A 281,049-nucleotide genomic window follows, 5' to 3' on the forward strand; every position below is an offset into this window, starting at 1 on the left:
TCAGTACGAGTTACATATCATGGTCACCTGGTTTATTGATTGAGTACAGCTGTGTTTTAACCTTTGACAAAGTGGTGAAGATGCGGACCGTACTGGAGATTCTAGCTTGCGCTGCAACGTTTGTGCTTTATATTGAAACGTTGTTTTAATTAAACACAAGAGCACAAATAGTTTCTACAGTGTGCTTCTTTCTGAAAAGCCAGTTTGTCTGTGAAGCTGCTCCTTCCACTAACACGCAACGTACAGCAGAATTCAGGCTTGACATAAGTACCTCTCAGAGCCATAGTTTTCCACAGATATAATTTCCTGCCTATTCCTTTAATCATCTTTCATGGGATACAGAGTTTTGGTGAGGAACTGTAGTTCGTGGAATGATGACTCAATAATTGATCAGAATAAATGCATGTCTGGGATACAGAGCATTTCTTCACCTGCAGGTATGTGATGAAGCTGTTAAACCCCTCTAAAGTCATAATTATTACTTGTGTTCTCCTAATACCAATACTTTCAGCTGACAGCTCTCCTAATATGAGTTATGTAAGTGACAGATTGTGTTTGGGTTCATGCTTTTGTAACGTGAGAGTTGTTTTCTCAGCAAACACAGACGCTGACCTGTCAGCTGAAATATTTCATACCTGTCTGTGTATATTTCACAACTAGGCAGACATCATACAGTCAACACCGGTTTCCTGAAAATCCATCTTGTTTATTCACATGGTAAGCATGATGCAGTTGAACAACACTGAATTCTCCAAATGACTCATTCACCGCACCGGCAGTGACCCTGGAGTTTAATTAGCTTCAAATGATCACATAACATAACACACAGCCCCTACTGATTCAGCACACTCTGTAAACATTCCTGAAATGCTTTGGCTTTCTGCACTCCGCTTTACTTCAAAAGGCATTTTCTGGGTCACAGCCAACTGGCATTGATCAGGATCGTTAACAGCATGTTCCCTCTCTTAAAATAGCCTGCTGTATCACCCATCCTTAACCAAGAATAAAAGCTCAGCAGTAAATCAAGAAAATGTGGACATGTTAAATGTGTAAGATAATTGCATAGGAATTGAAAAGCCCTCTGTCCTCCTTCTGTTCATCCTGGGCACCATTAAGTGCGTTTAATGGTGTTTGCTACTATAAAGGAGTGCAACCTTGTCAGTTTGATTTAACCTCCTAGGACCTAGCGTCCACATATGTGGACATCACATTTTTGGTTGTCTAGACCAAAATACTAAATTTTGCTCTACAAGTGCCTGATATCCACTTACGAGGACATTATACTGCCTCTGTTTCATCAAAATTTAAAACAAACATCCTCATATGTGGCTCTCATTTTTCTTAGAAACAAAAATTAAGTTAAAAAAAACATCTGGTGATTCTTTGTTTTTGCATTCATCGGATCTCAATATGCCCAAATATCAAAGAGAAATTAAAAATGCATGCCATGGAAGAGTTCAGGTCTTAGGAGGTTAAAGAAAGAAAAAGCTAGTGTTCTGTTTAAAGTGTAAATAAAAACAGAATGTAGTCATCTGCAAATCATTTAAAGACTCTTTGAAAATACAACATAACAAGCTGAACTGTGTGCTGACGGCAGATGTTGAAAATAAGACATTTTTCATTTTGGAAAGAATGCATCACTTGGAAAAAGCTGGCAGAGGAGCATGTTTGTCACTGTGTTGCATCAAATCTTCTTGTAGCAAGTTTCGTCTGTCATACTTTGTCAATGGTTGACTGCTTTAGCTCCTAAACTTTTTTTTATGACTGAGCCATGCTGGTCCATCCTGTAAAAATCTTTCACCATAATACTGTTGCAGATGTTTGCTTTAAACCTGTTTGCAAAGAACACACCACGTGGCCCTTCTCTTTAGTCTAGAGGACACAGTCTCCTTCATTTTCAGGAGAAAATCTGAATTTACTTGGTTGGACCACAGGACTTCAGTCCACTTTAAATGATCTCTGTTACACAAAAGGTGGCGTGTTATGTTCTTGCTTAAACCTTATTTTACAAAATGTATCGCAAAGAAGCATTTCAGCGTGCAAGAACTGTATTCAGAAGTATTTCCAACCCCAAGCACCAATTTCAAATAGCACTGAGAAATGTTATTGTTAAATTGCTGAACCACTCATGCGTGAAATATTTCACAGCTTGGTGAACCTCTTCCCATCTTTTCACCTGATACACTCTCAGATCACATTATTAAATAACTTAGTTTTCACATACTCCAGCGTGTTAAGCATTACTAAGTATTGTATAGGAAGTATACCATCTCAAGTTCTTAATGTGCTGCAGGCATCAAATTCAGAATGAGTATATTCTTGTTTTTCTTGGTTTCACCTTTTAATGTGTTGCTTTTGTGCACTTTTCAATTAGATCTGGAGTTTAAACAATTTTACAAATAACTGCATTGTGTTTTTGTTGTTGTTGTTTTTAAACAGGACTGTATTAGGTATTCATAAAAATTCTTATCAACAACTACAGACTGATGTTGTCACATACACAACTGTTCTCTGGGTATGTAGACAAGTCAAGCCAACTTTATTTATAAACAGCTTTAAAACAGCAAGCACTGACCAAGGTGCTTAACATTAAGGAATACATTAATACTAATACTACTAATAATAATAAGAATAAGAAGAATATATTTAAAAACGGGGAAAAGTACATTAAAGCACAATTTGCATATATGTATAAAATACACAGCAATAGCCCAGTATGTTAGCCACATACAGTACAGACACATACACATTACGCTCATATATGCACACAGCTGTTCCTTTATAAGGGATGGTTTTGTTTTGTTTTTGTTTTTATTTCCAGTCTGTTTACTGAATCTTGCGATCAAAAACACAAAATAACCTTTACAGTAAATCAAGTGTGAGTTTTACCCTCCATTGTGCACTGCAGTCATTCTTTACCACCAGAGCACAGGATCATTTTTCTGTATTTTGGCTGAAACAGCTGCCTGTCCCATTCATGTCAACATATGCACCACTTAACCCGTGGAGGAGTCCACGCTGTGCAGTACCTAGCTGTTTTTTTTAAACTTGGCTCAGAGAAATCAGCAAAAAATTAGGATAAAGGACAAAATGCAAAGACCTGTTTGAGAGAAGGATAAACTGATCCTTTATGAAAGCAGAAATGTGCTCTGTTGACTTTTTCAACGACTCTTTCGCTTTGAGTTGTTACGAGATCTTGTCATGATTGTGGAGTAAATCCAAGAAAAGCCATTTTCAAGGAAGGTTATCCATTGGTTATTTTATGCTCAGTTTATCAGTGATAGCAGACCTTAGCAATATTAGCAGATTAAAGCCTCTACAGAGGCTCTAAAGAGATTTCTCAGTGAAAAACACTGAGAAATCTCTCAGTGATCATTTGAACATTACAGAATGTGGCTTTTCTTAGTCATCTGTTTCTTGATAGGCTTTATTGCTGTAGATATGCCCTCAGCACTCCCTTAACTAGGAACACCTAAAACATCTAAAGCAATCATGATGTCATAAATACCTGTGTTTGGGATGTATAAACAGTTCAGAATTTGCTGATGTGACCACAGTGGTATACAGTCAGACTTTCCACACAAAGTGTGCAGTGCTGGGGTTATATTAATTAGAGATAACACCTCATACACTCCCCTCCTAAACTGTACTCATTTTCGTTTTCTTTCTTATCTTACACAGTGAGGATTTTGCTGATTGCACGCACTAGATAAACAACTGAAAGAGGATTTAAGACATTTATAATAATATAGTTATATAGTTATTTTTTGTTGTTGTTTATAACAGCCTTGAACCGTGCTGTTGTTATGTTATTAAATTGTTGGCACACTTTTACAAAATAGACATAAGAATACGCTCAAGGAAACCAAGTTGCATTGTGATGATAAAGTTATAGTGAAAGTGAAAACTGTGTATTTGTTGATTGGAGTGAAGAAGCATGTCATCACTGCAGTTGACCAGTAGATGGCCTCTGGTTATCATTATTTCACTTGAGAAAATAATAAGAAACAGGTACTTACTATTGACTTGCTGCTCAGACTTAAAGCTTGTGCTTTCAATTAAAAATAGGGGAAAGTAAATCTGGAAAAGTTTGTCATTAAAACAAAACAAAACAAAAAAACTGCCCCACCCCAAACACAGAGTATTTGAACACTGCCGGGACACACATTGGCTGATAATTTGATTCATATTGAAGATATATAATTTTTAAAATAAATAAATAATAGTCCAATAAAAATTCTCAACAGAAAGATTATTTAATCAAAAAGGTTTTAAACTATTTATTATCAAAGTCAGCTGAATGTACTGGTATACTGTTCCAGAGCTTTGGTGTCACAGACTAAAACGCTCTGTCTTCCCTGGTCTTTAGTCAGGTTTGAGGAACAACTAACAAATTCTGAGCCTGTGAACAAAGAGCAGCAGTGAGCAGCAGTGTGTTTTGTAAAATGGATATTAAAATAAAATAAAAAATATTTGAAACGATTCCTAAGATCTATTGGGAGCAGGGGCGGCTCTAGAGGAATTTTCTTTGGGTGGCATGGAAATCAGGTGGGGTGGCAAAATCAAAGCCATTTCTTTACACGTATGCAGGTGTTACATTCTGTAGTCTATATGGTTAAAATGCATCAAATGCAGCAAGTATATGCATGTTGCATGTAGAAATGGTCTGTATGATTCCTAATGGATTTAACCTGAATAATTAAACATTTCAGTTCAGTAAAATCCAGAAAACAACACAACATGAAGTGGCTCATTTTAAGAAATAATCAGAGATCTGCTCTGTCATGAAAAAAATGGATGTATATTTCACCAGAATTTTTAACATTAATTACACACACCTTCACGGCATTGTCATTGTAACAATCAAAACCTGTGTTGAAATCTGAAGTGCCCATGATTGATTCAAAATGTGCTCTGGTGTTGGTTTGTTATGAAAACAAGAAATAAAGCAGCTTTGGATGCTATGGGTTCAACAATTTTTTAATGGGGTTGGGGGCAGGGTAACATTATGCAATATATTAAGTTTTAGAATTTATGTTCAATGTTAAATGTAGCCAGGCTCAAAGTATCAATTTTAGCTTATTTAAATAAAAAACATGAAAAAAATTTTTCCAGTTCAGCTGAGGAGACTCTAGAGAAGAATTAAATATTCTATTTTGATGGCTGGATTTAGCTTTTGAACAAAAAGAAGCAAGACCCTTATTGATTTAGGATATAGTTCAAGAGGAGTGTCTTGATGCTCAATCATCCAGGTAAAGAAATCCCAAAAAGTTGATTCTGTTCATCTGGATGTAGAATTTTTGGTGGCAGAAACATTTCGTCACTCATCCAAGTGGCTTTTTCGGTCTCAGCTGACTGCAGGTTTCCTCAACGTTATAAACAGTACATTACACAATGACTGAAACCAGATCACTGGCAAGCAACGGGCTGTGAAGTCAGTTTCTTGATCATTAATATGCAAAATGTCATGACCATTGATCAACAACCACTGATCAAAGACTATTGATCAATGATCAATGGCCATGAGTACCATTCACAGAGAGTTGGGGAATGGCTGCAATCACAGCATTGTAAGATGGCGACAGATGTACCCTTAGGCCCCCTCCTCGATTCAGAGATGGTCTTTCCCTTTTCACCTAAATGGCCTCCTTGACTCCACGCTCAAACCAGCGTTCCTCCCTGTCCAGGATGTGCACATCCTCATCATTGAAAGAGTGTCCACTGGCCTGTAGGTGTGAATAGACTGCGGAGTCCTGGCCTGACGAGTTAGCTCTTCTGTGTTGTGTCATACGCTTCGCCAGAGGTTGTTTAGGTTCCCAGATGTATAAATCCCGGCAATCCTTCTGGCAATCAACAGCGTACACTACATTACTCTGTTTGTGCCAGGAGACCCGATCCTTGGGGTGGACCAATTTTTGACTCAATGTGCTTTGGGGTTTAAAAGCCACAGAGACTCTGTGTTTAGAGAAAAATACGTCTCAGCTGTTCCGATACTCCTGACACATAAGGGATTGCTAAGGGTTTTCGTTTAAACAACAGTTGTCCTTCTCTCCTGGATTGTCTGGAGCTTTCTGTAGGTGCCTTCCTAGCTTTGACAAAGCTGGGATAACCTCATTTACTCAGGGCCTTCTTGATATGATTCTTCTACTTCCCTGGTCGCTGTATCTGTGGGGATGGTGTTTACTCTGTGTTGTAGCGTCCTGATGACACCCGTAGGTTTACGGTGAACATCGACTTTTAAATGTGCCCCATTACTGATGGAAATCTCACAGTCTAAGAAGGCTAACCTGCCTTTTCATTATCCTCCCTGATGAATTTGATGTGTTGGTCCACCGACTTAATGTGAATAGCGAATAGTGGTACATCCTGAGATCTGATTTTCACCCAGGTGTTATCCACATACCTGAACCAATGACTTGGTGGTGTTCCAGGGTAGGACTATGATCAATCGTCATGACAGTTTGCATATTAATGATCAAGAAACTGACCTCCCAGCCCATTGTTCATCAGTGGTGTTAGTTTCATTCATTGTGCAAACGTACTGTTTATAAGGCTGAGGAAACCTGCAGTCAGCTGAGACTGAAGAAGTCAGTTGGATGAGTGACGAAATGTATCTCCCACTGAAAACGCTACGTCCAGATGAACTGAATCAGCTTTTTGGCAGTTCAAGAGGAGCTACCACCGTGGTCTCCATCTTGTTGAAAAAAGGTAACAGATCCAGTTAGTAACCTGGATTTTTAGTGGACTAGGGTCAACAGCCTATCCAGCTTATGAGGCTTAAAAGACATATACAACTGAATGTCATCGGCATATAACTGATAAGAAATGTCATTAAAACAATAAATAATGACAGTTAATGGAAGCAAGCAAGCAAGAAAATAATAATGGTCCCAAAACTAACCCTTGTGGGACCCCATATGTTAGAGAAGCATTGTTAGAGGTTAAGGTTTATGGTTAAGGGTAGGGTTATGTTTATCCATTTGGCACACCCAAAATGAAAAACAAAACAAAAGAAGTGAAAGGTCCCATTAATACAAATATTTCAGAGCATTTTTTAAAGGTAAAAGTATCTAGTTTTTTAAAAGAAAAAAAATGTCCTTAACAAGTAAAGCAACTGTATTGGTGAGGTTGTGGATGTTAAGAGATAACTGATAACAGTTCTATCCCACCTCGAGAAATATATATGCACTATATACTAAAATGCTCCCATTACACAGACAGCTTTTATACACAGTACATAAACAGTTAAAACTGAAAGATTTGTTAAGGAATTAATTCTCGAATTCACTACTTTATACTTTATACTAATTTATCTGTTTTCATCAGACAGTTAGCATGAGGGCCCAGACTGCATTATGCTGTGGCTGTGTGGACCTATCTTTACATATGTGGCACTAGCTACATTCAAAAGAGAACAAATGCACATACATCTGCCAAGTGTACTTATTCAGTTACAGTTGAGCAACTGAGCGCAATCTCACGTCTAACTTTGTTTGAGGGTAGTTTGTGAACTTGGTGCCTCCTCTAGGGAAACAACAGTGTTCTTATCTGATTCACTGTCAGCAGAACATGCTGGTCCGCTCACTCAGATAGAGATTTGATCTGGGGATGTAACCTGTGATACCCAAAGGTTTGAAAAAGACAGTTTGTGGAAATTCTGGGGAAGCTGTTTAAATGACCCATGCTGTGTGTTTACTGCTGCCAGCAAATGATGAGGTGTTGTTATATGCATTCACAGCCTTCTCTACCCTCAGTTTGGTGGGTGTGCCATGAGCAGGTGTTACCCTGCAGTCTTTTCTGATTTTTAAACGCAATTCAAAGTTTATCCAGATGGAATGCATGAAAGTTAGCAAGTACAGTTTTAATGATACTGACAGGTCAACTGATCTAGATCCTCTCATGGACACTTTATTAGCAATATGGTAAGCCTTTTTCACTTCTCCATGAGCAGAAATTTATGTTTATTCTCTTTGTGTAGTTTGAGGTCTGTGGTAAAATTGCAGTCAGAGAACAGGACTTCCCCAGATGCCTGAGAAACTAGAATAAGGTGTAACGGCCATTTTTCAATACTGGAAGAAAATGTTCCCATTCCCAGAACTTTTTTCATCCCTCAACATGCCTGCTGTTTTATATCGAAATGTGTATGAAGTCATGTGAAAAAGAAAGTATAGCTGCTTTCAATTCTAAGGTTTTACTTATCAGGACAAAAAATAATCTGATGTTGAAAGTAAATGTGATGTGTTGCACCATATCATTATCTATTTTATAACAACTAAGCCGAAAAGCAGTGTGTGGAAAATGAAGGGTACCCTTATTGCTCCCATAGTAATTAAGAGGGTAAGTAGCAGCCAGGTGCTTCTAGTTAAATGTTTCATTAACTGGTCATCAACAAGGAGGAAAGACAATAGCAACTCTGCAGTTACTTCAGGTTATTGCTGCTTAGGGTGGATCTACAAGCTTTTAAATCATCTTTTTTTAAAATTTTCTGATAAATCCTTGAAATTGAAAGAGTGTGTCCAGTTCCTCTGCATGATGCAGGCGTCATTGTTTCAGAGTTTGAACAGCTGCTGTCAGACTGCCATTCAGCTGGGTCCATAATTTGCTGGACTCTGTTCACAACTGATCAAAAAAATCAATATTTGAGCAAAGTGAAGACTTTAAGCTTTTATTTAAGGAATTTGACATGAATTTTGAATGAAGTGTTTATTTACTATCATTTTATACACAGTCCCCCGTTTTCAGTAGAGAATTGACTGTAATTTCATATCCTTATTACTGCTGAAACAGAGTTAAGTAAAGTTGATTCTGAATTTTCACTATGGGGCCAAAAGAGCGGGAATAAAAAGGATACATCTGTTAGCTCAGAGGAATACATTGTTTAAAGAATGCTCTTTTCTTTAGTTTTCTTTTTTTTATGACTTGGGAGTAAAATTTTGAAGATTTTTTTCCCACACTGTTGGTTAATTGGTCCGCTTTACTCCTCCCATTTACTCAACTAAAGAAGATTTTTTGATATTTTTTTGTGACAAATCATCAAATAATTCAAAAAGCATCAAACATAAGCGCCCCCAAAATGGAAGCAGCCAATCGATTTAGTGAGAATGGTCTCTATGAAGAGATACTGGAAAAACAAGAACAATACAGAATTTCACAGAGCATATAATACACTGAGATTATTGCTTTACAACAATCCCATCAATAACTTAATGTAGTTTATTATTATTATTATAGTTGTTGTTGTTGTCACTGTTATTATTATTAAATGTTTAAATGGTTGTATTTTATTTTCGGCATCAGTCTCATTCTTACAGCGTTATAACTCAGGGTGTGTGTTTAATAAAATGTCATATGGGGGTTAAAATGATAGCAGGCTCAATCTGTACGTCAGGGCTGCCTTTATTATTTTGTTATTTTTAAGGAAGGGAAGAGAGGGTCTTCATCCTGAGAGTGTGAAGCTGGACAACATAACGGTATGCCCCTCCACCCCCTTCCCACCCCAGAGCTGTGGACTGCAAAGCCTGGTGGGTATTGAAGTCTTCACAACAAAGAGAGAAGCCGTATTCTCAACGGCTAATGCGGCGCTGTCGCTCCCACTGAGGACTACCGGTACCGAGATGCGCAGCTCGGGATGGTTTCCGGTAAGTGCGCAAAATGTTTGGACCGGGCACTGGAAGAAGGGGAAAGTGTGAGGTGAGGAAATGACCGGGCTGCTATTTTTAAGTCGGCTGTAAGTACTTTCAAAAGAGGAGGCGGCGGAGGAGGGACGTTCGTCAGGAGGGATGTAGGGCTGCTGATTCCCGAGCAGCGAGTACAACACGGTGAGTTTGCTGCAGAGATGTCTGCACAGACAATAACCTGCAAGTTGCGCTCTCAAGTTGGTCAGTGCGAAGCAGCCGTTTTCAGAAAGCGATTTGCACGTTCACAGTGCGATGCTGCGCGTGAAAGTGCTGTGTTTCTGCACAAAGCGAGTGCCACAGGGTCAGCACACATCTTTGCTCCTGCTGCAATTGTTTCACACCCTGGAACTCCATTTTCCCCGCTGATGCTCTGCTCAGGAGACCGTGCACAACAAAGGATCTGGATGATCAGGATGTGCATGGTGTGTGCCGATGAATGTCGTCGGAAGGTCCGCAGACCGGTTATTTATCCGCGTCATATTGTGCCATATATGCTACATCTAAACTATATATACTGAGAAAGAGAAATGGCCAAAACGATTGTCCCTATAGCTGTCTTATCTCTGTGTAAGTGTTGGTGCTGGTGTGCAAAAGAAAAAGAAAAAAACATGGATTACTTTTAAGGACATATGATGCATTTATGGTGGGGTGTAACACCTATAGGCCCATCTTCAGCTCACAGTAATAATTAAAAGGGTAATACATTGCCTCAGGGCCTGCATCTGTAGGCTTGATAAATCACAGCATGGCGGAAATGTCAGGAACAATGACAAATCGGGGGATAACAGACCCCACTCTATTTATGTTTATTTGTTTATTTACTCTATTTCATAAAATGTGTCTACCGGCAGAGTTTTTATTTTGAGGTGTGACACCGGAAGTCGCCGTTTTCGCTGCGTGGCTGACTTGACTCCGGTCTCTCGTTCACTCAGCAGCATCTTGACTCCACTGGCGCGAGATCCGCTCGCGGGGAGAGAGAGGGCAGGTCGGTGCCGCGAGCCTTCTCGCACGGGCTCCCGTTTTTCCTCTCCTGGTGCCGGGGAGTAGCAGCTGTTTAATTTCATGCTTTTTTACGACATTGCCCGATTCAACCTCTCAGGTAATTTTGTATTTTTGTCTCGGGAATGAAAACCGGTTAAGTAAGAGTCAGTTTAATCTCGGCGATACAATTAGAAATCCGCTGTCCGTGTAGGTCTAATTAGGACATGGATTGTTAGGGCAGCGATGAAAGATGTGCATGTGTCTGACATCAAAGTGTGATTGGAGAAATGGCAGTCTGGCAGGGCAATTTATATTAATTGTAATTTTTTCTTTTCTTATACGGATTCATCGCAGCCCATTATTATGGAGAGTGCATACTTCTTCAAGGACGTTATAAGCTATACTGCCATGAGGAAATGAGAGTGAAGTAAATTATTCAGTTTTACTCCAGACCAGGCTGATAAACTTCCATCTCAGAGAGCCTCCTGATGGAGAGGAATAAAAATGTGTTTATAATAAGGCTATTATTTTATTGTCTCAATTTCTTTTCAATGCATTCAATGCAGCTACTGAATCTGACACACGATAAAACTTGGCTAATGGTCTCATCAGGTGTTTTCTCTCCTTAAACATGCAATGAAATCCATTTCCTGTGGTTCCATCCACCATAATAACTCTTGAAGTTAATGTGCTCTTGCAGAAAAAAAGAAGCTCATGGCTTGTGTTCGGGCTCTTTCCACTTCCCACTGGAAGCCTCCTCTTTAATGGACCATTAAGAGGAGAACCACAATGGTTAAGCTGTCGACTGTGCCTGATTCATTTGGTTAAACCGCGCAGATGAGACTAGTCTGAGCATCACATTCCTTAAAAGCTCTTTGCTGAATGTCTCAGATCAATCCTCGTTCACAGGGCATCCGCTGGCAGGGAGCAGAAGTGGGCGGCCTGCTCCGGTGTGTAAACATGCATGTGCGCCATGGCAGAGCTTGTCGCCGATAATCAAATAACTTCACTTAAGTTATGCTTGGTTCCCCTGCAGTGCAGCCTTCACGCAGGTGGAAGGACACTACAGAAGAAAAGTTTAGCAAAGGCGAGGAGCTTTTTGGGCTCCTTGTAAAAGTGGGGCACTGGTCCCTGTGGTGAGAGGCACTTTTCTGGGGCAGGCTCTGATGACGCTCTCCCAGCACAGATTGGGAACAGACGCCCTCGTCCATCCATTTCGGAAAGAGGTGTAGAAACTGTGCAGCCCGGGACAGACAGCTACAGAAAGGTCCAAGCGTAGACACAGCAACATGGGTTCGATCGCCATGTTCTGTTTTACAATCCTTATTTCTTTTTGATACCTCACTGGAATTGGCCTGTAAGTATGCCTCAGCTCAGCCTACCTGCTGCACATAATAACTTGTATTCAAACATTTGCTCGTTGTGTTCAGTTTGTTAGAGTCTACCTTGTTAGGACTTAAGCATGGAGTTAATTACTTTCTTCCAGTGATTTGGCAGCTTTTTGTGCCCAGAACCCTGGAGTGAGAAGCAGACTGCTATTTAAAGATGGCATAACTCAGCCAGCTGCTGCCGTTTCCGCTCCCATCGTAATTGAATCAACACTAGTAGACTGCGCCAGTGAGGGTGTGTGCACTCCGCAGAAGATTACACAGTCGGGACCTCTAGGCGGTCTTTAACAGTCACTTTCACATACCTGGTTGGTGCATTTGGGATTTGGAAGCCAGGCTGAAATAATCGGCCATGCAGGGATGTAGTTTGTGAATAGTGATTGATAAAGTGGGCAGGTAAGTTAGACTTTTTTATGTATTCTTCTCTCCGAAGAGGTCAGCTCGAATTAAGAGTTTGTGTCATTAATTGATTGTGTGCATCCCGTTTTCTTCGATCTGCTTGTCCAGCTGTGTGAAGCGATATATGGCAGCTGTTAGGGGCCTCTGAGAAGGTATCTTTCATGGTTAAAACTCAGAGGTCCTGCATAGTTTCGATAAACACATTACTTTCATATCGATCTGTTCTGTACAATCAAAAAGCAGGTACAGGGTTAACAACTCAATAAGGAACTAGGCCATGAACATCCCTTTTTTTTTTTATCTGTGACTGGCTGTGAGCGTGACAACAGCAAGTGAAACAGAACAATATTTTCCTGTGGAACGTATCTCCTCAAGCCAGTTCTTTATTTATGAAAAGCCTGAAGTGAAGTGTAGTCGAATAATCCTGTTTATATGTATAGATATATATGGAAAAGTCCCAGTATTTTAATTTCCACCCCCTGCCTTTAATCCGCTCGTACTTTGAAGACCTAGAGATATTTTCTCTTTCCGTGGAACACTCACCGCACAGCTCGATTATTTTGAGTCATCTAGCCAAGGCTGTGGCACTGGGCGGGAGTGTAAAAAATTTCATCTCTGACCACAAATGCATCTGCCTCGTCTCAGTGGTGTTAGGGTTCTCATCCAGTCTGTGTGAGTCTGTATGCGAATGGCTGCACTACGAAGGCTACAGTAATTTCAGGCTTTCAGGCAGTGCTGTTTGGCCTGTTTGATGTGCAAGTGATGTTACTTACACTTCTTCTTTTGAAAGGGAAGCTGACCTCTGACCTGCCAGAAAATTGCCCTAGAGGAGAAATAGAGAAGAATTCCAAACTGAATATCCAGAATTATATATGTAGTGAACTGTTTGCGTTTATATATGTGATATTTGGATTATTTTGCAATACGATCACAGCTTCCTTAGACTGACAGAGCTTACCTTCAGGGTAGGACATTGGCCAGTGATAATGTTAATGATCTAGTCAAGGGCCTCCGGTAACAAAAGCCAGCACACTTTCTCTTAATATATCCCTCACTGGCAAAACCATTAGATTTCAAGGCAATAAAGCTGCAGTTTGCCTAATTTACTCAAATGTAAGATGATATGAAGGCCATTAAAACCCAGAATTTTGCCTTGCAGTGAGGCTCATCAGTAGTATTTAAGAGCAAGAAGGAATTTTGTGGCCCAAAGCCAAACTTTATGGTCTGGGTTTGGGCCACTTCGTACACTGACAATTATAACCAGCGTTTTTGTTTGGTTTTTTTCACATTAGATTGCTTGTGGTTTTCTCACTGCAGAAAACATTTGTGCCTGATTTTCTCTAAAAGATGTGGCTTCCATAGCATTTCAGCTATTTTATTGCTAAGAATGTCTAATTTGCGCTCTGCTGTACAATCATGCTTGCATGTCTTGTTCTGTCATTGAACCATTTAAACAATCAACAAACACACTGTCTTGAATTATTAATCAGGTTCAGCTGGGACTAGAACTAATGAATTAATTAGAAAATAACAACTTATTTTCTTTATAGCTGAAACTTTAAATCATTTCAATTTAATTGTATTAATATTGTGCAAAATCACAACAATAGTCACCTGAAGGAGATTTAAAGATGCCATAACAGACTCGTAATATTGTTTTATTTATAACTTTCTAGAAATGTCAGAAATGTATGAAATAATTCCCCACCATTCAGATGTTGTCATGTGCAAAGAAAGTATATGATTCCTGCAGTATATGACTAAGAAACCCACCAACACAGTAGATTTGAGAGGGTGGAGTTCTGCCTTAGTTCATTCTGTCTCATCTCACCAACAGGCTTTAATCTATACCTAGCCCTTTGATATTATCATTCCACTAAGCATGTGACAATTAACTTGTCAGCCAATTTGGAGGTTGTTGGCATATGCTAGGAAAGTGGTTACTATATCCCCAGTCACACAAAATCTGTATTCCCTTTCTGGTTGGCAAAAACCTCCTTGTGCTTGCTTTGGTTGCTAGCATATTGCTGCAGTCACCCTGAGTTTGCATGGAAATGGTTGTTAGCGAGTGTTTACAGACAAACATGAAAAACTGCAGTCAACCATGGAAGTCTGCCTGAAACCAAAGCAGTCGCTAGGAAGAGTTTTTCAATCGTAATTTGATTCAGCGAGAGCCAGCAACCTCCAGGAACCAGTGCCAACCAGTCGGCGAATGCACATTTTTCCATAGCAACTGGTCATTATGACACGTCCAAGATGGCAAACAAATCTCAAGCAAAGTGTGCATGACATCAACACCTGGTCCCCCCAAAATTCCCGACAGTTTACATACTTTAGATCAGCGATCCGCAACCTTTTTTGCGCCACGGACCGCTTTAATGTCAGACAATATTTTCACGGACCGGCCTTTAATGTGTCGCGGATAAATACAACAAAATAAAATGATACGACCAAGACAAAAACTGTGGTATTTTGTAAATATAATGATAAGCGCAAATTCACTGTGTAATTGTGTAACTTTATTAGCAGCGCCCTCCTGAAATGTGCCAACAACATCCTCCTCTCTGCCCCTTAATCCTCTCTGGTTGCTATGGTAACGCGTTAATATTTATTTCAAAATAAGACACACAACTACAACACGGGAAAAGACCCAGGGAAACTGAGTTAATGATAAAAACTCTGAAAACCATAAATTTCACACACGAGCTTCAACTCTCGCGGCCCGGTACCAAATGACTTGCAGACCATGGCCCTGGGGTTGGGGACCGCTGCTTTAAATAATATACCCAGTATGTGTATGATTGATTTAATCCATTTGATTAAAACTGCAGTAGATTGGTCCAAACCAGTGTGGTTGTAAAGTCTTTGCAGTCTTGTGTTAGTATTTGAAGGCAACATGACAGAAGATGGACCAAATGAAGGACGATTCCCAAAAACATAGTGTTGACTCAATGTGCTACAAAGCTTAGCTAGATGTGCATCAACACTATATCGTTGACAATGTATTTTTACTTCTAATTATACAGCAGTTATACTTGTTAATCAGTCAGTACTGCAAAAGTAAATATTTCTGCTTGGTTTTCTTTGCTGCCTTAATTATCAAAGCTTTTGTGTTGTGATTTTGCTTCTGTTTTCCAGCTTTTCTATTGCAAAGAATGGACGGTGCACCACTTTGAGTACATAAAATTGCTATTTGTGAGCTTGTCCATGAGCGGTTACATAACTGAAGTGTCATTTTACACACGACTCTGATTTGAATGAATGCCAGAAAGCCATTTACTCATTACCGTCACCATGTATACATCAATGGATACAAACTGTGGCATCAGACCTTTTGTGATTTAGTGGACTGGAGCTATAGTCTGCTTTAAGCTCTGTAAAGTCTGACCAAATTGTATCAGTTTTTGTTACACAGGGGCTTCTAAAGGCCTTTGTAGTATTTCCTTCTGCTTTCTTTCTCCTACAGCACGCACCTTCAAATACACAATAGATTCAGTCTGGTATTAGAAATTACTTTTTTTGCTTCATCCAAACTCATAGATACATCTTTTCCGGACATTTATTCCCGGACAGGTTCAAGCTCTGAGATATGGAGTATTATTTGTCTAGTTGTGACTTTTAGTCGGTGTGCCTGTATTTTCACGCCCAGGTGTAATCGGTTTCTCTTCGCAGTCTTATCGGAAAATTCCTGGGAAGTGTGGATCTCCTAGTTGTGTGTTGTATGTCAGACTGTGATGTGATCGACCTTGTTTTTCTCTCTTTCAGAGTGGATAGGATGGTTGGAGGTGGCATCGTCAACATGCTAGAGACCTGAAAAAATACTGCTGTACTGTTGCCAAGAACCCCGACCACCCACACCCCTCCCATGACTTTGTGTAGTGTATGTGTACGACTTTTTGCAGTTGCACAAATCCAATTAAATATACAGAAGTCAATGCACAGGAGTTTTATTTATATATCATATGCTTTATATCTGAAGGCAATCTAAAATGTTATAGCTAATACATAAAAGGGAAAAATTGCATTAAAAACTATAAATTGAAATAACAGAATAAAATGAATTATATAAAGGTATAAAATGAAACAAATGTAGAGCTGAGAATGTGTCTGCTCATGTATTAAACTTGTGTTTTTCAGGAGATGTTGATTGGTGTGCCTCAAACTCTGTAATGGAAAATCGTGGTGAGTACCGAGTTACGCGTTGTGGTTTTTTTAAATGCAGTGTTAATGCTGTGTTTCACTTTATTCCCCCATCGTGAATGACTCATTGCACACTCTTGTCAGACAGGGCTGGGGATGTTTATGTACATATGTGCGTACCTGACTTAGTCTCCCTCCCTGCTGAAGTAGCCTGTCCCAGTCTGTTATCCAGGTCAGGCCAACAGGTTCTGGAGTCATGCGGATTGGCTCAGTTCTCGCTGGAAGCCAGCCCGGCGTGGTGGCTTTATGTGGGGCACAGGAAGAGAAAAGGAACGCTGCCGAACACACTAGCTCTCCATCTTTAGAAGCAGCTCGAGATGCAGCCAAATGCTCACAAAGCTCTGATCTATCCAGGCATAATGACACAGCACAGTGCTCTGGATTCCTCTGAGGCTCAGATGAGATTTTTTTCTTCTTCTAAAGACACTCGAACGTCAAACGAAATCAAAGCACTAATTCAGGGGGTCCACTCCCGCTTTTCTTCTCATTTACAGAAAGTGCTCACTTTTTCTTTGCCTCTCCTCTCTATTTTCAAGCCTGATACAAGACTGTGCTTCTTGGCAAACATATTTCAAAGTCATGCTAATCCTTCCAAGTCTTTTTAAAATGTGATATAAGGGAGTTAAAAAAGTGTATAAAATGGTGCCTGGAGACATTAAAGGAGGCGAGCAGCATGATAAACACCCTGCACTAACATTAGGTTACTGAGCAGGAGTCAGCTAATGTTAGCGTGCAAACCCTGTATAGAAAGTGCAATGTTTATTTCTCTGATCAAACTGTCCACTCAACCTGGTCAGTGTCATTCTGTTGATGGCGATGAGAGCATACTGGACCTTTCCTTAGAAACAGTAATGCATCTGATCTTGCAAAGCATTTCTACTGGTCAAGGGTACTGATTGAAATTACATTACTATAGTTGCATTATAGTTGTGTATATATAACTATATCTTGTGTGTTGTGGTCTGAGATCTGCAGCTTCAGGTCTAGTGTCTTCTGTGTTGGTTAACTCTTTTTAATTCACTATAAAGGAATATTTTACATTGTACGGATATTACTGAGTACACGCACTGCACCGCATACTACAACACGCGCCGTATTGAAAACAAAACGTGTCTTTTCCCTGGAATGGTAGGCATCTTTCAGTGAATGCTGACCTGTGCTATGAGCCAAGGAGGGAGGGTCAGCAAGGAAGGGGGAGTCCAACTCCAGGAGGGAGGGAGGGGAGGTCTGAGGATATTGTGCGAAGGAGGGATGGGGGAAGGATTGAAGAAAAGGCACAGAAGGCGGCTAGATGACAGACACAGAGAAGCATAAAAGATCTTAGGGCATACGGGGACTTTGTCGCAGAAGAAGCACGGCAGGTGAAGGAGTTGATCTGTATCGTGTAAGGCGCACACTTAAAGGTGCAGGACAGGTAGGGGCCCCTCGGGGGCTGGATCATGGGACAGAGCCTCCGTGTGGAGATCTCAGCTCAGGACCCACAACAACAACAACATAGCCGCAGTGGTGAGTTTCTGGGCTTACATTCTTGGTGTACTTTACACAGCTGTGGTTTCCTCCATCGCTAACATCAACAACATGAAACTATTTTCTCGTTTACTAGTTTTCAAGGATAGAGGATAGAGCAGAGCTGAGGATTGGTGATTGTGTAATAAACTTTGCACAAATGTTGCGTAGCCTCCCTCCTAATTCTGCCCCTCATTCATGTTTACCACCACAAGGAATGCTAAATCACTGGGATCATGTGGCTAATTCTCTACAGTGTTTTTAACACACTCATGCATGACTTGTGCACTTATTTTCTTATGTTACACTGCACAGGAACATCAGATTGCATATGTTGTCTGGCTCAGAGGTTTTACATAATTTTGTACCGCACCAATTATTCCAAGTTTCTAAGCGCCGCACAATGTTATATGATCGTGCATTTTATGCAAGTAGTGAGTAAAAAGATATGTACAGCAGTAAAACGTTACTCATATTACAGTGTCATGTAATGACATTTATTTCTACTGGATCTTAAATTGTTGAAAATGTTAGGGAACACGTTTTTTCGCAGGAAACAGTCAGCGCTCGTAAGTGGATTAAATGTCATAATCGGCCCTGACAAAGGTAACTGTTACACCGAGGTTGGAGGTATTTCCTAATATTTATCCGCCTGGACTTTTGGTTTTTGTGTTAGCGATCGGGATAGCATGCTCCTTTACAGCAACAATCTCCTTTACCCACATGCTCACCTGACCAGCCTGCCATGACTCAGTGAATCATGAGGTTAGAGGGAAATCTGGCCAGTTGCATGGGGGAGTAGTAGGTGTGCCTTCTGGATATGGCTATGTCATAGGAAGACACCAGCACAGTCACACACTCTCGTGTTTCCTGTCTGCTGTGGCTTATCTGGGCAGACTTTCTCATTAGAGTAACACTATTAAGAATGTAGCTCTGTTATGAATGGAGCTATTTTTTTATATATCATCATTCATTAGTTTCCCTGTTGTACCTTCGAGCATAGTGTTTCCATGAGCTGTACAGTGGACTATGTTATTGAATATGAGGGGAAGAGGCTGCCTTTGTTCTCTGGGAGGAAACGGCACTCCACCCTGATTCTGTGACTGCGTTTCCAGCCCCCCCATCCCAGCCCGCCACATTATGTCTGTACTTTTTCTCTCTTTGTAGCCCTTTTTTTACCCTCTACTCCAATTTCAAAACCCACAGTCACACTCAGCTATAGTGTCACAACATGCCAGACCTCTTCACACTACAGCTGAAACAATGGCATGTTGGAGAGTTTTTCTCTGTATCTGTGAAGAATAATTTGGAGTGGATCTACAAGCTCTCTTGAACGTGACAGCTGATTTGGGTCTTCTGTACTTGTTTCTTTTTTGAGGACTTTTTTTTTGTACTAGTGGATTGGCACCTTTTATAATCGAGCTTCACTGGCTAACGGAAAAGACCGCTGAGGATATGGTCAGTCGTAGCTTTCAAATAGATGCCTGCTGCATGGGCTGAGTCCTCTGCCATCGTCATCTCTGCAGTGCTTTGGAGTGTGCAGGCCTGGCACAGCCAGCTCTTATCCTGCTTCACTGGCTTCAGCTGAGCCACTGTGGCAGAGGCGTCTCTGACAGAACGGTCTGCTGTGTGTGAGAACCTCAGTTCTGGATCGCGGAGAAGCTGCCTTAAGCAATGCTTAATCTGGATGTTATGGCAGCTGGTCTGAGTCCTCAGATTTCTACCTCGCAGAGATAAGCTGGATTTCCACAGCGTGGACATGTCTCTCGACTCCGGACTCTCTGCTGTAGTTTCCGTCAACTCTCTGCAACTTGGTCTCCTGCGTTTTCGTCATCTGTGATTTGATGCTGGCATATACACAGGACAGTAGATTTTTGGTTGCTGAATGCTCCTTGCGTCCTCATGGCGTGCTGTTTTAAGTCCCACCACCATGCAAGCTGGACACTTAGCACCCCTCTTCAAGGTAGATTAGTGTCTGCTTTTTAACTACTTGTCAAAAATGCCATTTTTAAACTCACAGTAGGGTATGAAGTTGAAGTATTGTGATTAAAACTGTTTTCCTATCCGAGGTTTACAGTCTGTCAGGCTTCTGAGGTCTGTGTAAACACTCAACTCAAATTTTACACCGCCAGCAGTGTGGAGTTAATGTGCCTGTCCTTCAGCTGCAAAAAATGGGTTTGAATCTTGTGTCAGCAACCATTCGCCTTTCTGTAGTGTCACTTAGCAAGATACTGAAACCCTGCCAGCTCCAGGGGTGCTGGACTGCAGCTAGCTGATACTGATGTATGCGTATCAGTGTGTGTGTGTGTCTCAAATAAAGAAAAAGTTTCTATCCAGGAATAACGTTTTGTTGTTTTAGTGTTCCCTGGACTGTTAAGTAAGCCACATCAGTATTGTGTGAGAGCATATTGTTGTGGGAATCAGACTGCAGGGCATTACTGTCGCCAAGACATCCTGTGTGAGCCCGAGACTGGATGTTTTACATCGGACTCTGTTCTCTCTCTGCTGGTAAATATTATGTCTGCTGAATACAGCAGCTGCAGCCTGTTTGAAAGCCTCTCCAAGCTCAGCGCGCTGTCAGTTGGCCTGTCAGTCATGTGACCCAGAGTATGTAGCCATGTCTGCAGATTGCTTTTTAGTTGAGTTCTTGAAGCCTTGGTGACACCTAATGATAATTTGTGGTTTTTAAAGGGCCTTTGCGTCTTGTTACCTGTATGTGTGGGTGTGTACATGTGTATATATTTTATATATGTATGCAGAATGACTGACAACCTTTTTCTGCTGCTTATGTCTGCATTCGTGTGTGCCCCTCTTCTCTATGGGAGCAGCGAGGGCTGAAAGGCTGATAAGGCACTAGACTCCATCCGGTTAAGGAATGTGAGTACTTGACAGCGAGAAATCCTGGCTCAGAGCCAGTGTTAGGCTTCTCCTGTTAGCTGTGGATACGTGGAGGAGTCCGTGAGCTCTCAGCGTCACCCTGCCAAAGCACGCTCGGCCCCCGAGAACTAACAGCTAAAGATAATAACCGCCATAATGATCCTGGTCCTCGTTAAAAAGCAGCAGATGAGCTCAGTTAAAATAGAAAGCGCCGCTGCTGAGTGGGGTGTCTATAATTTCATGTTATAAGTTCTATTGTATTTGTTTTAAATTTGTGCTTTCTGTTTTAGATGATGAAGCTGAGCAGCACCACAGCACAATGGTGGGAGAGGGAGGCAGCACCGGGGACAGCACCCCTCCCCCGAAGCGCAAGGGCAAGTTCTCGACCCTTGGCAAGATCTTCAAGCCGTGGAAGTGGAGGAAGAAAAAAAGCAGCGAGAAGTTCAAAGAAACTTCTGAAGGTTTGTGCTGCAAACTTGTTCTCTTTGCGAATGCCACCTCTCCTTTCACCCCAGCGGCCGTATCAGTTGTATTCAAATGTCATTAAAATTCCTCTGTGAACATGTTTCCGCCCAAATGTTACAAGCAAGTTTGTCTCTCGCTATTTTCAGTGCACATAATACAATAAGATGAATACAAGATGTCTCGTTAAGAGATGACGTGTATATCATGGTGCCCTTGCGTTTTGAAGCGTCCTTTTTGGCTAATTAATCATCTCTTTAGCAGTGTGGCACATGCCATCTGTGAACATTTAGAGGGTGGAGTTCTAACATATCATCTAATGCAGGTTTAGGCAACTCCTGGCCTCGAGTGCCGTTGTTCTGCAGGTTTTAGATCTCACCCTGTGTCAACACACCTGAATCAAATGATTAGTTCATTCCCAGGCCTCTGGAGAACTTCAAGACATATTGAGGAGGTCATTTAGCCATTTGAATCAGCTGTGTTGGATCAAGGACACATCTAAAACCTGCAGGACAGGAAAGTCGTGTCCATAGACTGTATATGAAAGATGGATGTTTTTACTGTGACACCTGCTGGTTACTGAAGTTCTAGACTTTTGGCTGTCTCCTCGATGGTTTGATGCCGGACGTGATAAGAGACCGCTGCATCTGTACGAAAAACCGAGAGCAAAGTATCGCAGAAACTTGACAGTTACAGGGTGTTTATCCTTTTGTAGAGTACTATGTACTTTTGTACAATCTGACTTCTTTCTGCAACCAGTAGAGTTGCCCTTGCTGGTCATTAAAAGTATACTGATTTAAGACACTTCTGAATTGGCTTCACTTTTCAGGCCTAGAAGCCACACCCACATGTTATATACAGTATGTTATATATAAAGATACTTGCTAACTGATTCTAAGTGTTACTGAATAATATGGGAAACTTACAACCAGAAAGCATGGTGAAGAGGTCCAGTTCAGTGACTCGAATTAGCACAACATATATATATCTATATATATTGCTTCTGGTGCATGAGATCACAGTGAAAATTTTAAATCATAAATATCTTGGTGAAAAAATGGTCTATAAAATGTCATTTCCTTTTGCTCTTGACAGAACTAGAGAGGCAGATGTCGACAAGGCGCACCCGACAGGAGCTTATAGAACAGGGGGTGCTGAAGGAGGTCCCGGACAGTGGTGAGGGGACTTGTGTGATTCAAAATGTGATATCTTTGCAAAGCTTTGTCTGCGTCTGACAGCAGCAGCCCCGAGGCAATAACGCCCATGCTGTCTTCCCATGCAGCAGGTGCCTGAGACAAATTTAGAAAAACAAATTTGAGAAAAAACTGCTTTCACCTTGCTGTTTCTCAAAGTAATGCGATGTCTGTTTAAAATTACTTGCCACTCTCCAGAGCTGAGGAAAAGTGGAACAAATTGTGCCTTGCAGCAAAATAGCTTAGAAAGGGGGGGTGTGCAAACGTTCTGCTGGTCCCGCTGTTGCAGGAGCCCATTTATTAAATCTACAGCAGCTTCTTCATCACGGCAAACAATGACTGTCCATGGGGCTTGAGTTAAGGGCACATTTTATTACTGTGGGAAAGAAAACTGCAAATAGCAATTATTTTTGAACAGTTTCTGTATTGATTTTGTAGTCTTTAAAATCTCCCCAAAAATCACCCCTCACTGTATCTGAAATCCAGATTTAAAGAAGAAATAAGCAGCAAAAAGTATGTTTAACAGTGTTATGGCTCAGTTGGATAGTTATCAGTTATCTTGCCATGCATCAGGTTAATTGTAGAATATTGAACACAGCACTACCAGTATGTAAAACTTTAAAAGATGTATCAATTTAGCATGTAATGTCCTTCCGCACTTTCTCAGTAGCTCAGAATATCATTCAGTCTTCTAATGTATTTATTTGAGTATTCACCAAGTGTTTTTGACCAATCTTTTTAGATGGAGAAGCACAAAATGTGAAGCAGTCGTATGTAAAGAATGGCCACACTCTGCCTGTTGGAGGAGGAGGAGTCATCAGTGGTGTCAGGAGCCCATGCAACCAGGGCCAACTCCCCTCAGATTCAGATTTTAGGATGAACCCTGCATGGCTCGCCCAGCCAGATGACCGAAGGGGCCGTTGTTCTCCCTCAGATGGAGACCGCCGTGGAGCTTTGGGCTCCAGGGGAACAGGACTGCATGACGAAGGACGGAGAAGCGCAGGGATTGGGGCACGGGCGCAAGGGGAGGGCGAGTGGAAGTCTAATATGGCCTGGCAGGGCCACATTCACGGACAAATGGAAGAGAGCAGACATGGTGGCAGGCTTCACCCTGACGACGGGCAAAAGAGGCCAGGACTGCAGAAGGCCCCATCCGAGGACGGCAGGAGGAGTCGGCCTGCAGAAGGAGACTGGAAGCCTACACTCCCTCGGCATGCATCTGCTGAGGAGGGGAGGGCCCGGAGAGGTGAGTCACTTCCAGTAGTTGTCCTCCCTGCAATCTGAATTTTTCCACCAATTTTTACAAGTTGCAATCATAGCAGCACTGCTGTTGTCAGTGTAAGGCCATAACCGATGAAGTGCACACCTTTTACACCTTAACCTCCTTCATATTCGAAAAGTCGGTGATTCTTGGGTACCTTATCCCCTCCCTTTTGCTGTCACTTTTCTGCTTATATGCTGTCCTCCCAGATATAGACGGGCTCCTGTCAGCTCCCGGGAGGCCTGCTCCAGCTATGCTTCTTATTCAGGAACATGAGGGAATAGCTCGTCCTCTCTTCTCCTCTCCTAATTAATGTGGCGCGATCGCTATACTCATTATTGCCCTTTAAGGCTAGCACAGTGAGCTCAGTGATAATTGGTAAAGTGCCACAGCTAATTGATTTCCCAGAAAAATAGAATTTGTTCAAAAATAATGGTGTTTAGCTCTGTTTTTAGATCTCAGCTGTGTGGTTATCGCTCACGTGACAGGTTATTCTGTGCCAATGTGTAAACATGCTAGGAGTTGAAAAGTATGCAAACACTATAGCACGTCATTGCAGCAAAGAAGAAAGAAAATTTTGTCCACTTTCCTTCATGTGTCATTGCTCTGCTCTTCTTTTCATCTTACCTTGTTTTTTTCTTTTTTATGATGCTACTTTTTTTTACCTCTCCCACTCGCATTTCTATCTTTATCACATCTCCTGCTTCCTCTCTCTCTGTTCTTCAGTCTGACTTCCTGCTTTCCCCTGGATTAGTTCCTCTTTGATTTACATGGCATCACACTGATAACACTTCTGTAAATAAATAGCCCCGAACCTGAGAGCGGCAGGAATGGCGTGGGCGCAGCGGTGGGAACAGCGTGGGGGCCGGCTCGCGGGTATAGTGGGGTGGGCAGATGGAGGTTGGTTTTTTTTGGTGGTAATTGCAGCCGCCTACTCTGTTTATCTTCACAGCTGATCCCTAGATAATGCCATTCTCAAACAAGTGCTATCACAGAGAGTGCTTGGAGTGCTTAGAGCTGTAGAAAAGTGGCTCATCGCTGAGTCTCTGAGCTGAAACATTTATAGCAATCCACTGGGATATTTGGTGAGATTTTGCTAATTCACTGAAGTGTATTTCTTATGATCATGCATAAATAGAATACAGTATATGCACTGCAGCTGAAAACCAATCATGTATTGCTTAAGTTTATCAGTCTCAGTTGACGTGCTGTAACTTTTAAAATTATATAAGCAGAATTACATGTTATGATATAAAACTATATGGTTAGCTGCTTTTTCCTTTTTTTTTTAGAATCAGACAGCCATTTTGCTCCTGACCTGGACACCCTACGTGAACCTCTGCCACCCAAACAGGTGATCATGCCTCCAAAATGGCTGGTGAGCTCCACCCCTGAACCTGGCAGCGAGTGTCCACCTCGAACTCCATCCAACCACCCCACGAGCCAGTTCTCTTCTCCGTCGGGTGTGACGTCCAAACCTGTTCGGACTGCTGCGTGTTCCAACACTCAGCAGTCTTCGGCCGCTGCCCTTACCCCCACTTCTCAGCCCGCCAAGCAGCCCCCTCTGCCTCCACCCAAGCCTGTGAACAGGGGCAACGCGGCCATGCTGGGTAAGCTTTTACTAACAGTAGCTTCTTAGGTTAACAGATGTTGCAGGGACAGGAAGCATACATCAACAATCCAACCCCTGCTCAGTTAGCGTGTAGTTTTCCAGCTGGCGTATACAGTATGTACATTTATGCGTCAGTGCACTACTGATGGTAAACTCTTCAGCACAACATCCTGTATACGATACTATCTTAACAGCACGAGCTGCTTTTCCCCAGTTAATTACTTATTAAGCCTGGATTATTGTAGCAGAAACGTATTCCAGCATTTTACGCTATGAGGATAACAAGGACTCCTGTGGCTGTGGGCCACTGCTTCCACAGATACAGTGTAGCGGTTCTGTGGTTTTGCCTCATCTGGGATCGTGTTTTAATTCCCAGTAGGGGGGGAGGGGGGGATTACAAAAATGCCCCATTTGTCATCAGTTTATTATACTAATTGTTGTTCTTGACACAAATAGAATACAAAATGAGTCAGTTAGGAACTTAAACTAGTTTCAGGTTAACATTTACACTACAGAGAACTCCTCGAAATCTAATTTCTCAGTACACTTGTTGACAGTTTACTATGAAGTGACTGTATTTTAAAAGCCAGGAGGCTTCTTTGCTTTGTGGCCAAGTTTATGGACAAAGAACAACTGAGACAAAAGGTGTTAATAAAACACACCGTGAAGCGGATACTGTTACAGTTACAAGGATAGTAATCATGTTCTTACCTATGTGTTTGTTTAGTGATTATCGCTTCGGGAAACAGTACCATTCCCTCATAGTGCAACTCTGTTTATATACAGTTGTGTTCAAAAGATTGCATCCGCTCATCACTGGCATCGTCATGATCATCCAGGGTGGAATGATCGTAGAGCGTACGTGTGTAATGACTTTAAAAACACGAATTTGGGGCACAAGTTTGATTTTATTCTGGGTTTTCTCGATCCACTCGATCAGAAGTATACATACAGGCTCAAATATATACACTCACCCCCACTAATGTTGGGATAAATGTTCCTCAGCAAGTTACACCTCAACCAGACACTTTACTTACATAAGATCATGTTATATGGATATGTAACTACTTTGCCAAGTTTTGGAAAAAGACCGAAACTGTCAATATGAAATTCAATTCAATTCAATTTTATTTATATAGTGCCAAATCGCAACAACAGTTGCCTCAAGGCTCTTTGTATTGTAAGGTAGACCCTACAATAATACATACAGAGAAAAAACCCCAACAATCATGTGACCCCCCCCCCGCCAAAGCAAGCACTTTGGCGACAGTGGGAAGGAAAAACTCCCTTTTAATAGGAAGAAACCTCCAGCTCAGGAGGGGCGGGGCCATCTGCTGTGACCGGTTGGGGTGAGAGAAGGAAGACAGGATAAAGACATGCTGTGGAAGACAGCCAGAGATTAATAAAAGGTATGACTCAGCAGAGAGGTCTATTAACACATGTTGAGTGAGAAAGGTGACCGAATATGATATGAATGACGGTAAACTGGTTTTACTGGACTGAGAGGATATCGACAAAGAAAAAACCGACACCTTGAAGCTCGACTGAAATTTTCAGCTGCCCACATGGACAAACCAAATTCCTTCTAGACAAATGTTTTGTAGTCAGACAAGACCTAGGAACATGGTACTGTCGAGCATGGTGTTGGTAGCATCATGCTCTGGGGCTGTTTTGCTGTCAGGGGTACTGGTACATCGCATAAAGTGGATGGAATAATGAAGAAGAATGACTACCTCTAAATTCTTCAACTTCTTCAACCTCAAATCAGCAGCTAGATGGTTGAAATTCCAACAAGACAATGATCCCAACACACAACAAAACTGGTTTTGGGATGGATAAAGCAGGATAACATTAAGCTTCTCGAATGGCCTTTCCAAAGACCCGACCTCAGTCAGGAAAATCTGTAGACTACACTTAAAAGTCAGATCCGTGACTCTGTGTGGATTAGAGGAAACCCAAAATAATTTAAATTGTGTGCACCAAATTCTTTTTTTTAACTCATTAAAGATGTTTGCTGCACAATCATTCCACCCTGGAAAAAGAAAAGTTGAAACAGTTCAAATAAATCATTAAATGCCCAGAATTACTATGAAATTCATGCCCACGATGAGTGGATGTAAACTTCTGACCACAGCCGTAACTTATGAAATCAACAACACGACACCAGAAAGTAGCTGCATTCATTAAACATACAAGCTGAAGGCCTCCATCTCGTCCCTGTTAGTCTCCGCCCTGCAGGGGGGAGAAAACGCTCAGCTTCCACTCTACTGGTCCTGCTGGAAGCGAGAGTGCGACTATGATGTCTACCTGTCCCTGCCTGTCTACCTGTGCCGGCGGGCTGGAGGCCTGCGCTCAGGTAAAAGGATGCCCCCCTGGTATTTCTTTGGCTGGGGTGCCAATTTCTGGAATGCCCTCTTCAGAGTCTGCACACTTCATCATGTCGCATCCTTTCCTGCTGCCAACATATGTCTTCTGAAAAGCCTTTAACTTGTTCACCGGCCTTCATTGCTTTGGACCTGGTATATAAGAGCCGCATGCATATAACAAGCTGATAATGAGTGTGCTTACTGTATGCAGGAGACAACTTCTGTGTGAGTGCAGTTGAGTGTATTTTGCCTCTGAATAAGGGAGGGCCTTTAGCGGGTTCCAGCTGTGTTCTGCTATGCATCAAATGAATTTTATGTCTCTAATCCACTCAGCTCTCACTCAAATGGGATGGATGGGTGGACTTGAATGGATGACTGAATGGGTCGAAGAATAAAAAGGCAAAATGTTTCTAACATAAGGGCTCGACTTATTATAGAGAGGAAGTCCATTACAGTGTAGGTTACTGCATGTTGTAAGTCTGTCAGCACTGTTCACTTATTATGTCTGCTTTTAACAGAAATGTTGCCTTAAAGCTGTCCTCTGAAGTCTTAAGAGCCAAATAGCAAATATGCAAATGTGCATGCAAAACTGGAAGGTTTGCATTTGAGCTTTTTGTTTAGGAGCTTCAGGAGCTTTACTACGCTAATAGAAAAAGTGTCGGTGCGGGGTTAGTCTGGCTGTGAAGAGCATGGATGCATCTTTTTTGTCTCTGTGACCTGGAGCACTCGCTGCACACTGGTCTTTTAGAGCAAAGTGTGCGTTCATGGCCGTCATGTGAACCAACTTGCTGTACGGATGCAGTAATGCTCAGTCAGACATGTAATCCCAGCATTCGTGTGTCTTCTGTCATACCGGGTATGTTATACATGTGTGACTGATGCTTGTGCACTTGCGTCACAGTGACAAACTAGATTCAAAAGTAAAGCACTTGCTAGCAAATCACTCACACGCCTAAGCTGTAGCTGTTTTTCTTTAGCAGTTATGGTTGGATTAGCTCTTTTTCGTTTTGCAGGTGACTTCACCCAAGCAACAGGGGGCGCTAGCCTTGTTCCGGCCAAACCCTCTCCTCCGATGCCTCCTAAGAGGACCACCCCAGTCACCAAACGCAACACAGAGGACTCTGCTTCAAGCCATCCCATCATCCCCTCACCACTTTCTCTGGAGGAACACAGCAGCCTCCCCTTGGGCTTCCAGCTGCCTCCCCCTCCTCCGTCCCCTCCCCTGCCGACTCACATACCACCTTCTCCACCCCGCCAACACATACAGACCCACCACCTCCACCATCAGCACTCCTACCCCCATCCGCTCCCCCAACCCATACCAATGCTTTTCGACCCACCGAGCCCGACCAATGAGTCTCCCCAGCGCCCGGCTCCCGTACCGCTGCACATCATGATCCAGCGAGCCCTGTCCAGTCCCGGCCCGGCTCAGCCACATCCAGATGGGTCGCAGCGGGCACACACACTGCTTTTCGAAACACCTCTAGAGTACCAAGGAGGAGGTCGCCCTCTGCCTGTCAGCATTCAACCACTAAAACTGTAAGTTTCTCTGCACAGAAAAGTCTATGAATCAGTGTATACAAAGACAGTACATGGTGAAGAAGTATGGAGTCTGCACGTGATCTGTCTTTGCATGTAGCTTTCGGATCTTTTTCATCCATTTTCTAAGCTGTGTACACTTTGGACTTACTTGTATATCCATTTCAAGCTGAAAAAAAGTCCAGTCTTCATCATTGTAAAGTCAGATATAGCTGGAGGGACATATTTCAGTTAAATTCATTGAAAAACACGTCTTCAGGATTAGCCCAAAAAAACCAGAAAAAATGTTTTATATGCATGTATTTTTTTCCTGTTAGATCTGAGGATGACTACTCAGAGGAAGAAGAAGAGGAAGAAGATGATGAGGAAGAGGAGGAGTATGATGGGGAGATTCCACAGCCAGAGCTGGAGCCAAGGAGTCGCCGGTGCTTGGTCGGTGACGCTGGCATTTGTGTGATCCCACGGGGAAACGGCAATGACGACGACGAGGAAGAAGATGAGGAGGATGAGGATGAGGAAGGCGAACACGACATGCACGGGGAGGACAGTGATTCAGATGGTCCTGTGCCTCATAAAGATGAAGACTCAGATGAAGATGAGGAGGATGAGCCCCCGATGAGTAAGCATAACAAACTGATTCGGAGGTCATTTAGTGGCTTTTCTGGACTCTTTGTAAACCTGTGCAGTGTTGCTGCTCCTTCTCAGCTTACTGCATCTCTCCGCTTGGCTTTTATCCAGGCGCACTGGCCAGCAGGGTGAAGAGAAAGGACACCCTGGCTCTGAAGCTGAGCAGCCGTCCCTCTGCTCCCGACAGGGATAGGTTTACGCAGGAGAGAAGCAGCCGAGATGACCACCCTCCAGGACAGACCGGCCTCACCTGGCAGAGCAGAGAGCAGTGGGAAGCCATTCGCACACAAATCGGCACTGCACTCACGAGGTAAAGATGAGCGGTATCATTGTATTGTTTAAAATGACAGCAGTGAAACTGCATTTCCTGAAGAAATTAGACCAATTTTTAAAAGATCCTTGACCTGCTTATTACCTGAATGTCCAAGTGAAGTAAATGTGTAAAAATAGGACTCCATTTTTCTTTTTTCTTTTCTTTTTTTTTATTTCAGGCGACTAAGTCAGAGACCCACTGCTGAGGAACTCGAGCAAAGAAACATCCTCCAGCGTTAGTATTAACTCTCTCTGTCTTTGTTCATGATCCTTGACTTGTTTGGACTCCTTTGTTTCTGGGTTTTAGCAAAACCCCTCCTCATTCTTTCGTCTGATGCTTTTGCCTCAGCATTTGTCAACAAAGTACATTTCACATCTGTCAACAACAAGCACATATCTAATTTTAGAAATTGCTTTTAAACCTGCCATCAAACCAAGCCTTTTATGCCAAAGTCTAAATTTGGCTCTTCTATTCTTTCTCCCATCTTTGTTCTCCCCTCAGCTAAAAATCAGGCTGACAGACAAGCCGAAGTTCGAGAGATCAAGCGACGGCTGACCAGAAAGGTGAAGCAGCACGCCGGCAAACATCCCAGTGTTAAACCATGTATTTACCTGATATTAAACTGACATAAAAAAAACATCTTTATTGTAGCTGAGTCAAAGACCCACGGTTGCAGAACTACAGGCAAGAAAAATCTTGCGATTCCACGAGTATGTGGAAGTCACAGATGCCCAGGACTACGATAGAAGAGCAGACAAGCCGTGGACTAAGCTCACTCCTGCCGACAAGGTAATCAGCTGCATATAAAGGCTTTATCGGCACACCCGCTTTCTGATACAGCACTTTACAAAATGTCCAAGACAGTGTTACAAACATATGATTTTAAATGTTAAACATGTGCAACTCCTTTAGGTTAATGTAATTTTTAGCAGTATATTGTCTCGTTTTCTTTCTGAGTTCATGTTTAACCAAATTGCTGTTTTGTCTAGGCGGCCATCCGGAAGGAGCTCAATGATTATAAGAGCACTGAAATGGAGGTTCATGAAGAGAGCAGAATTTACACAAGGTAGACCTTTTAGTTGAAACTTGACTGGCTGATTGATTGCTTTGGTCAAATGAGTGAGGTACTGTGTTTTGCTGATTTGTTTTTCTACACCACTACTTCATATTGGTGGGGTACGGAGTCTATCTCAGCTGTTATAAACCGAGAAACTGGTTTATAACACTCTGGACAGCTCATGAGTCCATCGCAGAGCTAAAGGAGAGACAGATGAACCTCTCACACTCGCGTTCACATCTACGGCCAATTTAGAATCACCCATTAAGCTAACATGCATGACCACCCAAAACCTAGGCCTTTGGGAGGAAGACGGGTACCTGGAGCACAGGGAAGCCATGCAAACACCACACAGTTTTGTTTTTGTTGTTATTTATTTCTCCTGGTTGTGTCAGGGAAACAATGAAATATGTAATGCACACTTGAGAGTGATGCATCTTTGAACACTTCCTGCCATTTGCAGCCAACCTTGGCGCTCATCCTGAAGACATCTCCCCCCCAACAGCAGGTTTTAGCCAAAGGAGCTTGTTACCTTGCTACTGTGTCAACACTGTTTATTTCATACTCCTTCAATTGTTAACGACCTTCAGGATGTCACTTATTTTAGTCTGTAGACATCGGCTGCCTTAGCTACACATGCACTGTGTCCTGTGATTGCTTTACACTTAAAGCCATCTTGTGTTGCTTGCACCTAAACACTTTAAATATGAATTAGCAGCAGTGGTGATCTGCTACTACATTAATAGAGTTGTGACCAGTAAACATCCATGTAGTCATCTTTCTTGTGCATGCCTGGTTGAATGGCAGAATCCAGCACTAACAACGGGCAGAAGAAGACTTTTAGAGCAAAATCTGTACCTTAAATAGCAATATAAGGTACATTAAAAGCTTAAGGATTACAAAGGTGTGATCTTGCCTCATGAGAGCTGTTTGTTTCTTTAGGTTCCATCGGCCTTAACATCCCTGCTTCCGGATAAAGAAGCACTTAAGATCTCCGGCAAAGAAGCAGCTGCTCCCTATGCAGACAGATCGCCCTTTTGCGCCTCTTGAATGTACTGTTATCAGGGAAAGCCTGGAACCGACTCCACACGAGAATGCTTCTTGCTTGTCCTCCATCGCCCTCTCACTACATTGCTTTCACTGAACCGAGGTGTTGGTGGGTGGAGACCAGATGCAGTATTTCTCCCAGACGGCAGGGGGAACCACGTGCCAATAAAGTGGAGAAGTGGCAAAGGACCTACAGGGCTTACTCTCACTCTGCTGTTGTGTGGTGCCCCTCAGGGACTCGGATATAGTTACAACCTTTAATGCGGCCTCGTCCTGTGTTGCCTTTTTCTTTTTTCTTCTTCTTCTTTACTGTATATGGAAAAGCTAACTCATCTTTGCTAATGTAATAACGTAGAATAAAAATGGTAACAATAATGATGACCTATAACACTTCACACAGTAATAATAGACACAAACGGTCAGGAGTTGGCTGAAGACTTAAATATTCTGTTTTAGAACTGGACATCTCTGGGATATCGTGTGTTTGTTATCCACTCTACAGACTGCTGCTGTGATACGTTAGAGTGAAACTGGAAGAGATCTCATTGCAAAATATTCTGTAATGCACAAAATATTTTCTATTACAATTTTGATCACAAGGGTAGTGACAGCTTTTCTTTGAGCCTTCTTTATTATTATGATTATTATTATTATTATTATTTGGCTTGCCTGTGTTTGTGGTTGTGATGTGAGTCGGCCTTTTAATAGCTATAGAAAAAGGTCAGGAGGCTGTTGGTGTTTTAATGCGTGCCAACACACCCAATACTGGTTTTCATATCACTGATTTCTGCAACCCACTGCATGAGCCATTACAAAATCCAGTGCCACCGCGTCTGGATAATCTCTCTTCATTTATACTTTTTTCTTTTGTAAGTTTTTGTACTTCCCTTTAAAGATTGAACATGCAATACATTCTGTAGCCATTTTAAATAAGGTCGTTACGATAGTGTCTAAACTAAGAGTTAAATGTAAGTTGCTTCAAGTGTAGATCAGGGATTTATCACAAAAAAAAGAAAAAAACCACACCTGAAAACGCATAATCGGTCAACAGAAACTCAGTTTGGCTGGAACTTTTTGAAACTGCAGAAGTGTTTTACCTTGTCTTGTCTGGCCAGTAGCTTACAGGGTTCTCAGTGCTGTGTGTGTAAGTTGATATAGGTTTATCTGATGCTTCTGTATATCTTGTCTTCCTTTTATTTGAAAAGAAATTTTAAATATAAAAGTATTATAGGTTGCTATTTTTTTAAGCAGAACATGAGTTTATGATTAAATGCTACAAGAATGGGAATATGAAAGTGCACCTTTCTGTAAATCTGAGTTCATTTTTAATTGAATGTGGAGTTGTATGAGCTGACAGTCTTCTTTTTAATTGTAAATAGTCTGGATCTAATTAAAAATCTTGCAATTCCTCGAACCTTCTTGTGAAACAACTCTGCAACTGAGGTCCAGTAGACCCAATGACTGTTCAGGTTGAGTCTTTTGTCTAAGCTGGAACGCCTAAAGAAACAGTGGGTTTGCAGCAACACCTGGTGGCGATTTAAGTTTTTGCACTGTCTTTTGATTTTTTTATTTTTTTTTTTAAATTGCTGGTTTAAAGGCCTTTAGTGTAATTTAAAATGTATTTTAAGTAATAGGTTATATTTTAGATTATTGGATAAGGTGACACCAAAGGGTGGAGGTGTCAAACATGAGCCCTGGGGGCCAGATTTGTTCCCGCAAAGACTCCAATCTGGGCCACTTGATGGTAGTTTTGGAATATGTGAAGGAGGGAATAGATTTTAAACTTTTAACTATATTTTTAGAAATTTTACAGGTTTTCCTACTGATAAAATCTCCCATATGGGAGTAATTAAGCCATAGATAAATAATCAAAAGTTCCTGCTTTTTCATATGGACTATAGTCATTTATTTTTACAATGGGCCCACAGTAAAAATAAGTAAATAATTAGAACAATGAAAAACTAATCTTGTGTGAATTACCAACATCTTTCAATTTTGTAATTACTGAAAAGTCTGGACAGTTAGCTGCCAGAACCTTTTCTGTAATTTTACTTGTTTATTTGTTTGTGCTAATAGATTTCTTTCATTTACTACAGCAGTATGTCTTCATCGTGTACAAAAAACCGAGAGGTATAGTTGAAATTGCACTTTTCATATCATTGGGATTAAATGTGTAGGTAAAGGTCTTCACAGTGAGAAAATTGAGAGTTTTGCTAGTAGCTTTAGCGTCAGCTAAAGAAAGAAAGACAAGACTGAAGGTAAAATATGTTCACAGATCTTTAAGGTCTGGGTTGGACAAAAGGAAATCTAGTTACAAAATATACAACAGATAAGGGACAACCTAAAAAAAAGGTTTGTAGGTTACTGATAAATTTTTATCTCTTAATATCAATTAGACATAAAAGTGATACAAGATGGATTAAGGTGAAAATCAAAAGATTCCCAACAGTCTCTGTGTTAATATCAGCTGGTCAGCATTTTCTTTACATTACATACAGCTTGCTTAATTATTGAGCTGTACAAGATAACAGAAATATTAACTATATAGGGTAAAGGTTTTATATTACGCATTCAACTTTAGATGAAAATACCACTACTTTTACATTGTTGTTGTTGGGTGTTTTTGTTTGTTAACAATAATACACTGCCCTATTACAGCTATTGACGTGTACCTTTACCTAAATTCTGCACTTTTTGAAGTACTTGAGGTACTGAGGGTGAGATGGAGCCAGATGATCTGCTGTGGCGACCCCTAAAGGAAACAACCAAAATAAGAAGAAGTAGGAGTAGAAAATACTCTCATATCTTTGGTTATAATAAAAACTGAGTGTTCCACCAGACGTTAGTACTTTTACATTTATAACTGATCTGTAGCCCGATTCATTCACCAGAGCTACCTGTCCCAGTTCTGAGAAAGATGATAGGAGTACTTCCTCCAGCACCAAGTATTACTTAATTTACGCAGATACATGGCTTCGCCGGATGCACTTTATCATAGATAGATAGACATATATACATGTAAACATCTGTCTGTGTCCATCTTCCTGTGGCTCTGAGTGTTACTGTCTCTTTAATGAGGCGGGCGTTCCAAAGGTTCCACAGAACGTAACGTAGCACGTCTCGAGACCGGGAACCAGGCTGTGCACGTTCACTTCAAACTGCACTCTTCAACATTTCACAGGTCAGTTAATTATCACCTCCTACACTTTACAGATGGATTAAACAAGTATCGAGAAATACTGCACCACTGAATCGCACGCAGTTACATTGTTAAATTATGTTTCTCGGTTTCATTCATTCAATGTCACGCTAACACCCTAGCTAGCCAGCTAGCATTGGCTAGCAAACAGTTAGCCGGCATTTGGCTGAAAAGCTTTACTTTCAATGCCGGCCAACTAACTTTGGTTAAGCTGTAACAACTTATATTTACTATCTTGCTTTCTCGCTGTGTTCGTTGCTCGTTGTGACACGATCATTTACAGTCAATGTTTTAAACCACATACAACTCGTTCAGCAGCCAAGTTAACTGAATGTTAGCAAGGGCACATGGGCACTGCCAGCGTTAGATCACGCAGCTTAATTTAAACTGTCCAGCGCTGTAAAGGAGATGATAGCACTATCCAAGCACTTCCTTATGAAATCCCAGCGTCTGTCGTACGATCTATAGTGGGGACCAAAAGCTAAAACTGACTCTCATTTCAAACTGTACCACGTGTCCTTATTTTTGTGGGCAGTGGTCTCTTATCAGCATGAGAAGCAGGGGTGACTGAAGCGCAGCTGTTTGTGGGGTGAAAGAACCATTGAAGTTAGGCTCCGACAGCTGTTGAACCCTAAGAACTGCTGGGCAGTCTTAGAACAACAACAAAAGGCTTTTTGTGTATTATGTTGGTCTGCTGGCTAGTCTGTAGTGCTGTCTAAGAGTCAGGACCACTGTGGTCTGGACTCTGGTTTGAGGGTGATTGTGGTCTATAAACGCTTTTGTATTTAGAGAGATCATACTAGTGTAGCCTGGTTTTCTCCAGGTTACACTAGTGTTTTGTTATTGTGGTCCACGTTGCTTTTCTGTCTGCAATTAAAATACTCATTACGAGTATCGGTAAGTAATATAGAGAGATGGATGTATACTTTACTCATCCCCAGGGTAGACATGCAAATGACTTTTAGGTTAAATGTCGGCTGTTCATGTACTTAATTATCTGCCTTGCCTTGTAAATTTGAGACATTTGTGGTATCTAATAACTATCTGTTTAGCCTTTTTGTTTCTTTTATTTTGTGTGGTGTAAGAATTCTAGCGTACTTTAAATTACTTTGTTGTACTGTTTAACTCACATTATCCATTTAGTTAAGAAACTTACCCAATTTACACACAACCTTATATTTTCTTAAAGTCCAAAAGTGTTGCTATCATGCCTGCCAAAAAGACAACCACCAAGAGAAAGTCTGCTGCTATTGTGGAAGATGATAAAGACTCCAAAAAGGTGAAAGGTAAGTCACTTCCCTTTTCAAAACAGGAGTTTATAAAGGTGTAACCAGATTCAGTTTGAACAACTGATAGTCCAGCTAAAAAGTGGCATTGCATTTAAACATGTACACCACTTGTATTTGAGTTTGCTGAAGTAAGATATTTCTGTTAAGCAAGTATTATGGACATATGTGAGAGGAAGGCTTTTGACTCCCAAGTGTATCACACTGCATTGTCAGTGTTTTTACTAACTTTTTACTAATTTCATCATTTTCCATGTGTTTTCCATCAAACCAATAAAATTCAGTGCTCACTATGAAACTGGTTGTATATGTGTTTCAGTTTCACACAGGAGTCATTTCAAAGAGGCGGGGCAGGTTCTTGTTTTGGGCCAAGGTGATGTTGGACAGTTGGGTTTAGGGGAAGATGTCATTGAAAGGAAGAAGCCAGCACTTCTGTCCCTGCCAGAGAAAATTGTTCAGGTGACAGCTGGAGGCATGCACACCGTGTGCCTCGGCGAAACTGGAAATGTAAGCAAACATCTGTCTTATTTCTCACTTCAAAAAAATGTAATGGCAACCTGTTTGTAGCGTTTAACAAAGAGCTTCTTAGTTTCTCATGTAAACTGTTTTCTTTGTTTAGATTTACACGTTTGGCTGTAATGACGAAGGGGCTCTTGGTCGGGACACATCAGAGGAGGGGTCTGAGATGATCCCGGGAAAGGTGACGCTGAATGAGAAGGTGGTCCAGGTATCGGCAGGGGACAGCCACACAGCCGCACTCACAGAGGATGGATCGGTGTACATCTGGGGCTCTTTCAGGGTTAGTGCTATCCCTGCTAGTTAGGGAGTCTGGTCCTGTGTGCTGTCTCAGCAACTATTTTTATCACCCTTCCATTACTTTCTATGTAATTGTTTTTGTTCAAAGGTTTCAAATCATTTTTCCTTCAGCACTATATTATTATCCAAACCCTAAATGTTGTTCCTAAACATTTATTAACGCTGTGGCGGACCACCAGGTGGCTCCACTCACACACAAGTTGAAAGGAAGTGTGGGGGTGGAGATTTTGGCGCTGACTATATGTGAAGTTCTGTCAGTTAATAAAGTTGTTGGAGTGAGACACTGAGACCTCTCCTGTCGTTGTTACATACCTCCACATTGGTGACCCCTGTAGTGAACATGCTAAGGCTCGACGACGAAGCCAGCTCTGGCCTGGAAGCATCGGCGGCCGCCGGACCACCTCCGCCGATGGCTGCGTTTGCTGTGGCGCTTAAATTGCCGGATTTTTGGCTTCACGATCCTCCTTCATGGTTCATGCACGTAGAAGCTCAGTTTGCTCTTCGTGGAGTTTCAGCCGACGACACTAAATACCACCATGTGGTGGCCTCACTTGACCCGCTGTCAACCCGCCGTGTGATGACTCTCCTCCGGGATCCCCCAGCCCAGGGCAAGTACGCCGCCCTCAAGGGGCTGCTGCTGCGGCGTTACTCCCTCTCTGATATTGAACCGGGCCAGAAACATTTTGTTTTGGATTTTGGGGGTCGAAGGGAGACTGTGTGTGTTGACAGACTTAAACCAGCACATGTTCTTCCGGACAGTGATGTAGTGCCGGCCCAGGCCCCTCGCCGTGGCCGACCTCCTGCGCTGGGGTTGACAGTCTCTGGTTTTCCCCCAGGACTACCCCCGGACCACCAACGTTTGAGCCTCCTCCTGCCTTTCCTGCTCGCCTTCACCAGCCTCGTTCACAGGATGGACCTTCCTCTGCCTGTTCTCTCCCTCCCAGGTTCAGTCGTGCGGGTCGTTTGCTTAGACCCAGGGTCCTGGACTGAATGGAGACCTGACTGTGTGTTCAAGGGGGGGTATGTGTGGCGGACCACCAGGTGGCTCCACTCACACACAAGTTGAAAGGAAGTGTGGGGGTGGAGATTTTGGCGCTGACTATATGTGAAGTTCTGTCAGTTAATAAAGTTGTTGGAGTGAGACACTGAGACCTCTCCTGTCGTTGTTACATACCTCCACAACGCTGTAAAATGAATGTATAAAAACTATTTTAGTATATTGTAGTATGTATGCAGTGGAATCAGAAAGCATTTAATTTTAATGAATAAAATCATAATCTTCTTGTAATTCTACACAATGTAGGGAAAAGACTTTGAAATTTATTTAATGTTTTGACTGTCTAACATGTTGTCTGCATATTACCCTGTTTTCTTAGGATAATAATGGAGTTATTGGTCTTCTGGAGCCGATGAAAACGTGTGCTCTACCAGTTAAAGTCCCTTTAACAGAACACGTTGTTAAAATAGTTTCAGGTAAAAAAGAAAAGGTTTTTGTTTAGTGCTTTATGTTACTATGTGTGCACTATAAATGAGTTTCTAACTGGGATATTTGTGTAACTGATTTCTTTACTAGGTAATGATCACGTGGTAATGGTGACGCTGGAAGGAAATCTATACACGTCTGGCTCAGCTGAGCAGGGGCAGCTGGGAAGAGTGCCTGAACACTTTTCAAACAGAGGAGGCAGGAAAGGCCTTGGTACGTAGCACACACCTTTTCTGTTTTTTGGTGGATCAAAAACTGTAGATTTATGTTAATATCTGATTACATAAATGTTTCTTTTTTATACTGTCTTTAATGTTCTATACATCACTCCTGTTTATTTTTGTGATCTCAGAGCGGCTGCTGGTTCCACAGATGGTAAAAGTGAAAGGGAAAGTTCACTTCGTTGACGCCTTCTGTGGAGCGTACGTCACCTTTGCTGTGTCAAAAGAGGGCCATGTGTATGGATTTGGCCTCTCAAACTATCACCAGCTGGGTCAGTGTGACTCGTCACTCCTGCGTTATCCTTTGTAAACTCTACTGCCATGTACTATTTGTGACTGCGACAGTGACTGTATCATTTCAAATGAATCTTTTTAGGCACCAAAAGCACCAAGATGTGTTTTGTCCCTGTAAAGCTTACATGTTTCAAGAACTCGACCACTGCCTGGGTAGACTTCTCTGGAGGACAGCATCACACACTTTGCCTTGATGCTGAAGGTAAGCTGGCTGTGTGTAATTGCAGGCAGATGTTACGCATCATCTGTTAGCACTCAAGTCAGCTGGAGTGTTGGACTCTTGTCTTTCAGGGCAGGTATATAGCCTGGGAAGAGCAGAGTATGGTCGTCTTGGTCTGGGAGAAGGGGCTGAAGAGAAGAGCGAGCCCACACCTGTGATGGGGATAGAGCTGGCTAAAGGAGTGTCGTGCGGGGCGTCTGTCAGCTATGCAGTTACCAGAGAAGGTGAGAACCAAGGCAATCAGGATGGGAAGAGTAAAACAACTGAGTCTGTTTGCAGCCCCTTTTTTTTTGTTATTATTTTCTTCTGAAGCATTGAAGTGCAATGAGACACTATGCTTTGCCCTAAATCGTCCTAGCTTTAAATTTATCTTACAAACACATGACCCCTCATTTCCTGTTTGTTTAGACATTGCTGCTGGTGACAGTGAGATGGCAGCAAGTTTAATCCAACTTTAGGCATGAAGAGAAAGTAATGGGAGGTTTATTAGCAGGAGATCACAGTTAACCTTGTTTTGTAGGGATACTTGAAGCTATTACTGTACGTTAACTACCAGTTGTAACTTACACTACCAGTCACATCTGCACACACCTTCTTATTTAATGGTTTTTCTTTATTTTCATGACTATTTATATTGAAGATTCTCACTGAAGGCATGAAAACTATGAATGAACACACATGGAATTATGTAGGAAACAAAAAAGTGTGAAGTAACTCAACATGTTTTATATTTGAGATTCTTTAAAATAGCCACCCTTTGCTTTGATTACTGCTTTGGACACTCTTGGCGTTCTCTCTATGAGCTTCATGAGGTAGTCACCTTGAACAGTCTCCTTCAACAGTATTGAAGGAGTTCATAGAGATGCTGAGCGCTTGTTGGCACTTTTGCCTTCACCCTGCCATCCATCTCATCCCAAACCATCTTGGTTGGGTTTAGGTCAGGTGACTGTGGAGGCCAGGCCATCTGATGCAGCACTCCATCACTCTCCTTCTTGGTCAAATAACCCTTACACAGCCTGGAGGTGTGTTTTCGGTCATTGTCCTGTTGAAGAATAATTTGGGTCCAACTAATCGCAAACTGGATGGGATGGCATGTGGCTGCAGGGTGCTGTGGTAGCCATGCTGGTTCAGTTTTGAATAAATTCCAAACAGTGTCACCAGCAAAGCACCCCCAAACCATCACACCATCGTTGGGAACCCTACATGTAGACACCATCCGTTCACCTTTTCTACATCACACAAAGACACAGCGGGTGGAAGCAAAGATCTCAATTTGGACTCATCAGACCCAAAGCACAGATTTCCACTGGTCTAATGTCCATTCCTTGTGTTTCTTGATGTTTTTTGCTTAGTCGTGGTTTCTTAGCAGCTATTTGACCACAAAGGCCTGATTTGTCTCCTCTGAACAGTTGATGTAGAGATGTGTCTGCTACTGGAACTCTGTGTGGCATTTATCTGGGCTCTAATCTGAAGTGCTGTTAACTTGCGGTTTCTGAGGCTGGTGACTCGGATGAATTTATCCTCAGCAGCAGAGGTGACTCTTGGTCTTCCTTTCCTGGGGCGGACCTTATATGAACCAGTTTTGTTATAGTTCTTGATGGTTTTTGCGACTGGACTTTGGGGACACATTTAGAGTTTTTGCAGTTTTCTGGACTGACTGACCTTTAGTTCTTAAAGTAATGATGGACTGTCGTTTCTCTTTATTTAGCTGATTGGTTCTTGCCATAACATGAATTCTAACAGTTGCCAAATAGGGCTGTCAGCTGTGTACCAACCTGACTTCTGCACAACACAACTGATGGTCCCAACTCTGTTAAGAAAGCAAGAAATTTCAGAAATGAACCCTGACAAGGCACAACTGTGAAGTAAAAACCATTTCAGGTGACTGGGCAGGGATAGCTCAGTAGGTAAAGTGGTTGCCCCATGATCGGAAGGTCGGCGGTTCGAATCCACTTAACGGCTACCCTGAGGTACCCCTGAGCAAGGTACCGTCCCTACACACTGCTCCCCGGGCGCCTGCTTAGTGGGCTGCCCACTGCTTCACTGAGTGAATGGGTCAAATGCAGAGAAAAACAAGTAATTTCCCCATGGGGATCAATAAAGTATCCATTATTATTATTATTATTATTATTACATCATGAAGCTCATTAAGAGAAGGCCAAGAGTTTACAACACTGTTAACAAAGCAAAAAGTGGCTACTTTGAGGAATCTGAAATATAAAACATATTTAGAATAATTTATCAATTTTTTCTTTGCAAAATAATTCTATATATCTTGCCTCATATATTTGATGTCTTCAGTTTGTATCTATATAAAATAATGAAAAAACATTCAATAATGTGTCCAAACTTATTCTTTAATGGTTAGAAAGTTTTTAGATATGGAAAAAAGTCTTCAGTAAATGTGTGACTGACTGTCTGACACAAAATTGTGAAGCAGGATTCTTATCAGAGCCATCACTCACAGTGCAACAAGTACTAAACTTTCACTCCTGGGTTTTCACACAGTCGACACCCTTAGAGAATAAAAGGTTGCTCGCTCTCCTTACTGTCACTTTTTCCTACTCCAGGATCTGTGTATGCCTGGGGCATGGGCACCAACCTGCAGCTTGGCACTGGAGAGGAAGATGATGAGTGGAGTCCTGTGAAGATGACAGGCAAACAGCTGGAGAACCGTGAAGTACTGATGGCCTCCAGTGGAGGGCAGCACACCGTCCTTTTGGTCAAAGACAAGCAGGAGAGCTGATGTCCTGCACTGACAGAGAGTGAAGGGGGCGCTTCAAGGTGGGGCCAGGGTGCCTAAATCAGGGGAAGGGTATTGATGAATGTGACTTCCTATGCTGAGCCGAGGGAGTGTGAGACGTGCGTGATAGAGGGGAGAGGTGAGGTTTGTCCTCTTTTATGGAAGCTCCTGTGCCCTTGGCATTGGGGAATGTTGTGATGTTTTTGGTAGATCATGACAAATGAAAGACTATTTTTTTTAAAGCTAGTTTTTGACAGTCCTTTAAAGTCTTTTCATCTGGTCATTTGTATGACTCTAAGAGGTTATATGTGATGTTTATGACTGTGCATGTACATAAAGGAAATGGCAGTGCAGGATGTTTAAGGACATAAAATAGTCTTTTTAATGTTTTCATTAAAGCAATAAGTAGATTAGATCTTTGTCAGACAGGACCTGTACGCCTGGTGAGTTTAACATGTGCGACTACTGTTCGTTCTACCCAGTGCACACAAATTTGTTGTAACTGTTTGGACATTTGGTAACACATCATACTGTATCCTGTATTTTGTTGCATTTCCTGTCTGAAAAATAAAGCTGATTTCTTTTTTAAGGAAAATACAAGACACATTTACTTCATTTCATTTACTGTGTATTAATAAGATCCTGGTTACAGCTTTTTGATAGTAAACCCTTGCTGCTTTTCTTTAACTGTAAAAAGAACATTTGTCTGTGTGCGTGTGTGTGTTTGTGCTACAGAAAAGGCAAATAGAGGCCCACTCACTGAGCTGTTTATTGTTGAATACTCGTGCAACACAATGCTGGAAACATTGCTAAGAGATTTTAGTCCATGTTGACATGACAGCATCACACAGTTACTGCAGATTTATAAATTGTACATTCATGATGAGAATCTGCGTTTCCAATGCATCCCAATGTTGCTTTACTGGATTGAGATCTGGTGACTGTGGAGGCCATTCAAGTACAGTGAACTCAAGCAGTCTTCAGCAGATGGATACGCGATATAAAATGTTCCCCACACCATTACAACACCACCAGCAGCCTGAATTGATGATACAAGGCAGGATGGATCTATGTTTTCATGTCGCTACGAGTTACTGTTGCCTTTCTATCACCTTGTAGCAGTCTGGCCTTTCTCCTCTGACTTCATCAAGGTATTTTTTCCCCGAGAACTGCCGCTCATAGGATAGATTTTTTGTTTTTGTTTTTCAGACCATTCTCTGTAAAGCTTATATTTGTGCGGGAAGTCACTTAAATCACTTTTCTCCCTCATTCTAATGTTTGGTTTCAACTTGAGGTCATCTTCCCCTTGTTGCTGCCAAGTAATTGGCTGATTAGATATTTGCATTAAGGAGACGTTGGACACGTGTAGCTAATAAAGTCCCTGTGGGTGAACAAAGCATTGCAGTTCTGCATCAATATCACTAATGTTTCCTTATTTCGTTAATCCAATGTAAGACCTGAAACATTTATTCTGTGTGTAATGTTATTTCTAATTAAATAACCATTAATTATTTATTTATTTTACTTGTTAAAGAACCTCCAGTGTAGATCACATAAAGATCCTTGATTCTGTAATAAATATAGTGTTCCTTTGATGCACCTTCAGGGCATCAGTGGGCTAAATGTTAGAGATTGAATCTGCAGAGTTTGGAAAGGTTGCCAGGAGATGTCAAGGATTGATGCTTTTATCAGCTTTCCACATACTGAAGCATTCATCTTATTATAGTCCAAAAGCTTCTCAGCACAAAGACTCACATTCATACAGGAAGTCGGCAGTGACATCCTGCCATTAGTTCCTTTCACTTTTGGCTCTGATCCTCTTCATTTCACAAATAAAAGAGGAGAACAGCTACTCTCACACACCTGCACACGTGCACAGTCACTCGGAGATCTACATACGTCTCTCATAAGCTCATATTTGGGTACCACTCTCTGCAGGGCTTTAGACTACACACCTCTGACAGACTCTTCATGAGCAGCATCACGTGAAAAAAAAAAGATGAAAACATCACAAATTTAGCATCATGTAGCTCTGCATCAATCTGGGATGTAGCAGCTCTTGAGTTACCCTGCTGCTTTTTTTAATTAACATGCTATTTCATAAAGTCTTGAGTGCTATTTCTCAAGTGTGACCTAATCATGAAAATCCAAAGTGGGCTGATGACTTGAATTCTTTGGAGAGGCTTTTCTCCGAGTTTCTTTCATTTGCTGGTAAGAATCTGTTAAATGCGTGCAGCAGGAAGCAGTTGTCCAAATCAATCCGTCTTTATATCGAATTTCTGCCTCATATAGAATTAACACAGTTTGGATAATATGCATCTGAATGTGTGTTTAGGCAGGTTAAATGTAGAGAGGAGAAGGAGCAGCCTCAGAAACACTGATATCGACCAAACGGCACACTTCACACTGATGTGTGTTTTTATTCAACTTAAAGCACTTTAAAGATGCACTGCTTAATGACTTGCATTTAGCAAGTGGAAAGAGACTACATTCAGTAGGTGCAGATATTGTCTTTAAGCAGGCACATGGTTCATGTTAGGATGTTGTTTGGTGTCAGGCTTTAATAGGAGGAGAGTCTCACTTGGAGAAAACATGCCTGAGAGCATGTGCGCTGGCAAACCGAAATCAGATCTTATTAGTGAATAAATGACTCTCTTGCTGTTAAGCTGCTGGTCTTCCGTCCTCTGTGATCCATGCTAGGAGTTATTAGTGACTGCCTTGATAGGTTGAACTGCTCATCCGCTGGTATGAGGGGATCTCCTGAGGCCCACAGCAGTGAATCAAGAGCCGTGCAGAGGCTTAAAAGAACGCAACATCTTTTGAAAATAATGCTTTTTTTAAAAGACGTCTTGTCCCGATAGGATAACACAACACATTAAACACTAGCAAAGCACAATTGTATGCAACGCATCACTTCAACAAGATGTGATGTATCTGTCTTATGGACTGTGTTTAGCACTGGGTTTAAGTCACCTTCATGGACAGCAGCTAACTGACAGCAGGGAAGAGGGAAACTGAGACAGTCTCGTGACGGAATTGAGTAATTAAGGCTCAAACCACATCTTTAAACTGTTATTCTGACCTGAACTGGTTGCTTGTAAAGTTTCACGACTGTATCCTCTTCATTCTAGTACCTACACCATCCAGCCAGGCCTCCTATGTAGGATAGGTCCCTGACTCAATGACTTATATACAAACCACTGTGTAAAATGTAAATAAAAACATAATGCATTGATTTGGAAATCCCATAAATCCAGATTTTATTCACTATACCACACAAAAACTATCTGATGTTTAAACCGAGACATTTAACAGTTTCTTTAAAAAAAAGAAAGAGAGAGAGAGATGGCTCATATTCTGCCCAGTTCTGCATTGTCAGCCTAGATGAGATTGTAAAGTGAAAACACGCTGTCAGCCATGCAGAGATGTCTGTTATGTTTTTTATACTGAAAGATTTACATGACTGCATCATCGCGATATAATAGAGCTCAAGTTGTGTATTTATCCCAGTTTCCCAAACAAGATGATTGTCTTTTATTAAGCCAAACAACAAATCTGAGCTTTTGCTCCCAGCAAAGCGATATGAGCAGGGACACACACAATGCAGCGCTGTTGTGAATGCTTCAGTGAGATTTTCTCTGTTCTCCATTCTGTTGAGCATATGAGCCGCCGTGAGCGAGGGTTAAAACACCAAAGCACTTCATTAAGCGTGTGTCACTCTGCAGCTAGACCACAGCATCTCAGTGTTTGACTGTACTTGTTTTATAGAAAATGTGAAACAATGAAAAAATTAAGCAAATGTCACAGTTGTGGCAGTGCTGTAAATCTGGGTGCTTGAGGGGTGAGCATGCAGTCACGTCAGAAGCCAGACAAATGTTTTTAACTAAATTCTTTATATTTTTTTAATGCTTTGTCTTTTAAATAGCGAACGTGCAGGCAGAGCCATGTGACTGTCAGAAGGAGCACGCTTCTAGTGAGGTTTCAAAGAAATCTTCAGCAAGCTCTGCTCTCCTTCACTCTCCCAATCACAGATGTGTCTGGTCTCTCTTTGTTAGCACTGTGATGTAATACACAGGACCGTCTGAGACATCAAGACTGAACATTTCTCACTCCAGGCGTTTGAGTGACATATTTCAACTTTCAGCAGAGAGCCTGATGCCATCTAAGGTTTCTGTTTTCTAAGACATCATCAGTCATTCTGGGCAGAGAATCTTATCAGTCTTTAAAAAAATGAACATTTGAACACACAATCCATCAGCCACAATAAATAAATATATATGGCCAAGATGTTGTTGTGTTCGCCTCATCTTCCCGAAGCCTAGCTGACGTTCGCTGCAAGCATGTGTCACTTAAGTGTTAAATGTGTCTGTAGTGTTTTCTTCTCAGGCAGTTGCTCAGCGAGAGTCTTAATTGTTTTGAATGCACTGCGGCGCAATTCGTCCTGTCCTTGTATTCTTCAAGATGAGTACCAGTTAGTCGAGTAAATAAAATTAAAAAATAAAATATAATTAAAAACACATCGCTAGAGCCAGCACAACATTAGCACATTATCAATCACAAGGACACGTTATTTCTTTAATTTTGATTTGCTATAGAGCCAAAGAGGCGCAGCAGAAGACATTAAGTTGTGGGGAGTTAAACTAGCATGTTGATTTAGGTCTTCTCATGGGATTTGTTAACAATAGCATAATACAGTATTGTGCAAAAGTCTTGAACCAACACTTGTTTCTTTATGTTTTGCTTCTTTTTTTTAAGCGCTCCTGAACAATAGTTCGTCTTTCACTTATTTGCAGAAGAGTGATTTTTGTTTTTGTTTGTTTACTTAACAAGATTTAACACTGACCTATGAATCACTGAAACATAGAAAGGCAAGGGATGAACCAGCGTTGTGTCTACACATGACAGAGATAACAGAACAAATTCTAAATAGCATCATTAGCCTCTGTGTTACTAGCCACATGTCACAAAAACAGATCATTTGTTCCCATTTCTTTAGTTAAATCTATTTAAAAATGCAGAATAAAACACAGTTCGACAGCTATAAAATAGTATTTTTTTCCCCAAAAAAACTCTGCCAAATTGAAACGAGACAGAGAGACAGATTTTGTCAAGATTGATGGAATTATGAACGCAGAAAAGTTTAATCAGATCTGGACTTGATACATCCTGCAATATCATCTAGACGCTTACATTTTCAGCATGACAGTGATCCCAAACTCACTGCAGTAAAAAAATATACCTGGATAGAAAAACGCACAATGGACCACCATCAAATCATGGATGTGCCTCCCCGAAGCCTCGACCTCAGTATTAGTGAAGCAGTGTAAGACGCCCTTAACAGAGGTCAGAGCAAAAGGCAGCAAACATCCCAAGAAGAGCTCTGAGTGTCCTTCAAGAAGCCTGGAGAACTATTCCTGAAGACTGCTTAAAGAAATGACGTTCAGGGTGTGTCGAAGAATAAATCTTGTCAAATTTCGACTTTCAAACTCAGTATTTGCTTCGTATACTGTATTTCCAGTCACCTCAAATTCAACTCTGGAGCTACTAGGGTCCTGATCAATTCAAGTTTGAAGGAGATCAGGCTAACACTTATCAAAAAGTGGCAGACCCAGAGACAGTGACACCAGTGACAAAACAAAAAACACCTTGAAAGTAAGACTTGATTACATTTTATTTTTTACATTTTAAAAAATTAACAAAAAACAGTTGCTTCAAGGCGTTTTATACTGTAGAGTAAAGACCCCACAATATAAGAAAGAAACCCCAACAATCTGATGATCCCCTGTGAGCAAGCACTTTGGCAACAGTGGACAGGAAAAAACTCCCTTTTAACAGGAAGAAACCTGTGACAGAACCAGGCCATCTGCCATGACCGGTTGGGGAGGGTTGATGGTAAAGAATTTAAGTTTCTTCAATTTTTGAAGAAAAGCCAACTAGCCTTAAGAAAAAGTTTTTGACCCCTTTCCGTAATGAAATCCAACGTTTAGCAGGATCTCTATTGACTGTTCCTTCTCCCCTGTCTGTACTTGTACAGGTACTTGTACTTTCCATGCTAGAATCATTGGATTCTACCAGATTTTTGGGGGGGTTATCCCAGGTTTGACACCCAGCCTCTGCTGATCTGATTTATCTGCATAGACTGGTTTGACCTTTTTACCCCAAGACATGTCATCTTCTGCATGCTATGCAAGCCTTCTAAATGCGGGCTGATCCTGTTGCGTGCAGCTGCTCTATTTTGTCGGTTTCTTTGGATTTCAGCTGCAATCGCACGGTTGTCAGAAGTGGATGACAGTCTAGACTGCTTTGTTTTCTGTTTTTTATGATTTCACAAGAGGTAACAAAGTTTTCGATTTCATTTTCTGGACTGAGGAGTGGGCACACTTTCATGCTCATGTGGGATGACTCCACGTAGCAATCTACTGCAGGGTCCTTGGGAAGATGTTTCATCGTAATAAAACGATGTCCCAGACCTTCAACAGGTGTGATTCTTTTTACAGAATCCAAACACAGCATCCACTCGAGCAGGCTTAAAAATGCCAGTGTGTCTTCCACTTTGGATTCTGTGTGTGGCTGTAGGTGGTGTTTGGGTAAATCTTCTATGCATTTGTCTGTGATTGTTTTACTGTGTTTGATCAAAGTGCCTGTAGATACTGAATACTGAACTGGTGTCTTCAGTACCCATGTGTGTTTCATTACCTCTTTTCTCTTCCAGAAATATTTCTTGGTGTGCTGACCAAGCATCTAGCATTTCCATTGAAATGAAAGTCTCTGCGACATAACCGAATGACGCATTACGTCATGGGACGTAATGGAAAGGCTGCTTTGAGATGGAGCAGCGGTTAAGAGCTTAAGAATGCAAAGGTCTCTGAAAAGAAATACAAGTTAGGAACATAAACTCTGGTTTGTAAGCAGGACTTGTAGAAACCAGAATGTAATTTGAAGGTGTAGACGGCCGCTGTAGCCAGCTGACTGAATGTAAGAGCACTGGACATGAATTCACACATTGTGGATCTGTCATCAGTGCTGTGGCTTTGAAGTTGAGCAAAACTGATGGTAGAAGTTTCTTCTGAATTCTTCAATTCAGGATTCTGAGTGCAACCCATTTGAACTAGCTACCCAGAATGCATTGCAGCGTTAGCCGTGGTAGCCTGTAAGTGAAATGTTTAGTTTTTAAAAGTACATGAAACTAAAACCATATAAACTATATAAAAGTGCTTGTATAAGTTGGTGAATGCGTCAGTATAGTGCAGAATAAAAACTATATAAGAACCAGTCCATTTCCCACTGCACACCAGGTGTTACCACTGTGAACAAACCACGCTTCATATGCTGCCCCTGCAAAAGGACAGCATTCAAACCAGCTGAAAGGTAGGCTGTGGAAAGGCTTGTTGATATAGCTATCAAATAAATATCCCACATGAACAAAGTCTTTCAGAAATGTGTTTGAACTGACACACTGTTCTTATCTGATATTCCAGAGCATGAGTGAATGCTGGCGTTCAGTTTCATTTGGTGCAGGATTGAGCTGTCAAATGTACAAATAAATTTGATTGTGGAATTTCTATAAAATGCAGAAGTTAGTAGTCTTTGAGCAAAGTTTCATCAAAATTGGTCCACTTGTCTAGGAGGAGATATACAGACATACAAAAGCGACAGTCATTATATAATCAGGTGCAGCTAAATGATTTGTAATCAGTCTATTACAGCTTCATTTACATTTGAAGTGTATAACTTGTGCGAATACAGAATTGTATGCCTTTTTATTATGTGACAAGAAAAGCAGATTATTTTTAATAATCAGAATATGATTAGACTGTTAACCTAAATAAATATAAAAAGGTAGATAAATATCAAAATCCAGACAACAAACCAGTTTTAACCAGTTGTTGTTATGACTTCACTGCATGAAATCGTAATTTGCATCAGTGGGAACAAGAGCTGGCTATTAATTTTCACAGAACAGAACAAATAACCGCAAATGTTCACGTGTGTTTCAATACATATCCCATACAATTTTCCCAATAAATTTCCCATTTTCCTAGCAAAATATAAAGAAGTGAGTGGTGTCTCGAGACTTTTGCACAGTGCTGTATAGGGGATTACCAGCCTCAGCCTTCCATTCATACAAAGATCACAGGATTACTCCACACTTATTTCAAATTGTGCTTAATTTAAAGATGGACTTTAAATGTGTTGTGCCTACCCCAACGCCCTACGCTCAGGCAACCAGATGACACTATGTCCCATCTGCATTGCCTGCTCATTACACTCAATCCAACCAAGAGATCACATGTGAAACTTCCACAGTGTCAGTAATTTTTAACAGGATCTGTAATAATGATCACATACAGGTGGATGTTTTATTGAAACAGTGATGATAATCAACAATATTTCAAAATAAAAGTCCAAGATACAACTTATACTAGTCTGTATGACAGTGGGGCTTTTTTTTGTTTTTCAAAAACAAAAGCAGTTATTACATATGCACATTAAAGTACTTTAGATACTGCAGAATATAAACAGATTTTAAAGATCAAGCACAGACAGTCAAACATCTGTCTGCAAAAACACAGAAACACAAGTTGAAAAAGGCATTACTTACTTTCATTCAGCTGAAAATACTATCATCCACACTGCAGGACATTTTTACTGTGCCTATAAAAAAACCCAGTTAGAGATTGTCCAGACAGGAGACAGAGACCTATTTCCTTTCAAGATCTGGAATACTTCTCCTCACATTTTAACTATGTGTATATAGTTATATCAGATTTGACTCGATGGTACGACAGCTAAACAGCACACTGAAATAAAATAAATCACAATCAAAATACTGAAAAATATCATTACACCGTGATATTATGTACAGATCTGACACAGTTCGTACTCGTGTATATACACAATACTGCCAAAGCAACACTACATTGCTGCACTATCAAAACGAGAGGCATCAATTTGAATTCTCTCTCTTGTGTAAATGTCCAGCAATCATCACTGGAAAATTGTCCATTAGGTTTAATATGTTTAAGAAGATTCTTCCTGCCCACTAATGCATTTGATCTAATTCAGATTTTCCTCCAGGTCAATTTGAGGCTATTTAGTGCTCTATCGCTGACTTGAAACAGCATTTCCACTGCATTTCCATTGTCCCCTTCAGCTTGTCACCCATCTGCCAGCTGAACAGCTTTTTGGTTATTGCCTAACTACTACAGGAGCGGAAACATAGAGTCAGCCAAACAGTCATCGCTGCTTATTCACGAAGGCAGTATTTTCATGTTTTTTGATATCTCTTTAACCGGCATCTTTCCTTATGTGAAACATCTGCTAGTTCAAATATCACCGACAGAAAGCAAATAAAGCCTCAACCTTACATTCATGATATTAGTGAGTTTTTAAACGTGTTGACATGAAAGAATCTGCTTTTAGTGACCAGCCCACGGAGAATTATCACTCAGCTCAACAGCAATAAGATAGTGGAGGTTTTACTAGCTAACAGAGCTAACGAAAGAGAATAAACATGCAATTTCTAATTGTTAAATTGCAAGAATAAACATTTGTAAATGAAAAAATAAGATGTTAGAAAACTAGTGCACATTCTGAACAGTTGTTGAGACACTTTTTAGACTTCCAACAAAAATGCCAAACAAAAAGGAACCTCTACCTCACTCTGATGACATGGCCAGCTAAAGTGGCAGAGTGCACATTGGCTAAAACGGTCACCAGCTTTGAAAGAGCTTTATCAAATCAACCTTTGTGTGTAAGATTAACAGATTGGTAGCCCTTTTATGAAACGATCCCACAATTTTAGTGTTAGATGAATAACAAGCGGCAATCAATAAAGTCCCCGGGTCTGATATTTGTCTGTAAATCAGTGAAAGTCTGTGCTCCACACATGTGAGGAGACAGCAGTGTTTGCTCTGCCAGCAATGACTGGCATCATCAGTCAGTCTGGTTTTCAGTAAGGAAAACATATGATCTTTTTGATTGTGGTCAGCTGACTGACTCGGCCAATCACACAATCGCCACCGCTTGTCCATAAAAATACACCTTGCTGGCAATGTCTGTATGCTTAGGATCAACGTCCTTCTTGATATCCTGCTAATTTATGGACTGAGCACATATGGTGCAATGACTCCCATTGTTTACCTAATATGTGAAATCCCACAAACACAGTTAAAGCTAAAAGTCAGCTTGTCGGCTTCCCAGTGCGCATGTACTGTTGAGATAGGTGCATTATTGGTGTGTATTTTTTTACACACTGCAGTAATTTATATGCATTTTTAAATACATATTATATACACAGGGACACACGGGGATGTTTGTGATTGTCCTGAAAGAACCCCCCACCCCAAAACCTTGTGACACATAAAAGTTTCAAAAACAATCAATCATTCATTTAAACAGCAGCTCAGAAGCCTGCATGTTTAAATTCAGACTCCTGTGGTGGAGAACTGCGTGACTTCAGTCTGGAGGTCATCATGCACTGCTCTCCCACCCAGCTGATCCATACCTAGTCAGGCGGGCGGCTTCGCTGTCGGCGCAGGGGCACAAACGGACGCGGGCTCCCGCGTGCTGTTGCGGACTCTGGAGAAGCTGCTCTGCTCCGGGCGGGAGCGATAGGGCAGGCAGAAATCCCTGAAGCACCTTTTGAAGTTCTCATCCATCAAGGCATACAGCACAGGGTTCAGACTGCTGTTGGTGTAGCCCAGAGCTATGCAAATATGCCAGCAGGCCATGGTCAGGAGATTCTTGCGGTCAATTTTCACAGCGGTCTTGACAATGACGAAGATGTGAATGGGAGTCCAGCAGATTATGAAAACCGCCACGACAACCAGGACCATCCGGGTGATCCGCCGCAGGTTCTTGTCCTTCTCTTTGGAGCCAGAAAGCAGACGGACACTCTTAAGACGCAGGATCATCAGCCCATAGCAAACGGTGATGACCAGGACGGGCACCACGAAGGCAAAAATGAATACACAGATTTTTGTCACCGTGTCCCAGTACCTTTCCGGTTCAGGAAATCCAAGAGAGCACAAAGTGACTCCTGAGGAGGTAAAACAATTGCAAGTTTAATAAAAGAAGGAGAGGCTAACTGAAATTAATAACACAACTCAAAAGTCTGTTTTATTTTTCCTTTTAAACAGCCAGTATGTTTTCACAGAGCAATAGTATTTTCCAGCGCCTCTTTTTTTTTTAACAGCAGCAATGAAAATTCCCTCACCTTCTTCTGTCACCTTGGTAACAGCCATGATCATCACGGGGACTCCGATAGCAGAGGAGAGGATCCAGATGGCGACGTTGATAAGCTTGGCTTTGGCGGGCGTGCGGAAGTCCAGGGCCTTGACCGGATGACACACAGCGATGTAGCGATCCACGCTCATCATGGTGAGCGTGAAGATGCTGGTGAACATGTTGTAGTAGTCAATGGCTATCACCACTTTACACAGGAGCTCCCCAAACGGCCACGTGCTCATCAGGTACTTGGCGCTCTGGAAAGGAAGGGTGCTGGTGGCGAGAGCGTCAGCCAGAGCCAAGTTGAAGATGTAAATGTTTGTGGCTGTCTTCATCTTCGTGTACCTGTTTGGTGGGAAGAAAAGTGCAGAGCACACTTTAAACAGATTGTGACACACAGCGGATGGGAACAATTGTCAGCTGGAGGAGACTGGATTTCTTCCCAAGGTCTGGCTGTTGCTATAACACAAAGAGGATGTCTCGTGTGGCTGACTCACGACTTCCATTAAAATTTTAAAAGTTACAAAGTTTTATTTAATTCATTTAACCATAAAACCAATAATCTGCTATTTCCTCTAAATAAATAAGATTTTTTTAGGTGCATAATGTCATTAGAGCGCTACACTAAATGCACAGCAGCTCGTGAGCTTCTCTGGAGCCTCCATTAAAACACATTTCCATGTAATGAATTGATTATAGCTCAAAGCCCTCCAAACTCCTACTTGATTTTAGATTAAAATTATTTTGTGTGTGTGTGTTTTTTTTTCTGAGTGCCAGCTTAACATTTGCCTGGCTCTTTTAATATGGATTGCTCCACATCAGCCCACAACATGACACTCTGTGGGTCACATTTGATTAAATTATGTTTCTGAAGTGTTTTGCTGTAAAATATCAGACTCTGAAAGGATTGTGGGAGACACATCTTATTCCCAGGTATAAAGACATCTATGTATTACAGCACTGATCTCATCATGTGTGTAACTGCTTTGCCTGGGAGTGTGAGTGATATATTTAAAGTTTTCTTCATTTCTTTTTCAAAAATTAAAAAAAAAATCCCCAAAATCGAGAATACATCATATCGACACAGTATCGCTTTTTAAGGTTGAGCTTGCTTACAGGAATAATTGGTGCAATTAAATAATTTCAGGGCTAAACTGTAGATTACGCTCCATCCTCTTCTTACATGTGGGAGGTGTGTGTGTGTGTGTGTGTGTGTGTGTGTGTGTGTGTGTGTGTGTGTGTGTGTGTGTGTGTGTGTGTGTGTGTGTGTGTGTGTGTGGGTGGGTGGGTGGATGTGATGGAGAGCGGCTCTCAGGCGCAACTGGCACTGTGGGCAGTTACAAAGGGGACCATCACAAATAAAGTACGAGTGAAAATGGATTTCCCTCGAATAGAAATATGTGAAATTGTTCTGCTATATTTTAATACGTAACATACAGAGTACTTTATGGTCATTTAAAATAAACCCTGATCACATAAAAACATATTTATCCTATCCATATTGGGGTTTCTGTCATATGTGCATGAGTGTGTCGCTTTTCACCTTTTAAAACGTGTCGAGCAAGTAAATTATTTTGTCTTCCTTTCAACACATTCCCTTTGGGTTATCTGAATAGCGTGTCCTTCTTACCTGACCACCCCGTACATTACAAGCACGTTTCCCACCAGTCCCACCACGCAGACGAGAGAGTAGAGAGCCGTGATGCAAACGTGGATGACAAGTCTTCTGTCCTTGTTGGTCTCGTTGCCAGGAATGGAAAGCAGATCCTCAGAGCGCGTAACATTGAAAGGAGTTACTGAGGCCGAGTAGAAATAGTCCGGGAGAAGAGTGGAAAACTCCATTGCGGGGATCCAGGTGCGAACAGAGCGCAATAATTCGAGAAGTACGAGCGCACGAAAACTGTGCGACAAATTAAGTCATCGGGCGCTCGGAGGATGTGAGAGCTGTGCCTCTGCGTCTCGCCCGCCCGCGTGTGAGTGGCGCGTGCGTCTCTGCGCACTGGCGCACAAAGAACAAGCAGACCGTTTCCCTGACAAGTTCTTACCTTGCCTAAAGAGACTTTTTTTCAGAACGCGTGAATTAAAAATGCTTCATCATCAGACGATTGCCAGTCATAACCAAGATGCCATAACATGTTCTACAGCCTGACTCTTCTCACCGGGCGGTCACCATCACGTTACCACCTGACAGCACCAGGGAAACATTTAGCTTGCTTTTGATAGCATTACTGCATAGCAGCAAGTGCGTGGATGTTAGGGAATTACAAATGAAGTCATGTGATTTGGAACCGCCTTTGGGAGGTCGTTGTGAAAACCCCATGGAAGTCTGCAGATCTTAAGTGATACTTTGATAACTTTTTATTGATTTTGATATTTTTGAAAGAAAAAACACGCTGACAAGTGAAACACTTTAAGAACTTTACACATTAATGATGTATTAGGGTAAAACGAGGAAGTCAGCCGATGTTAAAAACGACACCAGATCACCAGCTTTATTAACAACTCAATTATGTTAACTGTTTTTTAATGGTTAAACCAGTTTATCATTTCACTCATGAATCCTATCAGTGACCTTTGCACCCTAATTTAGTAATTTTGCCTAAATAGATCTCGCCAAACACGCTCTGTAAACCTGTGGTTTTCCTGCTGTTCCTGTCATCCATCCTAGTTATGGCAGATCAGTCAATAACTGTTTAGCGATGGGTTGCAAATGTTTAAAGAGTCTAAGTTGTAAAACCCTAATGTCCCAAATTACCGGCTTATGACCCTCACAGTACTGATCACAGCTATATGAGCAAACACACTGACACAAGCCTACAAATACATATGCGGCTCCATTTGAGAACTGTGTATTTACTCTGGGTGAATATTTAATAAGTGGGGGCCATTTTTTAGTAATATAAATGTGATGAAGCTTTTCTTGTCCCTGGATATCACTGTTGTGTTTTTACTTATTAGAACATTTAATTTGTTTACTAACATTAGATTTACTGAAGCTTTACAGCCTAACATGTACAGCTGGCAGCAGATCATAGGTCCTTCATTACTCTTTTTCTAAGAGTGCCAAGCAGACATATTTTTCCAATTTTAATGAAAGCATTCATTTATCTGTAGCTGCCTTTCCATTAACCTGGACATCAAAAACCATTACAAACAGGCTGCAGCATGTAATGCTTTATGGCTCCTGAAATTGAGTGTGTCATGCATTTGAGTCTTTCTCTAACATGTGGGGGTTTTTTTTGAACATGCACAGATACAGATTCTCCTGTGGCTGTATTAAAATTGCAATAATCGATGCACTCTGCAGACTGACCTTTAAGGAACGGCCATCAGCGCAGCACAAAGCAGTGAACGGGCAGCATTTAAATGGTAAATGGACTGCATTTATTTAGTGCTTACTTACTAGGAACATTCACACAGTGTGTTTGTGCTATACATACAGCATTTGTCCTACTAATGGACATGCTGGAGAACATGTTAGGTTTTCAGTATCTTGCCCATGGAAACTCTGCCATACAGACAGGCAATGATCAAACCATCACCTCCAGTTAATGGAAGAGCCATAATCTCTGGTAAGCCATAGCAGGTAACACCTTTGCAGTGTCTTTGAAATAGACTATTTGTGTCTCCCTAAGAAAAGAGCATTTTTAGATTTCACAAGCTTGTGTTTTGTACTGGACTGATCTGCCAGTTGTTCAGTGTTTGAGTGCTATGAAGTCTAGTGAGGAGGACTGTTCCTTGAGAGCAGCCAGGTTAACATTTCTGATGTTCAGTCAAATGTCTGTTGATTCTGACTTTTAGTGATCCTTTACTTTTCCATCATTTTCTAACTTGCTGTTCTTTTCCTTTAAAATCTCTGTGAGATTTCCCATTGTCTTTTTTGTACTCTTTAAAACTGACATGCTCTGTCTAACACAGCTGCACAATTCAATTTAGTGGTGCAGGTGGCAAAAACAAAAACTGCTGGGACCAAAGTTAGGCTTCTGACACAAGAGTCACACTAAGGCTTCCTCACTATTTTCATTCCTTCCCATGAAACTTGAACCAATTCCTGCAACATAAGGCTAAAAAACATTCAGTTCTCAAACCCTGGAAAATGTAAGCTGAGAGTATCAAGCAGGTGCTTTTCTGGGATTTTTAAAATATATGTTGCTGTTACAGATCATTTGAATAATCTTTATTATGTGGTGCAACTTTATCTATAATAATGTGGAAAAATGATTATTAGACTAATATATTAAAATATGAAAAGTAACTTAAGGTTTTAAACAAACAGAAAGTAAAATATTTGCATCCAAAGTATAATTGAGCAGAAGCAGAAAGATGCTAACTGGGAAATATTAACACAAAATGCTGTCACAGATATATGCTGATATATGCTAAGACTCACACTACTGCATTCCAATTCAGTTCAATTTACATGGAACCAATTCACAACAACAGTTGCCTCAAGGTGCTTATTATTATAAGGTAAAGACCCCACAATCATGCAGAGAAAACACCAACAATCAGACAAACCCCTATGAGCAACCACTTGGCAACAGTGGGAAGGAAAAACTCCCTTTTAACAGGAAGACACCTCTGGCAGTTCCAGGCTCAGGGAGGGTCAACCATCTCGTTGGCTTGGTTCTGCACTGCCAGTGGCACCTGCACCATAACTAGGCCTCCTCCTTTTCTTGGTGGCTGTAATGACCATTTTAACGTCAATGAAGAGAATTGCATTGTGGGATAGTTATCTTGTGGTATTTTTGTGCTGTATATTAAAAATGAGTAATTCTGCACAATCTTTATTTTCATGCCCAACCTTTATGATTAAATGGCTCGTATAAACAAGTTTGAAAGCACTACAGCTTTGTCATTCTCAACAGAGTACCGTGCTAAAGTGTCATGTGCTGATATAAAAGTGCCTCAAAAGTGAGCGTAAGCTGATAGGAAGGAGGCGCGTAGGTGGAGAGGTCACAGTTACTGTCACACAGACATTTTCCTTCAAACATTTCATTAAATTCAGCCCACAAACTCTGCTGAGGGCTCTGTGTATATCTAGCTTATATACTTACACACTTCTGGCGGCCATGATCACAGCAATCAATCTCAAAACAATAGTTCAAGTGGGACAGCACATCCCACCAGCATTAAATGACTTACTCAGCAGTTCAGAAACAAAACTCACTCCATTTAATTTCTGGGTGGGAGAACAATGTATGCCACAGAGCTTACGTTGGAGGACTATCTACTCTGTTAATGAATAGGACTAAAAATACTGTAGTGTGTTAGTTCTGTGCAGGTGCTTCCTATAATCAAAGAGTGTGCACGTTGAGATGCATGTTTCTCTGTAGACAGTTGTTATAACTGGTGGAAATATGCTGCAAAGGAGACAGAATTGGGTCTGGACACAGAGTCACCAGCAGGAACAAAATGCTGCTGTTGCTCTTGTTTATATTCTCCTCGCTCCTCGGGGAGAATCACTCATGATTAGTGTGTACAGGCAGTGTGATTACCCGCATCACTCATCAGCCCAATGGAAACCTTGGGAAACATTATGCTGCTTTCCTGAACCCATTCATAGCAGGGAATACAGAGTACAGGCAAATGAAAGTGAACTCGTTGTTGGGTTTTTGCATAAACATACAACGATGATGTTGCATATTTGATTTCATAATGATTGCATAAGACAGGCAGACTCCTGCCAGCTCCCAACAGATTGTTTAGTTTTAATGAATAATTTTAAATAGATTAACTTTTCAGTGTCTATACATTGCATTTTCACATTGTATTGTGTGGAATTAGTCCCCTGTTTCGTGCACGCAACAGCAGTTCTGATGTGAGCCAGAATACTTTAACTTCTTAAAGGTCAGAGAATAAAGTACATGGCTTGACATTTTATTTCCTCACGTTGTGAGTTTCTCTTCTGTTATTACATGGATGAGAAACTAAAATGAAAATATATGGAGGCTTTTTTAAATAATATTATCATTTAGCTGTACGTTCTGAATCTGTCAGAGCTGAAGGACAGTGGAAGCAATTACTCGTGCTCTGTCTTAGCTGTAAGATTAAAGGATATTTTGTTAGTTACACCTTGTGTTACTACCTGATTAAACCTCCTTTTGCCTTTAGACCTGTTTTAATTACAGGGTTCTGGAAACATTGCTCAGCAACAACATTGGTCCATATTGCCGGGATAGCATCCGACACGTGCTGCAGAGTTGTTATCTTGGAATCTCTCAAATCATCCCAAAGGTAGTCTGTTGGATTGATTTCTGGTGACTGTGGAGGTAATTTGTGCATAGTGAACTCATTTTCATATCCAAGAAGCCGTGTTCAAAGTGACTGAAATCGCTTTTCTTCCCCATTCTCTCTTTTTTTTTTTTTTTTTTTGCCTGTCCCGTTTGGCTCTTTTGCATCAGAATTATTGTCTAAAGGCAAAGAAAGATGCCCAACGGATTTACTTTACCAAATTGACCATCCCAGCCTTGCCATAATGGTCCATTTGATTCACCTTTTATTGTTTATTTTATTTTCACTTGCTGAATACGGGACAGACTTGACTGGGGGAAAGAAGGGGAGAAAGAAAGAGGGAAAGAGAAACAGCTGAGAAGAGGGACGGGGGAGAAGGGCAACAAACAAAAACCAACAGAATAAGCAGAGAAAAAAAATGCATATATCGATCACCTGGGTCACCTGTTGAGAAAGAAAAAAGAAAACAAGCAGAAGAGAACAAGAGTAATAGAATAAACAACATCACAATGATATATGGGAATATGACAGTAAATACTAAATATTAAACATTATTGTGCAGCACATAAGATCAACAGAACACAGTGTGCTTTGAGGTAGGATCCAAAAAGGGTGTAGTTTGTGGGTGTGATCACCCGTGTGTACACCTGTGAGCATGGACGCGCTTGTTTTTTTTAAAAGGTTCCTTCATGTAATGATCTGCTAGAGGGTGTGGGGGGGCCACAGCCCCGTCCTCCAGGGCATGAAGCAGGTATGGAGGAGATCAAAACTCCAGACATCCAGAGGCCCCCAGAACACAAGAGACCAAGGAAGACCAACAGAGGGGCAGCCGCGCCACTGTCCCGGAAAGAGCTGAGGAGAGTCCCAGATGAGGGCTCACTCAGCAGCCGCGGAGCAGAAGCCAGGGGGGGTTGCAGTGACGTGCCCGTGAGCTCCGCCGGCAGCCAGCCGCGCCTGAGTGACCGAGCCCCAGGCCGAGAGGCCGGGGGCACCCCACCTCCGAAGTGGCCCGAGCGAGCCCCAGGCTCCAGGCCCCGATAAGCGGCCGCCAAGGAGTGAGCCGGTGTGTACCTGGACGCCCATCCCCAGACACAAAGAACCACCAATGCACCGATGTCTGAGGGAGTCCGCCACTGGCAGGGGAAGTGGTGGTGGGGGGAGATAGGCCTCCAAACCTTGGAGGGCCTGAGATGTCCCCAGAGAGGTGGCGCCTGACACCCAACCTGACATATAGACACAGAAATACAGGCACACACAGACACAAACATCCATTCCCACCCTCATGCTCTCATATGCACTTACTCCACACTCAACCAACGTGGAGACAGACATAAAGAGACGCTGTACACACGATCACACTCCCAGCGCCGCCCGGCCCCACAGAGCCCGGGACAGTCCACCCAACCCCACCACAGAGAAAACTGCACCCACCCCACCATCCACTCATCTTCCAGACTACATAAGACAATAGACGCCCAGGCTGAGATCTTCCTCCACCTCTCCTGTATCTCCCCCTCCTGCAGAGAGAGTTCCTGAAGAGAGGAAAGCTCCTGCAAGATGTGACAACCTCCCTCACCAGTTGAAGAGCCCCCCAGGTGGCTCGACGCACCGGCGGCACCCCCATTCTCAAGCACAGTTCAAACTTCAGCAGGTTATCTTTATCATGTCTACATACCGAAATGCAATGAGTTGCTGCCAGAGGAGACATTTGCATAAATGGGCAACCGAACAAGTGCACATAACAAAACTGTGTAAACAGACTGAAGGTAAAACATTGTCTATATAAAATAATACTTCACCTAAATTATGGCAATTTCCGATATGAATCCATGCTTGTAGTGTTATTGATGCACATCTATTAGACTTTATTTCTTGTACTATCTGCACTTCATGTTCTGTCAGAAAAAGTTATTGCATGATCAACATGTCCTCTTAGTATGCTTTTTAATGGATGAGCAGTGACAAAAACAACTCAATCATTTCAAGAAAAAGATAGGAGCAGATTTCATTCACAGCAGCCAGCAGCCTGGTAAATTTACGACTTTGTAATAAAGTCAAAACTTTAAGCCTGATATAGTGTGGCAAATGAAAACTGTGTGTGAGCGTGTCTTAAATGCAACCAGAACAGCATCATTAACTGCTGTGCAGAATTGAACAGGAATACACACTTTTTATCTTTTACATGTGCCAGCTAAAAATACATTTCCCTCGTTGCAGTGACAGTGCTTATGGCCAACGTTTTTAATTTGCAGGGAAGTACACAGACACCCTGCTGTGCTTTCATTCAGTCATGGTGCACAAGAAAGCTGCTCTGGTCTACAAATCATCTCACACCTGTTTATTCTGCTTTAGCACCAGAGTTTAAAACTAAACAGAACATCTTTAAATCACGTTTGAGAAAGATTTGGATAAGCGCAACATATTTATATCATATTATACTGAACACAGATTAATAATAGTTGATGGTGCTAATGAAGGTAGGGCAAGTCGGAGGTTTGTAGTTTTAATATTTATGATTTGGGGTGTGAGAAATAATTGATGAAGGCGAGGAGCTTAGAAAGGGGTGTATTTGCTCAGTTTTTTGCATTTAAACAGAAAGTGTTTCAATATATTTAATTGAATGCAGTGGGGAGGAAAAATGCTAATACTTGGTTGAAAACCCTTTGCTGGCACTGACAGCCTGAAGTCTTGAACTCATGGACATCAGCAGACGCTGCTTTCCTTCTTTTTAATGCTCTGCCATATGTAGCAGTTTCTTTTCTGTTTTCGCAGTTTAAGGACGGCTTGTTTCACCTACACAGAGCGATCCTTTGACCACATGTTGTCTGTTCACTGCAAAGTCTTCCAAATGGAAGCACCACACCTCAAACCAACTCCAGGCCTTTTATCTGCTTAATTGATGACATAACGAAGGAACTGCCCACACTTGCCATGAAAGACACTTTGAGTCAATTACTTCTGGCCCCTTTAAAGAGAGGGTGGCACATGTTAAGGAGCAGAAATTCCTAAACTCTTCATCCAATTTAAAAGTGGACACCCTCAAATAAAAGCTGACAGTCCACACATTATGTCCATGTTCATTATAAACTACAATTAGAACACGTTTCAGTAAACAGATTTATATGGACCTCACTGTATGAGTTCAGGATAGTGATGGTGGTGTAATGGGTGAGAGGCAGAGTTGGGAAGCAAAGAAGTACCAATAGTTTGTTACTGTAATAAAGTACAATTTTTGGGTACTTTTCTTCAGTACGTTTTCAAAAACTTAGTTTTGGTTTAATGTATTTGAGGGGAGTTATTATTTCACCTCCAAACATCAAACAGACTTGAGCCTAAACAGAACCACAGGAAAGGCAGACCTGTTCGTTTATTAATCACCAGAGGATGTTGCATAAAACAGGATGAGTCAGGATTTAAAAGATTAATTTTTTTTGTTTGCTTTGTTTTTGTCACAACACCAGAAGGACTGCAGGTGCATAAAGGGAGTAACATTTTTTGAGTTTCAGGTAATTTCAGCGTTTCTATCAGCTCAACAAATATCAGCAAACACACAAAGTGTTTGTGGGCAGCCTGTCACACAGTGTGTTGCTAGCTGTTGGACTTTTGTCTGTACTTTTGTCAACTCTGTTGAGAGGGATGTTTTCTTGGCACACTCTGGACTGTTTAATACCAACTAAGCATCGTTTAAGCACCACAGCCTGGTTGAGTGTTGTTGCTGATGATATCCATCCCTTATGACCACAGTCATCTATGGATGGCTGCTTTCTGCAGTATAACATTTCTCTAAACTCAAATAATCTCAAACTATTTGTTTTCAACAATGACAATGAGTGAAAATATTAATAATGCTGTCAATTGTCAGTTTTCCAAATACAGTATGTAAAATTCAGCCTCACTTACTGCTATATTAATTTGAATGTTCTTTCGCCTTCTTCCACAATGATTTTATGATTATAATTTGACAGTCAAATTTGAAGTGAACTACCGCAGAAGTTAGCTGCTCACGATTTTTATGAGCCTGTAAACTACTGAGCTGTCAGCTCAGCCTGGTAGTCATTTTCAGGATATTGAAGAATATTATTTGTGCTATAGCGTCCTTGGAGAGGTTTAGTCTTCTCCTTCGTTTTATGTCTGTGGTCTTTTCCTTCATAACTTGATAAATAGTGGGCATAAATACACTCAGAGAACACACAGTCAAATATATTTCCCTCCATTATTAAATTCCAACCTCGTGTCTTATGAATACAGAGTTTTACTTGGTCGACTGGTGTGCACAAAATTAATTATTCGGACTAATTCAAGCTATCACTTCAAACAATAATGAAAGCATTGGTGCCAAATCCATTCAGTGTTTTCCCCCTTTCTTAACAATATTGAGGTAATAATATTTTCTTATGTAAAGAGAACGTCTCCCCTGACATGATAGCTGTGACTGACAATCTTCTGTCTGATTATGGACGAGCTAAATGAAAATCCACAAGATGCTTTTTTCTTCTGAGTGTGTGTGTGTGTGTTTTTCCATTCACAGCCATATTTAGTAATAATGGATAATGAGTTTCAGCAGTTTCTGTTGATAATTATGCAACAGTGATTTGTTTGGGTCTAGGACTTGATGAGCTTTTCTGATTTCCACCGGGAAGAGACAGCCCGCACAATGTGGATTTGACAAGACCCAGGCAGCATGTGCTAATTTAAAATGCTTTCAGCACTCGTTGTGTCAGCCGTTAACGTGAGCTTTGTAGTCAAGCTTTTATGGTGAGAGCGATGAGAGCCTAAAATCACAGTTTTTATTTAGGGGGACATGATTTGTTGTAATGCTGCGTGACCAGAGGCAACACAGCAAACCAAAGAGGAGGCAGAAACAGCCTTCAATTGGGAAGTCAGGCATTTTTTTTAATATATCTTTTTTTAAAGGTTCAAATTCTGGAGCAGCTCTCCTTCTGGAAAAACATTATTCACTCAGGGTTATGTGACAAGCCCGACTTCAGTGTTTATTTAGCTATTTCCTGTTATATGTTGTTTACTTAGTTCCTTGAGTGCTTTTGGGCTTTTATCCTGGATTTGTCTGCTCCGTGTCTTTTAATTTGTGTTTTCTTTTCTGTGTTTATCCAGTTACCTGTTCACTTCCATTAGTCTTCTTGATCCTATTGACCTCGCCTGTTAAACACTCACAGATAGGAAGACAGCACGAAAAATTGTTCTCATCTGAATCGTTATCATGGCTGAGATTGAAATCTCACTGCTAAATTAATGTCGGATCAACATTAAAATACTGATGAAACCTGGCAGTGTGACAGGAATGACATTGATTCATAGTACTGCTCATAAGTGACAGCGGATCAGGTGACAATGATGAGATTGACAAGTCACTGATTTATAGTTGCCCGGGAGATGATCTCGTGGTAGACAATATTACCATACTCCATAAATCTCCTCTGTGAATACATCAGAGTTAATAATGTATTTATTTAATCAGTAATATACATCACTGCCTGCTTATGCCATTAAAGCTGCTATCGTCAGGATTATTACCCACATATCTCTTGTTTTTATCTATAATAGAACAGGACATATTGTTTTTTATTGCCCTTTTATTCTAATGGTCTGACTGTTGATATTTGTTTATATGCACCAACTATAGCAGTAATTTAATTGTATGCTTGTGTTTAATGACAGCAAAGCTTATCTTATCTTATTTTGTATGTGTATTTAAAACACTCATTATATTTATGGCTGTCAGAGTGCTCACTATCAGATACTTCTAAAATGTCATTTAGTGAAGTTTCCTTGGTAACGAAACTGATAGAACCTAGAATGACTATGTTTGCTAGGATGAATTAGGGAAAAAGATATATACAAATTGGAAAATCTAAGCAAAGTCTGGTCCTATCATATTTTTTTCACGTGCTTATTCAGTTTTTTTCCTTTATGTCTTCTGACTCAGCAAACTGGCCGTTTCCCCTGGCAGTTCACAGCTTCGATCCAGACCGGGTGGAGGCAGGACAAGATGTAGGAGCGAATTCACCAAATGTGACGTTAAAAAGATGAAATAGACTTGTGTTTTGAACTGACTTGAAGTTGTCTGTTGTCATTTACATGTTACATCAGGCCTAATGTTACTTTGGTACTTTGCTGAAATACCACTGAGGCTCTGTTAATCTTCTTTTGTGATGTATCTGCTTCAGTATTAATCAATCAATAATCAATGACAGAATTTGACGTCGAATTTGAAGTGGTAAGTGTATTAGTAAAATAATATTGATTCAGTGAAATTTATGTTGACAATACGATGTTGGTTTAAAATAGTTTCAGCTCCTGTTGCTCTCTGTATTCACCCCTGTTGTGTTGACTCCTCCCCACTGGCCTTGGGCATCTGTCGTATCAAGTCGTTGCAAAAGTTTGCATAAATTCGTCACGGGCATGAACGTCGTGGTGTTTTTTGGACTTTTAATGATTCCTTTGAACTGTTTTTGTTCACAGATTGAATAATTGTACAGGATACACCTTTAATGACTTAGTAGCCACCAACAATCTTCTTGTCACGATCCCTCTGTCCTCGCCATGCTGGCTCACCACCTTTTGTCCATTTCCTCTCGCTCGTGTGTGTGTGTTTTGGTTTTGATGCTGAAACGGGGCCTTCCTAAACTTCCCACCTTTTGCTTCCACAAACACGATGCAGTCACACACCTGTTCCTGCTGTCCTCGTCCGTGGCCACTAGTTAATGCGGTGGAAGACCTTCAGTCTTTGGTGTAAAGAGAGCAGCTGGTGTGATCTGGTGCTTTTATCTCTGTGTTGGTGCTTACCTGTTTCCTTGTCAGCAGATTCTGGAGACACCCTGACTAAAGAGCAGTGAGCTGTTTTGTGTTCTTGTGACTGAAGCTTTGGATCTGTGTGGATTTGTGGATTATCCCTGTTGTATGGAAGCCCTGGATCTTCCCTAGAGTTTATCTTCTGTTTGAACAGTTTTGGCACTGTGAATAAGTCACTGAACCGTCTGAGTAAGTCCTGCCTCACCTGTTACACCTCTGGCTGCATATTTGAGCACTCCTCTTGGCAGAATTGCTCTGTCCTACTTCCCATCCTGCTCTGCTCCTGGACTCTGCTCTGCTATGTAGCTTCCTCACAGTCTAAACAACAAATGGTTTATTACTCAAACTCTGTACTTCAATAAATCCTGTTTGTTTCTTTTAGTTTCCCTTTTGTCTTTTGCTTTGGAAGCTCCTTATATACCTGTTTGTTTCCCTTTGCTTTCCTCCCTGTGGTTTATTTGACACTTTTGGGCCACTTTTGAAGAATTATGGAATTAGAATCGCTGCTTTGTGTTTCTCATTCGACTCCTCCACAATCTGAATAAAATCCTTTTAAATCATGCATTTAGGTCCTTTACCAGCACATTAAGGCACTTCTGACTTCTGCAGCAGAGATGGTGGTTCTGGGCTGTTAACATATGCCTGAGTAATGGTTTGAAAAAAGGAATAATAAATGGTTTTGTAATTGAACTGCTCTTTTGTTAATTGACAAGTGTTTGTTTAATGGAGCATGTCTGTAACACACACGCCAAATGGCCTGCAATATTTCAGCAATAAATCTTTAATGCCTCTTTACCTGAAGGTTTTTACACTAATTATGTTTATACGCACACACACACGTTATTTTCTTTCATTGACTATCCTTACTCCTGCTCTCACTGGACAATTTCCTTGAGGGTCGCTGGATATCTGCGCTAATTTGCAGTGACGGTGCAGTATGAAAATAGGTGTCAGTTGGGAAATGAGATGGAAGAAAGCAGGAGGTACTTCTCTAGCAATCGCAGGAGTGTAAGGCACAGACACAGAGCTTGCAAAACTGTACAAAAACTGTTATTAGAAAAATCAAAAATTACATGAGGGGAGAGAGGAAAAGGCTTATCTAACAGCTGGATGAGACAGAATTTTATTATACACATGACTGTTTCTGTGGCAGGAGATCGTCAGCTTTCTCTGTTAAAAGGAAACCTGCTAAAAGGTTGAGAAAAGCATTTGACTGTTATGTCCCTTGATACCACAGAGTACATCCATCTGTAGAAGCTGAGGTCAAGTTCTACAGCAATGTTTTTTGGCTTTTGTCATGCAAAACAAAGGCACAGCTCCAAATATGTAAACAATAATTTTAAAGTGTTTATGATGTATGAGTGAAGTGGTGCCACTAGATCTCAGGAGTTGAATTTAATTAAACTTAAAACAAATCTCTAGGACTGGTCTTAGTTCATCTGCAAGATATTATAAAAATGAATACAGCAGTTTACACTTAACAGTGTTTGTTCTTTCAGAGTATTTGAAATACGTAAGCTGGCGAATAAGGAAAAGGCTGTATGAATCATGGATGCATGAATCATGTAACCAATGTAATGTCAAAATAAAGCATCACAGACATTAAATGCCTTCCAAGGTTACAAAAGCAATAAACAACAAGCATGTCCCAGCTGAGTCCATCACTTTATTGTGTTCCCTGGAAGCAAAGACAGTCAGTGTGACTCGCAGCTACTGCTTTCCTTTTTTTTTTGCTTGTTTTTCTTCATCTGCAGTTCATTGAGCTCTCAGGGCCACCATAGATAATCCAAGGGTGACAGAAACAGAAAAATATACCAAACTGGCTCAGGATGAGAGGGGGGGAAATTACAGAATGAGATGAAGTGAAGAGATTTTACAAAAAAACAGCCCTGAGAGGCGAATTTAGGAGCAAAGAAAAAAAAGAAGAGTGACAGAAAAGTATGCATTTATATTGGGTGAAATGAGAGAAGAGAAAGTCTGATTTGGAGGACTTTAGTGAGCACTGCCCCCCCCCCCTCGACGGTAAAATGCAGTTGTCAGGGAAACAGTGGCACTATCTCCATATGTATTCTCCCTGAAAGAGAACGAGAGAGCGCTTCTACAATTCTGCCTTTTGCTGTCCTCTGGAAGCCCCGCTAACCTCCCTGCGACATTCGAGGGCAGTGACACATACTGAGAAGTTTATATCTGCATTAGGCCAGAAAGGACGCTGAGTGATGAATATGCGGAAATGGAAACTGAGGTTTAGCTGAAAACCAACTGAGAGCTGCATAAAGGAAAACAATGAAAAAAATGAAAGCTTTTAAAGGAAAGTAATTAGAAAATAGCAAACAAGGATAATTTCTGTGGAGTAGTAAAAAAAAGCTGTCGAGTGGATCCACGGTGTTAGACGTTAATTTTAGCTGACAAGTGAGTGAAAGGTTACTTTGTCCTGTAAGTGGAAAGAGATAAGATCCAGACTATAAAGCCAAATCCATTTTAAATGTAACTATTGACAGCTTAAATCATCCTTACTCTGATTTCTGCTCTCTCCCATAAATTAGATTACAAAAGCATTCATTGAGGAAGCTTATTTTGCACATTTCCTGCAATTTCATGTAATTACCTGGTCTCTATGAAATTTCTCACTGATTTTTTTTAGGTGAAATGCATAAGGTTTACTTGCTGAAAATTGCTTTTCAGTGCTTAGTTTCTATCTGCAAATCAATAGCACATTTTGGTTGTTTTACAGAAGCAGCTTTGCAAATATAACCTGCCATTTTTCCCACTGGCAGCTGTAGCTATTAGAGGGTGACGGTTACAGAGGTTCTCCACACTTCTGGGCATTTTTAAAAAGCTGTTTACTAAGTGATATTACGGCACCGTGATGACACACAGCAATGCTGGTGATATTTAGTTTTTGGTCCAAATTTATAAACATGAGCACTGGCTGAAAACCCCTGAGACCAGTGAGTCTGAGAAACCACACTCCTGTGTTTATTAAGACTTATCGTTCAAAGGCATTTATGGTGTATTTTTATCTTTTTTTGATGACTTGGAGCTTTTCAGTTCTGCTGCAGTGGTTGAGACTTGTGTTTTCGACAGCTGTGGAAGCACCACCAGACTGCGTTCGTTCCCTTCAGACGCTCATATGTAGGGATGGGTATCGTTTAGGTTTTATCCGATACCGGTGCCAAATCGGTACTTTTGAAACGGTGCCGGTGCTCAAACGGTGCTCAAACCGGTGCTTAAAGAATGGAGAACACAAAATTGGTCCAAAAACCTCTCATGTTCAGCTGTTTTTTGTAAAAAAATATAACAATGTTAGCCTTTTCTGCAGCTATGGGGCATATATGGTATCACTCTTGGCTGGAAGCAGTGCATAAACAATGGAAAAAACACAAACTTTGTCCAAAAACCGCATAACAGGCAACCCACCCGCAGTAGATGTGCTCGGTGTGAGGTCTCGCAGCAAGCTATCAAATACGGCGCATTTCTGGGCTTTTAAAAAAAAACGCTATGCGTCGCCAGGTGTTTCATCGGATTCTTGGTGTTACCTCCTTTGACAGTATCACAGTACAACACGTTCTCACTCCCAAAGCGTAACATTTTACGCTAGGTGACAAATCGTCACCATATTACGTTTTCGGCTACCCACCACGTTCCTAAATGACGACCTCGGAAAAAGAGGAAATATGAGAACCGTCTGGACTGAACCTACACATGTTCGCTCTTTTTCTTCAAATCGCTTAGAAACACGCTATTTAACATCATTAAAGTCCTGGTTAAGGTCAGGAATAAGGTTATGGTCAGGGCTAGGGATAAGGTTAGGTTTAGGGCTGGAATACAGGGCTGGAACGTCTATTACCGCGGGAGCGTCATTGCACTGGATTCCAGCCATAACCCGCCGCGTACCATAAGAACGCCGAAGGTCTCCTTTCGCGTTCCTCAGGAACGCCGCGGGACGTGACAAAACGTCGACATGTTACGCCTCGGGAGTGAGAACGCTCTGTATCAGCTTAAAGCACTTGTTGCAGGCTGCTGAGTTTGCATATTTTGCTATGAAGTACAGCCAGACTTTTAACCGCTTCGCCTTGGGCATTTTTAATCTGTAGCTCTGCTCTAACAGAACGTACGTACCTGGCCCCGCCTACTATCCTCGGAAACGTAAAATGATTGGCTAGAATCTAAAGTGTATCACAGCTCAGGAAAAAAAAGCACCGAAATAAAGCACCGAAATGTGCGCGGCTTTTCGGTCTGGTTACTACCGTTTATGTCAGAACCGGACACCGGTACCCATCCCTACTCATATGGCTCAACAGTGTTTGCAGATGGCAGTGCAATCCCAAGAGAAGGGGGAGGGTCGGATTAGCTCCTAGTTGTGGAGAACTGTATGTTCTCCAAAATCTATGTATGTATAAAAACCCATACATATATAAACATGATAAACAGGCATCTTTATGTAGTCTATGGTTCTCCTTTATAGTTCCCTTTGATTGTGCAGTCGGCGGCTTAGAGCTGGGGTTGAACCTGCACTTCAGAGTTGCTCCAATTACAATGACCCTTTATAAAGTGTTTACAAGTTATAGCTAATGTTGTTCTTGTTATGAAATGTTAACAAATCACTCAGTCAAAGGTCTGTCCATTGTCATTATTAAGAACTGCTTTTGAGTAATGAGGTCATTAATATGGGGTCAGAGGTCTGTAAGCTTGTAATGGGCAACTTAAATGTCTGTAATTGTAACTATTGAAAGTTGTTTGAAATCCAAGTTTTCAATTGTAAACATTCGACTACTCTCACGGCTTTATGCTAATGATGGTCATCTGGCTCAGCCACACTAGAGCAGGGGTGACAAACATAAGGCCCGGGGGCCAGAATCAGTGATGACTCCAGTCCGGCCCATTGAATGCCAGTACCATATGCCAGTATTGGAACTGGTATTCATCCAGCAACTGCCAACAACCTTCAGCCACTCACCAACCAGGGAGTCACCGAACGGCCTCACGAGTTGGCCTGTGTGACTCAAGCCTTAGCTAAGTAGAAAGAAGGAATGTCAAGGTAGCTAAACTTGTTCTCTCTGCCTGTTTATATTTGTATAATCAGTAAAAATCAGCCAAAGTGTAAAAAGATAGGACGTCCATTTGACGAGTGGGAGTTTCTATTAAGCTCAAGGACACACTGGGTATGATTTCAGCATTGCAGTAGTTTCATATTTAGCCTTCCTTAATAACAATATAGGTAAAAGTCATCTTTGGTAACTGTTGGTATGAAAGAAAGTAAATTTACCTCAAAAATGTGAAATTATTCCTTCAACAGATGAAAACAGAACCCACGGGAACCAAATCACTCAGCTGACTGAAGGAAGATGTTATTATAGGACAAAAATGGTTTGGCTTCTCCAATTCACTCATCATTGTGAATATGGTGCAGCTATAAGGTATAATTTGTCAGTGAGAGAGAGAGAGAGAGCCACTGTGGCGCTGGCAGGGCAGAAGGAGGCGTCTGCAGCCCATCTAAACAATGTTTAAACAATGTTTTCGAATGTTATTAAAGGAAGAAAAGAGCTGTCACTGCTCACAGCTGTGATAAAGTAGCTGAGCAGAAGGTGACCATAACCAGTGAGGAATGTCAATAGCAAAAGATAAACAGAAAAGCAATATTATTTTTCATATCTTTCCATAACACAGTCTATAAACCCAGACAAGCATAATCATCAACAGTGGGAGAAAAAACAGAAATATAAATATTATAAATACCATACATACAAGACAGATGATGTGTTTGGTTTTCTGAACAGGGGTTGAAGACATTACATCAACTCAACAACTTGTTGCCATTCAGACCTTCACCCTCTGGAAGCGGAGGACTTGTTTATGGTTCTCGCTGCATGGTTGTATTTGTGTTAGTAGCTCCTGATCGCCACTGACATTTACAGCTGGCTAAAGGCAATGGCATCATTCCACCTTAACCTTGTCTCCCTGAAACACAGCATGGCTAATTCCTGTACACTGAGTGATCCTGTGCTGTATCGTTTCTGTTCATCTAAAGTGTTTGACATCGTTGCATCACTGGCCCCTCAGCAGCCCAGGGTTTCTTCCAAAGATTATTTGAACTAAAAGGAATAGGTTAAGAGTCCTCTGTGGCTCAAACATGTGGTCTGTAGGATTATGACCAACGGCTTAAAGCAGGATGGGACCCAATGTGGGAACCCTTTCCCAGGACTGGATTGATGAGGAGGATTATGTGGTCAAGGTTCTGTAAGTGTAGGACTGACAGAATGTTATACAATGATGATAATAACAAACTCTTATTATGGATTTGTTAAATTATAAACAGAAACTTGTTTGAATTAAAGTTTTATCTCAGAAATGTCAGCAGCACAATGTGGGCAAGAAGACATTAATCATTTCTGGCTTGAAAATATACCAAAACATAAATTCTGCATTAGCAGCAAATAGAAGAAATGAATAAATGAACTTACAATGAAGACAGGGTTGCAGAGGCTCCTTCAAACATTTTACATTTTTAATTCTACCTAGAAAATAACCGTATTGTAACCACAAAATGGAATGAGTTGCTGAATGAATGAAGATTTAAAAAGCAGGCAATTGAACAGCTAATTGCGAGCTTCCTGTTTTCCTTCAAAGGAGCTCGATAGGAAAAGGCCGACTGCAAACCAAAGTCCTCATTAGGTCCTTATTGAGAAACGGCGTGCTGGACAGAGTTACTCAGAAACCCTGTAGCGAGATTAGTCATCCAAGAAAACAGATGTGACGGTGAATACTGTAGCTCCCTCCTCTCACCCATCAGAAGACAGTGAGGAACAGTGCCTTCCTAATAGCAGCCGGCTCTCATCGACCTCCAAATGGATCACGGTTTTGTTGGCTCAGTGCAACTGAGATGTGTTATCTGATTGTGGAAATAGAGCCATAAACAAGATCCTATCAGCGATGTTTGAGAGGGTACACAGTAATAGTTCTTGTGTCATTAGAAAGAACATCTGGTTCATTTTATTCTGAAAGGTAAAGAAGGCAAGGCCTTTTTTACTTGTGAGGGTGGAGTGACTAAAGGTGTGAGCTTTTGAAGAGACCTGAAATTGTGTTTTTAAAGCATTTAAAAAAACATTATATCACGTTATGTATTATATATTATATATAATGTTTACCACATATACCTGCAGGTATATTTTATGTCTGACTGTATATCATGTCCTACAAGGCCACTGAGAAATTATAGATATACAAACAAGGAGAAATAGTGAGCGAGAGCTTCATTAATTCAATTCAATTTCATTTATATAACGCCAAATCACAACAACAGTCACCTCAAGGTCCTCAGATGGTTAGGTAGACCCTACAATAATACATACAGAGAAAACCTCAACTATCATGTGACCCCCTGTGAGCAAGCACTTTGGCAACAGCGGGAAGGAAAAACTCCCTTTTAACAGGAAGAAACCTCCGACAGAACCAGGCTCGGTAAGGCCATCTGCCGCAACCAGTTAGGGTGAGAGAAGGAAGACAGGATAAAAGACGTGCATTATTCCGTAGAAGTGCTTTTGTTAAACATTTGTGCATTTTTTTCTCTTTTTACATACTTTTAATAAAAGCTGGTGTTTTTTAAGTTCCCTCCTCCTGCTTTGGTGAAAAGTCTGAGTTTTTCCACTAAGTTCCCACAAGGCTCATTGAATAGAAGAGGCAAGGAGAGCTAAATTTCCATGAGAATGGCTTCAGCCTCATTACACTTGATAATTTTGTTTGTGAGGACTGTCTGAAATGGAGGAGACACTTTGGCCACCATTTAAAGAGGAACATGTGAATATTCATTATTATTATTATTATTAGTAGTAGTAGTAGTAGTAGTAGTAGTAGTAGTAATAGTATCATTATTATTATTATCATTATTATTAAAAAGCTTTTGGAGCTATTATTCAGTACTCCTGACTCCAGCAAAGTCATCCTGCTGGTTTTGATTTGTAACAAATCTTCCTGCTGTGTCATTATTGCGTTTTTGATTTAAATCTCCTTTGATCGGACATCTTTGTATGAACTCTGAGGTCTGCAGTTTGCACATTTCTGTTTATAGACCACTGCAGACAGCTTGCATAAAGACAAATTCATTTTTCCCAACATCCCACCTTAATAGCTTGAGAGAAATAGCAAAGCTGAAAAGATATATTGGTTTAAGCGACCATTATAAAGTTTATACAGTGGGTACTTTTGTTACTACATTTGTTTGCAGTAGTTTATCAAACTGTCTTTTAGGAGCAGCTCTGAAATAGCTTTTTAAGATCCAAACAGAATCCTGTATTCTGTCCTCCAGTGCTCTCAAGCACACTACTGTGTCTCTTTTTGGTCTGGGTCATTTCACATAGACATAAGCAACCATGCATGTAATATCTGGTACTGTCTGAATGCCGTTCCCCTGGCTCCCTTTTCTGACAAACACGACTTTTTCCAAACATCTGCTAAGTTGTATGTAATCAAGTGAGAGTGGAAAGCAGCCTCATAGGTCTTTTGTGTAAGCATCTGTTTGAGCAAGTAACCTTAAAATGAAAGCAGTGGTATTTATTATGGTAGCGGCAATGGAAGGACACAGGTGACGAGTTTTCACCAGATTTAAGAACAGCCACGGCTCCAGGCTTCCCTTCCTCTGAACTGTATGAGCTACGTGATTATTTACCCATCAGAAGGCAGTTGGTCGAGGTGAAGTTTGCTTTGCAATTCCTAATTAAATGGATTCTATATCAAAGAGGCAGGTGTATATCCAAGACATGAATATCACACCAGGGTCTGACAGCTCTCAACATCAAATGCATTTCATTTAACAACTCATGAGCAAAGGTAGCAAAACGGCACTCAAGAGCTGGAAGACGAGGCAGTCGGAGTACAGAGTTATAGATCATTGAGTCTGTGCAGTTCAAAGAGTCTTCTCTCAGACGCAACAGTCATAAAGGTGAACACTGAAAACTTTATGCTCAGGTTTAACAAGGAAGATTCAAAACACGAGGCATAAAGCTTGCTGAAACATCCCTGCTTCTACTTCTGCAAGTGCATTTTCCTTTAATTTTAGTTAGCAGTGACTCAGGTGACGCAGTGACAGCTTGTGCCGGCCTGCTGTTTGACTAGTCCAAAATCCAAATACACAATACCTGAGGCAGCAACATGAAAAAATCTCAGTAGGTTTGGAAGTGTAATTTTAGAGCATCACAGGCTTCTCAGCAGATGAAACAGTTGCAGAGGTTGTGAGAGATCAGCAGGGTGCTGGAGTGCATTAATGGCACCGTTTCAAAGTGTGAAGACAGTTTGGATGCTTTAGAGACTGCAGATGTTCCAAATTGAAAAGTTTCAAAGAGAGATAATGTTTCCTGGCAGCAGGTTGGTATAACATCACTTTCAAGATGCATTAGAGGCAGGAGGAAAACAGATATTGCAGGGACTCAAACTCAAGGCCGTTGCTTTCCTGAACACTTGTCTCTTCTAGGCAAAAACTGAGTCACTTACTCTTTTCAAAACTATGCTACAGAAAATAGCACTTCACAATACAGATGGTGCCTCTTGTGAGTTTACAGCATTTGATATGTAATTCTTCTGAACATGGGAATTCATTTTCAGTTCCTGAACATGTGCACTAACAACACGTGAAATGTACAATAAAATAGGAGAATAACAGAAGTTCCCACTGGGTGTTTTAAAATAAAAGATATTTTGCGTAATAAACTTCAGGCCTTACTAAACAAAAGGACAAAAGATGGCGGATCGATTATTACATTATTTTTGCGCGTTTAACTGTGTTTGTAACATTTTATAAGTCAATATTGCTTCCAAAGGATGATTTTTGTCAGGGTGCTGGGTTGTTGACCAATCATTTGGACTGTCTTCTGTCATTTAGATTTCCTTTTGGTGTTTTGGGGAAATGTTTAAGTGTTAAGTTTAGTTAATTTTATGATCTGTGTTTTCTTGTCGATTTCCTGTGTTAGTCTGTCCTCTGTGTATGTCTCTTAAGTTATACAATGTCTCCTTCATGTCTCACCTCCCTTTCCCATTTACATATTCCCCTCGTGTTATCACTCCATGTCTTCTGTCCGTGCTTGCACGTATGTTGTCCCCAGCACGTCATGTCTCTCTCTCTTTCTCCGTGTCCCTCGCTCCCCCTCTCACTGTGTATCATCTCCCCTAACTGTTTCTGCGTTTCCACTCTTTGTGACTAGTCTAGTCTAGTTTCCCTGAGCGTTCTTTCCTCCTGGCTCCTGCGTCAAGTTGAGTGTATTAGTCTGCATCTTAGTGTTTCCTGTTTTACTTTGACAGTGTCGGTCCTGTGTTCAGTGTGTTTAATTTTGCTTCCTCTGTGTCGTTAGGTCTATTCATCCCAGCAGTGTTCCCATGTGTTTCCTCTCTCCCTAATGACCCTCATGTGCTTATATTGGCTGTATCCCAATTCAGGGTCTGCAGCCTTTAAGTACGCAGTCTCAACGATCCTCAAGGGCCGCGTACTTAAAGACCGCTAAGGCCGGAAGTGCGAGGCTTGTGAAATGGGACGGTCTAGCCTCCGTTGCGCTGCCCAGGTTGCCTAGCAACCATGATACTAACAGCTAGAAACGTTTCATAAAGCATTGTGTGACAGAAATGAAGGAGAAAATCTTTTGTTCATTTGTTTGTTTGTTTCTACATGAGCTTTGATCATTCTCTGTAAGATTAAGCTCAGCTATTGAACGGCGTATATTTTAAAGTAAAGGCTTTAAAACCAAGTTAGTACAAACGTCACTAATGTCACATAACTTTGCCGACATGTGGCAACAGTAATGTTTTAATGTTCTTCGTTAGTAAACATTTGCACATAAATAAGTGACATAATATTCAGTACTTACTTAAAGTTTACTCTTCGGGCGCCCCTCATCCGCCATTTTTTTCGGCAAAATTATCCACACCCACCGCCGCGCTATGCATTCTGGGATATGTTGGGCCATGAAGTCTACACCGCCACGTCCTTAAAATTCAGGGAAATGAAGGATGCATTTGAGGGCCGCATTTCGAGCAGCCTTTGAATTGGGACAGCCTTCGTCGTGTCGCTGTGACGTAATCGGCCTTAAAATGCGGCCTTTAAGGCTGCAGACCCTGAATTGGGATACAGCCAGTGTGTCGGTTTTCTTTTGTCCTTTGTCGGGTTGTCTGTGTTCCTCGCATCATGTTCCAGTTCCCTCGTCCAGGTCTCATGTTCCGGTTTCCCTGTGTTTTGATGTCTTAGGTTTGCTTTAGTTTGCCCAGTTTAGTCAAGTCTCGGTTTCACCTTTTGCCTTTTATTTAACTTCCCTTTCTAACATTGAACTTGTGGGTTTCCTTCAGATACCTTGGGATTCCCCCTTTCCAGCTAAAACAGCAAATGAGAGGAGGTAAATGGATTCGTACACAGACATGCCACCGCGTGCTGGAAGCCGACATATCACAGATTCTGAAGCAGCAAGTTTTGTCACTCTGACCAAAAGAAGATGAAAACTACGCTTCACATTTGATAAACTTACTTTGGCAATTTTGCTTCCACCACAATGAAATCACACTTCCTGTACAGCTCTTTCTCTCTCTCAGTGAGAGAACAGTTTCCCAAGAAAAATCTCTGTTTTCTTTATTATTTGCTTGCTTATTACACACCAGTCTACCGTTGTGTGCAGTGATGTCAGCGGTTGTTTTTGTTTGTTTGTTTGTTTGTTTGTTTTTCATCTCTCACCTTTTGACCTCCAACAAGAAAGCCTCATGTCTGCTGTTCAATACCAAAGATATGTAAACGTTTCAAAATTATGCCAAATTGCAAAACTCTTAGCTGGGACTCTAATAAAACCTCTGTAACTTTGCTCTGCGTCACTTCAGCAGCATCAGGTAATGTTCATATGTTGATTCATGCTTTTCTTCTGTTATTGTTTTACTGCAGAATATTTTTAAGGTTAATTGCTATAAAAAGCGAGGCCAAGAAAATCTCCTTCATATTTTTCTGTTTTATCCTCAGTTACTTTGACACAAAGGCATCTGCTGGGATGCTCCCACCTCTGATGAAGTCTCACAAGTGTTAGTTTTGTTTTTATTCATAGATATAAAAATATAGATATGCACTGATAAATGATCAGATTTATAATATTTCTGACTGACTAAAAATTGAATTGAATCGAATCAGTTATAGAAATTGAAATCGATACCCAGCCCTAAGATACTTCCAACATCTGTGTGTAACAGCTGTAATCCTGTCTTTTCTTTCATCTGCATCTGGATTTAATTTGTTCCTGTCAGTTTGTTAGGTACAGTGCCAAGGTGAGAACCACTACTAAAAAGAACACAAATCTCACATTTGTGGAAAAAAACAAAAAACAAAAAACATCTTGATGATCTTCAAGATGTTTTGGGAAAATATTCTGTGGACTGACAAGACAGAAGCTGAAGTTTTTGGAAGGTTTAAGTCCCATTACATCTAAAGTAAAACTAAAAGCATTTCAGAAAAGGGATATCATAGCAACAGTCAAACATGGTGGTGGTAGTGTGATGGTCTGGACCTGCTTTTCCACCTCCCTACATAGCAGACAGGTCTGGCCTGGATCTGGTGTCAAGCACTGCTGGCTGACTTCTGGCATGGTAAGTGGTATGTCATCCAGATATGGGCCAGGCCTGGAGTAGATGGCACTGTTTATGTGATAGCACTCCACATCTGGCCCGATTGTGGTTTGGTTTATGTGGCCCAGGTTCATAGGTCTGGCCCGGATCCAGCATCAACCTGGCACTTCTGACTGACTGGTGTATGTCAACCAGCAATGATGGCACTATTTATGTTCCTATTTTTGTTAGAAGACCCAAATGTCATGTTGCAATACTATACTGCTATGGTAGCCAGCGTTTTAAATGCAGGTTTGACAGGTTTGTGAGTGTACACTTGATCCAAAACCTAGTGAGGGTTTAGTCATGTGTACCACCGGGTGGCTGTGGCTCAGAAGGTAGAGCAGGTCACTTACTGATCGGAAGGTTAGTGGTTTGATCCCTGACTCCTCCAGTCTACATGTCGAGAGTGTGAGTGTAGTTAGGAAGCACTCAGTTTAGAGAAAGTGTGTGAATGTGGCATGTTGAGTACTTTGAGTAATCTGGGAGAGTAGAAAAGCGCTGTATAAGAATCAGTCTGAACAGTTTCATCATGTTTCTTTTGCACTATGTGTTCCAGCACATGTTGTTATTACATGGTTTGATTACGGTACACATTAGGCTGACATCTGGGGCCAGAGCTGAAACTGTTCTGGGCCAGCACAGGGCCAGCAGTGTGTCTGCAGCTGGCCAGTGGGTCATGACATGGAGGATTTGCTGTAATTGATGAAACCATGAATTCAGCTCTATACCAGAAAATCTTGGGTTATGCAGCATGACCATAATCTGAAACACACAAGCAAGTCCACCTTTGAATGGATTTGTTTAAGAAAAAAAACGAAATGAAGGTTCTGCTTCTAAGTTGGCCAGAGCGTTTTGATTTGAGAGTGTGACTCTTGCCCTCTGAGACCGGGGATAGGCTAAAAGTTAAAAGTTAAACCTGTAGTAGCTGCAGGTACACATGAAGGCAGATATACTGAGCTGTTATTCTGCTGTTATATAATGTTTGCACCAGTTTTTTCACTTTTTTTAGCCCCACCAGCGGCATAATAACTCTGATGACAATGCTGTCTGTCGGCTGAGACACATCTGCACTCGGTGAACGTAACTAAAACACACTAAACTCACTAAACTCACATAAACACACTAATGACTATAATATCATGTCAGAATTATCAGTTGCTGAATCGTAAAGATACTGTTCAACACATTCATACCACCATAGGTTCAGTGTTCAGTACAATCTTTAATTGCCTGCATGATTATGTTATGTGGGGGAAACTGCGTGCCTACCAAGTCTCATCTGATTCCATTTATAGAGAGGCTGCATGCAGCAACAACAAAGGGCAGTGTTACAAATTCATCACTTCACTCCAGAGAAAAATTTCAGACAGAGTCAGAAGAAAAAGCTTTCAAAAATGGGCCACAGCCACTATGAACCATGTATGCAACATGATAACAGGAGGTGTGAATATATTAACAGGATCAGTGACTCTCATAAGAGTTCAATTTTGAGCTCCTCAAGACAAAGCAGACTGAATTATGCAGCTTTTTATCGGCTATTAACAAGGCTGGTAAAAAAAAAAAAGAAGAAGAAGAAGGTCCCAGACATTCCTGTAATGCTTGTTTTCCTCTGACAGAGATGCAATTATGACAAAAATGTTCCACCGAGTGGTGAAATAAACTCATTCCAAATGACAGCCACTTGACCCCCTGAGGTCTGGCTCTTACGATGCACAGGGACTCATCTGATTGGACAGGAGTGGAATTGGCAGAAATGCTCCCAGGAGCAACTTTGACATTAATACTGCGTGTACATCACAGTGGGTCTTTAATTTACCTGACATGCGTTTCATGTCACATGTGCAAAGACTTGCATTATGGGTCACGTCAGAAGGAAAGACACAAAGTAGCTGTGTGCAGCATAATTGAAGTCAACTAAAAATCACACCACAAACCACGTGAACAATAAATGAGCAGGTCACTGCATAAACCTTTCAAAGTGAGCCCAGTGTTCCCATTGGGGTCATCAAATCTGCACTTGATAAGCCATAATGAAAAGAATGAAAATACTGATCTAACAACTGAAGGACAGATTTGTCTGTTGTCATATCAGTCAGCAGGCTACGTTCACACTGCAGGCGAAAGCGCATCAAATCCGATTTTTTTGACCCTATGCGACCCATATCCGATCATGCTATGACAGTGTGAACGGCACAAACCCGACCTGGGTCACTTTCGTATGTGGTACTGAATCCGATACATATCCGATGTTTTAGAAAGCGACTGCTGTTTGAACGGTCATGTCGCATTATATCCGTCTCCGGAGAAGCGCCCGATAAGACATCGCAAACACTTCCTGGCCTTCCAGTGTAGATGTCAGTGAAACTGTTGGGAAGACATCGTTGGAGAAACATGAACATTTTATTTATACTGTATAATCTGCAGATTCTGACAGGAATCTGCAGCTATCCTTTGAAGCACCGCTCCTCTAAAACAGCAATAAGGATCATTATTAGGTTATTTACATTATTATGTAAATAACAAAATAACTTAAAGCAAAAATTGGGAAACGTAAAGTCCGAAGTCTTTATATTAAGGGCCATCAGTCAAACAATATTGTTTGCTCTGGGTCTAAACAGAGCGCGTTGTGTGTGACATCTTCTTTTGCGCATGCGGGCCGCTTTGAGCGTTCACACTAGAGCGTGTTTGCTGTCGCATTTTATTTGTAGTGTGAACGAGCAGACAAAAAAATCGGATTTGATCAAAAAATCGGAATTGAGCATTAAGACCTGCAGTGTGAACGTAGCCTTAGTGACATATGAGCACAGCTTGGAGTTCTGACCCAAAAAGCTCCATTTTCCATCTCATTATATGAAAGAATCTTTATGGTCACGGTCTCAGAGTTAAATGCTATCTGAAAAACTCAAAGTGGACTGTCTCATGTCTTATCTTTAACGTGCCTCCCACATAGCTTCTCGACCTTAAAGTACTGACTGATGAAGTGATGCTTTTAACAGCTTCCCCCACCTCTGCAAACAATTTCTAAACTGATTCTTGGTCAGGGAGCTTTGTTCAACCCTTCAAGTCCTGATCAGTCTTCTTTGTGAAAGCCACTGTGCCACCACCTTTGCTCTGTGAGGTCTGCAGAGAGTAACTGAAACCTAATTTCTTGAGTTCTGCCTGGCATTCAGTGTGATTTGTGGGACTTTATGTGAACAGGTGCATTGCATGCACGTATCACAATCAAGCTCTAGATTTATCTCAAGAATAATTAAAGCAAACAGCATCACAGCAGATTAAATCTCTTGTCAAGTTGTGAATTTGCATAAACATTCAGTTTTTCATTATGGGGTTTTGGCTATTGAGTGTTTACAGAAGCAAGGCCATTGTTTCCCAGAGACAAAACGGTGAAGTGCCCACTCCGAGATGAGCTGCTGCCTCAAGTGGAGGAGTTCAAGTATCTCAGGGTCTTGTTCGTGAGCGGGGTAAGAGCAGAGCGGGAGACTGAAAGGCAAACTGGCGGACACTGCACTGCTCCGTTGTGGTAAATAGAAAGCTCAGCGTAAAGGTGAAGCTGTCGATTTACTGGTCGATCTACGTTTGCTACACTCAGCTATGGTATTGAGCTGTGGGCAGTGACCGAAAGAATACGATCAGAGGTTCTAGCAGCAGGACTGAGTTTCCTCTGGGGCTCACCCTCAGAGATGTGGTAGGAGCTCCAGTCACAGCTGCTGTAGAGCCCCATGGCTTGGACCCCGATAAACAGTTGAAAAACGATAGGAAGACTGATGGATACCAACAGTTATTCGTTTAAATTAAGCCTGCAAGAAAATTAAACACGCAGATGATCTGAAGGAATTTATGATTTTGCAGGATTTTATGATCTATATCAGGTGAATTTAAAATATAAAAATTGCCTTTATTTTGAGAAATGGCTCAGAGCATCTGTTTGCTGCTCAGTGTATCACATCTAAAGCACAAAGGACTCAATATCTAGATTAAAAACTGAACACTTTTAAATCAGTGTGAAGACTTTTCTATGTGGATGTAAATTAAAGGTCAATGAATGTAGTGACCAAAACTGACATAAAACAACTGCTGTGTATTATTACTGCAGGAAAAGCTTATAAGGCTTTAGAAAAGTCTAGAACTGCTAATGATAAAAGCGTCCACTTAAGTCAAAAGGCTGTTTTTTTGCTTTTCTATTTGCATGATAACAATTAGCCCTTCCTTGCAAAGCATTTAGGTGTTTGGAACAGAGTTTAGAGATGATTTCAACTGTTTTCTGTTTGGGATTTTTCCACACCAGCTGTCAGAGACACAGAGGTCACAGAGCTGAGCAGCTGTCATTAAATGAAAAGATGGGAATGATGTCGCAGAATCCATTAACAAATTATTACAGAGAAAAATTGGGGGCTTTGCACTGATTATTAGTTGTATTTGCCAGTGAGAGTATTTCCAGAACACAATATAATGCCTCATGAGTGTTTTTAATTTAGGCTTATTTCAGGATTATGTCCAAGTAACATTTCATGGCCAGGTGTAGATTCTAAGCTCACAAAGCAACGTCAACACAAGTGTAGTGTGACAGAATAAAAAGGTGAGTGGTTATGCTTTCCCATCTCTGCCTGCACATTAGAGGAGACTTTAATGGTGCAACTGATGCAGAAGAAGTAAATGAATTAGGTTTAAACTCACAGGAAAATCAGATGGTCCATACTCAGCCGAGGGTAGCCAGAAAGCTGTTCCTGTGGTTCTTTTCTGCTGAAAACAGACTGCATCTCCAACAATAACAACACACACCTTCAGGGGGGAATGATGGGATGTCATCGCTCCAGGCACAAATGCAGCCTGTTATTTATTATTCATCATAGGCTTGTTTCCTGATCAGAAATGGTGCTGAATGGCTTTAAATATGATCCCATTAAGAACTCAGCAGCAACTTCCTCCAGCTTTAGCAGCCTGTCAAACTGACACTAACCTGCAAGCCTCTAACCTAATGTCAGTAACCTCTGAATAGAACAATGGAAATCTGGGAACTGCTGCTGAATGTGTTTTGGTGAATTGTTGCCCTCTACTGTTTGCTTTTAGATGTGCAACAGGAAAACTACCATTGCACCATTACCATTCAAATGTTGGATGTACTCATGAACAAAGGCGAATCATTTGTCTGTTACATCTTAACCTTCTTGAATATTAGCAAATTGCACATGCACTGCAACTTTTTGCCCAACATTATGAGTCTTAATACATTTGTAATACGTATGAATATAATTTAATGTATAAATCACAAGCCCTGGGGCAGGCTCCGGCCCCCGCCCACAACCCTGAAAGGAATAAGTGGCAGAAGATGAATCAAGTGGTGGATGAATCCCTTGCTCTCTTCCACAGCAAGTCTTTTGTCCTGTTTCTCTCCCCTCACCCCCCAATCAGTCAGTGCAGATGGTTTCCCCTCCCTAAACCTGGATCTGATGAAGGTCTCTTCCTGTTAAAGGGGAGTTTTTCCTTCCCATTATCGCCAAGTGCTCGCTCAAAGGGGATCATCTGATTGTCGAGGTTTTCTCTGTATTTATGTGGGGTCTTTCCCTTACACGATATTTGGTGCTGGATGGATGGACGGACGGACGGGTGGATGAATGATGGTCACATACATAATAATCTTATACAATGTATGGAGACAGATATGGAAGCTGAGAGAGTTTGGGCATGTGGATATGTTGGACAAAGGATGTTGAATGATGCTGATGTAGTGAAGGAGGACATGCAGTGGGTGCGACACAAGTAGATGCTATGAATAGGGCGGCAGGGCGGACCAGAAGAGGAAGACTATAGAACATCTTAACAGTTTTTAAAGCAACCATAACGTTGATTGATGCAGTTTTATTGGCTTTAGATATGTACAAAGTGAGCAGTCGTAATATGTCACAGCTTATTAAATGGATTATGATTCTCTCCATCATGACAGCACCATGATTATTGTTAAGTTACAGCTAGATTTATTTAATGACTCAGTCATCAAACTGTCATACCGTACACTCTTAGTTCTCAAAGCTGCATAAAGCAAACTCTGATTATTAGCACATGCTTATAAATCTAAAAAAAAAAAAAAAAAATAGATAAAATGGAAATCTTAAGAACAACATCATCACTTTAAATCACTAGCTGCAACAGTTTATAAACTCCATTCCCATCCCATTATAGAAAATAAGCTTCTCAGTTTGCTCAGGAAAAAAAATGAGGGGTGACCTTTGATGGCATCAGCAGAACTGAAATTTAGAGAAGAACAATAAAAAGCATTAAAAATCTCTTTAAAGTTATTTAACAGAGCATGAAATAGTGTCAGAGCAGAGCTGTTCAGGTTCAGGCAAAGTCTTACCTTCCAGCGGTTGCCACACTCATTGCACAGAACAAATGTGGTCATTGGCTCATCAGCACTGCGTGTCTGCACCTAAAACACACACACACACACACACACACACACACACACACACACACACACACACACACACACACACACACACACACACACACACACACACACACACACACAGCAGGTTTAACTGTAAACAAAACACCAAACTGAAAGGAAGCGGTTTGTACGACCTACAGTGAAGCTGAAACACTCCTTCCTCACTAGTACAGTGTATATCCCCCACTCTGTGACTGAAATACATCAATCTCATTATATTTATTTGAGCCACATACAACTCCTCAAATTATCAAATAGCATCGCTGAAGCTGATTTAAGCCCCAGCTCTAATACAGCCCCACAGCTTTCTTGTTTTTCTGTGGCATTCAAAAGAGAAACAGTTACTCTACAGGCTTTTCAGAACATCACAAACAACAGCAGTAAATAGCCGACTCAGTGCGGTCACATCGTGTGAAACAGCAAAAAATTTCTCATTATTATGTGATAACTAAAAGCAAACAGCTGGAGAAATAACTGCCCTATTACAACACCACCTCTCTCTGTGAAAAAGGCACAAACATCACAGCCTGCTTCACTCTGGAAACACATCGCTTTCACACGCTCACTCGCCTTAATGCCACCATTAGAGCCCTATTAGTCCTGTTATCTGCTTTGCTCTGACACATGTGTGTACCTGGTTATAGGTGCAGTTTTTCTTCTTGCACTTGCCGCACTGCAGCAGGTCGGTGGTGGTGCCACCAGTTTTAGCCATCTGGTGTTCCCTGATGGCCTCCTGGGTGAGCACGTTCCTCAGCTGTTTCAGCTCGTCGCTGGCCATTTCCTTAATAAAGACGACATGATGTGTGATAACGAAAGATTAAAGAAAAGGCAGGAATGTGCAAAGTGTTGCTCATTGCTGAGGAGAGGTGAACTTGCAGGGCTGTTGTACCTCAGCAGACATGGTGGCGATGCGACGTAACTCGATGCTTCCTGCGAGCACATTTTTGCGAAGGCCTGGGTTCTTCGGGTCCTTCAAGTTGCTGATGCGGCTCCTCACTCGGTTCTTATACTTCATATCAGTGGCTTTTATCTCCTGGTAGATATGTGCGATCACACTGTCAAGGGCAAACTAATTCCTCCGAGTAGCATGCTTGATAACAGCTATAATGTTGAAACAAGATGCTTTCCCTTTGGTTCAACACTGAAAGAACTACAGTTTAATTAATCATAGTGCATAGTGGAGAATTATCAACTCTGAAGGATATGATCTTCAATCTCTGCTGCCATGCCCTCACAGTTAGCTCCAAATTCCCTGTAATCATCTGTGAAGTTCAGAAATTACATTTCATGTAAGTCAGCAGGCAGTCTGCAGCGCGTCTTAATGTGAATATTAAAACTGCAGCAATGATAACGTGCAGCCTAAGCCTCACTATCTGTGCGCAGGGCAGCTGCCAGCATCTCAATGCACTTGTCTCTGATGGAGTCTCCAGTGGCCAGGTGAGGGGACAGCGGACCCCCAGGAGAACTGAAGCTGGGTGACATGGGGCTGGTCGGGGTAGTGGGAGTTTTGGGAGCCTCGGATTTACTCTTTCTGTAAAAAAAAACAAAACAAAACAAAGATTTTTAGTGTCAAATTCATTAAATACGGATCAAAACGTTGTTGGTGCTGCACACCAGCCACACAAGTGCAGCTTTAACCTTTAGCAATAATTCATTTACTAATATCCATCATGTAAAGAACCCATCCTGAAACGCTCTGACTCATCAGTCCTTGAAAAAATATTAAAGAATGATGAATGTCAACACTGATAAAGAGGCTATTTGGAGTCGCTTGTTGCCACCCACTGAGTCCTCCCACGAACTGGCAGCTTGTGAAATAGGAGTGCAAAATAATAAGCATACAGTGCTGTGCAAAAGTCTTGAGCCACTACTCTACTCAACTTTTTTTGTTTGTTAAGCTACTCAACACTGACCAATGAATCATTACAGCATTTAAAAATGCACCTAACTCAAGAGATGAACCGTTGTTGTGGACCAATTTTAGACTATATCACATTTTGATCCACTGTGCGATACCATACCTACGGCTTCATTTTCCAGCATGACAATGACCCCAAGCACAATGTTGAAACATATGTAGACAGAAAAACACACAAGGCCTCCCCAGAGCACGAGCCTCAACATTACTAAAGCAGTGTGGGATCATCTTAGCAGAAAACAGAACAAAAGGCACTTAACATCCAAAAAAGAGCTTTCAATGTCCTTCAAGAAGCCTGAAGAACAACTCTGAAGACTAGTTAAAGAAGTGAGAAGAATGCTGCCTCAGAGAGTTCCTGCTGTGTTCAAGAATAAAGGTGATCAGACCAAATATTTACTTTCAAGCTAGCTAGAATCATATAGAATCCTATATTCTTTATATGCTGTAGTTCTATGAATGTTTGAATTTTCCATTTTCCTACCAATATAAATAATTGAGGGGTGGCACAAGACTTTTGCACAGTACTGTAAATCTACAGTGAATAGCCATCCTTACCTTATTTTGTACCCTGCAAGATAAAATCATCCTAAGAACCTGAGAAACATAATTAAATACCTTTCGATGCTGTCAGTAGAGGGCTTCCTCTGTAGAGGTCCAAGCTGAGGAGCCTTCGAGCCCTGAGACTCTCTCCTGTAATTCAAACTCAAGGTCATTTATGTTTTTCACGTGCAGAAGTACACAAAACTTTAACACCTGAGGGTTGACAGTTTGGTGAGCTTGTATTTAATCAGCACCGGTCGCTGTTATTTACCTTTCTCCTGTTAGCTTCTTTGCTGCTGGCGAGCTGCTCGTCTTTGAGTCAGTCGATTCCCGTCTAAGCAGTGAAACACTTTCAGTCAGTCTGGGTTTAATCATTTGGATTTCACATTTAAGTACTGGTGAGATTTAAACTGGTGCACAGAACTGATACCTGTCAGCTGAATGACGTTTCACAGGTTGGCCAGGCTTTGACTCACAGGAGTCCTTTCTGCAACAAAGGATTAGCATCACTAGCATCACATTTCATATAAGATAAGTGCACACACACACACACACACACACACACACACACACGCTTATGTTGTATTCTCAAACTTATTTCCTGGCTCCTGCACACCTGTGTTTGTCTTTTTTGGCCTCCAGGGTGGGCTTTTTGGGAGGGGGGGATTTAGAGTCTGATGAATCTTTCCTGACAAGAGGAAGAGTTTGTGTGTGATTTTTTTTTAACCAAACCCGTCTGTGAACAATAAAACGAGAATGCATCCATCTCCCTTTGCTCTAAAATCCAACAGTCTTCACACAGGGAATGAACAGATATTTTCATGCAGATGACTTGCAAACCTTTCTCTTTTGGTTTCATCTGAATGTTTTCTAGACAATTTGGTATCCACTGAGTCTTTCCTGCAAAAAGAACACAGCTTTGGTACCAACACTGAACACCAGTGTTTTATGTAAAACCAAAGAAACAGATTTCTTAAGGCCACTGATCATCCAGAGACTGCAGCCAACTTGTTTTTTTTTTACATGAATGAGAAACAGAACCATTCCCAGATCCCAGACCTGTCTTTCTTCACATGATCTGACGTCTTTTTCTGTGGAGGAAGCAGCTTAGAGTCTGACTCCTTCCTGCTTTAGCAAATAAAAAACAGATTCAAATTCTGAGTCCGAATAAAATTGTTTTTTTTTTTTCCAAAAAATATTTTCCCGTCTGTAACTCGTCTGATTCAGACCTGTCTCTCTCCTTCATTCCATCTAGAGAGGGCCGCTTCGTAGGAGGAGGAGGGTGAAGGTGAAGAGGAAGCGGAGGAAGAGGAGCGTTGGGGTCAGGAGGCTCTTTTCTAAATGAAAAGACACCTCTGAGCTCAGATGAATCACTTCATAAACAGAGTGAATAATGACAGAAAATCGTTACGGCACTGCAAAGAAAGTAGGCATGCAGAGCCTGACCTTAAGGGAGGAGGAGGATGTAGGTGAAGAGGAAGAGGAGCAATCGGAGCGTTTGGATCCAAAGGAACTTTCCTGAAAATCAGCACTTGTTTGAGATTTTTTAAAACTCTCTCGTTGTTTTCTGTCTAACGTCACTCAAGAACTTCAGAAACATGCACCAAACCACATCTGACCTCTCCTTCTTTACTTCCACGGGAGGTCGTTTAGTCGGTGGAGAAGGAGGTCGGGGAGCGTGAGGGCGAGGAGGTCGGGAGGAAGAGTCTTTGCCATCCTTCCTGGACATATGTCACAACAGCAGAGGTCAAAAGGCCACCTGACGATGCGGCATGCTGTTCACAAAACACACCTGAGTGACTCTTGTCAGCATGCACCATGCACAGCAGGAATCCTGTTAGGCCACGTGGAACACACTGATGCATGTTAAGTCATTAGCAGCAACCGCGCGCTCTGCAGCTCAGGCAGCACGAGAGTCCAAACCTGTCTTTCAGAAAATCCATGGCGGGGCGTTTGATGGGAGGAGGCCGAGCGGGTCGAGGAGGAGAGGGGAAACGGGTGGGATAGAGCACACTGCTGTCCAGCACACCTCTCCTGAAATATACAACAGAGTCTGAAGCTCTGCTGGATCTTACTGGGAAGTGTCGTGCGTTTTTCTGAGCCTCTACGTTCTCACCTTTCAAACAAGGGCTTGTGGGGGTCAGTGGGTCTCTCTCTCTGAGGCTCGCTCAGAGGTCTCTCCCTCTGAGGTGTGCTGGTGAGCCTCTCGTGGTTGTTTTCTTCTCTCTGTTTGTCCTTCCTCATCTCATCTGCAGAGCTGCACTTCTTGAGCTCCGTGGGGGGTTTCTCCTTTTTGAGCTCTTCCACGTGCCTCGTCTTTTTTGGTTCCTCTAATGGTCTCCCTCTTCTCGGCTCCGACTTGTGCTTCTCACCCCGTGGGTCTTGCGCAGGCTTCGGCTTCTTGTTATCGACCTCCACGTTGGGATTTTCTGGGGGTGCTTGTTTCTCTTTCCTGATTTCCTGCAGATGTTTTGCATTTCCAAGGTCCTCCAGGTGCTTTTCTTCCACGAGGTCGTCAGCATGTCTCTTTTTGATTTCATGGCCATCATTGTGTTTGTCTTTCCTGATTGTATTAGCGTGTTTTTTGTCATGATCGGAGTCTTGTTTTAGTTTGACTTCCTGCTCGCTGTGACTAAGAGAGAAAAAAGAGAAGCACTGTTTTTACCTCTATGCAAGAATTACCACAGTGAGTGTTAGAGGTGGAAGTGGGTTGAAAAAAATGGCAAATATATTAACACGAACATGATTTAAATCACTGACAAGCACTGAAGAAGTCAGTGCTTTCATGCAGTTAAACAGTGAAGGACACTTCATAGCGTCTCAGCTTTTACCCTACATATGCACTTGTAAACAGTGCTGCCTTGCAGAACAAAACAACATCACTGTGCTGACTTCTATATTCTATAATCTATCCCATCTAACATGGAAAAATAGCTTTAAGCATAGACTTTAAAAGATATATGTAGCAAGGTTATTATAGAGGTAAACTAAAAACTATAAAATTAAATTAAATTAATTAAAAGTAGACTCTTGAAAAAGAAAAACAAACTAGCTGATTTGCTATAGTGTACTTGGGAAACTATCCATCTTCTTATTCAATTCGGGGTCACCAGGGTGAGCAGGTGGGGTCTCACGGTCAGGCTTGTGCCTATTCCAGCCGTCACACGGTGAAAGGCAAAGGGACAGGTCACTAGCCGACCACAGGACTAACACAAAGAGACAAACAACCATTCACACCTATGAGTAAATCACTAAAATTGGGGAAATCACTGTGGGAGGAAATAAGAGAGAACCCACCCAAACACAGTGAGAACATGCAAACTCCACACAGTTAGGTCGGACCACACAGTGGAGTCGAACCCAGGACCTTCTTGCTGTGTGGCAATAGTGCTAACCACCGGACCATCATCCTGCCCGATGTCAAAAAAAAAAAAACTAACTAAAGAGAAACAAAGAAGGAAATATTTTTAGTTTTATTCAGTCGGGTCACATCCCAGCAAACATGATTGACACCCCAGCGTCATCTCCCTTCTCAAAATTAATCATGACACCAAAAACTGAACAGCAAGCAGGTGGATGTTGATGTTGTTCACAAGTACAATACAGGTCCGACCATCTCTTACAAAGTAAAACATATATAGATCCGATTAATACATCTGTCTTTGTTTTCTCTTTAACAACAACTCATTTGGTTAGTACGTGATTGTGACGTCTTGTCCACACAGATAATATTACCAAAACCTGTTTTTAAAGAAAATTTGATGCTTTTTACATGGTGAACTTGGTTCAATGTTAGGCCCTAAGCAGCATCAGGAGCCCGGGACTTGTTAAGCATGAAGTCAATTAGCTCAACAGAAACATTAAGGGTAAAATCTTGAGTCTTAGTCACTCCTGAACTGAGATTCTTCAGTCTAATAAGGACGTCTGAGCAACGCTGAAGCTTTACCTAACACAGACGTCAGACACAGACATTACTGATCATTATTAACATCAAGAGAGGCTTTCAGGGACACGTTTACTTAGACACAGGATGTCTGCATAACTGTGAGTCACCTGCCCTCACAAAGAGCAAGGTTTGTATTATATACCTGTTCAGAACTTCCTAAATTTGGACTCTAACAAATATCCACTGGCAGCAGGTGCTTTTGGCTGATTTCCCTTGTTTAATTTAGCACAACGTTTTTACACCAGATATCCTTCCTGACACAACCCTGCCATCTATCCAGGCTTTTAGACTGGTACAACGAGCACGCTAGCCTGTGTTTGCCTGAGACTGGGTCTCAAAACAGGGATCCTTCACACGTAACCACTACACCATGGACCCACCATATTGTGATATTTAAATACACTGACGATAACCCAGGATTAAAACATCTTCAGTGAAAGTGAAACAAGCAAAACCAAACAAGAACCTACCTGACACTAAACTGAATTACGAAATAGAAAAAAAAAACAACGAGTCTGACATGTAGCCCTTAAGACATCATCATCATCCACTGATTTGTGGTCTCCCATCTACGGTGGCTCCGAGAGGTCAAACCCACCGAAACTTAAGAAAACACCAGCTAACAGAAAAATGCTGGAAAAGCAGACAAAACACAGCAGAATTGGGAAAAAAATCCACAATTGAAGTGTTTCTGGGGGCACAATAACATCACGGACCAGCTGCAGAAGTAGAAACCAAAACGTGTGAAGGATCGCAGTGAGACACGCTTAAAGAAGTAGAGGATTCATCGCTGTTGTGAGGGAGAAAAAGATGCAGGTAATGTGTGTTTTAATCACATTATTCATGTAATACTTTAGATACATATTTGCTGTTGTGTTTTGTGTGCTTTCGAAACATTTTTTTATTAGCTGTTGTTTTCTTAATTTGTTCGTTGGAACTCTCAGGAGCACCATACCCATCTTTCTTTCTTGTTGGTGAGTCTGCACGCTAATATGCTATCAATCTGTCAGTCACAATGCAGAATAACCTGATTCAGTCGTGTCTATTCACAACAACTGACACCCCAGTGCACTTTATATGGTAAGGTAAAGAACCTACAATAATGCATGGAAAATCCCAACAATCAAATCATCTCCTATGAGTAAGCACTTGCCAACAGTGGGAAGGAAAAAGTAAGAGGGACCTGCTGGGGGTGATGGGGGAGAGAGACAGTCCAAAAAAAGAGAAAGGCCGAGTCCAATTCATGAGATTTTAACTTGTTACTGAGAACATAAAATAATTTGGAAAATATATCCTGGGGTAATAAATCGTCCCACAGACTTCTGGAGTCGCGCCCTGCTGGCTGTTAGGAAGAATGACGGTGATAGAAAAATTATTAAAGTTATGTAACACGCTTTGCAGTAAGCTGAAGAGTGTATCTCTCAATGTCTCTCTCCATCTGTGCTCTTCTCAGGCTTTGTTGTGGCTACTCTGCTATCTGTTATCCAAAGCAGACAGAATCATGTTCAGTACAAGGATGCCAAGTAACTGTTAACAATAAAAAAAGTGGATAACATTGGAAAAAGTGTATAAATGAAACTCTGCCCTGCTTTTGCTTCCTTGCAAGTAAAATGAACACGTTGGAGCTCACTACTCTGTGTGTTTCACTTCTTACGAGAACTGTTCTATCAGAAGGTTTAACACTTTTATGTGCAGTTTATCATTAAAATAAGTCTCCCTATTTAAAGTTATGATGCTACCTAAAGGATAAAATGTAACATTACAGTGGCTCACAAGTCTGTTCTGTCCTTAATGTCATTAAACACCCCAAACTGTTTGCAGCAAATAGCTGCCCCTCACTGAGCCTGGTTCTGCTGGAGGTTTCTTCCTGTTAAAAGGGAGTTTTTCTTTCCCACAATTGCCAAGTGCTTGTCAAAGGGGTCATTTGACTGTTGTCTTATTGTAGGGTTTTGAGGCAGCTCCAGTTGTGATTCAGCACTATGCAAATACAACTGAACTGAATTAAATCGTCTGAATGTAGATCAGCCAGGCAGTAGATTACCTTGAAATTTTATTTGAACTTTAAACATTTCAATGCCTTTTTTTTACAAAGCTGTTGTCACTTTTAGCAGAGAGTTATTTTTTAAGGTGTTTTTATGAATGCGAAGAAAATACTTTTGTTCCAGTGCACTGCAAAGCCACACACACACATCATTACGGACCTGACAGCAGGCAGGCACAGCAGGTATGCGGACATTAACCAGAACTTCACTTCATAATGTGTGTGCTCTTTGTATTAAAAGTCACGTTAAGTGTACCTGTGTAGTTTCTGTGTAACCGCTGTGAAACCACTGACCTGCTCTGCGTCTCCGAGGGAGAGCTGTTTGGAGAAGCTGCCGTTTTGCTGGAGTTCAAACCATTCTTGGTCTCAGACGATTTCTCGGGATGAGAGCGGCCAGAGTCTGCATGAGTGCGTGTTTTGGAGGAGAAATCATATCAGCAAATCAGACTCCGTGCTGATGTATTGACTGCACAAGCAACCATTTCACCGCTGTGGAAACACTGTAGTATGCATGTAAATCAGTGTGTGTACCCAGAAGTCTTTTCCAGTCTTTAATGAGGACTTTTGCCAAAGCAATCACTTCTTCATCTGTGCAGTGCTTCCTGATACCATTAACAGACATTCCAATTCTCGTTTCCTGAAGCCAACATAGACACACGGGTTAATTGTTTTCTTTTTTCCACATTTCCCCAGGATGATCAGCAAAATTAAAATTTAACCCACCTGTAGAAGTTTGAGAGTCATATTGACGCCTTTCAGCTCCTTCAGCAGGTCAATGGCGCCCTCCTGTATTCACCAAACAGTGACATCGTTACTTGCAACCCCCTAACTCTTGAAACGGTTCATTTAGAAATGCGTAATAACAGTGTAACGCACAGATCTGGCAACAAGAATGCGTTAACCTTTCAAAAAAGAAAGCGCAATGTGGTTAGCAAACAAGAACAGTTTCACTTCTTTATTATTATTTTTTCATTTGCACTCGATGGCATTTTTACAACATTAGATCCACTGTTTTGCACGGCTGTTTACTCCGATTACAGCTGGTGGCATTATCTTGTGCAGCCCCCTAACTGTGCAGGAGCGACGCGAACAATGTCGTGTTTGCCGATTCAGTCACAACACGAGCACGGCCTTACGCCCACAGGCCGCGGTGTTTACTTTCTGTTCTGCGCACTTCTATGTCAGTTAAACTCGCTAAGCATTTTCAGAAAGAGAGAGAAAAAAAGCTTTTGACAAACACAAAAGAGCTGGGCTACACAGCAGAGCTGCACACTGGCACTGAAACGGTCCTGCAAGAGAAATACACGCAAACCCACGAACACCTGTTGATCGTTTGTTACGGTCAAGCTCGCGCTTCACTTCTGCACACTTTCCAAACACACCGAGTCAGCAGGAACCAAACTCGTGTTTAACAGAAAAGAAGAGGACCCCATTTTAATTTATGGAAAAGTCTACTGCAGGCCTTCTGCGCAGCGCGAGGTGGCGGGACAACGCGCCACCTGTGGGTGTCAAAATATAGTCTCACCGTGTTATTTCTAGACACCATCTTGTCCAGTTTTTTTGCAATCCGGATGAGATCTTCCTCTCGAGTCATCGCTGCATTTAGTCGTCTAAACACCGATCGGTTGCGCCAAATGGATACTTATTTTAAAAAAGAAAAAAACTCCCGAGAAACAGAAAAGTTTGTATCTGCTACAGGTCGGACTTTACGCGCGACGCACTCCATTCAGCCGAGAGGCGTGTCCTGCGGAGGGGTCCCAGCTGACCTGCTCCACAAATGACAAACTAAATATAGACACAGTTGTAGACCCGTGGACAACAGGGATGACTGAAGTTTAGTGTGAGAGATTTGACTTTTTTTAAATACTTTTTTTTTTAAATCAACTTTATTTTGTCTTATCATGCTTTGCTCTCCTGTGGCTCCTTAGACTTCTCTACACCCTGGACGGATTATATCACAAAATGATCTCTCTTTAAGATTTTCCAGCAAAAACGAGGTCACTGTGTAATGATTAATCTTTCCTACACTGAAGGCAGAACTCGGGCAGCTGCTGCTGTGCCAAAGAGCAGCCCGACACTAAGTCACCGTTTCTTTCTTTGTTAGTTGCTTCATTTTTTGTAACACGGAACAAAGGCACCTCGAACACTAAATCAGACAACAATTTCACTTTCTCTCACAAAATGGGGAAAAAACACGTCCTGAAAAGTGTGTCTATGTCACGGCCACCAGGGGGTGGTGTGATATAAGTCGACATGAGAATTAACTTTCGTTTTGCACTGAAAGCCACGAACCTTCGTGTTTGCTTCTGTTTGTCTTGCAGTGGACCTAACATTAAGATCTGATAGTTTTCTTCTTCGTCTTCTCGAGGAAACGAGAAAGAAACAGAAAAGCTTCCAGTTCGGTTCCAATTGAACCGAATAGTCAGCCTTTACATTCATACATGTTTTATAAAAGTAACAGCCGATGTCTCACACTGCGTGCTCTCCTTTAAAGAAATAATGCTTATTCGATAAGTACGGACTTTCTATAGTTATATTGTGTTAAAAAAAATAGTGAATAAGGCAAATCAATCTTATGAGAAAAATGAAGGTTTTCATCCTTTTTTTTCTTATGAGAAAACATTTGTGGACGTTAGCAGGGATGTCTCATTTTACTCCTTTGACCTTTACTTTGATCTTATTGCGTAGAACCAGAGAAACTTTCTGTCAGTCTGAAGGTGTTTAACTACAAATTTAAGGCCATTTACAGTAATATAAGAAAGATAAGTGCAAATTTATAATAATAAGAAGAAGAAGCAGAAAAATAAATTTTTTAAAAGCACCTTTCAAGACACCCAGGGACACTAACAATAGAATAAAACACATAGTAGAACAAAAAATGAAGAACAATTTTTAAAAACTTTCAACAGTGCATCTCAGTTTTTCTACACGATGAAGAAATGCTGCTGCGGTAACTGTAAGAAATCTGTCATCACAAAAATCTAAATGTGTAAAATTACATTTCATTATGTTAGATTTGATAGCAGTGAAAAAAATGTTTCCAAAGTTTATGCCCTCCTTCACATTTTCCAAAGCTGTCCGGAGGGATATTTTATGTCTATGCCCGGCCGATTCTGGGACCCTGGCCTTATGTTTGACACCCCTGATTTAAAGGGTGAATGCCGAATACATTTTCCAAGAACTCCACAGACACAATTAGTGAAATTATATTAGCACAATATTCATCTAAATTTATATTGTTGAAGTCGAAGAAATTACTTGATCGAGGGATTTCTTTATATCCTTGTGTTTGTATCTCCTGCTGTGACAGCTTGTGATAGCAATCAACATTTCTTTCAGAGGGAAATAGAATAGCCAGATACTCCCACAGTCCAACAGACACTGAGACCAGATACAATTAAGATCCTAGAGATGTGTCCCCCCCCCCCCTCCACTGTGGGAAACAAAGGCATGACACACAATATGCATGCATCAGTTAGTTTTAGAAGTTAGATTAAATGTCAGAGGGATGAAGAAAGCCAGATAGTTTAGATCTCTCTGCCTCTCATCCAAAATATATTCATAGCCAGCAGTTTATAGGGACACAGTATATGTAGACACCAGTGCCGACTTAATTGTATATCATTACAGAACAGCAATGGTTGGAAAACTGAAATGCCTGCCTAAAGATAAAGTCTAACCAGTCGGGGGTTGTTGGGGTTTTTTATGTTTTCAAATATCAAGTATATGAAGTATAAAATATGAAGGGCCCATTAATCCAGAAGCAAAGTGTGACGGTCTTGTTTGTAGAGCAGGGATTTTAAGATAACTGTGTTAATGACCGCAGGTGAAAGTGCAGACTAAGAGCTCATTATCTCCTTACAGAGCTCTTACACAACAGGCTGAGAGTACAACCCACCCCTGCCTCCGTGCCTCAAGACAGCAATCTGTCTGGCAGGTAACGACCGAGGCAGCCAAGTCGAGAAGTGGGACAGCTCACTGTGAGGTAACAGAGGAAGCAGGCCAAGAGGAAGAAGCAGTGATCAAGCAACATCCTTTAAATCCAAGCACTAAACAGTTCACTTTTGGGGTGGTGGAAAGGAAAGGTGATGTGCTGACCCCTTTCTCAGATGGTTGACTTAAATGAACTTTCTGATCTCTTCATTCTTAGGAAAAGTCCAACGTTCTCCTTGTTTCTTTAGCCTTTTTCTTAAACCTTAAATTAGGCAAATGTGCTAAATATTACCTTCTTAACATCCGCCTGGTCTCCAGCAGCAAATTGAGCGCTAGAGTTAAGGTTAAGCCGTGTTTCAGATCTTCTGTTGTTTGCTTTTCTGTGCACCTATGATAAATTTGTGAAAATGCAAAGTGAATTGACACAAGCAGGACCAAAAACAAGTGAGGGCAGTAATGAGGAGGTGTTGATGGGAAATTAATGAATACCAGACAGGTTGAAAATAGGCTGAAACCGTTATAAGAAGTATAATAAGTTATAATCATTTTAACCGTGGACAGCCCTTCTGCCTCCACAAACATGCATTAGAAGTATTGCAGCATGCTGCATGCATTTTCTCTTCATCTGTAGCAGATAACATCGAGGTGTTGCAGTTTTGGATTTAAATCTTTATAAAACAGGCAAATTTTAAACTTCAACCAATAAACTTTAAACTCATCTATTTTAACCCTTACATACTGTTCAGTTCAAATCTGTAAAAAATACCCTAAATTTATTTCTTTTTACCTGGAAATTTGATGTTTTTTCTTAAATATACCCAAAATTTATAAACATGAAAACTTTTTTTTTTTTTAATTAAGACCCTTGATGTGCAGCTGTTACAGATGTTTATACACTTAAGCCGTTCTAGGTCAAATTTTATCCCGTATCTATTCAGATGTATTTTAAATCCACCAGTGTGGGTCAAGGAAAAAATGATGATTTCAGAGAATTTGAAACTGTAAAACTGTACGTGTGTGTGTGTGTGTGTGTGTGTGTGTGTGTGTGTGTGTGTGTGTGTGTGTGTGTGTGTGTGTGTGTGTGTGTGTGTGTGTGTGTGTGTGCTTTTTTATGGGACAATAGTGATAGAGTTCAAGGAGAACCTTGTTACTGTCAAGGTAAATGTTTGTGTTCCCACCACATTAGCCCAGGTTCCCACAGGCACAGGCACCTGCTGCTCTTTAAAGGATCATGGGGGAATATCCAAACAGCTTAACAGTAAAACAGCACAGGAGCGATGGTTTATGGCACACATAAGAAACATGACATCTGAAAAAGGGTGGCATGGTGGCACTAACAAATCATGAGTGGGACCTTTCTGTGTGGAATTTGCAAGTTTAACGCATGCTAGAGTGCCTGGAGTGGGTCTCCTACAGGTATTTGGGGTTCCCCCACAGTCTGGAGCAATGTGTCAGGTTAACTGCCACACTTGTGAGGTGCTGCTGCATGAATGTATGATTAAAAAGTAACTTGCAGTTAAAAGTGTTTTGAGTAGTCGGTAGGACTAAAATGATGCTCTATAAATGCAAATACATTACAAGTACAAGAATCCACTGTGCAAGAAAATATTCTAACAATGAACAAATTATTTGCAATTTAATTGTTTATTTATTCTGATCCAACTGAGAATAAAAAATTAGATCAAAGGAATGGTTAGAGAAGTCCTAATATTATAACGGCACCTGTGCTGCCATTTCAGTGATTGCGGGAAACATGCAAATCCCACACAAGCAACATTTCCTATCAGTCAAAGGAGCTTGCAAAGAAAGCAAAAAGAAAGCAAAGAAAGCATCAAGAACTCCACTGACTTCACCGACAAGGTCCAGAAACTTACCCTGGATCCAGAGGAAACCATGGTGTCCTTTGATGTAGTCTCTCTCTTCACTTGCATACCCACCACGGAGGCCGTGGAGACTGTCAGAAAACAGAGGACAGGACCAACTTCACACCCGATCAGATCTGCACACTGTTAGACCTCTGCCTCACCACTACATATTTCAAGTACAATGAAGGCTTTTACAGACAAAAACATGGCTGTGCCATGGGCTCCCCCGTGTCACCTATTGTAGCCAACCTTTACATGGAGGAAGTGGAAAGGAAGGCTCTTGGCTCTTTCAAAGGAAGAGTACCCAGCCACTGGTACAGATATGTGGACGACACCTGGGTCAAAATCAAGACACAAGAAGTGGAATCTTTCACTGCGCACATCAACGCTGTGGATAAAAACATCAAGTTCACCAGGGAAGACACAAAGGACAACTGTTTGCCTTTCCTGGACTGCGCTGTGCACATTGAAGAGAACGGCAAACTCAACATCGACGTTTACCGGAAGCCCACACACACGGACCAGTACCTCCTGTTTGACTCCCATCACCCTTTGGAACACAAACTTGGAGTAATTAGGACCCTACACCACCGGGCAGAACATGTTCCCTCTAAGCCTGAAGGGAAAAAGAAGGAACAAACACATGTAAAGGAAGCACTCAAAACGTGCGGCTATCCTAAATGGGCGTTCTTAAAGTCAGCAAAGAGGCACAGAAAAGAAGACCAGACACCAGCGAGGGAGGATAAGAAGGACAGACGCAACAACATTGTCATCCCCTATGTAGCCGGTGTATCAGAGAAACTCAGGAGAGTTTTCTCCAAGCATGACATCCCAGTGTATTTCAGACCCAGCAACACGCTCAGACAGAAACTGGTTCACCCGAAAGACAAAACGCCAAAACACAAACTTAGCAATGTGGTGTATGCTGTACAGTGCAGCGAGGAATGCTCAGACCTCTACATTGGAGAGACCAAACAGCCACTTCACAAGCGCATGGCACAACACAGAAGAGCCACCTCCACAGGACAAGACTCAGCAGTCCATCTGCATCTTAAGGATAAAGGACACTCTTTCGAGGATGCCAATGTTCACATTTTGGACAGAGAGGACAGATGGTTTGAAAGAGGAGTGAAAGAAGCCATCTATGTCCACTGTGAGCGACCATCTTTGAACAGAGGCGGGGGTTTACGACACCAACTCTCTGCCATCTATAATCCAGTTTGGAGATCCCTTCACAGACGCCTTAACGCCCACTCACATCCTGGGCCATCTGATCTCAGGAATTCGCATGATAAGGTGGGGCCAGGTTTCACAATGAACACACCCGAAACTCTGGCTGATTGGGACCCACGCCCAGTTTCCCACCTTGGCTCAGGCGATTAGAGGATCATCAGGGGGTCCTTTTGTCCCTCTGTGGGGGGTCACTCCCACTAGGTTTATATCTGGGACTCTCCACCATTTGACCTTAGAACTGAAGAAGCTTCTCGGACGAGAGGTGAAACGTCTTCAAGCAACTTAAAGAAGTCCAGACGCTTTTCTTTGCAAGCTCCTTTGACTACGATGACCTGGATGACTGAGAACCTTCACAGACATTTCCTATCAGTGCTTTGAATGCACAGACTAGCCTGGAATAGGTATTGTTTGTTCTCTAAGTGTTGATGAATATTAAATTAACAATTATGATACATGAATGAGGATAGTGTTAAATGGTTTTAGTGGTTTCATTTCCCCTCTTAATAAAATATAATGAAATCATTATGCCTGCATATTTTCATGTCTTATGTAAAAAAGAACATTGTGTTGTTCAAAAGAAGACATTTTTCTCCAAAACCCAGTAAATATACCCTTTCTTCTCATCACTGTATACCTACTTATATATTCTAAATAGATCTGTATTTCAAAATTTGATATGAGGGAAATTTTGTTCTGGGTTAAATCTGACAATATTTACCAAAAGTGGTTTCTGGTTTGTTGTTGTGAGCCTTTAATCAAGCTTCTAATGTACAGTTTTCAATGTGGTGGAAGCAAAAATGAAAACTGTGGCCAGGTGAGGAGAGTTATTCTTATCCATAGGGCCCTGTGTTGTTCAGCTTAGTCTTCCAGTTGTGGAGTTGTTACTGACTGCGTTTAGGGATGGGGGGGTTGCCCTGGAGCAGATGCAGGACACACTGGAGAGATTACATCCCTTAGGCTTAGGTACACGTTGGAACCCCCACCCACCCAAAGGAGCTGGTGGAGACAAGTGAGATGTCAGTTTTCGAGCAGATGGAAGAAAGTGCAGTGTATAACTGCACTTGAGTTTAAATAGACAAAGAGTCACCACAGATCCAACAGGGAACATCCAACAGTCTGCTTTCCTCTCCGTGCACCTCGCCCAGCACTGGTGTCTTTGCCAGTCACAGACCAGAGACGCCAGGCCTGGGCAATTATGGCAATTTTTGGATGACATCAGACCAGAAAATGAATGATTTCATTTAGCTGTCAATTTTTTTTCTGGATCTGCTGTAGGATGCAGAACCTATAATAGAGCATGTCAAAACAAAGTGGCAGAAATGTTTAGGCGTTCACATCTGTAGTTGGCTGGAAGGTAATCCCAGGCTGGTGGGGCTGGTTTGTCTGTTAATAATGACCAGTGTTCAGTGGCGGCACTCGCAAAGAGTAGGCTCGAGCTCCCTGAGAGGTTGGACCACCCAAAGACTTTAAGAACATCCTTGTACCTTCAGCTGTGTGTAAGTCTCTATTTACCGCCACACACACACACACCAAATCTGCCATATCCAACACTATTTTGGCAGGTGCCGCAGTTTCAGGCTACCTTTGACCAAAATAACTGGTGGTGCCACTGCTAGACACAATCCAGCCAAAATAACCAAATGAGTGAATAAACTAGAAGGAGAAGGAGATGACTGACCCAATTTCTGAGAACAAAATGTAGCATTATTTTATGTGCAGATTATAAAGAAATCTTTCAGTCTGCAATTGAAGTAGGGTCAATACTCCAAATATGCCTTCAAAGACAGAAAAAAACTGGAAAGGGATATGTAAAATATGTACTATAACTTATCCAGAACCATCAATTACACACTGGCACTCTGGACAGACACTGAGTCATTTGTATAGTGTGTCTGCAAAAAGATCCTGTGGTTCTTCCAAAGGCTGCGATTTGATCTCTGAGCTCTTTTTCGTTTGTGTTTGAGCTTCTGCTTTATGCTGACAAACAAGTTCATAAAGCCTCTCACTGCAGACTGAAAGAGGGATGGGGAAAGTCCTTCAAAACACAGAAACAAATCAGTTAGTCGTGAATGGAAGCGCAGCTTAGACGGATGCTGCAGTTTTTGGATGGGAGGGTGGGATTCAATCCCCGCTGTCTGTGCTGGAGAACCTGGCTGTTTGCAAACATCCCAGTGCATGAGCCCTTTAGATGAACCTGTGAAACTGACAAAGCTGAGTTCCCATGCTAGCAGGCTGAATTGTGTTAGTGTGTAAATCCCTTCTTAGTCTCATTTCCTTTTCAAATGCTCACTAATCCAGTTACTGCACCATATTTCAAAAGCTACAAAATCTATTACACCTTTCCTCTGCATTTGCAGCTATTGCCGAGCTTTCTGTTGAACTCTCCTTCTACTGTGTTTTAAGAGAAGCTGGAATGGAAACTTTGTGTAGTATCTCTTCCTGCCATACACAATAGCACATCTGGCTTTGTTTAAACATTGTAGCGTAAGTTATCAGCAGAGCTGTAAGGCAGACCTTTATCAGCTGATTAATGCAACTAGATACAAATTTTTAAAAAGTTTCCCATAACATAAGTGCAGTTGCTGATGTCTGGACTGGACTTCCTCATTTGTGACTGAGAGTTAACAGATCTGAGAGAGGATGTCGTTTTTTCCAGCAGCCTAATCAAGCAGCTGATGTTTTTATTTGGCAATGGATGCCCTTCCTGACACAACCTTCCCCATTTATCCAGGCTTAGGACAGGCAATAAGAGCACACTGGTTTATGAAGCCACGAGTGGTGGGTGGGGGGGGGAGGTCTGTGGCTTCATCGCTGCCATAGCTGAAGCTGCCAGGTAGGAGGGAAAACAGGACCACAGAGAAAGTTCATGGATGTTGGTATGAGTGAAGAGGGTGCAAGGGTTAAGATGAGAGGGAGCAGGTCATCTGCTGTGATGTCCCTCATCATCATTACCTCTTCATCTTCCAGAGCATTTGTCTTGTCTTCTTCGCCTCACCCACAACCAGTCACAGCAGATGGCTGTCTTTCCTGAGCTGGGTTCTGTTGGAGGTTTCTTCCTGTTGAAAGGGAGTTTTTCCTTCCCACTGTCGCCAAAGCACTTGCTCATAAGGGTGTCATCTGATTGTTGGGGTTGGTTCTGTCTTCTCTGTAATATTGTATAGTCTTTGTCTTACAATATAAAGCGCCTAGAGACAACTGCTGTTGTGATTTGTTACTATATATTTAAAACTGAATTGAAATTGAATAATAGCCAGAAGAACAAGAAGAATCAATTTTCTGACACAGTTAGCATACATGTGCTCTCTTACTGAATATGCCCATTTACAGAAATCCACGTTTATTCTTATGTCAGTTAGCAGGTCAGAGTGAGTACAGGTAAACCTTTGGAAAATCATACATAATGTCCAGAAGAGTTGTCTCCAATTACTTAACCCTAATGGATCTTCAGGATCTGCTACATGGAAAGAAGCTGCTACAGCAAGAACTTTGTGCTCCTGCATGTTTGTGAAACATATAAGATTCTCCAAGCGTTAAGGAAAGAAATGCAAAAATGACTAAAAGCAACCAAAAAAAAGACAGTGGTTTCGTCAGTAGGCCTTTTGTGCTTAACTGGGGGAAAAGATGTGTGAAAATGATGAAAAAAAACATTTGATCAAAAGATAATGAACAGCTTCACTCTGAGACTGGCTGAAACAAAACACTGATTAATGATATCATTAACAGTTGTGACAACATTATTTAAACCAATTACCCCTTAAACTTTGTATTTTATATTTGATCTCAGGGTATGAGAGGTTTTTTTTCTCTCTTTGGGGGTTTATCTGGTCTCTTATTACGTTATTTGTTCTTTTAGCTTCATTGCTTCATCTGCCAGGTTGCTTTGTCTTAAAATGAAAACTGTTTTAAAACTTTTTTCTCTGTCTTCTTAATTGAAACATTACACGGTAGCTTAGTAAATGCAGCATACTGACATGTCACAGTATATTTTCTACACTGACTATTTAACGTGAACTTCTTCTCTCCACTGCTTTGTGGAGAGAAAAAACTAACAGGACAAAAACTAACATCCAAAAGCAAGAAAATCAGGATGTGATATGGAAAAGAAAAAGATGAAGAAAATGAGCTTAGTTATCCAAACATCTTTTGGCTTAGCTTATTTCAAGTCTGTGGTGGATTTAATGTTTCCACATGAGACTCAGCTGCCCAGAGGAAAAGGAATTTTGTCCAATGAACTTCTATTGAGGAAATAAATATCCTCTTAATGGCCTTAACCTACCGCCTACTGGTGATGGCCAGAGGGGCCGATGGCGCTATATGGCAGCCTCGCTTCTGTCCGTCTGCCCCAGGGCAGCTGTGGCTACAACTGTAGCTGTGTATGAATGTGAGAGTGAAGGAATAGTGGTATTGTAAAGCGCTTTGAGGGGTCCCGAAAAGTGCTATATAAATGCAATCCATTATTATTATTATTATTATTTAGAGGTCACCCCAAGGTTAACCTGGGGTCTATCTATCTACCTTGGATTATTAAGAATGCATGAAGACAGATACAGGATATCTGTTTGTCCTCAGGAGGACACAGTGAAGCAACAGGAAAACAAAAAGATTATTAAGACAAGGAAAAGCAATGTTATCCAATCTGTGTCTGCAGAGCTGGGGAAACCAGGTTATTGGGTTACATCACTTGGCTGAAGGCCAGAGGATACCATAAGTCTGCCACAGCATGCTTTAGCAGGGCTGTGTTACTCGCCCTGAAACTTTAAATGACGTTGAAAATGTAGTTATTTGTTACTTATCTGTTTAAGAGAAGACTGTTAAATACAATGAAAACAAAAATAAATTGTAGGAGAATCACATCAGTTTCACCACTAACTGGTGGACAAACCTCATTTCAGGTCAGTTAATTGTACCAGTAAGGATTCAATGTCTGAACTGCAACAAACATTTAAGTTGCTTTAAAGTTTTAAACAAATCCATGTAATGTAATGTCTACACTATCTAAGAAAAGATAGAAGCTTGTTAACTATGGTACATGATGATAATGAGATGTGAAATATTTCATTTAGCCCATATTTGGGAAATACTTCTGATGATATTTTGAATTATTATGAAATATATATAATACTAATCACAGCCAATCACAGAGCTAACCTTCCTAATCACTTTCACTGGTTTCCTGGTGTCACCATATCTGATGCTGCTCCCTGAGTGGACCACAGCTCACCACAAGTGACTGACAGAAAATCTCTAACATTTATGTGTCCCCTTCCTTAGGAAACCAGGTATTTTCCCGGTGGGCCGATGGTGATTTTTCATTTTTATGGGCCGATGTTTTTTTTGTGTGTGTGTGTAACGGTATAAACAACGAAAGGTGGTGCATTGGCCAGATGCTGGCACATGTGTAAAAATAACTTGTTCAGTTGTTTGGTGGTGGCTATGGGGGAGCTTCCACAGAGGTCAGCAGGTGGATGAGGGAAGGGGAGGCAGGAGGAGCAGAGACCCGAGGTGGCCGCCGGTCCGAGTGTCAGGTGAACTGAACTTCAGGTAAGAAGTATAAGTATATAAGTATATAAACCAAGTTTAGATGTAGTTTATTTTCGTTGTGCTGACTTTTTACCGTCAGTTACAATAACTTGTACTGCGTACTAGCTAGCATGACGGAGTTTATATTAAAGCTGGGTGGGTGCTATGATGTTACTGATAGTGAACTTTATTTTATTCATAAGGTTAGTTAGTAGAGTTGCCAACTGTCCCGTAAAAAACGGAATCGTCCCTCATTCAGAGAAAATATTACGCGTTTCGTTTTGAGCCGCAAAGGAACAGTTTGTCAGGGACTTCAGCTAGAATGGAAAAAGACACAAAGCTGGAGTTATTCTGTCGTTACGCTGTCAGCTGCCTCTTCTTCTCTCATTCTCTCCCTCCCTCTCCTGTTTCTACTTCAGTCATGAAACTGATCAATGATCAGCTGATCGGCTTTTCTCTCCTGCTTGTTTATCGCCCACTTTGCGCCAGAAACAGGAAACCAGCGGATGTCGTGCTAAACAACAGCAGCACGTTTAAGCTTGATCAGCTGTTGTTAGAATTTATTTAATATTAATTTCTAGTATCTGTCATGATCCTGGGTCCTTTTGACCCAGCATTTTGTGTTTTCTCTTCGATTTTGGTTCTGTTCTTCCTTTGTTTAGTGTTTACTCTGTTCTGCCCGTGTGTTCCTGTTTTATTGTGAAGGTCTGCGTCTTATGTGAGTGTTTTCAGTTTGCCTCCCTAGTCTCGTTATGTTAATCACTCCCAGCTGTGTTTCCCACCTGTGTGTAATCTCCCTGTGTTCTCTGAGTGTATTTAAGTTGTATTTTCTGTCTTAGTAATTGCTGGTTCGTCTGTGTTGTTTCCCCTTGGTCTCCCTGCGTCTTCCCATATGTATTTCTCCGGACCTCCCTGCATCCTCGTTCTGGTTTGTCTTATTAGTTTACCCAGTTTAGATTTCCAGTTTCATGTTTTGTCGCCACCGCTGTTTGTACTTACCCACCCCTGTTAATAAACACTCACCTGCACCAGAGCTGCTGCCTTTTGGGTCCTTCCTACATTCCACACGGCTTGCCCCGGCAATCCGTGACAGTATCAGCTGATGTTTGCTGGAGCCACAGCTGTAAAAGCTGCTGGTCATGATATCGGTTTGGATGTCTGATGAGAGGGAAACATGAAGATGAAACCAGGAGATGTCCTTACTGGATCATCAGAGCTGAACAGGTGATGGAGAAACAGGTTTACCTTTTAGGTCACATGAATGAGTTGAAGGGAAGTTATGAACTGTTTCTGAGAGACAAGTAACACCAGGATCCTTTTCTATGTAGCTGACAGCTGGTAACTGTGCAGGGGCGGATCTAGCAAAGAGACCATAAATGACATTTGCATTTTCTGTTGTACAGTTAATTTGCTGTTATGGATAAAAAGTGTCTTTTTTTTGGTTTCAAAATAGCTGATAGCTATTCGCTGATAGCTGCCAACATCTGCGAACAAATAATTCTATAAAGTTGTTCTATATAGTGTGTAACTGTTCATATAGAGCGTTATGATTTATTGCTAATGCAATCATATGGCACATTGACTTCTGAGGAAATTTTAGATGGCACTCATCATCAGAAAGGTTGCCTACCCCTGTGCTGCAACCTGCTGGGGGTGATGGGAGAGAGATAGAACAAACAACATACTGTGGAGGAGAGCCTTTAAAATAAAGCCATGCTAATACTATCCAGCGAAAGCACGACTGAATCCTCATGTGCCCCCTGTCCTTACTTTGTCCAGATCTGATGGTATTAGTCTCTACAGTCTTGTGTCCAATGAGCCTGATACCAATGGTAAATGGTAAATGGCCTGTATTTATATAGCACCTTACTAGTCCCTAAGGACCCCAAAGCGCTTTACATATCCAGTCATCCACCCATTCACACACACATTCATACACTGGTGATGGCAAGCTACATTGTAGCCACAGCCACCCTGGGGCGCACTGACAGAGGCGAGGCTGCCGGACACTGGCGCCACCGGGCCCTCTGACCACCACCAGTAGGCAACGGGTGAAGTGTCTTGCCCAAGGACACAACGACCGAGACTGTCCAAGCCAGGGCTCGAACCGGCAACCTTCCGATTACAAGACGAACTCCCAACTCTTGAGCCACGATTGCCCCATGAGCCACGATTGCCCCATGAGCCACGATTGCCCAATGAATGAAGAAAGTTGTTTTCATATCTATGTGTTCTGGTCCTCACTTCCTGCCAGGGAGATAAATATCTAAGCACTGGAAAACACAGCGTCCAAAGCACTCAACAGACTGACCAAAGTCAACAGAGCATACTGGATAACTCAAATATTAAATCCTCTTATAAATAAGGAAACACTGTGTCAGCTGGGTATTTGAAAAAGCAGCTAATGATGAGTTACAGACTCTGTGGCATAAAGGAAAATTGTGTTTTCGAATAGTTATTTTTCTTGGGGTTCTCCTGCTCATGTCACAGCTTTTAACAATGAACTTTAAACCTTTTTGGTGGCGAGACAAAATGATTTCATGAGAAAGAGAACTGCTCAGTTTTATGTCTCACTGTAAAAACTGCTCGACAGTACAAGAATTAAAATTATCAACAAAATAGCTGGAACACACAATGGCTATTACATGCTCATAACTCACTCCCCTTTGACTGTTTAACAAGTGTGGCTGGATGTTTCGAAAAGCGTTCAAGTAATAAAATGGAAAATCTGTCGTGTTCATCCCAGGGACCAGAAAAGTTTTATCTTGGGAGTCATCACTCTGTGTCACCAGGAACAGATTTCTCAGCATTAAATGTCTCATTCAAACTCATTTCATATTGTTTTCTTAAAATTAATTCAAGTGAATTGTGTGATTTCTTACATGCATCTGGAATCATTTCTTCCTCTGACAGCCTCTGCCATTTATGAAATTTATACTCGGATAAGTGAAGATGGATTGAGTTTTATTTTTTAATTGAAAGAAATACGGTTTGTCAAGCAACGTTTCCAAATCTGATCTAAATCAGTGAAAACCAATGTTCCACTAGATTTCAAAACATTGTCATTCACATGTCAACTCAAAGAAAACTTACAATTTAAAAAAGTTTTTTTTAAACTCAAATGATTTCTTTGAGAGTCCCGATACTGATGTTGATCCGTGTTACAGATGGACATGGTTGGAACAAAAAAAAGTAAAAGTAAAATGCGCATTGCCAAAGCAAATGTCTGATTCATGTGTTTTGACGAGGCCTCGTTTTCCATCTGATCTCAGCTTTAGATGGAGAAGAAACGCAGTTTGATAGAAATGTTGGTTTTGAGTGAGGAAACTGCCATCCTCAGACGTTCTCCAATGACCTTGGAGCAACACCAAGACGTGGAGCGTTTAATGATTTTGCTCGCATTAATATCAACACAAAGCCATGGAATTATTATAACCAGATCAGCCTGATGTGCTCAGCAAACTGGTAGCCAAAAAACTCCAGCCACTCGCAGCAGGAGGCAGATTGTGGGGGTTGAGCAGCCAGACAGCGGCGGTGGTTGGGAATACAGATCTGCTTTGAGACGTGGAAAACTTGAAATGTGGAACAATGACTTTTATTGGGCTGTGGGTAAACAAATCCACAACAGTTTGGAACCAGGTACGCATGCGTCACCCGCCTCTCCTCCTGGAAACCCCCTCCTGCGAGGATGTTCGGCTAGCGTTGATGAAGAGTGCGACGGGAAGGAGGACACCAGTGAAAGGAGCTTTCTTGATGGGCTCTCACATGAAAAATCTTGGAAATATAAATTTTAGAAAAACTGCCACCACAAGCTCCATTTGGTGGCTCGTCTAGAGCTGTTGATCTCATCATGTGAACTTCCACAGAAGATGGAAGTTCGCCCAGTTGCTTTTAAATAGTAGTTGTCAAAATTAATATTATTTCTGAGATTATAGACCATTTCCCAGGCTGAACATTTCCATCTTAAAAAGCCTCCAAATTCATCCAGTAAGACTGAACGGACCAAAGATGACTAACACGCCCCGTGTTAGTCATCTTTGGTCCGTTATTTAACAGACACTGGAGAAAATCACAAAATTAACATTTTTACCTCTGCTTAAAAAACTGTCAGGTTTGAAAGTTGGCTGTGACAAACACATCAATGATCCTGTGCCATTAAGTATCAGCCATAACTCGAATTACAACAAATGTGTCATCCTTTTTAGTCCAGTAAGAGCAGTAGGTGGTGCATACTTATAAAAGGTAGAGGAAATGGGACATTGATGATGGTTCAAAGATGAGCTACTGAAGCGGGTAAACATTACCAAAACCCAGCAAAAGTTTTGTCTTTTGGCACATCACAGTTTGTTGTGAAACACTAATTTCATCTGAACTATTTCTACACTATTACTTTGTAGCCTGTTGCAGGCTGATTCAAATCACCACTCCTCAGTGCGAGGTCCTGTGAGATCACTTTGTTTTTTTGTGTGTAGTCTTTGGCCTTCAGACCCTTTGTTCCAAATATAATATTCCAAATATTAGTAAAAAAAATGCAGATAATCTTACAGTATTTGCTTATTTTACTAGTAACATGTAACATTTTATCCCAACAACAGTATAAATTATGCGGCATCCTTGTAGTGTGGATTTTTTCGTGTGCGTGACTGGGCGTGTGGTTGCAAAATAGCAGGCGATAGTTTGCCTCATACTGAAGGGTGTTGTGTCGTTGTGTTCTCATAAAATCATTTTTATAGCTGACTGAAACAAGTGGTAACGTTTGCTTTCAAATCTTTTAAATTCCTGCTGACAGAACTTTTTTTATTATAATATTATTTTTATAGACACTTATTTGTTTCTCTTAGGATTTATGAATGTGCTTTAGTGCATAAATCTTTAAAGAGATTTATGCACTAAATCTCAGGACACGGGAGATTTATTTGCAAAAATTAAATGCAATTTTGAAAGAGGATTTTAGCAGTGATTGTAGTAATTTAGCTGACTAAATGCTTATCAATTGCTGATAATAAAATGAGTTGACAGTCCCACCTGAGACATCATAATGTTTGGATGGGGACAGAGTGGCCCTCTCAGTGGGTAAACTCTACACACTGTAGCCATTCAGTTGGACCGGCTCACTGGATAAAGTTAGGATTGTTTGTCAGTGGGCTGTAATGCCAGGAATGCTCAGGGCTGCCTCCCCCTGTGTGTGTGAGTGTCTCTCACACTTCTGCCTCTCCAGCAGCTGTGGTGACAACTCATGCTCCCTGAACCCTGAGGTGAAATCATAGAGTCTATTCCTCTCCTGTGAGCTATCTTTGTACCTCGACACGCTCCTTCAGATTACCCCGTCCTTTAGCCGGCTAACCCAGACTGTTCACTTTAAACTCTGCGTTGGCTTTTCTAGTTTGTTCCACCAGCCCATAATGACATCACTCTCTAAACAAATGCACATACAGATGTACACGATCATTCAGGCCACTCTGATGATTCACAGCTTTGGTCGAAGTAGTGTCCTGAATCCACATCTTGCTTCTCTCCTTCGAAATGTGTTGGGGAGTTTAAGAGCAAGTTGAAGTTATTAAAGATACCTAGTCAGCTGTGAAAAACTTTAGTCTGGGCTAAAAAGTCAGGGCAGACTGTCATTTCTTCATCTTCTTATTGTGAAAACCTTGTGTTTCCAGATCTGGCAACTTAATAATTGCAGGCTTGCTATTTATTCATTTATTTATTTATTCATTCATTCTGGCGTAAAATCTAAAAAAGAAACTAAATCCACACACAAAAAAGTTGGAACGCTGTGTAAAATGAAAATAAAAAGAAGATATTTGCTAATAACCCCATATTTTAGTCACATTAGACCATAAAAACATTTGAAATGTTTAAACTATTTCATGATAAATATTAGCTCATTTTGATTTTGATGCCAGCAACATGTCAAAAAAAAAGACCCCAAAGGATGAGGGCAACAAATAAAAGAAACAGCTGGAGGAACATTATGCAGCTGATTAGGTTAATTGGCAGCAGGTCAGTAACATGATTGGCTCGAGAGCATCTTAGAGAGAGTTTCTCAGAAGTAAAGATAGGCAGATCTGTAAAAAAAAAAAAAGGCTGCATCTTTAAAATGTGGAACAATTTCAAAATAACATTCAACAACAAAAAATTGTCAAGAATGAATATATAATCATCTGCATTCAAATATCATCAAAAGACTCAGAGAATCTGGAGAAATTGCTGCGCCATAGGGATAATGTCAAAAATCAGCCTTGAGGCCGCCTGGCAGCACAGCGTTATAAACAGCAATGATTCTGTGATGTAAATCACTGCATGGAAGATAACTTCCTGTGAACACCGTGCCATCCACAAATGCAGATTAAAGCTCTGCCATTGCAAAGAAGCTGTATGTGAACATGATCCAGCAATGCTGCCGTTTCTGCTACGTCGCTCATTAGCTTTAAAATGGACTGAGGCAAAGCAGGAAACTGTTCTGTGGTCGGATGAATCAAAATTTGTCGGTATTTTTGGAAAGCACAGATGCCGTGTCATCTGGACTACAGAGCAGAAGAACCATCCAGCTTTTTATGAGCACTTCAAACGACTCAATCTCTGAAGGTATTGGGGTGCGTCAGTGCCGATGGAACTGGCAGCTTGCACATCTGAAGAGGCACCATCAATGCTGAAAGGCAAATACAGGTTTCCTATCCAGGCTATGTCTTTTTCAGGTATGGCCTTGCATATTTCAGCAAGATAATGCTTTATGCATTTATTGCAACAGCATGGCTTCATGTTAGAGGAGTCAGGGTGCTGAACTGGCCTGCAGTTGACAACTTTTACCCAATAAAAACAATGGAGATGAAAAACGTGAGAAAGCAGACCCAGCACTGTTGAGCAGCTAAGAATCCTTCATAGGACCAGAATGGAACGGCATTTCTCTCCAGACGTCCAGCAGCTGTTCTCCTCAGTTCCCAGATGTTTACTGACAGGGTGCACAGATGTACCATGATAATGTCGTAACTTTTTGTTACATGTGGCTGCCATCAAATAGAAAATGAGCTAGTATTTTTCTTAATGTGATACATTTTCTCAGCTTAAACCTTTGATGTGCTTTCTATGTTCTGCTGTGAACATAATACGGGGTCTTCATGAGATTTGAAAGTGCATTCTGTTTTTATTTACACTTTACACAGCATCCCGGCTTTTCTGAAATATGCTCATAAAACACTTTCTAAGCAGAGAGTAAACCACCCCTCTGAAACTTGTCATTTTGGTAGCAACATGCTTAAAGTCCTAACCGGGTGACACTTTAAAGTGCATTAAACGGGATGCAGAGATCAGAGCCGCTCGGACAAATTCACCTCGTGCAGAACTTTTGTTGAGCTCATGGATTTCTCAGCACTGTACCCCAGCAACCAGCAACACACAGACCGCAACACATATCTCCACCAGCTGAAGCTGCACTGTCAGTGTGCTCCAATCATCCAGTTCAACTGAGACATGTGTTTCCCTTTTGCACCCTGAGGATGATGTCACATCCACAGAGTCATGTGCTCCCCAAGTACAGCCTAATTTAAAACATATCCACATCCCTGAGTCAGATCAGTGTGACCCGCTTTTAAATTTTTGTTTTACATCACAGAGCTAACATGAAGGCAAAAGTACACAACAACAACAGAAAGAGGTACAGAGTGAGAAACTTCCTGCGGATAATGGGTTAGTGGGACTTCATAATCGCTCCCTTGGGCGAATAAACCCTTTCTTGGGCGAGATAATAGCACACATACCAGGACAGGGTGAGTTTGATTTGTGTTGTGGCAAGAAATTTGCGAAATCTCTGTCATTACTGCGTCTCTGTCCTGTCCTCACCCTGGTTTTGCACAGGCGTGTGCAGAACCTCAGCCCGCACACAAACTCCTAATTAAAGCCTGAATTAAATCTCTCACAGAAATTGCTTTGTTATCTCTATGATAAAATGTTTCATTTCAACCACTGCCACTATTATTATAAATCTATCAGCAACATAGCTCACTTTTCCTTTCTTTCATATAATCTAATGTTTCATATGATAATACCATAACAGGTCAGAATTTTAGCTAGAAGCCATTGACAATATCTTCACACAAGGATTAATGTTGACCTTAGAACCACTGAAACCATTGTGTTGCCGCTTGACTAGTGTGCAAACATTATAGGAATGGGAAATGAACGCACACTTTGGGACGTGTGGTGAATATATCGCGGGTAAAAAAAAAAAGAAAAAAAAGAAAAGAGAGCACACAGTGTTCCAGAGCAAGCAGGGCCAGTGATCATGACAGATTAATGGGGATTAATTGGAGAGGAGTTCAAACCAGCAAGAAATCATTTCCAGTCAGCTTGTTGCTATTTACACCAAACGTAACTCTGTGGCTCTTAAATTTCAATGTTCCTGAAGCTCTCATTTTATAGAGCGTAAGAAAAGATGATCATGTTCAGGGTTGAATGCAGAAAAGACAATGAATGAAGAGTGTAGGTTTTTAAAAACACTTTATTTATGTGCACCTTTAAGAGGACGCAACCCTCTCGCAACCTGCGATGGTAAACACTTATTCTATTCAGGGTGGCGGCTGCACTGGAGTCAGTCTGTTGCAGGGCTAACAAGGACCACAAGCAACCTGACATGCATGTCTTCAGAGTGTGGGATGAAGCTAGAGTACCTATATGCAAATTCCACACACAAAGCTTTCAGCAGACTGGTGCATTCAAACCCAGGGTCTTTTTGCATTGAGGCATAGTGCGAACCATAACATCATGTTTCCCCTGTAACCTTCATCTCTTACTCAACTCTTAAATGCTTCATCTACCAATGAAAATCAAGGAAACATGACTGCATTACCCCTGCCCTTATTGTAAAATGACTGAACTCAATTAAATTCCATTTTATTTATATAGTCACAACAACAGTCAAGGTGTGTGACATTGTAAGGTAAAGACCCTACAATAATAGAGAGAAACCCCAACAATCAGACGACCACCTCTGAGCGAGCACTTGTCAACAGTGAGAAGGAAAAACTCCCGTTTAACAGGAAGAAATCTGGTTGGCGGTGTTTAACTATAAACAGATCAGATCTGTGAGAACCTTTAATGTTATATTTTGTCCTTTAAGTAGCATCATAATTTTAAATAAGGAGACTTTTTTAACCCCTAAATGTCAAACTTTATTACACCAGGAAACATTTTGTAAGTGATTTTACGCTCAAGTCACTCAGAGCTAAAAAATAAATAAATCTTGTGGAAAATAATATTTTAGAGTCAAATGTACCATTAAACAGATTTTTCTGCATTGTGACCGAAAGTCTGTTTCTAACTTCTCATTTGTCATTTCTTGCTTTCAATGGAGTGTTTGACCTCTCAGGACCACCATAGTTGCGAGACCACAAACCAGTGTGTGATGATGACCTCTACTGCAACCAGTTTGGGATGATGGAAGGAAGACTGTACCAAAAAAAAAAAAAAAAAAAAAAAAAGATTTAGAGATAAATAACTAATGATTAAATGCAGAGTGGAACAGAACGTCAAGACTTTCTAAGGATTTGAAGGCACTGGGAGTCCACAGTCTCTAAACAGGCTATTCTGGCCATGTGTGAAAGATAAGACACAAGTAAAATAATTTCATATTGCAAAAATGATCAGGCTAACTGTACTTTATCTTGGCTCCAGCACTGTTACTCCACAGCGACCTGACTCTGTGACCAAGACCAATACCCTGCATTTAACAGATTTATGCAAAGACAGGGCTGTGCATCGCTTTAATAATACCACATGTCTAATTCTGCCTTTCAGCATCAGCGTGAGTAGCTCTGTTTAAAAAAACAAGAACACATGCATGAGAGTCACATACCCGGTATGGCAAAAATGATGTTTTTGTTCTCAGTTTTCTGAGTAGATGTAATTATTGGCCCAAATAAGAAGATCTGTGGTCTGCTATGAATCCATACGGGCTCAGTCACTCAGTGTTTAAAAAGAGAAAGACCTGTGTGTTTAAGGATTTTTGATTTTGACTCAGACAAAATGACATGGATATAGTATCAGTCAAGCAAACTGGGCTGCGTTTCCAGCAGTAACATGGGTTGGGAGAACAAGCCAGCCTTTGTTATAAAGCTTTAGTATCACAGAGAGCAGCCATTGTGCTTTAGAAAAGCCTCCTTATGGTTCATGTCCTCAGATTGTAATGGATCCTCAGCCCCAGTTTAACAAATGCAAGTGACTCCGGCCAACAGTGTATGCATTTCAATGGTCCTGGTTACTGCAAACGAACCAACTCATCAGTTGATCAAGCGTGGGACCAAACACCGAGAGGAAAAGAGGACAGACTTTTGAGTCACTGTGTGTCACGTCTTGGCCAAAGCACATTGTTTATTGTGGACACGTAACAATATAAAAAACTCAACTGTGTGAATTTTGAAGCAGCTCAGACAATGACCAGTCCTAAAAACCAAAGATTAAAATATCAACAATCATTACAGGCCAGCAGAAAATAACCACAATACCAAAGGAGGGGGGGGGGGGGGGGGGGAGAAAAAAAAAAAAACAAAAAACCACACCCTCAAAAATGAATGCAGAGAAACAGAGTAATCTAGAAAACACTGGATGCACAATTCTCACTTTACAGATGTTTTCAGAACATTGTGGGATTTTTGTTTGTCGTTTTTTTTAAGGCACTTGGGAGTGTGATTACATTCCCTTTCAGAACAAAGAACAAAAAAGAAAAACTACATATCTTTGGTCCGTATGAAATTTAAAAAATAAAACAAAATAAAAGCCAGGGTATGAAAACACCACCAGCTTCATTGTCTGCTTCCTCAAAAATGCACACCTGACAAAGTTGTTTTTTTTAATACTTAAAGATATTATCGCTACATCTCAGAAATGACCAGCAATCTTACAGATTCTTCTCTTGCAAGAAAGAAGTGGAAAAAAAAAAAAATTAAAAAATGAAGAAAAAAAAAAAAACGAAAAAAAAAAACTTGTCGGCTCAATCAGATGTACAGCAGTACAGGATTGTTTTTATAAAGTCACATTTGGCAAATGGGTTTCATTATTGTTTGTTTTCAGTCCACATCCTGGACAGAGCGATGCAGTGGAGACACAGTGACCTCCGCGCCCTGACACCAGCTCAACTGCAGGGCAGCCACGTCTGATATGAAGCACTGCACGCAGCGACCTGTGGCGGCTGCACGTGTGCAATATAATAGTTGCTGAAGTTTATGTCCTGCACATACGGCGCTGGCTGGTAGTAGCAGGTCACATTGGTTACCGTGGGGATAGCATTCTGCTCAGCCAGCACCTTCAGCGCCAGCATGGAGATGAGGCTGAGCGTCTGGCGCCGCTCGTGGCCCATCAGACACACTGTGCTCTCGTTCACTACTTGGTGCAGAGTCGTGAGGCACTCGTACCGCTTGTGCTCCATCCCGGCGAAGTGGTTCTGCAGATAAGCCTCGAGCTTTCTCTGCTGCTCACCTATGTCGGGGAAGTCAATGAAGAAGCGCGAGCACATGTAGCGCTGCATCTGTTTCATGTCCGCCTCTGACGAGGGTCTGAAGCCTCGCACGAGCAAGTGGCAGTACTTCAACAAGCCACCCCCTCTGATTTCTTCAGGGGTGCGAGTAGCTATGGTCCTCTGACACAGATGTTCCATAGCTTCTTTGAAGTCCCCGTACACGCTTTCGCCAATTACGGTGGGGTGAAAGCTCTCAGACATGGGCGTCTCAGAGCAGCGGTCAAACAAGAGCAGAGAATCAAGGCAAATCTGGAAGGAGTCTACACTGAATTCAAACTGCCGCCGTAAAGAGTCCACAAACTTAAGCTCCACGTTCTTGCCTGTGTTGTTGGACAGCGAGATGAGGCTCCAACGGTCCGTGTCATTGCAGACTTTCACAAGTTTCTGCACATAGGCCTCTTTAAGGGTCAGTGCTGTGATGCGCTCCTTAGAGACCCCAGCTGGCAAGAAGTCCAACAGGCAGTCCAGCACGACGTCTTTCACCAGACGGAAGGCCTGGTCATCTTTCAGCGACACGCCAAAGATCAGGTCGAGGTCCTTGTAGCCTAGTCCCGTGTCCTGATGGAGCACGTGGCTGGCAGCCGAGCCGTTCAACCTCACATCCTTAACATGCACACCTCTTTCCTCCAGCCTCGCTCGCACAACCTGGACAGGGACGAGACAAATACAATCTTATTAATAACATACAGTTTCCTTGAACAGGAGGCGAAGGTAATTGCTTCATAGGATCAAAAATGGCATTTAAAAAGACTCAAGTCAAATCAATAGCTGGCATTAAGGGTCAATAGCCTTTCCTTTGCTCCAGTGATCAGCACATATTTAAACACAGGAGTCTTCTCTTTGTGTAGCCACATCTGAAAAGGATCATCTACATCATCGCTATTAGGTGCGAAGGGAAGGGTCGGAGTCCTCAAATAAGTCATCAAAGATTGATTGCGCTTACATGCCCAAAGGGAAATGATACCCCACATGCGCCATAAAACATTCTGTTCTCAAACATTTGGAAATATTTAAAGAGTCGAGTGGTAAGAGCTGCAGCTTCCTTGTTCTATCCGTCAGTCTATTTGGGAAATTTGTCACTTTAATTAGGCATATGCACAGCAGACGCTAGAGATGATTAGGATAAGAGTGTAAATATGTGCTTAGCTGACTAAATGTGTTAGCGGCACTTTGACGTCACAGCATTTTGGGAACTGAAACAGCCGAACCTGCTACACAAATTAGTTGTTACGCCTCGCATGCAATCCTAAATCTTCCTACCGGCACTAACCTGTCAGATTAGTGTCTGTTGACAATCCCTCCCATGGTGATCAGATAACATGACAGTGCTATTTATACATACTGGGTCAGGCTACAGACTGACAAACACTTGAAGACAAGTCATCCCATCACACGGCGGAGGAACAAAATTATAACTGAAACCTAGAAGCGTTGCAGTTGTTTGGCCATAAAGAAGCTCCAATTGGGTTCAAATTCCATTTAGAAGCAATGATAATGTTTCTAGTTTCTTCTGTGACCAACCTGATCTGCCAATCACAGTAAAATTCACTCAGCCCCACACTGAACTCCTTCCTTTGCTCCTACATGCTTGGATGCAGGTGAGTAGTTAAGATCCCCTCGCTTCCCCTGGAAGCCCAGGTATTATTCTGCTGGCTTAGGATCAAATCCTTCCAGAAAGACTCCAGCTCCATCTGAACTAGTCTGTCTTTCTTTAAATAATAATGAAGAAAGGGCATGTGAAAATGTGTGTTGTTCATTCATAAACCCTGAGCAGAGCATATGCTGTTATCCTAATTGATGCGGGACTCTTACTCCTGCAGGGCTTCATGATGCTGTATCGGACACAGCATGTTTATACCTCCAACCCCGCAGCTAGACAAAGCCCCACACTCACTCATGCCTTGTGTGATGCATAGCATAAAAGGTACTCACCTAGATCAATTCAAAAGACAAGGATAAATAGCCTTACTTTATACATCTTGCCAGGAGGTTCATTAGCTTTCCCTACATGAATCATAGATGCATTCTACGGGGTTTCCATGAGTCCAGAGCAAGCCTGAGAGTCCCCTCATCTGGGTCTCAAACCTGCATTTAGGCCTTTCTGCATGTTAAATGGAGCATTCATCTTTTCCACAACCACAAGCATCAAGCTCCTGGGCTCGCATGTTTGCTGAGCTCATCTTGAATATGTCAGTGAGTAAATTACAGAAGGGGGGGATTCTTTAACAGCTGTATGCACATTTTGAAACTCTAGCATGGGATTTTCTCAGCACTTTAATGCATTGCCAACGAACTCAGATACACCACAGGGGAAGTGAAACGTGATCCAGCCACAATGCATTAGAGGCTGGAAATGTGGAAGCCGTTCAGGGCCATGCTAAAGCCAGCATATAACAGGTTTCCCTCTGTCTGCTGTTTGAATATGACGGAAACCAACGCTGCATTTTGACTTTTTATGTGCCAGTAAATCAACATTAAATGCTACAAAGCAAAAGGATGAAGTAAGCAGACATGCAGGAAACTTTTAGAACGTTTGACACAGTAATCTGCTAAGGAATAAACAGCACTGCTCCAAATAGCAACGCAAAGTTAGCCCCAGAATGAGGAAACAAAGCAAACAAAATTATGTTATGGAAATACAATTAAGCAAGGAGGGAGCCAAGGAACCGAGAGGGTTACATCCTGAATGGATCAGTAGGCCACCAGAGGACGGTGAGGGGTTTCCAGTGTTCAACAGAGTACAGCACTGTTTGTTTTGTGGTAGTTTATTGTGCCATTAGTATTTCACATGAAACTAGAAAGAAGAAAATACGATTTTTTAATTTAAAAAAAGACGTTGCTTGACTGAGAGGTCCTGATTGATATTAATAATTTAAATATCATGAATTTGGCTCAAATTGAGCTGTCAATATAAAAGTGAAACATTTTATCATTTTATTTTTTCTTAATTCTCTCTTGGTACCTGGACAATCTGGCGGGGCTGTACGGAGAGCGTGGGGAAGTTTCCTCGGCCGTGGATGGGGATAGCCTCGCCCAGGATCGAGTCCAAGCGCTGCACCTGATCCCAAGACAGCACGCAGAACCGCCGACTGTGATCCGACTCACCAGACATGGCGTTGTGAACTTTTAAGTCCCCCCCACCCCGAGAAAGAAATCAGCAGAGTGTGAATCAGCGCTTCCTCCCAGCTCAGCTCGGTGTCTTCAAAGTGCGATAATTCCTGTGTGAGCAGATCCGGATATTATTACTGGAGGCAAAAGACCGGAGAGGAAGAAAGAAGGGGAAAAAAAGTTTCTTCTCAGATGTGGATGTTTCAGTGGGAGCCGCAGTTTCCTCCTTTCTCTGTGCGTGCTGCTGAAATCCGGTCAGTCTGCGAAGGTCCAGAGGGTTTAAAGGCTCCTCATTAGCATGAGCCCTGTGATTGGCTGCTGTGTTTGGTCATTGATTATGGATGCCCTGCCCTGCCCGCAGGGAACACCCTTCATGTGACGTACTTGACAGCTCGGTGAGTTCTGCTCCATCTGCGGTGCAACCCCGCATACCATCAGGGTTTTCCTTCAAACCAACACTCCTGGGATCTGCATCGCTTCAGCTCCGGTGCTGCTAGAAATATTAGCTATTAGTGATATGTCATAGATTAGATTACAGTTGTGCAAACACGACACACGCATTTCACCTTGCAACCTTTTCAAATTTCTTCATGGGGAAATATTTGCAGAGCATACAGGATGTTTTTGCTGTATGCTTGCGTCTATATTGTCCAATTGATCATGCAATTAATGATCATGCAAGCCTTAAGAGCAATCATAAAAAAAACCGAACGAAGTCTGAGATTTTCCTGGAAGCTCTGCGGACTCAGCTTTGTATCTTTGCAGTGATAAAAGCACTCTCATACCCATTCCTTCTTGGCTTGTGGCTCTTTAAAACAGTCTAGCTGTCAGCAGTTGTATATCTTCTAGTAGCTCTTACTCGAGCTCTGTTTTTTTGCTTTGTCTAAACAAAAAAAAAGTAGTAATTTACAAACAATAGAAGGAGCGCAAAATTAATTTTTATGTTGCAAATTCTTACTTTCAGTTCCCAATTTGGGAAATACGTGACAAACTACATCCATTATTCAGCAGCTTGTAGAGGCGCATTTATCAGCAACAACTTAAAAATAGTCATTTTCTGTGTGACTTTATCAGTTTCTTGCATCATCTTTGCAAACTGTTCTTCACAACATAGCTTCAGTTCATTGAGGTTAGCAGACATTTGCTTTCTCTTAAGGTCTGCCACATCATTTCATTCAGGTTAAGATCTGAAATCTGACTGGGTCATAATCACACCTTGAATATTTTCCCTTTTCAGCCATTCTGTTGTGGAATTGCTGCTGTGCTTAAGTTCATTGTCATGCTGTGTGACACAGCATCAGCCTCACATTTGACTCCAGAGTACTTTGGTTTATAGAGGAGCTGGTCAACTTAGTGACTGCAAGGTGCCCAGATCCTGTGGACACAAAACAAGCCCAAATTATCGCCCCTCCACCACCCCTAGCAACCCTTCCAAACAACCATAATTTTTTTAGGTTTTTTGTCATTGTGCTGTCATGAACGTTGACATTTAACTTGCTAGCTGAGGCCCGTAGAGTCTGAGATGAGCTTATGGATTTTTTTGAGGTTTCTCTGACCTATTCTGAGTCGTCCACAACTGGGAAGACTGTGTTAACGCAAACATGAATGTTCCAGACCAGAAAACTGTGAACACACTTGCTGATGATCCGTTAACAGAGTTCATTTAATCTGCACCACCTGGTTGCTGCTTACCCTCCTAATTCCTAAGAGTTCAATTCAGTTCAATTCAATTCAAGTTTATTTATATAGGGTCAAATCCCAACAACTCCAGGCATTATACTATAAGGTCAAGGCCCTACAGTAATACAGAGAAAACCTCACCAATCAGCCAAGCCCCATATGAGCACGCACTTGGTAACAGTGGCAAGGAAAAACTCCCTTTTAAAAGGAAGGAACCTCCAGCAGAGCCAGGCTCAGAGAAGGCCAGCTATGTGTGCAACCGGCTTGTTATTGAGGCGAGGAAGACAAGACAAAAGACTGTAACCCATTTTATAGATTTTGTTTCTGACATATTACAGTCTTCTCAAATAGTTGTGAGTCTTCCTCACCCAGGCCTCTGTTATAGCCAACAAAAATACTTTTTTCCATCCAAGAATTTGTTGATAAAACATGTCAATCTATTTTTTTTGTTTAAATCCAGAGGCTGCTTGTTAGTATTTGAACTCTAATAGCAGGCTGTGAACACTCAAAGTTCTTGCTTGCTCGGCACTCATTTATTTATTGCTGTTATCGCTGTTAGAGAAAGTTTAAAGTGGAAACTTGATATGAGAGTCATTTATTCATTCACCGATTTAATTTGCTCATGGCTGTGCTGGTGTTTATGAAAAGACTCAGATAATGATCTTTTTAGATTAGACTTTTCAGTTCCATTGCTTTCTACTATAGTCTCCTTCCATGCTGAGCTGATTGGGTTTTTATGTGATTTGGTGCAGATACAGAGTCATTCCACTGATCTCAGCAGAACATTTGCAGTCTTTCATGCCTAATACTCTCTGCGCTAGTCAAGACCATCCACAAACTCTTCCGCTTTTTACTGGTGTGGACAACTGCCACATTATTGTTGCCTTTAACTGTATATCCTGTTTTGCATGCAGCCTATTATGTGTTTAAATGCACTAAATAGCCCTTAATGAGAGTCCTCACGCAAATTTAGACATTACGCACAATAGCAGACGTTACTCTCTCAGTGAAGGCCCTCAGATTTTCTGGGTATATAATTTGTCAGTGAACAATACAGGCAATAAGTTTTGCAATTTCCTCTTTTTAAGATATATCATCATTTATAAAATCCCACACGTCACATTGTCTGTCAACTCGGGTTGTTTGTGCACCTGTAAAATGTTTACAAGAGAGTAAAGTTCATTTCAGGATCAACCTGAATGTGTTTTTAGTAATAAAGCAGTAAAAACAGGATGGCTGGGAACACGCGCAGGCAGGCACGCACATTAAAACGTCTTCCCAAGACGTATGTGTACCTGTGTTCGGGTTCGACCACTACTCGGGTGTTGCCAGCAGATGCACAGCCGGAAGTAGATGCATAACCCTGCCTCACAAAAGCTCCCAGAGGTCAAAGCGGGAGTCGGGCTCATTCATTTAAGACATCGTGATGTCGACATCTGGGCAGAAGCGTCCCCAGCTGAGGGTGTTTGCCGGGTACTGAGGTGAGAAAACTGCGTCATGCATCTATAAATAGCCCACCGTGTGGCAGCTGTGCATCCTGGGAGCGGAGCCAGCATCCCCCCTGAATGTGAAACACTTGGCGACGAGTGAACAATGAAGGCAGATAAATGTCAGTTCACCTGACATTCTCAGGTTCCCTCACAGCCCTGTGTCAGCGGGGGGAGCCTTTTCTGGATGAGAAGAAAAGACTTTAATGCAGTGGAACAAAAGGACATCTTACACAAACCGCCTGTATCTGTACAGCAGCTTTTATTTCCTACCTCACCTTTTGTTAATTCATGTCTTTGTTATTGTAGCCTCCATTTACACACAAGTTTGACATCCTGGTGGAACTACGGCAACTGAGACTGTGAGTCTTGTAGGCGTGGTGAGATAGCCTGTATTTAAACACACCTTAAACAAATGACACATAAGACAGCTGTATTTCCCACTTTAAACCACAATCAAATTATCTGATATCATATCTCACAGTACAATAATATTGAATGGGTTGCATTGTTGTATTTTGTCATGTTTCTCAGGTCTTTGTCTGAATTTCTACGAACATTATTGCTAAGGATTGTCTTATTGCATTGGAGTCACACTGGGTTAAATATGTACACTTGGGTTTTAAGGGGTATTTATTATTTTCTTCTTTTTTTTGGGTTGTATGGAAGCCCCAAACGCAATTTCATTGTTCTTGACAATGACAATAAATAAATAAATACTAAAATACTAAACATTACTAGGAAATCTGGCAGCCATGAGTGCACATTATTAGAATTTAAATGAAACTCTATTCAAGATATTTGTGATTTTTTTTTATCTTTAATTACTTCCATCCTAAGAGGCATCAGATAGCGGCCGCTGTTGTTGTCAGACGCCTCAGCGAGTAGAAGATGAACAGTGCAGCGGAGTGAGCTCGTCTCAAGTGAATGGGACACGTTTGGACGTCACAGGATGTCGTAAGAAGCGGCTGGAAACTGATGTTGCCACAGTGATCAGTTGTGTGTGAGCACAGATAACAGCGTGCCTGTCACAGTGGATGAATTGTGTCTGTCAGGGCCCCCAAAGTCCAAGTGAATTATTTCCCCCATAGGAGATTTCTTTTTCTCATTTAACACTGAGCACATTCAGACGTGTTATACAAGATCACCAAGTGTCTGCTATTATTAGAGAGGGCGTCACATGTAACTTTGGACAGTGTGGCTAAAAACAGCCATGCAGCTGTTACGTGTGTGACATGACACTGCAAGTGTGATTTTGAATCAAAATCTGCTTGGATTGTTGCAAATGAATTCACCCAGTTTCCGTTTAGGTTTTCCTCTAAGATCAACCTGCCACAGTGGCAGATAACCTGCCTATACAACCTGGTTGAGCTGACCAGTCAAGCCGGACACCGGGACCTACCTGAGATAGAGGGAATGTGTGATAAGAGCAAGTTTACTTTTCCAGATTGCTGCATATGAAAAAATCTATGGCACTGCGGAGTGAGGTTACGCAAGCGGCTGTGCGGCTGACGTCAGGCTCCCTCTGTTGCCTGCTTGATTGATTACAGTAGTACTAAAGTGAACTCTAGTGCACCTGGAAAAAATAAAGACACGCCAAAACACATTCAAGGAGCTTTGTGCCGCACATGCACTCTCTGCTCTGTGCACACACGCACCTGTCAGATAGGGAAAAAGCGAAACTTTGAAAAAGTAAACACATCCTTTTACTCTACACCTTCTGTTGTGGCAGACCTACACTGCCTCGTTGTAACCAGGCTTGTCTTCCCACTGGTGTACTTAATAAGTCAGGACTACAAACACTGTACGGTGAACAACACACCGATCCTGTGAGATCAACACAGGAGTGAAACCAGTTCTCAGACGTAAATTTTATAGGCCATCGAGCAGCAAGGCTCCACCAGCGTGTCTTGAGGACTACCTGCTGCCATGGCACCCTGGTTAGCTGGTATCTCTACTCCATCATCAGGTTCTTCCTCTTGACTCTGCTTCTTTCACCATCTCGTCATCATATTCTTTCTCTACTGCGTGGATCCCACTCCTAACACTACTTGTGACGAATGACCATGGAGTAGCAGGGCTCCAATCACTGCAGGGAGAGTACAGTCCAATTTTTGTTACTTTTACTTATCAAGCTTCAGTTTACAAGCTTAACGTGGCAGCTCTGTGGAGCACTCATGGCCTCTACCAGCAGTAATGCTAACAAAAAGCCACACTTTTCTCAACCATGTGATAATCAGTTATTTTTGTGGCTAATGTTGTCTCCTTATCTGAAAGTCTTTATCCACCATACACTGAATAGCTGGTCGATAAGTAATCAATAAATATTTTAGATTTTTCATGTGTCAGAATGTGCGAATGTTTACCTATAGTGCAAAGTGACCAGAGAAACTTCCACTATTTGCTAAAACAAAAATGTAAATTACTCTATTTATTGCATACACTATTTAAACCGTCAAAGTATTTCACTTGTGAATGATAATTACAGCAGGAAATGTTAAAATGAAGCAAAGATCAGGCTGTTTTTTTCCTTTTTGGAGATAAGATTTACATTTGGGCTACGTCTGTGTTTACAGTGAGGACTTGTGAATTAGGGTAAATATTTTGGCATGAAACCTAAAAAAAAAACAATATTTAATTCCCTATAAAAGACAGAAAACATATAAAAAGTTTAAACTAAGTAATTTTACTATTTCAGGAAAAATATTATCTCATTTTAAATTTGATGAAAAGGTGTTACCAGGGTTAAAAAAGCAAGTGGTTCTAAAAAGAAACAGCTGGAGGAATATTTTTCAACTAATTAGGTTCATTGAGTTATGATTTACTATTTTTTTAAGAAAAATGGGCTGGAAGTAGAAAAACTGTTCTGTGGTCGGACCAATCAGGATTTAGATCGACATATGCTTCGATCCAGATGACATCTTTCTTAGTGAAGGCCTTTTATATTTCAGAAAAACAAGGCTAAACTGCATACAGCATGGCTTCATGGTAGAAGAGTCCTGGTGCTGAATTGACCTGCCTGGAGTCCAGACCTTTGACCAAGCAAAAACATTTGGAGTGAAATGAAGCAGACCCAGGACTGTTGAGCAGCTAAAATCACATAAAAGACAAGGATGGGACAACATTCCTCAGTTTCCAGATGTTTACAGGATGCTACGCAGTAGCAAACATGGCCCTATACCAACTTTTCTGAGACACATTGTTGCCATCAATCAAAATGTCATTTTTTTTCTTGAAATTGTACATTTTTTTGATATGTTTTCTTTTTCTATTGTGAATAAATATTTGGGTTTGTGAGTTTTAAAAATCTTTGCTTTCAGGTTTATTTACATTTTTACAGCATTTTAACTATTTAAAGACATTCTGACTGTATTTTACACATGTTGATAAAGTAAATAAAAACCTTATTTTTAAAAACAAGAGGGCTCCCAATGATTCACAATCATCTACAATCACATTTGCCAAGAATATGTCTTGCTTTTGAAGTTGCAAAGGGCACAACCCTCTTAAGCCAGCTTTGACACATGGGTCCTGTCTGGTCACAGTCCAGGATGTAACTTGGTGGAGCGGTTATTGCATAGTTTAAGTGCTCTGAAGATCAGAGGTCAGAAATATTCTTGGACTATGTGTTATGTAAGCCTTGTCTCACGTTACTCTCTGATAAAGCGAGGTAAGCCTGATAAAGTGGTTGGAAGGTTCAGGCGCTTATATAAAAGAAAAAAAAGGGAAATCTAAATCAAACAGCATCCAATGTTTGGAAACATTATGTGCATGGAGGCTAGCAACAGAGCCAGACAGGAAACTCCTTTAACTTGAAATCTTTCCAGGAAATCAACTTCCTTCTTTACGTGATGTAATAAAGTCTGAGAAAAGCATATGGATGGCTTTGTATGGATTCCTAGTTAACTGTAGGAACGGGCAGGAGCCCACGTGGAAATGCAGGAATGTACAAGTGTCTTGGACGTGCAAATAGCTTCACCGAAACTTAAATCGCCATGACCCTGCCCCAACCTCAGCACACAGACTGGGTCCCTAAATGTTACAAATGTCCTCATCACATGCAGCTTTCCTTACAAAAGAAAAGAAAAAGAAAAAAAAACATTGCTTAACTTCACTTTCCAGTTTCTCTGATGGTGAATGGCTGGTATCATTCTCCACTGATCAAACACAAGCAACTATACTGGAAGGACGTAGAAGCAACTCGACAGCTGCCAAGAATGCACATCCACTGCTGAGTCAACAAATCCCAAACCATAAAAGCATATAAAATAAACATGTTCTGTTATTTTCTCAGCACATGTGCCTGGCTTTATATTAAAAGCCACCAGGGGAAAAGAGCTGGCTGCCTACGCTCCCGGTTGCATTTACCAGAAGGAAGAGGGAACCCCTATTTAGCAGCAAGCTCTGATTTCATTCCCAGAAATCCTGCTCCTCGTGTCCCTATCCAGTAGCTGACAGACTCAAACTCTGGTTGAGGGGAGACTTTTTTTAATTGTTTTTTTAAAAACAGCACGCCAGAGACAATTTGTGTCAGCATATTGTTCATCTGTGGGGTTAAGCAAAGCGGAGATACAGTATATGGATACAGCAGCACAGCTTTACCCGAACGGTCGATATAGTTACCCAAAGGAATAAAAAATGATGTCGGCAGCAGTTTCTTAGATTGTCAGGCTAGATCTGACTTAGTGAAGCTTTTGAAGGAGTTGCTCTTCGGGTCAGAGAGGGCCAAGCTGGATGTTTCGAGAACTTTTATGACCAAAAGGCCAAAGTACGCTTGGTAGATTATGAAGTGTTTATGGATATCGAGAAAAAAACAAGCGTCTGAATGAAAACAAACCTGGCTTGTTCGTTTGTTGGTTTTAAAGCTCCGCGTGAGGTTTTCTGGGCGATTCATATATATATATATATACATACATACATATATCCTTTTGTAATCTTTCCTTTGTTACATAACTTTCAAAGTTACACCGGCAAACATGATAAGGAATATGAAGCATGGAAGGTGTTTCTAAGCTGTGCTGGACTACATCGGGACATGTTGTCTGAGTGACTATCTATCCATCTGTCACCTTGACCCACCTTTTCTACAGTGTCACTTTATTGTCACTGCTCCACAAACCTGGGCCATGAACAAGAGTGTTAAGTTCAGCTCCCCTTTACCAGTTGTTGTTGTTGTGCAACCCGCATCTCTACGTGACCCCAGTGCATTTCTACAGCATGGCAGCTCTTTTACTATGTGATACAATAACAAATCCTGCACTGAGAATTTGACTTCAACCAGGAAAATGTTCTCAGTGTTAAACTGTGAAAGGCAACGCACGGTTACATGTTATATTACACACAAGAAGTATCTCATGGAAATTACAGTAGTTGAGGAAAAGTACTCAAGTTTAAGTAAATATTGTAATTATCTTCAGGTAGCAGGTAACTCCAAACAATAAAGGCATGCAAAAACTGCAATATGTAACAATCAATATTCTCTTTACATATTGATTCCATTTTTTTCATGTAGTTTTCAAATAAACTTTTTAAAATTGTCTGGCTTCTTTAGGACTAACACAGAGCTTCAACAGTAAAACAACAGCAGCAATCATCATCATCATCCAATATGAAAGGCACTGTACTCTGGCAGCTGATATACTCAGTCTTTGTTCATTCCTCCAATAGTTCAACATCACTACAAATATTCTTAGTTCTAGCGCCAACATTGTGTTTGATGGACAAATGGGTAGTGAGGAATGTGAACATAGACACATTTTTGTCTGTTGCATAAAAGCAAAGGTTTTTTTTTTCTCTTTTCTTTCTGTGTTATTGACGTGTGGACATGAAGTGAGATCATCCAAACATTATCTACAGAAACAGTTTGGCCTCCAGTTTAACTGCTTGGTGAGCCTTAATGTTGTGAGAAGAAAAAAGAAAAAGACTAAGCAACCGAAGCGTTTCTCAACAATGATTGAGGCCATATCAAACAGTCCTTATGATAAGAGCTGCTGTGATAAGGTCTGACCCTATGGTACCCTGGTACACTAATCCACCTCCATGGCACATATTCAGGTTTCCATGCCGAAGCTTTTTCCACTTCACAACACAGAGCTGATGTTTTTCCTCTGCAGTGATGTCTCCTGTGTTTTTACTTATTCACTTCTTCAATCTGTACACAGAATAAAATATCAGATGTTAAGATTGAAAAGACCTGGTAGAAAAAGATGAGGGGTTTTTGTGAGATATGATAACAGAAGCATTTAACCTCCGAGGACCTGGCGTCCGCATATGTGGACATCACATTTTGGGTTATTTAGACCAAAATACTCAATTTTGCTCTACAAGGGCCTGATATCCACTTACGAGGACATTATACTGCTACTGTCCTATCTAAATTTTAAACGAATATCCTCATATGTGGCTCTTATTTTTCTTAGAAACAAAGATTAGGTTTTAAAAAAATCTATTAATTCTTTGTTTTTACATTAATCAGCTCCCAATCAGCCCAAATATCAAAGAGAAATTAAAAATGCATGTCGTGGAAGAGTTCGGGTCTTAGGAGGTTAATCAAGAGCTACAGTCTGATAGTTTTGGGGTGTTTTTATGTAATTTGGCTTCTGTACATCATCACAGTGAATTTTAAATCAAACAATCAAGATGTGACTGTAGTGCTGACTTTCTGGTTTAATTCAAAGGGTTTTTTGGACATTTATATACACAGTCCCCCTACTCTCAGAGGCTCAGTCCATTGACTGCCAAAGAGAATCATTGGCCAGGTGAGGTCTGTATCCTGGTTATTCAATGGCAAATTCAGATAACATAAAACACAACTAAAGTGCACAATGACAGGATTATTTTCCATAGTTACGAGAAACAACCTCACAATATATAACCAATTTAAAAACATTCTCAGGGAGGTAAATATAAATGGTAAATGTCAAGGTCGATCGAGAGACACCCTCCTGAATGGAAATACAGAGGCTTTACAACCAAGTGCAAACCTCTGTTTACGCACAAGAACAAGAAGTGCAGATTAGACTTTGCCAGAAAAGATCTCAGCACAACTCTGAAAAAAAAAACAAAGAACAAAGAAACACAAGGTCAAGTGTTTACAGATGAATGCAAGATTAATTTTTGTCAGAATGTTGAAAAGAGGAAAGTTTGGGGACGGAGAGAAACAACTCATGATCCGATGCATATCACATCTGTCAAACATGGTGGAGGCGGTGTTATGTCATGAGCTGCCTGTGTTTATTGATGATTTAACTGCTGTTAGAAGAAGCAGGGTGAATTTTTAAGTATGCGGAGCTATGCACTCTGCTCAGGTTCATCCAAATGCTGCAAAACTGATCAGACTTCAGAGTTTCTCGAGGCAAAAAAGTGTTATATTCTTCAGTCACATGCCTGATCTCGAGCCGGCAGAGCAGGTTTCCAATTATTGAGGTCAAAGCTGAAGGCAGAGAGACCCACAAACAAGCACTATCTGTGAGCGGTGGAAGAAAAGGCCTGGCAGAGCAACTTAAGGGAGAAAACACAGCGTTTGGCGATGTGCATGAGGTCTGTCCAAGTCTGCACTAAAATCACGTCCCAATCATTTCATTTGAGAAAAATTAACATTGGTTTTGGGACAATGACACTTTGTTTTTTGTATATGTGGCCCAGTCTATAACAAGCATTGGTCAGCGTGAAGTGGACATAAAGGCCTCCTCCTAACTGTACATTCATACCTGTAGCCCTGTACTGACCATTTGACCCATCTCCACTCTGTGAGCATAGCTTCTAAGTGAAGCAGACTAAAGCTTCAGATTATCAAACACACCACTGTTACACCCAAAGGAAGTCCCAGTAAACAAATAAGTACTGAACAAACTGCTCATGTAAGGTATGTGCGAAGCACTTAGTGTCAGCCAGGACACATGAGTTGGAAAATCTTCACATGGTTGGAACATGTGTTAGGACGTAGTACAGCTCCTAGTTTTCTTGAGACATTTTCACAGCATACATCCAGCATTCAGAAATGTTAACCACCGTGTGCCTGTTACGCTCTGGATACGGTTGTTTCATGTTTCACTTGCAGTGGCAACAAACTATTCTCGCTGGCAGCTGCACGTTCCTGGTTTATTCTGCTCAGCGCAGGGTTAATTATATCCAGCTTCACTGCCCAGCGCGGAGATGCACTTTTAGCTCAGCGGTGATGCTGACAGCAGTCCTGACTGTGAATCACCTGTTGTGTTCACAGAGGTACTTCACTTCTGCTTCGGTCAGGTCGGTGAGCGATGAGAAAAAGGCTTGTGAGAGGGTGACACACAGCTGTGCACATGACAACAGGACCAAAGTTGGCTCGGGGAAGAGGAACAAGGCACAGTGAATCATGTAGTGGAGGACATCCAGAGATAAATCATGGTGGACAAATTCTTTTTAAAAAAAACTGGAATTTATTAGTTTTAAGTGAAGGAGCGAACTTTCCCTGGTGTTGCTCATGGAAACTAAGAAAAAGTCGAGCCTTCAGATCTCAGCTCACTGTTGTAAAAGGACAAGTTTAATATCTCTATAAAGTAAAACAAAAAGCACAATTTTAAAAAACAAAATAATAAAACACATGCTCTTATTCTGAAAATCGGGAATTCACCCCTGCTAACTGGGTGGCCTGCCTCTGTGCCACACCAGCTGGGGTTAAAGAGCGTGATAAACCCCAGCAAGCGAATAATCACCTGCAGCCAGCAAGGACTCACATAAACCAGCTACACTTTGATGACCTGGTACCCTCATTAGATTTGTTAAACATTATTTCCAAATGCTGATTTAATTTTTTCATCTTCTGCAAACAATTTTCAGTCCTCTACGCCACGAGGTCTGTGGTCAAAATGCAACCCAGCTGCTGAGGCTGTGATTCCTTAACTTTCTCCATCCGCATGACACTGAGCCACAAGTCTGACCATCTGCTTTAAGTCCACGTAAGATACAGGTTGTTGTACTGCCATGCCAAATTCCCTTCAAGTCAAATGAGGTAATATTTCAACTGTATATAAACAACCCAAGAAATCCATATAAACTATCATATTTCACCCCAAATATGTTGTTCAGTTTTGGAACAGTCTGTAATTTGTATAAAATCCTTTATCTCGATCCAGCAAGTGCTTTAGCATGATTTTATGCATTGAGTCTGTTATTTCTCCCCATTATTTCATGCTTTTCTCTTTGTTAAACACTGAAATTTTACCCAAACCTAAATGAAATTACTTTTTTAAAACTCGTCACTTCTACTTCACCCCAAAGTCTTTGCAGGGCGATCGCTGATTGGAAATTCAAATTTTCTGCCTGAGGATGTTACCAGCAAATATTACAAGCTTTTGTTTTTTACTTTGTGACAAAAAGTCTCATTAGTCTCTAAGTCAACTTAGCGCGTGCAGTTCCTTGCTACATAAAGGGTTAAACAGGAAAACACTAATTGTCACACACACTGTATATACATATATTTATACACACACATACGTATGTATATAAATATATGTGCATGTGTATACAGAGCAACATTTGCACTCATCTGCACAGCAGTGGCAGCTGAGTGCTGTCAGTCTCTGGCCTCGGCTGTCACTGTCAATCCATTGTGAATACATTTATAGCCATCAAGAAATTTTTCTTAACTTTTATATTTCGGTTTTAATAATTGCAGACAAAATAGTTTCTTTAAATGCATGAAAAACTGAAACAAACAAAAACTTTCTTCTTAGCACTTGGGGGATTTTATGACAGTCCACTTCGTGGCTGCAGTTTAAATATTTGATATAGATTTGGTGGGAGTGAGTTTTAGCTCAGATAGACTGAGTACAGACATCATGTTTGTTTCCCCAGACAGTGTAGTATGTTATGCGTGTCTGATTTTTTTCCTCATTTAACCAGTACATTAACCTTTGTGTTATCACATCTCTATAACTCTGTTATCATACGAGCAATAAAAAAATAAACCAACGCAAAAAAAAAACAACCCCAATCCGTCTTTCACTGCAGAACTGTGTCAGCTGTTGTACATGCTGTGTTTCTGATAAACACACCTCACACATGCTTTTTATTACTGCATATCTGGCTGTCTGATCACACTAACAGAGTGAATGAAAGAATGAACCTGCTTTTAGATTAGATTTTGACATTAGCTTGTTTAAAGCTATTGTAATGTCATTGTGTAGAAGGTTTTCTTTTTAACTGAAGACGGGAAAAAGAAAAAGAAGAAAGAAAAGAGTCCCAATCACTAAGTCTGATGATATTTATTGATCAAATGTTACAGTTTCACTGCTACACCATACAAAATACAAACGTTTGTTCATACAAGCGCTGCTTGTAGTCGTCTACTCTACCTATGAGTCTTGATACTGATATTTGATAAATGAATGACCCACTATGGCGATGTAGTTCTTCACAAACTCACAACCTACTCAGTTACAAAATGATTAAATAACACACAGAAAAGCCTTTCCCCTCCCTAACCGTTTCACTCAAACTGTTGTACTCATGTGGTGCCCTCTAGTGGCACAAAGCTCCTGCCGCCTTCTTTTAAATAAATTGTTCTCCACCGTCACAGAAAGGGGAGCAGGTTTCATGCTGTCAATGTGGACGAAGGTCAGACACGAAAGAGGTCTCATCCACCCATACATCGTTCTGCTAAAATAGTGCCTGCAGTAATACACAGTCTTCCTGCTCTTAGGCAAAGACTGAACAGATGCTCACCCGTCCCTAAAGCAGCCCAGCAGATCACAGTAACACTAAAAAGAGTGATAAATAGCACTATCCATATCCTGGTAGGAAGCAGCAAATTTGATTTAAATACTTTGATGTCTAAAGTATGAGTAACAGACTGAAGAATAAAAAAATAATATGTGGAAGCTATTTCCTGGTAAAACCCAAACAAACCTACCCCACCTTGCCCAGGTTGAATTTAGCTGTCCATATAAACATGACAAACTTCCAGAAAAATGTCATTTCTGATATGCAAGACATGCAGAAGTAAATAATAAATACAACAAAACCCCTGAAATAAAGACATTAAAAAAAACCAAAAAACTAAATTGTACCTTGCCCATCCTTCACGCTCAGATTATTAATGTATCTCCAAACTGCTAAACCGCCTGATTACACTGCGATCATGTACATCTAAACAGGAAATGACAGGACATAACCGAATCAGACATAAGGCCAACTCTTGAGTTGATAATCCTGATATAGTTAATAAATAATCCTGAAATGGCTCGCTATCCAGAGCATACCAGGTCGGCAAGTCCAAACTTCTTGCATCCACAGTTGAAATGTACGTAAACCCAGATTTTCATACCCGTTTGCATAAGATAATAGCAGGAACTTAAACACTGAGGTTCTGCTGAGGTTGTGGAGGCATGTTCTGGGCGTCTTAAAAAAAGGTGTTTAAAAAAATATCTCTATATTGTGCTTCCAAGTGTTACTTAAATTCTGAAGGACACATACAGTGTGACACTGGTGGTGCAACTTAATCCACAACTCCTCACAATGACGTCTTGACGAAACAAATCGCAACATGCATGACCTCCACAATGAAAGAGGTTATAGCCAGACCAGCGATGAGCAGCGCAGCCGGACAAGTCCGCTCAGTGCAGTGGATTAAAGCCAGTGTCGGGTGCATCCCCTAATATCAGTGTGGTGTGGCTAAGCGTGGGTGAAGGAGAAGCCAGACGGAAGGCTGGATTGATCGAGTGCAGTGAGTCCCTCTTGTTGCTTCGGCTGAACGGGGGGCATGCAGTGGCCGCTGACTGGCGAGCTTGCTGCTGTGTGCAGCCAACAGACGGCGAAGGCTCTGAGGTTGGGGCTGCGCGGCTAGAAACATTCAGGACCTGAGGGGTAGTCTTTGGGGTCCCGGGGGAGCAAAGGACAGGAAAGTCTGAGGAGTGGACCACCCTCTCCAGCACATCCTTTGTGCTCTGAGTGCACTGCGTGAAGAAGAAGAAGAAAAAAAAGAGCAAAATCAGGAAAGGCAGGAGCAAAATGTGTTAAAAAAGAAGCCAAGCTGCGAATGGCATGAGAGTAAAAACAGGACAGGCGTGTACACAAAATTCTGCAATCTGATTTAAGGAATTAGTTTGGAAGTCATAAGAAAAGTGAAAGCAATGGGAGCTCTGATGGCAGCGCTGTGATAAGATGGAGAAGCTTGGAGGACGTGAGTTCGATGCAGAAAATGCAATTAGAAGGCAGCCAAATATGGCAAAAGGTTTACAGATGTGCACGGAGAAGCTGCTTCCTGTCTTTTCTTCTGGCTTGAATTGGGAGCAAAAAGGAGGGTAAAGATTATGCAGACTTGTATTCGACTGCGTCTCCGTGCATCTCATGGCAAAGAGGAAAGAAAATCAACTGTTAAGAGGTGGGTGAGTCAAGCAAATGTTAATGAATGGTAGTGAAGCATGCATATTCACAAATATTATTCACACCATCACCACAAACCAGTAACAATATCTGCTCCTGTTTAGCTTTATATTCAAAACCACAGAGATGGCAGCTACAGCAAACAGAACTGCAACTGTAATGTGAAGGACGGAGGCACACAGCGGAGGCAAGTGAAGAGATGATGGGAGTGGTTTAAGGTTCAACCCTAGTCTTACCATCGACCATCTATATGCAGCAGTGACCTTCAGGCTGTGCAGGACAAAGAAAAGTCCTGACAGTTCTCCTCCTGGCAGGGTGGATACAGTACAACACTGAGTGTTAACGCTTTTATATAGACAGCAAAGTTACAGGCGTATATACACACGTGTTCATTCAGAAGGACAACACAACCCCCTCATTCCCAAAGAAAAAAAAAACTCAGACAGGCACAAAATAAAAAGTAAACAAATCTCAAAATACAAAAATACTGTTTATTTAAATACACAAAAAACAAAACTGTTATTGTACGAGTGCAAAAAATAGAAATTCTTTTAAGATTATGGCTAATAACCTGCATTTGATAAAATAATACACAAATATATTCAAGGCATGATTTACCAAACACACTAAAGGAAAGCAGCAATTCTGTCCACCAACTGTCATTACAGCATAAAACCAGACTTGCAGCAGACAAAACAACATGTTGAATTCTCTGGCAAAAATAACCACATATTAAGGTGTTTAGTGTAAACAGCACAAATTAACCGTTATGTACATCTGCAGGACTCAGTGGTGATTTTAACGCATAGTTAACTGGTCATGATGCCAAACAGTTAAAAGAAACTTCACTGGTGAGTTTTCGATTTAGTTTCTTCTTAGTTTCCTTAATCAGTTCTGCAGTGACTGTCTGGCTCTGTGTTGTGGGTCAGTTCTGAACCATTAAAACTCAGCTCTAGTGAAGCTGCCGTTAAAAGCCCTGTAACGGTTCAAAAAAAAAAAAAAAACTAAATAGATACAGCTTCTCTCTGGCAACAATAAAAAGCGCAGCTCTGGCCACTTTGCATTTGAGGAACCATAGCTGGAAGTTTAAAGGATGGAGGAGCAACACATTGGGAACTATGGGACAGTCAGTATTTGGGAGGGATCACAAGGTTTTTAATCCCTACCATGTTTGCATCATTCTTGGCCCTGAAGGGGAGCAGCTCTATATCTGAGGCAGACGCAGCAGGGATCGGCTCATCCGGAGGAAGGAAACCTCTTCTGTCGATCAGACTGGAAACCAGAACACAAGATTGTTATGATCCACCAGGGTGTAAACTGCATGTGTACTTTAACACCATTCAAGTCTCTGCAATGATACAGCTGCAACAATGCACAACTACATGACACCATGCTGCCACTGTATACAAAAATGGCCTGAACTAATACAATGACTTATGGTCAGAACCTAAGAGTGAATCCCAATATTTACAGTGACTTGGAACACTCAGAGTCACTGCTGAATCTGCTTTAAACCATTACACCATTGGCAGGATGAAGCCTCGATGCCACTGGTGTAATGGTTGGCAGGATGGATCCATGCATTCGTGCTGTTTACACCAAATTCTGACCCTCCCATCTAAATGTTGCAACAGAATTCAAGACTCATCGGAGCAGATTACATTTTTCCAGTCTTTTATTGTTCAATATTGAACTTCTGTGAACTTCAGCTTCCTGTTTTTAGCTGACAGAAGCAGCAACCCGTGTGGTTTTTTGCTGCTGTGTCAGGTTCAACGTTTTATGTGTTCAGAGACGCCCTTCTGCTTAAACTCCGTGACTATTTGAGTTACTATTGCTTTCCTAGCTTTAAGCAGTCTGGCTATTCTCCGCTAGCATCACCGAGTCATTTTCACCCACAAGACTGCCGCTCACTGTATATTTTCTCTTTTTTGGGACCATTCTCTGTAAACCATACAGACTGTTAGACATTTGCATCAACAGGCTAAACAAACAGTGTGTCCGGTGAACTCTCCATCTACCAAAACACAGCAAGAGGTAGTCATGTCAAGATGAAAACACATTTTATAGTAGCAGAAGCTGCTCTAAATCAGCACATACAGATATTAAACGAGATGTGAATGAACATGTTCCCTGGAATACAACAAGACATCTGCTAATCAGAGGGCAAGTTTGGAGGGTTATCCATGCAGCCAACGGCGGGGTACCAAATCTTAATATGACCTAAAGCATCAAAAAGCTCAGAGGCCGCTTTGTGTTTCTAGACTGCGAGTTGTTAAGGTGATTAGTGAGACACAAGGGTGAACTTGATGAAAATGTGTGAAGTGATGAGGAGGACGTCTTTACTCACCTCGGAGGCATGGGGCCGCATAACGTTACGCAGCAGTTAGTTATAATGCTGTTATAAGTGTATGGGTTTTCAGACTCCTCTGCACCCCTTTTACTTGACCAGGATCCCTTTATCTGCATGACAAGTAAGCTGTGAGCTCCACCGTTTTCAGCATTTGTGTATTTTAACAAAAATCAAACAATCGTGAATTCAGCTTTGCCACGTCAGAATAGCACTACTCACATCTTCATTTGTGGTGAGATTAGAAGCTACTAAGTAGGTGTGAAAGCCTGAGAGGCCCAAAATAGACCAGATGGAGAAGAAACAAATCACCAACTCCACCACAGTGCACAAAGAAAGTCAAGGTATAATATCAGTTGTTGAAATGGTAACCAAAGATCCATGATGTTTAAAGATAAACAACTGTCATTCATGCATGTCTGTAAATTGAAAATATCTCCCCACTGCTACATTCAAATCTGTGTTGAGCATTTTTCCCTTCAAAATAATCTAAATATCCCAAATACCTTAGCTACTATAAGTATATAAGTCAGTCTTTACAGAAAAAAAAAAAAAAAAACATGCTAGGTATGTCTCTTATTTAGACACAGAAATGTTTCGGGCAATAACATAATGTCTTATATGTAATACACAGCATGTGGAAATCAATCCACAGTCATCTGTGACTGTGACTAATGGTTACGGCTATAATTGTCTCACGAGACATGAGGCAGCAAACTTACTAATAGACAGCAATCACACTAAAAGCACCTCTAACACTCTTATCCTATTAAGGGTGGGCATAAGCTGAGGAGCAGCGGGAAGTGCTTCGACTGTCTAACACAGCAGAGTGACAGACAAAGGATATCTTGCAGGGCTCTCTTCAATGGCTTGAACGAGGCTTTTACCTTCTTGAGAAACTGGAGAGAAACATCAACATCAGAGACAGAGGCATGTTAAAGTCTTTGCTGGTAACGTGACAGATACTAAATGTGTTTAAGTACTTACGCAGGGTGATGTGTGTGATGACACAGCCAAATATAAAAGACGTGAGAAAAGACAGGGAGATGATGAAGCTGTAGAAAAAGCGGTAATTGCGTTTTCCCACACAGTTTCCCACCCATGGACAGTGGTGATCAAATCGTTCTGGAGGGGAAAAGAAAGCAAAGAAAGCATAAAGTTACAGTCATTAATTTCAGTGACAAACTACAAATCTCTGTGGATCAATCTAGTGGATCTTTTACAAAATTTCTATCTGCATTGACACATCACACGCCCATTCATGTAAAGTGGAAGCAGAGAGCGAGAGGGCTGGTTAAAAAAAAAAAAACAAAAAAGAAAAAAAACTACAAAATGATCAACACAGTGGCAAAAAGTAACACCAGAGGTTTCTTAGCTGGGACAGAGAAAAGGGTGGACTTGTTACTAAAGGTAAAACGTCACCACGAAGCATTCACAGCAGCAGAAAACACAAACCTGGACTCATCTCAGAGCAAATACAGCAACATAAGAGCAAACCAGGAGCATTATGGAAAAGAACAGTAAAGTGATAAAAGCTGTATGAGCCTAAGTGTTACATTTACCCTAATTTAATGACTGATAAAACTTAATCAGGCAGCAATCTTGGCTGTCTGAGCTTTATCATTTTCAAACTAAAAGAAAAAAAAAAAAAAAAAAAAAAGGGTTTTCCAAGAAAAGTGGTGTCAGCAGTGTTTCCCAGCAGATCTGTACGGAAACATAGAAGGCATAACACAGAAAAAGTCATTCATTTAGGTTGTATCCTAAGAAATGAGGAACAAAACTCCCAACTTCCTCAATGTGTGCATAAGTGATTTCAAAAGTTTAAGTAAAATTGTAGAAAACCCAATCAAACTAATAATCTTTCCAACCTTTCACAATAAAGCGCCATCGTAGTGGTACAATCCCTTCACAGGGAGCAATGTGAGGGGAAGGTACTGAAATTTAGGACTGAAAATACAGTAACCTTTGTAGAAACAAAAATTATTATTTAATTATGTACTCCCTGAGAGTTTGTTAGGAATAAATTCTGATTTAAAACCACTGCCTGCCAAAAACCTACAGCTCATGAGGCAGATTTATGAGCTTTTCTTTATGGCATACATGGAGAAGTAACAGTTGTTACTATCAAACTCTTTATTTTACTAAAATAATGACCAAATGCTAACCACCCACTTTCAACTACACAGATCCTGCATATATGGCTAAACTGATTTGGCTACTTTAAAAAACAAATGTCAGGTCATGTGTTTATGGGTTTCACTTCTTTTTTTTGTAGGCTCTTGGTAAATTTGAGGTTTCAGGCTATTGTAAGTATAATGTTGGAACACGCTCAAGGAAATGTATTATCATTCTGATATTTAAACATTAGTGTTCCCCACTAAGATAAGCTTCATTATCATTGTAAGCACAAGCATAGAGGCAAACATAAACAGTCATACTATTAGAATGAAACAGTCATTAAAAAAAATAATGTTCTATTCAATCATAAATAAATGAGTAATAATCCTAATAAAAGCAGCTTTAAGAATGACATAGGTAGGCACTGGATATAATAGCAATATTGCACTTTGCACTTAAGGTAGATGGATTTGGGATTCCATGTGTAAGTTTATTCTCACCTACACAGTTGTCGCACAGGCTGCAGTGGGAGGTGCGAGGAGGGCGGAACATCTTACAGGTGAAGCAGTATTTGAGCTTTACCACCTGCTGGTTGATGAGGATCTCCTTTGTCCGCGGAGGAGGGCGGTATGTAGAGGATCCTGAGGTATCTTAAAATAGACATGTACAAGGGGGAGACACTTCTTTAAGGTGTTTGCATTTCAGCAAAACAGCTCAACCAAGTAACTTCATAAAAATGGGGAAGTCAGTAGAAATCAGACTATACCAGGCCTTTGTGCTCTTCAACCATGACCCAGAGTAATCAGCTTAGGTTTGCAGCTCAGCAACATGTCCCTCAGACACCCCACCCCACCCCACCCCACACACACACACACACACACACACACAGATGGAAAAGCTCTTTCATTCCATCTGTCCCACAGTGAGTAAGCTGGAACTACATATGCCTCACCTATCTGCCGCTCTATGTCTGCAGCTTCATCTGGAGTGGCTCTGGGTAAAATGCCTGGATCGGTAAAGCTGGTTCTCAACAGGGAGATGGCCACAAACACAAAAAGCACCCCGCCGATCACAGGTATGAAGATGGTCAGGTGCTTCACCAGGAACGGGCAACTATAAATGTATATTCACATAAAAAGGGGGGTATAAACTCAGACGTCACAAGACACCCTCGAAAATAAACACGTACATTTCGACTCACTCAAATGCAAAGAAAAGGCCACAGGTGACAACAATAAGGCCCATTGTCAGAGGAAGGATACCGCTCTGTCGGGAAAGAATGAGTCGCCCGTCGCAGAAAAACCTGTTCTTCCCGGGGAACACTTCCCATTTCCTCCGGGGCGACTGTGCCTTCTTCTCCCCGAGATTCTGCGCCGACAGCGGGGTCACCGACAGTGCCTGTGGATCTATCTGCTGGTACTCGCAGTTCTTCATCGTGTAAGCGGTTCGGGGGTAGCTAAAGGCACACACAGATAGACCTCTCTTTTCTCGTCGTGTTTCTTCTTTTAAAAAACGACAGTCCTCTCAAGGGTCAGTCAGTGTAACTTTATATTTTGCTTCTTACTTTCCCATCATGAAAGCTAACACTAGCTAGCGTACCAACAAAGGCATTCTTCTCCGTAGTTCACAGTCTGAATCAACCCCCAGGTTGGCGCGGGGTTAACTACCATGTCTGGTAGTTAAATTAAAGCCAAACAGAAATATGACTGCCCATGCTGTCAAATTAACTAGCCTCAATTAAAAATTCAACCCTCACAGAGGAGCTTCCACTCCAACGTCTTCACGGGAGTTCCTTTTTCTTTCACAGTCAGCTACCGTACGTCATGGCGTCATCGTAACGTCATCACGTACGTCCTGATGATCCATAATGGGGAAAACGCGTCTACTCTGCACGGAGATGACAGGAAGATCAGTGGCAGGCGCGATGATAATCTGTTTTTATTGACACAGGCTGTGTTTTCTCTATACTAATTTATACCCGTGCCGAAAATAACATTAAAAAATGTTGCATAATTTGTTTAAACAAACATTTGTTTAAAATATGACATTTTTGTTTCAGTGTGTTTGTGATTAGGTTAATGAAAGAAAAATTGTATTTAACAAAAAAAAGCAAATCATCTTCCTTTAGTGCCTCCATTTCACCCTGTCTTATCCTTAACACCCTCTAATCACCTCATTATGCCCTTCTAGATCCACAAATCTTCTCTGTGGTCTTCCTCATGCCCTTCTGCCTAGCAGCTCCATCTTCAACATCCTTTGTCCAGTATATCCACCACCCCTACTATCCTTTCTCTGCCCTGCCTCTCTAACTTTGTCTAACTGCTTTCGTTATCTCTACTCTTTATATCTCTCCTTCTCATTCACACACACATATTCTGTCTTGCTTCTACTGACTTTAATTTCTCCCCTCTCCAGAGCATACCTCTACCTCTCCAGGCTCTCCTCCACTTGCTCCCTACTCTCACTACAGGTCACAATGTCATCTGTGATCATAGTCCATGAACACTTCTGCCTGACCTCATATTTTCTGGAGAAAATAGGTTATAGCCTATTTTAGTATCTCACCTGATTGCAGTTGTCAACAGGATGTTGTGATAGTTGACAGATTAAAAAACATATTGCTTCAAATAGTTGTACACCTGCTCTGTCATTTCAGCTGTGATGTCATTCAGAGTGTTTCCATTTTTTCGTCTTCTTTTAGCTCTCATGTCATATTCTGTCATCTTTCCTCAGAAAGAGGTCAGCATGATCAGTCACATTTATAGCTCGTATTCAATTCTGTTTAAACAACAAGAAATCGTAGCTCCACTCGCTACAGCTCTACAGCATTACATGAAAACTGATGTTCCTCATCCACGTCCTTTAGCTTTACTACAGTAGTGGGGTAATGTAATCTGGCAAGACTCTCACCTGTGCACTTATATTTCCTTTACTTTTGAATTAGTCTCTTTACACCACAGCTAGACAGTGATTCTAGGTGTGTATCACAGTATCAGTGGCCTAAAATAACAAATCCATTGTTCACTTGTGGCATATGCTGAATAATAGCTGTCAAGCTGCACTGAATGGACACTAGTTTGGAAACTATATAAAGAGAACTGTCAGGGTTCAGTTGAGTTGGTGGTGTTAGTAAAGATTTTTCCATAAAAATAAGTGTAGCAGTTCTGCACCAAGTCGTTTCATGAGTTTACTTTGCACGACAGTAAAGAATTTAAAACTTTTACATGAAAGAAAAGGTCTTCAGCACAAATGTCATCCTTCTTTAGATTTATCGCGTGTTATCTGACATGTTAACACAACTTTGGCAACAATGTTCTTTAAAATAAAATTGCACATTATGGACATTTTACATCAATGCCTCGTGAAAGAACCATTACCACAATAAATAAATACATAGAAGATGAAGAAAAAAAATTAAGGTTCCTGTTTTGTTTTGTTTTTATTCTCACTCAAGTCCCGAGACACAAGCTGGAGGATTCAAAGAGCAGTGACTTCAGGAAGAACTGGACATGAAATAAAAAGTGTTCCCCTCCCACGTACAACCGTAGTCTCCCAATATTTACACCCAACTAGAGTCCATTAAGATTTCAGTTATTTTCTACATTTGTTCTCAAAGAACACAAAAACACATTTGACTAAAATGTGCAAATGAAACCTGGCAACTGTATCATGATCAAGAACTGGCATTAAAAATGTAATCTTGTCACAGAAAGCTCTGTGCAGGACCGGGCAAGGTCACTCCAGTAAGACACAACTTTTTGGACTTTGTGCTGGCTTTGTGTTTTTTGTCAAGTGTGAGTTTAATTATGTAAAATGTAGCATTATATGTACAATTATCTCTTTGACAAAATCACTGTCCTTTTATTGCAATTAATGGTTATTATTCAAATACCAAAGGATCCCTGCTGAAGCACTGACTTTACAGCCTAGTCCTGCACAGAACTTTAGCATTAAGAGCTTGAAACAATGTCTTAAGTCAAGTCCACGGCAAGAAATTGCAATGCAGTGCAAGGCCCAGTAGCCAGTAAGAGAGGAAGTATCCCAGGATGCTCTGTGTGGTAGAAGAACAGGCTTTTAAGTGTGGCAGGAGCGCAACAATAGGATTCTGAGGTGTGTGCTTGCAGCTATTTCTAGAATGCAGCTGCACGTTGGGGTTTGATGTTTTCCTTCGATGAAGGAGTGGCTCATTGAGGAGGAGCAGGTGAGCACTTATCCAGAATGGTACAGGAGACGAGGAGGCCATGAATCGGGTTAGTACCTACAAAGGCAGATTAAGAGAGGAGGGGTGAAGCTTTGAATAGCTTCAAACAAGACATTTTGCAAGACACTCATTATACAACTTCCTTACCTGCACATGCATGCACAATGTCCCGAAAACCAGCAGCACTGCAGAATGCACCACATACACGAACACTCGAGGGTTGAAGAATCCAGGCGTGGGTTTGTCAAGCCCTTTGTTTGCACTTGTGTCCCAAAGGCCGAGTCTCACACACAGCTCTGGATTAGCTTGAAAGTATGCATAACAGGCAATTATTCCAAGGGTGGCCATAGGAAGAGCCAGAAGAAAGTTGGGTATCTGCTTCAGCTCAAAATAACGGAGGAAGCCCACATCCCAATATACATCCTGGATGTGAGAATAAAGCAGGGGCAGGGGTCTCATACACCAGAGGGGTGGTGGACCGTTTTCATCTGGAACCCGGTAGCCCTTCCGTTCAGCTATTGACAGGAGAGCAGGAGGAATGCTCTCCAAGGAGGTGGATGGTGTGCAAAACGTCCTATAACCATAGTATTGGAAAGCACAGAAGGGTAGGGCAATAATTGCAGTTCCCAAGACAGAGGTCAGCAGCAGACAGATGATGACCCAGATGTAGTGGAAGACTTTACTGTGGCCTTTTGTTGTGGCGCGATACAAACGAATCTGGGAGATGGCATGCAGTGATGGAAGATACAGCAGAAACCCTATGTTGACAAGGCCATTTGATCGTGCTGCGGTAGCTATGCTGAGGGCAAGGCAGGCTCGGAAGATGAATCCTTTCTCCAAGAGATAAAGACCACCGAAAGTGAGAGCAGCAAACAGGCTCTCCGAGTACCCAGCAGTCATGAAAACATTGGCGGGTGTGATGCAGTAGAGCAGGCTGGAGAGCAGAGCAAGACGCCTGTCCTGGAGAACTATTCTACTGAGGGCATGCAAGGCGACGGCGCTCAACAGGAAGAGGGCGCTGTTTCCCAGGGCCACAGCAATCAGCAGCCGCCCCCGCACACTCAGCCAGCTGCTCAGGGGCCACAGCAGCGTCTCTGCCAGGCCCCGGAGGATGACGGGGAAGAGGGGGAAAAACGCAAAGTTGTGCTCGTAAAGATATCCTCTCTCGGCAATGAAGAGGAAGTGCTCAGCATCCCAGTGAGAGAGGCCGCCAAACAACCACTCCACCATCGAGTCCAAGTACAGGTAGTCCTCTGTCCGAGGGGGCCTGAACGCATCGGCGTCATGGTCAGGGATAGCAGCGTTCAAGACAGCCTGAAAAGAAACATTTATCATTATTAAAATACACATTCGTGATACACATGTCAGCTGTATGCTTTTAAAGTATACAGTGACTTTCACTACAGCCTGTAGGTAGAAACGTCCTGTTGTAAAATATGACTCGTTCATTCGAGACTTTTAAGGATGCCAAACTTACCTGCAGAACCAGAGAGAGGCCCCTGGTTACTGTGGCAAACTCCAAAACTGCTCTCACATCCATAGTCACTGATGCGACACACAAAAGCCGAGAAAGCCGGTTACGACAGGCATCAGCTCTGCCGCCAATACGACACTCTCACTGCTGGAGTCGGCATATTTTCTATAAAACATAGCTACAACGGAAAAATAAGTAGTCGGTGAATTAGTTTTTAGAAGTTTGGCGTTGAAGTTAGGAAACGAAAAGAGTAAACACAAATGATATTTTATGGTCTTCGAGCGGCGTTTGTTTGTCGCTCGGCTGAACTCTTTGTCCTCATATCCTCGTCCTGCAGGTTCTTTTCGAATGGCACTTTTCTCTTCCGGCGTAAGGGCAAACGTTATTTCAAAATAAAAGTTCGCATCGTTGCGGTAATATCGCTAACACGCCATACATGTCCGCTCCAGCAGGCGGCGCTCGATACTGCCCCATGGACTGGTTTATGCCCACAAACGCAGTTCCCACCCCCCCCCCCACCCCCCCTTTCATTTCATAAATAGAATTATAAGGATTTAGAAGATTTTTATTGATATACACATTCCTGAATATTTTGTTTTACTGCACTGATATTTGGGTTTGATGGCCTGAAACTATTTTGATTAAGTTCATGTAAAAGAAAGCCCTTTGTGTTTTGCAGCCTCATAAAGTACAATGAGACAATCTAGTAACACAGGGGTGTCAAACAGAAGGCCTGGGAGCCAAAGGTGGCCTGCAAAGAATCTAATCCGGCCCACCAAAAGACTATAAAATAAAAAAAATATAAAGGAATGCATCTTGTGACCTTCAGCTGTATTTTCATGTTTTACAGCTTTTCCTGCTGATAAAGACCTCCCTCACAGCCATTTGTATTATACGAAAATAGTTATTAGATAACAAAAAGTTCTTGTTTTTCACTCTCTACTATAGAAATTTCAGTTTAAAAACAAAAAAAGTTTTCTGTGATTAAACAAAAACTGAATACAGGACAGTGAGCTACCAGAACTTTTTGTAATTGTATAAATTCATCATGTAGAAAAACTGAGATGTGACGTCTTAATCTCATATTAAGATATCCCAGAGACTAAATGTTTAGTAAAAATCTTTCTGACAAAATGTTTAACTCATCTTCCCCACTTCAGATAAAAGTGAGCTGTGTGTATGTAAAGTGAGTTTGACATTCATAGTGTAACACCTTTTTAAGGAGTTTTAGGAGTCTTTAAATATAAGTGAAGCATTTATTGAGCAGGTAATCTTGAACATGTGGTTTAAAGAACATCTCTAAACAGTGCTGTGTGAATTCATTCATTCCCCCCCCCAAAAGAAGGTCGTTATTGCAAAAGAACAAAACCATCAAACAGCTTACGAAGATTTAATGTACATTTATTCTTACCACGTGGAACATATAGTATAAAGATTTCATACTGAATAAATGATATTCATTGAGCCAAAAAAGGGAAAGGGAGGAATTTACACGATGTCTTAGCTACATAGTCTGAAATACAAATATGCAGAATCCATGACTGGAGAAAATTTGTCAAACGTGTTCTTCATCTAGTTTATTTTCATTGTACCAGGAGATAACAGGTCTGAGCCATGTCTGCCATACTACGGAGCTGTGAAGAGACCAGAGATGTGGGTCTTATCGGAGAGGACCGAAGGTCACGGACCAAACTCACGTCAGCCTCCGTCCCGCGCCAATAAACAAGTGTGAGAATAGTGACACAGAGAGAGAGCGAGAGAGACAGACACAGAAAGGAAGTATAATGTACAACATTATATATACACCACAGCAAAGCTGTATCTGAAGTTGAAAACCAGTCCTAAGAGGTGATTTCTTTTCATAAGGGTATTCATACAATCAAGGGATAAGAGGAGGTAAGGGTGTTGTAGGTTCTTGATACTTTGGGGAAGAAAGCCATTTTCTGTTTTAACACCAAACTAAATTGACCTCGAAACTCTTGAGGAGCTGCATCGCCAGCTTCTGTGTGGAAACGTGTGTTACAGAATGCTTACACTCAAGAGCAGTACGGTACAGAAAATGTCCTACAATCTACTGCACACTGCACAGGCCTCCCCGGTGAAGGTGTCTATTGACAGCACTTTGTCTACTGTCGGGCTGACTGGTGAGAATCCAACTACAGCAACTATAACCAGTAGGCCACTTAATCAGTCTGCTTCACCTCTGAACATCAACCAGTCACAGACTCATTGTGCCCTCGAGGGGAGAGCTAGGGCACACTGTGTCTCCCAAACTCACTGTAAACGAGACAGCAACTTTGGTTACAGTTTTTGTTTTTTCAGCTATTTATTATTTATTAAAAAGTACTTTCCCCCCCTGCCCGCCCCACCCGAGTGCAGCACAGTCTCCCAACCGTGGTGCTTTGCTCTGTGTCATCCAGTGGGCATTTGCTTTGCAAGTAGTGTCACTTTGTCGGCATCTCTCCGATTTGTAGATCCACCACCGCTCCGTGATTAACCCCCGCCCTGCCCCTCCGTCTCCTCGAGTGAGGCTGGCCCAGGATGGGGAGGCACGGAAAATGGAATCTGAAGGATTTTCATAAATTAAAATACAGACAGTCACTTGAACTTTCTTTGCCCTGTTACACACACATAAGCCAAGGTTACCAGGAAGGAGGGGGACTGGGGACAAAACCCCCAAGAAGTGGAGCCACGGCTCCCTCCAGCTGTCATGACTGGCCGATCAGAAAGAGTACATCACAGATAACATGAGAAACCAGCGAGTTCATGAGGGGAGACACTGAAAGGTCGAGGAGTCGGGACTCGTGTAGTGTGAACTCTGAGTGGTTCTCCTCCACCTTAGCTAAGGCGTGCAGGGCCCGGGCTGCTCGCCGCATCATGTCCGGGCTTGTGGGTTCAAAGGGCATCCCTTGTAGGTGTAGCAGAGAGCTCTGGCTCTGTTGCAGCTGTGTGGCAGCCAGACTGTCCTCCAGAAAGCCCAGCAGGTTGCCCACGCTGCCCTTCTGAACAGCGATTGCTCGGGCTGCCAGAGTGTCACCCTGGGCCAGGTTGGCTAGTAGAACTACGGCCATCTCCCTACAGACCGCAACCTTCCTGTCTCCAATTAGCCGCACCAGGTTCCCATAAAGCTTCTCCAACCGACTGAATGGTGGAGTGGCCAAGATGAGGTCCACATTGTTGTCTTGGATGCTTAGTTTACTGAGCGTTTCCAGGACAAGTCTCTGAGGTGACAAAGAACCGTGGGGTCCCAGAGTGGGGAAAGGGTCCTGGGCTTCTGCTGAGGGGCACACAGCCCAGTGAAGGAGGCCGTCCAACAGAGGCAAGCAGATGCTTTCGGAGTAGATGGAGAGGTCCAGCTGGCCTGAAATATTTGCCAAAGTGACCAGTGTGTTCTCCCTCAGCAGCTCCAAGCAGTCCCACCACCATTCGTCCCTTTGGCCCATGCCCTCATCCGAATCCTCGTCCTTTTCGTAGGTGAGCGGGGCCTGTTTGCGCTCCGGGTGCCGGTGGTGGAGCAGGATTAGTCGACCCAGTATAAGCAGCAGCCCCGAATGCTTGGACATCTCGTGGTCATTGCCTGGAACGAAGGAGAGGCTGCGGACAATATTTGAGACGCAAATGCAGCGCCGGGCTAAAGAATCCTGCCAGTTAGTCAGTGCAACGAGCGGCCCCTCATCCTTACTGTGAGGCTCGTCCTCCAGGATGGTGCCGTTCTGCTGTGCCTGCTGGGTAAAGAAACTGCCAGAGGAGGGAATGGGTCTATTATTCTCTAGGTGACTTTTCGAGCCTTTCTCAACCGTCTTGGAGTCACAATCTGTCTTCCTCTCCTCCTCGCTGCCAAGCAAGGAGCTGGACTTCTCTGAGACTGCTGATCTTTCTGAAGAGGAGGTCTCTTTTGGCATTTCTTCTTCGTCTTGAGGCTTCCTTCTCTCCTCCTCGGCAGGCAAACCATTTTCCCGTATCTCTTCTTCTAGGACTCTCCGCCTTAGTAAAACCGGTGGCACAGGTATTCGTTCGCGTGGTTCCAAGAAGTCTTTTCGTGGCTCAAAGTGGGTCTGGATGTGTTCTGTTGAGTCTCCCCCTCCTGCGCTCCAGTGAAGTAAGCCACTGTCAAACTCTTGAATTTTGCCATGATTATTTGCCTGGGCTGCGGCAAATGGGTCTTTCTTTCGTACCAACTTCAGGGGAAACTTGTCAAACTTGCTCGCCTGCTTGGGTCTCTCGTGGGCAGTTGGGGTGTGCAACGAGCCCGTCTGCTCAGATGATGAACCCTTGCTCTTCTCGTCCTGACCTTGAGAGCACTGCTTTTGATCTTCCTCCTCTTTGACATGAGATGACCCCTCCGTTTCTCGTTCTTCCTCTTCATCGTCATCTTCATCCTCTTGTTCCATATCATCCACCCGTGGTTCCTCTTCCTCTGTGCCATTCCAGTCTCGTTTCAAGGTCTCAGGATCAAGTAGTGTTCTCTGGCCAGGGTCGCCGACCTCATACTCCCGCAGGATGCCAAAGATTTCAATGAGGCAGCGTCGGAAATACTCAACCACCAACTCTAATAGACCAGGCAACTGAAGAAACAATATAAAGGAAAATATTAGAAATGATCACCATGCAAACTGCTACAAACATTATTAGGGCTCAATACTGAATCTCACCGTGTTGAGATCGAAGGTGGAAATACTATTGTCGTCATAGAGAAGTATATTGATAGTATCTAAGGCCCACGTGCTTTCAGCCAATAAACCGGACTTTAATGACATCATAACTCTCCAGGCCTCTGGGGTTCCTAAAAGAAAAAAAATAGAGAAATTAATGAATACCACTACTCTCTGATCAATAACTTACAACTGAGGACAGCTGCAGTATTAAACAGTACTGTGAACAATAAAGGGTAATAAGCTGCTTTTAAGTTCTAGAATTTCTTTTCATACCAATATCTTTCATGGTGAGTTTTCGACGTGGCTTCAGGACAGGAAGGGTAGCTTCTACAGAGCCTGGCGGAAAAGGCATGTCTCGCCTTATTAGAGGTGACTGCACTGGAGGGGGCACTATGTGGGATGCAGGCACTGGGGGACCAGCCTTCTGCATCTTCATTCCATGCATAAAGGGAGACTTGCTAGGCGATGTCCTGCTCTCTATGGGGCGGGGCATGGATGCTGGGCTCGGCACCTGTGGAATGTGGTTCTGCACCCCCTGAGGGGGCTGGTAGTTGGACTGTACCGAGCGAGGCATAGGTGCGCCAGGCCCGGCTGGACCGTAAGGAGGCTGCCGAGGGCCCATCTGACCCCCCCACTGGCCATCGTGATTCATGCGTTGTTCTGACGGCATCATCTCCTCTGCCCGGTTCATGCCGGGGTAACCAGGTCCCTGGGGAGGACCCCCAGGGCCACCCTGTCGGCTGGGGTAGTTCTGATAGTTCATATCTCGAGGTCCCTGCCACATGCCTCCCTGAGGACCCTCAGGAGGGCCTGACTGCATCATCTGAGGGGGCATGTTAGGTTGCGAATTGGGCCCAGTTGTCCCCTGCATCCGTTCACGACCAAAGGGAAACGGGAACTGACTGCTGGGGCCGGGTGGACGGCGATCGGCGCCAGGGTAGGGCCCGCTGCTGCTGTACTGATTGTATGGCTCCTGCTGTCCTGAAGAGGGTGCAGAGGCGCCTCCTTGCTGTTGCGGTTGCTGCGGTGGCTGCTGTCCGCCAGGGAAGGGTCCACTGTAGTCAGTCTCGTGACGTTTTGATGGTGGGTAACCGCCTTCCCCTGGACGCTTGTAACTCTACAGAAAATACAAAAGTGCAGACAGACACATTTATCATTTAAAGCAAACTGCAAAAAGAATAAAGTCATTCACAAAAATGTAAAAAAATGACAGGAGCGCCATCAAGGACAAAAAAAAAAAAAAAATACACAAGTAAAAGTTATAACCTTCACATTGTTTGACCTATACACACTAAGAACACTGGGAGTTGGTGTAGTGCAGATGGATCATTTACCGGTTGCTGTGTGTACATTCCAGGCTGCTGATTTGGGTAAGAGCCAGTAGGGGGCGTTCCCTGTCCAGGATACTGATTACCATAGGAATCATGCCTGCAAAAAAAAAACAAAAAAAAAAAACAAGTGCCTGTTCAGTTTGACCATGAAAATCTTATGCATCTCTCACCAAGTTACAACAAGCCCCACTGATATGTGTCAGCATACGTCGATGAATGCACACCCAAAGGGCATTTAGCTGTAGATTCCTCTAATCGTGTCACAGTGAATTACATTATACTTAATATCCTTTATACTCCTCTTTGGTGCTTCAACGTGATCCATTTTTCTATAAAACATTTACTGTATTATTATGTCAAGCATGTGTTTGTTAACTGCATGGCTCACTACTTGGTGAAAAATACCAGCCAGCAGAGAATTTGTGTTGGATTAAGACAAAATACATTTAAATCAATGCAACTGTATAACATTCATATTCACACAAGATAAAGCTTAAACTAAAGAGCAGTAAATGCCAAGTGAATATTTACTCAAAGATGGAAAAAAAAATTTACATTAATGAAGCAATACCGCTGTCAAAATGACAAATATAGAAGTTACATCAAAATACAGTGTCTCATGACGCTGTGGACTGGCTTTGTAACGAGACTGAAGAGTTGAAGGTTATTCAAGTTTTACTAAAACCGTAGATTTGTTATATATGAAGAATGACTTCCAATTGACAGTAGTTTGAAAATCTAAAAGGCTGCCAGCCACGAAGTGCTTTGTGAACTGACCGTGGCTGCTGTGGTGGGAAGCGATTTGGCGAATACATCCCCGTGTCGGCGTTGGCAGGCATCATCGGGTTTGGCTGAGGAACACCAGATCCCATGTTGCCTTCTGGGCCCATTCCTTGCTCCGACCTGGGAAAAGTGGAACAATACACGTAGAGATTATGCTAGATCATCCAAAAAAGAAAAGAAAAAACTCATAGGAAATGTTACAAAGCACAAGGTCAAGACATTTTATAAGTGGCTCTCAGTGTATGACTGCTAACAGTGAGGAAGTATATCTTGAATAGCCTACTTTAAACATCCAGTTTGATAGGAAAATGGTAACAAAAGTGACAACAGCAACTAAAAAAGGCTCAGACGGAACACTGTAATCCAAAAATGCCAGTACTCCACATACAAGAACTAACAAACCAGGAAAATTCCCAGGGAAGGAAAGTGAGACACTGCTGGTGGAAAGTGTTTTGCTGTTACTACAATAGGTTATGACACCTGTATACCCACATTAGCGCTAAAATGTTTCTCCAGGCAGAAGATGAACTACTACCGTCACTGTCAAAGTAGCTACTGCATAAATAAAAAATATTGGTCCCACCATGCAAGTGTGCAGTATCACTAATTTAAAATAAAAAATTCAAAATCTAATACAATCGTGGGGGGAAAGGATTGCCCGTGGAGACTACAACGTCTCGTGTTTACTCGTATTACACTTGTTTTAGGGATACATTTCATTCTTGTCACCATATGAACATGTGAATCAACGGCAGCATTAAAATAACCTAAGAGCTTAATTAAGTGTGTAAGAAGCTAGCCAGTTTCTTAAATATCAAATGTATTCAACTCAGTCATTAGACAATTTCTTTGAGGTGAATGGGGACATTTGTGGTTTGATTAATCATGAAAGTACTTGGTTTTACCAGCTGTGTTGAAGGACCATTAAAATTCTGCCTTACCTCCTGTCGTAGCCTGGTCCATAAGGATACTGCTGTCTGGGCCCCATTGGCATTGTGCCCATGGCCCCAGGCGGTCCCCTGTTGAATGGAGGTTGCTGCTGCTGCTGTTGCGGTTGTTGTGGTGGTGGTTGTTGTTGTTGTGGCGGCTGCTGTGATTGATCACCCATCCCGCTGTTGGGACCCTGGTTAGCAGGTAGAAACTGCTCCCCAACTGGAAATATATTTAGAGTTACAAAGCATTTAGAAATGTGTAACTGGTTAATTAGCTGAGACTAACAACACTATTCAGTGTGCCCACCTTTCCGCATGTTACTAAAGGGGTCTTTGTTTGGTTCGTACGGGCCCATTCGACCTTGCATGTCAGGCGTGTTCATGCCAGACTGATAGTTGGAGTTGGGCGTCATGTTCTTCCGGGGAAATGCAGGATCGCTTCCGTCAGAGAAGGGGTCCTGCAGGTTAACGCTGCTCCTAGGAAAGAGGCAAAAGGAAGAAGGATTAGTATAACTAATGTTAATGACTCTTGAAAGCAAAGATTCTTCAGTTAAAATCTTAAACAAGAGTCACCTGGACCCGGGCAGCATTTGGGCATGAGGAGTAGAGGCCGGAGTAGGGGGTTTTAAGTCTCCCCCCTCAGCCATGGAGCTGCTGGTAGACTGAGGAGTCTGAGGACCCTGCAGAGAGCCTGACCCAGCTGTGGAGCAGAGGGACGCTTCAGTTTGAAATAAGAGAGGAACAGATAGATATGGTACATGGCTTTAATAACACTGCAAAAGAGCAAGTCGGGCATTTTTGTCAGTTTTAAAGTTCAAAGGGGTTGATTATTGAAAAGGTACGCTCATCAGAAAAGGTTACATGAGCACAGCTCTCACCTGGAGAGGGGGGCTGGACCTTAGCAGCTTGGTTCTTTTTGTTGTCTGTAAAGATCTCAGGTGGGGGGTCTTCACCACGCTCAATTTTGCACTCAAAGGCATACAGACACTGGATGTACTGTTTCTTTAAAGAACTAGCAGCACTGCTGGATGTACCCACATTCAAGGAAGTGGCCAGATCACGCCATTTCTTATTCTTATTCACCTGAGATACACACACATACACAAAATACAGGGATATTAGGAAAGGATTCAACAAAGACAAAGCAAAACATTTACTCTGGGATTCATGTTGTTTAAAACTTCCATATTAACCTGCATCATGCCTCCGATCTCTTTAACAGACATGTACAGCCGAAAGAGGTCGAGAGGTTTGCGTCCTACAGCAGGCAGGTTGGTCATGCCCATAGCCTTCTCTTCAATAAAGGCCAAATAACGGTCCACCCACATCTTCCTCTCTGGCTCTGGTCCTAAGTCGTACAGATGCGTTATCTTTTCACTGGTTGTGGTGGAAGAGTTGGACTTCTGTTTAGTGTGAGAGGAGGAAGAAACCAATTTTCAAAATGACAAAGGACATGAGGTGAGGTGCACAGATTTTAAAAGACTTGTAAAAATAGTAATTATATTTAATAGAGGGGTTACCTTCGATTTGGATTCTGGCTTGGGCGTCACACTCCCATCTACCTTGTTATTCATCTTATTGTTCATTTCTGGACTAGAGGCCATGCCTAGAAACAATGGTGGGGAATGAATTCGCTATGAAGCATCCACGTAAGAGAAAACAAACAGAAAAAAAAGAACAACATTAAGTTATGAGGTTATGCCAGTACAACTTACCACTTGTGTTATTGGCCATGTTTGGCCCCATAGGGTAGGGTGATCCACCTGGAGTGTTCATCATTCCAGGCATACTGTTCATTGGAGGGCCGTAAGGCGGGCCAGAGCCCATCATGCCTGGAGACATGTTGGGGTACCCAGACATCCTGGAGAGAGAGAAATATGTCATCTTATGTGCAAGTGGGATGAGGCACTGTGCAGCTACTTCATATTTAGACATGAGTGATAACCAGCAGACTTGTGCCTGGTGAATAAATGCAGGTAGTTGAGGATCCACTGGTAACCAACCTGTTGTGCATGGAGTTTGTGGCAGGGTGTTGCATGGCTGAGGGATCCGGGGGCTTTCTGTTCATTCCTGGTGGAGGACACATTCCTGAGCTCACCTGGGGCGGCATATTGCCCATGTTGGGAGGCATGTTTGGACCCATGCTAGGCCCCATATTGGGACCCATGTTGGGGCCATAGGGCCGTGCCCCCATTTGATTAGGAGGCATCCTTCCTGGAGGCATGCCAGCATATGGAGGACCTCCACCCTGGCTTGCCATGGGATTTATTGAGCCCATGCCAGTCCCAGGGTAGCTGGCATTAGGCATGTTGCCATAGCTAGGTTGCCGAGGATAACCTAAGATGGGAATGATAAGATGGAAAAAAAAAAGGCTCAAGTAAATCACATGGTTGCAACTGAACAGAACTCTGAAAAAACAAAAATCTCACTGCAGCACCCAGAAGTTTCTTGGTTTTTATAATTCAAAGTAGTCTTTTGTTAAAGAGTGCGTGAGGCAGACTTTTCCTTACAGACTGCTAGTACAGAGAGAGAGAGTGCACTATGCAGCCTGAGCAACAAGCCTTTGTCACAGTTTCAGCTCTACTGACAGGAGGCTCTGCTACGTCAGCTGACTCTCTGCTTCACAGCTATAAATAGCTGCAACACAGTCAGAGGGAGGGACCAGCGATAGCATGGTATTCATGAGGCAGGGAGATATATTCCTAAGGATTTTCTGATACATTGTAAACAGCAAACTTTTTAGACAGGTTGTAAATGGAGTGGAAAGCCTTTATTAAGCAATATTTAGGCTTAATATAATCAATTTTTAGAAGACAGTTGTCTTAGCAGTATTTCAAAGAATAAAAAAAAAAAAAAAAAAAAAAAAAAAAAAAAAAAAAAAGCCTCTCTTAAAGATAACCCAATCCAAAAGTTTAAACCTTGAGGGCCATATTGTCCTCCCTGCTGCCCGTAGCCTCCCATAGAGTTGTTCTGCTGATATGGGCCCATCCCAGGGTGCATCTGTCCCCCAGAGGACTGGCGTGGTGACAGTGCAGAGGCTGACTGGGGGGAGCCATAAGGGGGCATCTGAGGGTTTCTCTGCATAAACCCTAAAAGAGACAAAGACAAAGGCTCAGATGCCACGGCAAACACTCAACATGTTAATCTCAAAGCAGACTTCAGATGGCAACATACCTCTGTCCTGGGCCATAGGAGACTGGCTCATTGTAGGGTGTAGGCTCCCATCTGACTGCACACTTGACGGTCTGGGAGGCATTTGGGTCCCTAAACAGTAATAATTAAGTTAAATTGGTGAGAGCTCAGGGAAGGAGCAACGAGTAGTTGCTAAGTTTATTCCAATTTGAGGACAAAGGGTGATATCCATTCTTAAAGATGCATAAAACTATAAAACTCTTTTGCACTACTAGACATTCTTAAAAATGGCATTAACACCTCTTCCACCACAGAGATTCAGAGCTGGATCGTAAGAGAAAATAACATTGATGTATTTGGGTCGAACCACAGAATACAAAAATGTCTCCCACTGCTTCAAGATTCTACACTGCTTGTTGCCCATTATGGGCCCAGAAAAGCCTTCTGATCTAGTTCTGAGGTTATAAATCCATTCAGACTCTTAACTGGGGGGTGAGAAAAACTTTACACTTTCAGCAAAAAATTTGTCAAACTCTGAGACAAAAATCAGCCCTCACAGAACAGCAGAGAGCATATTTAAAGGCTAAACTTTAGAAGGTGCACAATTCTAAATATGCAGACCATGCCAAACACACACACACACACACACACACACACACACACACACACCTTTATGCTTCGTGAACAACCAAACAAAAATAATATTTTAGTGTGCAGCAAAGATCCTGAGGTGTCCGAGGAAACTAAACACAGCAGGCTGAGTTTTGAGGAAATGTGCAATTGCAGGCCATCGATAATGTTTCCATTTACTGTCGGGTCCAAATATAGGACATATAGCTTCAGCGAGGCTTGGAAAACATTTCCAAAAATGGCAAAGAGGGTTTCAAACAAAATTCACCAAAAAGGTAAATGTAATCTCCCAAAAATATGCAAAAACCAACAGCTTCTCTAATAATTTAAGCAGCACTGGTCAGTAATCTGGCATCGCTGTCACGATCAGACATGTAAGAAGCCCGCTAATAATCATATGCCCAATTTCACTGTGAAGGCCCACCTGGCATGTTGGCAGGTGACAGCGGTCCTGTGCGGGATGTGCTGGCGCTGGCAGGGGAACCGGCCGGGGAAGGTGAAGGCCCTCGGATGCCTGGCAGGTGTGGAGATGTGTGAGGAGAGAAGGGCGACTGAGCAGGGTTGCTCTGCTCGCCCTGGCTACTCGACACCCCTGACGTGCTCACGCCGGGACTCAGGGCGCCCTCTGTACCGGTAGGCAGGTCATCGATGGACCCCGACAGGTCCTGAGAACACATACAGGGAGAAAAGAAAGAACAAGGAGTAAAAGAACTGCACTGCAGAGAGACAGGAAAATTTAGCAGGGCAAAAATAAAAAAATATGACAGTTTGTGCATTTTGACACAGATGCTCCTTTCTCTTGATTCCTCTCAACTTTTGGGCAAAATACCGCCACATCCGGCCTACAGCGTCCTAAAAAGAATCAAAACAACCCACAAAAATTTAATAAGAGCACTAAGGAATCTAGAGGCGAATGACTGTAATGGGTCTGTGCTGCTATTTAAATCGATTCCAGCGCAATGTGTTTTCAGTCAGTGACGTATGGCACATATATAGGCACATATCAGACACTCTGCAAGCTTAGACTAGATTAAATGCTGATAAAGAACTGAAGTGATTTCTCTTTACGCTAATATTTTCATTGCGTCCTGCAAGCATGTTTAATTGTTATCCAATGTGTGTCCCTATGCTTATTTAAGCCAAGTCAACGGAGCCTCTGGTTTACAGTATTGTAATGTTTACTTTGTACATTAGCTGTAGTATCAGTACGCTGCAATTTCATCCTTCTGCTGTTAAGACATGAGTGGCAGAGATACAAATACACACACACACACCCGGAGGCCTTTGTCCTTATTTATCTTTTTCAAAGAAAAAGTGAGTGCGCATTAGTGCCGGGGGTTGTCATGGTTACCAAGGTTTGTAGGATGCAAGCCGAGTCAGCGTGCAGCGCCAGCTCTGCCATGTGATTTCAATACACAAACAAACAGCCAAGATTCAGTTCAGATGAAGGGCATTTACAAACCTGGAAGTTTGATCCGGACGGATGACCGGAGAGCTGCATTTTAGTTACAGTCAGGTTCGTATTCACAGTTTTTTTGTTTTTGTTTTTTAACACAGGACAAGTCTGCATAACATCAAGTCTTTCAGACTGGTAACTCACTCACTGCATCGTTTAGGTGACGTCATCCTGCATCATCAGGGCTCGCAAAGGTAAATCAAATTCTGCTGAATGGCAGCAGGTCAGTGTGCACTTTAATGCTCTCTGGTTGCACAAAAGAGCTCAAAAGAAATAACGGGAATACCATCCAGAGGTTGTTACTATAGGCTGGAAATCGATCGTGTGCAAAGAAGAGGACTGCATGCAAAAAAAGGTCCAGTACTGAAATGTTTTCAGTTTTAGATGGAAATGCATCGATTAGAAAGCGGTCTTAACAGTTCAAGAACCATCACAGGTGTTTTTTTTACATAACTTTTGAATTCGCACTAAAAAAACAAACCAAAAAAAAAAAACCCAAAAAAAAAACAGTGGGTTTGGTCCATTTGCCTTCACAGCCCAAACAAAAACAGAATACGCATGGAAGCAGACTGAAAACATGTTTTCGAATTGTCTCGGTTCAGCCATTTCATCTGTGCAAGTGCTCGATTGTCAGATTTCTCGTCTCATTTGCACAGCACCCTTTTCCAAAAAGCATCAGCCATGGAGCTGTGTCTCAACAACTGAAGAACAGCAGCACGCGCAGCAGCCAGAGCAAAGGAAAATTTTTACATTATCATCAATAATACGAAATGAATTTTAAATGCAATGTGCCATAAACTGCCGTGTTTTTGAAAACTAGCATGATAAATATAATAAAGCGGCAAGGAAAAAATATCTGATGGAAAACTGTGAAAAAGCAATGCCCCGGCGGTGTTATAAGAAGCATAACTGACCGGAAGGCTGGAGGGGCGGCCTTGACCGTCCTCTGGACCAGATTTAGGCTGAGTGGATGGAGGCGCATTGGACTGAAATGAGTCCTGGGATACCTCCTGATAAACAAAAGAACGTGCGCTTAAGTATACTGCCAGAGATACAGAACCACATAGAGAAAACTCATTAACCAAGATGAATATGAGCCAAGACTGAGATTGGTACCTGCGGAGGAGGAGGAGGAAAGCGCTGATAAGGTGACTGTTGTGCTTGCTGCTGTTGAGGGTTCTGGGGGTAACCTGCAGGCTGCCCTTGTGGGTGCTGGCTGTGTCCTGGTGACTGCTGTGGATGAGACTGTGATTGCTGTTGCTGTGAGGGTGGCTGCTGGGGCCCCTGTATTGATCCTGGGTAGCTGGACTGGCCTTGCGATCCAGGGTTAGACTGGGAGTTGGGCTGCTGCTGGGCCTGACTGGGAGGACCCTGCTGCTGGGCGTAGGGAGACTGGCCAGACTGTGGGGCTGAAGCTTGAGAATAAGGGGGCTGTGACTGTGGGGGCCCTTGGGATGGGCCTGGCAGTGGCCCCTGGGACTGTGGGGGCATGTGGGGCTGCTGATAAGGTGGCCCTCCCTGGGTGTGTGGAGTAGAAGTCTGAGGAGGGTGGGGTTGACCTGGGTATGGTGACTGGCCGCCGGGTTGTCCAGGTGGAGGCTGTGAATATGAGGTTTGTTGCTGACTTGGGTGAGGAGCCTGGCTTGGTTGGCCATAATAGGGTGCCTGGCCCTGAGAGCCATAGCCTCCTGCTCCCTGCTGGCCATAAGATCCCATCTAAACAGAATATACAAACACACTAAGGCCTCAAACACACCAACAGTAATGAGAGATCTGAACTGAAGATCCAGAATGAAAGATAATACCTGTGGACCATACGGCATGGCCCCCATGCCTCCAGAGGTCCGGCCTTGCATTCCCACTGGATATCTCTGGGGACCTGGCGGGGCATAACCCTGTCCAGGGTAACCAGGCCCTGGTTGTGGACCGGCTGAAGGTCCTTGCTGTGACTGCTGACTGTATGGGCCGCTTGTTCCATATGGCTGACCCCTCATTTTTCCCATCGGGTCCATGGAACCAGGAGGCTGGACATGGCAAGAACAGAGAGCAAAAAATAAAAAATCAGATGATAACAGCACAACACAGAAAATCAAGTCATCAAATCCTACAAGTTTCAAGCAAGTGTCCTCACACAGATAATTGTACTATTACAGCTGTAAAATACTTGACTGCAGAGTCTTACATTTCCATACCTGAAAAGAAAAAAGAAAAGAAAAAGAAACTCCAGCAAACAGGCAAGCTGTGTTTTTCCCCCCACCTTATTTCCCACGGTCATTACCCTGATTTTTTTTCACCTCGCTTTGCCATAGTTTCGGAAGTCAACAGAATATATATACTTTCGAATGGAGGGCAGTCTGCCCAATCTTAAACATATCCCAGCTGTGCTCCTGTTTTGAGTCTGTTCCAAGTAGCCCCCCCTTCCACCCTTCATTGAAGGCAGTTTGGCTCTGGATGAATGACACAAGAAATGAAGGAAGTAACTTCACAACAGCTGTGGAGAGTAAAAACTGTGTATAGCTGTACATAGTCTATAACCTGGCACATTCAGTTTTTAAAAAAAAGCTGGAAATAAAGGTCACATTCTGGATCTTTACTCACGCTCCATCAAAACTGTGTCACATGATAAAAATTAGGCACCCCAAGATGATCTGCTTAAACAAATACATGTAGACCCATGAGCTACTTTGGGTGAATCCCCACAAGCGCACCTTGCCGACAAAAGCATCCTCAACTCAATGGTAACTCCTCTGTCCAAATAATAAACAAAAATAAAAAGCGTGACCCTTTGCACATCTAAGATAATCAAGTGAATAAGAGTAGCACATGGCTAATCTGCATAAGACAGAGAGGAAACTCCCTTGGCAGGTGAGAGATGCTGGACTGCCTTCTGATTGGCTTCGGGGGAGGATTGGGGGGAAATTTTCTGCAGTTAAACTTGTGTGGCACGCCAGACACAGCAGCAAAGAGCGCATACACACATGCGCACACACACACCCTCGTGGGGAAAGCTCAAATTTGTCTTTTATTCTACTGTGTGTGTATTAAAAAAAACAACCAAAAAACAGCCATGTGTTTATTGCATTAGCTCGAGAATTTTAAAAAATATGGTATATCAGTAAATAAGAGCCCATTTACCCATGATGTGAACTTTACTGTGTTAATAGTGTCTGGTGTATATTCAAACACTAAAACAAACTACTTACACCCCTTTTTGGTGTAACAAGCTGCACCCAGAGCCCACAGCAACACATTTCGCATTTTTGGTCAATATTAGCAAATGATGGGAGCAAAACTACAAATCCACACATCATTCAGGTGCGAGCTGCTCCAACCGTGGATTTATTTTGCAAGTAAGAAGTGGAGCTTAGAGGAGGAGAGAAGCAGCAAAAAAATAAAATCTCTGGTGACCCTGTGATGAGTTAATGCTATGTGCTCTTATCAGCAACTGTTGCCTTGCATCACATGTAATTATAAATGGCCATGAGCAGCGGATGAGGAGCCAATCAGATTTCAGCTAGCATGTCAACCCAAGACCAACTATCTCCTGGCTTTGACAGTAGGATTTTACCTCCACAATTCAAATCCCAGTGCAAACTGCAATCTGCTGACTGCATTCAAGTCACTCATAAAAAGCAGGGATGATTGTTTACAGGCGGCGTGCATGCGGGGAAGCCGAGCGGCTTTTCAGCACGGGGAAATTCTTTTTTAATCAATATATGACCCAAACTAACAGTTTAACCTTTCCCCAGCGAGCAAACTGTGATATTTACGCAATTTAAACAAGACCAACATGAGCCATTTTAACCAACTGTGCGAGACTCGCTCGACACGAAACGCATTCCTTCCGTCATGGCCACCGAAATACAGTTTATCGCACAAGAAAACAACACAAACACGAAGGTATGAGCAACCGCCACAAACTCACACGTATAAGAACACGTTACTGTAGCTGTGCACCATCACACGGATGTGTTCGCAGCAAAAATTCATTGTAAATTCAGCACGTAAAAGGAGAAGCAAAGGTATGAGAGAAAAAACGAACCGTTGCTCTTCAGCGACTATTTTCGCCCCCTTTTCAAAGTCGGGCCTTCTTGGCTTCCCCTGAACCGTCCTTTACAACGTTTCAACAACTTATATCCGCCTCGAGCGACGCTTCTTTGTTGCTAGCCAGCTTTATAAATACGTTAAAACAACTCTTATTTAATGGTGTGGTGAAAAGAAAAAAATTACACACAAGAGGCAGCCATTTTAGAGTCTTTGCGAACTAGTATCAGACAATGGCTGGCCTGCTACGTTGTGAACTAGCTAGGAGAAGGGAAGGAGACGTGCTAAAGCTCGTGCCTTGTTCCTGTTAAAATGGCTTTTACCTGGGTTCTTGCTAACGGCTGCCCAGCACTTCCAGGGCTCATAGGCGATGGGTGATGGCTCCTTTGTTGCCAAGCCGGATTGCTCCCTCCATACTGACCGCTACTGCCCATGTCTGCTGGTCCCTTGCTAGCTCCTTCTTGGCTACTATAGTCGCTAGACGGATAGTTTGGATATCCCCGCGTTGAGCTGGGGGAGGTTAGGAGCTTGTTGAGTGTCGGTGTGGATGTAGGTTGAGGGTTTCCAATGTTATATCTCTGATTACTGTAAGATCCAGCCATTGCCGTGGGTCCTCCCGCTGGTGGCTGCTGCTTAGCTGGTTGCCCCCCAGCTGTCGGCGCCTGGGCGCTGCGAGGGGAGTTCATGGCGTACGCTTGGCTGGGATACGGAGTCCTGTTCGGGAATGGGTTATAATTGTTGAACTGGTGGTTTGAAAAGCCATGGTCGTGTGAATTATGTTGATAAGGGTCCATCATGTTGCTCGACTGCACGACCGGACCCGCAGCAGCTGCCATGCCAGGGCTTTGTTGTCCGCCATGTTGATGAAAAGGGGCCCGACCGTAGTGCTGACTGTATCCGTACGAAGGTGGAGGAAAAGCCGCGCCGTGGTGATGCACCAAACCGGGGTGGTTATTTCCCTCCGGTCCGGCAGAGTCATTCTGGGTATTATTGTTAGCCCTGGGCGGGTTCCCATTCCCGTTCTTCATCTCAGGTTCTCCTCCTCCCCCTACATTTCCACCGTCGGCCCCGTCCTGCAGATCCCCCCTTCCCGGCGATCCGCCGTCCAAGCCCGGTTGCTTTTTGTCTGGCTGCTTCTCTCCCGGACCCGACTCGTCCTTGGCGTCTCGATCCGGCTTTTTGAGTTCGGACGGCGGACTAGTGTTAAGAGTGGCGGCGCTGGCGACCTGAGCGGCCATGATATACCCCCCACCTCTCTCTCCCTCTCTCGGCGAGTCAGTCACAATCAAAAGCTAGCATTGAATATAAATAATTGTTTAGAACCATTTATCCTTTTGCCGATGCATTCCCGCCCCTCATACCGGACCGAATCCGGCCTCCATCCTCCCGGTTCCGGTTCCGTAAATGGGTTAGAGAAATGATGGAGGCTCCATACAATGCGTAAAAAAAAGCGACAGAAATTGTTGTGGGAGTTGTGTTACTGAGCCCGGGTAGAGGCAGGGAGCGAACCCAACCAACACGAGGCTCCGCTAGATACAGCCATTTTACTGAGCCGCACAGATGGCCGCAAAACGCGGAGTGGAGCTGTCACAGCGCGGACTGGATTTTTTTGTCTTCAGAAAACCTCACGTTGTCTCTCTATCTTTTTTCCCTTCTCCCCACCATAGGTGGAATATTTTCTGCACACGACGAGAGTCGCCCAAACTCATAAACAATGCACTTTAAACCAGCCGCCAATCAAGAGGCTGTATATAGATCACGGGCTGTAGGCTTGGTGAATACGTTTGAGGGTTTTGTGGACTCATCAGTACCCGGGAAAACTAATTAATGCGTAAAAAATATATATATAATTTTTCCAAGTATTTGCATATATGTGGGTGCCACAGCTGCGCGCGTAAAGGTCGTTATTACGCACAGCAGGATACATAAATGCTGCAAACTTTGCACTGCATTCATTTAGCCTGCCTTCCACACACCCAGTTATATTTTTAGACTTTAAAAGCAAAAAGCTGTAACATTCAGCTCGTTTAAATGCGCCTTTGTGCTCTTGGCGTTATTGTGTTCCCCCCGAACAGTGTTTCTGAGTGGTATTTAGGCGAGAAAGGCAACGCACGCACAGGTTTTTCCACAGCAGAAGGAGGAAGCCTTGCAGCAAACGAGACTACCAATGCACATTCCCTTATTCCCTCCCCTGCCTGCTTTGCTCTGCTCTCTTCTACCACCCCCTCTCTCCTCTCTGTCTGTCTCTCACTCCAGCAGAAACACTCTCTGCCGAGTGTGGGGGGATGGGCGCGCAGGCTCCAGCTTCCCTCTCTCACCCCACTAACATTGAACTACACCGTTCAGAGGAGGGAGGAAGGGGGAAAAAATCAGGCAGACCTTATCTATCAGAAAGAGGATGCATGGACAGTTTCAAAGTCTCCCAAACAGTTAGAAAAACGAGCGTTAGAAAAACGTTCGTCCTCTGCTCAGTCAAATGAAGCAGACATGTTTTTTTTGGCACACACAGGGTGTTTGCGCACAGTGTTGAGCAGGGGTAGGATGGTAATGAAAAGAGTGTGTGCGAGGCTGAGGGAGTTTTTGTGGTTTTGGGGGTTTTTTTTGGGGGGTTTTTTGGTAGTAATAATTAAATGCGAATTTATTAGACGGTTTACGAGGCATTTAATAGTTCGGACTGTGTATTGATTACAGTTCAGAATCGTGCTGTAAATGGGACGACATTGCCTTTCGGTTTCTGTTCTCACTCTCGACACACACGCAAACTGTCTCTTGCTCTCTCTCTCTCTTTCACACAAACACACACGCATCTACCTCTAGGGGGCTTAGAGAGGGGGGGGGGGGGCACAGGAAGTACCACTGAGACGGCATACTTGATCACATGTACAAACATCGAAACACAATTTAACATTCTGCCTGACACACCCCCTAATGCACACACACGTACACTTAGACACAGAGCTTTGCAAGGAAGGACTGTACACATATAATTTCATAGCCACGTCACACCACACAGGGTTAATGCGATTTCCCACACCAGCGCGAGCTCTCAAAGTGGATCACGCTTTATTTCAGTCTGACTTCCAACTTTGCACGAAAGCGCTGGCACACCGAGGCCCCCCCGTGTTAAAACCAGCGTCTATGGGCTCCTTTTTAAGTTGGCAGGGTTACGATTTTTTTTTTTTTAATGTGAGATGTTGAGCTGGGGAGAGTGAACTGGGAGTAGGACAGTAAAGTCAGGGGCAGTCAATAGGGAGAAGTTTTAGTTGTATTTCGAAAGACAAGAGGATCTTCCATCCTAGAGACCAGACACAGGGCCAGTTGTGCAGAAACACAGATTTAATGTGGCTTCCTCTCCCCGCCTGACTTAATTTTTTCGGCTCTGGCTGGTTGAAAGACTTGGAGCAGACTTTTGTGGATCAGGGAGAAGCATTTGCGAGCACATGTGCCATCTGCTGGTGAAACAGCAGATCCATATATACAAGGACTCAACTACTTATGATGCCTTACTTAAGGGCTTTATTGAACCATTTCAGTCTTTGTCATAAAAGAATCATCTCTGGATAATATGCAGTTGTCTTATAAATGTTTATAGGATTATCCACCTTTTCCTTTACCCTAAAACACTGCTCAAAACTTCCCTTTTCACCAGAAAATCGTGCAACTGTTAGGAGGCAACTGAGGCTCTGGAGATTATATTCCACTGCGTGTCATGTTTTTATGCATGCAGGCTTTATCAGACATCTTCCTCGTCATTCCAGTTTGTGTGTATCTGCCATTATTCACGCAAAACATTTCATTTTTGCACCCATAATAAGAATAAATGGCCATATTCATTACAGTCACGTTGTTGTTTCAGCTCAACGATCATATCAGGGCTACAAGGCAAAACATGGGCTCCCAAGCATGTATCAAACTCAAACAAAAATGAAACTGAATGACTTTATTTTTTATCCATTTGTAAAGAAGACATTTCTTTTTTGCCTACAAAACATTACAAAAAAAAAAAAAAGATTACTCAGCCCACACATTTGCTCCCTTTAGTCTTCGTCACTGTGATTCTTTCATGAGGTGTGGTGCGACCGTGAAGCATCTACAGCACCCACATTTAGTTCTTATGTCTCCACTGCTTCTGCAGAGAGGCTGAGAAGAATTCAGGCCAAGTGAGATGGATGTTCCCAGGACCCCCTTCGTATACTGCTGCTGAAGGGGTGACCGCTTTCGTCCTGTTATTTGAGCTTTTCCATTTACAGCTCCATCATTTCCTCTTCCACAGTCTTTCCACTGGTTTCAACATACCTCTCTTGCACCCCGAGAGTACTGGTTGGTTAAATGTTAAGGAAAACCTGACAAACTACACATAAATTGGCTGTTATTTCTTGGCGTAAGAAATCCTCTCAATAAAACTGTAAACACTTATGCTTTTCAGACACCTCCTGTAAATCTTTATATTTGGCATCAAACCAGATGAGTCACTGTGAGTCACCACGACGATCAGGAAAGGATACGAGTTGAACTGGAAGTCTGCCCCCACAGCAGCTGACATCATGGCCTGCAGATTCCTCTCCTCCAGGTCTCCAAAGCAGTAGCCGTTGGCCTTGTCCACTGCTCGTAAGACCTGAATCATGCTCTCTTTGTCCTGGAAACCGAAAAGAGAAGTGCTTGATCCGGGGCTTTCCCACAAAGAGAAACTACCCACTGATCCCCTCAAGTGAGATTCACTTTAGAAAGAGGATGACAAAGCCTTTTTGAAAATGTGTGAGCACAGATTTTTCAGATTCTTCTTTGTGTGTTATAAGGTGTTGTCATAATGACATAAGCAGCACGCACATGCAAAGCAATAAATCCTCAAACTTCACTGACCTCTAACACTTTGCAGCTCTTTCTCAAAGTCGAAAGCTTTTATTTTTGGCTGCTTTAGGCACCATAAGTGGGTAACCAAGGTAACTAATGGCTGCTTAAACTAAGAACATGTACAAAGCATGTGTGCCAACCTGCCTCACGCATAACTTGCTGGTGCCACATGCAGTGATGGCACATGGTCTAGACTCCTGTCTCTGCACACACAGGATCAAATCACTCTTTATAAAGAAGCGATGTCAGGGAACGAGTGCAGAGTGCAGACAGCCCTCTCCCCCAATCCATCTGCACAAAATTGATCCAACCTTCAATTTGAAACGCTAAAAGCGATTTATGATTTAACGGTTCAAATAATGAAATACGAGGCATGTGACTTTTTAAGGGAAACGAACCGTGACGTCTGGTCAGTATGGATGCTTTATGACTACTTCAGAAGAAAGTAAAGAACTCTTATTTTGCACTCAACATCTCACAGAAGCATGATGCAGATACATTAATTAAGTAATAACAATGAAAATTTGTCGAGTTCACTGGCAAGACATGGCATTTGTTTTTACAGTGGGGCAAAAAAGTATTTAGTCAGCCACCGATTGTGCAAGTTCCCCCACTTAAAATGATGACAGAGGTCAGTAATTTGCACCAGAGGTACACTTCAACTGTGAGAGACAGAATGTGAAAAAAAAATCCATGAATTCACATGGTAGGATTTGTAAAGAATTTATTCGTAAATCAGGGAGGAAAATAAGTATTTGGTCACCTCAAACAAGGAAAATCTCTGGCTCTCACAGACCTGTAACGTCTTCTGTAAGAAGCTTTTCTGTCCCCCACTCGTTACCTGTATGAATGGCACCTGTTTGAACTCATCATCTGTATAAAAGACACCTGTCCACAGCCTCAAACAGTCAGACTCCAAACTCCGCCATGGCCAAGACCAAAGAGCTTTCGAAGGACACCAGGAAAAGTATTGTAGACCTGCACCAGACTGGGAAGAGTGAATCTACAATAGGCAAGCAGCTTGATGTGAAAAAATCAACTGTGGGAGCAATCATCAGAAAATGGAAGACATACAAGACCACTGATAATCTCCCTCGATCTGGGGCTCCACGCAAGATCTCATCCCGTGGGGTCAAAATGATCATGAGAACGGTGAGCAAAGATCCCAGAACCACACGGGGGGACCTGGTGAATGACCTGCAGAGAGCTGGGACCAAAGTAACAAAGGTCACCATCAGTAACACACTACAACGGCAGGGAATCAAATCCCGCAGTGCCAGACGTGTTCCGCTGCTGAAGCCAGTGCATGTCCAGGCCCGTCTGAAGTTTGCCAGAGAGCACATGGATGATACAGCAGAGGATTGGGAGAATGTCATGTGGTCAGATGAAACCAAAGTAGAACTTTTTGGTATAAACTCAACTCGTCGTGTTTGGAGGAAGAAGAATACTGAGTTGCATCCCAAGAACACCATACCTACTGTGAAGCATGGGGGTGGAAACATCATGCTATGGGGCTGTTTTTCTGCCAAGGGGACAGGACGACTGATCCGTGTTAAGGACAGAATGAATGGGGCCATGTATCGTGAGATTTTGAGCCAAAACCTCCTTCCATCAGTGAGTACTTTGAAGATGAAACGAGGCTGGGTCTTCCAACATGACAATGATCCAAAACACACCGCCCGGGCAACATAGGAGTGGCTCCGTAAGAAGCATTTGAAAGTCCTGGAGTGGCCTAGCCAGTCTCCAGACCTCAACCCCATAGAAAATCTGTGGCGGGAGTTGAAAGTCCGTGTTGCTCGGCGACAGCCCCAAAACATCACTGCTCTCGAGAAGATCTGCATGGAGGAATGGGCCAAAATACCAGCTACTGTGTGTGCAAACCTGGTAAAGACCTATAGTAAACGTTTGACCTCTGTTATTGCCAACAAAGGTTATGTTACAAAGTATTGAGTTGTATTTTTGTTATTGACCAAATACTTATTTTCCACCCTGATTTACGAATAAATTCTTTACAAATCCTACCATGTGGATTCATGGATTTTTTTTTTTTTTTTTCACATTCTGTCTCTCACAGTTGAAGTGTACCTCTGGTGCAAATTACTGACCTCTGTCATCATTTTAGGTGGGGGAACTTGCACAATCGGTGGCTGACTAAATACTTTTTTGCCCCACTGTATGTGTACTCTCTAGACCTGTTAGTGGTCCACACAAACTGAACCCATCCATCCATCCACACACTCTCTTAACCACTAATCCAATTCAGGGTTGTGTCAGGGCTGGCACGTATCCCAGCTATCACTGGATGGGGTACATCCCGGACAGGTCCCCAGTCCCTGACACAGAGACAGACAATCACTCACACTATATAGCCAGTTTAACCTAACGTGTAGATCTTTGGACTGTGGGAGGAAGCTGGAGTACCCAGAGAGAGCCCACGTGAGCACAAAGAGAACATGCAAACTGCACACTGAAAGGCTCCAGCTGGCCGTCAGGTTGGAACCAGGAGCCTTTTTGCTGTGAGGCGACAGTGCCACCCCCCTGTTAGTCACTCAACATTAGTATTATACATTCCACTGGTCCTTAACCAACAAACTCCCCAGTGCAAAGCCCGTGTGATGTTGGCATGTGTGAATAAAGCAGGCAAGCACATCTGAGCAGACTGAGACTCTGAGAAAGGACACCTGTGGAAATTATCACTACTAGATTCTCCCCAAACTGCCAGAACTTCATGTGTGAAAGCAGCTTATTTTATTTATTTAATTCACCAAAGCATATTCTAATTTACTGGGAGTTAAACAGACATTACTGGCTCTTCTTTTGCAGTTAATACCAAGAAGCAGCGCTGGTACCTGTACATTGAGAGGGACAAAGGACACAAGGCTGTAATCTTGCACGACCTCTGCCAACTTTTCATTTAGGTGGCGGAATTTTTTAAAGAAGGGGTCTGCAGCCAAGTGATCGAGAAGATAGGTCAGGTCCATGACCTCTGTGTAGAAGTCAAGGTTGAAGGCTGGAAAAGAGTACAAGACAAATGTTACCAAGGATGATGATGAAAAGCAACCAGTTGTGAAATTCAACAACTCAGCTGGCAATCAATGCCGGTATAGTTTTTTTTTCTTTCATCCTACTTTCTTAGAAGGGAAACAAAGAAATATGATTTCTAAAAAGACCTTTAATGTCTTAATCTCACTGTCTTAGAACATTTATCCAGCACAAATCAATGCGATTCATCAGATAATCTCTGACTACAGCCTGTAAAATCTGTTTAAAGCAAACCCTTATTAACTCACCCAGCTTGCCATACTGCTCCATCAAGTCCATCTTGGAGAGAACGTTGACATGGGGAAGCTCGACATGCAGCATCGTAGACAGCGAGGTGCACAGCACTGAAATGAACTTGGCTGGATCAGCACAGTAATGAGAGTCCACGAGGTGCACCGCTGTGAGCTAAAAGAGAGGACATCAGCCCTAAAATTCATCTTATGGTGTTAATATAAATTCACCTTGTTGTGTTAAAGCTGTGTATACATGATGGCAGTGTGGGTAAGGTAGGAGCTGTGAAGGCTCAGCAGACATACAATAATTATCTAATGATGAAGCTCACCCTGAAATTCCACTTGGCCAGCTGTGAGAAGATATTCTTCACTGAGTTCTGGTGGGTGTAGAGCTCCACCTGTCCAGGACAGTCAAACAAGAAGTAGCAGTCACTGTACTGTTTCAGCTTCTCCTCCAACCAGTCCAGATTTGCTTCGACGTATTCCATGCAGTAGAGAAGTCCACCATTGGGCCCCAGCTTTAAACCTTCCATGACATCGTCCAAAGTCACCAGCTCTGAGATATCTACCGCACAGGAATAAGGTATCCCTTCATTGGCTGGATCCATATTCACAACCACCACCTTGCGTCCCAGGTGAGTCAGAAACTCTTGCATCCCTTGGCAGTAGGTGGTTTTCCCCGAACCCGGGGGCCCAATAACCACCTGACCGAAACGCAGGGAGGGCTTCGCTTGTGTCTGCTTGGACATGGCTTCAGACTCGCATTAGATGGTGCTAGGATGTCCTGTGCAGGGTACCAACTGGGGTGTTGGCTGGCAGTGTCACAGGATTTGGTATCAAGAGTTCAGTTTTTCTTCCACCAACTACATTAAAAACTCTTTAAACACTAAATAAACCTGGACCTGCCATCCACTCCGGTCAGACAAGACTTGTACAAAGTAGCTATTTAAATGTTTATGTACGATAAATCGTAAGTCTACTCAAAACATATGTGCAGGTCCTTAATATAATGTTGACTTTTACTGTAAATTACAGCAATACTGACTGATATTTACCGTTTGCTGATGCTATATTTACATGCGTATGGAAGTCGCTAACACATGCTAACGCTACTCGGAAGTATATCTAAGTTACGTAACTGGCGTGTCAAAATAAAAGCCGGTTGTTAACATGGCGCAACGTGCAGGACTAATTTCAGACTACATTTTTTTCTAAATCATCTCATCCTTGCTCAAACACCACATTATTCCGTCATTAATAGCTTGGTACAATTCATACACATGTGTATAGTTAATATAGGAAAACTAGATTTTGTGTGAGATTAAAAATTAGAGACACTAATCACATGAAAAAAGGATTTCAACATATATATATATATATATATATAAATGTGTGTGTGTGTGTGTGTGTGTGTGTGTGTGTATATATATATATATATATATATATATAGAGAGAGAGAGAGAGAGAGAGAGAGAGAGAGATAAGTATGTGTGTGTTTAAAAAAAAAAAAAAAGAGTTCCATGATGTTAAAATGGTTTTAATTAAATTTTATTAAAGTCATCTTTGTGATCTTTGTGGGCCAATGCTGCCACCTGGTTGCCACCCTCTGTACTTCATACTTGTGTTCGGCTGCCGTCTCAGCAAGGTATCGCCTCTGTCTATGTCTTTGGGTTTATCATACACTGTAGTTATATGATAATCTGTTCTGGCCTTTTTTATAGGATGTAAGACCAATTTCTCTCCATGATACCTGCAAAAAAGAAAAGGAAAAAAACAACACAGCATCAGCATCACCTACCTCACATACCAAAGCTTAAAATTATATTAGCTGTTAAGCTGCGTCCACACTGGAAGCAAATTGAGTGACATCCTGCAATTTCAAGTGACTAAGGGCGGAATAACTGCTGGCGTTTGGGAAGTGGGTTGGATGTAAAATTAACTTCTTTTAACTTCCTCCATAGGATCGAAACAACTACCAATGAGAGTGAAGAATAGCAGTATTGATTGACACCTGAGCCTGGAACAAGCGACCTGCCGTCAGCTTGAGAGCAAAGTCGATCAAAATCTTCCGCTGATTGTGCTCATGCTCACCCAAAGCCTCTTTTACAGTTGGGATGTTGCCCCTCATTTTCAAGTGCTTCAGAAATTCCAATCTGGCTGTTTCCTAGGCCTTCACCTTCCCTCCAGCCGTGTTTCTCCATCACACGACGCCCAAAGCCCTAATCAGAGAAAAAATATATGTGCAGTTATCTGATGTGTAACAAGAGGAAAGATTAGATTAAGTTATATGTGATGGCAACCTCCTCACCTTAGTGAACCTCTCAAAGCGGCCAATAGACTGATTGTGCCCCGATCCATCTTCATGACCCTCCCTCAGCCTCTTTTCATACCGCATTGTGACGTAATCTCGAGCATCCATGTCACCTCCATCTGTAAAAGGACTTGGTTATAGGAAATCTGACTCTGCATTAATAGAACACAGTTTAGTTAATTAGGGTAAAAAATTTTTACCTTTATCATAGTAAACACTCATGTCAACATCCCAGTCATCGGCTGTTTCTTCATCAAAGTCTGAAAAACGAGAGAAACACACATGAATGTAATCACACAGTCGCTGTTGTTTTGTTAGCTATTTGTTCATGATGTAAATCTCTGGTTACATCACATCCCTCTATTGAATTGAGATCTGGTGACTGTGCCATTTGAGAACAGTGAACTCATTGTCATGTTCAAGAAACCAGTTTATGATGATCTCAGTGTTTTCACGTGGCTTGTTATCCTGTTGGAAATGGGTACACTGTTGTCATAAAGATGGATGTTCATGGCGAGTAGCAACACAAAAGTAGATTGTGACATTTAAATGATGGTCAGTTGGTACTAAGAACCCCAAAGTGTGCTAAGAAAATATTCCACACCCCAGCAGTTGACACAAGGCAGGATGAATCCATGCTTCCATGTTGGTTACTCCTAATTCTGATGTTCCAGTGTTTCCAACATTCTTTTCCAGTCTTCTTTTGTCTGGAGTTGTTGAACTTTTGTGAACATCAGTTTCCAGTTCTTAGCAGACATCTGCTGCTGTAGCCCATGTGCTTCAAGGTTTAACATATTCAGATATGCTGTTCTGCCCCCCCTTTTTTTAACGAGTGATTATTTGAGCTACTGTTGTTTTCACTCATAAAGAAGTCTGGCTGTTCTCCTCTGACACCAAACGAGGCATTTTCACCCACAATTTGCTGCTCACTTTATATTTGCTTGTTTTTGGACCGTTTTCTGTAAAACCCGACAGATGCTTGTGTGCGAAAAACGCCGGAAGATCAGCAGTTTCTGAAATACTCAGACCAAACTGTCTGACAGCAACAACTATGTTTCAAGTTATTTAAACCAGCTTTCTTCCCTATTCTGATGCTTGGTTTAAGCTTCAGCAGGTCGTCCTCACCACGTTCGCATGTCTAAACTCATTCAGTTGCTGGCATGTGATTGGCTGATCGAATTTTTGAATTAGCAAGCTACTGAAGAGGTGTATCTAACAAAGCGGCCAGTGTGAGTATATTTGCAATTATCTTTTAATGTATGTTATTGTAGAGCGGAATTTGTTTGTCAGCATCTCCACTGAATTGATTTCTTATACTAATTAACACATACAGACACGTTCAGTTTGCCTTTCCACACCTATTTACCTAAAGTTTGCTTAATAACCTGCACACCCCATTGCTCGTTTATTAACACAGTATAGTATGCAAGCTTTTTTCTTCAAAGTGCATTAGTGTTTTTGGTGCCTACCTCCTTCTTCCTCTTGCCAGTACTGAGCATCAGTGTAGAACACCAGACCTGAGCCTCCTTTTTCCCACTTCAGCTCAATCTCTTCTTCAAACAGTCTCTCTTTGGTTCGCTCCTGGCTTGTTACATCATCATGCAAAGCCTCGTGGCGTTCCCACTCCTCACAGCAGTCATCATCCTACAATCAATCACATGAAGAAATTAGCAAACTACAATAAAGGGATGATGATGGTTTTAGTTAGGCTGCACCTAATGGACAGCCGACACAAACTAAAACCAACACATTTATCCAACACGCTGACAGACAGCTGGTTGATAGGACTGAACTGAACCTACATCATCAGCATTCGACTGCGCATCCTCTTCCTCTGCGTCTTCCTTCTGTGCTTCATCAGCCTCAGTGGTTTCTGTGTTATCACCCAGCTGCCTCGATCCTAAGGATGAACCAGGCAAAGTACCTGGTCCTGATATTTCATGTCCAGCAGCTGTTAATACAGTCTCTTCTGTGGCTGGAAGTGTGCAAGTGTCATGGTACTGGAAGGGCACGTTCCCATAGCGACGGTTGGAACTGGTCTTGGGGAAAGTGAGCCCCAGTTTCCGAATGAGGCGTGGAGGCAGGCGACAGGCTTGGATGAGCTGGAGAAACACTTTTACGGATGTGCCCACATTCCCGTTCTGCATCAGAGCAGGTGGATTCAGTTCGGAGAGGCTTCTGAGGTCGGCCTCTGTGAATCGCTCTGTTAAGGAAACACGGTGCCGCTGTTCATACTTTGTTTTATAGGGGAAAGATCCGTCATCTGAAAGAAAGGAAAAAATAATAATACATGTACAAAGAGTGACAAAAACCACACGATGTGAAAGGTTCGTGCACCTCTTACTTCTAGGCTGGGTCATTGTAATTCCTTACTGTCAGGTTCTCCTAAAAACTTCCCATAAAGCCTTCAGTGAAAAACAAAACAAAACAAAATGCCGCAACGAGAGTGCAGACAGGCACTAGAAAGAGAGATCATATTTTTCCCCATACTGGCTTCTCATCACTGGCTTCTTGTTAAAACCAGAACTGAATTTTAAATCCTTTTCCTCACATACAAAGCCTCCATCTTATCTTAAAGACCTTACAGTTTAATATCATCCCAGTAGCACTCTCAGCAGGCTTATGATTTATGGAGTTTCCAAAAGTAGAATGGGAGTCAGAGCCTTTAGCTGTCAGGTCCTCCCCAGTGGATCCAGCTCCCAGTTTGGATTCAGGAGACAGACACCTCTTCTATGTTGAAGGTTAGGATTTAAACGTTCCTTATTGATAAAGCTTATAGTTAACATCATAGTCATAATTTTTTTTGCTACAGGCTCAAGGTGCTGGGCTGAGGCTTCCCATGATGCACTGAGCATATAGTCTCCATTCCCATCTTTTCACCCCCCATATGTTTAATATGCCACTACCGCATGATCTTAACTTTTCTTTTAGTCCTGCTTGTTGTCTATATGCTCCAGCCTGAGCCTTTTTCAGCTGGAGGTCTCTTCCAAATAAAATCAAGTTCTTTCAGACACCAGTATAGGAGACCCGTGTGCCGTAACGCTATTGCCTAAGAGAGGCCTAAATTCAAATCTTCCCTACAGCCATTTACTGTGTGTCTTGCCCATGCTCTTTGTCCCAGCTTTCCTGTCTTCTCTCCAATAAATGCTGCCCACGGCGGATCTTTTGGAATCTCTCTCCAACACTGTGGGGTGACTGTAACTCGAGAGGTAGAGCAGGTCATCTACTAATCAGAAGCTTGGAGGTTTGATCCCTGGCATACAGACTGGAGAAGTGTTATAATATTGAGTTGTATTTTGAGCAGCTTCAGCAACTAACCAAGTTTCTCTCATCCATCAGAGTGTCAGTGTTAGACAGAAAGCAATTTAAAAAGTGCTTCTATGAATTGGTGAAGGAGACAAGCTGTAGGAAGCACAGCAAGTGTTCAGGTAGAAGAAAAGGGTTAAAGTATATAAGACCCAGCCAATTGTAATGTCTGTCTTCTTCTTTCAGCTGCTCAGCCGTTTTAATAATCCTCCACATCTTTTAAAATTCAGTTTTGCTTTGTTGATTTAAAAGCATTTCCCCAAATATAAGATAAATAAATAATTTCTTATTTTTATAATTCTGGCTGTGATTTTCTTCTAAGGCTCACAACAGAGGCACAGGAACTACAGCTTTTATCACTGGATGATAACTAATACTCCTCACCTTGACCTGTCAATGACTAATGTGTCATGTGCCACATTAATACGTCGCATATGACATAATTCACCTTTGTCGTAGGAAACTTTGACTCTCTTGATAACACATCGTCTTGCCAGCCAGTTTCCCTTCGCGTCGATCCAGTGGTTCCCCGCATACATCCTCACGAACCTCTCAGCGTCCTTAGCGCGAACTGAGACGATGCAGCAGCACGACCTCACTGCCGGCTTTGACTCGGCTGGGATCTTTGTTAGCTCAGCGGACTCCGAAGATGAGGAACGGGGCTCCGAGTCATCTCCAGACACCGAGCTCTCAGGCGCCCCGGACTCCCTGAGAACCTCCGGCCTGTGTCGGTAGTGAAAACAATGAAAACCTCCGCTTTCTATGAACTGACTGAAATAATTCCTCAGGTCCGCTGAGCGAAACGCGACAGGAATGTTGGTTATTGCAAAATACACCGGAGGGTCAGCTTTAGCGTCCGCCATGATTGTTTATCTTCAGGAACGTTTGTAAATGACGTCATATCCGCTTCCGCAGACGTTACAGAAGTAAAGCTCATCGACTCATAAACGTTCATAACAATTATTAACCATGTCCAAAAAAAAATCATTAAGTATTAAACTTAAACGCAAGAAGACATCTTGGCAAAACCTGCAGAAACTTTTTCAGGGAGTTATTTGAAAGAATTATCTGAAAATAATATTTCGACCTTTTTTCTAAAAGGTCGAAATATTTAATTCGATTTTAATCTCAAAGTGAGCACTAATATTTTTTCCTGCACAATTTTTATGTGTTATGAGCAAAAAAATTTTAATTAATCAAATCTGATTAAATAAAAACAGTCCGGGAAATCCCTCCTTTTTATTCCCTTTTGCTGAATTCTCCATCATAATTAAATCTAGGATATCTGGAGAGCACATCTCTCGTCCTAACGTCTTTTCTGAAAGTACTTTTTCTCTTTCTACTATTGCATATGCTGTTTTTGGTTTTATGAGACTGCTGCATTATATTGTTTATGCATGTTTTACGGATGTAAATGTTTAATGTTGAGCTCATTTAAGCTTGCTTTTTTATAATGTGCGTACAGTTTAATATACATCAACACATCATAATATATATGAGTGTTGCGTTTATAGCGTCCCTGACCTGTCAAAGCCTGTCAAAGGCTGACTTTTAAGGTAGCTCTTAAAAGTCAGCCTTTTTTATGGACTCAGAAAACAGCCCTGTTTACCTTTGAACATAGCTTGTTACAGCCAAGACCGTTTTTAACTCTTTATATATCAGAAGGAGAAGGCTCTCAACCCATAAAGGAACACGTCCTCATTCAGTTTAGCAGAAAATATCAAATTAAAAATCACAGAATCCAGAGATCCACAGTTTTTCACTGTAATCTCAAAATTTAATAAGTGGCTGTCAGACAAATGCAGTGGAGTAAAGGAAGGAGTACAGAAACGGTTAGCTCAACATTGAATGTCAGTATTTAAACATTTATTTATTTAGTGTACAATGTAGATACAGTGGACATTCACATGTACCAGCTTGTGTGTGTGTCTGCCAGTCACAGTTTTCAGGACCCCAACACCTGACTACAGACAGAAAGAAAAAAGCATTTTTCATAATCAGCTTGAATTCAAAGTCCAAAACAGGAACTAACAGAAATACAAATAAACCTTAAAGAAAGAAAAGCAGCAATATAATAATAAAACTAATGCAGTGACCCAAAATACAATCATCACAAAAATCCAGACCATATCCAAACAATCACCAGTCTTGATCCTTTTTATATTTTCACTGTGAAATCCCCCCTGACATCCACACAACCAGTAACCAGTGCTGCTCAAAATATATAATCAGATTGCTTAAAATCACATATTGGGTCTTAATGGTTGGATTTTTGGTGTTTAAAGTCTGTATATAAATGTGCTGTGTAATTTGTGGAAAACAAAGTGATGCAAGATTGGGCAGGAAAATCCAGAATCATAAACATCAAGTTAAAAAATTAGAGCCCAACCCATACTGATACTGACATTTGACATAAGGACAAAGTTCATTTGTCTTTATTGTTTTTTTAAAAGTCTGACATTCCAAACTTGTTATATGATATTTTATATTAAGTTGTTTACCGTCCGCTCGATTCTACACAGGTCAGCTGGTTGCTGTGTTTGTGGCATCCCAAACAGGTAAGTTATGAACACAGAAGTTGCATTCAGATTCCTTCCAATGCTGCTAAAATTAACACTCTTTACATAGTTGATTGGTCTTTCTCCAATTTTTCCTTTAGTTTTAAAATGTTCTTTTATCTGCCATTATACATGCCAATACCGATAGCTCAGTAAATAGACCATTGGATTAATAGAACTGCTTAAGCACTGTCTTAATGTTTTCATACAGTATATATTATAAGAGGTCACATCAAAGTGGCATCGATGTGCTTTGATAGACAACATGTTTAATCATGTCTCACTTGGTTGCACAGGTATATTTCTTTTCACACTGACTATAAGTTGCCAATTCCGCCTCTTTAATAATGGTCACAGTAAAACCTTCATTTTATTAGAAATACACCAAGAGTTGTTCAAAACTGTTTAACTTAGCATGACTAGTAAAAGGATAAAAGAGAAAGAGGCAGCTGAGAAATATATCTAGTCAGAGTTCATTAACCCAAAGTTAACCCTTGCTTTGTCCTTCACCTCAGCTTTTATTGTTGTATTTTTATAGTAATGGGCAGTAAAACTAGACTCGGGTGTCTGGACTCTGACATTATGTCACACATCATATTGCACACACACACACCGTGCATTAGTCATCACCCTCCTGATTAGTGGAAGTTCAAACAAATTCTTGAGAATGTGCATGTGTGAACGTGTGTGATGTAAAAATAAAATTAAAATTAAACAACAGTAGATGTGGTTAATATGTGATTAGATCATAAAACAGCCACCTAACTCAAGAGATGAACCTGTGTTGTGTGTACACATAGCAGACAGCTAAGCAAAGAACCAATTTTAAGTGGCAAAGAAAACATGATTAGTTCCCACTTGTTTAGTCAAACTTGTGCAAAATGCCAAAGATAACACAATTTGAAATACATAAAATAGTATTTTCACACCAACAAGGTCATTCAAAACTTGGCGTATCTCAGCATGGTGTGCAGTGTGTCCTTAAAATTTCAGTGGTGTTGGGGATCTTTTCACAATTGGTGAAATTATGAACAGTCAGATTTTGAACGACCATTCAATAACACGTGAAAAGCATCTGATTGGCAGTAGCTTCATTTTTCAGCGTGACAATGATCCCAAACACACTGCCAGTGCAATAAAAGCTTTGGCACATACAGTGGCTTGCAAAAGTATTCGGCCCCCTTGAACTTTTCCACATTTTGTCACATCACAGCCACAAACATGAATCAATTTTATTGGAATTCCACGTGAAAGACCAACACAAAGTGGTGCACACATGAGAAGTGGAACGACATTCATACATGATTCCAAACATTTTTTACAAATAAATAACTGCAAAGTGGGGTGTGTGTAATTATTCAGCCCCCTGAGTCTTTGTAGAACCACCTTTTGCTGCAATTACAGCTGCCAGTCTCTACCAGCTTTGCACATCTACAGACTGAAATCTTTGCCCATTCTTCTTTGCAAAACAGCTCCAGCTCAGTCAGATTAGATGGGCAGCGTTTGTGAACAGCAGTTTTCAGATCTTGCCACAGATTCTCGATTGGATTTAGATCTGGACTTTGACTGGGCCGTTCTAACACATGGATATGTTTTGTTTTAAACCATTCCATTGTTGCCCTGGCTTTATGTTTAGGGTCGTTGTCCTGCTGGAAGGTGAACCTCCGCCCCAGTCTCAAGTCTTTTGCAGACTCAAAGAGGTTTTCTTACAAGACTACCCTGTATTTGGCTCCATCCATCTTCCCATCAACTCTGACCAGCTTCCCTGTCCCTGCTGAAGAGGAGCACCCACAGAGCATGATGCTGCCACCACCATATCTGACAGTGGGGATGGTGTGTTCAGAGTGATGTGCAGTGTTAGTTTTCCGCCACACATAGTGTTTTGCATTTTGGCCAAAAAGTTCCATTTTGGTCTCATCTGACCAGAGCAGCTTCTTCCACATGTTTGCTGTGTCCCCCACATGGCTTGTGGCAAACTGCAAACGGGACTTCTTATGGTTTTCTGTTAACGATGGCTTTCTTCTTGCCACTCTTCCATAAAGGCCAACTTTGTGCAGTGCACGACTAATAGTTGTCCTATGGACAGATTCCCCCACCTGAGCTGTAGATCTCTGCAGCTCGTCCAGAGCCACCATGGGCCTCTTGGCTGCATTTCTGATCAGCGCTCTCCTTGTTCGGCCTGTGAGTTTAGGTGGACGGCCTTGTCGTGGTAGGTTTACAGTTGTGCCATACGCCTTCCATTTCTGAATGATCGCTTGAACAGTGCTCCGTGGGATGTTCAAGGCTTGGGAAATCTTTTTGTAGCCTAAGCCTGCTTTAAGTTTCTCAATAACTTTATCCCTGACCCGTCTGGTGTGTTCTTTGGACTTGTTGTTGCTGCTGCCAATATTCTCTTAGACAACCTCTGAGGCCGTCACAGAGCAGCTGTATTTGTACTGACATTAGATTACACACAGGTGCTCTCTATTTAGTCATTAGCACTCATCAGGCAATGTCTATGGGCAACCCCACTTTTCAGTTTTTTATTTGTAAAAAATGTTTGGGATCATGTATGATTTTCATTCCACTTCTCACGTGTGCACCACTTTGCGTTGGTCTTTCTTCATGCAACAAGAAGAAATGGGAGTGAGACAAAACATGTTTATTGAAAACAACGCTTAAACTGAAACAAGTGGTTTTACAGCTGATGAAAGTTTAGGACCACGTGCCTTTAAAAGGCCAAATCTGTGCAGAAATGTGGATTCATTGACATTTTCTGTCAGGTAGTCACACTGTCATAACGTTCTGACGGCAAAGGCAAAAAAACGTTCTCTTTTTGAACGTGGTCGGGTTGTTGAACTGCACAAGCGGGGTCTCTCGCAGTGTGCCATGGCTGCTGAGGTGGGATGCAATAAGACAGTCATTTCTTAAATGATCCTGAACGTTATGGACCAAAAACGTCAAGTGGAAGACCCAAAAAAATTTCACAAGCACTCAGCCAGAGGATCCAGTTGACTGTCCATCAAGACGCTGGATGATCCTCGACCCAAATTAAGGCCGTTACTGGTGCCAACTGCAGACCCATAAACATCAGATGGCATCTGAGACTGAAGGGCTTCAAAAACAAAAAACGTCAAAAACATCTTTAAAAATTTTTATTTCACTGCAATTTAAAGTTCAGTGTGTATATGTGATGGATGCATGCAACCACACAACTGAGATACTTAGGTAATATTCATTTGGTCTTTTGTCTTATGTTTATGTTATGCTCTAAAGCTTCTGTGATCATAAGTTAACTAATTTGATATTTTGAGTTTACCTGTAATGCATGACAGCACTAAGCTATAGCCCAAATGGTGGCATAGACTTTGCTTTGCATTGTTTGTTATTTTATATAGGTATGTTATATTGATTATATTTCTGCTCTTTCTGAGTTACCTGACCTCCGCTCCAGTCCTTCCTGGTTTGGCTGAAAGAGGAGGCTGAGGGTGGAGCTGGTTTAAATGCAGAAGCCAATAAAGTGGACTGGACCATCTATTGTGATCATGCAGGGGGAATGGGGTTCTTCTTGAATGATGGTTAGCTGTTATCTCTTTAGTTTTCACCTTTGGTGTATATAATGGTTTATTCATTTGCTATATAACTGGAGCTGTTTCTCATTTGGGCAGATCAGGTTGTTGAGGTATGTTTTTGTTAAGTGACTTTTGAGTAGTGTTAAGTTAAAGTCTTTTATGGGCCCACTTGGTTCTTAAAAACTTTATTTTTGTTATTTTGAATTTTTGTAATCATCTTGTCCTTTTTGGGGGTATAATAAAACCTTTTTTTTTTTTCTTTTTTTTTTTAAGATTACATTTGTGCCTGTGTGTTCCTGGCTGCTTGATTCATGACAGTATATAAATGCAATTTCAATCTGAATTTTAATTGAGTGATTCTGGGGGTCTTTTTCGTCTCCTGAGTACGTGTTCCCATGAGGCCACCCTGTGTGAATCATCTTTGGGTTGATGACCTTATTAAAATGGAACCAGGCAAATGAACCTCTGTATTAGCAGTAGGTCAAGGCCAAAAGTCATGTTCAACACATGACGTCCATCATGCACCCACGTAGTAGCACGGAACGTTCAGTGGCCTGAAAAAACTGGAAGCAGTGGAAGTTCAGTCAGTCAGTGTTTTGGGAAAACTGTGAAGATGAGTCTGAGCGACTCATATTTCCACAAATCCAGTAATGCAATTACAGTAAAGTGTCCTAATAAATTATTTTAAGGTGCATGAATATTGAAGATATTAGGAAAACAGTCTTCAGCTCCTGTCTATGACATCATCACCATCTTGCTTCCCTTTACTCCGAACACAGTGGTTGTTCTACTTATAGTATGAAGGACGTTTCGTTTTACTGTCCTGGCAGAGATAAACGTCTGTCCTCCGTGCCCGTCTGTGCCTGCTCCAAACCTCTATAAACACGGGCCTTATCAAAACCATTTACAACTGTCAGCATGCTTGATGAAGCCTGAGGGCTGCTGAGTGCATTATAGGTCACTTCCCTGAAGGGAGCGCGCTCTTGAAGATAACCCCGTGCATCTTATCGTGTTTTGAAGCTGTGGTCAATTTCGATTAGGCTTCTGTGAGTACGGACATCGTGTCCCATATGATTGATATGATACTGTCCATCATAATGAGATCACCCTGGGAAAAAAACAGGGCTGTTAAACATTTTTCATGTATTCTTTCAAGGAATGAGTAAAGGCATTGATAACATAAAACAAATATTCGGTGACTGGCGCTGCCAGTTGTGTCTGGTGTGTAATCTCTTTATTGCGGTCATTCACTTTATGGACTGACCTTGACACAGGTACCCTGCAGTTCAGATCCTCCTCTTAAACTTCCAGTTTCAAGCTTCTGGGTTTGTCAGGCTTTTTGGCAAATGTGTCACTAAATAACAATAAATAACGAGGATGGTACATCATATATGGTGGCACCCGGGATCACTGACTATCATAAATGTTTTACTGTCTATAGTTCATGGCACTGGATGTTCAAACCAGAGGTCTTCCACATTGGGTTGTTTGTTTATTTCTTACGATAATAAAATCATTTTCTTATCGGCCCCAAAGCTCGGTGCCAGGTACGGGGTAGATAACAAAATAGGATAAATACATTTAAATGACAAGTGGAAAAGTGTACAACATGTTACGGACACCATGAACTCCACGTACAGGAGTTTGTTGTGCTCATTTCAAGTTTCAGAAACTTGAAAAGAAAATTCATAAAAGTTAGTTTGATATATGAAGAGATATACGAATGTCACAGACTGAAGTAAGATCAACCTCATGGGGACAATAATTTGCCATGGCCAGTACAAATGTTTACTAGATTTTTTTTGCAGTACAGTAGTACAGCACGTATCAGGGCAATCAGCGTAAAGTCTGCACACCACAGCCAGGGCTGGAAATTCCCTTCACAGTACACAGGAGACTGATCTGGATTTCTTTTATATTGACTTGAGAATATTTTTTAAATAGTTGTGTGTGTGTATTTGTGAAGATATAAGACACACAATTTCCAATTTTATCTCAACACACAATGATAAAGAACACTTGAAATGAAATGAATAACTTCCAAGGTCAATTTTAAGTAAATCCCTACATACATCTGAAAAAAACAAAACACTTAAGCCTCAAATTATAAACCAAATCCCCCAAAAATAAAACTCACAAAGGTAAAACCAATAACAAACAATAAATAACAGTTTTATGCAGGTGGTTTTGTGTTTAATTGTGAAAAATAATTGTTTTGGGGGTGGTGGGAGAAAAAAAACGTGTGTAGCAGTTGAGTCAGTAGAGCGGTTTCTCACACATTCGTTTCTTGTTTTCTTATTGAGTGGATGGGGCAGAGCTGGAGGGCTGCAGGTACGGTGCAGTCTACTTCTTGGGTGCAGGCTGAAATATCTCAGCGGTCATTTTGCACAGATGCTGTGGATTCTCCAGCTAATAGATAAACGGCTACGCACCCACTCCAGTCGCCTCAGAATCATCATAATCACCTGACCCTGCTTTAATAGTAAGTCCCCGTGTTTCACAAAGCTTGACCTGTGATCTACTAACCAGTTATCTCTGCCTGTTCCCAAACTACAGATTAATCTTTACAGGAGGGAGGGATTCTCGAGACTGCCAGAGATCTGGACTTTTAGTGGCGTTGGTCTTTTCATTGGAACATCCGTTACAAATACAAAACATGAAATACAATAAAAACCACTGGGCAGCTGCAGATCCACCAGTCTGGGTGTCAAAGTACTCCTGGGTGATATACTGAATCCTGAGTCCTCCCTGATGTATCCATTAGAGTGTGAGTGGGTGTTTTAGGCACAGATAATAGTGCTGTGTGGATGTGTGAGACTGTAGAAAGCAGTTTGAATTTGATTTCAACTGATCTATGCGAGTAAAAGTCCATTTACCAGTGTGTGATAGTGCTGAAACGCTATTTCTGTACCATAAATAGAACCATATTCAAGGTTGTCCTGTGGCACACAAGAAGGTTTTCTAGCTCTTCTTCACAGGTTTGTGCAGAATTTGCGTTTTCACTGGATGCTTGTAGTCTTTACATTGCAATGTGGCAGTGAAAATAAATGTCTGCTCTATCAAATACATGTCCAACTTTTCAACCCTTGTGAGCTGGAGGAGGCTGAATTACACTTCTCTTATATAAAGCTTCCTCTGGTTAAAATCACAATATAAATAGTAATAACTCAGCTTGTTTAAAAGTCAAGATTCCTTGCCAAATAATTCGGTTTTATTTATATAGTGCCAGATCGCAGCAACAGTCGCCTCAGGGTGTTTTACATTGTCAGGTAAAGACAATAACACCAAGGTGGCTGTTTACAACCAGTTTCCACTAAATTAGAGTATTAAAATAAAATTGTCTTCTGGGATTTTACTCTTTTATTTGAAGTTATCTCGCAGGTCAGTGACCCAAGTCTACTTTGGCCTGTTTCCAGTATTACAGGTGTGAGCTAGCAGCAAGCAGGGGCTCACTGTGGGGCTGATTACTTTTGCAGTCCTTGGTAGCTTGGTACTGCCTGGGTTAATGACACCGGTTACAAGATAAGACCCAGCCCTCTTGATAGCCAGACTTTACATCAGCAGCTCCTTTTCATTGAGAAAAGCTTATCAGTTTCCCAGGGTTGTTCCAGTCACCTGGCAGAACACACAGTTGTTTTTCATATGGAACGTATTGACAAGTCAAAGTCCACTAAAGCAGGTTGGGCTGGCCTTATAAATAGAGGGAGACTCCAAGCAGCAGCAGCAGCTGTGCTCACAAGCGCGTGAAGAGGCCATCCTGCGAGAGGATTCATTTAACTGCCCACACAATCTGTGACTCGGTTAAAATGGACAGCGCGTGTTGTTGTTCAACCAGCAGTGATAGGACTTCAAATCCTATCCTGTACAACATCCTGAGCCAAATGGATGGCAGCAGACCAAGCCAAGGCAACTTCAGCTACAATTCAGTGCGTCACAGATGCAAATGTGAGGCGCGACGGACAGTGTGCTTGAAAAGGCCGTCGGAGATTTGCAAAGAAGCTTCGGCGGTTCTGGTAAAAACCCTAAATTTCATGAAAAACTTGCCCGCCTTTAACCAGCTGCCTCCAAACGACCAGTTCGCCCTTCTGAAAAGCTCCTGGGCGCCACTCTTCATTCTGGGTCTGGCCCAAGAGCACGTGGACTTTGAGGTGATGGACATCCCCACTGATAGCATGCTGAAAAAGATCCTCCTGAACAGACCTGAGAACCCTGAGGTGGAAAGGGAGCAGCCCACTATGGCCGGTGTCAGCAAACTCGTGTCTTGCCTCAAAAAGTTTTGGAGTTTGGATTTGAGCCCCAAGGAGTACGCATACCTCAAAGGGACCACGATATTTAATCCAGGTATGTATTCGAAGTGTTCAGCTTCAGCTTTCTCTGGTCAGTTTTCAGTGGTTTAATAATGGTGTGCAATATTAAGCATTCATGTAACTTTACAGTTTTGTTTTTCCACCGACAGACGTACCAGATTTGAAGGCAGCCCTGTTTGTGGAAGGCTTGCAACAGGAAGCTCAGCAGGCCTTAAGCAAGGTGGTTCAGCTCCTCCACCCAGGGGACGGGGACCGCTTTGCTCAAATCCTCCTCACAGCCTCCGTGTTGCAGAGCATCACCCCCAGCCTCATCACTGAACTCTTCTTCCGGCCTGTGATAGGACAGGCGAACCTGCTGGAGCTGCTGGTGGACATGCTCTTCTGCAGATAGGAGCAGTGGATTTTAGAGCTTTTCCGTCTTTGTGAAATGAAGGATTGCCTGATGGTGGGTTGCTCTAAAACACATTTACTATTAAACAAAACTCAAAGAAAACAAAAACTGTGAATTGTTGAAGATGGGGTTATGAACTGCTTACACTGAAAATGATGCCGAGGTCACTGAAGCCCAGTCTGACAAGATTTCGTCCAACTGAACTGGATTTGACTTTCTACATTAGGACAGAGTACCTACTGCCCATGTATTTGCGTGATCTCATGACGGGAGCTCTCTGTTGTAAATAATTATTGTTTGCATTTACAAAACTTTTCAAATAAATCTATTTTTTTACACAAATGAAGAGTGAAATTGTGTGTCGGTCACCTGAAAAGGGAAGTTTGTAATATATGTACCAGCTGGAACATCTGGTACTAACAGTCTGGTTTGAACATTTGACCCCTGCACTCCATTGGCAGGCCCATCAGTGATATGTGCAGGACAACATGACACATTAAATTCTTGTTGTTGCCAGAGCTCTTAAAAAGCAAATACCTTGAAAATGGGAGTAAAAGGATGATTTTGGGGTGATGGGGTGGCTGTAGCTCAGGTGGCAGAGCAGAAGGTCATTTTTACCTAAATAACCTCTGCATTAAAATGTCAGGAAATGTTTTACATGTTACATTTAACATGAGTGCTTATTGATTTTAAATAAATTAACAGCTAGTAGACTTTCTTGAAAATAGGTTTAGATAACTGTATTACAGAAAAACAAATAGTATCTGAACATATTAAAATAATAGGAATAAAGAATTTTACACTGCTTTAACAAATTAAGATCTTAACGAAGCCAAAAAAATAGAAGAAAAAAAGCATTTACAAAGAATATCTCAGTTCTCTGTGTGAAAATGTCCTGTTGATAACAAAGGTCAGAGGAGAATGACCTTCGATCTGACAGGAAGGCAACAGCAAGTCAAATAATCAGTTATTACAGCCAAGCTGTGCAGAAGAGCTTTCCTGACAGCACTAAAAGCAGCAGAAGAAGAAGATGCAGAAAGACCACACTGAGTGCCACTTCTGTCTGCTAAGAACAGGAAAATAAAGCTACACCAAAGCTGGACAATAGAAAACTAGAAAATGTTGTCTGGTCTGATAGGTTTTAATTTTTGCTCCAATAATCAGGTGGTAATGTCAGAAACGACATTCAGCTTTGAGCTGAGGCTGCTGGTGGTGTGATGGTCTGGAGAATACTCTCTTGGCACACTTTGGACCCATACCAGTGAGCATCGTTTAAAAAACCACAGCTTACCCGTTGTTGCTGAGCGCAGCCATCCCTTTTTGACCACAGTATGCCCGTCTTCTGTCGGCTGCTTCCAGCAGGTTAACACACCATGTGACAAAGCTCACATCATTTCAAACGGCTTTCTTTAACATGAAAATGAGTTCACCGCAGTCAAATCCCCTCCATAGTCACCAGATCTCAATCATATTGAGCATCTTTGAGATATGGTGGAATGGGAGATTTCCATCGTGAATGTGCAGCTGACAAATGTGCAGCAACTATGTGATCTTATTATGTCAGTGTGGACCAAAATCACTGAGTTTAGATTGCTGCATGAATCTCTGGAAAGCATGAAAATGATTCTATTGGTGGGAGGAAATCAAAAAAAGAGCTTTTAGGGGATATAACACAGTTATTTATTTATTCATTATAGAATAGGTGGGGGAATGACAGCTTAGAAAGGATTTATCAGGGGTCATAAATATATCCATGTTATTATTAGTTATGTATCTTGACCTGAGGATGGAGACACTATGTTTAAATGTGGCAGCACAGTTTTATACGCAGTCTACGTAATGCTTTCTTTTTTCTCTAATGGTTCTCTGTCCCCCTCTCATGGAAAACTGTGGAAGTCACACATTTTCCCAACAGAGAGAATCATAAAAATTGAGCCTGAACTTTATTGCGTTTGCAAACCCTTATGAGTGCAAAAGCCTCACTCGGAGTGATTTTAAAGGTTCAGCACCTGAAAGCAGCCGAGGAAAAACTTAAAAGGCTAAATCAGCTGCGACGGGAAACTCTTGACTGGTTCTTGGAGATCTGCAGGCTGCATCACTTATGGAGCAAGCTCACGATTGGTCTTGTCCTGTGGTATGTTAGTTGTGAAACTGTGAGCCTTTACATGACACCTACATACAGGTAAAACAGGAATGTGCTGGTGGGGGAGTGAGCCAGAGGAAATGGGGTTACACAGGCCAAATGCAACACACACAGAAACAACTTGCCTAAAACAAAAAAGCTGTGTGTGTGGCGCTGAAGAACAGATAGTTAGGAAGTGTAATTGTCTTCATGCAAGATTTTACTGGGTTTTGAATAAAAACAAAATAGTTTCAGTAACTTTGTTTGTGCGTTTTCTCGGTGCAATTTTGGCTACCGGTTTAACCCCCCGCCCCTCGTTTTAAAGCAGTAAGTCACAGCTGGAAACAACTGTACAGGCTCCTAAAATAAACAAAAGATAATGATTATTGACAGATGCAGCTTCATCTGTTTAACCCAAATTTGAACCGCTTCAAGAAAATTAGGCTGACTTTCTGCACTGTTCCTTCGCCTTTGCCATAAATGACAAAGACAAAGCCGTGGATTTTATTTCCTTTCTGTAAGAACCAGCCAAACGAGTTCCTTCTTTTGCTGAGGGCGGAAAAAGCCTGCCTGCTGTAACACAGTGACCTCGGGGAGATGAGCCTGACAACAATAATCCCAGAGATAAAGAGGAAAAAAATAGGCTGAAGAGAGAGTGCCAGAGAAGCTTGTGATGGTAAAGACTTGTTGATATACATGAGCAAAATCATTTGCTGCCAAACAAATGGAGCTGCTTTATACACAGAGAGAGAAAGACTTCCAGATTTAGACTTTTGAATAAACACAAGCATAAAGAGGAATGGAAGTTGTTTTTTTTTTTATTATTTTGTTAAAAATATGACTTAGTAGCTAACAACATAAAATAAAATAAAAATGTGGACAAACACCACATATGGTTTTAAAAAAACCACAAAGTAACATCGACAGAAGGGTATTTACAAAATATGGCTAATACAAATTTCAGGTAAAAAACTCACGTCTTAGGGTTGTGGGGAAATGGCAGGAGGTCGACAAGCTCATACACACATACGGCACATGCACAACAGCTAGCAAAAAAAATGAAGATAAAAACAAGAACGAGGACGGCTCTGTTCAAACGTCTGCCTCTTTCCTATGGCATCCTGTTGAGTGGAGTCACTTTTTTCATCTTTAAACACTGCACAGAAAAAATACATAAAAACCTATATCTCCTAACGTGTGTGTGTGTGTGTGTGTGTGTGTGTGTGTGTGTGTAGGGGAAATAGGGGGGGGAGAGTCTCCTCAGTGGGTCTTTTGCTTGAAACATAAAGATGCTTGTAAACAGCAGGTAGTAGCTGGACCACTTAAAGGCAGAAGTACAACCACCCGGGGTAAAAGGTGCTCAACTTGGTAACAGCAGGAGGATGAAATAGCCCATGTAACTGGCTACATCTCATTGTTTTTGTTTGACTTTTAGAGAATCAGAGGAGCACCTGAGGAGTAGGTTTCAGCGTCGTGGTGGTACGCCGAGTAGGCCGTAGTAGTGCTGGAGGAATATGCTGCAAAAAGACAAAAAGGGAAAAAAGGAAGGATTGTTTAATGCAGTGAGGTTAAAAAGCATAGCTCTAGTTTCATTTATCCTTAAGCGAAAAAACCTGGACAAACCCAGGACCCGGACACGTTCCCCGAACACAGAGTTAAAGTTGTGAAAACACGGTGTGGCGTACCCTCATTCACAGACATGTAACAGGACACCCGTCCTTTTACCAACCTCTTCACCGAACAACAAGAGAGAGAGAGAGAGAGAAAAGAGGAGCCTAGTTTACGTAATCCATCTGTAACCCAAGTTGGTGAAATTACTTAGCAGATCTGGGAACATTATGTGACATATATTTAATGTGACTTGATCTGCTCATCTAGCAGGTGGTGTAGCATTACCATGGAGCTGGAGGGCAGGCAGATAGGTAGGTGTTAGGTGAAAGAATATGCAGGGAATGGAAAAAGGGCAGGAATGCGGTGCTTTCACTGCTAGGAGAGTGGGATGTGACTGAAAGGTGGAGGAGGAGGAGGTGAGAAAACGCCTACAGCTGCACAGCTACAGCACACACACACAGAGCAGGCTGGTTATTACACCCAAATGCCCAGGATGGACTGCCAAAGTCAAGCAGAATTACTTTATTTACTCCCGAGTATCTTAATTCCACACGAAACCAAAAGAAGACAGACTCATGGGAAATCCCCACACACACCACCCCCGCGCATGCACTCACTTCGCCCGCTGTAATTTCTCATCTTTCTCGCCAGCTCGTCTGATGGCGTCTGCTCCGACACTTTCACCTCTGGAACTGTAGCGAAAGGCAAAAAAACAAAGCAAAAACAAAGACAAGACAAAATGAACGCAGGCAAGAGAAAACAAACAGAGATCCAGCAAACGTTATAATTCATCCGGTCATCTCTGTTATCGTGCTTGAGTTTAGCAGACGCCGCACCTGCATCGACTTGCCTCAGATTAAGCGATTGTTATGAGGCTACTGCATGTAAAATACCTGGAGTTTTAGAGCTCGCAGCTACGAGGCAAACAAAAGAGCTTCAGCCGGTGTTCCAACAGACTCTATGAGTCATTAAGAAAAGATGGGTCAGATGATTGGTATATTTGGTATGTTGCTGCAAGGTGCTGGTGAGCAAGGTTGTCTTGTGCATTATAAATATTTACACAGCTCTAGCAAGAAAAAAAGAAAAGAAAAGATTCTTACAATCACTGCTCATGAAGGTGTTTGTCATGGTCTCGTTGCCACTGTCGGGGAGGGTCCCGTCCCTCCTGCTGTTATGATGCTGCCCGGTCGACAGGTAGCCCTTGTTCCTTTTGCCCTTCCGCGTACTGATGCGGATGACCCCGTGCACCAGCTTGCACTCGGCCTCTTGCTCCTCCAGGTTGTAGTCCTGAGCGATGCTGTAGATGAGCTCGCTGATCTCGTTGGTCTTGCGGGAGAAGGAGGAATCAGAGGTGCACTTGGCCAGCTGGTCAATCTGATGCAGGGCGTAAAGCTCCAGCAGCTTCTTGGTGATCAGAGAGTCAATGTCTTTGTCGCTCTGCTCATCCAAGTCGTAGTCCTCGTAGGATATAAGGCTGGTGTTGCTGACCGGCCGCTGGTTATCCCCTTTACCTGATGCGCGACCCCGTTTGGGGTCAGCAACTGGGTACTTTACCTTCTGACCTGCTATGTGCACATCTGGGTAACGGAAACTGTCATTCAGGGGCAATCTGGGGGTCTTGGGCTGCTTATTATTGGGCTCCAAAGACATGCCAGGGGTTTTCATAGCTATGCCGTTAGGAGGTCGAGGGTCACCGACCGTTTTGGGGGTATGGTCTGTGGAGCTCTCGTTAACGGGGAGGCAGGGCTCCCGGGTGCCATAAAATCCACAGGTGAGAACACAACAGATAAGAGCCTTACAGCTACTCCAGCCCATAGAGGCACAGGAGCCACAGGACTGCCTGCTGCTCGGCACGCTGTCTGCCGACCCCGGAATAAATCCTATTGTCTCTGAACCCCTTCCTGTGCCGTTTCGAGGGTGGCTTCTTCCTCGACCATACCTGCCCTCTGAATAGCGGGAGTGGTCTCGTAGTTGCTCCCCATGAGGATCCTTGTAGGAGTCTTGGCTGGTCGTGCTGTCCCTGGATATAGTCCGGTTGGGTCGATGGTTGTCCGCCCTAGAGCAAGAGTTGGGGTACTTGTGGCGGGGAGCCCCTGTGCTGTGGCCAGGCATGGCTCAAAAAGCCTGGGACCTGGAGGAGGAGGAGAGGACAGATTAGTACAACCTCCATAAAACCCCCAAAACACATTGAACTAAGCTGCATTTAAAGCTGAAGCAGGAAAAACATAGCTTTCAGTAAAGTAACCTAACATGAAGCTCGGAGAGTGTAAATAAAGCTGAGTGCTCTGATTTCTATCTTAACAATAACTTTCGTCGCACCCTTGGTTTTTTTTTCCTTGCCTAATAGTGCGCGCGGAGGAGAAAAGGTGAGACCAAACCTCATTCAACATCCAACTGTTTTTCCATTTTACTTGCAAATCGTCCACTTACCGCATAAGAGGAAACACTTTTATCCCAGACAACTTGTTCAACGAGCAAAGTGCGGAAGTCTTAGAGAGAAAAAAAAAAAAACTACGCTAACGCTCCAAACGGAGAAAACAAAACCGCCTACAGATTTTTAGGTTTGTGTACTTAAGCAAAGTTTGCAAACCCAAAACAGAGTCCGGCAGTCCGAGGGGAAAAACACAGCTCAGCTCATCGAGGTCGTTTGTCTTTCAGTGAAAAGAAGTTTACAGTCTTGCGTTGCCGAGAGTCTCCCAATGTTTGGCTATTACCTGCGGCTACAGCTAATCCCAGATCCTACACCCACCCACAGGTGAGTCGTGACGTCACACGAGGCGGATTTGAACGTGCAGGGGACGGAACGAGAGATGTGGGGAGGAAAGAGGGGGCGGGGGGTGATACGAGGGGAAACTATTGCATAATAACGTGTATGTTTGTTTGTTTGTTTTTTAAAAATTCCATAAAAATGTGTCGGATTTCTTTCAGTTTAAAAATGTTTAAATACGCATTTCGTGAATTATTAAAGAGTTCTTAAAGAACAGGAATTTAACACTTAGAGTCCCCCGAGAGCAGCCATTTGGCTTTTCTACCTTTAAAACCCGCCTTCCAGCCAAATGGCTGGTAGGTGTTTAGCTAGGCTTTAGCTTCAGCCAAGTGGAAGCTAAATTGGCTGGTCATTCATATGTAAATTAGGTTGTTACCTGAGAATTCTGGAGGGGAGTGGGGGTGTGTGAATGAGGGGGTGGGGGAGCTGCTAAAAGCTGTGAACTTCCTTTTGTGTTCGTCTTGATGCATTCTCAATCATCCAGGGAAATAAATCTCCAAAAGTCACCAACTTGGAGTGGTTAGTTTCCTGAGCCACAAGGAAACTTGGAGTGTTTCAGTTTGCCATCTTAGGGAGAAATCAACACACATGGGTGTATTTCCTTTGTTGCTGAGATTTATTGATAAAAACAGTACAAAAAACCAACCATTTGTACACATATTTACAAATAATAATAAAAAGTGAGTGAGTACATTTCAACATTTTCAGCAATCACTCACAATCCTGGCACTGCCATGGTATCTGTAGTCTGCATTGAACAGCTTGAACATTACACATGTAGCTCAGTTTAAAGTTCATTCATTACAACAAGAAATCATTATTCAGTAAAATTTTATAACGTGCGTTATACTCTAAAGTAAATACCCTAGAATAATAGACAGAAAACTCCTGTATGAGGAAGCACTTGGTGAAAGTGGAAATAAAAAACTCCCTTTTAACAGGAAGAAACGTCTGGCAGAATGAGGCTCAGGGAGGGTGGCCAGTTGGGGATGAGGGAAGGAAGACAGGATAACAGACACACTGTGGAGGAGAGCCAAAGATTCATAATAACTAATGATTAAATGCAGAGTGGTGTATAAACACATAGTGAGTAGAAAAAGCGAGTGAAGCTTGATGAAGAATATTTCATTAGCCTCCATAAAAAGTATAATGGAGAAAGGAATATGGGAACAAAATTAAAACAATAAAAATAAAAGGCAAGTTTATTTATTTAATATATGCTGCTTTACTCAAACTGAATGTGCTTAAGACTAAACATAAAAGCATAAACGCCTGTGTAGGTTTACAATGCCTTAAGGCAGAGATTCAGGGGGCATTTTGCAGAAATAAATAAAAGAAAGTCCCAGCAAAACTTCACGTGAGTGGTTTCTACAATGAAAACAGATACCTGTCTGATATTTAATGAAGTAGAAATGTTATGGGGGGGGGGAATCATTTTCTATCTTTTGACGGTGTTTCTATCACTTTCTTTATTTGGTGTTGTAGGGCAGATTGTAGGCAACGTGTTTGTTGGCTAGAAGGCCGTAAAAGTGCAGATGATTCAGATCATTCTTAAGGATAAATCAAATGAGAGCGTCTTTGCAGCTTTCACATTTTCCAAAGCTGTCCGGTGGACCCTTGGTGGCCAGTTCTGCCCTTTAGGCTGTGTGCTTGACACCCCTGATAAACAGCCATGTGATGCAGGATAGCAGAGAATTTTTGTGTTTTAAATTGCAGCAGTGCACTTTTCTAATTTCTCTATATAAATCCTCTTTAACGTGCACATACAATGGGTAGAGAGCTCCGGCAGGGACACAGAGGTGCACAGCTGCAGAGCCAGCAGGTGTGTTTCCCGGTGATATCATTCATTCTGCCCTACTTTTTCCTTGTATAGAAACACTTAATCACCCACTCTTTGAATTGAAATAGTATGGCAATCTCACGTGGAGATATACATGAGCTTGTGTAGCAGTGCCTTCCTCACTACACTTACAATAAAACAGCACAAGAAATTAATTACATCATTTCTTTTTATTTCTAATTAATGTAAACACAGGTTTTTATATCATACCAAGACATATTCATTCAAATACAAATCGCATTATTACCGCTCCTATACAGATATAGGGCTGAGTAAATTTAAAGGTTTTGCTTTTTTTTACTGAAGAACACAGTAGAATAGACCTACCCTACCATTCACTGGTCATCTATAATTTATGTTATTTATGTTTTTCTTTATCTTCTGCTTACTGGAAAGATATTTCAGCTAATATAAAAGTAAAGAAAGCACACTGAAAAAGCTAACATCCATTTCCAAAGTAGCCTATGTGTAAGGTCCTTATAAAAATCTAGAAGAAAAACATACACTTACTAACTTACAAATACAAGAATCTAGAGTATCTACAACACAAAGGCACTTTTTTTTTTAGGTTTCTAGGATGTAACTCCGATATGTACAGAATGCTCGAGACAAAATTGCAAATTTCCTCCTAAAACTATTTACAGCTACACCATAATATGTCAAATCATCAGTTAGTTTATCATAAGTTTAGAGGTGGGGAGGTTGTCAGCTGTTTGACTTGTGTTTTTGTGGGGGCAACAGAGGTGTCACTGGGCAGCTGCTGGGGCAGAGATATTCCTAACTGCCTTTGCGCCCTTCTGCTGTCTGCAGAAATGTGCCCCAGCCGAGGGTCCGAGTCAATCTCGTATCGGTAGTGATAGCCCTCCAGGACATCCCGACAAGCGTCTCTCATTTCATTGATCCACTTCTTCATACCTTTGCGATTCAGGTAGAGCACAAAGAGAAAAACCATGCCAACAAGCCCCAGAACCAGTCCCAGGAAGACATAAGAGGTCTGCAGGGTGAGATCAGCGACCTCTGCCAGGACTGGAACAACACACCCGATATCCTGGATGCTGAGCCCTCTTAGGCGGGCGTCAGTTAATGCGCCAGGTGAGGCACATCTCACAGCATCCACATCAACCTTAGCTCTCGATTTATTCAGCCACGCGACAAACTCATTGATCTCGCAGGAGCAGGTGTAGGGGTTGTTACCAAGCAGGATTCTGATGTCCCCAAGCTTGTCCAACTCCACCAGAGCATCGGTTCCGAATGTGCTGAAGGTGTTGTGCGTCAGGTCAAGCATCTCCAGGTAATTCATGCCAGAGAAGGTCCCACTGTAGACTGCCACCAAAGAGTTGTTGGTGAGGAAAAGCTGCTGCAGATTGGGAAGGTGAGAGAACATGCCCGGGGGAAGCAGCGCAAGCTTGTTCCCCGAGAGGTCGAGGCGGAGGAGCCCCGCGAGGCCCCCCCAGCGCAGAGCTGTGGTCAGGTCTGTAAGGGCAGTAAAGTTGTAGAGTGACTGGCTCAGGTTGAGCTCCTGAAGGGGACTACCAGGTATGCTGAGAGCCTCTGGATGGATGAGTGCCAGCTGGTTTCCACTGAGGTCCAGGAAGCGCAGGTTGACCAGGGAGGAGAAGGTGTGGGACGCCATCTCTGTTAACCTGAGGAGACGACTAACACTTTAACATCAGGTTTTAGACATCTGATTATATCCTCCTGCTTGGAAACAAGAAATGCTGGGAAACCTCACTGTACTATCAAGGTTAAAAAAAGAAAAACTCACAGAAACAGATCTTTATTTATTTATTTATTGTGTAAACATAAAGAAATAAACTATTCAAATACGGCTTAATACATACATGGTTGAAACTGAAAAAGAAACAAATAAAAAACACTGACATTCTCACCTGTTATTGGTTAAAATGATGTTAGTGACGTTCTCCAGCTCCGTAAACGAACTGGGTCCAATTTGGTGTATATTATTCCCTGTGATAATGACGGTCCTGGCATATCCTGGAATATTTTCTGGTGCTGTGAGCAGATCTTTAGAAACACATTTTACCGTGCGGATCACAGCGAAACACTCACAGCCAAAAGGACACTCCAAGCAGCGGCACAGAGCGCAGAAAAGAATCCCCAAAAACACAAAAACAGCAGAAAAACACATCTCTAAATAACAGCTGAAAGAGTTTAAACTACAGACGTGTATTCATAAATCAAACTTTAGCTGTTATCCTTTGTTCTCTAAAAGTGATCGGACACTGCAGAGGTGGCAAAGACTGCTCGCTCAGTCGTCGTCTGCTGCACTGTGGGAATAAAGGTTCCCGTAAAGTGATGGTAGTTCATATCACACAGAGTCTGCTGGATGAAAACGCAGTCCCCTTAAAGGTACAGAGGACGACCCACAGCCGGTCACCTTTATCCCAGTCTGCCAGGGGAGACAACAAAAGAGCTCTGCACACAGCAAATCCAAAATGCAGGTACAAAAATGGAAATATTAAACGGTTACAGACATACAATAATAAATAATACTTATTCAAGTACCAAAAACATCCAATAAAATAACATAATGCATAAACAAGTGATCAAATATTGCTCATATAACTTGGCAGGATCAAGTGTGAGGATGCACAAAAGGAAATCATACAAATCTTACTGCAAAAAAGCCAAAACAAACAAAAAAGAAGTCACTTAACATAGAAGCGTCTTATTAAGGAGGAAAATGTATCCGAGGGAGCGCAATACCCTAATTATTAACATGCGGGTTTCCATCATTCTATCTTTGGTCTAGCTGCTCATATTTCTAAGACAAATAATTGATGAATACTTCCAGCTTGAAGATTTTGCAATCCGTTTTCTATGGATTCGTCACTGAAATATATATTAGCCCGCCTGGAAACACATTCATCACTGCCGTTCATCAAAAATACATCTCTGCAACTGAAATGCATTACTCTACTGGGGTCTAATCTGGACGTCGTCTCCTTCATGATAATATTAACAAGGGGAAATAAAGCAAAAACACAAATGCAGACACTGTAGCTTGCCTTGCTAGCATAATAACCAATGAGAAATAATCAAAATATCAATAACTGAAGGACAAATTGTTCATTTCAACTGCCCCCCCCCCCCCCCCCCCCCAAAAAAAACCCAAAACATTTAGCTTTGCCCTTTAATACTCTTAGAAAATGCATCACAACAGATGAAGAGGCAGTCACTCAGTTTGTGCGCAAGCAAACGTTCCATCAGAACGCACCACTCACACCAATGACTGTGTATAAAGTATAACCAAAAAGCCTGAGGCAGCTCGTTCTACTGCTCGCCGCACTACTGTAGGTTAAACGTGAGGATGAAGGTGGCGAGGACTCCGCTGAGCATGACGAAGGGCAGCCAGGTCTTGAGGAAAGCAGCCCAGCTGGAGGATGGAAAAACACAGTAATTAGAGTACTTCTCAACACCTGGATGTGACAAGGACGTGAAGTGTGCCGGAGTGTCACATGGTGCAATCTAATATAGTGTCTACAGCCCCAGCTTGTGTCCTACTGTCCCTGTCCACCCAGCCGGTGTGCGGGGAGCCCCAGCGGAGGACTGACCTCCAGTTGTTACACAGAGGGGAAGCGCTGCCGTCTGTGATTAATTGCGCGACTCCCCTTCTGTTTAAAAGACTCCTGTGCCACAGGATCGTACGAGCAGAGGCAGCACAAGCTGTGACGCCAGCAATCTCTATGTGGGTCAGCAGAGAATAATGAGGGAGGATCTCTGAGCCATATGTCTCTTGATGCTTTCCAGCATCCAGCAGCGGAGCTATTTAACAGACTGTTCAGACTGTGGTGATGAAGATGCTTCAGGTGTGCTGCACAGTAATGTTCTCCTTCAGTTAAACTGTAATACTAGCACAGCTACTCGTATCACCCTTTGTAGCACCTATGTCTGAAAGAGTGAAACCTGCCATGATAGAGGGTTTAGTACACTCACAGGACACTTTATTAGGCACACCTTGGTAGTATTGGGTTGAAACCCCTTTTGCCTTCAGAGCCGCCTTAATTCGTCACAGCAAAGATTCAACAAGGTGCTGGAAACATTCCTCAGATATTTTGGTCCATGTTGATGTGACTGCACAGCTGCTGCAGATCTGTAAGCTGCACACCCGTGGTGTGACACTCCAGTTCCGCCACATCCCAAAGGTGCTCTACTGGATTAAGATCTGGTGATTGTGGAGGTCTTTTGAGCACAGTGGACTCATTGTCATGCTTAACCCTTGTATGGTGTTCGGGTCTGTGAGACCCGTGTTCAGTTTTTTTCAAAAGAAAAATTAAACAATTAATTATTTTTTCACGTGTAAATGTGTTGTGTCTTTCCACTCACTCCACTTGATTATAACTGATTTATTTATAACATTTTATATAAAAGAAAAACGAGAAGCACATTAATTCATAAATGTGATCTAACAAAGGTAAAGGGAAAAAATTAACCATGTTTGCTGTTCATATGTCTTGTAATTGGGATGAAGTAAACATCTGTTGAGTAATTTAACATAAAATTGTTTGATAGTGTTAATTTGGAAAGCCAAAACTCTAGCGGGTCCACCAGACCCATGAACACTGGCTGAGTAACAAAAATACGAACACCACACAAGGGTTAAGAAACTGGTTTGACGTGATTCTAGCTTTTAGACATGGCATGTTACCCTGCTAGTAGCAGAGGGACATACTGTGGTCCTAATAGGAGCAACAATATTCAGGTAGGCTGTGGTGTAGAAATGATGCTCAGCTGGTACTAAGAGGCAGCAGCCTGAACACTGATACCAGGCACGCTTTCATGTTGTTTACCCTAAATTCTGACCTTACTATCCAATCTCACAGTAGAAACTGAGACTCATCAGACCAGGCAACATTTTTCCAATCTTCCATTGTCCAAATTTGGTGAGCTCGTGTGAATTGGAGCATCTGTTTCCTGTTTTTAGCTGGTAGGAGTGGGACACAGTGTGATCTTCTGCTTCTTGTAGCCCATCTGCTTCATGATTTGTCATGTTGTGCATTCAGAGATGCTCTTTTGCAGACTTTGGCTGTCATGAGTTACAACGAAGGTATGTTGCCTTTATATAAACTCAAAGCGGTCCAGCCATTGTCCTCTGACTTCAAAGAACATGCCTCTTACTGGGTAGTTTCTCTTTGCTAGATTATTCTCTGTAAACGCTGTAAAGAGATGACTGTGTAGATCAGCAGTTTCTGAAATACTTAGAAGCAGCCTGTCCAGCACTAAGAACTGCACCACATTCACTTAAGTCACCTGTTTTTCCTGTCCTGAAGTACTGTTTGAACTTCAGCAGCTTGTTTTGAACAGGTGTACCTACCAAAGTAGTTGGTGAATGCATTCTACACAGTCGTAACTGACTAAATAAACTTCACAACCTAAACCAATTGGCTCAAACAAAACCAGTATGACTTGAACTTAAATTTTCCTGTTTACAATAGAGGATTTATTGCAGATAAGTACCGGTGTGGCTACTACATGTCAAGTGGTAGAGTGGGTAGGCAAAGAGCTTGTGTTAAAAGGTTTAAGTGCCCTTGACTCACACATTTGAAAGCCAGAATTGCTCCTGATGTACAAAACCAGGGAGAAAAACCAAACTGAAAGATTTGCCCAGTGAATGTGAAGCATAGCTTGAGATATAAACACTAGCAAATTAATCATTAATTTTATACAACCTGTTTCCAGAAAAGATGAGACATTGTGTAAAATATAAATAAAACTTACAATATAAATCAATCAATTTGATTCTAACTAGATGTTTCAAAGGAGGTGGGATAGGGGTATGATTCCCTCCGTGTTGCCTCATTTCTTCTTTTAGCAACACTGTGTAAGGGTTTGGGAGCTGAGGAGATCAGCTGATAACTTTTGAAAGTTTTATAGAGGATTTCACCTGTGCAACAGTTAAGGGCCCTAAAAATACACTAAATATTGTCTGCAGGGTGGCATGTTTGGACTGCAGGCAGACGAGTTTCGCAGCTGGGTTCTTTTACTGCGAAGCGATGCTGTTGCAGCATGTGCAGAGTGTCTTCTGTATTGCACAATGTTACTAAAAAACATAACCTGTATAAATATTTCAGCATTAATAATAGCTTGACAAATGTGAAAGTTAACCAAGCCAAAAGATCACGCCCGTTCGTTTTTGGTTTCCAGGTTTCCTTGGATGACTCTAAATGGTAGCATGTGGTATTAGTGGCGGGAGGGCGGGGCAGTGTTTAGCACTGTTGCTCCACCCACCAACAGGGGCCTTTCTTTGTAGAGTTCACATGTTCTCTCTGGGTACTCAGACTCCCTCCCACAGTCCGAAGACATGCATGTTGGGTTAGGCTGTAGCAGGAATGAGAGTGTGAAGAGTGATCTGTCTCTAGCCGCTCTTATCATTCATACATGTGTTTTATTCCTGCAGTGCTGGAATAAGTGGCCAAAATATTTACCTTACGTGTTTCCCGTGAGTGAGAGACAGCACACACAGGTTCACCATGTTCCAGGATGTGCTGTTGTCGTAGCGCATCAGGTTGAGGGCCATGGCAACGTGGGAATGGCAGTTATCAAAGCACAGATTGTGCTTCAACAAAAAGTAAATAAATAAGTATTTATTATTAAATCACTAATGTGCAAGGAGGGTCACTAGTGTCAAAATGAATTAATTAAATACATCATTATATAATTAATTAATGAAAACTATAATTAAATATTATTACATATTTAAAAATATATTTTAATTGTAAGTAATTAATCAAACACTTAATTCATTTTGGCACTGAAGGCCTTCCATAAACACAATCCAGATATGTGTTAATTAATTCATAAGAGAATGCTAAATACAACAATCTTACCGGCCTGCATTTATACTCCTCTGATGCATCGTGCACAGCTTTGTCCCATGTAGCTGCACCATTACCACACACTTTATCCACATCAAGCTTCCAATACCTGAAGTATTATTTTAAAAGAAAACAGTGAGTTACCTTTAATGCGTTATCTCTGCTCCCCCCCTACTTGTTAAAAGACAATAATATCATCAATAAACTTACTTTGTGGGTCTACCAAACCCCATGTTATCCTCCTGCAAAGAGCGGAAATCATGCATGTGAATTAGTGCTGTACGATCATGATCCAATACCAAGTAAATACAGGGTCAGTATTGACAACACCAACACCGACACTGATACTTTAAACTTATAAAGGTAGAAAAAGACTAAATCTGAACACAGTTTATAACACAGTAGTACTGATCCAATACCAGTACCATATTCAAATTGCTTCCCACCGCTAATGCGAATCTATCCTTGAGACTCCCATTGAGAAGGTCTAGCACTTTAACATCAGTCTCTATGCGGTGATGTGATAAACTCGATGCAAAAGCAGTGCTCACCGAGACAAAATATGACCCTGCGAAATCTCGTATGACTCCAGCAGAAGTGCATATGCCCATGTGACCGATGAAGGGGAGCACCCACCTGCAGGACGCACGCAAATAACACACGAGGCAATTACTGTACGTCCTAATGTCCAGCAAAACAGCTAACGCAATACCATTACAAGGAAACAGTATTAGCGGATAAGATAAACATAGCTTCGTTTCATCTGCTGCCACAGCACAGGAGCATCAATACTGCAGTAGCCTCTTACGTTAAAATGGGAATGGGTGTCCAGACAATGCAGAAAGGGTAGCGGCTGCTTTTTCTGTCGTTTTTTGGGAAATCACCGTGGTAGCTCATCATTACGTCGGTATCGTTCGCCTCCGCCATCACAGCCTGGAGTGACAGAAGGAGATGAACGGCAGTGACGCACAGCGGAGGTACGCAGCCACCTCCTCCAACCGTCGGTCCGTGAACGCAGCACGGGCCATCTGTTCGTCGATTAAAGCCTTTACGGTCAGCGAGGAGGGATTTAATGTTAGCTGCAGCGCCCTAGCACTTTACCTCTATAACAAATCTAAAAAATAATTTTTTTTTTGTCGTTTTCATGTATTGCGATAGTCTCTAAATACATGCATAATGGTCTCATTTCACTGTAAAACTGACTGCTTTGTGGTTCTGCAATTAATTCACCACATCAATGAAACATCTGCAAAACACTTGCTTTTCCAGCCCAGCGTTGTTGCTACAGAGTTACCTGCAGTAACTTCTCCCACAGATGGGTCACCTCATTAGATGAGATGCTCATTTAACTTGCTTGTGATGTACCGTGCTCGCATTTGTTGCCCGACAGTCAGCAAAAAGTGCGGACACTGACGAACGGGGATCCTCCTAACCTAGATAAAACTAAGTGCTACTGTACGCGTTGTGTAACCGCCAAGCTAAAAAGGGCAAACAGATGAAACAAACAATGAATCAAAAGGATACTAAGGTGGTGTTCAATAATTTTTATTCTTTGTTCTGTTTGCCACAAAGGTCTTACAGGATTCCTCAAAGAAAACAGAGCATCTCAAATTAATGAACAAATGAAAACGAATGGAAGCCTTAGTGATGCATGTAGCTGAGGACTCCATTCATGAACATTTACCCTATCTAAGGGTAAAGAAGACCCAGCGAGCACTGGATGGCTTGTGGCTGTGCTGTTTTATTGCCCTGCATCTATGCTCAGAGAAGCCTCATGCAAGCAGGACTGAACACCTGGCTGCAGCAGAGGACTAATGCTAGAGCCACGCAGCTAGTAGGCAGGAACCCTAAAGCTGCCCCCTCCCCCCAAAAAATGACATTGACACTTCATCTCAAATGATGTGAAATCAACAGGACTAGAAGAAAAAAAAAACTGTATTAGAAAGCTGCTTTCTTTGACCTGTCAATAATCTATTGTAAGAAAAACCTCTTAACTAAAAGGAGCCAAAGTTATGTTTCAATGAAACAAAGAAGTCTAACATTAATCCTTGGCTGTTTACGTGACAGATGGCAACCTTTGGCAGAAGAACCCCTTGTTTTTTTTTTCCTTCTTCCTCCTGACAGTTGTAAACTAAAAAAAGCATATAAATACATTTCATTAGAGCAACTCTGGCAGCGTTCACAACTTAAAGAGCGAGTTAATTCTAGCCTTCCAGTGGCCAAAACTCCAACGGAAAATAGGATTGAGGCTAACTTAAATAACTTGGGTGTGCAGCCTTTCCGAGATGAGTGGGTACTGTGACGCTTTGCTCCGTCTGCCGAGCAGACAGGAGTTGTAACAAATACACCGTTTTCGGGTCAGAGATCTTATTCTGACCGCGCGGCCACACGCCGACCTGAAAATAGGCCACCAGATACGCGCCTCTCCAACATAAACCTGAGGAGCGATGCGTGCTGAACTCCTCCTTCTTTGTGAGAAAGTGGGGGAGTGAAGTTTGAAGGTGCTCTCCTCAAAGTCATCCCACTGCCACCGCAGGGTGGAGGGAGGGACGGGCTGAGGTGTTGTAGGTGCTTCGAAGGGGTGGAAGGGTGCTGTCGCAACCCTCCATGAATTCCTCTCCCCCCAAAAGTGGTCTCCACCAGTCCTCTCACAGGACAGGGGAGGGTGATGCATAGTGCAGAGATGTGACACGACATTCACTCAATGTTCTGTCAGACGGGGCTGGGGAGGAGGGCGAGGGGATTTCAGATTCAAACAGGAGCTAGTAGAGTGCTTTGCTTCCTAAAATCCATTCTGCAGAACAGATGACTATTTGCTTAGCTGGGCCTGCACTGTACTTGTCCCTCTGAGCTTTCTTCATCGTCTGAACCATCTGGACCGACACCACGCAGGCCTGTGATGCGATAGCCCATGTTAAGCAGCATGACCTCCAGCGGATCCGCGTTCATGCGCCGCTGATTAGCCTGAGCAGCTCCCTCCATGTCTTCCACCACACGCCCGTTTTCGCTGTCTGTCTGCGGTATTTAAAAAGAAAAAAACAAAAGAAGTGATCAAATATAATTCCAACAGCATGACACATCTTTTTAATGAATGGCATCTCCTTAACACACTCCCAAAGCATGTCAAGACCAAGTCTGCGCATAGAGGAGTTTCTTCTGTTTACCTCTGGCCTGGGGTTCCATAACCGAACGACAGGGTCGATACCGCTAGTAGCCAGGAAGCAGTAGCTGGGGTGCGGCTGTAGGCAGTTGACTATGGACTCATCCCCCTGCAGGATCCTCACAAGATTGGTTGTTTCTTTTTCCCAGATAAAGAAAGAGCCATCGTCTGAGCCGCTTACAATATACTGGCCTTTGCTGTGGAGAAAAAGAATCCATTCAGACCTGCCTGATGAGCCATGTTCCTGGGACACAAACCTTTTACGGGGAATTTAAATATTTACTCGGAAAATTGTGCAATCGTTTTACATTGAACTTCTTTCATAGAATGTCAACTTCACTGCGCAGATGTGTACAGTACTGAGAACAGCTGAGGTGAAGGTTAAGCAACAGCAGCGTGCCATTTTCTACCGTCACTCAGCATACAGTACCTCCTTTGGCCCATGGTATCAAAAACCAGTCTCGTTAAGCTGTTGGAACTGCACTCACTAATCAAACACATCATAAAGATTTGTGTTTATTTAAAAGGTAAACTAAATGAGCCACAGCGTGAGTTGGTGTTGATTAGAATATATTCTGACTGTTATAACGTCATGGGAAGTAGACGATTTAGTCACACTTTTGAACAGCAAAAACAAACAACTGCTTCATAGGCCAACATCTAAAAGTACGACCGACTCTAAAGAAACTAAACAACTTGTTTAGATTGAGGAACTGTTGATTGTGTAAAACTAATAGAACAAAATTATGTTAAAATAAAAAAGGCCAAATAGTAATCAAACAAAGCTGTTAATCAGCCCCCAAAAGCTGCTCACACATGCTAAAAATATGGCTGAGATTCCACAGCTTTGTAATAAAGAACACTTTACTCCTGTGCAGCTACTTTCAAAGCTGTTTGAGCATTTTGCTGCAAAAGAGGTTTGACTAGTTACTGAGTGCAACAGTGTTAATGTGTAAAGGCTCGGCTTTATTTATAATCGCTTGAGCACAGTGTGTCATTTAGATAAAGATCACGTTACATTTCAAAGCTCACGACTGCCCCCTAGTGATGACACAGCGGCCTGGCAACGAGATTAACCCACCTTCCAAAAAAGTTGGCTTCTTTGATGTCAGTGGTGGTGTTACAGTGACCGCAGTATCTGTGTTTGTAGTCAAAGCTGCGCTCTCTCAGCTCCAGCTCATCTTCAGGAATGGACTCTTTCCGACTGAACGAGTGGAATCGGATGGAGCTGTTGGCCTTTTTGTCTTCTGCAGTTATAGAAAAAACTTTTTTTTTTTTTACTGTAATTCACACAGATTTTAAAACTAAAATATACACAAAGAAACGACATGTGTACTACAAAGCAGGTTTTTTAGTGAGCATACAATCATTGTAAATAATGGCAATTATCCAATGAAGTGTGATATAAATGTTTTTTTCTAGATCTGTGTAAATTCTCTGAGAGTTACTGAAAATTAGCCAAGAGCTATTTCTTTCTTTCCCACCTGATTCTGACTTGGAGTAAAGAGCAGCCTTGATGTCTTTATCTAAGGCATCACAGGCACTGCTGTGCGCCTGCTCTGGAAACTTCCCTTTGAAATCGTCCAGACACTCCAGAGCCTCAGCCACATATTTTAGCTCAAACAGACACCGTGCCAGCCTGAAATGTGCTTTCAGATGACCGGGGTTTAGACTCAGAGCCTTCAGACAGTCCCTGAGGGCATCATAATGGTCTCCATCCCTAAGAATCACATAGAAAAACATAAAGACTCAGGGTTTCCAAAGGTTTTAGAATTAAAAAAAGCATCATTCCTCTGCACTAAAGCAACGCCGCGTACCACTTGCGTTTCATATAGGCCGCAGCTCTGTTCCCGTACAACATGGCGTTGCTGCTCGCCTGATGAATGCCTAAACTGTACAGCTGGATGGCCTGTGTCCACTGCTGCCGTGCAAAAGCATCATTAGCTTGTTGTTTTATCTTCTCCAGGTGAGGAGGGAGGTCATTAGAACTGAAAGACAAAAGGGAAAAGCAGATATTTTGACATAAATTCAAATGTATAACCTCAGTCAATAGACGTGTAGTGGAAAGAGCCGACATTTACCTAGACTGCATTTTGCTCCCAGTAAAGTGAATGTGGCCAGCTGGCAGGTGAATTCCATTGGAGACGCCGTTTGTCGTCTTTCCATTCTGCACATCTCCTGGAAAGCGAGAGATTCAATAATCGGCATTCTTCATGTACTTTGGAGTTAGTGTGAAACTCAGTGTTTATTATCTACCTGTTGACGATTGGCATTTCTTTGGAAGCAAGAATGTATATGGCCTCTGTTTGAACGTCAAGTCAAACAGATACACCTGCAAGAACCATAAAGAGATAGTAAAAGGATCCCATAAGAATGCCTCTGCGATTCTCACATGGTTCCCTCTCTGTTTGGTGATGCATTACCTGTTCCCCGCCCATGTTAACAAGCAGCTCGGTGCCATCAGGACTGAAAGTAACATAGGTGGCAACCAGGACCCTCAGGCGGTTATTGTAGTCAGGGAGTTTCACCGGCAGGTGACCTGAAACATTCAGTCAGATGGTAATGGTATTAAACCACAGTCCAGAATATAAATGCACCCATTAAAAGAATTTGATTCCAGACAATTTATCTGTATACACACCTGCAACATAATACTGCCCAGCTCCATCTGGGATGGGCTTCTGCCTTTCACAGAATGTGTGCACAGCTGCCGATGTGCTTTGACTCAGAGATTTCCTGTGTGAGGAACAAAAAAAAAAAAAAGTTCGGAACTTCCTTGTCAAAACTTGGAACGCACCACAGAGTAACTACAAAGCGCTTTATTTGACAGTTTGCCGAGTACTCACTACCACAGAATAGCATGAAAAAGCCAAACTCACCTGTAGTTGTGTATCATCCTGATGTCGTACAGACGTACAAAAGGCCCATTGGCTCCCACAGCCAGGTAGTTGTTGTCCCGTGGGTTAACAGCTAAACATTTGGCCTCGACGAGCTGACCACAGAACTCTGTGAGATCGATCAGCACCTCCGAGTGTTTACTGTTCTCCCTCAGGTCGTATTGTCTGCAGTGAACAAGGACAACATGCACATATTACCTTGGCAAAACCACCCACTACCAAGTCTAAGGAGCTTGGAAAGAAAAGCGTCTGGACTTCTTTACGTTGCTTGAAGACGTTTCACCTCCCATCCGAGAAGTTTTTAAAAAGAGGTTTTTACACCATTACAAAGATTTTTTTTTTTCTTCACAGCAGGTACTAAGCTAAAAAAGAAAAGCAGAAACAAACAAGATTGATCCACACAACACACTCATTGTCCCACATATTTCTAACACTGACCCCAAGTGACAGTAAACAGCTACAACATGTAGATGTGGGTCTACAAACCTGCAGGCTACGAATGCACCAACATGCTGTGAGCTTTGATCACACTGCAGATTAAGGCTGGGCAATATGGCCAAAAATATTTATCACGATATATATTTGAAAATTTGCGATAACGATATAACTGAAGATATAATTGACGGGAGACAAAATACTTTACAACTCCACAACTTTATTAGTGGAAAAAGAACCCCCATCAATGCATTTTGACTTACACAAGCAGCGGTTTTTATGTGCATTAAAGCTATATAAAAATTTAACAGTGTAAATGCAAATTCCTTGCTGACAGTTTGGCCCCACAATGAGCTCACCCGTAACCCTGGCTGATTGTGACCCACACCTGTTTTCACACTTTGGCTCATGTGATTAGGTAGAGGATCATCAGGGGGTCCTTTGTCCCTCTTTGGGGGGGGGACACTCCCACTGGGTTTAAATCTGAGACTCTCCACCTTTTGACTCTTAGAACTGAAGAAGCTTCTCGGATGAGAGGTGAAATGTCTTCAAGCAACTTAAAGAAGTCCAGACGCTTTTCTTTCCAAGCTCCTTAGACTACGATGACCTGGATGACTGAGAACCTTCACAGACACCCACTACCAACATAACATTTGACTTTAATACATTATTGATCTCTTTGGTCTAACCTGATGATGCCGTCCTCCGCAGCACTCCAGAAGGTGTTGGGCCACATGGGTGCTGTGGCTATGCGTTTAACTCTGTTTGTATGATCAGAAAACATATGGATGGTTTCCTTCACTGTCAGGTCATGCACGTGGACTTTTGTGTCGGCTGCACCCGTTACCAAAATTCTGTCCCCGGAGTGAGGCAAGAACTGCATGGACAAATAAAAATACCAAAGTGAACTGATAAGAACTGAGATGCAACACTTTATTGGCTCATATTGGCACTGTTGACATCAGGCGACCAGCTGATTAGTAAATAAGCTGACAGAGTCCAACGATCATCTGTAGGGCATGTTCGGTTTAATAGTCCTCACATCTGAGACAGATATGAGGACTGTGTTTGATTCTGTACTCACTTAAAAGTACCAAATAATATACTTTATAATAGGAGGTAATTAATAATAATGAAGATCAATTTGTTACACTGCCGTTTGAAAACCTGAGCTGTAAACACTGGCACTGACCCAAAATCTTACAAACAGCGCATCCCCACTAAGTATACACACACAATGTTTGAGAAAGGCTTAGCTTTGAAATAAATGGTGATATAAATGTCAATAGTCACACACAGGACATTGTTATGACATTTACAAAGACTTCTTAAGCTGAATTCATAGTCCAATGTTTGTATCCATTTACATAGCTGTATGGCTACACAGAGAAGAGGATTATGGGAATTCAACCAACACTGAGGGTGCAGAGGCACACTTGCTGCAGTTCTCCACAAAAGTGTGCAAAATGAACAGGAAAGAGAACACCAGTGGAGTTCATCACGAGGAGGAAGAAAAGGAAATAAGACATCATAAAATAAATATATATATATGTAGGGGTGGGCGATATAAATGATATACGATAGAAACGATATAAATTTGGCCAACGTTAGAGATTTTGACTATACCACGATAGCGCATGTTGATGATGTCATCAAGCTGCGCCTGTTTTGACCGAAAGCGTCGTAGCGGCTGCAACCATTATCATCTGCAAATTATGCCGGGCGACAGTCATAGCAAAGAGATGAAGCACTTTTGAAATATGGGGAAAGCCAAAAACTGCGCTTCCTCCACTTCCGTAACATTGATTCATTAATGCTGATTTCTCTCGCAGCTGCAAATTCCTTTCTGACAGTTTAACCAAAAGGCATTTCCAGTGGAAATTGGCCGACAGATCCTGAGCATAACATGTATAATATCCACAAAACTTAAAAGGAGGTTATACACACACAATACAGTAATATTATGTTGAAGCACAGTACGTATTACTCTGCGAGGTTCCCAACTACGGTAGCCATAATGCTCCGACAATCCATAAAGCGGTGCGGCTTCACAGCTTAGCAAAGTCGTACTAAAACATTTTTGACAGATTTTTGAGCGCCGTGTACCACATAAAATCGGTTCGGTAATAATAGTAATAACGACGTGGTGTGTATCTGACGGACGAAAGCTAAACCAGTTCCACACCACTGAAGTTGCAGCATTTTTACAAACCAATTCTGGTTCATCTGTTTCATTCAACGATTCTTCTCATTCTCCGTCACCGCCATGCTTTTCCCACCATGTGCGTATGAAAACAAAGGCACTGCGTATGCGCATTTTACCCATATTCTATCGCGATACTTCATTTTCTTATCATTGCCTAACATTGTACCGGTATTACCGTGAACGGTATGATAAGGCCCAGCCCTACTGCACATCACAGCGAAAATTATTCTCTGCCATATTTTCGTAATTAACCTTGAGGAAGAGCAACAAGGCAGCCTCAATTGTGCAATGACTGCAGTATTAATATGTTTCTAAGCTCAGGCACCATCCAGTACACTGTAGAATGTGTTCTCCTTACCTTTACAGAGAATATGTTAGCCGCATGACCTGTGTGCATAGTTGTTAGCTTCTTGTGCCTGAATGGATCCCAGATGATGGCATGTTGATCATCCGAGCCTGAAGCCAGCAGACTGAGTACGAGGAAAAAATAATAACAATTCAAAGAAGCCAAGCAGCATTTCTTTAAGGTATGCACCTTTTTTTTGTTGATTTATTACATTTACACGTTATATTACAGGTATTAGAACTAACTAATAAGCAGTTGGACCTGTGTTGCTAGATTCACTTTAGAATGGATGCAATATCTTTATGTTAAACTGATCCCTCCTGGTGTGCTGAAGGTGTCAGATTACGAAAGAAGCAGACTCACACCACTGATAAACATGGCGAGTGAGACTACTTTTACTAACTAGTAGACAATGTTGGGGTTGTTACTAGGAAAAAAGTAATGTATTAAACATTACTGGTTACTTTTCTTAAAATGTATGTAGTACATAAAATTACTGAAACACACTGTCACATACTTAATTACCAGGCAACTAATATAAAACTGAGGTTACAGTTCCACACACCAACACAAAACCCCACCCTAATGAGGACACAAATACAATCTTTCTTTTAGTTTTCACATATGAAAACAAAGTCAACAACACAAAACAAAGTTGAAAGGGTCTTCAAAGCTATCGCCACAGTGATTCTACTGCAAAAATATGTACAGGTAGAAATGGAGTCTGCAAGCCTGACTACACATCACTGCCTTTTAAAGTTCAGGCTTTGGCTGCTGGGCTGGGATCGCCATACAATAAACTTTGACATTATTCTGGGTTTCTTGTCTAGCTTTGTGTATAATGCAGATGTTTCTGTCCTACATGCAGTTTGTCATCATGGCACTCTTGTCCTTTGGTGCAATAAAAATAAAAGTAATAACCATATTTCTGCTCTTTAAAAGCATTAAAAAAAGTTTTCTTCTTTCTAGCAGCCAGTTGCTCAGATAACTGAAGAGCCTTTGTAATTCAAGTAACAACATAACTGTAACTGTATTGTAATTAGTGAGTAACGCATTAAATTACTAAAATAAGATATAATGTGATTATATTATTACTTTGCAACACGTTAGACCCAACACTGATAGTAAAACTGTGACATTTAAAATCCAAGCAGGAAGTGAACAGGATGCAAACCTTATCTGGACAGATACAACAGAAATTCACTGTACATACAGGGTTCACAGGGTTTGATCACTTACTCTCCACGTTCGTTCCACTCCAAACAGTTCACACAGCCTGTGTGGCCCTGTTGAAATAAATGACATTGAGGGTCAGACGAAGAGAACAAAAGAAAAAAAAGTGTCCCAATGTGTTTACAGAAAAATATGTCATGTTATTAGTGACCTGAAGCTCAGCCTCCAGTCCAAGTCTCTTGATGAAGGGGTCAGTCACATGGTAGAACCTTTGGAAGCTTGCAGCTCTCTTGTCCTAAAGACAAAAGAGCACATCTCCATCAGACTCTCCATCAGACGGGGATGATCACACTGGCTCTGGACTGTTCTTACATACCCTGATCTGCCTGTGCAGGATATCTCTGGAGATGTTGGCAGTAGTCATGGCCTCACCGCAAAACATAAATTAGGTTTCGAGGCTGGAGGTTTCCAAGGGTCAGAGATCAGGTTTCATTTACTCTTTTTTTCCTTGTGACCAAGCTGTAAAAACGCAGAATGGATTAAGGCAGAGCAGAGACTTGTTAGAAGACAGAGACTTTACACCGGTATAGCGTCAATATCAGCTTTAAACAGAAAAAGGAAAACGTCGACATTAAACTCAGGCATGTGATTTATTCAGAGATTTTTTGTTGCTCATCTGACATAGGCACAAAACATACCGCTAGCTGGTCTACAGATAGTATTTGCTCCCGTTACCTACAAAGCGACTTCATTAGCTAACCAGGCTAATGTTAGCAACGTAGCTCTGGGAATACAACAACTGACAGTTTTGCAAAAAACTAACAATTATTTAAAATCTAAAGCCCCATTAGCCTACGAGAATGGTTAACGATCCGTGCACAGGGCCTTTGAGAGACCTGTCGTTCATCAAGAAGCTGGCGTTAGCGTACTGGCGTTACCTTGCTAGCTAAACAAAACATCCACTTTATATAACGTTAACATTTGCAGCGCTTTGGTGATAATTTACAACTGTTAAACAAAACTCACCGTTTCCCTCGAGCTAAGCAAGCCTCTGTCAAGAAATGTCCATTTAGTAAAAGTCACAAATTGCACTCCGTGTGACTTTGTTGACAGGATACTCGCTAATACCTTCGCAGACCTGAACACAACCCTCCTCCACTGCACATAAGCACGCAACTTTGTTCCGCCAGCTGAAAATACACCAAACTCTTCCGGTCTGTTTGGACATCACAATAAAAGCATTCCAGAATAAAAGCATTTTCAAGTAACGTTTAATAAAGGAGCACTACAACAAAGAATGTAACATATATTTACCAAATGTTTAAGCAATACATAGTATTATTTTGTAATTTGATGGTAATCTTGAAGGAAGAATTTGTGAATAGTGTTGTGCGGGTGAATCATGTGTAAGTAAGGATCCTGACTTTGAAAATAGGGATGGTGTACACGAGGTAGTGAGACCTGCTATGATGCTGTGATGTGTGATTTGGAGATGGTGACACTAACATAAAGACAGAAGGTGGCGCTGGAGGTGGCAGAGTTAAGGATGTTAACGTTTTCATTGGTAGAGACCAGGATGGGCAGGATTAAAAAACACGTATATCAGTGGAACAGCTCGGGGTGGAGGCAAAGTTAGAGAGGCAAGGCTCAGATGGTTAGCAGAAGAGGGATAGTGGGATAGTGAATATAAATCTGCCAGGAAGGAGAAAAATAGAAAATCCCCAGAGGAGGTTATAGATGTAGTGAAGGAGGTCACGCAGAAGGTCAGGCTAACAGAGGAGGATGCTGGGGGTAGGGTGAGATGGAGCCAGATGGTCTGCTGTGACGACCCTTAAAGGCAGCATCAAAAAAGAAGATTTTGTAAATGAATGAGTGAAAACAATAAGAGTAATTTTATGTACTTCACACAGTGAATGAGGAAGGAGAGTTTCCTTATGTAAAAAAGCAGTCAAATTAAGAGGGCGGGCAGAGTTTGTAAGTGACCAAGCAGACCTATGTGTTTATGAGTGGAACAGTCTGAGTTCAATTAAAACAACCTGGGATATTTACAACCCACTGAGTGATAAAGTATCTGACTTTGTGAATTATGGTATGAATACAAACAATACAAACTCTCTCATATATATATATATATATATATATATATATATATATATATATATATATATATATATATATATATATATATATATATATATAATAATGATAATAATAATATTTTATTATTATTATTATTATTATTATTTGGCTTTATTTTATTTTTAGGTCTGTCTTTTCTGAACTACTTTTAAAAAAAGATAATAGTTTCAACTTTTAGTTTTTCTTTAACAGTAAGATTATTAAACCTGAATCTCATTGCATGTGTTTTTACAACCCTTAAATAAAGATGCAGCAAAGTAGTAAGTTTAATATTCAGATATTAGAGTTCTTCAGAAACTTTAGAAACTCTAAAAGAACATAAAAGTTGTCCGCTGTAATAATAGTGTCTTTAAAGTTTGTAATGATTACTTGTACTTTTTCAGGGGTCAGTAATACTCGATTCTGCTCTACTCTACAATTCTATGGTTCTTTTTTCAGTTCTTACCAAACTTGGCTCAAAAAATGGAAGTGAAAGTGTGACATATGCTGAGTTTGTTTGTTGCTTTATTGCAGGAAGTTGAGAAACTGACATTTGTAATACTCAACATCTGCCATCATAGGGTAACATGTGCAGCAAATTAGGATTTTCTTTTTGAAATTTGACACTTGAGAAATCAGAGTTTTGGCACGATTGTCAGCTGACAATTTCACGTGCTAGCAGTATGTGGTATAGTATATTATTCTTACTTTTGTATCTATAGTACTGTGCAATTGTTTTAGCCAGGTGAGGAAAAATGCTGGAAACAAAGAATGCTTTCAAAAATGGAAGTGTTAATCATTTATTTTCCTTCTGTCTCTTAATGTAATCCCAGACACATTTGATGATGTTGAGATCAGGGCTCTGTTGGGGCTATACCATCACTTCCAGTACGTCTTGCTCTTCTTCACGCTGAAGATAGTTCTTAATGACTTTGGTTGTATGTTTGGGGTCATTGTCTTGCTGCAGAATACATTTGGGGCCAATAAATAATCATTTATATTTCTGAAAGCATTTTTTGTTTACAGCAATTTTCACATCTGCCTAAAACCTTTGTACAGTAGTGTATATAAAAAAGAAACAATAACAACAATAATATCAATAAGGTCACCAGAACTGCTTTCAACTACTGAAAAATTAAATAAATAAATAAAATAAAACATAAGAACATTTTTATATCAAACTGACTCTGACAGATTGCTCTATGCATTTATGTCAAGCAGGTTAATCATTAACACTCTGTTAACCAGATTATCCAAAGGATCATTGGATTGAGCCACTACCAGAGTCCTTAACCGCACATGGAAACTTGAACATCTATTGAAATAACTTAATTGGCTCTCAGTTCAACACTGAATTATCTTTAACTTCCTTCTATTTAACCCAGCGAGACCTCTCATGTCATCAGGCGCAGATCTTTTAACTACTCCTAACCACACTGCAAAGTGTGCTTTCAGAAACTGTGGTTCTGTTCTTTGGAACGATTTGTCCGCTGACCTGAGGTCAATTATAAGTGTGTTTACATTCAAAAGCAGACTCAAAACCCTTTTTACTTTCATAGACTTACACTGTATGTGTTTGTGTGTGCGTGTTCGCTTGAATTTAATGTTTTTGTAACGTTTTCTTTTGTTGTTTTTATTGCCCTACGTACAGATCCGTGTAATTTTGATGTCTATCTTTTATAGGAAGAACATTGAGTTTACGTGTACTAAAATGTGCTCTACAAATACAATTCCTTGACAATTCATTGACATTGACCTCTTGTGTTTAAGTTTACAGTGTTCACATCAGTGCCAATCAACATTTTGTAGTCCAATTTAAGGTATTTTAAATATGGCTTCAACACATTTTAACCCTTGCGAAAGTCTTCTTCTAGGTTATTCTTGCCTTCTCTGTGCAACTTGGTTAGATGCGTTCGTTGTGTGTTGCTGTAGTGGTTTTTTGGCCACATGACAAGATAAAAATTCTGTGAATTAATCTGGCTCAGAGGTTAATATTTCACGATATTACACCAGCACCCATAGTTTTGAAGTCGGTGTGTACCATCAGTGGAGGTGTAACAAGGTGTATGCAGAAAACTCCGCAGCGGTTTGTGAAGCAGCACCCACTCCCCGAATTTAGCGGGCGGCGCTGTAATATTAAACAAGCTTCCACCGTGTCTTTGCGGGGTTGTCTGCCATCAGAGGAGATCAGTTGGCTAGCGGAACAACAGCAGCAGCAGCGAAGGGTTCAGATTCAGAGCCCGAGACCGAGATTTATCACTGTATTCAGTCCTTATCTGAAACCGAAGGTAAAGTAGCCGTTCTTTCAGCGTGAAGAACCGGCTTATCTACGATAATGTGCACGGTAGGCTGAAGTCAGATATGTATCGTGGATGTGAACTCAGGAGTCTAAGAAAACCGTAGCGGTGTTAGCTGTTAGCTAGCTTGTTCGGCGGAAACGGATTTGTCGTGGATTAGCTAAAATGCTTAACGGTGTAGGGCATCGCTGCTCAAATCTTAAACGAGTTGTTTGTGTGTGTGTTTTTCTTTGTAACAAAATAGGTAGATTGGGATAGCAGTAATTGGCTCATTCGGCTGACTAACAAAAATACTTTTAGTACATTCAGTTAAGCGTGTACTCGTGTTTAGCTTAAAGCGTTCCCTGGCATCAGTAGTTTCCTTTAAGAATTAGCTACAGAAAATGATTAGTTTGAACAACAGTGGGGGGTGTCTTAGCCTTTTGGTGCCCACCATCATTACATTCTTTTCTCACCATTGATTTGGAAGTTCCTATAGGGTTCCCGTAGGGATAGAGATGTTTGTGTAAGACATTATGTAACGAGAAGACATGTGCTCGTGTTGTTATTTTTGTTGCTACCCAGAAAAGTGTGTGTGGTGGTTGTTGATGGGCAGATGAATTTGATAGGCGAGCAGATCAGTCAGTAGCTAACAGCTGCTGTGTCCTAGCCCGTGACCGTCCAGTTCATAATTACTATGTGCAGACAGGCTTTCTACGGTGGGCACAAAAGTCTGCCAGCCTCTGTCAAATTATTGTTTAAAATAGATCGTTAGTTGTTCAGCTGTTTGTTTAAGTGAGGCAAAGTAAACAAATTTACACATGTTCCAATTTAAAGCTATTCCATGAGTTTGATCACCTGTTCAGTGTCCCGTACCATACAATAATGCTAATTCCTTGTCTCCACAGGTAACTGGTCTTTTATGGAATGACCACCTCGCAGAGATATATTGAATCCAAACCAGCGGGTAAGTTGACACGCTGCTGTCACCATGCATAAGCCCTGCATCATTTCCACATGTGTTGATGTTCTGCTCTGCTGTCGTTGTCCCTTTTCACAAATGTGCATTAGCCCGGTTTGCTGACATGGAGTGGCAGACGCCAGCTGTGTCAGAGAAGTTCCAAAGCCGTTTTGGCCGCCGGCCCGGAACATCAGACAGCGGGGACACTGGTCTTGGCACATCAGCATCTGACAGTGCAGAAGGTGATGACTTTTGCTTGTTCTTCCTCTGCCTGTAGTGCCTGTTGTGTAACATTGTTTTGAAGACTGTCTCACTGCAGTGACCTGAACACATCCATTAAACAGTGTTGGGTTTGTTTTTCTAATGGTTGTGCACCCTTAAACCTCTGTTCTTTAAAATTGCTCACTAGAAAGTTGAGCGCAGTCATGAAATATTTAAATTAGGTAATGCTTGGCACTTAACAATTTTGGGGAGATGAAGCTGGAACACACTGTGTTGTCCATGGTGTTGTTTCTAGGTCTATTTATAGGGTGATAAAATGTTCATGATTCACCGCTGATGCCTGGGACATTTACAGAGATACTCCCCAGCCAAAACTGACCCAAGGTGCAGCTTGTACTGCTCCAGAGTTGAGGTTAAGTGAGAGGAGATGTTTGAATGCCAAGGCTGTACCTTGCCTGTGGCGGGAATATCACTGCTTTCACATTGTTCTGTTTAAAATGGGAATCTCCCAATGGTTTGATAGCTTGTGTGTGCATGCACTAGTGGAAAAAATAATGGACTGAAAGGCTGTGTTTAATGGATGGCCAGCTGGGATGGGTGGTCCCTGTTTCCAAAGGAAACATTACAAAATAATAGGCTGCAGAGTAGCAGCACTGTAGGCTTTGGGCTGGTATTTATGGGTGGATTGCCAGGCAATTGTCAAGGACAAGGAAAAATATTAGTGAGGTGATGGTGTCCCAGCACACTGAGTAAACTGATGGTTATTTTGGTGCTCTCCCTGTCACTATGGTGAATTAAACAATCTCTGCTCCTGGCTTTTTATCAGTTAGCTTTAAGAGAACCTGTGGAGTTCTTTTTTTTTTCTTTTTTTTTTTTATAAATTATTTAACCAGGAAAAAATGTCTTCAGAGTGTCCTGGCCAAGAAAGACAACAGTACAGTCAGTGGAGCATAAAACAAATAACACACAAGCAGAGATACAATAAGAAACAACCAAAACTTTCAAACTTCCAGTAAATACCAGTTATTAGTGTTAGTAGATGCATGCGTTCTGTCTTTGAAATAAATGAAAGCAGATGCCATTGAGGTGGCCAGGGTTATCTTACACCTCCTGAACATGTTAATCGCTGAGCTCGGCGCTTGTAAGACAATATTCCTATAACGGTCAGAGCTGTATTCAAGCGAATGGTTGGCAGGCTTGTTATTAGATACACTAATTGCTAGTTTCGCATTATTTTGTCCAACCCTCCACATGTTCATGTATTGAGTTGTGTTCCCTGAGCAAATTTCGTTTATAGCAATAGTTGTAAGCTATTACAGAGCTAAACTAGCAGCACTGACCCACTGTACAATCCTGAGTAGTTTGAGTGCTTTTCTGGATTTTTCTCTGGAAGTTTTGGTTTCCTGCCTTGGCTCATATCATATTCTCAAGATGTCAGTTTGATACGTTGAATAAAGGTGAAATTAAAATACAAAACAGAAGTCTCCAGACATTGTCTACAGTTTTGTGCTCTCCTTCAACAGACAGTTGTCCACTCTGTTCTCACATAGGCAAACTTGGAGCTGAGAGACTTTTCATTGGATGATATCTAGAAACGTTTCAGGCTATAGTGCATGTGGGAAACTGGCTTTAATATATCCAGTAATGCAGCTATTAGGCTTTTTTCCAACCACCTAGACTGATGGCAGTGCCTATAAATATAGCAGATAATTAGGGTTTGGAATTAAACTGCTTCCAGTTTAGCACCAGTATCAAATTGTCCAGTCCATTGCATTCTTGTGGCTCCAAGCTGATCAGTGCCTTTTAATCGGGGCCTTCATGATTTCCTGACTTTTGCATATTTTATAGAGGGACATCAAACTCATGGAAAAAGGTTTTTGCACATCATAGTCACACACAGGCCTTCTAAAAAAACAAAACTCTGTTTCTAAACTGTGTTCAGATTCAGGTATAGTAACCTCTGTGTCTAAGCTGAAAAACTATGTACTTGGATGATTGATCATGAATCAATGAGGGTATTGATAAAGAATCAGACCAGCAGGCAGAAGAGATAATGACATTGTTAACAATGATATCTTATCAGTGTCTTTCACTAAAAGCTACGATAATGAGTTTTTAGAGTCACCGTGAAGTGGGAAATACACTCGATTTGGTATACAAATGAACAAGTTTTGGGTTTTTATGTCTTTGGGTAGGAATGTGTGTTGAGCAAACATCTAACAAAGGTTGTTCTTGCTGAGGAGTTCAGACATGTTCTAGCCAGTCGTGATTCAGTGGAGCCTTGAGGCGTCTTTTATATCAGATGTGTTATGTTTTTAAAAAAAAAAAAAAAAAAAGTTCTTTTTTTTCCCCCCACCCTATTTTGCCATGTTTGCTGTTTATTTTTGTGTGCAGTGATTATTCAGGGTGTCTTAATTTAAATCAGTTCTGGTTTAAGCTGGTAAGAGGTAGAAGTATCCCATTCAGTATTTGACTTTGGAGGTACACGTGTGATGTGTGGTTCAGTGGGAGGAGGCAAGGTGCTTAAATAAGCGGCACCCACAGATTGCTCTGTAACTTGAGAGGTGGGCTATAAATACCCCCTAACCTTTCCTGCGTGTGCCTGTTTGTATGCGTTCGTTCAGGGCTCGGTAAAGGCGAGGTCTTCTGTTGGAGGACAATACGGCTTTGGGCTTGCTCGTCGGGCGGCTGTCAGTCTTGGCTTCACAGGTTGTTCTGTTGCTCTCAGGAAATGCAGAAGACTGTTCTGTGTTTTGATTTAAAGCGTTCTGCCGCTCTGCTCACTTCCGCTCGTTGTTAGAAAACATGCCACAGCCTCTAACACGTTTGCTGTGTTCGAGTGACTGCCCAATTTTCAGACTTCAACACTTCTCTGAGGTTTGTAGTGCTGGTAAAACAGTTGTGTAACGTGTGTTGAGGATTGTGGAGATGGCTGGTGTTGGGTTTTCCTGTGTTCCTAAAGTCATTTATCATCTCTGAAGCTTCCAGATTAACATTGCTGTATCTGCTTGCTTAGTAAAGTGGACTCTGTGTTTACTGAAGCTGTAGTACCCCATGTGTGTTGTCAAAATTTTGCTAATTATAGGGCTGAACTTTTTGTCTGCCCTTCTGCAGTAACATATTTTTATAGTGGGTTATAATTGTACATGTTTCAGGCAGGTATCAGCAGGTTTATTAACACAGTGAACACAGGAAATGTTTGTCATGTAACACGGAGCTCTAATTCTGTGCAGTGCTTTAAGTCTATTATAAGCCTATTCCCTGAGTTGAGTCAGTCAAAGCCATTTAATTCTTTCAGCGGTGACACCTCATCATCAAAGTAGGCCACCAGTAAACCCTGCTGCATCTACTTTACACTGCTGACTGAAAATAGAGAAAATGGCCTGCGGTAGCGCTCCAGATATTCTGCACTGGTTTAACAGGGAACATTTGTAGTGTGAGAGAAATCCTCTTAATGTTGTTTCTAATGTTTGTCTTCTTTTATTTTTTTTTTAAGATTTCTGCAGTTCCAGCAGCAGCCCCTCTTTCCAGCCCATCCGCAGTCAGATCCCCATACCCACTGCACATGTCATGCCATCCACGGCCGGAGCCCCGGCCTCAAAGCCCCAGTCATGTGTCCAGGAGGACTGCCTGTCCTCAGCTGCAGGTCACAGATCTTCCTCTGGCTCCAGAACCCCAAGCGGCACCACGTCAAAGTCCTCCTCTCTCTCCAAATCAGCATCTTCGCCCAACTTGGATGCTGAAGTTGGCGTGGGAGGAGATCCCGTCGGGGTAAAGCCCGACTGCCTGAGTCGATACCGTAGTCTGGTGAATGGGCTGGACCACTCGCTTTTCCCAACAGACCATACGCGATTGGACGAGGGCCACAGGTTTGATACTCCTGCGGTGGAACCTACACTGAATCAGTCAGCCATTCTGGGTGGGTTATGCCCTGACATGAGACTCCGGTTACAGACCGGGATTAGAGACACTCCAGACTACGTGTCTGAGGCCTACAGAGGAAGTTTGGAGCACAGCTATAAAGTTCTGCCTGAAGCTAGGCCTGGCGTTCCTGGTACTGCAGAAGCCTCTAATCAAAGGGGCGGACAGCCTGGTGTGGCCGGATCTGCTGGAGTTTATACGAGTCCTCTTAGCCTTCAGACGCAGGCTCTGTTGAGAGAGCACGCAGGCTCCAAAGGTTATGAGCCGCTGCGGCAGGACAGATGCAGTGAACTTCCAAGCTGGCAGCAGCAACAGCAGCATAAACAACTGGAAAGCTTACGCTTGCAAATGGAACAAATGCAGGTATGTATCTCAATATAAAACATCTACTGCTGCAAGATTGTTGGTAAAGAAAGTGAGACCAACAAGTTTGGATTTCAAGTGTATCTTGTGACACTTTTTCCACACAATATATTTTGCTAGGTGGCAAAACAAAAAAGGCAGCTTTAAATGGGTTCAGATGTATCTGGGAAAATGTAAAAAACTGAAGATTTGTGGAGTAGCTGTTTGTTTGTAAAGATTAAAACTTGGCAAAAGAATAGCTTCTATACACAATGTATAGATTTTCCCATTTCTTTATTAATTACATATAAAATGTGGTCTAATACACATTTAAGTTTATTTTAAAACAGGATTTTAAACAGATCAATAACCAAAATTTAAATTTCAACTACTTCAACCAATTATATGCTGTCTGCAGATATATTTAATTATTCGATCTTTTGTTAACACTGACTTATGTTATGTTTGGGAGCAGATGCTGACCGAGTGCCACTTTGAAGTGTGACTTTTAGCAGTTTATCAAATTTTTGCTTACAAATGAACACTTAAGTACACTAATGCAGTTTTTCTGGAACTAACACTGAACAAAAACAAGCTAAACCTGATCGTATTGAGAGGTAATTATACTATATGAACAGGCTGTACAACCTCTTGCTGATTCAAAGCCGAGATCGATGAGCTGCATTCACTCATTTCTAATACATAACGTTATTTATTGTATTTTAAATGCTTAGATATAATTTTTGTGTCCTTTCCCAATAAGCGTTTTTGTCCTCAACATACATAGCCTATTTGACATTAATCAGAATCAGAATCAGAATCAGAATACTTTATTGATCCCTGGGGGAAATTATTTAACAAAAGAAGTAGATGACAGGCTCGTGTTCATGTTTCTTGGGAATATATTTGTTATGCCAGTTTATTTGTTCTGTCACTGTCAGGTGGCTAGCTGTGTGCAGATTTAAACCTGTTATGTTGTCAGCATAAATGTGGCGTGTGTGGCTCTAAAATTATAAGTATTTAATGTAAAGATGTTGGCACTAAAGCAGAAATCAAACAGGTACCAGAGCTTATTTATTGATCATAAGAATACTGATCAGCTCCAATGTTACCAGTTGTACTATTGGCAGTGAACAAATAAAGAAACTTGGTGTCCTTTACTATTGTTTTATTAATAATATATTGTCCAGTTTGTATTTCAAACTTTATAATTTGGGGTTTAGAATCAGAAGTTCATCTTCCCTGTTTCTATATGTGCGTGAAGGCCATTGGCAGCTGCAGCACAGTGTAGCACGTACAAAGCTACACAATGAATTATGGTTCCTAAAGTCATAAGTACAAGTCTTTTGCATATAAAGGCAGAAACTCCAGCAGTCTGCCGGTAGCTTGAAGGGTTAATGATTAAAAGTAACCGTTTTGTCCTGAGTGCACACATGCATGACGAGCATCACTATCATTGTCTTTGTCCTGAATCCTGTTAATTTGTTTCTTATACAACATCAACAGTGAAAGCACAAATCACCAAGTAGTGTTGATAAGACTAGTAGTACCATTACAACCTTAACATTAGTCATCTAAAGTTTTACTGGAAAACAAACACTGCTGGCACTGCTAATTATTTCATAGCACAGTGACCCATGACCATGTGATTTGACAAAAAAGTAGTTGTTACTTTCGTGCTGCATATGAATAATTGGAGGTTATTCATGAGGCGTTTGCAGTACTCAGTACTTTAAAGCACTAGATCTGTTGTTGCTAACCCCTGAATTGTGTGAAAAAGTGGAAAGTATGCAGGTGTGTCTCATCACTTGTCCGCCACTGTCAGTTAACACTGACACGTAATACATTTCTCCCTCTCTTGTTACAGCTAATGGGTGGAGGAATGGGTCAGTACCCACCTCTATACTCAACACCGGTTCACTCTGAGTCGGGCAAGTGGGACGCGCTGGTCAAAGCCAGCGAGAGCCTGCTAAAGGAGAAGGAGCTTATCATTGAGAGGTAAGTGTTTGTAATGGGTTCACTGCTTTTATTAAATTACCAAAACAAAGCTTTGTGAATGTTTGTGTTGTTGTTGATGGTTGGACTTGGTTGTGATCGCAGACAAAAGCAGCACATGGCCCAGCTGGAGCAGCGTCTGAGGGAAAGCGAGCTGCAGGTTCACGGAGCCCTCCTGGGCAGAGGAGCTTCTTATGGAGATATGTATATGCTGCGTCTACAGGTTAGTAAAAACATGCTCAGCCTCCAGAAAGCAACGCTTAGGACTACTATACTGCTGTCATGTTGACTAACTGCACCCATATCTTACTCAGCTGAGTCTTTGATGTTGACTTGCAGGAGGCTCAGAGGGAGAACGCGTTCTTGAGGGCGCAGTTTGCAGAGCGCACAGACTCTGTTGTTCTGGAGAAAGCAGAGGCAGAGCGTAGACTCGCGGCAGTTGAGGCTGAGATGCGGCGACTGACCGAGAATCTGAAGGAAGCCTGCGAGAGGCACACGGAGGAGATGAAGAAACAGGAAGAAAGGGTTTGTGCTTACCCAACACGTCCTTATTAAGAGTCATGCACACGAGAACCACAATATCGAGACTGAAAACCTTTAAACCCTAATGATGGCCAATGCAATGGTTGTTTTTTTTTATATATAAATAAAAACCCTGCCCAATACTTTGCTCTAGCATGTCCCAGTATTTGATATTAGCTAACAGCAGAGCAAAACACTTGACGTCCTTGAGCCCAAGGACATCAAGTGGGAAGTTGTTGTCTCCCACACAAGAAACAATATGGTGTAGATAAAAATCGGTCAGGGTTAATCACTCGAAGCCTGAAGCACGCTTCCTCTTTTCATTAAACAAACTTCTTTGAAACTAAAAAGTAACAATGGGTTTGTCATTTTCCTTTATTCATCATCAGATGATTGAGAAGGGCTGTATTGAGCGGCACATTTGGGTACCGTAATGTTATCAGATTAACGTGTGTTTATGTTTGCAGATCCGCAGTCGAGACAAGCACATCAGCAACCTGAAGAAAAAGTGTCAGAAGGAGTCGGAACTGAAGAGGGAGAACCAGCAGCGTATTGAGACTCTTGAGCGCTACCTCGCTGACCTGCCCACCTTGGAGGACTACCAGAACCAGAACAAACAGGTTAGGACACTAAACTTTAACTCCTTTTCGTTTGCTCAGGTGCACATGTGTTAATCATTAAACCTGCTCATGTTTGTTTGCTTTTTTAAAATAAGCTGTTGGAAGCTGAACATCAGGTAGCAGAGCTAGAAAGGAAAGTAAAAGAACTGGACGACTGTCTGGCGACGACAAACTCGCAGCTGAAGGAGAAAGACTCATACCTGGAGGAGCAGAAACGCAGGGAGAGGGACCTGCTGACCACCATTACTGAGTATGTGTACTCCTCTCTGTAGGCATGTTATTTCTCCTCGCTCTCAGTGTAAAAAGAAAACCTAATAACTGTGCATAATGAGTGTTCTGCGTTATTTTTGTCTTCATCAGTATGCAGCAGCGGGTACAGCAGGGCCTGGAGGATGGAGCCAGACTCCCTTCTCTGGATTTTGAGAAGCTTAGAGGAGAGAACAACAGTTTGAAAGAGGAGCAGCAGAGACTCAAAAAGGTCTGCTTGGTGTGGTCTTACATGTGCAAAGAAGGTTCACCTTTTCAGATCAGGGCAGAACACAAAGACAGGATTCAGAGTGTAAATATCACTGGATAAACTAGAATAACTAAGGACTATTTGTATGTAGGTTTATTAAAAAGTAATTTCTATCCCAAAGTAAAGATGCAGAAAGAACCCACTTTGTGCATTGACCTCAGATGACTCCTGAGCTTAGAGGAAGTTCATGTTCAGATGAGTTAGATTTACAGAGAAGTGAGTATTTCTCTGGGAAATGACTGTATTATGTGGTTTACAGCATGTTCTCTGCAGTGTGTACTGAATTTGCTGTGCTCATGTGTGCAAGTTAGATCAATAACATGGAAAATATCCAGCACACGCTGGTCGGTAACGCCTCATTGGTGCTTAAGTTGGTGTTGTTTTAATGCTCATTTCTTCTCTTTGCAGGTTATTGAGAAGCAACACAGGATGATGGAACAGCTTGGATCACAGATCCAGGTATTTATCTCTTCACAGGGAATCTGAATGAGTGCGTGTTTGCTGTTTCTGTAGCGCGCAACATTTTTAAATCTTTTTTTTTTTCTTTTGCAGGCTTTGGAGGAGCAGATATCTCAGGAAGAAAGCAGCTCTCAGGCTCTCAGAGAGGAGGTGCTGGCCAAAGAGCAGAACGTGTTAGAGCTCCACACAGCCATGAAGGAGGTGAGCTATATTAACCACCATCTCCAAAAAAGCACCAACTTTCTCAGTTTCTGTTTAATTTAGAAATCAGACCTCTGAGTCCTCAATAAAGCTCGACAGCTCCTAACACCGATGCCGATCATTGTGTTGTAGCTGTCGACCCAGAACCAGGAACTAATGGAGCAGAATTTGACGCTGCAGGAGCAGATGAGCGATCCAGAGCAAAAGTGCACTAACCAGGCTTCCTCTGTCCTGCAGCCAGCTGGGGCTAATCTCACAAAGAGACTGCATGCTGAGATTGCTTCCTGCCTCAGTGACCTGCGCTCACTGTGCAGCATCCTAACCCAGCGAGCCCAGGGACAAGACCCCAACCTGTCCCTGCTCCTTGGCCTCACTTGTAAGCACTACTCGAGTTTTTATTTCTGACCTTCATCTTTTTCACTGTAGTGTTGAATTTGATGTTTAAATTAAATGTAATCGAATGAGAACCAATTATGCATTGTTTTTCCAGCACCCCCATCCGTGGCGGAGCACGGCGAGGACTGGATGAATCCTGAGGTGCTGCAGAAGAAGCTGGTCGAAGTCCAGCAGCTCCGGCGCGATGTCGAGGAGCTGCGTAACGTAATACTGGACCGTTACGCTCAGGACATGGGAGAAAACTGCATAACTCAGTAACCTCGACAACCAGCCACGATGGAGGAAACTTGCGGGAACCTCTTCATCTCGGAGGACTCTTAACAGGCTTTTCTTCCACGCTTTGTTCCTGAATGTCAGAGGACTGGACTATAATTTCCTTGAAACGAGGACAAAGGAAAGCCCATATGGTTTAGCTTCTACTTCTCGACTGACTGCATGTCGAGTCTCAAGCCTGCCTGTAGCTCAGAGCCCCCACCTCCCCGCCCCCATCCCATTGAGTTCATCTATTTCAGTCCAAGGGCTAACAGAATATAACTTACCTCTAATACTTGATCCTTAAGCATTGTGTGTCTGTGTGTTTGTGTGCGCACGTGTGGGTTTTTTTGTTTTTATAATGATGACGACATGATGCTGTCAGTTACCAAAACAGTCTTATACTTTTTATTCCACTTTGGTGGAAAACTCTTTGTGTAGAGGTCCTGCAAATATTAACTTATTTAAAATTTAATTTCCCTCCAAAGGGGAATTATCTGAGAAGTAGTTGACAATCAACTGAAAATATTTAACCTTTGCTTTTTACTTTTGCTTTTTTTTTTTCTTCCTTTTTTTAACGACTTTGCAAGGAAATGTTACTAATGCGCCATTTGAAATGGTGAACACTGTAATACTGGACTCTGCTGTGAGGTATGAGGCATAATAACTAAAAGAGGTTTAATACCAAATCAGCTTCTCACACCAACAGGCCTACCGTATACCAAAGAAACACCGGTCGAAGCAGTCGTGCAGGTGTGCGAGCACTCCTCGCTGCTGCAGGCTTCCTCCTGAATGAATTACCAACATGTGCCTTTCTGTCGCGTTTGCAACTTCAATGCTAATTTCATCCCAGACCAACCACAAAGGGCTGATTGCAGCTGACTCTTCCAGTATAACCGTTCACTCAGTGTGTCAACCAGTAGGACAGTCAATACATTCCCTCTGACACTGAATGTAGTAGGAAAAAAAAAAACGTGTTGCAAAGCTCGAGTTGGCCCTGGTAGATGATTAAAACACGGTGAAAGTCTGAGCGTAGATATAGCGTAGATTTCATGTCGATGACAGCAGACTCGCATTCAAGCCGAGCGGTGAACTGTTTGAGTAAATGTATGAATGAGAAACAGTATTAATCTTCACTATTATTTATTGTTATTTTAGGGGTTTTTTTGTTTGCATTGAAAACTCGGTGTGAAAGTTTTCTGGGTCTTCCTAACGTGTTGTTGCTGTAATAATGTGCTAACGTGTCTCAGCAAGCATCCACAGTGTGCAAAGGTCCCATGAAGTGTCTGTTAGATTGTATTATTTCTTTGTGGTTTGAGGTGTGATGAGATGGGATGTTCCTTCAGGCGTTTTGACTGTGGAGGTGACTGTGGAGGGGTTGGCTGGATCACCCCATAATCACGGGTCACATCGAAGTGAATGGAGTTTTTGTATTTGTCCTGACGGTGAGATAAGCCATTTAAAAGGGGAAAACAAAAACGATAAAGCATGACACTTTATGGGAAGAGAAAGGGATTTTAACATAAAAATATGCAACAATGACTTTTATTATTCTGAACACCACCCAGGGACAAACAAGCCATTTTTCATTTCATGGGACCTTTAAACTTGAGTAGCACAAGATTTCTCTTTGAAAAGTCGGGCTCCGCATGCCTTAACATCTCAAATGTTTTGCAAAAGGGAAAAAATATGTTTATATTTTCATACTTTTGTCCTTGTTTGTATTTGCATATTTTAGAAATAAAGATTTTCGACACTTGGTTTTGTTTTAATTGGTCTCAGATTGCTTTTATTTGTTTAACTTTGCAGAGAAAGGATGAAAAGACCAGACTGTTCCTGCAGGTGTGTCAGCTGCACATTCATAATGAGTCCAGGGAAGAGATTGTCCTTTAAAAGACACAAATTAGGAGATTATGTCCTACCACCAGCAGCCTGAACCTTACTTTTATGTTTACTCAGAATTCTGAACGTATCATCCAAGTATTGCAGCAGAAACAGACTCATCAGACCATGCAACATTCTTCCAGTCTTAATCGTAACTTCAGCGTCCTGGTCTCAACTGACAGCAGCCGGTGTGGTCCTCACCTGCTGTAGCCCACCTGCTTAAAGGTTCTGTGTGTTGTGTGTTAAGAGATGCTCTTCTGCATATTGTGGATGTAACAAGTTACTGCTCCTTTCCCATAAGCTCTAAGCAGTCATTCTGTTTCTCCTATTTCACCCAGAGAACTGCTGCTCACTGAACGTTGTCTCTGAACTTTAGAGATGGTTGCGTGGAAAATCCCAGCAGACCAGCCCATCTGGCACTAACCGTTCTGATGATCTGTTTGAACTTTAGCAGGTCAGCTTGAGCATGTCTACATGCACTGAATTGCTGCCATGTGATTATCTGATTAGATATTGGTGTTAATGATCTGTGTCCCTGTTAAGATAAGAGCAAAGGTATAAGAAACAAAAGGAATAATGGCTCATTGGGATTTTATTTCAGTGTCATGGGTTTGTGAATGCTTTTAGCCTCACTGTCACAGAACACAGTCGTCATTAATAACATCAGCAACACCTTTACTTCTGCTCACGCTCCGCTCTGCTGTGAACAGCACTGATGTAACAAGATAAAAGTAATTCTTTAATCTTTAACAGCTTTGTTGACGTCGGCCAGTGAAGGATCGGGCTTCCTCTGTCGCAGCAGTAGAGTGGCGTTTGTCACGATTCCACGCGACTGGAGCGTCTGACCATCATCATCATAGTTGCGCTGTGGGAATGCGCTGATGATGTCATAACTGGGCACACCGCCCCTTCTGTAGTGCAGCGACAAACAAACAGCAGGCTGGGTCACGTGATTGTAAAAGCAGCGGTGCGGTCAGTGCATTGAGATGTGTCCTCACCTGTGTTTGTCCAGGAACCTCCGCAGGTCACCGACTGTTTCCGACGGGGACATTTTCACTATGTAAATGTGGCTCCCGTCTTCTGACTTCACCTTGAGAGTGATGACATTACAGGCAGGCTGGTAGGCGCTGAAAGCCTGCAGTCTGGTGGCAGCCATGACGCATTATGGTTGTTAGAAAAATGTGGGTGAAAACTGGAGCGTTGCATCACAAACACGGTCACCAGCTGATGGCTGCCCTCATTTTCAGATCAGCACATACAGTAATCTCTACAATCTGGACGATCAGTGGCCAAATCGGGATTTAAGCAGGTCTTACATCAAGTGTGGTGTTCTTAAATTCCTTTAACCCACTTTGTACTTGTCATTTTTTTCATGTGGTATTCATTTGGTATGGCAAATGTTTTTAAGCCATGCTTATTTGCACAGCATGAGTTTGTGATGACTGACACCCTCTGGTAAGTCTGTTAACTGGCAGAGACAAATATTTATGCTATACACATAAAAAATAAAAGAGAACATTTGGTTTACCTCTCAGTACTCGCTTGCAGTGACGGTGTATCTATCAGTATCACTGAACTGCTGCTGTCCACATCAGATGTACCCTGGTAGAAGCACACTGATTATCAGTGCTGTCTTATATATACATGAGGACTTAACCATTAGGCCCTCTATAAAGATTTTCCCAAGTGTTGCTAAACAGAGAAACAGTGGAACTGAAATCAGAGATTTGTGCAGGCCTTTAATGACACTAATGACAATTAATGTTGATTTTGGCCTTCTGGAGCCTGGTCTTCACCAGGGGTGACTATGTTTTGGGGCACTGTCGTGATTAAAGACAAAGCAACAACCCAGACACAGGTTTACTGGTGACTGCTTGAGATTTTGCTCCCAAATCTTCACATATCCTTTTATTTTGATTTCTTCCACCTTGAAGAGATTCCCAGTTCCAGACACAACATAATACTGCCACCACTGTGTTTCAATGTGGGGACGTTGTTCTTTGCTTTATATGTCTCTCACTTCTTTCTCCAAACATAAAAAGCATCTCTTTGGCCAAAGAGCTCTAGTTTTGTCTCATCTGATCAAAGCATGTGCTACTAGTATCTAAAATCTTTCTCCAGGTTGTCCTTCAGTGAGTTTGGCATGAAGTTATCTGTTCTGCAGAAGTGGAGTTTTTCTTGTTCTGCAGCTTTGCAGTCCATTCCTGTGCTGGATTCTAGTGATTATCTTCTTTGAGACTATAATTCACGACTCGAGTAAGTCTGAACGGATTTCTTTTGTTTTTGGTAGCATGCTTTCTCAGGTGGCAGCTTGAAGTTTTTATAATGTGAGAAAATTGGAAGCTAACTCTCAGTTTCAACTTAGCTTCGAGCATTACAATGTTAAAGCTCATCATTGCACAGCAGTAGTGCCTGCTATGGTTTTTCAGGGAACTAATAATACTGATCCTGGTAATTTTTGCTTTTTTCTGAAATGGTAATAATAGTTGATGCTTTATAAAGAAAACTACAATGTTTACAAATGTTATGTTAAAAAGTCCTTGGTCTGTTTAAAAAAGCACTCGGAAAAATGTTGACGAAGCTTTTAAACTTTGTAGGGTGGCTGGTAATTTTGTCCTCATCTGTATATTTGTACAAACAGATAATTGCTGCTTCTCTACGACTCACCTGCAGCTTTGCCCTCAGCGAGTTCCTGATATCAATCACTCGGCCGGCCTTCACCACCAACTTCGGCAACTTGTTCAGGAACTGATCTGTGGTCAGCTTCTTGCCTTTGAATCAGAAGAAAACATGAGAATGACAGCAAAGTCTCTGAGGATCTGCACCACGGCTTTGATCAGGGTGACGTTTGCAGAACAGACCGGGGAAGTGAGAACTCAGCGAGCTTGCTGATTCATCTTTGTCCCCACAAACAGCCTGTCCTTTACCAGGAAACGTTTCCCACGGGAGCCTAGAGTTGAATTCCTCGTATCGCCTGTCATGAAGCTGCAAAGAGAATTTTTGTGAAGACAGTCGATTGTTCCCAAAAACAAAATAAGAAAAGGAAACTGAGACTCACCTCAAAAGGTACACCATCCGGAAATCTTTCTTGAAGCTCAGATGGAAAATAGCCATCCATTAGATCTTGCATGCACTGCTGCAGGGACCAAGAGTTTACTTTTAACCAAGGAAAGATTCCAGTTTAATATAGACTTTGATTTTCCTTTTTTAGTGTAGCTAACCTGCGTGCTGTGCTCCTGATATGAGCGGAAAGGACCATCAAACATTACAATGCCATTCCTGTAGAGCCTCAGTGGAATGGGATCCTTTTTTGCCAGCTGTGCTCCTGTCGCTGTCATTTGCACAAAAGACTCTCCTTCCCCTAGGAGGACGTTCAGTTCTCTGATCCTCTGCAGCACGAGATCAAAGTTTATGTGGACGCCTCTGCCACCAGAAGTCTCTGCAGAAGACAACAAAACAAAACAAAAACAGCACAGCTTTAACATACAAAAGACACGGAGGGATTGCAGGTCTGCAGGACTGGTGGATCTACCTCGCTCTGCAGGATCACCAGAGTCTGTATCTCCCACCCAGATCAAACCATAATCATTCAGAAAGTCCTGCAACAACGACAGCAGCTCAGTGAAACCTCCACACTGATAAAATCACGATCTCATACTTTATGAACACACCTTACTCACCTCCATCTCATGCACTTGATTTTGCAGTTGTTGGCACCGGCTTTCGAGATCATCTCTGCTCCTCGGGTCATGCATGCTTCCTAAATCCACACAATCATGAAAACGCTTTGATCGACTTAACATAAATCAAACTCAAGTCTGTGCCTGCTGTAGGTAATTACCTGACTTCTCCTGAACCCTCAGCTTCTCCTCTAAATCTGAAATCTGTTTATCCTTGGGAGGAATGATGAAACCATAAAGTGAGGTTTAAATATGTTTAAAGGATGGCTGGCAGTTTTGGTATTCGTTGAAGGGGTTGCATGCTCACTTTGCGCTCTATCTCCTTTGCATGGCTCCTCACTGTTTTCTCCAGGAGGGTCACTCGCTGCATCATGGCAGACATGAGGTCAAAGTTGGTCGGAGGACACCCTGGAAACCAGCAATTAAGTATTGGAAAAATAAAACGTATAATCATTTTGTATGTGATAAATAAAAGAAGATATATTGACACTGGAATATGAAGCATTGTGTTAAAGCCTACCTTTCTTTAATGGAGCTCCCGTATTTGAGGTGGAGGCTTCGTTGGTTGTAGTGTGAGAGTAATCAGAAGACTCATCGGCCAATTCAGCCTCAAATTCTAAAAACAAAAAGTATCATGGTTATAAAAGATGTTTTGCTATTTTTTCAACTGGAAAAGTTACCTGATAAACTTATGATCAGTTTCTCCAGTAAGATATAATTGTTATTATTCGTCAAATGTGAGGATTTGCTGCATTTTGCTCATCACAGTTTAAGTTATTTATGTTGTGGACACATGAATACTGTTAGATCTCCACACACTTTAAATCAAACAATCACAGTGTGTCTAAAGTGCAGACTTTGAGCTTTAATTTGAAGGGTTTAAAAGGAAAGTAGTTCTAGTTCTAGCTGGGATGTATTTATTTATTCTGTACTTGTACTTTACTGAATTTGCAGCGCTGCTGGTGATCTGTGAGTGCATCGTTACCTTTCAGCAGATTCCTCCTGAAAGGAACTTTTGATTTGCTCCTGCAGGTCGAAGAAAATTAAGTGTGGCGACATGATTGATACGTTTATTCTGCACAATAAAACTACAGTCCAGTTTCTACCTGTGTGGAGTTAATCACCTACCCTTGGTCTTTGTGAGCGCCCTGCAGAGGAGTGCGTTTGGTTTTCTTTAGCATCGACAAAGGAGAGCTCATTTTAAATCCAAAGCCTGAATATCCCACACTTATTTCTTCTTTGGACTTCTTTCTGTTCAGAGAATGAACTATAACAGAGGTTCAGAGGGATTTCCGGTGTTTTCTCAGTTTGTGTGGAGTCCGTTTCCAATAGCAACAATGTAACGTATTAAGTGAAGTCTGCAGAAGTGCCTGTTTCATCCAGAGGAGGTCGCTCTTTCTGTCCTCACTTTAAAATTATTAATTCATTTCCAAACTAAGTGATTGTAGTTTTTTTTAATGTGAGAAGTCATAAATATTTAATGTTTTATTCATCATAATAAGATGTATTATGAAATGTAAGCACTGGTGATGTCATGTTGGGAGACAGAAAAACAAAACAAAAAAGCCTTTTTTTTCATGAAAGATAAACAAACATTGATGAGTGGTGTTTCCTAAATTTGCCTTTACTATTTAGATGCCGTTAACCATGGATACTCAGAAATTATGACGGCAGCAACTAATCTTTGCCATAACATTTTTTCTTCCCAACTTTGACATACAGACATACCGCTCAGGCGGTAGAGCAGGTCATCTACTGATTGGAAGGTTGGTGGTTCGATTCCTGGCTTCCCCTAGTCTGCATGCCAAATATCCTTGGGCAAGATATTAACCCCAAATTGCTCTCCGATGCATCCATCGGAGTGTGAATGTGTGTGAAAGTTACTTAGAAAGCACTTAGAACAATAAGCTTGTGCGAATGGGTGTGAATGGGTGAATGCACAAGTTGTGTAAAGCGCTTTGAGTGCTCAGAAGAGTAGAAAAGCGCTATATAAGAACCAGTCCATTTACCATTTATGGTAGAGGTGGGCAGATTGATCAAAATATCGATACCAAAGCTTGTATTGGTATCAGATCAACACTAGCGCATTAGATTGATACTTTTTTGCCCTATCCTCTAAGTTCAGTATGGAGCCCACTGAATTGTATTCAATTTTTTGGGAGAAAATAAAAAATAAAAACACATTTTCTGTTGACTGTCACATTTATTGTATTTATAACCGATAGTACAGAAGTTGGTCCAAAGCCCTTTAGAGACAGGCACATTTACGTCACAGATCTCCAAAATAAAAGGTTTTGTTGTGCAAACAAATTACTGTGGAAAGTAATTAGTGGTTTAGTGATCATCTGTGCGTTTAATACACATTATTAGTCATATTTAAAGCACATATTCAACTGGATACACAATAAAATAGTACCTTCAGAAGCAATCTAATTACTTGTATAACCTAAGAATAATTCAGTGTCTAAGAATAATTCAGAATTAATAACCACAGTTTTCAGTTTAATACACCAGTTTACGCTTTAATTATGAAACCTGAGCCAAAGGCTTAATCATGTTGACCAGAATCCTCCAAAGTAAGTTTGTTTCAGTATTGTTTACACCATTGTTTCAGTCTCTTAACTACATAAATGCTGTCCATGTTATATTAAGCAATTAAAAACAGGATAGATAATACAGAATACAGATTTCATGCTGTAGCGCCTCAGCAGCAGCAGGGTAATATGCTTCCATAATTACATATTTCCAAGACGAATTTGCATGACATACAGCCCACGTGTAACACACGAGGGCTGTGTGCTTGATAGGTTGCTGAAGTATAACACTGATTTCATGGAATTTATTGACATTGACAGTGAGGTAGTGTTACGACATTAAGACATTAAGGACTTTGATAGATTCCATATCTTCCTGTCAGCCAGAGGACCACAGATGGAAACCTCTCTTGGGGAGACTAGTCAAAATCAGGTACACTTCGCATTTGCTAAGTCATAAAATGTGTTTCAACAGTTATTAACAATTAGTCAGGATCAGATTTATTTGCCAAGTAGCAACTACAAGGATGAAATCAATTGAATTATTATTCAGAATTTATTTTAGTCTCTCTAAAAATCTATCTTTATCTTCCCTGTCTCCAAGACTGGAACAAGTATTGCATCACTTTGCAGTGATCCTGAAGCATCATCCAACAACACACCAACCGCAGGGGATATGCATCGGTGATCTAAAGAGTGCAACCAGGCAGTATCACTTTATTGCCTTTCTATCTATCTATCTATCTATCTATCTATCTATCTATCTATCTATCTATCTATCTATCTATCTATCTATCTATCTATCTATCTATCTATCTATCTATCTATCTATCTATCTATCTATCTATCTATCTATCTATCTATTAGGGGTGCAACGATACTCGTATCGATATTGAACCGTTCGATACAGTGCTTTCGGTTCGGTACGCATATGTATCGAACAATACAAAATTTGTAATTTATTTTATCAACTTTCCTTCTGACGATGCTGTCTGTGTTGAGCGCTCAGTGAATCTGCGTTCGACTACTCCGCCTAGGCTGCACTGTCGAGCCTAGGCGGAGTAGTCGAACAAATATATATATATATTCTTCCTCAGTTCAGCAATCTGTATGTAAGGATCTGGTTCTGTTGATACAGAAAGAGAAAAAAGGGTGTATAATCATGTGCTACCAGCAAAAACCTCAGCCAACTTATTTACAGTTTTTCTCAGTCGCTTTGGTGCGTTCCTCAGAACACCATTAACATTTGCACAGCAGTTAGTGCATTTCCCAAAACAATTAGTGCAAACTGCAAAACCTAGTGGATAGCCTGCAAAAGCACGTCACATGCACAGAATTGATTATCCATACCTCAAAAGCAAGTATCCATGTCAATGAAACTGTCAGTGCCATCAAAATGAAAAGTCTTGACACCATCTTTATGAACAAGATAGTCAAATGGCATTGTCATGTTTCCACTATGACAGTTTATAATCTCAGTGTTTCCCATTGCAAAAACAATTGGTGACACCTGAAAATGCTGACGACAGCACTATGGCCTACCTGTACAGCCATCTGAAATGTGCAGTAAAGTCACTGTAGATGTTATGGGAGTCTTGGGAGTAACTGAGACACTGAATACGTACGTTTCACATTTCCATTGTGTAGAAATGTTTGTAATCCTACAGAATTGTGCAAAAGAAAAATATGCTACAGTCACTTGTTCACTGTAGAATACATGTAAACATAAAATCACCCATTTGGTAGAGCTGTGCACTAATGTGAACAATAAACATCACATGTAACAGTACAGTAAATCATTCTGGCACATCCAGACGTTCCTGTCTGTCTGGCCACATATTTTCATCTACATCACAACAGATGTTATCCCTCGCAATGCAGCGAGGAAAGTATCTCCTGGAGTGGCGAATCCATCCTCTGCAGGACCCTGCTGTGATGTCGTCACATGCTGCATCCATGGCTGCTAGCAGGGCCATTTGCTCATGTGGATGCCGGTCATAAACTTTCCACCTCCAGGCAGAGAAAAACTCCTCTATTGGATTAAGGAATAGGGAATATGGAGGGAGATATTCAACCAGAATTCTGTCATGTGCTGCAAACCACTCTCTGACCAGATGGGAGTGGTGAAAACGGACATTATCCCAGACAACAACATACTTGCTGAGTTGGCCTCCACCTCTCTCATTCTCAGGGACTAGGTCCCTGTAAAGATTGTCTAAAAATGTCAGGAGATGTTGGGTATTGTATGGACCAAGAAGGGGGATATGGGTGAGGACGCCGTTGTCTGAGATGGCTGCACACATGGTAATATTCCCTCCGCGCTGACCAGGGACTTCAGTGGTTGCCCTCTGTCCAATGCGATTTCTTCCACGCCTTCTGCCTTTGGCCAGATTGAAACCTGCCTCATCAACATACAGTTTTTCTCAGTTGCTTTGGTGCATTTCTCACAACAGAATTAAACTTTGCACAATAGTTAGTTCAACCTCCACAACATGTAGTTGTTTTGGCACAACCTTGTGCAAATGCCTTTGGACATGAAGCAGTTGAGTAAGTACAAATATCTAAAGAATGGTCACTTTTGACTTGCTATTCATCACTATCTCCTTGCTTTTATCATGAATGTCACAATTATTTATACTTGTACCAGCTTAATAGTCATTGTCCTCACAACTAATAGTCTTCATTTCATTGCTTGTGTCAGTGCACTCAAAATTGTTGAACATCTTGTCAAACAATTTGTACACCCATTTTGAAAACCCTATTTTTAAGGAGTTTCCATGAAAATCTCCATAAATTACTTTTCTCAGGTGAACCTTATCTCACACTAATGAAAATTGGTGTGTGTTACTCTTACTTGCAACCAATGAAAAGCCTCTTCTACCCAGTCACAGGTGACGAGTGAAGGAGCTCCATCACCAGTATGTACAGGTAAAACATGTTTGCATATGTACCTCTGTTTACTGTAAAAGTTTAGGCCATGTCCTGCACTTACATTTATGCATGTTACTGTAATCCTATTACAGTTTTTCACAATCGCTAACAAGCGCCTACCCATACTTCAGATACTTTTTCTAAACTCTTAACACAGACTCACACCTACAAAACACAATTGGCCAAATGGATAATTTTCTTCTCAAAAATACATTTTGTTAAATATATACTAACTCCTCATTTCAAAATAGAACACATCCTTCTCTGCACACACTAACTGTACAAAAACACTATAAATCTGACTCAAAATGAAATCAGTCTGTCAAAGAATAACACTTGTTTTCACTGCACAAGGTACATGCAGTCAATCAAAGTACACCAGGTTTCAAAATACTGGCTATTATTGACATTACAAAAACTGCATAGACTTTTATGTTTCAGTTTTACAGGTATTTGCATGCGAAACATGCAATCCACCATTTTGACACCAGAAATGTCTTGGTTGGTAACTGTATGTCCACATGTACAGTAATGTTCACATTCAAAAGCATTCCAGTAAAAAGCAAACAAGTTATTGTTCCTTTACTGTTTACTACAGGAGGTACAGTAGAAACACGGTATGATAGGCCAGAGAAAGTTTTACAGTATTGCTTACAGTGAACAAAAATATCCATGAAACACACAAGAGCATTCTGAACAAAAAAACAACAGCAAAAAGCCAAGATAAAAAGGGGGGGAGGGGGAGGGGGGCTAAAAAAAGGCAAAAAATTTGTATCTAATCTCTGCGATCTTCAGGGTTAGGCCACATGTTTTCATCAACATCACATCTGATGTTATCCAAGTCGATGCACCTGGGATAAAACCGCCTGGTATGTCGGATCCACCCTTGGCAGTCGTCAACTGTGATGTCCCTGGAGCCAGCATCCATGGCTTCAAGGAGGGACATCTGGTCATGTGGCTGATGGTCATAAACCTTCCACCTCCATGCAGAAAAGAACTCCTCTATGGGGTTGAGGAAAGGTGAATAGGGTGGAAGGAAGAGACTTACCAGTCTTGGGTGGACTTCAAACCATGTTGTTATTGCTTGCGAGTGATGGAAAGCCACATTGTCCCAGGTAATTACAAAGGTCCTCATGTTTTCACCCTCCTGACCCTGCTCTGGAACCAGGCGCTGGTGGAGATCATTGAGAAAGGCAAGCAAGCGCTCTGTATTATAGGGTCCAACCTGACATCTGTGAAGGAGTAATCCTGCATTTGCAATTGCTGCACACATGGTAATGTTTGCCCCTCTCTGTCCTGGCACATCAACTGTGGCCCTTTTTCCAATTACATTTCGTCCACGTCGACGCCTTTTGGCCAGATTGAATCCTGCCTCATCGATGTATATGAATTCATGAGGGGCCTGGTTGGCCTCCAATTCCATAACTCCCTGAAACAAAGTTTATGTAAGTCATGTTAGTACTGTATACCATACTGTACTGTAACCTAGTATTGTGTAGGTTACCTACTTGCAAAGTGCAAAGCTTATAGAACTGGACATTGGATTGAATATACACTGTACCTGGACATATTGTCGTCGTAGCTCCTTGACCCTCTCACTGTTCCTCTCAAAGGGAACAGTGTAGAGCTGCTTCATCCGCACTCTATGTTTGGACAATGTCCGCGAAATGGTTGTGAGGCTGATTCTATCGATATTGTCGAATATCTCATGGTCCGCCACAATTCTGGTTTGTATTTCACGCAGTTTTATTGCATTATTTGCAGTAACCATTTCCACAATGGCAAGCTCCTGATCATTACTGAGGAGCTTTCCTCTTCCCCCAGAGGGTGGAAGACGTTGCATTCTTTAGAAAGACAGACAATTCAACATATGCATTACTGTATGACCATATTGACATGTCAAGTGAGAATAGAAACAATCCATGTAAAATGCAATACTTACCTGTTGGTTTGTTGAAAGGTGCGTATAATGGAGGCAACCGTTGACCGCCTCAAATTGGGCTGCACTCTTTCACCAGCCTCTCTTAGTGAAAGACCATGGTTGATTACATGGTCAATGATAGTGGCACGGATTTCATCACTGACTACTGTTCTTGCAGCCCTTGGAATGCCACCACCACGCATTCTTACACCTATACCTTGCCCTCTCCTTGGGCCTGCTCTTCTCTCTGGGCCCCTTGCTCTTACTCCTCCTCGACCAGACATTACAGTGTTTGTCTTTTTTTTGTTTCCAAAAACATCACTCCTCACGGTCTTGCCTTATAAACCCCACTGAGTCTAAGCCAGAATGGAAGAAGGTGTGGTTGGCCCAATTTACCCAACATAAATCAGCTGTGTGTCAATTATTCAATTGTTTGTTTGTTTACAGCTGAGATATATTTTTGATATTGATATTGTTTTTGTACTGATATCATTGCAGGGGCAGAGGTTTTTATACTGTATCTACGGTTTGGAATATTGTTTTTGCTATTGTGGGATGTTGTGTGTTAACATTCGTAGATACTACAAAAACAGTCCATAATTTTGTTGGGAGGTATAGCTTGTCTGTTAAGGAAATGTAAGCATTGTGGAAATGTGTTCACTGACTGCATATTGGGTGAACACGACATGAAATGTGTGAATGGTATGGCCACAACAGACCGATGCTGTGCTACTTGTGTTTAGAGTTTTGCAAATGTGACAACTGTTTGGACAAACGCTTGTTAGCGACTGAAAAAAACTGTAACAATTCAAACTGTACAATCTGTTGTGCGAAATGCACCATTACAGACTTTTTCATTCTCATCCTTTGTATAGCGTATCCTGGAATTGGAAGCCAGGGAACCCCTGCACACGTTTGTATATCTTGACGAAGCGGGATTCAATCTCGCAAAAGGCAGATGGCGTGGACGAAATCACATTGGAGAAAGAGCCACCATTGAGGTCCCAGGCCAACGAGGAGGAAATATTACAATGTGTGCAGCAATCTCAGAAAATGGCATTCACACCCATATTCCTCGTATTGGTGCATACAATACACAACACCTGTTGGCTTTTCTGGACGCTCTTTATAGGGACCTAATCCCACAAAATGAAAGGGATGATCCTGGTGACAATCGGACAATGTATGTAGTGGTTTGGGATAATGTTAGCTTCCATCACTCTGCTGTAGTCAGGCAGTGGTTTGCAGCACACGACAGGATGCTTATGGAGTTTCTTCCTCCTTACACTCCATTCCTAAATCCAATTGAGGAGTTTTTCTCTTCCTGGAGGTGGAAGGTATATGACAGGCATCCACATACCCAAATGACCCTGCTAGCAGCTATGGATGCAGCTTGTGATGACATCACAGCAGCGTCCTGCAGAGGGTGGATTCGACACTCCAGAAGATACTTTCCCTGATGCATCGATAGAGCTGACATTCGCTGTGATGTTGATGCAAATATGTGGGCAGACAGACGGGAGTGTCTAGATATCAATGATTGATATGCAGCAGTGTCTGTTTTTCAGGGTTTTGTTTCATAACTACTGCAGTAAGGTTTACTGTCTAAGTGAGTTTATGTTTGCTGTAAAATGTTTGATTTGCTGTATTTCCCCAGTTGCACAATGCTGTGAACAGTTTCAATTAAATATTATCAAGAGTGCATATGAAGTGTCTTGATTTTCCTTTACAATTTATGGTTTTCAACATGCCATGGATGCTGTCCAGACTTGACATGTCATTGGGGAGCACCTACAAAGAAATCCGTCACAATGAGAACATGTTCAAACCATTTGATTTTGTGACCAAAGGTGCTGGTGTAATGACTTGTAATTGTGACAGCCCTGACACTTTGATATAAGTACTTGCTTTTGATGAATATATTATCTGTTTTGATTAAGGGACTTGCTTTTGAAGCATTGACTACTTATTTTGAACAACTGACTTTTCTTTTTGATGAAGTGACTCACTTTTGCAAGTTATCCACCATGTTTTGCAGTTTGCACTAATTGTTTTGAGAAGAGCCTTAGTAGTGGTGCAGAGATCAATTCTGTTGTGAGAAATGCACCAAAGCAACTGAGAAAAACTGTATATGAATGTGTGCAGTGTTTCCCTGGCTTCCAGCTCCAGTACACGCTTTAGAGAGAGACAGAAATGCAATGTCACAATATGCCTGTGTACAGTAACAAACAGTAATGCATGCATTTGGTAAAACACATTGTAGAGTATGTGCTGTGGAATTGCAAGTGTACTGCATGAAACTACGAAGTACTGTAAAACAGTTTGCAGTGCAGAACATAGAAGACCAGCTTTACCTGCACATACTGGTGACGGATCTCCTTCACCCTGTCACTGTTTCGTTCAAATGGCACTTTATACAATTGCTTCATGTGGATTTCATTTTTCTTGAGTACTCTGTCAATTGTTGAAATTGAAACAGATTCAATATTGCCAAATACCGTGTAATTCTCTATGACAGCGCTTTGTATTTCTCTCAGCTTTATTGCATTGTTTGCAATGACCATTGCACAAATGGCTTCTTCTTGCTGTGGGGTAAAAAGGGACCCTCTTCCGCCTCCACGAGGTTGTCTTACAATCCTATGTGGTGCAGAGTGAACTTTTTGTGAAATTGCAAATACAGTACAGTAACATGTGATGTGTCTGAGATGGCACAGTACAGTACAGTGTATTACTGTTTGCATACCTGTTTTCCCTACGGAATGTTTGAATGATTGAACTGACAGTAGTTCTTCCAATATTGGGTTGCACCCTTCGACCAGCCTCCTCCATGGTGAGGCCGTGATTGACAACATGGTCCACAATTGTAGCCCTTATTTCATTAGGAATCTGCCTATATCTGCCTCTTCTCCCTCTTCCCCTTCCCCTTCCTCCCCGCATCCTCACCCCTCTTCCACGGTGCTGACCTTCCATTTTGTGTCACAGAAGTGTAGAAATGGTACACACTAGCTCCTGCGCAGTTTATATATGCTTGCCAATTGGGGATTCACAGGATTCATCCATAATTGACAGTGAACAAGTTGTTTGTCATTGGTTACAACTAAACTTTCACACGCCTCCTCATGAGTGACAGCTGTAATTCACCTGAGATCAACTGTTCAATTTCGGAGACATTTCCAGGAACAATGATACAGAAAGGTATAGGATTTGCTTGACAGATGGCCAATATTTGGCATGTGATAACTAGTTCAACAATTTTGTGTGTGATGACTCAAGCAATGGATGTATGGCTATTAGTTTTATTGGGAACGACTATTCAGCATCCATAGGTATGATTACTTTTGACTGACATGACATAAGCAAATGGAAATGTCAGAAAGCAGCAGGGAAATGTATGGAAGCAACTGATTCATGTCCAAAATCATTTGCAGTTTGTTCAGAGAGAGGAGAAATTGCTACTATGATGTGCACAAATGACTGAGTGTTGTGGAGGTTGAACTAATAGTTATGAGAATTTCAATTCTGATCTGAGAAACGCACCAAAGCGACTGAGAAAAACTGTATTATAAATGTTACAATCATTCCACTGGTGTCATTTCAATTGCAATGTAAAAAAAAATGGGTGTAATATTGTTGCACAAATAGAAATTTGTCTCATTTGAATGTCGTGCTTTGTATCTGTTCACCTCCTTGTTTGTGTGGTCCTCACACTTGTAACTAGGGCTGCCACAAACGATTATTTTCATAGTCGACTAGTCACCGATTATTTTTGCAATTAGTCGACTAATCAGATCATGCATCCGTACAGCTTATTGCACCAGCACGCATCTGCTCTTATATAACTATCTTTAGCTTACAGCTTTAAGTGTTTAAGGTATGTGCTAACTAAAGATAAAGACAAGATGATAGTTTATTAAATTTTAATGAAATCTGCAGATTGTTTCGGTGAGGTTTAATAAACTCCTTGCTATCTATAATATAACGGGAAACCGGAGTATATTCTTGAGCATCTCACACTTCTCATAATCAGCTGTCTGCTTGACGTTTATTCAGCTGTGTAAAAACTATAACTTTAATCTCAGCCAAACCGATTTACTCAGGAACCAAGAAAATACTGAAAAAGGCCAAACAATAACATTTTAAGTTATCTAAGTGACTTATATATGTTTAACCTGAGTAGCGAAAGACGGCGGTGGGTTTGAAAACGATTTGCCGGGAGTCCGGTGTTCTCACGGACTCTAGTGAGCCTTGAACCCCAGTTAGCTATCGAGCTGGTGGGTAACAGACACCGCCGAAAACATCAGAGTGCTTTTGAATATGTGGTGTCTTGATAAACTGTGCAAATATTTAAGGTTTACACTAGAGATGGACCGATCCGATATTACGTATCGGTATCGGTCCAATACTGACGTAAATTACTGGATCGGAGAGAAATAAAAAATGTAATCCGATCCATTAAATATCAAAAAAGCACCTCACAAACATGGCGACATGGCGTAACTCAGCTCATAACCATAGCACATTGGCGCAATATGCGTCACGTGATAGAGCGGCTGTGTGTATTTGTCGCCTCGCTACCAATCCGGCATTTCATCTCCGAGGAAGTGATCCCAGAGAGAAGTAAAGCAAGTGTGTAAGTTCATCTCTGAATGTTTGTAAAGCATTTCCACGTTAAGCTTAACAACCGATATATGGAGCGACTGCCTCTCCCTCTCCTGCTGCTACTTCAATCGTGATACTGATCAATGATCAGCTGATCGGCTTTTGTTTATCGCCCACTTCGCGCCAGAAAGAGGAAACCAGCAGCTGAACAACAGCAGCACGTTTAAGCTTGATAAGCTGTTGTTACAATTTATTTAATATTACTTTCTAGACCAGGATCTTTTTCTATGTAGCTGACTGCTGGTAACTGTGCAGGGGCGGATCTAGCAAAATTTAGCCAGGGGGGCCGATAAGGCATGAACAGGGAAAAGGGGGCACAAAGACATACTTTCCTTTCTTATTCTCATTTAAATTCATATCAGTATCGGCAGATATCTAAATTTATGATATTGGTATCGGTATCGGACATAAAAAAGTGGTATCGTGCCATCTCTAGTTTACACAGCTACATTCTCGCCTGAAAATATGTTAAACGTTTATTTTGTGACCCAGAAAGAATAATAAGAGTAATATTAAAACTAACTAGCTGCCGCCATTGTTGGAAACTGAGCAGGGCTGCGCTGGGCTGCACCACGAATTCTGGGACACAGTTCCTTCTTCTTCTTCAGGGTTTAACGGCAGCTGGCATCCTTGTACATGCAGTGCTGCCATCTCCTGTTTCAGTCCGTTATTACACTCTTAAATCCTACTACTTATTCCTGCGTCTTTTGGGATGTTACAAAGTTTCAAACGATGCGTCGACTATTAAATTAGTTGTCGACGATTTTGATAGTCGACGTAATCGTGACTAGTCGACTAATCGTGGCAGCCCTAGTTGTAACCTACTTCTTTAGAGTGAGATGAGCTTCGAACAGGACTGCCTGATGAAAGGAGGCTGTCTGGGTCAAATGCACAATGGCATACGCTACAAAGAGGTCCGACAGTTTCAGTCCAGAATGACAAAGTAACCATTCCTCTGAATGATGGACTGACATGTGCTGTGGATCAGGTTCAACATGTGTATCACTTTATATATATATATATATATATATATATATATATATATATATATATATATATATATATATATATATAATTATATATAATGACAAGCTTTGATACCATTAAGCTGTATTTGAACCCAAGGTACACCGTTGTATACCTTGGATGCTATATTCGGCGAAATGTAAATGTTTTTTTGTTTGCACACAACTGCATATTTGTTAAATGTTGACAATTTGTTGAAGATTACAACTGTTACCTTTAAAAAAAACTGCATTCATGTATTGTCTGGACATGATTATTTCAGAATATATATGATAATTGCATTATTTCAAAGGTTTATTTTTGACATTTTAATAATCTAGAGAGCTAGAACGTTAGCCACATATTAATGAGTCTGTCGAATAGAAATTGTTTTGATATATAAATTTAGTAATATAGGCTTGGTTAAAATTGACTTTAATAGATTTTAACTTAAAAGATTCTGAAAACTGTCGTTTATTCTGTTTGTAATAAATAATAATGTGCCAAGTATAAAATGGATCAATAAATGTATACTATATATACACATCTTTTTCTCATTTCTTAAAAAAAATGAAATTTACATGTTTTACTATGTTTTATCTTTGTGTCAAAATAACACGTCTTTGTGTTGACTTACTTGACACAGAAGATGTGTTAAAGGAGCAGACACATTATTTTGTGTTAAAATTGACACGTGTTGTCCCTGAGCAGATACAGCACATGTGTTAAAATCTAACACGGTGTGAGATTTTTAACACACCCCAAAAAGGGTATAAACTCGCCATTGTATCGGGTCAGTAGTGATAAATGATCACGATGCGTTTTTATTGCTTTTAATAATCACGTTGTTGTTCAGACCCCACGTCACCGTGACCTGTTTATATTCCGCGTCTCGCCGCTAGGCGGCCCGGCGCAGGCTCGCTGTGGGCAGAGAGCGGGCAGACAGGGAGGATGCGGAGGCCTGCCAGTCCCACAACAACAACACATCTATCATCCACCCGGGGCGACTAGGCCGGTCCGGGCTATGGCTGCACCTATTGCACATTTCGACGACGACTGGCCGAACCTGGGTGATCCGAGCATGGTGTCACAGGAAGGGCTGCTGCCGCAGAAAGGCCGTGTCGCCGCCGCCGCCGCCGCGAGCGAAGCGGCGCCCGAGTCGCTCCTGTTTGGCGGTGATGATGATGATGATCTGCACGACAGCAGCTTCTCCCCTAGAGAGAACGCGGGGTTCCGGTCCATGGAGGATCTGGTGAACGATTTCGATGAGAAGTTAACCACGTGCTTCCAAAATTTTGACGCCAAGACGGAGAGCATCGCTCCCGTGGCCGTGATCGCCGAGGACACGCTGCTGGAGAAAGACGAGTGAGTCCACGGCCTGTCTACGGCAGGCTGCGTGTTTCCCATCCAGTGTGCATGTGGAGGCTCCAATACAGTTTAAAAAACACGGAAAGACATGTTGGGAACATTTAAAATAGGAAGTAAAGGCATCGACACATCACCTGTTATCAAGATATTCAAACTGAGTAAACTTTAGTTCAGATTAATCTTATGTGCCCTATATTAAAGATCGATATTGGCCGATACTCACAGTTGTTTTATTTTTAACCCATTTCTAAAATCAACATCTTTGTGATATTTTTAAGAGATACATTTGTTGCAAAATAACTGCGATATTATATTTAAAGCTGGTTAAAATAATTTTTTAAGTAGCCTATGTAATAATAATAATTTCATATCAGGGTAGGCTGCTGGTTGTTTAAAAAGTCACCTTGGGCATTTTTACCACATTTAGAAGTTGGGGATTGTTTTAAAGTGTTCATTCCAAAAACATTTACAGTTTCCCAACCTATTCACAAACTGAAAGGAAAAATCAACATTTTTAGTTTCACACTAGACTTAATCCATGTCTGGGAAACTGAGCCTTAAAGTGTTAAATTGAAAAGAAATGGGAGGTCAAGGGTGGAAAAATCCTCAACAAATCCTAAATAGGAAACATGAAACTTGGCTTAAGTGCTCCATCAGGAGGCATGATGCTTCAGCTCTGGGTGTAAGTGGCGCTTTTTAAACGTCATCATCTGTGGTATTTTCAACCTGATAAGCTGTGTAGGGGATTATACTTTTAACCTAAGCATCAGACCTGCTTAATCTGATTGTTATGTTTTTAGATGCAGCATTAAAAAAAAGTATTTCTGTGGTGCACACAGTCAGTACCAACATCCTTGCTGATAACGTAGGTTTGGTTTTTAGTAAAAAAATGTATCGCTAAAGGGGAATTCCAGGAATGCTGTGATTATCTCAAGTGCTGCAAACAGGAGAACTGTTGCTTTTGTTGGTAAAGATTAAAAATGAGAAAATAATCTTTAAAAATGCAAAGAAAAGATGAAGTCCATCCTGATATGTACCTCAAGAAGATATAGTTTCAGTCTCAAACTATAAATAGCCTCATTCTTTTTGCAGTTCATTTGTTTATTTTGATTGATCTCAACCTTGACATAGTTTGTAACACAGATGCTAAGATATTTACAGTCATCAGATCCCATTGGAAACATGTTCAGGCAAATGAAATCTGCAGGACAGCCTTTTAAAGACTATGTGGTTGAAAGTCTCGTGTCCCCTCAGAATCTGGAACACTCTGACGGCTAACTACGGACATGTGATGCCGGTGGACTGGAAACGTTCTCGAACGTGCTCCCTCCACGTTCCCACAATCAACCTGGAGGAGAAACCTGTGAGTGATCCCACTTCTTCCGGCCCATCCTATCTCTGTCTCATTTTTCCCTTCATCCCACCACCCGGCTCCCCTCCCTCCAATGCCAAATCCCTCCTCCGGTCATCTCGCAAATCTCAAATATTCATTGTGCCAGGGTTTAGTGCTTTGATTAAATTCCCTCCTCCTGCTCTGTTCCTGGTTAGAGAAAGGCAGATGTCGCGTTGGAGCTGTCTGACGATGAGGAGCTCAGGGATCAGCTAGACATGCACTCCATCATTGTTTCCTGCATCGCAGAGGAGCCCCTTTTCACAGCAGAGCAGGTACGTTACACAGCCCTGTCAGAATCCAGCATAGTTCACCCCAGAAGCAGCCACACTGGGTCAAGCCTGTATAGGCAGAGCTTAACATGGCTGAAATCTTTTCCACAGATGTTTAATAACTCGTGCTCGATGGGTTATTTTAAGAGCTGGCTCTTTGATGCAGGTTATTGAGGAGATAGAGGAAATGATGCAGGACTCTCCTGACATGGAGGCAGAGCATAATCCGTCACAGTCGGACCTGTCGATGCTCTCTGTGGACGTTCAGCAGCCCAACAGCTGCCCTGACTACGAGGAGAGTGAGTGTCTGCTGATCAGAACAGTGTGTTATGATGAGTTATTTTGTTGCATATTATATTAGTAATTTATGGGAATATGCTTTGGTGGTCCAGGGATGAAAGCCTTGAGCATTGCAGAGCTGAATGAGCGTCTGGAGGAGACTGAAATGAAGATCAGGAGGTTTTCAGAGGAGCTGGTTCAGCAGCTGGCTCTCAGGGATGAGCTGGACTTTGAGAAAGAGGTGAAGAACAGTTTCATCTCAGCCCTCATCGACGTGCAGAACCGGCAGAAGGAGTACCGCGAGGCGCTCAAGAAGAAGAAGAAGCTTAAAGGTGGAGCTGGGACATCGCAAGGTCTTCCGGAGAAAACATCTGTGAGTACTTTAACTTTACAGCCAGGTTTTAAGGAATTCTCACCAGGCCTGAGGTGTTGCTAGAGTGAAAGAGATCTTTCTTTTCTAGTGTCTGCTACATTTACTGTATCTTTTTTCCCCTTTGTTTTTCTTCCTTTCTTGTCAGCGCTTCAGCATGGAGGGGATCTCCTCTGTTATCCAAAACAGTTTCCGTCAAACTTTTGGGAGCGGGTGCAGTGAGAGACAGGTTACTGTGCTTTTCCTTTTCTCTGTGCTTTCCATCTGCTCTCGAATGGTGATGCCAAACCTAGGTTCCCACCTGCAGTTTATCTTTGGGTGTACCTACGTTGGGTATAAAGTATGTGGACAGAATAGCTCTAGTGAAAGTAGTTCAAATCCAGTTTGAAATGAGCTCAAAGGAACGTGTTTGAATAAGAGAGGTGTTGTTGAACAAGGGTTCTTGAGTTTATCTGACAAGTGCTACGTCAGAAAAATAAGCGTTGGGAACCACCCTAAAACACAAACGTCCATTCTACTCCGCAATCTCAAAACTATTAGTAAGATCAGACACTTCAGTTTAGGCTTAACGTGTTGTTTTCTTTAATATCAGTGTGTTTTCTCAATTGTTTTACAGTATTTGACCACAGTCATCCCTTACGAGAAGAAGGGACATCCTCCTTCGATTGAAGACCTCCAGATATTGACCAAGAGTAAGTTGCTTCACCTGCACTGTGCAGTTTGTTGCAGTTGACTTACTAACTCTGATTCATTCAATTCCCAGTTCTGCAAGCTATGAGAGATGATAGTGACAAGGTGCCCAGCCTCCTAACAGACTACATTCTCAAAGGTGAGCTTTTCTCTTGTGTTGTTACACAGGGTGCTTTGCATTTGAAGTAAAATAACATCACAGAGAGACTCCCAACAATCCCGTGTTGGCAGTATGTCTGCATATGTCATCCTTGCTCCACATAACCCAAAAGATCAATAGCAGTCAATTATTACTGTGCTGATGATGTAAGCTCAAAGGGACGCGGCAGCAGTTATATATGCTGCAACCATATGTTGTAAATCATTGATGCTCAAATTCGTTTGATTTCAGTTCATTACAAAATCCTCTGAAAGCTTCAACGTGAGTTTTTAACTCCAAGCTAGACTGTGAGAGTTTTCCTGCATCTAAACAAGCCTTTAGGGGGTGACTTTGGCCTGTGTACAGTGATGAAAACGGGTCTTCTCTATTACCCCATTAAAGCATCGTCCCCTTATGTGTCACCTTTTGATATGCCTGTTGTGGAGTTGGCTTAAAGTTTTTCGGAGACGTAATAAAACCTGATTGTGTAAAAGTCCAAATTTAACATCTGGTTTCTTGCTGGTAAATCTTCATTAAGTATTTTGAACACACCAGCAGATCCTTCAAAATCACTTTCAGACTGTAATGAAATCAGCAATAAATTTGGAAAATTACTTTTGGTACCACTTTATAATAGGGTCTGAACTAAGGGTGTAATTCAACCGGAATTTACTGGAATTAATATAATTTAGTCTGAAATTACAGTGTGATTATGTTAATCTACACATACTTATGGGTGAATGAACTACAATAAGGAGTGTATCAACAGAGTATAAGTAGTCAAGTTTTTACTGGAAAAATGTTTTACTGCAAGTAATTTCATTGTAATTTTACAGGAGAAAACACATTATATAGGAAGTAAGAAAAATTATATAGTAAGTACATAGTAACTCATTTTAAGTAGTGCGTGAATTACTTGAAGTAGTGCAAAATTCATTGTAAGAGGTGTGTTACTTCCAGGTAAGTTTGCGGAAGAGTGTAGTGTAGTGGCTTTTGTGTAGAAAACACAAAATAAACCAAAGATATGACTGAAATGTACAAATGAAAAACAAACCTAAAAGTATTCATAGCTAAAAACCCCAGTTTATTCTTGTTGTGGATATGCATTAAAATGATTCTATTAGTCTTTTTTCACTCATATTAATCAGGTTTTTTACCCCTCAGTCATAAAAGGCTAATGGGGTTAAATGCTGATGTCATCCACCCACAGTAGTTATTTCTTGCTTCACCCTGCCCGGTGGATGGGTGGGTGGCATGAAGTCTGTAAATGCAATAATCACTGACTCATCACTATACGACTTCACGGGCCTTGATGGACGTCCTGCGATGTTTGGTGGAGTTTGTTTTTTCTTGTAATGTTATATAACAGGGCAGGTGAATAGTGGAACATCCATAAAGCAAAAAGACGAGTTCAGTGCACCACTGCTTACAGTTACTTACACACTATTTAAAATTGCTCTCAGTATAATTTGAGTCTCCTTTCCTGTAAAAACCTGAACTGTTACCCTTTTATTCTGCACTGTGTACTGGATAAGGATTCGTAGGTAAATATAATTACATTGTAATTTCAAATAAAATACACTGAAATCCCATTTAATTTTTGGTGAATTACACCCTTAGCAATGGGTCATATTTTAAAAATGCTACTTAAATTGTGATGTTTACCGAGTACAGAACTTTAGTATCTTTAAATATTTGCAGTCTGTCCTTTTGACTGTGTCGTCCACATTTCACTTTCTGTTTCATGTCTTTATTTTTTCTTCCTGTATTTCTTTTGTGCTATTCTTCAAAACAAATCGCTGCCCCACACTCGTAGCTCTGGTGTGAGCCCTGGATGGAGAGGTTTGTGACAGTTCGATTATGAATGTTGTGGTGGTGTTACTCATAATGAGAGAGCGCCTCCTCTTGACCACTGAACTGTAGTGCAGAATGACCCCGATGCTTTCCCTCGCACTTCCCCTCTCTCCTGCACGGTTGTTAGTGTCCAGACCTGCAGACTGTGACTCACAACCACTCACATAGAGATCTGTTTACCTAGCACTTAATATATGAGACACTGCTATAAGGATTAATAGTTATTAATCACAGCTAAGGCTGTATTTGAATCACTCGACCTGCACCAGAAATAGGTTTAGTTGCTCTTGTACATCCTTTTGTTTTTCCTCATCTTTATCTCCTGGATTGTAATTAATGCCTTATACTGAGGCTGTGTCAGCGGCTCCATCGCAGCTTTGTTAATATTGATCTCTGCTGTTGTTCCAGTGGTTTGCCCGACATAGACGAGAGGGAGGCTCTGCAAAGATTGTTAAGCGTGATGAAAAGAAGAAGAGGACTCATTGTTTTGTTTTTTTGCAAACATGAAGCACACTTAATTTATTCCTGGATGTTTTTACCTTTGTGTGTCCAATTTTTTTCCCCTGGATTTTCATTAAGTTGTATTTATTTTGTACAAGCACTATGATTTCAAAGCGTGTGTATTCTTGTGAATTTTTGTTTTTAATTGTCTCGCAGGGTGATAGTGTATCCTAAGTTAGTAAATTATATAAGAAATGTAGACTGGCCGTGCACTGAGCTTTGCTTATTGATTAGAGCAAAGCTGCACCGCGGTCGGCTTTGTGTTTATCGGAAGTGCTGAGCTGTACACGGAGCGGAGAACGCGATGCACAAAGCGCTCTGATACAGATGTTGCAGTGATAGAGGATCGTAATAGTGAATGTTAGCAAGCTTCTAAACTGATAAGCTTACACAGAAAATAACTTAAGAATTTTAAAAAAGAGGAGAGTGAACCACAAGATAGTATTTATTACAGTAGCACCTGAAACAGATGAGAGAGCTCTAAGGGAACAAGATACAAATAATTAAATACAAAATGATGAAGATTACTCAGATTATCTGAAACCTGTGTTTATAAACACAAAACTATCATATAGTTCAGTTTTCCATGTAGCCGCAGACAGAGGGGAGCCATCTGCTTTCATCTTAGCACACTGCAAACATGATTGTTATAATTTCATAGAAGATGACGTACTGTATTGATGGCTGAGGTGATTTAGTCTGGACTGATATTTACTGATTAACTTACTAACTATGCATTTGAGTGAATTGTGACCCACGCACTGTCTGTACTCTTGCCTCTGTGCATGGGGCGGCGTACACTACCAATGGGCATTGCTGTTCTCTATGTATTACTTTATACAAGCTGCCTTTGCCTTTGGCTGAACTTTTGTACATTATAAATGACTTATTTTCATTGAATGTCATGTTACTAAACCACAGAACCCGCTTCCATGTTTATTTATTTTGTAAATATTTTCTTGATAAAATATTGATGATATTGATAAAATCGCATCGTGTCGTTTCTTAATTTCAAACAATGCTCGCTATATCTTGATGCATGCTCAATTATCCAGGTAAGGAAATCCCACTGAAACGCTACGTTCATAAGGACAGGATCAACTTTTTGGGAATGCTCACTATAGTGACAATAAGCACCAGCACTTCTACCTCAAACAGCATCACCGAGAAATATATGCGCCTTGATTTTCAGTCAGTGGTTTGCAACAAAAATACAAAATGCAAGTAAAATGTACAAAATACTATAGATAGATGGCCTAAACACCCATATCCCCTTTATTTAATATCTTGCTATGCTTAAGGGGTCTGTGTCTGACAATTTTGTCAAAAATATGCACATAAATAACCTGCAGTGCTCATCCTGTTCCACCTCACACAAATGAACACATACCCATCCTGCTACTGAATTGATGCCATCCTGGAGAAGCTGCAGCTGTGCAGCTTGAATTGGCTGGAGGAGAACAAACAAACTGCAACTGTAGAGAAAAATCAGTCAGCCGGGATACGGAGGGAGGAATGGGCTGCATTTCTCTCTCCACTGCCTGCAAACTGTTCCCTTTTTGGGGGAGGACTACTTGTTGCCTCTCCAGCATATGTGCTGCCATTTTCAACAACGGGGGATTTAGGTTTGTTTTGTGGCTACAGGACCTGGGCACCTTCCAGTCATTGAGTCAACCATGAATTTGTCGGTATGCCAAAGAACTTGTCAAATATGAGCTTAAGCTGTCTGTCTGACACCTAAAGCTTGGATAGAACAGTCATACAACAGGACAATGATCGCAGCACATCAGCAAATCTACAACAGATTATCTGAACGAGAAATGAATCAGCATGTTGCAGTGGTCCAGCCAATTCCAGACCTCAGCCTGAATAATGAGCTTGTGAACCTGAATGAACTGAAGCAACACTGTAAAGAAGAATGGACAAAAAATCCTCCACAACTTGAGAGTCTGATTAAGTCATACAGAGTACAATTACTTCAAGTTAGTGTTGCCAGAGGTGGTTAAATCGTGGGATTTTTCCACACTGCCTCTGGTGTAATATGTCATGTGTTGCTGTTCATCCGAGTTTGCATTTTCATTATTTTTAAGGACTGTACACGTGAGAATGATAATTCTGTTTGCTTGCGTTTGCCAGGCTCTGTGAAATGTGGCTCTGTGGATAGTGACTGGTTGGAGTCTTGGCCAGTCTTCCCTTTCATTGCTGGCTGATGGTCAGTAAAACTCTATGGGCTTCCAGAAACATTTTAAAGTCAATTTCACAATAGTGAAATTACTTATTACACAAGTCTCTGCCACATGTCAGCTACACACCCTCCAGCTCATTTAGGCGATCCAGATGTAAGCTGTGGACCCCCCCCCCAAAAAAAAAAAAATCCAACCTTTGGCCCTTAAAAGAAATACAGCTGGCTCTGTGACAGGAAAACAAGAGATTAGATCGACAGTTCAAAAAACTAAGATAAAAGCCTTTTCATGTGTTCGTCATTTTAATAGTTGTTGCCGTTAAACAAAAACCGATGCAGGTAATTGACAAAATAGCTTCATCAACATGCCGATCCTGTTAAATTCTATTAATGTAATAAATGACTGCACACTCAAAAAGACAAAAGGATATCTGTAATTTATTGGTGTCTTACAAACATATGGAAAAACCAGCCATGCTTGTCTGAACACTGTTAAATACAAAAAGCTGCTCCCCATCCATCTCGCCTCAGCCTTTCAAAAGCAACACAAACCTCTGTCAAACATCTGTAAAACATTTGTTCTCTCTCAGATAAGATTTCCTCACTCCGCTCTGTGCCTCCAGCCCGAGTGTGTAAAACGCCACAGTCTGGCCAGCGCTCAGAAGCTGTGCTGCACCAAAACAGGCTCCCTGCATTGGATTTAAGGTATTTTTTCCAGGTATGATGGATGCTAGAGGACTTTGGATGGTGCTCTGCCTTCTCTTGTTGGCACACTGCTCACCCCAGCAGAACTCGAAGAAAAGAAATGGCAAAAAAGGTAGGACTTCATATTCACCAGCTGAATATAAAATCAGTGGCTTCTACAGGACAGTATTGTTAGAGTTCACCTTGTTTTTTTGTTTGTTTGTTTCGGTAATTTTGTGCAGAATCTGCCATCAACTCTACAATCGAGAATCTGCAGAGGCAAATTGATGACATTACTCGGGATCTGACCGTGCTGAAAGAGCAGCAAGCTTTACAAACAGGTGTAGACTTCTTCACAAACACCATGCAGTTAGATTTTTTGTAAAGAATGCCCCAAAGTTGCACAATCCACTCAAGTATTTGCTTCAGTTTGCAGGCTGCATGTCATTTTCTAGTTAAACAGCTTTCTAGAGATGGAGAGCTGAAACAGATCCAGGGCTTTTGAACCACTTCCTCATAATTCCCTCTCTATCAGTTTGTCTAAAGGGCACAAAGATCCACAGAAAGTGTTTTCTGGCCAATCTGGTGAAACAATCCTTCCATGTCGCCAGTGAAGACTGCATCGCCAAAGGAGGCAGCCTAAGCACTCCTCTAACAGGAGACGAAAACGACCATCTCTACAGCTACGTACGCCAGAGCATCGGCCCCGATGAGCACATCTGGCTGGGCATTAATGACATGGTTACCGATGGCCACTGGGTTGACCAATCAGGCTCTAATGTGCGCTTCAAAAACTGGGAGACTGAAATCACCCAGCAGCCAGATGGGGGATCCAGCCAGAACTGCGCCGTCCTCTCCATCACGGCCAACGGGAAGTGGTTCGATGAGAACTGCAGGGCTGAGAAGGCGTCTGTGTGCGAGTTCAACATCGTCTGAGAGACCATCTGTTGCTCCGTTTTTCAGTCTCTGACATTGCTTTGTAAGCATGAAGTGCAACATTATGAAATGCGCTGAAAAATAATGCGCTGCATCTTTAATCAGCCTGCATTTTCTCGGCCAAGCCTTCCAGATGTCAGTCCAGAACAGAGATTTCACTTGGTGCTCTTTGTATAAGCTACACCCACTTGTACATACACTCCATAAACAATGCTTTAAATATTCATTGAGGTAAACACTGGAGGGTTTGTCTTTATTTTTCTCTTATTAGATGCCAGTTAACATAACAAAATCTTTTCTTACTGAGTTACTAAGTTCTTTTTACAAAGTGCCTTTTCTGTGCCACCTTCTTTATTTCTAAATGTTAAGTTATGCTTCTCATGTTTTATTACAGGATATTAATGAACATGTTTACCATTTTATTCTTCTCTCTGATGTAAAACAAACAAACAAACAAACAAACAAACAAACAGCAGCAGATATAATGTGAATGTACTACTCCTCATACAGAAAAAAGCTTTTGTAACAAATCTATTACAACCAAAGGTAATAAATAAAACCTGGGTTATGATTGTTGTCATTTTCACGGTCACATCATAAGATCATACATTCATTTCCTCCATGAATAAACTAAACAAAAACAAAGCATGAGCATAGGGTAGTTTCTCGTTTAGTTTTGGTTTTTAAATAGGTGTGCCAAGTTGACTGATTCATTGTATTGTGCAACTGATTCAGTATGAACGTAAGACTCCCGCCTGTCCAATTTATACTGGAACTAAATCCAGCCTATTCACTAAGAGAGAATGATGAGAGTATGATGAGTACAGTCACGTAACACACACACACACACACACACACACACACACACACACACACACACACACACACACACACACACACACACACTACATTTTGTGTTTGCATTCAAAGTACTTTACTCACCCAAATGAAGGCGACAGATCAACAAGTCTGAACACTTCCAAACTTCCGGATTTTAAAGGCTCCTCTAAAGTTTCTTTACTCACTGTGAGCCACTGAGACTGTAAAACATTTATGGCCACACTCCGTGGGGAAGAGGAATTTTCAAGACCAAAGTCCTTCTGAAGCACTTTTCCTCAAAGAGGACAGATGCATGCCTTGAAAGAAAACTTTTCTCTTTCATGTTTAGGCTCATGCTAGAATAAGGGACATTTAAACAGCAACATATTACAGCTCACTACTAAATAAATACATTTTATGGCAGATGCAGCTGCTGATATAATGCAAATAAATGTATATTTTTCCTCATTGTAATCCAAACAAAGCTGTGTCTGTCCTCATAACAAATGGTGAAACAGGTTTTTTTAACTACTGATCAGTGCTGATCATGATATACAGTCTCAGTATGAACTAGTAGCACTTTAGGCTCGAGCTTCTCAAATGCTCGGTTTCAGTTTGGCACCGTCCCAGTAACACAAATGACTGAAAACAACTATAAGATCCTTACTAATTTCTAAAGGGAGCCTGACCTATATGTAAGGCTCATTTATGGTGTAATGACACTACAGCTAGAAAACAAAAAGCAACAATGAACAACAGAAGGACATGCTGCTGCAACATACGGCTGCTGCAGTCCAGACCGTTGTGTTCTGATAACGATATAATGTATTTACAAAATATCACAAATGGAAAACGTTCATTTCCTGAAAGCAACAGAAGACCTCTTTATAAAAACTAAAAACCTGTGTAGAAGGAATGATTAAGTGCTGCTTTTGAAAAAGAAGAACCTTAACCTGAGACAAAACGCTGTAACAGCTGCAGACAGGTTTGGAAGCTGTTTGTGTGTGCCTCACTTTAGTGCAAAAGCTGCACTCAACACAAAAAAAGTGTCTTTTGGGGGTCTGAACAGTGAGCAAACACACGGGGAATAAATATCCCAAAGTTCAAGTGGGTCAAGAGAAAAATCAAAAAGTCGAGTCCAATCTTCTGCTCAGTTGCCGCCCTCTGGCTCCAGTCGAGGCCCCAGATTTGAAGACTGTTCGTCCTCACTTTGGTCCATCAGGGTTTGGTCTTGGCTCGGAGACCTGTTGGGAAGTGGAGGACCCTTCTGTGACGAGAGCAGTGGCTTTTGAGAGTCTGTGTGTCCCGTGAAATGTTGGTATGTTTCTCCATAGATGCCAATATCTGCACCCTTTTTCAGCAGGTGTGTGTAGACGAGTGTGTCGTCGATGGAGGTGTACACGTGAGCGTCATCGTCTTCGTGTGTTTTCGGGGGTCCGTTGTATCCTGGCAGGAAGTTGATGCCATTTGGATTATAGACAGAGACTTCGTGATTGAGCTTCTTCTTCTTCTTCTTCTTCTTCCTATTTGGCAGAAAAGAAGATCGGAGCTTTTTTAAATTAAATTTACTGATAAATTATGCTCGCTATGATTTTCGATGAAGGACAAAAATTTCTAGCAGGTTGAGGAGAGCAGATAAGTAAACAATGTGAAAATACCCATGTTAACTGTAAAGAAAAATAATAAAACTCAAAGAACAAAGGATAAAAGAGTAATACTCACCTAATCACCACACAGACCACAACCAGCACCATTACAAAAATGACCAGCAGAGCAGCCACCACACTCAGGATGTTGATTAGTAAAAGGCCTAGAAAGAAAAAAATGGCAACAAACACCATAGTCAGCTTTTTCTATCACATTTTTCCCTGACATTGACAGACGGATGGTGGACGCTCCTGCAGTGATGCAGACACTGCATCAATCCGTTGTGGTAATGAGAGCTGAGTATGACAGCAAGGCTCTCGATTTACCGGTTGATCTACCATCCAACCCTCACCTATAGTCACAAACTCTGGGCAGTGATTAAAAGAAATGAGTTTTCTCTGAAGGGTGGGAGGTCTCTCCCTTAGAGAGAGGTAGGTGGTTCGGGAATCTGACTAGGATGGCTTCTGGGAACCTCTTGGCTGAAGTGTTTCCGGAATTTCCCACCGGAATGATGCCCTAGGACACACCCAGGACATGCTTGGGAGATTACATCTCTCAGCTGGCCTGGAAATGCAGCAGTATTCCTCCAGATAAGCTGGAGGGGGTAGTTGGGAAGAGGGAGGTTCTGGGTGTCCTTGCTTAGGCTGCTGCCTCCTGAAGCTGAAGAATTAATAAAAATATAGATAAATACAATCCTGGTACTGGAGCTTTCTTCTTGCACAAGAGAGAAAGAAGGAAAGTAACTGCGTAAGTAACTTTTCCCCCAAACAGAACATTGATTAAAAATCAGCAAAGCAGAATAAAACTTTGCACTAAGGTTAAAAAAAGAAAACAGTTTCAGTATCCATGACCTCCACGCTCCCAACTTTGAAGCCATACTACAGCTTCATACTCCTGTATGCTACAGCTGCAGCAGTTCTTTAGGCGAAATACTAAAGCCAATCAGTCAGTGATGATACTTTATGTAAATACATCTGGCGAGCAGAGCACCAACAAATTAAATTCCTCAACAAGCTGCGTATGACATTTTACCAGCCCATCACACCTCCAGCTGTACGGCAAGTCTGTGTATGAATCTCATTTCTTAATGAGAAACCAAAAGCACAGAACAGAGCAAAGTCTTCACTTCACACAACTGGGAACCAGTGCTCAGTCTGGGCAAGCAAGTCATGTTTCTGTGACACATCACCGATGACACATACTGTCATTCTTTCAGAGCCGTTAAAACAACCTGCCCTGACTGAACTGACTGTGCACTGGTAGGATCACATGGAGGAGGCTTTTGAAAGCAAGCTGGCCAAGTTTTAAGGACTTGTTTCGGGAGGACTGCCAGAAAAAGGTCATCTTCCTGTTGAAGTAGGCTGCAGAGTCCTCACCCTGCCAGGCGTGAAGAGACCACACAGAAACACAGCTATCAGGACTGCAAAAGAAGCAGCTGATGGAGCCTCCAGGTGGATTAAGTGGGGAAATCTGAGGCTTAATGTCAGGACCTGATCAATCCCTGGCTGGGTCGCCAATCCGAATCACCCAAGGAATCTAGGAAAGATCACTGATGATGCTCGCCAGGATGTATCTTTCATCTACATATGCACAACAGTGTATTGACCGAAATGTTCAGCTGGCTAACATCCTTATCAAGGCAACAGAAACAAGCTGATGCATGCTGAAAATTAAAGTTTGTCACATTCGTCTTCAAAAGCCAGAGGACCTTGAGTGTCTGGACAAATTTTCATGGAAATTCATTGAAATATTCTTGAGAATTATATATCTATTTTTTAAAAATCAGAAAATTATGATATAGATTAAGTAACTGTAAAGTTTCCTCTTACCATTGCTCTTCTGCAGGGAGATCTTGGTAATTACGCTGAAGTTTCCTCTTTCAGGCAAACAGTTGGACATGTTGAGGTAGAAGCTCTCAGAGACCGTGAGCTCGCTATTGGCCACCTCATCCTCCCTGTGGCTGTAGTCCTCCTTGGGGCTGCCCATTCTTTGCACCCGGATGTTGGTGTGGCGGTTGATGCACTTGGGCTGGCTGAGCTTGGTAAAAATCAGCTGCGCCTCCATCTTCGGAGGAACTGAGACAATCCAGGAGACGGTGGAGTAGGCCTTCATTCCCGCTGGCCAAGCTGGAGTAGCCACAAGTTCTGGGGTGTCTCTCTTTGGAGAAACGGTGAATATGTATCTTTCTGAAGGTTATTGCAAAAAGAAAACAATGTGAAATATTAATGGTTATTTAATGTTCTTATTTTATTCAGCTTATCCCCTTCAAGTGTGCTTGTTTTTACCTGTAATCTCTTTTTCAAAACTGGCATTCAACACAGCCGATCTTGGTGCTTTAGCATTCATGCTGGACCACCATGTGACAGACACACTTGTGTGAATGTGGACGGTCTGTATGGCTCCGTTGGGGCAGAAGGTCCCAATAGTTGCTCCATTCTCTTCTGCCACGTTAATAGTGACGCTGTCATCACATAGCTGTCCAGGTAGGGACTGCTTAAGGGGCCCGGTGGGAGAAATCAGCTTTACCGTGCCGTGCTGACCGGGACGCAGTATCCACGTCACACGGCTCAGAGGTGCAGGGAGGCATGATGGCAGCAGAGGCACCGACAGACTGACTGGATCAGGACATTTACCAGAACTACAATCTGAACGGAAAGAGGTTCTCAAATGAAACTGATAAAGTTCTTTACAGTACAATGAGAAGCACTTTTAGTAGAAGGTAGTACAGATGTTTTTAAACACATGGTCTGAACTAACTTTAATGAACCTGTAAGCACATGTGAGTACTAATGTATTTGCCAACAGCTGTAACATCTCCTTTGAGCACCCAAATTAGGAGGCGTGTATATAAACTGAAAAATAAAATATAATAAAATATAACTTAGTAACAAATCTAAAACAGCAGTGAATATTTATCCTTAAATTACACTATATTACAATGCATTTTAAACGCCTTCATTAGTATTATTATTATTATTCCGTCTTAAAATCAAAATTTTGAATATTTTCAGCTGAACCAACTCTGATTTGCCTGAAAATTATATGGATTAAAAGTAAATAATGAACTTCGCCTTGGTATAAGAAACACTTTATATTTATTTATTTTTTTAAAAAGATCCCACCATTCACTTTCCAGAATTATGATAAGAAAAAACAGTAAAAATTTCTTTTGAGATATTCAAATATTGCCTCCGATTTTAAAATGAGAAACACGGTGGAAGTCAGACTATTTCTCAAAAATTATATTTTTAAAATTATTTAATATATTATGTAAAAAATTCACAGCAATCATTTTAAATATATGTTCAAACTTTGGACCATAGAATTTTTAGCCAAATCTAAGATGATTTAGATTAAATGACAAAAGTATTATAATGAATTATTGATGATACATCTGTGGATTTTACACAGTGAGGCTTAAACAGCTGATGAAACGAGAGTTTAAGTAAATCTTGAGTTACCTATGACTTGCGTGGCTCTGACTTCCATGTTGCCAGGAAAGCAGTCCTCAAAAGACAGATCAGCACTTGATGTGACTGTGATGTTGTCTTTTTTCGCCGAGTTTATTTTCATCACGCAGTCAGGGGTCGATGTCACCGTGGAAATGTTGAGAGAAAGGCCCTCAGTTTTGCTGAGATCTACTCTACATGGCACTGGAAGGGTTGGGGGCAACAAAACAAAGCACGTACAACAAATGTGATTCCTCAAACTTTCCTGGAAATTTATCAGTGCTGTCATACATGACTAAGAGATTAGGCAATTTAAGAGTTTGCCTGGGCTCAGAAACAGGCCATAACACACACTTTCCAAGTCCCTCCTATTCACAAATATTACAAGAAAGGGAACATTGTCATACCACTGACTAATCAAACTGCACCTTTGTTGTAACCTTTAAGACGATAGAAAAAGAAAAAAGAAAGAAACTATTTATACAAGTACATGCTGCCACATGCAGAGCAGGCAGCACACATCTCCCCAACAGCAAAACCACTGTACAAAAGAAACTGCAGTACTAAATTTAGCCATGTGGGACCCACACATTATTAATCGGTTTTGGAAATGGAGCTACACTTAGTAACTACGTGTTTGAAACACTTGGAGTCAGACGAAGCATCAGCATCACCCAACACCTTACAGTGGGAGAAACCACAGACCAGACTATCTGAGCTCACCCTCTTTAATAATACTATAGCTAAAGACATAATGTGATGGAGCTTTTAACCCCTGTGACTAACATGCTTCTGGTGCTTGTTGCTTACTTGTGGGTCAGACTGCACTCATCAGCTACACACCTGTAAAGTCTGGTATGTATTTACACAGTTGTGCTGCTCTAACATAGAAAAAGTTTGACATATAGACATGTCACTGCACATAATAACACACCTTCAAAACATGAAGACATCCTCAGTATTCACTTGTAGTCTTGTTAGGGCCTTTTGATTAATTACAAGTCCAATACGCAATCTTCTTTCAGCTCCATTTTTGGTCTCTACCAACTCACACTTTTGTTACCAAATGCTCCACAAAGTGCTTATATGATACAGACCTGTTGAAGCTGGGCTGGAAGCAGACACCTTGAGGGTGAAGGTGAGTCCAGGAGAATCAGCAGGTGCTCTCTCCATCTCGCAGTTCCTCAGCGTGAGCAAAAAGTCTCCCTGGTTCTGGAGCGGCTGTGTGTCATTTAGCCCCAGAACCGATGTCACCCTGCCTTTCTGGTGGTACTCCACTGCTACTTCCTTCTTCACACAATCTGGCTGTGTGAGGTTTAGAAACTGAAGATCAACCCTGTGTTTGTCTGGGACCTGAAAGTACCACTCCATGATGTCATCATCAGGAAAACTCTCTGGGTAGTCCGGCGAGAGCAGCTCTGAGGAAGAGGTCCCTTTTGGTAAAGTCAGAGAAATTCGGGCAAGAGCTATAACACACACACACACACAACACACCAAATAAATTGAAATTAAAACAAAAATTGTTAAATGACACTGTAATTTTGAAAGAAACACAAAACAATGAATGTAAACTCACACTTGATTTTTTCCCGCACAGTCACATCAAACTTGTCATTTTGCAGCTTCTGCTCTGCTGGGACGTCCACAGAAAAGCTGCCGCTTTTCAAAATCTGAGCACTGCTGATGGTGCCACTTCTGCAGTACTTCCCCACAGCCACATTGCCTGTAGACTGGAAGGCCTGGAGGGTGTAGGTGTGTCTGTCTGGACATTTCTCAGATGGATTGATCTGTTTAAGACCCGTGTTAGTGAAATCTATTTGGAAAGCTTTTGGCGCTGCGGCTGCTAGATTCCAGGTAAACGTGCGGTTAAAATGCAGCACATCAGTCGAGCTGAAGTCAGTCTGGATGATGTGACCACTGCATGACTTCGTGGTGCAATCTGAAAAGAGAAAATGAATCCACTCATACTGCGTTAGTCCACTAAGGACATTCAGTCTCACTGATAAAATAATCAGATATCACACAGACACTTACTTATACGCCGTACAATTTCTATACTGAATACATCTTGAGGTCTGGAGCATTCAAGCGCCACTGACACAGTACTTCCACTGAATGAGTTCAGAGATTCAATACTGCAACGTTGTGTGTTCCCTGATCCTGTACACACTTGGCAACCTTTGACCTGATTATTATTTCTGATGTTTATAGTGGCTCCTGGTTCAGCAGTGAGAGTCAACTTCTGGGCCCCTGGAAGCAAACAGAGAGTTATAGTGAGCAAAGGGATAAACATGTGTGACTTGTGTCATATCTGGAAATAACACAGTGAAATTCCATTCACAAATAAAACTGACTGCTGTGATGGATGAAGCTTGTCTTAAGTGTTCCTGTGACTAAGCAGGGGCCCATTCTTCGTACCTCGCTAAGTAGGTTAGCCGGATTAGATTGTTGACGATTTCGCGTGATCCTGGATCAGTCGGTTCCCCGAAGCTCATCCGGGACTTGCTGTCATAGCAACAGAGCCGTAAGCGTAAACCTGCTGGGGAGCAGGTTTACTTTATGTAAACAGGATTAGATCGCGGCCACGCAGGTATGTCCGCGTCATCATACGAAAGCAACAGCGATATTCCACCACTGTTTCACCATAAATAAATAACATCAATGTAACTAAAGACAATGCAGCACCTGATCCATTTATTGATTTCACACAGGTCATTCCCTAAAAAAGGGAAATGTACTATTAACATTCTATTACATGTATGTGATTATTACAGATTTAATTCATATTTCAGAGTAGCAATTGTAAATTACTTCGTGTAATCAAGATGAGAGACCACGGCTATAAAAGCGAAGGTGGATTTGGGAAGCCTGTCGCAGCCATGTCCTGTCCGTATACGCGAGCAACCCATTGCGGAAGGTGCAAGATTGATAAGGAGAGTCCTCAGAATTCAGCGTATATTGCGGGACAGACAGGATCCTTTAGCTCAGCGCGACAGTGTGCTCATTGAGAGATATCGATTTTCCCGTGAGGGTATTATTCACTTAACCAACTTGTTGACGAGGGGGTGCAGGACCACCACCTGTCTTTTTTTTTTGCTCTGCCCTTTTCTTGGTTGCTGTTATAAACAAACAGATTATTCCAGGGTCTCTTTCCAAGAGACTAAAAGCAATATAAGTGATAAATATTACCATTCTGTAGGATATTCTTATATTTCACTTTTACCTGTTCCCATGTTCTAGTGGGTCCTGTCGTGGCTCTAATGTGAAAGAGGATAAAATATAACATATTATAATATAATGTAATATAATATTGGATAATATAGTGTAATATAATAAATCTACCCTACCGCCTACTGGTGTTGGCCAGAGGGGCCGATGGCGCAATATGGCAGCCTGGCTTCTGTCAGTCTGCCCCAGGGCAGCTGTGGCTACAACTGTAGCTGCCTCCACCAGTGTGTGAATGTGAGAGTGACTGAATAGTGGCATTGTAAAGCGCTTTGGGTGCCTTGAAAAGCGCTATATCAATCCACTCCATTATTATTGTTATTATTAAATTACTTACGAGTTTAATTTGTCAGCAACTTCCTGCCAGCCCTCGCTCCTTGCTTTTGCAGCCTTTGCAGTGTTCCCTTGCGTTCTGATTAAACTCTGAAACTCCTGAAATCCCTCACTCAGGAGTTCTTGCTCTGCTGCCGAAAAATACCGAGCCGAGCGCGCTCCGTCGACATTTTCGCCGACCAATCAGAGGGTTGCCGATCAATGTTTCTACTATCGATGCGTGGCCCCTTTTACGACACCCAGTGATGTCACATTACTGCGTCCAGCTGTACTAATCGTCAACAGCAGGTGTGTTCGGGGAACCGGATTAGCGAGCTCACGGTTAGCGCGATGATTTGATCTTGGATGTGTCATTTGATCTTGGATGTAGTAAGCGACGTACGAAGAACGGGCCCCAGGTCTGTACTGAGTAAACCTGAGCAAGCTCAGCACATAATATGATGCTTCAGTCAGGTCTCTGGGTCGGCCATAACCTAGTTTACACTGAAATGTTTGTTATTCAAATTTACACAGGGGCAAAACCGGCACAGCCCATATCAAATGACACACTCTGGGAGCTTCTTGAAAGGGATTTTCTTGCTTCAGCTGTTTTCAGCTTCTGAGTGAAGACAGTGTCAATATTTAACGGACAGATCCACCAACCCACCAATATTTCACACTAAATCTCTCCCCCTGGTTCATATTTAAGGTTCGGATTACCTGACACGGTGGACACGATGAACGTAAGAAGTAAAATCCACAGAAGGGCCGCGCCTGTTGATACGGACATGCTGCCCTACAGTGAAGCTCTGAAACTTTCAATCCTGAGAGAAAAAACAAAATTAAAATCAGCGGACACATTTCATCGCTTCTTGTCTGGAGCTGGGACGCCACATTTTCCTCTGCGTTACATCAAGCTCACGGAGCAGTTGTTGACACAACGAGTCCACTCCCTATGTGAACGTGTGCCAGCAAGGAGGGAGTGTTGAGGCCAGGTGATGTTTAAAGGCGTGGCTAGAATCGCCATCTTGGCAGGTAGGCGTGCTGACGCGTTACGACACGTGATGTAGAACAAAAGTGCTAAAATAAAGTGAAATTTCTGGAAAATATGCAGAGTTTGATATATGATATTACCGGAAACGATAAAACAGGCTCAGTCCTCTCATGACAATAACATCTAGATTTAGCCTGCACTGCTTTTAGACTTAAGGAATGCGATTAGTAACAACTGTGCTTGTCTTCTGTTTCATGTGAAAATCTTTATGATCGAGTGTAAAATAGCAGAACAGATCGAGGGAGTTGTGCCACACCCTGTTTCTAGGGAAGAAATTGATCATGTGACCGCACATTTATGGAGAGTCCGACATTTTTCTCATCCTGCAAAGAAGCGCCTCGTTGCATGAGAATTAAGCACATTTAAGTTCAAGTGATTTTTGCCTTTCCAGGTAAAATTTCTGTGATCAAGGTATTTTGATTATTTTGTCTGTTTTAAACAAGTTTGAAAACATTTCACAAATGTGTTAGTCCTTTTGTAAGCCACACTATGAGTCTATACGCCTGTAGTTATGCCACAGAGTTATAATGTGGAGGACAGGCAGAGCTTCCACTCCGTTAGAGGACGTAAACAGAGCTGTGAACTATAGTGAGCAAGGTGGAGAAGGGGAAGTCCATTCAGGTGGCGAAGAAGATGCACATATGCAGGATGACATTAAAACGATCTATGGAGAAGAAAAAGATAGATGGAAAAGAAACAAGGCCATTAAAGGATATAAAGGAACTGCACTTGCCTGTCCAGTCTTTGACGACCATATAGAGAAAGAACTGGCAGAACATATAAAGGCACAAGCAGCTTGATGTGTTCATTTCTTTGTGCATACTCAAAAGCCAGTTCACGGTATTTGAGTATGAACAAAGAAATGGATCAAAGAGGCAAACGCAGGTTGTGTTGTATTTATTTATTAAGATGAAGTAATTGGGAACATTAATCATAATAATTTTCCCCTCTGGATTACAAACGTCCTTCTGTGACAAACTAAGTTAAAGAAAAATTCATTTTTGTCCTCACGATAAACTGGTCAGTCCGGCCAGCAGATCACGTGCTGCGTGGTCTCATTTGTAGTAATTTCTTCTTTGTCTTCTTCTGGCAACCCATTTAATTGGAGCAAGGAGTTGTACTGCCCTCTAGTGGAAAAGAATGTAATTGTTCTGCCCGTTACTCACCGCTCGCTTAGAGTAGCTTCTTGGATGGGAAGCTTGAAGCTGTAATATTTACTTAACCAAAAAAAAAAAAAAAAAAAAAAAAAGAAAAGAAAAGAAAAAAGAGGGCGGATCGTATTGAAATTGGCACAGGAAAGAGAAACAAGTTTGTTTAAGACCACTGAAAACTTTTATCTGCACTTGTTGTCTGCTGGACGTTGCTCTGGAAGGAGAAAGCTTTGGTGTTCTATCCTATTCAGAGGAGACAACGCTGTGAAAATATATTGAAAGCTTGAATAAATATATTGAAAAGTAGAAAAGGAAGAACAGTTTAAATTACTACATAATGTTTATATAAATAAATATGAAAGAATAGTTTCACAGTGGACTCTCCATCATTCACACTAAAACAATAAATATCATGTAAGACAAGGTCAAGTGACTCCATAATATGGTCCATACACCCAAAATCCAGTCCATTTATGAGGTAAAATGGGAAAATATTGTTTATTCAGCAAAATTACAATGAAATTGAATACTTAAAATGACTCATCTTGCAGGAGCTTTCCGGTCTTCAGGAACTCTCTCTGCAGGAGGGGGAGATACAGGAGAGGTGGAGGAAGATCTCAGCCTGGGCGTCTATTGTCTTATGTAGTCTGGAAGATGAGTGGATGGTGGGGTGGGTGCAGTTTTCTCTGTGGTGGGGTTGGGTGGACTGTCCCGGGCTCTGTGGGGCCGGGAGGCGCTGCTGCACTGGGCCCCGGTCTGGATGGGCCTGGGCCCCCTTTCCCTGGCGGGTCGCGGAGTATGGGGGTGCCTACTGGGGTCAGCGGGGGAGCTGGCCCCAGGGAGGGGTCACTTGCCCCTCCCTTCCTTCCCTCCCCATCTCCAGCTGCCTCCCTCTTCCCGCTCCACCACAACCACCCACACATGCAGGGCCTTGGAGTAGGGGTATGTCACCAGGGTGCAGAGGAGGCTACCCCCCCCCCCCCCCTCTGTCCCCTTCTGGCTGCCTCTGCCTCAATTTTATCCCACAACTTAGACATTCACATTACTCACACTCTCATTACACATACATATAGGATCTTGGGGGTGGGCACGATACACGGAGTCCAAATTACCATCAGGGTGTACACCTCACCCCTGACGTCGTTGCCCACCTCTCAATTTTAAATACACGTAGACATTGAGGGCTAGCAGGAGGGACTATGCGCTTACCTGCTGCTCTCTGGCAGGTAGCTCCATGCCCTCCTGGGTTTTAAATGCACCTTAGAACACACATGCATCAACACTACAAGGAGCGGGTGGAGGGAGGTTTGGAGTCTTCTCTCACCCCCATTCTCTGCGGCCTGCTGGAGCGGGGGGGCTAGGAGGAGGAGTTGGCCGTCCGACTGCGGTCTGGGGTGTGGGGCCTCCCTGCTGCTGCGGAGTCGGGGCGGTCTGCCTCTCCCCACCGCAGGGAAAAGGGTAACACCTCCTGGGTCTGGGTGCAGTTCCCCCCTCCAGGGTCAAGGGTACCTAGACCCGGTTTGTAGAGTACGCTTGGGGAGTGTGATCGTGTGTACAGCGTCTCTTTATGTCTGTCTCCACGTTGGTTGAGTGTGGAGTAAGTGCATATGAGAGCATGAGGGTGGGAATGGATGTTTGTGTCTGTGTGTGCCTGTATGTCTGTGTCTATATGTCAGGTTGGGTGTCAGGCGCCACCTCTCTGGGGACATCTCAGGCCCTCCAAGGTTTGGAGGCCTATCTCCCCCCACCACCACTTCCCCTGCCAGTGGCGGACTCCCTCAGACATCGGTGCGTTGGTGGTTCTTTGTGTCCGGGGATGGGCGTCCAGGTACACACCGGCTCACTCCTTGGCGGCCGCTTATCGGGGCCTGGAGCCTGGGGCTCGCTCCGGCCATTTCGGAGGTGGGGTGCCCCCGGCCTCTCGGCCTGGGGCTCGGTCACTCAGGCGCAGCTGGCTGCCGGCGGAGCTCACGGGCGCGTCACTGCAACCCCCCCTGGCTTCTGCTCCGCGGCTGCTGAGTGAGCCCAAGCGCGTCCATGCTCACAGGTGTACACACGGGTGATCACACCCACAAACTACACCCTTTTTGGCTCCTACCTCAAAGCACACTGTGTTCTGTTGATCTTATGTGCTGCACAATAATGTTTAACATTTAGTATTTACTGCCATATTCCCATATATCATTGTGATGTTGTTTATTCTATTACTCTTGTTCTCTTCTGCTTGTTTTCTTTTTTCTTTCTCAACAGGTGATCCAGGTGATTGATATATGCATTTTTTTTCTTTTTTTTTCCTGCCCGTTCTGTTGGTTTTTGTTTTTTGCCCTTCTCCCCCGTCCCTCTTCTCAGCTGTTTCTCTTTCACTCTTTCTTTCTCCCCTTCTTTCCCCCAGTCAAGTCTGTCCCGTATTCAGCAAGTGAAAATAAAATAAACAATAAAGGGTGAATCAAATGGACCATTATGGCAAGGCTGGGATGGTCAATTTGGTAAAGTAAATCTGTTGGGCATCTTTCTTTGCCTTTAGACAATAATTCTGATGCAAAAGAGCCAAACGGGACAGGCAAAAAAGGAAAAAAAAGACTTTTGGATTTTTATGCACTACTTAAATGTACTTAATTTCTCCCCTTTCCTTTAAAATACCTGATATTCTGTAATACTAATAAATAAGTCATGAACTTTATAAAATTACTTGTGCACTACTTAAAATTAAATAAAATAATTTCTGTTTTCTGTAAAAACCTGACTTCTCACCCCATTATTCCAGTGTACCTGCTTTAAGTTATTGCAGTCAAATAACTACACTGAAATTAAAAATAAAATACACTGAAATGCAGTTTAATTGCAGGGGAATTATGCCACTAGTCTCCGATGAGGACAAAGGACTCATCCCATCGTGACACATTAAAAAAGCAATATATTTGACCTTACTATGAAATAAATGTTTTATGTCAGATGCAGCTACAGGGGATGATTGAGAGCAACTTTTGCAATCGAAGAGCCTTTAATCTGGGACAAAACGTTGTAACAGCTGCAGACAGGTTGTTTGTGTGTGCCTCACTTTAGTGCAAAAGCTGCACTCAGAAAAGGTGCTTTGTGAGGCAATCACACAGGGAATGAATATCCCAAAGTTCAAGTGAGTCAAGAGAAAAATCAAAAAGCTGAGTCCAGTCTTCTGCTCAGTTGCCGCCCTCTAGCTCCAGTCGAGGCCCCAGATTCGGGAGCTGTTCGTCCTCACTTTGATCCTTAGGCTGGTAAATCATATTCTGGTAAATTGTATTGTCCACCGGGGTTAGGATTTTGCTTGGTGGCTTGTTGGGGCGTGGAGGGCCCTGCTGTGATGAGAGCAGTGGCTTTTGAGAGTCTCTGTGTCCTGAAACAGGTTTATATGTTTCTTCATAGTTGCCAGTCTCTGCACCCCTTTTCAGCAGGTGTGTGTAGACGAGAGTGTCATCAATCTCTTCGTACACATGGGACTCATCATCTTTACAAGTCCCCAGCACGTCTGGGGATTCGTATCCTGGTAAGAAGTTGATGCCATTAGGATTATAGACAGCAACTTCATAATTGCCTTTCTTCTTCTTCTTCTTCTCCTTCTTCTTCTTCTTGTTCTTCCTGTTTGGCGGGAAAAAAGAGAAGATTGGGATTATTTTCTGTTTTATTCAGCTATTGATGGGTCATCCCCTTTGAAAACACACTAAATAATAGAAATACTCACCTAATCATTACAACTAGCACTATGACAGAAATGACCAGCAGAGTAGCCACTACACCCAGGATGATGGTTAAAGGTGCTATAGAGGAGAAACAATTAACTTGGTTAACATTTGGATCACATTTTCGACTGTGCAGTGGTTGTAAAAAAGAATTCAACAATAAACAGAATTGCTGAAGCTGAAAAATCGTTCAATTATCGTTTATCCTCCCGAGTGTGAAGCTACACTACAGCCTCATATTCCTGTGGTGCCTTACACCAAATGCTAAAGTTATCAAGCTGATGTGATCTGGTCACAGTGCTGCAGTTCTTTTTGTCATAAACCAAAGTCTTGGAAAAATCTGGACCTAGTGATGACGAGGTTTTACCCAGACTATCGAGCCTCCAGCTGTTGGGCAAGTTTGAAATACCTTCCTAACCTGTTTGCTCTGGGGAGTCATGCTCAAACACAGTGTTGTGACCTCCCCAGGGTGTACCCTGAACTGCATAAGTGGAAGAAAACGTAACATTTGGGGCCTTGTTTTCGCTCTCTGTGGTCATCACTTCAAACATCTTCTACATTATGCAATGACAGAGCTTTATGCAAAAATCGATTAAAGCAGTTTTAGATTTCCAAAAGCAAATATTTTCCCCGGGAGTAACTCGGAATAACATCTCATGTATTTATTGTTAATGAAAGTACAAACTATGAATGAGTGAGTGCTTAATCTCGGATTGACACAATATATATATATTTTTTGTCATTGAAGTCAGTGCCGTTTTATTTTTTCAGACCTTTTGAACGGGGTGGGTAAGCAGACACCTTGAGGGTGAAGGTGAGTCCAGGAGAATCAGCAGGTGCTCTCTCCATCTCGCAGTTCCTCAGCGTGAGCAAAAAGTCTCCCTGGTTCTGGAGCGGCTGTGTGTCATTTAGCCCCAGAACCGATGTCACCCTGCCTTTCTGGTGGTACTCCACTGCTACTTCCTTCTTCACACAATCTGGCTGTGTGAGGTTTAGAAACTGAACATCAACCCCGTGTTTGTCTGGGACCTGAAAGTACCACTCCATGGTGTCGTCATCAGGAAAGCTCTCTGGGTAGTCTGGCGAGAGCAGCTCTGAGGAAGAGGTCCCTTTTGGTAAAGTCAGAGAAATTCGGGCAAGAGCTACAACACACACACACACAACACACCAAATAAATTGAAATTAAAACAAAAATTGTTAAATGACACTGTAATTTTGAAAGAAACACAAAACAATGAATGTAAACTCACACTTGATTTTTTCCCGCACAGTCACATCAAACTTGTCATTTTGCAGCTTCTGCTCTGCTGGGACGTCCACAGAAAAGCTGCCGCTTTTCAAAACCTGAGCACTGCTGATGGTGCCACTTCTGCAGTACTTCCCCACAGCCACATTGCCTGTAGACTGGAAGGCCTGGAGGGTGTAGGTGTGTCTGTCTGGACATTTCTCAGATGGATTGATCTGTTTAAGACCCGTGTTAGTGAAATCTATTTGGAAAGCTTTTGGCGCTGCGGCCGCTAGATTCCAGGTAAACGTGCGGTTAAAACGCAGCACATCAGTCGAGCTGAAGTCAGTCTGGATGATGTGGCCACTGCATGACTCCGTGGTGCAAGCTGAAAAGAGACAATGAATCCACCCATGCTGTGTTAGTCCACTCAGGACTTTCAGTCTCACTGATAAAATAATCAGATATCACACAGACACTTACTTATACGCCGTACAATTTCTATACTGAATACATCTTGAGGTCTGGAGCATTCAAGCTCCACTGACACAGTACTTCCACTGAATGAGTTCAGAGATTCAATACTGCATTTTTTAATAATTGATCCTGTACACACTTGGCAACCTTTGACTTTATTATTATTTCTGATGTTTATAGTGGCTCCTGGTTCAGCAGTGAGAGTCAACTTCTGGGCCCCTGGAAGCAAACAGAGAGTTATAGTGAGCAAAGGGATAAACATGTTGGGTCCTGTATTATATCTGGAAATAACAGAGTGAAATTACCATTTAGATGAGATTAAATTCACAAATACAACTAACTGCAGTGACAGATGAAGCCTACGGCTTGTCTCCTCCTATAACTAAGCAGCTCTGTATTGTGGAACAAGTTAGAATCCAGATTAGCGATCAAGAGGTATAAAATCACTGCGTACTAGCTAATCAGTACTCCAGTGAATAGCTTCACCATTCAATGAAGATTCGTTGGAATCTAAAATCTAAAGTCTTTGTGTTTCCCTGATGAGCATCAGTAATGAATACAAATTATTACATGCAGCTTTACTCTTTAGATTTTTTTATGCCAGCAAACATTTTTTCAAAATTGATTATATGATCATAAAACAGGACACCTACACTGTATTAGCTGACCTCTCACCAAATTTCTATGTATACACAGAGTCTGCACCTGATAGAATAAAAAATCTATTATGGGGCTGATTGTCACAAGGTATAAAACAAACACACACACACACACACACACACACACACACACACACACACACACACACACACACACACACACAAAACACAAAACATTTAATTAAAATGAAAACAAAAATTGTTACATTTTAAAAGAAACACAAAAAAGTGACTGTAACTAAACTCACACTTGATTTTTTCCCGCACAGTCACATCAAACTTGTCATTTTGCAGCTTCTGCTCTGCTGGGACGTCCACAGAAAAGCTGCCGCTTTTCAAAATCTGAGCACTGCTGATGGTGCCACTTCTGCAGTACTGCTCCACAGCTGCACTGCCCGTAGACTGGAAGGCCTGGAGGGTGTAGGTGTGTCTGTCTGGACATTTCTCAGATGGATGAATCAGTTTAAGACCCGTGTTAGTGAAATCTATTTGGAAAGCTTTTGGCGCTGCGGCTGCTAGATTCCAGGTAAACGTGCGGTTAAAACGCAGCGCATCAATTGAGCTGAAGTCAGCCTGGATGATGTGGCCACTGCATGACTCCGTGGTGCAAGCTGAAAAGAGAAATTGAATCCACCCATGCTGTGTTAGTCCACTCAGGACATTCAGTCTCACTGATAAAATAATCAGATATCACACAGACACTTACTTATACGCCGTACAATTTCTATACTGAATACATCTTGAGGTGTGGAGCATTTCAATTCCACAGTACTTCCTTTTAAATAATTCAGAGATTCAGCGTTGCATTTTTTAATAATTGATCCTGTACACACTTGGCAACCTTTGACTTTATTATTATTTCTGATGTTTATGGTGGCTCCTGGTTCAGCAGTGAGAGTCAACTTCTGGGCCCCTGGAAGCAAACAGAGTTATAGTGAGCAAAGGGATAAACATGTTGGGTCCTGTATTATATCTGGAAATAACAGAGTGAAATTACCATTTCGATGAGATAAAATTCACAAATATGACTAACTGCAGTGACAGATGATTTCTCCTATAACCAAGCAGCTCTGTATTGTGGAACAAGTTAGATTCCAGATTAGAGATCAAGAGGTAGAAAATCGCTGCAGTACTTCGGTAAATAGCTTCACCATTCCTGGAAGATCATTTGGATCTACGTGGGAAGAATGGATGGCATCTAAAGTATTTGTATTTCCCTAATGAGGATCAGTAATTTGTTATTGCAGCAAATTGTTATTGTTCTATAGTCATCATTATATGATCATAAAACAGGACACCTACACTTTATTTGCTGACCTCTTACCAAATTTCTGTGTATGCACCGAGTCTGCACCTGAGAGAATAAAATAAATCTATTACGGGGCTGATTGTCACAAGGTATGGAGTAGGTTGTCCCTGACAGATTCCACATCCATGATTTTGAATTGATGTCATTTTGAAAAAGCAGGTTGTTCTGTATATTTGTTTAAACAGACTTTTGGTGCAAGATTTTCCAACTGATAAACTGAATTCAATACCAGGAATTCAATTTGAATAGGGATCCACAGGACATGTGGAACAGCTTAAGTCTACCTTACTACTAAAAGAAGTGCAAACTGTGCATTGCATTGTCATAGGAATGCCTGTATGTATTATGCCATGTATTATTTTGGTTAATTAGAATGTGTATAAAATGTTGTTAGACTTGATTGTAATCTCTTTTATACTGCTCTTTAACATGAACCAAGAATGCCTGTTCAATCAGCTTCATGAGAATAATTGGCAGCTATTCGTTATTCTGGTTAATAAAACTCTCTTATCAAGGAGTGCTCTCTTAGTGCTGCTGTTTATACCTAAGGTGATGGCTGCACATTGGAGCTCCGAAACTTTAAACTGGATACATTTAAGCATTCACATCTCGTTCCCCACAGCCTAATAAAGGAGATGTGAAAATTGCTTCAGTTTCTCAGCAGATCAAGGTGAAATTAAATTGATTGATTGAACAGGTATTCTCTGTGTCCTCTGTTCTAATAATTACAACAAAAAGTTTCATTAGTGCTGCTATCATCTTAAATATATTAATAAAAGTTTCTGGAGGTCATCCAAGGTCCACCAGCCCCTTTCTTTACTGTGAAAAGGTTGTGAAACATAAACCAGTATTGTATACATATATATATATATAAAACAATCGCGACCTTAACACATGTTGTAGATGAGAGAAGCAGTGAAAACACGTCGCTTCCAGCCAGAGAAACTCGGGGCATAACCGGCTGTGTTTTAGTTTTTAATCTGTCAGCTGCGGACTCTGTGAGAGTAAAGATTAACTATAAAAACACAATGATTTAGGATCATACTTTAATGCGTATAAAACAATAACAATAAAATTTTTCATTATTAAGTTGCGTTTTAGAATCTGTATATTTCTGCTGTTCATCAGGGAAACACAAAGACTTTGGAAGCCATTAAAAACAAAAGTCTCATGTCCACACTCAGAGGTCTCAGAGATCTTCCGGGAAATGCTGCGCTATTTTCTCGAAAACTAATCAGTCAGTGGTCAAGGTCAAGGTCAAGGTCAGATTTATTTATATAGCACATTTCCAACAGCCGATGCTGCACAAAGTGCTTAACAATAACAATAAAATTAAAAACTACAGTGTAATACAATAATAACAATAGAAACAATAAAATAGAAGAATTGAAACAATACTAACTAATTCAGATAAATCCAAAATGCTTGGGTCATAATGTGTTAAAAGCCAGAGCGTAAAAGTGTGTCTTTAGTAAAGATTTAAATTGCTCAAGAGTTTGAGCAGATCTAATATTAAAGGGGAGACTATTCCAAAGTCTGGGACCTGCCACAGAGAAGGATCTATCACCACGAGATTTGAGGTTAGTCCGTGGAATGGACAACAATAGTTTTGAACTAGATCTCGTGGGTTTTCCTGGAGCATAGGCAGAGAGGAGCTCTGACAAGTAGGGGGGCTCGGGCGTTGAGTGACTTAAAAACAAAAAGTAAGAGTTTAAATTGGATCCTGTAGGGGACAGGGAGCCAGTGTAAAGAGGCTAAAATTGGGGTTATATGCTCTCTCCGTTTGGTACCGGTTAGCAGGCGAGCAGCAGCATTTTGAACCATCTGAAGGCGATGGATGGTGGCATGATCTAGGCCATAATACAATGAATTGCAGTAGTCCAATCTGCAAGTAAGAAAAAGGTGGATGATACGCTCGAAGACGTCAGCCGGAAGGTATGGCTTTATCCTGGCTAGCTGTCTTAGCTGAAAAAAACAGGACTGAACTACTGCACTCACCTGCTTATTCAATTTAAAAGAACCATCAATGTAAACTCCGAGGTTTTTTACATGTGTTTTACAATACGAGGAGAGGGTACCCAACGTGCTGTCGATATGATTGAAATTGCCAAAAATGACAACCTCAGTTTTGTTTTCGTTTAGCTGTAAGTATGGTGATTCATACCCACTGATCTCCCGTTGACCACTTCCGCTGTGGACTCGTTATATGGCGTGGCGATTTACCGAAAACAGCCGTACTCAGTATCACCTGACACCTACGCTCTGAGAGCTTCTTGAAAGGGATTTTCTTGCTTCAGCTGTTTTCAGCTTCTGAGTGACATTAGTGTCAGTATTTAACGGACAGATCCACCACCACACCAAATCTCTCCCACTGGTTCATATTTAAGTTTCAGGTTACCTGACACGGTGGAGACAGTGAATGTAAGAAGTAAAATCCACAGAAGGGCCGCGCCTGTTGATACGGACATGCTGCCCTACAGTGACGCTCTGAAACCTTCAATCCTGGGGTGTTAACTGAAGCTCAGCTAGTTGTTGTTGACTCCTAATTGTGAAAGTGTGCCAGCAAGGAGGGAGTGTTTACGCAAGGTAAAGATTAAAGGCGCGGTCAGGAGGACCATATTGGCAGGTATAGGACACAGATGCGTTAGGACAGCCCTGTAGCCCAGTAAAAAATAAAATCCTGAAAAGTATCATGGAGAATTTTTTAAAAAAGAAGCTAATATACGAGAACTGTTGCCTGAAACGGCAACTCACCCTTAATCACGTCATTTCAATAAAGATGTCACGATTTAAGATCGCATTGTTATAGAGCCTTAGTTAATGTGAGCAGGACGCCTAACACCTGTGACTGTCTTCTGTTTCTTGTGAAGTTTTTTAATCTTTTAATAGATCGTTGAGTGCAAAACAGTAACCCAAAGGATATATTGAGGTATTTGCTGAATAAGAAATTGATAACTATAAATATGGTTACTCCCAACTGGAAAGATTTACAATGTGGAAACATAAACGATCTTTGAGCTTTCTAAAATTATATTATGAAGAAATCCCCCCCCCAAACGATAAACAGCCTTGCGTGGTTGCTCAACTGTGAGGAAAAAACCCTGACTTTTAGTTTCTCTTCACAGGACAAACAGGTTAGTCAGGATGTGTTACAGTATCTCAGTAACCGTACATACGGTACATGCTGCTCAACCCATTTCCAAGTGGCACAGAGACAAATGGAAACCTTTGAGTGGCAAATGGCATTTTATTTGTAAGTTTGGTGTAAAACTTTCAGACTATTTCCCAGTATTGTTAATGTATCCCAGCTTGTCTAGATTCTAAAATGCAACTTAATAATGAATTATTTTATTGTTATTGTTATATACGCATTAAAGTATGCTCATAAAACATTATGTTTTAATAGTTAATCTTTACTCTCACAGAGTCCACAGCTGACAGATTATAAACTAAAACAGAGCCTGTTATGTTCTGAGTTTCTCCGGCTTGAAGTGCTGTGTTTTCACTGCTTCTCTCATCCACAACATGTTTTAAGCTCATTGTAGATTCATTACTGGGGTTATTCTAGGAAGCAGGTTTAGCTAAGTCCAAGTTTGTTAATCCCGAGATGAGGGAAACTCGGGTTTTCAGTTCCAG

At 41.8% G+C, this 281,049-nt stretch overlaps 21 protein-coding genes across 33 annotated transcripts; 6 read left to right on the top strand and 15 right to left on the bottom strand.

Moving 5' to 3' along the window:
* Positions 1–9,548: 9,548 nt before the first annotated feature.
* On the top strand, positions 9,549–33,932 carry phactr4b (phosphatase and actin regulator 4b). Of its 5 annotated transcripts, none has more exons than XM_085422213.1 (16): positions 9,549–9,638; positions 16,211–16,325; positions 16,583–16,627; positions 21,319–21,489; positions 22,586–22,666; positions 23,426–23,929; positions 25,237–25,554; positions 27,781–27,912; positions 28,936–29,461; positions 29,779–30,080; positions 30,200–30,398; positions 30,580–30,635; positions 30,903–30,964; positions 31,053–31,190; positions 31,391–31,467; positions 32,401–33,931. In XM_085422213.1, the coding sequence occupies exons 3-16, from the start codon at positions 16,615–16,617 to the stop codon at positions 32,414–32,416; spliced, it is 2,595 nt and encodes an 864-aa protein (XP_085278339.1). In that variant the 5' UTR covers positions 9,549–9,638; positions 16,211–16,325; positions 16,583–16,614; the 3' UTR covers positions 32,417–33,931. The 5 variants fall into 5 exon arrangements, with proteins under 5 accessions (XP_085278339.1, XP_085278338.1, XP_085278341.1 ...); XM_085422212.1 differs by lacking the exon at positions 9,549–9,638 and adding an exon at positions 9,645–9,818; XM_085422215.1 differs by lacking the exons at positions 9,549–9,638; positions 27,781–27,912 and adding an exon at positions 9,645–9,818.
* A 1,609-nt stretch (positions 33,933–35,541) lies between these two features.
* Positions 35,542–43,370, top strand: rcc1 (regulator of chromosome condensation 1). The gene is made up of 10 exons (XM_085422216.1): positions 35,542–35,686; positions 36,894–36,990; positions 37,310–37,497; positions 37,610–37,789; positions 39,183–39,279; positions 39,380–39,502; positions 39,642–39,782; positions 39,887–40,006; positions 40,096–40,248; positions 42,595–43,370. Exons 2-10 carry the CDS (start codon positions 36,912–36,914, stop codon positions 42,768–42,770), a joined length of 1,257 nt encoding a protein of 418 aa, XP_085278342.1. The 5' UTR covers positions 35,542–35,686; positions 36,894–36,911; the 3' UTR covers positions 42,771–43,370.
* Positions 43,371–53,080: 9,710 nt separating this feature from the next.
* oprd1b (opioid receptor, delta 1b) lies at positions 53,081–56,147 on the bottom strand. Its single transcript, XM_085421698.1, has 3 exons — positions 55,627–56,147; positions 53,986–54,341; positions 53,081–53,808 (listed from the first exon to the last, which is right to left on the bottom strand). Exons 1-3 carry the CDS (start codon positions 55,836–55,838, stop codon positions 53,279–53,281), a joined length of 1,098 nt encoding a protein of 365 aa, XP_085277824.1. The 5' UTR covers positions 55,839–56,147; the 3' UTR covers positions 53,081–53,278.
* A 29,324-nt stretch (positions 56,148–85,471) lies between these two features.
* Positions 85,472–96,313, bottom strand: tcea3 (transcription elongation factor A (SII), 3). 2 transcript variants are annotated; one of them, XM_085422219.1, is made up of 21 exons: positions 96,074–96,313; positions 95,272–95,334; positions 95,080–95,185; positions 94,843–94,948; positions 90,678–91,193; positions 90,485–90,595; positions 90,181–90,282; positions 90,008–90,079; positions 89,791–89,898; positions 89,621–89,686; positions 89,402–89,461; positions 89,178–89,249; positions 88,992–89,048; positions 88,833–88,895; positions 88,637–88,711; positions 87,474–87,634; positions 87,304–87,365; positions 86,993–87,142; positions 86,738–86,884; positions 86,011–86,082; positions 85,472–85,900 (listed from the first exon to the last, which is right to left on the bottom strand). In XM_085422219.1, exons 1-21 carry the CDS (start codon positions 96,140–96,142, stop codon positions 85,892–85,894), a joined length of 2,247 nt encoding a protein of 748 aa, XP_085278345.1. In that variant the 5' UTR covers positions 96,143–96,313; the 3' UTR covers positions 85,472–85,891. The 2 variants fall into 2 exon arrangements, with proteins under 2 accessions (XP_085278345.1, XP_085278343.1); XM_085422217.1 differs by having other exon boundaries at positions 89,621–89,689.
* A 20,289-nt stretch (positions 96,314–116,602) lies between these two features.
* On the bottom strand, positions 116,603–121,957 carry tent5ba (terminal nucleotidyltransferase 5ba). The gene is made up of 2 exons (XM_085422220.1): positions 121,571–121,957; positions 116,603–119,253 (listed from the first exon to the last, which is right to left on the bottom strand). The coding sequence occupies exons 1-2, from the start codon at positions 121,718–121,720 to the stop codon at positions 118,225–118,227; spliced, it is 1,179 nt and encodes a 392-aa protein (XP_085278346.1). The 5' UTR covers positions 121,721–121,957; the 3' UTR covers positions 116,603–118,224.
* A 13,145-nt stretch (positions 121,958–135,102) lies between these two features.
* Positions 135,103–143,534, bottom strand: zdhhc18a (zDHHC palmitoyltransferase 18a). Its single transcript, XM_085422221.1, has 9 exons — positions 142,913–143,534; positions 142,664–142,824; positions 142,212–142,361; positions 140,581–140,718; positions 140,441–140,492; positions 139,816–139,918; positions 139,594–139,706; positions 138,413–138,518; positions 135,103–136,816 (listed from the first exon to the last, which is right to left on the bottom strand). The coding sequence occupies exons 1-9, from the start codon at positions 143,143–143,145 to the stop codon at positions 136,478–136,480; spliced, it is 1,395 nt and encodes a 464-aa protein (XP_085278347.1). The 5' UTR covers positions 143,146–143,534; the 3' UTR covers positions 135,103–136,477.
* A 1,336-nt stretch (positions 143,535–144,870) lies between these two features.
* Positions 144,871–147,729, bottom strand: pigv (phosphatidylinositol glycan anchor biosynthesis, class V). Its single transcript, XM_085422222.1, has 3 exons — positions 147,390–147,729; positions 146,060–147,226; positions 144,871–145,969 (listed from the first exon to the last, which is right to left on the bottom strand). Exons 1-3 carry the CDS (start codon positions 147,450–147,452, stop codon positions 145,688–145,690), a joined length of 1,512 nt encoding a protein of 503 aa, XP_085278348.1. The 5' UTR covers positions 147,453–147,729; the 3' UTR covers positions 144,871–145,687.
* A 1,041-nt stretch (positions 147,730–148,770) lies between these two features.
* arid1aa (AT-rich interaction domain 1Aa) lies at positions 148,771–165,899 on the bottom strand. Of its 3 annotated transcripts, none has more exons than XM_085422224.1 (20): positions 164,673–165,899; positions 162,111–162,329; positions 161,422–162,021; positions 161,220–161,315; positions 159,274–159,514; positions 158,262–158,351; positions 158,006–158,176; positions 157,091–157,424; positions 156,803–156,948; positions 156,608–156,693; positions 156,281–156,490; positions 155,966–156,170; positions 155,661–155,787; positions 155,395–155,564; positions 155,097–155,307; positions 154,150–154,275; positions 153,376–153,469; positions 152,315–153,158; positions 152,039–152,169; positions 148,771–151,951 (listed from the first exon to the last, which is right to left on the bottom strand). In XM_085422224.1, the coding sequence occupies exons 1-20, from the start codon at positions 165,585–165,587 to the stop codon at positions 150,095–150,097; spliced, it is 6,873 nt and encodes a 2,290-aa protein (XP_085278350.1). In that variant the 5' UTR covers positions 165,588–165,899; the 3' UTR covers positions 148,771–150,094. The 3 variants fall into 3 exon arrangements, with proteins under 3 accessions (XP_085278350.1, XP_085278349.1, XP_085278351.1); XM_085422223.1 differs by having other exon boundaries at positions 155,661–155,805; positions 164,673–165,898; XM_085422225.1 differs by lacking the exon at positions 161,220–161,315 and having other exon boundaries at positions 155,661–155,805.
* Positions 165,900–167,874: 1,975 nt separating this feature from the next.
* On the bottom strand, positions 167,875–173,612 carry gpn2 (GPN-loop GTPase 2). Its single transcript, XM_085422226.1, has 5 exons — positions 172,805–173,612; positions 172,491–172,647; positions 172,050–172,210; positions 168,855–168,985; positions 167,875–168,666 (listed from the first exon to the last, which is right to left on the bottom strand). Exons 1-5 carry the CDS (start codon positions 173,222–173,224, stop codon positions 168,594–168,596), a joined length of 942 nt encoding a protein of 313 aa, XP_085278352.1. The 5' UTR covers positions 173,225–173,612; the 3' UTR covers positions 167,875–168,593.
* Positions 173,613–173,980: 368 nt separating this feature from the next.
* Positions 173,981–178,965, bottom strand: gpatch3 (G patch domain containing 3). Its single transcript, XM_085422227.1, has 7 exons — positions 178,541–178,965; positions 176,589–177,049; positions 176,256–176,430; positions 174,987–175,046; positions 174,784–174,905; positions 174,567–174,694; positions 173,981–174,225 (listed from the first exon to the last, which is right to left on the bottom strand). The coding sequence occupies exons 1-7, from the start codon at positions 178,953–178,955 to the stop codon at positions 174,033–174,035; spliced, it is 1,554 nt and encodes a 517-aa protein (XP_085278353.1). The 5' UTR covers positions 178,956–178,965; the 3' UTR covers positions 173,981–174,032.
* Positions 178,966–187,936: 8,971 nt separating this feature from the next.
* nr0b2a (nuclear receptor subfamily 0, group B, member 2a) lies at positions 187,937–189,223 on the top strand. The gene is made up of 2 exons (XM_085421699.1): positions 187,937–188,542; positions 188,658–189,223. The coding sequence occupies exons 1-2, from the start codon at positions 188,008–188,010 to the stop codon at positions 188,897–188,899; spliced, it is 777 nt and encodes a 258-aa protein (XP_085277825.1). The 5' UTR covers positions 187,937–188,007; the 3' UTR covers positions 188,900–189,223.
* Positions 189,224–191,827: 2,604 nt separating this feature from the next.
* kdf1a (keratinocyte differentiation factor 1a) lies at positions 191,828–195,388 on the bottom strand. The gene is made up of 4 exons (XM_085422228.1): positions 195,063–195,388; positions 193,733–194,763; positions 193,250–193,324; positions 191,828–192,538 (listed from the first exon to the last, which is right to left on the bottom strand). Exons 2-4 carry the CDS (start codon positions 194,742–194,744, stop codon positions 192,453–192,455), a joined length of 1,173 nt encoding a protein of 390 aa, XP_085278354.1. The 5' UTR covers positions 194,745–194,763; positions 195,063–195,388; the 3' UTR covers positions 191,828–192,452.
* A 2,031-nt stretch (positions 195,389–197,419) lies between these two features.
* On the bottom strand, positions 197,420–199,390 carry LOC146658558 (trophoblast glycoprotein-like). Its single transcript, XM_085422229.1, has 2 exons — positions 199,129–199,390; positions 197,420–198,882 (listed from the first exon to the last, which is right to left on the bottom strand). Exons 1-2 carry the CDS (start codon positions 199,386–199,388, stop codon positions 197,919–197,921), a joined length of 1,224 nt encoding a protein of 407 aa, XP_085278355.1. The 5' UTR covers positions 199,389–199,390; the 3' UTR covers positions 197,420–197,918.
* Positions 199,391–199,401: 11 nt separating this feature from the next.
* On the bottom strand, positions 199,402–205,051 carry LOC146658559 (transmembrane protein 222-like). Its single transcript, XM_085422231.1, has 6 exons — positions 204,884–205,051; positions 204,627–204,711; positions 204,286–204,317; positions 204,088–204,184; positions 203,686–203,816; positions 199,402–200,636 (listed from the first exon to the last, which is right to left on the bottom strand). Exons 1-6 carry the CDS (start codon positions 205,000–205,002, stop codon positions 200,549–200,551), a joined length of 552 nt encoding a protein of 183 aa, XP_085278357.1. The 5' UTR covers positions 205,003–205,051; the 3' UTR covers positions 199,402–200,548.
* A 553-nt stretch (positions 205,052–205,604) lies between these two features.
* wdtc1 (WD and tetratricopeptide repeats 1) lies at positions 205,605–215,477 on the bottom strand. The gene is made up of 16 exons (XM_085422232.1): positions 215,319–215,477; positions 214,669–214,811; positions 214,504–214,587; positions 214,359–214,405; positions 213,132–213,243; positions 211,257–211,444; positions 210,115–210,297; positions 209,877–209,971; positions 209,659–209,774; positions 209,492–209,567; positions 209,317–209,413; positions 209,053–209,223; positions 208,720–208,955; positions 208,317–208,482; positions 207,240–207,432; positions 205,605–207,090 (listed from the first exon to the last, which is right to left on the bottom strand). The coding sequence occupies exons 2-16, from the start codon at positions 214,732–214,734 to the stop codon at positions 206,893–206,895; spliced, it is 2,028 nt and encodes a 675-aa protein (XP_085278358.1). The 5' UTR covers positions 214,735–214,811; positions 215,319–215,477; the 3' UTR covers positions 205,605–206,892.
* Positions 215,478–218,573: 3,096 nt separating this feature from the next.
* cep85 (centrosomal protein 85) lies at positions 218,574–229,376 on the top strand. 3 transcript variants are annotated; one of them, XM_085422233.1, is made up of 14 exons: positions 218,574–218,698; positions 219,595–219,653; positions 219,758–219,889; positions 223,366–224,153; positions 226,000–226,130; positions 226,233–226,350; positions 226,467–226,652; positions 227,117–227,269; positions 227,365–227,519; positions 227,630–227,747; positions 228,195–228,245; positions 228,339–228,446; positions 228,579–228,822; positions 228,937–229,376. In XM_085422233.1, the coding sequence occupies exons 2-14, from the start codon at positions 219,614–219,616 to the stop codon at positions 229,098–229,100; spliced, it is 2,388 nt and encodes a 795-aa protein (XP_085278359.1). In that variant the 5' UTR covers positions 218,574–218,698; positions 219,595–219,613; the 3' UTR covers positions 229,101–229,376. The 3 variants fall into 3 exon arrangements, with proteins under 3 accessions (XP_085278359.1, XP_085278361.1, XP_085278360.1); XM_085422235.1 differs by having other exon boundaries at positions 228,684–228,822; XM_085422234.1 differs by having other exon boundaries at positions 218,606–218,754.
* A 1,489-nt stretch (positions 229,377–230,865) lies between these two features.
* On the bottom strand, positions 230,866–235,975 carry ubxn11 (UBX domain protein 11). The gene is made up of 14 exons (XM_085422236.1): positions 235,787–235,975; positions 235,644–235,684; positions 235,179–235,274; positions 234,966–235,066; positions 234,820–234,871; positions 234,659–234,738; positions 234,511–234,577; positions 234,200–234,417; positions 234,037–234,114; positions 233,840–233,963; positions 233,646–233,749; positions 232,507–232,580; positions 231,977–232,120; positions 230,866–231,889 (listed from the first exon to the last, which is right to left on the bottom strand). The coding sequence occupies exons 1-14, from the start codon at positions 235,855–235,857 to the stop codon at positions 231,718–231,720; spliced, it is 1,422 nt and encodes a 473-aa protein (XP_085278362.1). The 5' UTR covers positions 235,858–235,975; the 3' UTR covers positions 230,866–231,717.
* A 12,633-nt stretch (positions 235,976–248,608) lies between these two features.
* Positions 248,609–255,526, top strand: fez2a (fasciculation and elongation protein zeta 2a). Of its 2 annotated transcripts, XM_085422237.1 has the most exons (9): positions 248,610–249,073; positions 250,331–250,439; positions 250,625–250,741; positions 250,905–251,037; positions 251,131–251,390; positions 251,536–251,616; positions 252,004–252,079; positions 252,151–252,216; positions 254,479–255,525. In XM_085422237.1, exons 1-9 carry the CDS (start codon positions 248,733–248,735, stop codon positions 254,493–254,495), a joined length of 1,200 nt encoding a protein of 399 aa, XP_085278363.1. In that variant the 5' UTR covers positions 248,610–248,732; the 3' UTR covers positions 254,496–255,525. The 2 variants fall into 2 exon arrangements, with proteins under 2 accessions (XP_085278364.1, XP_085278363.1); XM_085422238.1 differs by lacking the exon at positions 251,536–251,616 and having other exon boundaries at positions 248,609–249,073; positions 254,479–255,526.
* A 1,837-nt stretch (positions 255,527–257,363) lies between these two features.
* clec3ba (C-type lectin domain family 3, member Ba) lies at positions 257,364–258,635 on the top strand. Its single transcript, XM_085422244.1, has 3 exons — positions 257,364–257,570; positions 257,680–257,778; positions 257,973–258,635. Exons 1-3 carry the CDS (start codon positions 257,474–257,476, stop codon positions 258,371–258,373), a joined length of 597 nt encoding a protein of 198 aa, XP_085278370.1. The 5' UTR covers positions 257,364–257,473; the 3' UTR covers positions 258,374–258,635.
* Positions 258,636–259,536: 901 nt separating this feature from the next.
* Positions 259,537–279,945, bottom strand: LOC146658565 (CUB domain-containing protein 1-like). Of its 3 annotated transcripts, XM_085422241.1 has the most exons (13): positions 279,812–279,945; positions 276,811–277,017; positions 276,353–276,715; positions 275,452–275,664; positions 274,994–275,356; positions 266,323–266,538; positions 265,865–266,227; positions 265,386–265,754; positions 264,301–264,492; positions 263,125–263,484; positions 262,669–263,025; positions 260,915–261,002; positions 259,537–260,715 (listed from the first exon to the last, which is right to left on the bottom strand). In XM_085422241.1, the coding sequence occupies exons 1-13, from the start codon at positions 279,879–279,881 to the stop codon at positions 260,343–260,345; spliced, it is 3,534 nt and encodes a 1,177-aa protein (XP_085278367.1). In that variant the 5' UTR covers positions 279,882–279,945; the 3' UTR covers positions 259,537–260,342. The 3 variants fall into 3 exon arrangements, with proteins under 3 accessions (XP_085278367.1, XP_085278365.1, XP_085278366.1); XM_085422239.1 differs by lacking the exons at positions 274,994–275,356; positions 275,452–275,664; positions 276,353–276,715; positions 276,811–277,017; positions 279,812–279,945 and adding an exon at positions 268,546–268,699; XM_085422240.1 differs by lacking the exons at positions 274,994–275,356; positions 275,452–275,664; positions 276,353–276,715; positions 276,811–277,017; positions 279,812–279,945 and adding an exon at positions 268,546–268,699 and having other exon boundaries at positions 259,537–260,711; positions 260,914–261,002.
* Positions 271,206–274,790, bottom strand: LOC146658566 (uncharacterized). Its single transcript, XM_085422243.1, has 3 exons — positions 274,517–274,790; positions 273,746–273,821; positions 271,206–273,642 (listed from the first exon to the last, which is right to left on the bottom strand). The coding sequence occupies exons 1-3, from the start codon at positions 274,788–274,790 to the stop codon at positions 273,207–273,209; spliced, it is 786 nt and encodes a 261-aa protein (XP_085278369.1). The 3' UTR covers positions 271,206–273,206.
* Positions 279,946–281,049: the final 1,104 nt, after the last annotated feature.

Source organism: Rhamphochromis longiceps, linkage group LG11, assembly GCF_057381845.1.
Source record: "Rhamphochromis longiceps isolate RC_006_pf linkage group LG11, R_longiceps_female_GT1.1, whole genome shotgun sequence".
In the NCBI taxonomy this organism is placed as follows: domain Eukaryota; kingdom Metazoa; phylum Chordata; class Actinopteri; order Cichliformes; family Cichlidae; genus Rhamphochromis; species Rhamphochromis longiceps.

Excerpts from the sequence above, each read along its gene's own strand:
- tcea3 (XM_085422217.1), bottom strand. The coding sequence starts at position 96,142 with ATGACTCGAGAGGAAGATCTCATCCGGATTGCAAAAAAACTGGACAAG. Across the intron at positions 89,250-89,401 it reads GATGAAACCAAAAGAGAAAG|GAAAGATTCATCAGACTCTA; the intron begins GTTTGCAAGTCA and ends TCCTCTTGTCAG. Across the intron at positions 88,712-88,832 it reads AAGAAGCTAACAGGAGAAAG|GAGAGAGTCTCAGGGCTCGA; the intron begins GTAAATAACAGC and ends TTTGAATTACAG.
- gpatch3 (XM_085422227.1), bottom strand. The coding sequence starts at position 178,955 with ATGGCGGACGCTAAAGCTGACCCTCCGGTGTATTTTGCAATAACCAAC. Across the intron at positions 177,050-178,540 it reads CAAAGTTTCCTACGACAAAG|ATGACGGATCTTTCCCCTAT; the intron begins GTGAATTATGTC and ends CCTTTCTTTCAG. Across the intron at positions 174,695-174,783 it reads GCTTTGAGAGGTTCACTAAG|GGCTTTGGGCGTCGTGTGAT; the intron begins GTGAGGAGGTTG and ends TTCTCTGATTAG.
- fez2a (XM_085422237.1), top strand. The coding sequence starts at position 248,733 with ATGGCTGCACCTATTGCACATTTCGACGACGACTGGCCGAACCTGGGT. Across the intron at positions 251,038-251,130 it reads CTGCCCTGACTACGAGGAGA|GGATGAAAGCCTTGAGCATT; the intron begins GTGAGTGTCTGC and ends TTGGTGGTCCAG. Across the intron at positions 251,391-251,535 it reads GTCTTCCGGAGAAAACATCT|CGCTTCAGCATGGAGGGGAT; the intron begins GTGAGTACTTTA and ends CTTTCTTGTCAG.
- oprd1b (XM_085421698.1), bottom strand. The coding sequence starts at position 55,838 with ATGGAGTTTTCCACTCTTCTCCCGGACTATTTCTACTCGGCCTCAGTA. Across the intron at positions 54,342-55,626 it reads GTAATGTACGGGGTGGTCAG|GTACACGAAGATGAAGACAG; the intron begins GTAAGAAGGACA and ends CCCACCAAACAG. Across the intron at positions 53,809-53,985 it reads TACCAAGGTGACAGAAGAAG|GAGTCACTTTGTGCTCTCTT; the intron begins GTGAGGGAATTT and ends TTACCTCCTCAG.
- clec3ba (XM_085422244.1), top strand. The coding sequence starts at position 257,474 with ATGATGGATGCTAGAGGACTTTGGATGGTGCTCTGCCTTCTCTTGTTG. Across the intron at positions 257,571-257,679 it reads GAAAAGAAATGGCAAAAAAG|AATCTGCCATCAACTCTACA; the intron begins GTAGGACTTCAT and ends AATTTTGTGCAG. Across the intron at positions 257,779-257,972 it reads GCAGCAAGCTTTACAAACAG|TTTGTCTAAAGGGCACAAAG; the intron begins GTGTAGACTTCT and ends CCTCTCTATCAG.
- wdtc1 (XM_085422232.1), bottom strand. The coding sequence starts at position 214,734 with ATGTTTTGCGGTGAGGCCATGACTACTGCCAACATCTCCAGAGATATC. Across the intron at positions 209,972-210,114 it reads AGGATGATACACAACTACAG|GAAATCTCTGAGTCAAAGCA; the intron begins GTGAGTTTGGCT and ends TTCCTCACACAG. Across the intron at positions 207,433-208,316 it reads GAAGCCAACTTTTTTGGAAG|CAAAGGCCAGTATATTGTAA; the intron begins GTGGGTTAATCT and ends TTTTCTCCACAG.
- kdf1a (XM_085422228.1), bottom strand. The coding sequence starts at position 194,744 with ATGCCTGGCCACAGCACAGGGGCTCCCCGCCACAAGTACCCCAACTCT. Across the intron at positions 193,325-193,732 it reads CACCTTCATGAGCAGTGATT|TTCCAGAGGTGAAAGTGTCG; the intron begins GTAAGAATCTTT and ends CTTTCGCTACAG. Across the intron at positions 192,539-193,249 it reads GAGAAATTACAGCGGGCGAA|CATATTCCTCCAGCACTACT; the intron begins GTGAGTGCATGC and ends GTCTTTTTGCAG.
- cep85 (XM_085422233.1), top strand. The coding sequence starts at position 219,614 with ATGACCACCTCGCAGAGATATATTGAATCCAAACCAGCGG. Across the intron at positions 226,351-226,466 it reads TGTATATGCTGCGTCTACAG|GAGGCTCAGAGGGAGAACGC; the intron begins GTTAGTAAAAAC and ends GTTGACTTGCAG. Across the intron at positions 228,447-228,578 it reads TCCACACAGCCATGAAGGAG|CTGTCGACCCAGAACCAGGA; the intron begins GTGAGCTATATT and ends ATTGTGTTGTAG.
- ubxn11 (XM_085422236.1), bottom strand. The coding sequence starts at position 235,857 with ATGAGCTCTCCTTTGTCGATGCTAAAGAAAACCAAACGCACTCCTCTG. Across the intron at positions 233,750-233,839 it reads GCTGAGTTCTCACTTCCCCG|GCAAGAAGCTGACCACAGAT; the intron begins GTCTGTTCTGCA and ends TCTGATTCAAAG. Across the intron at positions 231,890-231,976 it reads AGGTTCCTGGACAAACACAG|AAGGGGCGGTGTGCCCAGTT; the intron begins GTGAGGACACAT and ends GCTGCACTACAG.
- LOC146658565 (XM_085422241.1), bottom strand. The coding sequence starts at position 279,881 with ATGTCCGTATCAACAGGCGCGGCCCTTCTGTGGATTTTACTTCTTACA. Across the intron at positions 275,357-275,451 it reads AGAAATTGTACGGCGTATAA|CTTGCACCACGGAGTCATGC; the intron begins GTAAGTGTCTGT and ends GTCTCTTTTCAG. Across the intron at positions 263,485-264,300 it reads CAGAGCCACGCAAGTCATAG|ATTGTAGTTCTGGTAAATGT; the intron begins GTAACTCAAGAT and ends CTTTCCGTTCAG.
- arid1aa (XM_085422223.1), bottom strand. The coding sequence starts at position 165,587 with ATGGCCGCTCAGGTCGCCAGCGCCGCCACTCTTAACACTAGTCCGCCG. Across the intron at positions 158,177-158,261 it reads TCCTATGGCCCAGGACAGAG|GGTTTATGCAGAGAAACCCT; the intron begins GTATGTTGCCAT and ends TGTCTCTTTTAG. Across the intron at positions 153,470-154,149 it reads TTCCCACCACAGCAGCCACG|GCATGATTCCTATGGTAATC; the intron begins GTCAGTTCACAA and ends TTTTTTTTGCAG.
- zdhhc18a (XM_085422221.1), bottom strand. The coding sequence starts at position 143,145 with ATGAAGAACTGCGAGTACCAGCAGATAGATCCACAGGCACTGTCGGTG. Across the intron at positions 139,919-140,440 it reads ATTGAAGAGAGCCCTGCAAG|TGTGGTGGAGTTGGTGATTT; the intron begins ATATCCTTTGTC and ends TTCTTTGTGCAC. Across the intron at positions 139,707-139,815 it reads ATCTCACCACAAATGAAGAT|ATAAAGGGATCCTGGTCAAG; the intron begins GTGAGTAGTGCT and ends CTTGTCATGCAG.
- pigv (XM_085422222.1), bottom strand. The coding sequence starts at position 147,452 with ATGGATGTGAGAGCAGTTTTGGAGTTTGCCACAGTAACCAGGGGCCTC. Across the intron at positions 147,227-147,389 it reads GCCTCTCTCTGGTTCTGCAG|GCTGTCTTGAACGCTGCTAT; the intron begins GTAAGTTTGGCA and ends GTTTCTTTTCAG. Across the intron at positions 145,970-146,059 it reads CATTGTGCATGCATGTGCAG|GTACTAACCCGATTCATGGC; the intron begins GTAAGGAAGTTG and ends CTGCCTTTGTAG.
- LOC146658559 (XM_085422231.1), bottom strand. The coding sequence starts at position 205,002 with ATGGCGGAGGCGAACGATACCGACGTAATGATGAGCTACCACGGTGAT. Across the intron at positions 204,185-204,285 it reads GGGTTTGGTAGACCCACAAA|GTATTGGAAGCTTGATGTGG; the intron begins GTAAGTTTATTG and ends ATAATACTTCAG. Across the intron at positions 203,817-204,087 it reads AGGAGTATAAATGCAGGCCG|CACAATCTGTGCTTTGATAA; the intron begins GTAAGATTGTTG and ends TTTTTGTTGAAG.
- LOC146658558 (XM_085422229.1), bottom strand. The coding sequence starts at position 199,388 with ATGTGTTTTTCTGCTGTTTTTGTGTTTTTGGGGATTCTTTTCTGCGCT. Across the intron at positions 198,883-199,128 it reads ATCATTTTAACCAATAACAG|GTTAACAGAGATGGCGTCCC; the intron begins GTGAGAATGTCA and ends TCGTCTCCTCAG.
- nr0b2a (XM_085421699.1), top strand. The coding sequence starts at position 188,008 with ATGGACAGCGCGTGTTGTTGTTCAACCAGCAGTGATAGGACTTCAAAT. Across the intron at positions 188,543-188,657 it reads GACCACGATATTTAATCCAG|ACGTACCAGATTTGAAGGCA; the intron begins GTATGTATTCGA and ends TTCCACCGACAG.
- tent5ba (XM_085422220.1), bottom strand. The coding sequence starts at position 121,720 with ATGTCTGGTGAGTCGGATCACAGTCGGCGGTTCTGCGTGCTGTCTTGG. Across the intron at positions 119,254-121,570 it reads AGCCCCGCCAGATTGTCCAG|GTTGTGCGAGCGAGGCTGGA; the intron begins GTACCAAGAGAG and ends GTCCCTGTCCAG.
- gpn2 (XM_085422226.1), bottom strand. The coding sequence starts at position 173,224 with ATGTCCAAGCAGACACAAGCGAAGCCCTCCCTGCGTTTCGGTCAGGTG. Across the intron at positions 172,648-172,804 it reads TGGCCAAGTGGAATTTCAGG|CTCACAGCGGTGCACCTCGT; the intron begins GTGAGCTTCATC and ends CCTCTCTTTTAG. Across the intron at positions 172,211-172,490 it reads GGAGCAGTATGGCAAGCTGG|CCTTCAACCTTGACTTCTAC; the intron begins GTGAGTTAATAA and ends ACTCTTTTCCAG.
- rcc1 (XM_085422216.1), top strand. The coding sequence starts at position 36,912 with ATGCCTGCCAAAAAGACAACCACCAAGAGAAAGTCTGCTGCTATTGTG. Across the intron at positions 39,280-39,379 it reads CGTTGTTAAAATAGTTTCAG|GTAATGATCACGTGGTAATG; the intron begins GTAAAAAAGAAA and ends TTTCTTTACTAG. Across the intron at positions 39,503-39,641 it reads AGGAGGCAGGAAAGGCCTTG|AGCGGCTGCTGGTTCCACAG; the intron begins GTACGTAGCACA and ends TTGTGATCTCAG.
- LOC146658566 (XM_085422243.1), bottom strand. The coding sequence starts at position 274,790 with ATGGAGTGGTACTTTCAGGTCCCAGACAAACACGGGGTTGATGTTCAG. Across the intron at positions 273,822-274,516 it reads TTACCCACCCCGTTCAAAAG|CACCTTTAACCATCATCCTG; the intron begins GTCTGAAAAAAT and ends TCTCCTCTATAG. Across the intron at positions 273,643-273,745 it reads GTGCTAGTTGTAATGATTAG|GAAGAACAAGAAGAAGAAGA; the intron begins GTGAGTATTTCT and ends CCCGCCAAACAG.
- phactr4b (XM_085422211.1), top strand. The coding sequence starts at position 18,085 with ATGGGACAGAGCCTCCGTGTGGAGATCTCAGCTCAGGACCCACAACAA. Across the intron at positions 30,636-30,902 it reads GCAAAGAAACATCCTCCAGC|CTAAAAATCAGGCTGACAGA; the intron begins GTTAGTATTAAC and ends TTCTCCCCTCAG. Across the intron at positions 31,191-31,390 it reads AGCTCACTCCTGCCGACAAG|GCGGCCATCCGGAAGGAGCT; the intron begins GTAATCAGCTGC and ends TGTTTTGTCTAG.